Source organism: Cnephaeus nilssonii (assembly GCF_951640355.1).
Source record: "Cnephaeus nilssonii genome assembly, chromosome: 15".
Lineage (NCBI taxonomy): Eukaryota > Metazoa > Chordata > Mammalia > Chiroptera > Vespertilionidae > Cnephaeus > Cnephaeus nilssonii.
This window is the reverse complement of record NC_137086.1, coordinates 42,578,119-42,814,986: the sequence shown is the minus strand read 5'-3', so window position 1 is coordinate 42,814,986 and position 236,868 is coordinate 42,578,119. Positions and strand designations below refer to the sequence as shown.

The following is a 236,868-nucleotide window of genomic DNA, read 5'->3' as shown; positions in this document are numbered from 1 at the left end:
GTCTCTGAGTTTGCAAGGGCTCCCGTGCTGGCCTCCCCTGAGCTCGTCGGGTTTCGTCTGCGGACCTCTTTGGTCCACAGGCCTCACAAAGCTGTTGTGAGCAGGAAACGGATGTATGCGTGCACGGAGGGGACAAGGTGTCAGGTGGGAGATTATCATCAGGTAGCCAACCCTCAAGGGCCTGGGAGGCCAGGGGAGGGCAGCGGTGAGGAAGGCTTCCTTCCCAGAAGGGAGTTTTGCTCTGGGGAGAGTGTGTCCCTGAGACCAGAGCCTTCCCTGTAACCAGTCACCAACCTGGCCCTGGCAGGGAGAAGGAGGCCCCGCAGGCCTGAATGCCGCAGGGAGGCCAAATTTGGACACGGGCTAAGAGGTTGGCCAGTGCAGGAGGTGGAATGTGGCCAGGGCTGTGGGAGGGAGGGACTGCATTCCCGGTGACTGCCTGACAGTGACTGTGATGACTTCGTGTGGGGGTTCCAGCCAGCCCCCTCCACAGGCTGAGGGCACTCACAGTCAGCACAGAGAACGTTCTTCCTCCCCAGGGAAGGGGGAGCCCACGTCCAGGAGCCAAGCAGCAAAAAGCAGGCAGGATCACAGACCGACATCAGGCAGATGGGGGGAGGGGCTCAGTCAGAGACAAGGATGTGGATGGAGGATGGGAAAGACTTCCATAGACAGCCCTTGAGGCTGAAATAATGACAAGAGAGGAACCGCACCAGCAATACTTCCTGTGGACGAAGTACTTCTGGGTTAGAAAGTGCTTCCCCATTCATTATTCATTCGTTCCTTTCTCCAGCACGGGTTCTGAGCTGCCTGGGTAGGGGGACCCGGGGGATCATCAAGTGTGAGGCAGTGTGTGTGTAGGGGGGATATTGGAAGGTGGGGGTGTGATCAGGGAAGGTGGAGGGAAATCTGGACCCCAGAGGAGACAAGACCCCTCAGAACAGAGGCAGGGGTTCAAGGTGGGCCCTCTCGGGGTTCATCTGTGCACCGGACCGACCGCTCCAGAGTGCTGTCCACAAAGCCTGCTCAGCCCTTGGGTGAGAGATGGTGATGGGGGAGAAGTGCTGGAGGGAGAGGCGGCTGCTTCATGCACAGGGCGCCTGTCCCCGCTCCACAGCCTGAGAATACCCTCCCTCCCCTCAGCCACGGGATATTTTCAGTATAAATAGTGTTTCCTGGGGTTGTACAGCATGGAGCCCAGGGCCCTCAGCCCAGGCTGCTAGCTTGGGCCGTGCAGGTGAGGAAACAGAGGAAGTGTGGGGGCCCCCGTTCGTGCCCTTGCCCTCCCCCTGGAAACACCTCGCTAAAGCTCGTTTCCAGAGGCAACTGTGGGAAACTGGTGAGCAGGTCAGAGTGGCACGTTAGGAAAAACACGCAGCTGAGTGTCACCTCCAACACAGCTGGAGAGTCGCCTCTAATTCCCCCTCTGTCCCGCCCCCGGGTCTAGGCTGCTTTCCTGCCGCAGGCCCCGGCGTGTGTGTGTGTGTGTGTGTGTGTGTGTGTGTGTGTGTGTGTGTGTGCGCGCGCGCGCGCGCGAGCCACAGCACCTCTGTGTGTGCTGTTGTGAACGCATGCCTGTGTCCTCTTAGTGTCTCTGCTCCTTGGAACACGGCAGGTGTCACATGCACTCGCAGATGTGCAGGTGTGCGGGAGCATGTGTGCACACGGGCATCTGGGAGCAGATGAAACGGAAAGGGGAGTTCCGCTGGATGACCAGGGACCACGACACTCTGGGTTCCAGGTGCCTGGGATGTAGCCACTTCTCTAGGGAGAAGGGGATGGCTGTCATGGAGGCTGAGAGGGTGCACAGGGTGGGTGGAGAGGTAGCTCTCACACTCCTGCCCTGGTCCTTCTCCCACAGCATGGTTCCAAACCCAAAGACCCGGCTGTGTAGCCCAGCTCTGGCTTGGCCCTGAGAGGGTGGAGGGGAAGCTAACCGGGCCCAGCCTTCACCTCCTGAGGGAAAGTCCTCAGACCCATCCTGTGGGAGATCCCCATCCGACAGGGGAGCAGGCTCCCAGCTCCACAAGCCCCCATCTGCTGATGGAGATACCACCCCCAGGTGTCACCCCACGTGCTCCAGTCTTGGGGTAGGGGAAGGAAGTCCCTAGAGGTTGGTGCTGGTGACAGTCGTTCCTGCTGCTCAATTTTCCCCATCCAGTGCCCAAAGCCAAGGTAGTGAGTGACCCCTGGACTGGTGGGCGGTGCCTCTGCCCCTAGTGGCTGCCGGCCTGCCCGCCTAGCCTGTGACTGAGATCAAAGGCCTAGGCCTGGGCCCGCGGGGAGAGCTGGGTTATAAATAAGCCTGGGACCCAGCCTTCCGGGGAGAGTTGGGGAGCCCACAGCACAGTGCTTCGCTGAAAGACCTGTGCGAAGAGATGCCGCCTGTGGAGAGAGATACTGACCCCCACTTCCAGGCCCACCTTAGCCCCAAGCTGGGCTCAGCTGCCCGGCCCGGCCCGAGAAGCGCAGCTCGGCCACCTCAGCCACCTCCCCCTCCCTGCCTGGTTTTCTTGGAGTCCCCAAGGACACGTTTCTTCGCAGCCCTCACAGTCAGCCTGGCCGGGGCGGTGAGTCTTGTCCGCAATGGAGGGCCGCGGCGTCCCCTTCCCGACCCCCCACCTCCAGGCCGGCCGGCCGGGATCGCAGACCCCTCCTACCTGCAAACACCGCGGAGCAGTAGGCATCGCTGATGTCGGTGTCCGGGGTTTGCACATTCTCGGCGTAGAGGATAAAGACCCGCAGCATGGCTGGCACGCGTGAGGGCCCTGCCCCCCAGGGCGCGGAGAGGGCTGGGGAAGGGCGCGGGGAGCCGCGGTGCAGCTCAGGGTCCCGCCCTGGAGAGCGCGGCTCAGAGCGCCGGGTCCCTTCGCAGACCTGCCCTCACCGAGGAGCGGGCCGGCCGGCGGCTCCCAGGGCGGCCTTCCGTCTGCGCTCCCGCTGCGCTCACCCCGCCGCTCAGCGCGCCCTCGGGGGAGCCCGGGGGCTTCTGCTCTTCCTCCGCCGTCGCCGTCCCGCCGGGCTCGGCGGGGCTGTACGTCAATGCTCCGGCCGCAGACTCTCCCAATGACACGGCATTTTGCACCTGGCCGTGCACAAGCGGGCTGGGCGGCGGCCGCGGTGGCCGGGCTGGACCAGCGCTCCCGGCGGGCGCTCCGAGCAGCCCAGATCCCTCTCCGGGACGGGCGTGCGGCTCGGCCCCGCCCCTGACCTTCCACCTCCGCCGTGCGCGGAGCGGAGCGCGTCGCCCCCTCCGGGCCCAGGGATTCCAGCACTCCCCCACCGAGCCGCCGGGACCCGGACCGGGACCGCCCCGGGTGGCAGCGGGATCCCGGGGCCAGGCTGGGGGGCAGGCGCTGGGCAGGCGCTTTCCCCAGGGAGGCGCCGGCTGAGGAATTTCATTGACAAGAAGCGTCGGCTGCCTTTAAAACTTTGCTCCCTCTTTTCTGGTTGTAAAAGCAACACATGCTATTTTTCACACACACACACACACACACACACACACACACACACACACGCAAGAAATCTCCGAGTCTAGAAAAAAAAATAGCATTAACATTTGGATATTTACCAATCAAGGTTTTTTTTCCTGTGAATGTATGTATATATGCGTGGAAGTTACATTATTTATTATATATCTGAGATCTTGTCCTGCTATTTCATGCAACATTTTCTTACACCATTAAAAATCCTTCATTAACAAGTTTCTGAAGAGCTACATGATTTTCTATCTTAAGAATGTACTAGATTTGGCCCTGGCTGGTTTTGCTCAGTGGATAGAGTGTCAGCCTGCAGACTGAAAGGTCCCAGGTTCGATTCCAGACAGGGGCACATGCCCAGGTTGCGGGCTCGATCCCCAGTGGTGGGCGTGCAGGAGGCAGCCAATCAATGATTCTCTCATCATTGATGTTTCTATCTCTCTCTCTCCCTCTCCTTTCCTCTCTGAAATCAATAAAAATATATTTAAAAAAAAAAAAAGAATGTACTAGAGTCGCAAAGCTTTCTCCTGTTGTTACACATTTAGGCTCTTCCCAGTTTTCACTAAGTAATTTTTATACGACGGATAAAAAAACTTTATATTACTTGGATTAAAAAAACAAACAAAAAACGATCTCAGTCCCCCTCTGCTAGTTCCTCAGATTGGATTCCCAGCCCTGGAAAAGGACAGGCCTTTTTTTAGGTCCCGGTACCTATTGCTCCACTGCCTTCCCGGAGCTGTGCAGATCGGCAGGCCCAGCAGTTGGGTGACTCACCTTCTAAAGAGAGCTACATGGATGCTTGCGCAGCTGTCAGCAACACTTCGCCATCCGCCCCCACACAGGCACCCAGGGCGGGAGGGGTCAGCGGCTGGCAGGGCTGGTTTGGCTCCGTAAGGAGGCACTATGAGGGGGAAACATTTTCCCAAGGGCTGTAATTTTTTTTTTAATCATCACCCGAGGATTTCTGTTGCTTTTTAGAGAATGGGAGAGGGAGATACAGAGAGAAACATCGATGTGAGAGAGACACACTGGTTGCCTCCCTCGCATGCCCAGAGCAGGGCCAGGATCAAGCCTGCAACCAAGGTAGGAGGTACGTGCCCTTGAGCAGAATCAAACCTGGGACCCTTCAGTCCATGAGCCCACGCTCTATCCACTGAGCCAAGCCAGCTAGGGTGGGTCTGTAATTTTAAGATCAGGATAGCAAACATTTCTTGTGGTCACTTATGCTTTTGCTGCAATCTGTGCCTCCTCTTTTGTCTCTAGCACTATATGTGATGGGGGAGAGAAAAAGGGAGGGGAGTGAATGTAATCATTCATTTCACATGTGTGTATCAAGTCCTACAACATGCCAACCACCATTCTAGGGGATGGAGACTCAATGGTGAGGGCAAGTAACATGGTCACTGTTATGGGCTGAATTGTGTCCCCCTAAAATCCAGATGTTGAAGCCCTTAACCCCAGTTAGGAATGTGATTATATTTGAAGACACGGCCTTTAAATGGTGATTACGTCGTTAACACAAGGCTGTTCGAGTGGGTTCTAATTCAATCTGGTGGGTGTTCTTATAAGAAGAGGAAATTTGGACACACAAAGAGACACCAGGCATGTGCTCAGACAGAGGAAAGACCATGTGGACACAGGAAAGCTGTTACAGAGAACCGGAATGATCAAACAATGCTGGAGAGTTTGGAATTACACTTTATTCACTGCGGTGGGCTTAGAGAAAATGAATTCAAATTCTAAGCAAGGCTACAAGCAGAACTTCCCTTTTTATTAAAGAGCCAGCCCTATGTGCGCTTAGTGGTTATCTCGCTGGTGGCCTTGAAAACAACACAGTTCCATCCAATTAAAAAATGCACCTGGCATGGCATTGAGAGTATGGGCGTATCTAATCTCTGGCCTACAAGGTCAGACAGCTAAGTTTATCTTCCTCATTATTCAAGCAGGCTAAAGCAGGCTGGAAAGCAAAGTTATTTTTTAGAATAAGAGTCCGTCTAAAAAAACAGCAGAGAATTCCAAAGAGTAGTTTTACAAAATAGGGGTTAGCCTTCTCAAAGCCATGGAGAGAAACCTCAGAAGAAACCGAACCCACCAACCAACAACTTGATCTTGAATTTCTAGCCTCCAGGCAGTGAGACAATACATTTCGATTGCTAAAGTCACCCAGTGTGTGAGCTTTTGTTATGGCAGCTTGAGAAAACTAATATAGCCCCTGACTTCAAGAAGTTTCCACTTCAGTAGAGGAAACTGATATTTAGGAAATAACCAAGACAATCACAGACCATTACAAACCTGTATGTGTAATAAAGGACAGAAAATGGGTGGGTGTGAGAGCAGCTAGCAGGGACCTGGGGACAGTGACAGCTTTTTGAGATGAGCTCAGAAGGCCAATTTGGAGTTCATTGGACAAGACTGAGGTTGGATCAGAGAGGACAAGTGTGTTCTAAAGAGAAGGAAGGGAGTGCTCTGGGTCAAGGCCCTGGGAAGAGTGAGGAAAGAACATCGTGACTCCGGTGCAGATTGGGAGGGTGGAGGGGTGGAGGAGGTGAGGCTGTAGAGCAGCGATTTTCAACCCTTTTCATCTCATGGCACACATAAACTAATCACTAAAATTCTGTGGCACAACAAAAAATATATTTTTGGCCGATCTGACAAAAAATAGGTACAATTTTGATTCATTCACACCAGACAGCTATTGTTATGTTGGCTGTCTTTTTTTTTTTTTTTTTTTTACAATCTAAGGGAAAAGAGGTCAGTGTCCCTAACTAAATAGTCAGGGATTGTGTGTTTTAAAAATTCTTGTGACACCCTGATTGAAAATCGCTGCTGTAGAGAACCAGCAGGGCCGATGGGAAGCTGCCCAAGGCCTGCTAAGTCCATAGGAATAATAAGAACCAACTTACTTTTCAAAAGCTCCCTCTGGCTGCTTTTTTGGAGAATGAAGTGCAAGAGGCCAGAGTAGAGGGTCAAGGCGAGATGTAATGATGACTTGACCTGCGATGGGCAAAGTGGGGATGGAGCTAATAGAGCTGGAGGGAGTAAGAGGGGCATTCTGCGACCAGGTGGAGTAAATCAAATATCTTGCTGCCTCACTTGGCCATTACTAGTATGTGTTGCTGGATAAAGTGATTGACTAATTGATTCATTCACTCATTCATTTAACCAAAATTTATAGGGTGCTTTGTATGTGGCAGGAGTTTGTCAGATTCAAGTTTTAGAGAAGGTACCAAGTAGGGAGTCAAATTTAATTTCATTGGGAAGAAGGGTAAGATCCTGTTGATCTAGGGAAAGCCCAAATTATGGTCTATTTAAAAAAATACATTTTTATTGATTTCAGAGAGGAAAGAAGAGGGAGAGATAGAAACAGCATTGATAAGCAAGAATCATTGATCGCTGCCTCCTGCACGCCTCCTTCTGGGGATTGAGCCCCAACTTGGGTATGTGCCCTGACCTGGAATCTAACAGTGACCTCTTGGTTCATAAGTCAATGCTCAACCACTGAGCCACACCATTCGGGCTGGTCTATTTTTTTTTTTTTTAAAGAGTTTTTAAAATATATTTTTATTGATTTCAGAGAGGAAGGGAGAGGGAGAGAGAGAGAAACATCAATGATGAGAATAATTGATCAGCTGTCTCCTGCATGCCCCCTACTGGGAATCAAGCCCCAACCCAGGAATGTGCACTTGACTGGAATTGAACCCGGGACCCTTCAGTCTGCAGCTTTATCCACTGAGCCAAACCAGCTAGGGCTCTCCTTTGATTTTTAAAAACATGTACTTGTCTGCTCGTTCCAACATTTGGATCATCTGTTGTTCCAGCTCTGTTCGTTTGTTTCTCTTTGTTTTTTTTTTGTTTTTTTTTTTTTTTTTAATTTCTTTATTGATTAAGGTGTCACATATTTGTCCTCATCCCCCCATTCCCATCCCACACCCCTCCCCTTGGATGCCCCAACCCTCTGTTGAACTTAAGCATTGGTTAGGCTCATATGCATGCACACAAGACCTTTGGTTGATCTCTCCCCCCTCCCCCCACCCTCCCCTATCCTCCCTCTGAGGCCCGATAGTCCAATCGATGCCTCCTTGTTTCTGGTTCTGTTCTTGTTCATCAGTCTATGTTGTTCATCATTTCCCCTAGATGAGCGAAATCATGTGTCACTAGAGATATACTTATAAGAATTGAATGTGCGACGAGCAATAATAGTTATGCTGACAGGCAAATGAATCAGTCTGTAGTGAGTTTCTTTCTGGACCAACAGTTCTTTTGAGACCCAATATCAATGTCCACCAGTTCCCTATGAGTACATGTCGGCACTGACCCCTCAGCTCTGGATGGTGGACAAATGGTGGTAATGCAGGTCCGACTCCCTCTGGTTTGGTCTCGGCCGGACCCAGGGGCACTGATTCACCCGGATCCAGGGGCCCACGGCCTCACCCGGACCCGGGACCAGGCTCACCCGGATCCAGGGGCCCACGGCCTCACCCGGACACGGGGCCAGGCCCACCCGGATCCAGGGACCCGCGGCCTCACCCGGACCCGGGGCCAGGCCCACCCGGATCCAGGGGCCCGCGGCCCCACCCGGACCCGGGGCCAGGCCCACCCGGATCCAGGGGCCCGCGGCCCCACCCGGACCCGGGGCCAGGCCCACCCGGATCCAGGGGCCCGCGGCCCCCCCCGGACCCGGGGCCAGGCCCACCCGGATCCAGGGGCCCGCGGCCCCACCCGGACCCGGGGCCAGGCCCACCCGGATCCAGGGGCCCGCGGCCCCCCCCGGACCCGGGGCCAGGCCCACCCGGATCCAGGGGCCCGCGGCCTCACCCGGACCCGGGGCCAGGCCCACCCGGATCCAGGGGCCCGCGGCCTCACCCGGACCCGGGGCCAGGCCCACCCGGATCCAGGGGCCCGCGGCCCCACCCGGACCCGGGACCCAGGCCCACCCGGATCCAGGGGCCCGCGGCCTCACCCGGACCCGGGACCCAGGCCCACCCGGATCCAGGGGCCCACGGCCTCACCCGGACCCGGGGCCAGGCTCACCCGGATCCAGGGGCCCACGGCCTCACCCGGACCCGGGGCCAGGCTCACCCGGATCCAGGGGCCCACGGCCTCACCCGGACCCGGGGCCAGGCTCACCCGGACCCGGGACCCAAGCTCACCCGGACCCAGGGGCCCGCGGCCTCACCCGGACCCGGGGCCCAGGCTCACCCGGACCCAGGGGCCCGCGGCCTCACCCGGACCCGGGGCCCAGGCTCACCCGGACCCAGGGGCCCGCGGCCTCACCCGGACCCGGGGCCCAGGCTCACCCGGACCCAGGGGCCCGCGGCCTCACCCGGACCCGGGGCCCGCGGCCTCACCCGGACCCAGGGGCCCGCGGCCTCACCCGGACCCGGGGCCCAGGCTCACCCGGACCCAGGGGCCCGCGGCCTCACCCGGACCCGGGGCCCAGGCTCACCCGGACCCAGGGGCCCGCGGCCTCACCCGGATCATAAGTCAACGCTCAACCACTGAGCCACACCATTCGGGCTGGTCTATTTTTAAAGTACAGTTTGACTCTATTCAGATGCATAAAGTAATATGAACCTGCTTTAAGGCAGAGCTAAAATTGGATCTAAGAAGCACCTAGCTCCTTGCAAATATGGTATGACTAAAGTGGTTTGAAAAGAACCAGTCTTTTTTATAAGTGAACCATCCCCCTCACAACTTCTCTGCATCATTTATTCACACGGTAGGTTCTCTTCAAATTCTTCATGCACAGAGCCCCATCTGTTCAGAAATGAGCCCCGGTGAGAAGGCACCTGACTTCATTCCTCTATAAGTAGGACGTGTTTGGGGTGTCTTCTCTACTTAAAAGAACCACGTTCTCTGAGACCACCCCCTGGCAACAGGAAACGACATCTGATTCAAGCTGAACCAATCTGACGATCTCTCCCAGGAATCTGGAATGGAGATTGTGAGCTGCTAGCCTATGTTTGGCTGGAGCTGGGATGAATAAAACTGGGGGCTCAGAGGAGCCACATGCATGAAATGGAGAACGTTCTGCAGTCAGAGAAAAAGAGATCATAAGCAGGAGATGGGGTGGAAGGAACAGAGAAAGGTTGTTCCTGGATCGCATTCCTCATGAGTCTGTCTATGAATTCTGAGGTGGTGGTCATTTGGGCTCTCAGCTTTCTACTTCTCCTTCACAAAACACCTTCTCCCCACTCCTCGTGAGCAGTTTTTGGGAGCAGAGGTGCCTGCTTCTCTCTATGGAAGTTTCAGAGAGCCAGGGCCCTCTCCCCACCACTGTGCAGCATGGCCCAGACTTAGCCAGTTGACTGCTCTCCCGGATTTGAAGTAAGTCTTTAAGGAGCTTCAGGAAGTCGGATGTGGCAGCTGCAGTGACTGCCAGTGACCAGCCTTTTCCTGCTGCCCTGAGTCCTGTCCATCTCCTACCTGAGGCTGCCATTCTGTGAGCCCCCCAAGCTCTCCTGTAATCCTCTTTTGCCTCAGATATCAAGGCTAGCAGCCAAGAATCCAATGGACTACAGTCTTTCTAGTGCAGTGGTCGGCAAACTGCAGCTCGCGAGCCACCTGTGAGCCGCGGTTTGCAGCTCTGTTGACTAATGAGTTTGCCGACCACTATTCTAGTGGATCCCTTCATAGTTTGCTTTGGGTAACTTGAAGCATAGTCTGTTTCTTGCTGTAAAAGAACCTCATTATGATATTCAAGATGCATTAAGCACCACTATCATCTTATATTTCTCCTTGGGGTTATGGTCGGGATCAGTTCATGAAGGAAGAGAGGAAGTGAAGAGTATAAGGAGTTAGAGCTCTGATGTAACCCAGAAAACTCCTCAAGAGGATGAGGTGAGGGGTTTGGGTGTGTGTGTGTTTTATTGTCAGGGCAATTTTTATGTGCTGAGGTCCATCTTTTACTTGGGGCATCATGAGAGAATAATCAGGGCTGCTACGTGTGTATGCCGCGCAGGTAGTATACTGAACAATGAATGAGACGTGGTGACCCACCTAGACTATGGCAGCGCCAAAATCAGGATCTCTAGCCGGAGGAACTAAACAGGCAGGCAGTCAGCTTCATCTCAGGAAGGCCCTAGAAATGAACTCTACTCTGTAGATAGCCTGGCCAACATGCAGAAGATATGTATCTTCATGTAGTTAAATGTATTAGTCCTTTCCTTATAGCTTCTACCTTTGTTGGCTTGATAACTGTTCCCTGCCTAATCCCAAGGTTATAAAAGGACTTACATAAATTTATCTAGATTTGCTTAGATTTTACCTATATTTACCAGTTGAGTTTATTCAATTCTTAAAACTCTCTAGAGTTACAGTTTTGTTTCTCTTCTGGTGCCAGGAACCAATTCCAGCATGTAATAATTACAAGAGTTTCACCAAAAGGTTGGTGAAGCTTGGGGGGCTCAACAAGGGTAAGCCACATATGTAGTTTACCTGTTGGAACGGCTAAACGGCACCTCCCCCAAACCTGAATAGGATTGTCTGCTGGCAGACAGCTCAGGGCATTTTATTGCCTCCTGTTGGCCAAACACCTGAACAGCTGTAGGCTATTCCCCAAACTGACAATGCTTCTGTAAACCCTTTTAAACCTTATCCTTTGAAGTATATATCTCCACCTTGCCTTAGGACAAATTGTGTTAAATAAATAGCACAGGGTCCTTAGACAAGTTAGTCTTCAGCTCCTTTAGCTGAAGATCCTCTGACCCCCAATGCCTTTCAAAATTATCTTTCATCTTTGGACTCCTTCTTAAATCTATGCATCAGCCCCTTTCTCCAGAATGCTGAACCCTTTGTAACTCTGGGAAAAGAACCCTGGCATTTTGGGCACGAAAAGAAATAAGTAGAGCACTTTCCAACGTTGGCAATTTACAGAAATATTACTTAAATCAAGGTTAATACATTTTTATTAAATGTGAGCTCAGGTCTTCTGGGACCACATGCCTTGTGTTCTGGGCAGAGGAATCTGGTGGGTCAGGATGTACTGGGGGCAGGAAGTGGGGGTGGTAACAGTGTTAGATCCCAGTTACCATATGACCATTGACAGATTTAACATCTCTGAGCTGTGGTTTCCTCATCTGAAAGGTGAATATAATCAGTGTGTGGTGAGGATAAAATGAAAGTAAAATGTATGCCAAGCACTATTTCAGGGTCTTCCAGAATCAGGGATGCCTCTCTTCTCTGGCCTAGATAAGATTTTTATTTTATTTTTTATCATAGCTGGTAAGAAATTACAGCACACCAAGATATAGAAGCTGATCAAAGCATTTTATTTATTCTTTATTTCCTATGAAATTCCAAAATGTCCACTCCTTTTCTGCCCTCTGCTTAAAGTGAGGTTCTTTAATTCTCTGTATGGTCCAGGGCTATGGGGTGGGCTTGTCTTGCCTGATCTTTGGGGGCTGACATCACAGGGTACCTACTTCCCACAGCCAAGTGTAGAAGGCAGAAAAATGCCTCCACAAAGATATGTTCACTTCCTAAGCCCCAGAACCTGTGAATATTACTTCATATGGCAAAACATGTGATGAAGTTAAGGATCTAGAGAGGAGGCATTTATTCTGGATTATTGCACTGGGCCCTAAATGCAATCACTTGTATCCTGGTCAGAGAGGCAGAGGGAAATTAGGCAAACAGAGAAGGCGATGTGAAGATGGAGGCAGAGACTGAAGTGATGGGGCCACCGGTCAAGGAATGCTAGGCAGCCAACAGAAACTAAGAGGCAAGGACTGGATTCTCCCCCAAAAGCCTTTGGTGGGAGTGTGGTGCTGCTGACACCTTGATCTTGGACTTTTGGTTTCCAGAACTGCAAAAGAATCAAGTTGTTTTATTCGCCACATTTGTGACAATTGGTTGGAGCAGCCATAAGAAACGAATACACCAAGCCTCTGATAGCATAACCAGATCCTATTGAAGAGGGTCAGCTCTCCAACCTCACTGAGAAATCAAGGGACACGTTTTGATACTGATTTCCAATAGAAAATAGCAGCAACAGTTTTTTGTTTGTTTGTTTGTTTTTTACCATGAGATCATCTGGTAAAAAAAAAAACACCCGACATGATTTTTTGGTGAAGCTTGCTAAGAACCACAGACCCTGGTCATACTCTGGTCATCTCATCTGCTTCCCCTGAGAAGAAAAACTCATGGTAGTGTCAGAGTGTCAGTTTCTTATGGAAGGGGACTTCCTGAGAATCTACCATAATAAACATTCAGTAAATACTCAATAAATAGAAAAGTGTTTCTTTTTGTCTGTTCAGGCCTGGCTGCTGATACAGCAGAAAGGAGGGTGCTCAGAAAGGAGGGTTGGGGTTCCTCTGGTCTGAAATTCCCCCCTGACTGAGCAGGGAGTGGAGAGTGGCCTGTCTACTGAACTGCAGGGTGAGTGCTTTGGGACTAATGCAGGACAGTCCATCTGCTGCACAGTCTTCATTTTGAATTAATTCTAGAGGATGAGGAGTCTCTAGACAGGGTGATGAAAAGTGTGTGCGCATGTACACAGGCTGGGAAAGACAGAAGGAAAAGCAAGCTCATGCTTCTGAGGAAGCAGGAAGATTCAAACGAAGGTGATGGAGTGAAGGGCAGAACAGAAATTACACTTTTTCTACAGTGAGATGATCTCATCTCCTGGAAGAAGTCACAACATCCCAGGATGCACCAATCTTAGCAAATGTGAGGAAATTTGTTCCGGGCCCCAGCAGGGGGAAGAGTCAGGCCCTGGTGATGGATGGGTCTCTGCTAAGGTGCAGGATGAGGGCACAGGCAGGGCTGATGCAGATGAAGGGGAGCAGGTCTGAGTGGTCCCTGCTGTGCGTCAGGGCGGAGATGAGCCAGAGAGCTTCCTGAGGCTCACATACCAAAGGACTCCCGTCAATTCAGGAGGAGATGACACCAGAAAACGCCTAGAGAATATTCCCAGGAGTTAAGAGGACAACAAGTGGTGGCATTTACAGTGTTTCTTCTTTGGCACTTTGAAAATGAAACCAGAAGTGAATATTTGACTTATCAAGTTTCTTAGTGTGGCCAATCTGAAGGTCTCCTGATCAGAATCTTCCTGTAAAAAATAGAGACACCGGGGCCCCTTCACTCCTAGACCTACTGAATCAAAATCTCTGCAAATGGCCCAGGACTCTGGCTTTTAAAAGCTTCCCAGTTATTATGCAGAGCAAAGACCATGAACATTGACATAGGTATTGTCAAAGAACAGGCTTCGGCTCTCTGGATCAGAATCTAAAACGCCAGATGAATGTACTTGTGAATCCAGATGGAATACATTCCAACAAGGACTGAGAAGACTGTTTGTCTGGAAATTGGCATTAAGTGGAAAACATAGCATTGGGAGGAGTGGGGAGAAGGTGAGGGGTATAATATTCAGCTAAAAATTGTAAAACCAGCAGGACTAGAAAAGAACAATGGCAGCAGTGTAAAAGGATGACTCTGGAGTTGGACCACCTCGATTCAATCCTTAGTTCTCTTTACTAGCTATATGGTCTTGGGCAAGTTACTTTATCTTCCTGAGTCTCCGTTTTCTTATCTGTAAAGTGGGGACTATAAATATATCTGCCTCATAGGTATTAGTAGGTAGGGCCTTTGATAGGTGCTTTGGTTAACTCTATGTCAACTTGACTGATCTAAGGGATGCCCAGATAGCTGGTAAAATATTACTTCTGCATGTGTCTGTGAGGGTGTTTCTGAATGACATTACCATTTGAATCAGGTTGAATGAAAATCACCCTCACAATGCAGGTGGGCATCATCCAGTCTTTTGAGGGCCTGAACAGACTGAGTCAACACAGCAGAGGAAGGATGAACTTGCTCTCTTCTTGAGCTGGGACATCCATCTTCTCCTGCCCTCAGACACTCCTGGTGCTCCTGGTTCTTTGGCCTTCAAACTCGGACCAGGACTACACCATCAGCAACCTACTCTCCCACTCCATCCATCCCACCCTAGTTCTCAGGCCTTTGGGTTGGAACTGGAACTACACCGCCAGCTTTCTGGGCCTCCAACTTGCAGAAGGCAGATCATGGGATTTCTCAGCCTCCATAATCCAAGAGCAATCCCTCATAATAAACCTCTGCATTTATATATATCCTACTGGTTCTGTTTCTGAGGAAATTTCACAAATAGTGCTTGACAACACATGATAAGTGCCTGGTGCATAGTGAACATTCAATAAATATTAGGTATTATTATTAGTATTGTTATTACTGGAATGTGTAACTAGTATTTCATAGAATTAAAACTTTAGAAATGAAGCCACAGATATTTATGGTCTCTGACATCTGTAAAAATGTTAAGCTTAGAACATTCAGGCTGCTGTAACAAAATAACCTAGACTGTGTGGTTTATAAACAACGGACATTTATTTTTCACAGTTCTGGAGACTGGAAGTCTGAGATCAGGATGTCAGCATGGTTGAATGAGGTCTCTCTTCCAGGTTGCAGACCTCTCACTGCATCCTCATGCAGTGGGAAGGGGCTAGGAATCTCTCTGGAGCCTCTTTCATAAGGCACTCATCCCATTCATGAGGCTTTCACCCTCATGACTTAAGCACCTATCAAAGGCCCTACCTACTAATACCCGGTACTATCACCTTTAGGAGTTAGGATTTCAACATATGAATTTGAGGAGCCACAAACATTCAGAATATAATAAAAGCATTTGAGGTTTTAACAGACGGGGTATTTATAAAAATCCAACAAAGTGATGAAAGATAATCCTTGTTCAAGGAAGCATAACAACCAGAAAGCAGGAGAGAGACTGCAGATTAATATGCATTTGCATGGAAATCCTCATCAAGACTCGTGCAAGAAAGGCTCTATGTGCGTATTATAGGGGAAGGAAAAATGAGAATGATGATTCTAGTGCAAGGGCTAGCTGAGGTTGTGAGGACAGACTTGCACTCTCTGGACATTAAGTTATGAGACTAGCTCAAAGACAAGCATCTGGGAATGTCTTGACTTATCTAAGGAACAATCCCATCTCTCAGAAGTTGAACTCAGAAAGAAATCTGCCCTAACTGGTTTGGCTCAGTGGATAGAGCGTTGACCTGCGGACTGAAGGGTCCCAGGTTCGATTGCGGTCAAGGGCATGTACCTTGGTTGCGGGCACATCCGCAGTAGGGGATGTGCAGGAGGCAGCTGATAGATGTTTCTCTCTCATCAATGTTTCTAACTCTCTATACCTCTCCCCCTTCCTCTCTGTAAAGAGGGAGGGAGGGAGGAAGGGAAATCTGCTACATGAAACCTAATCCTGACAAAGAAAGAACTGGTTGGAAAGGCAAGGGCAGACGGGAAACCTGGAAGAATCTTCAGGTTGTATGTTGGCCAGGGTGATGACCAGTTTTCAAGACCCAAATGCTGTGATTTCCACAACATGCTGTATTAACCAGGCTCCCACGAGCCTAGGAAACCTATTTAATTCCCTGACCCTGGCAAATACTCACCCCTTCCAAAAGCTTTCTTTCTAGAGTCAGCTGAGGACAACCTCTTGAGAAAACCAGGACTGAACCAAGGGCCTTGCTGCGACAACAGGACAAAGCATGCTGCAGTGTTTCCTACCCAGAGTCACAGTACTTCACAACTGCTCTTCTCTTGGCCAGTCATTGCCCGATGTCTGACACAGTAATCAGGTCCTACCGATAGCAACATTTGAGAACTCTTTCCCCTCCAAGGTGATCCCCTTCAAACCTAGGCCCTGAGGTCAATCTTTATTCATATTCAAGTCTTAGTCATTTTAGAATTGGGTACTTGTCAGAGCATCCTGTTTGTTACACCCAGCATAAAACATAAAGGGAGGGTTAAAAAAAATCATACCAGCCCTAACCGGTTTGGCTCAGTGAATAGAGCATTGGTCTGCGGACTGAAGGGTCCGCAAATATGTTCTCCCATACAGTGGATTACCTTTTCATTTTGTTCGTTTCTTGCTATATGGAAGCTTTTTAGTTTGATGTAGCCCCATTTATTTTCTTTGTTACTATTGCCCGAGATGTGTCAACGAAAACACTAAGTGAAATGTCTGGGATTTTACTGCCTGTGTTTCCTTCTAGAATTTTTATGGTTTTGTGACTTACATTTAAGTCTTTTATCTATTTTGAGTTTATTCTTGTATATGGTGTAAATTAGTAGTCTAGTTTCATTTTTTTGCATGTACTTGTCCAAATTTTTAGTTTGGTTTCTACTTGCTTGTTGTCAGTATATAGAAAATACAATTGACTTTTCTGTTAATCTTGTATCTTACTGAAGTCATTAGTTCTTAGGAGTTTTCTATGTAGACAGTCATGTTACCTGCAAATAGACAGTTTTATTTCTTCTTTCTGATATGTGTCTTTTCTTCCTTTTTTCTAGCAATGGTTAGAACTTGTAGTACTATGTTGAATAGCAATGGTAGAAGTGGACACGCTTTCATTGTTCCTGATCTCCGAGGAAAAGCATTGTCTTTCAAAATTATGATGCTGGCTGTAGATTTTTATTTTTTTCTAGATCCTCTTTATGAGACTGAGGACTCTATTTTTAGTGTATTGAAGTTTGTTGTTCTTTTTTTATCACAAATGGGTGTTGAATTTTGTCAAATGCCCCCTTTTCCTGAGTTTTGATATCATATGGTGGATTATATTGACTGAGTCTCCAATATTGAACCAACCTTGCAGATCTGGAGTCAATCCCTCATAAAATGAGTTGAGAAGTAATCTCTCTTCAATTTTCTGGGAGAGACTGTATAAATTAATTCTCTGCTTTGTAAATTCTCTGGTTAAATAGTATGGGCTTGGAGGTATCTTTTTTTGAAATTACTTTAATTATAAATTCAACTTGCAATTATTCAGGTTTATTCAGATTCTCTACTTCATCTTGGCTTAGTTTTTGTGGTTTGTAATTTGTCCATTTCTTCTAAATTGTTGATTTTGAGCAGAGTTTTAAATATTTCTTTATTCTTTTAATCCTGCAGAATTTGTTGTAATATTCCATTTTATTCTGGATATTAGCAATTTGTGTCTTTTTGTTAACCGTGCTAGACAGAGGTTTATCTATTTTATTGATTTAAGGGACTAGTTTTATATTTCATTAATTTTTTTCCATCTCATTTTCCCCTTTTCAATTTCAATGATTCCTGCTTTTATCATTTTCTTCCTTTTGGTTGCTTTGGGTTTGTTTTGCTATTCTTTTTCCAGTTTCTTTGAATTGATTTGAGCTCTTATCTTTTATAATGTAAGCAACTTCACTCCACTCTTGCAGACTGTGAGGCAACTCTTGTGCTGTGATGAGAAAGAAACCTAGAAATGTAGTATCTGTTCCCTTCACTCACCCTCTATTATTGGTGCACTCTAATCTTGGAGGAGCCAAAATATCAGGTACTAAAATAATTCAAGACCACGCCATCTTGAGAAACAGAGCTGCCTGAGACTCAGATCCTGGCTTCTGACACAAACCAGGACCCTGCAGCCACCGGGGACAGAGAACTGCTATCACAGCTTCAGACAAACAAACAACAAGAATCCAGACTTCCCGGCAGATTTCCGTGAGTCAAAGAGCCTATCCCCCTCCTCGCAGGCGCTGATAGCGCCATAGTAACTGATAGACCTGCCCCTCCCCCAAGCTGCTGAGCGCCCACAGCGCGCGGAAAGCGCCATAGTAACTGATAGACGCGCCCTTCGCCCTAGCTGCTCACAGGAGCGCGCACAGCGCGCACAGACAGCGCCATAGTAACTGATAGACCCGCCCCTGGCCCAAGCTGCCGAGCTTTGCGCAGGGACGTGCTCCCTCTTAGGGAATTTGGCGCGCGCTCGCTCACAGGACAGAAGCAGCTCCCCGTCGGGGAAATCTGTCAGTGCGCACAGAGGGCTCCCCTTCGGGGAATTTGGGGGAATTTGGCTCGCGGGTCACAGCTCCCCCTTCGGAGATTCTTAAGAGCCTGCACAGAGGGGCTTCCCTTTGGGGAATTTGGCGCGCAGGACGGACTCCGCCCCCCTTCTGGGACTTTGGGAGAGTGCACTGAGCCGGCTCACCTTCAGGTTTTTAAGAAAGTGCGCTCTAGCCGGTTTGGCTCAGCAGAGAGAGCACACACAGGACGCAGCTCCACTTCAGGGAATTTGGCACGCCGGACACAGCTGCCTGGGATCCCTGACTCACAGCGCATTCACACTAAGAGCCAGCGACCCCAATTGTTGGTGCGTGCACACACAGGGACCCTGATTCTCAACGAGAAACCGCACAAGGCAACAGAGACTTTGACACTCGAGTCTTGGTGCAGACACAGGGAAACTCTGACTCCTGGCACATGCTAAGGATCTCATTCTCGGCACATACCAACAGTGTGGTGCAGACAGGGCCCCTGATTCTAAATGTGCACACGAGACCACACAGAACACTGGGGACACTGATCCTGGGCAAGTCTGGTTCCCACCAACCAAAGACAGCCACACGTCCTAGTGTCAGAGCACTTCAGTGAAACTAGGGTGGAGCGAAGTCCCCACAGCACACGGCCCAGGTCCACGCAAACAGAAGCTTAAGCTTTCTGGTAATAGCCAGAATGGGGAAACGAAATAACTCACAGAGGAAAGAAAATGTGGAGTCGCCAAGAAAGGAAATTAGTGAAAATGAAGCTTGCAACATGACCGAAAAGGAATTCAGAGTAATGGTCATGGAATTTATACATCGGATGGATGAGAAAATCAACAACTTATGCAAGAATCAGGAAGAAATGAAAAGTGATATAGCTACAATCAAAAACACCATGGAAAGTTTCAACAGTAGACTACAAGAAGCAGAGGACCGAATTAGTGAGTTAGAAGATCAGGTACAGAAACAAGCTCAAGCTGAACAGCAATTGGAGAAAAAAATTAAAAAGCAGGAGGAAAGCCTAAGGGAACTTCGGGACAACATGAAACGAAGTAACATGCGTATAATAGGGCTGCCAGAAGGACAAGAAGAGCAGCAGGGATTAGAAAATCTATTTGAAGAAATAATGACAGAAAACTTCCCGGATATGGGAAAGATAAAAGTTACGCAAGTAAAGAGAGTCCCAAGCAGGATCAACCCCAAAAGACCCACGCCAAGACATGTCATAATTTCAATGGCAAATATAAATGATAAAGAGAGAATCCTAAAGGCGGCAAGAGAGAGACAGAGAGTTACCTACAAAGGAACACCCATCAGATTGTCAAATGATTACTCATCAGAAACACAACAAGCTAGAAGTGAATGGAAGGAGGTATACAAAGTGTTGCAAAGCAAAGGACTGAATCCAAGAATACTATATCCAGCAAGACTATCAATCAAAATTGAAGGGGAAATCAGGAGCTTTGCAGACAAAAAAAGCCTCAGGGAGTTTATCACCACCAAACCAGCAATGCAAGAATTGCTAAAGGGAATACTGTAAAAAGAAGAAATAAACAGGTAAGAAGGAATACAGACACAAAAATAGATATGACTGCAAACAAATACCTTTCAGTAATAACTTTAAATGTAAACGGTCTAAATGCTCCAATCAAAAGACATCGAGTAGCTGAATGGATAAAAAAACACGACCCATATATATGCTGTCTACAAGAGACCCACCTCAGAACAAGAGACTCACACAGATTGAAAGTGAAGGGATGGAAAAATATCTTTCAGGCAAATGGAAATGAAAAAAAAGCTGGGGTAGCAATACTTATATCTGACAAAATAGACCTCAAAGTAAATGCCATAACAAGAGATAAGGAAGGCCACTTCATAATACTAAAGGGAGAAATCCAACAAGAAGAAATAATTCTGGTAAACATATACGCTCCCAATATAGGAGCACCCAAATACATAAAAAAACTCCTGGAGGATATCAAGGGAGAGATTAATAGCAACACAATCATAGTAGGAGACTTTAATACCCCACTATCACCACTGGACAAATCCTCTAAACAAAAAATCAGCAAAGAAACAGCAATCCTAAATGACTCACTAGACCAGATGGAATTAATTGACATCTTCAGAACATTTCACCCCAAAGCCACAGAATATACATTCTTCTCAAGTGCACATGGGTCATTTTCAAAGATAGACCATATGCTGGGTCACAGGCAAAGTCTCTTCAAATTCAAGAAGATAGAAATTATATCAAGCATCTTCTCAGATCACAGTGGCATAAAACTGGAAATCAACTACAATAAATACAATCCAAAGAAATCAAACACATGGAGACTAAACAGCATGCTATTAAACAAGGACTGGGTCACCAGAGAGATCAAGGAAGAAATAAAAAACATCATGGCAACAAATGACAATGAAAACACAACAATCCAAAATCTATGGGACACAGCGAAAGCAGTCTTGAGAGGGAAGTTCATAGCTCTACAGGCCTATTGCAAAAAACAAGAAACAATGGTAATAAATTACTTAACCCTACAACTCAAAGAGCTAGAAAAAGAGCAGCAAGAAAAGCCCAGTGTAACCAGAAGGAAGGAAATAACAAAGATCAGAGCGGAGATAAATGACATAGAGACCAAAGAAACAATACATAAGATCAACAAAACCAAGAGCTGGTTCTTTGAAAGGATAAACAAGATTGATGGACCTCTAGCCAGGCTCACCAAGAAGCAAAGAGAGAGGACCCAAATAAACAAAATCAGAAATGAAAGAGGTGAAATAACAACAGACCCCGCTGAGATACAAAGGATTGTTACAAAATACTACGAACAACTCTATTCCAACAAACTGGACAACCTGGAGGAAATGGACATATTCCTAGAAAAATATAACCTTCCAAAAATCAATCAAGAAGAATCTAAACAGCTCAATAGGCCAATAACTATGGACGAAATTGAAGCAGTCATCAAAAAGCTTCCGACAAACAAAAGCCCGGGGCCTGATGGCTTCACAGGAGAGTTTTACCAAACATTCAAGGAAGAACTAAAACCTATCCTCCTCAGACTATTCCAAAAAATTCAAGTGGAAGGAACACTTCCAAGCTCCTTCTATGAAGCCAGCATCACCCTAATACCAAAACCAGATAAAGACAACACAATGAAAGAGAATTACAGACCAATATCCCTCATGAACATAGATGCCAAAATCCTCAACAAAATTCTAGCAAATCGGCTCCAGCAGTACATCAGAAAGATCATACACCATGACCAAGTAGGATTTATCCCAGGAATGCAAGGATGGTACAATATCCGCAAATCAATAAACGTGATACATCACATAAACAAATTGAAAGATAAAAATCACATAGTCATATCAATTGATGCAGAAAAAGCATTTGACAAAATCCAACACCCTTTCTTGATAAAAACTCTCAACAAGGTGGGAATAGATGGCTCATACCTCAACATAATAAAAGCTATATATGATAAACCCACAGCAAACATCATACTCAATGGACAAAAACTAAAAACATTTCCCCTAAGAACAGGAACAAGACAGGGATGCCCACTCTCACCACTCCTGTTTGACATAGTACTGGAAGTATTAGCCATTGCAATTAGACAAGAAGAAGAAATAAAAGGCATCCAAATTGGAAAAGAACAAGTAAAGCTGTCTTTATTTGCAGACGACATGATATTGTACATAAAAAATCCGAAAGACTCCGTCAAAAAACTAATAGACTTAATAAATGAATTCGGCAATGTAGCAGGATACAAAATTAACGCCAAGAAATCTATGGCCTTTCTATACACCAATAGTGAACTTACAGACAGAGAGACTAAAAAGGCAATCCCATTTACCATCGCACCAAAAAAATTAAGATACCTAGGAATAAACTTAACTAAGGAGGTAAAAGACCTATACACGGAAAACTACAGGACACTGAAAAAAGAGATAGAGGAAGACGTAAACAGATGGAAGAACATACCATGTTCATGGATTGGTAGAATCAACATCATTAAAATGTCCATACTACCCAAAGCAATCTATAGATTCAATGCACTCCCCATTAAAATACCAACGGCATATTTCACAGACCTTGAAAGAACTCTCCAAAAATTCATCTGGAATAAAAAAAGACCCCGAATAGCCACAGCAATCCTGAGAAAGAAGAATAAAGTAGGAGGGATCTCAATACCAGATTTCAAGCTGTATTACAAAGCCACTGTTCTCAAAACAGCCTGGTACTGGCACAAGAACAGACATATAGATCAATGGAACAGAATAGAGAATCCAGATATTGACCCAAACCACTATGCTCAATTAATATTTGACAAAGGAGGCATGAACATACAATGGAATAAAGACAGTCTCTTCAATAAATGGTGTTGGGAAAATTGGACAGATACATGCAAAAAAATGAAGCTTGATCACCAACTTACGCCATACACAAAAATAAACTCAAAATGGATACAGGACTTAAACATAAGACGGGAAACCATAAAAATACTAGAGCAATCCACAGGCAGCAAAATGTCAGACATATGCCAAAAGAAATTCTTCACTGACACTGCCCCTAGGGCAATGGAAGCTAAAGAGAAAATTAACAAATGGGACTACATCAAAATAAAAAGCTTTTTCACAGCAAAAGAAACCATCAACAAAACAACAAGAAGGCCCACTGCATGGGAGAACATATTTGCAAATGGCATCACTGATAAAGGTTTAATCTCCAACATCTACAGGCAGCTTATACAACTTAATAAAAGGAAGATAAATGATCCAATAAAAAAATGGGCAACAGACCTAAATAGAATCTTTTCAAAAGAAGACAGAAGGAAGGCCAAGAGACACATGAAAACATGCTCAACGTCACTAATTATCCGAGAGATGCAAATCAAAACAACAATGCGGTACCATCTCACACCTGTCAGAATGGCTATCATCAACAAATCAACAAACGACAAGTGTTGGCGAGGATGCGGAGAAAAAGGAACCCTCGTGCACTGCTGGTGGGATTGCAGACTGGTGCAGCCACTGTGGAGAACAGTATGGAGTTTCCTCAAAAAACTGAAAATGGAACTCCCATTTGACCCAGTAATCCCACTCCTGGGAATATATCCGAAGAAACTAGAAACACCAATTAGAAAGGATATATGCACCCCTATGTTCATAGCAGCACAATTCACCATAGCTAAGATTTGGAAACAGCCTAGGTGCCCGTCAGCAGATGACTGGATCAGAAAACTGTGGTACATCTACACAATGGAATACTATGCTGCCATAAAAAAGAAGGAATTCTCATCATTTGCAGCAACCTGGGAGGAATTGGAGAACATTATGTTAAGTGAAATAAGTCAGTCAATGAAAGAAAAATACCACATGATCTCACTCATTTATGGATAATAAAGAACATTATAATCTTGAACAAAAAGATAGATACAGAGACAGTAAAGCATCAAACAGACTGTCAAATTACAAGGGGAAGGTTAGGGAGAGGTGGGGGAGATAAGAGATCAATCAAAGGACTTGTATGCATGCATATAAGCATAACCAATGGATGCAAAACTCTGGGGGGTGGGGGCATATATGGGAGGGGGGTGTGGGGAGGGCAATGGTAAGATATGTACACATATAATACCTTAATAAAAAAATTGAAAAAAAAAAATAATTCAATGTCAGCAGGCTTATTTTTAAGCATGGCCTATTCTAAAATTTATAGTACTGGGCTGTATCCAGCATTTAACAACCCACTGTATTATTATTTTTTATACCCTTATAATTTCTTACAAACCTATTCAGTAATAATTCAAGTGTTTAAAAAGTGATCCTCGAGGTGCATAGAAGTAAAGGCTGCTTTGTCTTTGTGGATTCAGGCTAATATTAAATTACTTGCAAGGAGCTACCTTAAAGTGGGTGTGAAAGAAATAGTAGATATATCCAGAAACAGAAAAAATATCTTCCCAACACATTAAAAAAATCAAGTAGAATTTTACTCAAATCTACCTGGGCCAAACGTGCTGCAAACTAATTTTAGCCAGCAAAATTGGGAGTTTTAAGAAATCTTTGACCTGTACATAGATAGCTGGAGAAAGGTTTTAACACATGAAGAATTCCCAAACATCCCAAGCCATAATGGTCACAGAGAAGAAGCCTATCTGCAATCAGATGTAAGCAAGTCTTCAATAAATCAGACACAAACACAAGATGGTATTTTAAATATACAGTAGGAACATTTATTTTAACACTTCTAAAAGATATTTCTCCATGCCTGATGATTTGATATAAAAATCAAACACATCATACTTTCCCCATCAGTCTCTCTACATCAAGGGCAATCAGAAATTTGTACAACATGAATTATTTGCTTCTGAAACAAAAATTACAAATTAATGATAACAAAAATACACAAATCAACTGGACCCTAAACAAATTTCTAACAAATTTTTCTCCAATCACCTAGAGCTTGAGCTTCTTTCTTCAACCTCATTCTGCTCCTTTTCCTTTCTTTGCTTGGCCATGAACTTCTGTTAAAATCAATTTGTAATATACAATATTTATTACATGTTGTTTTGCTGTGCATACAAACAAATCTAATCTATTTCACTGTATTTACAATTTAAAAGAGCCTGATCCTATAAAATAAAGATTTGAAACACAGTGCCTTTCATTAACATTCCTTCCTTCCATTCATCAGTCATCTGATATTAATGATTACCAGGCATCATGCTTTGTGTTTAGGGACTCAGTGGTCAAAAAATAGGTAAGGCCTATCTCACAAATCTTACATTCTAGTGGAGGAAGAGAAACAATAAAAAATAATAATAATTTTGGATGGTGGTAAGCCCTATAAAGGAAAAATTAATAAGGTAATTATTTAAGGTTGACGCTTTTGTGGAGGTGAGAACATTCTACTTTAGCTCGTTCTTTCTTGGGCAAAAGCTTTTCTGGAAGCTGATATTTAAGTAGAAGCCTAAAAGACGAGGAACAACCAGCAATACAAGTGGGACTGGGAGAGGGCAAAGGAACAGCAATGTAAAGGTGCAAAGGCAGCAACAGGCCTTTTGTGTATGAAAAATAAACAAAGAGATAAAAAAAAACCTAGAACATAGCAATTCAGGGTATAAGTCTAGAGTAAAACAAAGCTTAGTTCAAATCATAGGTCTGCCATTAACTAGCTATATGACCTTGGGGTTAGATACTCGTGTTTAGGTACTCTTTGAGACTGTTTCCTCATCTTTAAAATTGAATGATAGCACCAACCTCATAAAGTTGATCACAGGGGATTAAATAAGTTCCCAGCAAGTAAGAACTTAATAAATGTTAGGTGAGTGTCTGTGCCACAAATACAATATGGAAAATGTATAAAAACAGGAGAAACTAGAGCTATATGGCTGATGATAATTCTCTATAGCACTCCCTGAAGATGTGTATAACTTGGGAAAAAGGGAGGGGCTATGATTAAATCAGGTTAGAAAATGGGCTAATAATTAAGCAGTTCTTTCTAACTAGACAATTTGGAAACTTTAATATGCTGTGTGTCAATGACTCTGCAATAGTGCATCAGAATACAACTTCCTACACTTAATGAATGAAGTGTCACATGGGACTAGTGATCTGCAAAATCCACTCAGGCAAATGCTGCCAGAGGAAAGAAAGACTAGAAGTTATTGGCAAGGAACAATGAAGGAGAAGGAATAGGATTCCAAACTTAAGAGAAATCAACTAGCGCACACCTTCAGTTCTCCTAAAGGGAAAGAATGTACATTTTGTGTGGACACTTAAGTAGTTTGACTATAATACCATCACCTGAAAATTTTATGGGGAGTTAGAAATTTACCTCTGTATTTTGCTTATGACGTGTACTCTTGCAGTGATTTATCATTGCTCTTTCACCTGAGTAGAAGAGGGAACAAATTGGACAGAAGAATCCAGGCTTCGGTACAAGAAAGTCTAAATCTAGAGGACAAAAAGAGAGTTGGAAAGAGAAAGGAAGAAAATTTATGATACGTCATAGCTATGTTAATCAATTTATCTAAACACAACAAAAAAACCAAGCACAGTATATACTTATATACAAACATAACATACACCTAGGATTGCTATATATCTAGGGATCAAGAGCAATTAAGCTTTTAATTTAAAAAATGATGTTATTTCTTTAACAAATTCTATAACATTCCAGAGCCTCCAGGAATGCCAGGGAAATCCTTCAGAACAGCAATTCATGGAAAAAGAATCTCATAGAGATTCTTTGAAATAAACCTCTTTGGAATCCCCTATTAAAATAAAACAGGAAAGAGGCAAATGATGGGCAACTGTCTGCTTGACAAATAAGAAGCCCCTTCAGATCATCTTAGCTAGCCATGAACAAAGTTGGTTAGCTAAGCTTTTCAGTATATTCTACTTAAATGAAATTTCTGCCTGGGCAAGTATTAATTCAATTCTTGCCAGAGCAGTAAACAAAGTGCCAGAAATAAAAAGAGACATATCCTAGACTTCAAGAGTGCAATCAATAAAATTCCTTCCTAAGTGAAAACAGTGTAATAAACTTTACAGAAATGTCAATGTGCAAAACTTGCTAATTTCCACTTTAAAATAACCATCTATTGAATGAGTTATTGTTACTCATCTAACCAACAAAACCTTCATTATGGCACTAAATTTTATTTCTCATGGGTTAGGAAAAAAGTGTCATTGTTACTTTACCTTCAGAGACATCAGCTGCCACTGGTGTCCCTAAAGAACAGTCCTCAATCTTCTGGCGTTTTCGTTCTGGTTCTGATTCTTCATCAACTAAAGTCATTAAAATTTTTAAAGAAAAAAAGGTTATTTAAAATAAATTTACAGACTTTGTAAAGCTTACATTAGATAATCCCTTCCTTCAAAGATTAATTTATGGCTCACCTTGTTTAATCCTACCTGACCACTCTTCTAAGCTTCTTTGATGTAAGGACTAAATAGGTAAATCTGTTTAATCTTATTAAATGAACTAGCCAGGCCAGTGGGGCACATCGGTTGAGCATTGACCCATGAACCAAGAAGTCACCGGAACATGCCGAGATCATGAGCTTGATTAACAGAAGGGGGTGTGCAGGAGGTAGTGATGGATATTTGTCTCTCTCTATCCTTCTCCCTTCCTCTCTCTCTAACAATCAATAAGAACATATTATATAAAAAAAAAGAAAAGAAAAAAAAGCTAACAGCTCATTTTTTAAATAAATTGTTCCAGAAATAATTTAAAGGGTAATGAAAGAAGTTCAATCAAGTGTCAAGAGTTACCATGTTTATGAAAAGTGTTGGATTGGGGGAAAGAGTGTGGATTAAGGGGAAAAGGACACGAGCAGAGAATAATTCTGATGCTCTGTACTGAGGCCCTGTGACCATCAAACAAACAAACAAACAAACAAAGAACAGAAAAACAAAAATAACCCAACTGAGCCAAAACTGACAGACTAAGACCCTTGTTAGACAGAATCACAAGTGAAAATACAAATGTTAAAGCCCAGCAGAATAAATAATATGTAAGAAGCACTTCATGTCAGCAGACACTGCATAATATGGTCTTGGGGGAAGACAAAGACAGAACTGGTTCCAAGCAATCTTATTTACTACCCTCAGTGGCTGAAATACTTTACACTGTTGCATAGCACTGGACAAATCCCTTTCACATACACATCATTCATTTAGCATTTATCTCATGTGTAGAGAGGCAAGTCAAATCATTATTATCCCTATTTCTTCATAGATGGAGAAAGCAAAACCAAGAGAGGAAGAAACTGACATGCCCAAGGTTGCATGGATAGTTAAGTGATAGAGACTAGAGCCAAGACTTGTGACTTCAAGTTCAGTGCTCTCTCCAGGAAACTGGGCTACTTTTACTAAATCTGAGGAGACTGCTAGGAATTATGATAGCATTTTTTATTTTTCTCTTATTTCTTGCAGTTTACTGGTTACCAAATCCTAAAGAATCAATAAAAGAAAGACTGTATCCCATTTCTTGACTTGAGAGTTAAAATAGCCTCCAGTATCTTCCTACAAAAGTTTATTCCCTTATCAAAGGAATAAACTTTTTCAAACACATTTGCTCCTGAAGCTCCAAAGACATTTATCTCATAATCCTATCTAATAAAAGAGTAATATGCAAATCATCACTCCACTACACTCACAAGCCACGCCCACCAGCCACGCCCACCAGCCAATCAGAAGCGGATATGCAAATACACCCAACCAAGATGGCTGCAGCCTCGGAGAGCGGCCATGGTCGGAACTGTGCAATTGGAGCCCAAGATCAGAGAAGAAGAGAGGAGCCAGCTGGGGTCCCCCGCAGGCGATCAGAGCCAGCTCGGGGTCCCTGCCCAGGGCCCGAGCCTCAAACAGAGGCTTGCAGCATTGGCTGGGGGTGGAGCCTGGCAATCAAGCCAGCTGGGGTCCCCTGCCAAGGGCTGGAGGCTTTAGGCCTTGGCAGGGGTGGAGCCGGAGATCTGAGGAGATAGGTGTGAACTACAGAGGAAACACCTTTTCTGACCGCTCATTGGTTAAGCTCCCTGTATGCCACTGGTAATATTCTTAGTAACTTGGGTATAAGAATCCAAAAAGGTGATCTAGGGCTTTTCCACCACACTCCTGGGAAAAAAAAACGAAGGTCCACTGCTGGAGGGCTAAAAAATGTCATAACCTGCCCTACACGGTTTGGCTCAGTGGATAATGCCTAGGTTTGCCAACTGCAGAGTCCAGGTTAGATTCTGATCAAGGGCATGTACCTAAGTTGCAGGCTCCTCCCTGGCTGGGGCCCAGGTCAGGGCTCATGCAGGAGGCAACCAATCAAAGTATTCCTCTCATTTTGATGTTTCTCTCTGTCTTTCCCTTTCTCTTCCACATTCTCTAAAAGTCAATGGAAACATATACTGAGGTGAGGATAAAAAAAAAAAAAAGAAAGAAAGAAAGAAATGTCATATCTTATGAAAAACACATCTTGAAAATGCCTAAAGAAAGTTGTCATTTTTTCTTGGTGAAGGGACTGGAGTCCGTGTTGATAAAAACACGTTGGTGGCTGCGGTGACTGGCAGTGGCTCCAGCAGCAGGGTGATGGGGCTGGTGCCTTTCCCTGATCAGCCCAGTTGTCTCTCACAAAGGGAGGCCAGACTGCGGCTTAGGCCATTCCCTGAGGGTTCCCAGTATGTGAGAGGGGGCAGGCTGGGCTGAGGAGACCTCCCCCCAAGTGCATGAATTTCGTGCACCAGGCCCCTAGTAATAAATAAGTATATAATAATTTAAATAAATTAAAACAAATATTTTAAGTTTTAAAAATGAAGTCTTAAGCTAGAAAACATATTGCCAAACATATTGTCTCTGCATTAATGGAAATAAGTTGTTACAGAAGCAGTAAATAAATCATCCTTTCTCTATTCTTCATTCTTCAACTAAGCCACTAACTACGGCTTGGTATCAAGGAGAGGTTACACAGAAGAGACAGACAGAGAAGTAACAGTTTGGGAGAAAACTTCAAGAAAGAGGGCATGATCAGTAGTAACAAATGATGCAGAGAAGTAAAATAAAACTAAATTTAGAAGGAAAAAAACAACCAAGTTTCACAACAACCCAATGGAGGTTCTCAATACCAATTCAGGAAGGTGGTTACAAAAGAAGCCAAAATATATCCAGTTCGATAGGAAATGAAGAATAGTGGATGTTCTTTCTAAATGCTTTGCTGTAAAAGAAAGGAGATAAGATGGCAGCTAGGATTCCAAAGTTAAGGGCATGGTTTTTTAAAGGGGAAAGTCTTGGGCATATTTTAAGTGTGAGGAGCCAATATAGGTAAAATACAAGCTGGCAGAAAGGGGAGATCGTATATTTGCTCTGGTAAATAGAAATGAAAGCAAGGTTATACAGTGAGAAATGGACTAGGCGATGCAGAGGGGAGAAAAAGGTTTACATTACAACTGGTTAGGAAAAATGGGAAAGGAAGGAGGCCTATAGATTATGGAGCAACACTGAAGGGCCAACTAAGATCAGATCCAATGAACTTGGACTGATCACAGTTAGTTTTTCCTTAGGAAAGCAAGATGGCAAGAAGGGTGCTGTAAAGAGGATGGTGCAAGGGCTGTTTAAGTCACTGGGTAGTTGATGTTTTGCTTGAGATCTGGAATAGTATGCTTTTTTTTTCCTACCCTTTTTAGCATTTTGCTATGAACATAATGGACACAATGACAAATACTTGTTTCATGCTTAGAGAACTCTCTTACACTTAGACAATGTTCCCTATTTGTTCAAGATAGTTTTATTAATGTTAAGACATCTGAATTCACTGGCTGGTTGCTTGGCAGGATCCACGAAGCAACAAATCTGGTCTACAAGTAAGAGCTAGTTAATAAATGATTTCCACTTGATACTGCAACATGGTCAGAATAACCCCTTTCAGGGATCACTTCTATAAATTTGTCACATCCTATCTAATAAAAGAGTAATATGCAAATTAACCATCACCCTGCTACACCCACAAGCTACGCCCACCAGCCAATCAGGAGTGAGTATGCAAATTAACCCAACCAAGCTGGCTGGAGCCACGGAGAAAGCAGGAGGGAAGCTTGGGTTTCTCCGGCAATGGAGGAAGCCAAGCTTTCTACACACCCTGGCCGGCCCAGGCCTCCGCTTAACAATACAAAGTTTCAATTATAGAAGATAAATAAACCTCAACAGAAATGGTGGCAGCCATGGAGCGAGCAGAAGGCTTGGCTCCACTCGAGGCTCAAAGTTTCAATTGTAGAAGATAAATAAATCCCAGATACCAGGGCCTCCGCTTGGGTCGCCGGGGGTCGTGGGCAGCCTGCAAACCACCACAGGCCCCTCACCCAGGCCGCCCCACACCCCAAGGGAACCCCCACCCTGATCTGGGACACCCTTCAGGGCAAACCAGCTGGCCCCACCCATGCACCAGGCCTCTATCCTATCTAATGAAAGAGTAATATGCAAACTGACCATCACTCCAACACACAAGGTGGCTGCCCACATGTGGTCAAAGATCATGCCCCCATGTGGATACAAGATGGCCATCGCAAGATAGCCAGCAGGGGAGGTCAATTGGGAGGGACCAGGCCTGCAAGGGAGGGCAGTTGGGGACGATCAAGCCTGCAGGGGAAGGCAGTTAGTGGTGACCAGGCTGGCAGAGGAGGGAAGTTGGGGGCAAACAGGCTGGCAGGGGAGCAGTTAGACATCAATCAGGCTGGCAGGGGAGTGGTTAGGGGTGATCAGGCTGGCAGGCAGAAGCGGTTAGGGGCAATCAGGAAGGTAGGCAGGCGAGCAGTTGGGAGCCAGCAGTCCTGGATTGTGAGAGGGATGTCTGACCGACTCTGGTGGGATCGGATCTAAACGGGCAGTCAGACACCCCTGGAGGGGTCTCAGATTGGAGAGGGTGCAGGCTGGGCTGAGGGCACCCTACCCCCCCACCGGGCATGAATTTTGTGCACCGGGCCTCTAGTTCTATTATAATGGGATTACCTACTATTCTATTATCCCATCCTACCTAATAATGGACAAATATGCAAATTGACCATACCTCTGACACACCCACAAGCCACACCCACCATCCAATCAGAGCAAGTATGCAAATTAACCCAACCAAGATGGCTACAGCCACAGAGAGCAAGGTTTCCTAGGTAACAGAGGAAGCCAAGCTTTCCGCCTGCCCTTGCCAGGCCTAAGCCTCCACTCAAGCTACAAAGTTTCAATTATAGAAGGTAAACAAATTGAAACAAATGGCGGCAGAATGGAGCTTGAGAGAGCAGGCCAGGGTTGCCGGCGGCAACAGGGGAAGCAAAGCTTTCCACACACCTTGGCTGGGCCCACCTGCTTAAGCTACAAAGTTTCAATTATAACCCCAACAGAAATGGCTGCGGCCTCGGAGGGAGCCCCAGGGTTGGCTCCGCTCCAGGCTACAAAGTTTCAATTGTAGAAGGAAAATAAATTCCAGATACCAGGGGGCGTGGCCAGCCTGCAAACCACCACAGGCCCCTCGCTCAGGCCGCCCCACGCCCCAAGGGAACCCCACCCTGATCAGGGACACCCTTCAGGGCAAACCAGCTGGTCCCCACCCCTGTACCAGGCCTCTATCCTATCTAATAAAAGAGTAATATGCAGATTGATCATCACTGCAACACACAATATAGCTGCCCCCATGTGGTCAAAGATCCTGCCCCCATGTGGACACAAGATGGCCACCACAAGATGGCCAGCAGGAGAGGGCAGTTGGGAGGCACCCGGCCTGCAAGGGAGGGCAGTTGAGAAGGACCAGGCCTGCAAAGGAGGGCAGTTGAGAGGGACCAGGCCTGCAAGGGAGAGCAGTTGGAGGTGATCAACCCTGCAGGAGAGGGCAGTTAGGGGTGACCAGGCTGGCAGAGGAGGGAAGTTGGGGGCAAACAGGCTGGCAGGGGAGTGGTTAGGGGGTGATCGGGGTGGTAGGCAGAAGCGGTTAGGGGCAATCAGGAAGGCAGGCAGGCAAGCAGTTGGGAGCCAGCAGTCCTGGATTGTGAGAGGGCAGTCGGACATCCCTCGAGGGGTCCCAGATTGGAGAGGGTACAGGCTGGGCTGAGGGACAACCCCCTCCGTGCAAGAATTTCGTGCACCGGGCCTCTAGTTTCATTATATTCCACTATCTCTCTAAATTACAAAAGTAAAAAAATCTTTATTCAGATTTAATCATTATAAGGTTATGCCCCTCCTCCCCGCAACAAGCTATTTCACTGTTTTTCTACTTTTCTTCTTCAGTGGTAGATCTAAGACCCCGTGCTGTGTTACTCTCTCGTCCCCCTTCCATCAATCCTGCTTTACCTTCACTAATTTGGTAGGCCTCTTCTTCATCTTGCTCTGGTTCTGTCTCAACTGTGTTTTCCAATGGTGGAGTTGTCCCAATTCTAACTCTCTTGGTTGGCATTTTAGCTTAAAAAAAAAAAAAGTCTAATTATTATTTACAATAACAATATTTAAATTGCTTTTAATTCTAAGTAACAATTTTAAACCTTTTTTGCAAACAAGATAATACTCAAATTTGGGAAGGAAGCTCATTTCTAATATAAGAACATTTTATTTAAAAACACTCAGCATTAGTCTAAACATTCTTATTTTATTTTCTGATTTATCTTGTTCCAAACTATATCTTCCTACCTGTGTTCTCTAAGAAGGCTATACATATTTTTCTATTTTGTTCCACAAACCTGTGGGACCTTCCTAGTATTTTTTTTCTTAGCATGGATAACTCTTTCAAGATTTCCTTATTGGATATTATTTTGATCTCCCTCAAGTCCTGAAGGTGAGCTGACCTATTATCCTATACCCTCAAAATATTACTTAACAGTGAAATGGTACCTTCCTGAATTCTTCTAAATCCAAAAGTAGAAGGGTCTAGTATAAACAACCTTCTACTTACCAAAGCTGGTTTTCCCCAAAATGCAAATATACCATTTAATTCCAATTTTAATATTGGTACTCTAGTTTGCTTTTTGGTTTTGGTATCTTTTCTTGAGGTATAATAACTTGGGGCGAGGGCTACTCTGTAAGAGAAATCTGTGAAAGCTGTATACATTTCCTTGGCTATAACTATTTGTTGGCTTCTTTTATCAATACAGAGTAAAAGTATTAGAAATGCTGCAACATATTTAAAAAATTTTTTTAAATGTAATACCCTCATAAAAGAGAAAAACAACCGCTTCTAAGTATCTACCTGCTAAGTGCCTTTCAATCATGGTGTTCAGATCTTCTTCCATAACATTCACACTTATTGGACCCACTTGGGACAAGGCTTCAAGTTTTGTCTTCCTTGTGTCCACAGCTCTCTTTTTCCTATCCCCTCTTTTATCTGTGGGATGGTCATTTTTGCTTTGTGCTAATACAATTTTTAAATCATCTCCATCTTCCTCTTCTCCAACTTCATCAACAGTAACAAAATTAAGCTCTTCTTTAAGGTTATTAAAATCTGCCACAGAGTCTTCATCCTCTTCATTTACTTCATCCAAAGTCACTAAGTGCAGATCACTACTGTCATCCTGTATTTCATCTACAGTAACCAAAGTAGAAGGGTCTTCAGGCATCTGGGAAGAAATGAAGCCAATGGAATCACTTCCAGTATTTCCCTCATTTCCTTTAGTATTTAAAGTGGCAAAATTTAAGTCTGCTGATTCATTTAAAGGTAGCTCCTCTACTTCTCCAATTTCATCCACAGTTACCAAGCGTTCCTGTTTGAGAAGATCTTGTTCTTCAGCCACCGACAATACTGTAACATCTTTAGGTTCACTGTGGGATATGCAATCATCTTGATCAATTAACTCATCTAATGTAAGAAGTGAATTTGAATTTTTTACCATTTCTTCCATATTTATTTCTTCTTCATCAATAACTTCATCTACAGTGACTAGAGCTTGTGCTAGGTGTGCAGCTCCGTCTTCCTCTTCCCCAATCTCATCTAATGTTACAAAAGATAATTCTCCCTCGACAACATGAGGGGCAGAAGTTTTCCCTTTCTTCTTCTTTACATTAAGTTCAGAGAAAGGGATATTTTTGAGAGCTTCTTTCCTTTTTCCCTTTAGTGGATTCTGTTTGGCTTGCGAAGGATTCACTTCTTCTATAACCTCATCCACAGTAACAAATTCATCCAAATTAAATGGAAATAATGGTTCCTGTTGGAAAGGTTAAAAAATAAATAAATCAAAGAATTGTGAATAACTACTAATAAACTGACTACATTTCAAATAGTCCCAGTAAATGAAGTATCATTTGTGAGAATTTCAGTGCAGAGAAGTTCCCTAAAGGTTGAAATTAGTTATTTTTAAAAGTCTGACAATGAATTAGCTGTGATTCACAAGGTAAACAATGCCAAGGGTAAAACCCTTGTAATAATCTAATTCCACCTTCACTTAATTTCAATAACACTACAATTAATTCCTAAATAATGTACAAGTTTTAAAACAATGCACAAAAATACTACAAAGCATTTATCAAACAATATAATATAAAGAATTCACTGTTTCATATGTTAAATATCACAATGAAGCTAGAAAGTAAATAGCTACCAAGATAGTTCCATTGACCAGTTTATATGTAATATATATTTTAAGATATGCAACACTGAAATATAAAGTTTACATATTGATAAAGTTATATGGAAAATTACTAAGACCTAGTGGCAAGAATTACTGCACTTAAATAATGCAATAGTAAAGAAAATAAATTCCCAGCAGGCTTTTCCTGTAACAGTGGTTGGCAAACCGCGGCTCGCGAGCCACATGCGGCTCTTTGGCCCCTTGACTGTTCTAACGCCACTTCTTCAAAATAGACTCGCCCAGGCCAAAAACCGACTTCTGCGCATGGGCCACGAAGTTTTAATTGCACTGTACATGCGCGCCTGCACGTGGTATTTTGTGGAAGAGCCACACTCCAGGGGCCAAAGAGCCACATGTGGCTCTCGAGCGCGGTTTGCTGACCACTGTCCTATAATATTTAGTATGTTATCAATGATAAATTATTAGTACATATAATAATGACATTTGAATATATACCCGGTAATTTGGGGAGGAAGGAATCTGTAAGCAGTTGTATTATCAACTTATTAAGCCAATGGAATAACCATATCCTTACTTCTGTTTCTTAAACTAACATATTCCCTTGCCCCAATAAAATAGACTCAAATTCTTCCCCTACCAGAGGAAGTAAATAAAATGATTAGGAAAAAAATTTTATGAATGGTGGAATCCTAAAATAGCAAACAAACATAAAATGTAGCTGTATGTTTGGCAGTGCAACTGAGTACCAGAAAAATAAATCATAGAGCCCATGCATTTATCAAAATGACCACCTTTTTGGAAATGTCGCAAAATGAGGGGAAAGCTCCAGTCAAGTGCCAGTCTCCTTTTCACATATCATTTTATTCTGTGTTTATAACCTATTCTTGTCAATACGAGATTAAAGGCATTTTCTTACTCTAATTCTCTTTCTGTCCCTGGGTTAACTTTTTGCCTTACATCAAGAACACAAACTAAGGACTTGTATGCATGCATATAAATAAGGATAACCAATGGACACAGACACCACTGGGGTGGGGTGGGTGTGGGAGCGGGGAGGGCATGTGCCAGGAGGTAGGGGAGGCTGGGGGGAGGTCAATGGGGGAAAAAGGATACATATGTACTACTATTTGTAATACTTTAAACAAGCAAACAAACAAACCAAAAAAACAACCACAAACTAGCCTAGTTCAAAGTAAAAAACAAATTGGTAATAGGGTCCAAAGAATATAAAACATTTTATTCCTGTCCTTTGGATGGATAGAACAGAAGGGTTTGTTTTAATAAACTATTTCTCACCTCTTTAGATTTGGAACTTCTACCAGTGGTGCTTTTAGGATTCTTAGTGTTTTGCCCAACCAAAGTCTGAAATATTAAGTAAAAAATATAGGGGGGAAAAAAAAGAATTTACAACTAGGTTATTAGTGTTCTTTAGAAAGAGAAAGAGAATTCAAACAACAAACATTATCCAAACACATTCATTTATGCCAATATTTACCAGGTATTCCAAACTAAGTCACCAGTTAATAACAGTATAGACGTAATCTATAAGTTGTAGTTAAATTCAGTTTTACTGACCTTTTCCAACAATGTCTAAGTTGGGCAATCAGTAAGCTGATAAATAAAGCTTCAATTTAAAAAAGAAAAGTTTCCCATTCAGAAGCAGAGTAGTAAGTCACTTCAGGAGACTCACTGCAGACTTTATTTTTAAACCACAAAGTTAAGTTTCTGACCACATTTTATCCAAATAATGCTTTCCAAACCTATTAATAATTATGAACTTGAGCTTATTATTCTAAATGTCTATCAGCTTAGATCAATGGAACCAGAAAGGGAAATGGAAGCTTGCGAGCAAAGTGAGATGAAAGTATAAAACAAGATTACATCTCCTACTCCAAAGCTACAACAGGAGAGCTAATCACTTCAAAAACACACTGAGCCATTCTTCCTACCCTCCTCACCTTATTGTTGCTGTCATCCCGTTTCATGATGGAAGGTCTAGCCTCTGTTTCCTGAGACTGTTTTGTAATATCCCTGTAATCCAATTTAGAATCCTTGTCTTGCAGGGCTGAGATCCTTCCACTGCCTCCTCTGGTAATACCGCTCTGAGTGGATTTGATTTTACTGCTGCTTTCAGCCAACCTGGCACTTGCAGGTTTAAGACCCAATTCCTTGGCTGAAAGTTTCTTTTCAGCATTTATTTGATCTCTGAGTACAGATTTTAGAAAACTTTTCTGGTTTTCAGATTTGGAAGCTGTAGGTTTTGCCTTTGGAGAAGAGACCATACCAGCCTTGATGCTTGGTTTACTGCTAGGTGCATTTGATGTAGCCAGCATACTAGTTTTACTAGTTTCATCAGGCTTACTGGCCTGGCACACTCCTTTATTTGGGTATGCCTTGATCCCAGTGTTTTCTGCAGGCTTTTCTTTCATTGGTACCACAATCTTTTCCACCTTCTCTGCAACCATCCTAGTATCATTCTTTTCAGCCTTCTCTGTTCCTATTTGCAGATCCATTTTGGTTTCCTCATTGTCCTCCTGTTCATCCATGTTACTTTTTTCAGAAATTCCCTTTTTGCTCATTGTCTTCTCATCCCCAGTGGAAATTCCTGGTACCAGGGTCTCAACACAAGTAGATGGTACTATTTCTGAAACAGTTTCATGTTTGTCCACTTCAGCTATAGCTTCTATCATAGCCTGTGTAATCCCAGAAAAGAAGTCTTCTGCTTCAGATGGAGATTCTTCTAGAATTCCTTGGATGTTCCTTTCTTCTATAAATGCACTGTCAGATGTTGCTAATTCTGTTTCAGAATTAATTTCTGCCTCTTCCTTCCCAAAGTCACTGGTATACACCTGCTGATTTAAAACGGACTCCTCTACATTTTCGGTGAATAATTCAATACTGGTTGGAATGGATTCTACAAGAGGAATTTCCACTTTGTCCTCCTCTCCTTGAGTTTCAATTTCCAAGGTTTCAATAGCAAAGTCAGAGTCACATAGTATTTTGTCAGGTTCTTCCTCACAAAACTCTTCCTGCTGTACAGAAGTTTCTGTTTGAATGCTGGGAATAGTTTCTTCTTCAACCTCACTAGGTTTAACAGAGGGACTATCAGCTGCTGTTTGCACCTCACTTTCATCAACTGGATTGTTTTTCAAGTCAGGGCTAAAAGTATTTAAAAACAAACAAAAAAGAACACAAACAAAAACACAAACAAAAATCAAACTATGATGAGAATTCAACCATCATAAATAATCCTGTTGATGCCAATTGTTAAGACTTCCTGATGCATTAATAATAAGCATAGGGAAATCCAGCCAATCGGCATTAAAATGGTTAAGATGTTTTGATGTAAATATGTAAACAATATAAAAATTTTAAAGAGATCCTTCAGTGCATTGAAGATTTCTTTTTAGTTCAAAGGAAATGGCAAATTATAACCATTGATCGGATCCTTGTACTCATTTAAGTTATAATAATTTTTTTCCTTCTGTGTTAAATTTGCATCTTATTATTAGGTCCCATCTTTCTAACAGTGGTAAATGAAATAATATATGTATAGCTCTACAATAAAACTAATAATCTACGCATTGAAATCTGAAACCTTACCTAAAAGGAACAACATAAACAGAAACTGATGGTAAGTCACCTCTTTCTTTTTTGGGGGAATGACACAGATTTGTTTTTAATTTCCCAAGAACTGTATTTATTACTAATACTTAAAACATTCCTTGGAAGTTTTAATACTATGTTGGATATTTAAAGTTAGAGATGAAACTGCTAGTAGTATCACCCTAACATAAATATGAAGTTTTATTATAAAATATGTACCTTTGGCTATATTATGAGAAGAAATATGTTAAGAGAAATATTTCCAGTTATAGAGAATAATATACAATTCCAATACATAACTTAAAAATGTAAGTAAAATTATTCAGAATAAATGGAGGAAATATATGTAGTTGATCTTAGTTCATCGTGGTCTTTCCAAATGAAAAGTAATCAAAAGTGTGATTCTATAATTAAACTACTTTCATCGAGACAGAGACAGAATAAACTATATTAATGCTCCAAAGATCAGACGTAATCTTGAAGGGTAACAAGGAAAATCCAAGCTTCTGAAGACAGTGTCCAGCATGTTATCAACACAAATTGAAGTACAACAAATACATTCACTTAATTACATCAGAAGCAGCAGGTTGGAGGAAGACGACAGAAAGTGATCATGCCACATCAATACCTCATAGTAAAGATTATTTGCATTTTCCCCTACTTTAAAAAATAGGAGGTGATGAGACACCCCCTATGATATGCCTCGTAAGAGGTGGCCATATATCCTTTATTGAGCACAAGATAATGTGTATCTGTGTCCTGACACGTTAATAATACTTTAGAAGTTTGGAAAAAGTAAGTGCTATCACATAAGGTTCTAATAATTGGAGCCAATCAACTAGTCCTCTCCCTAAAGTTGGTAAGTTTAAACTTCCAAAGGAGAAAACCTTTTTTTAAGAGATCAGAAAAATACATCTTGATAAAAAGTGTAAAGGCAAAGAGGCTGAGGAATTTAAGTTAAAGAGCCAGTAACCATAGACCGTAATCAATACATATCTTATTCATTTATATAAGCTATAAGCTACCCTTCGCATTCTCAAAGAGTTTAAATGTTATTTTAAATAATTCACATCCCTTATATTAAAAAACACCAATGGCTGATTTTAAGTGTACCAAATTCTTAGGACTAGTCAAAATAAAACTTGTGGTCAAGCACAAATATGACAAAGACAAGCAAAAGTTGTGACATTCAGTTATAGCAGTTACATAAATATGATTTCTCAAAATATAAACTTTGTTTTTAAATCACAAGACTCATTTCCAATGATAAGGATTAAATTCAAATTCCTGTCTCATTACAGAACTGTGTATTAACTCTAAAGCCTTTACAAATTAAGGCTATTACAAATACACCAATCTACTGGTCTAGAAGACTAGCAATGGAGATTTTGATTCCTGGCTCTAGAATACAGCAAGTCCTTCCCCTTTGCCATATTTAAAGTTTGTCAATTTTTTAAAAAAGCTATTATCTTTTCTATAAAATGAATCACTATGCAGCAGTTCCATATTTCAAACAAAGAGCACAGACCTATTTGGAAAATGGCTCAATTCCATATTTGTTCTTGTGCATGTTTTTTGTTGTTTTTTTTTTTAAATTACGGTGCTCTCTTCAAAGAATTCATTTACCAATATCTAGTTTTCTGGCTAATATGGGTAAAAACCTCAATATTCATCCAGTTAGCTTAGAAAGTCATTTTGAAACGTCAAATAAATGTAATTATTAACATTAGAAGTCAAACAACCAGTCTTTCAGAAGAACAAAGGAAAACAATCATATTCTGGGAAATGGCACACAAAATTGATCCCAGGAAGGCATTCAGGATAGATTAATTTCCCACCCTCTGTCCCACCCCCCACCCCCCATAACACCAGAGTGTCAAATCTCCAGAAAAGGCATACAATAAAAGCTGGGCATGAGAACAAATGGTAACATGATACCATACAATTTACAAGAAACTTTATACTGAGACTTAACAATACTGAAGATTAGTATTTATTTCAGAGGGCCACCGGATACTTCCCAACATTATAAATGAATTGGTGAAAATCTTATCTTGTATCCTTATTTTGAGCCTTAATCACATGATAAATGATGTTACATGGGGGAAGACGAGAACAGGCAAAATGTAGACTTATTATTAAATTATTAATATATCCATGTGAGATTTCCTTTTAGTAGAAAACATATTTAAATATTTCAACTATAAAAAACAGGCAAAAAAGCACCCATGCTTTCTCAGAATCGGTTTACTCCAATAAATAAATGTGAAGTATTTGGGCTAAAATCCACATCTTTTTCTCTAATGTAACATAAGTCAGAAAAAAAAATGAGTGCAAAATGGGAATTAAAAAGTTATTAGTGCTAGAATTTTTTAAATTGATTTTTAAGATTAGATAATTATCTCTAAATTCATTAAGAAATATATTTGATTTTTAAAGTCAAAACAAGAGAGAGGGAAAAAAAATGACCAAAACACAGATGAAACCTATTTCTGCAGACCTGAAAGAAATTTTGTCAGATAAAATATATAAAACAGAATTTTCAAAGAACCGACTTTACTTACCAGCCAGAGTTACTGTGGCCAAACTGTAGGTCTATCTTTACTACTACATGTGGCATTCTTACTTTATTAAGCCATTCATGGGCTTTTATATTAAACATTGCTTTTGGTATTACTTCTCAGGCATATGAATATAATTGGTATGATGTACAACTGAAAGTCTGTGCTGACACATACATCAAATTTATTGCTTGAAGTCACCAACATATTTTAATGTATTCAAAATAATCTTTATCATTTAAAAGTCTCATTTTATAAATATTAATTACTGAGAAGAAAAATCGGTAAAACTTCCTATTTTTCTGTTCTTCAGGCATCTTAAAATTAGTTCATCAAATAAAATAACCTCTCCACATTTTAAACACTTTCAAAATGCTCTTTAATACTTAAAAGCTCTTACTACATTAATTCCAACAAATAAGGGTAAATTACTTTAACTGCATAAGGGAAGAAAAAAGAGTTTAAATCAGTAAATCCCAATGAAAAGTAGTAATAGGGAGGTTATTCATTAGTGGGGCAAAGGTGGTGATATGAGTGGATTCATCAGGATGAGAGAGTGACTAAAAAGACAATGTGGTCAAAACAAAGTCACTACTTAGTGTAGATTCTGAAGAACAAACTTTCATCCTCTGAAAATATAAAGCAGCATACATATTACTGTTTTACAAATATCCTTTTCCCCAACCCAGTTGTTTTTAAAAAGTATCAAAATACACACTGAACATTACCTTTTTGGTTTTAAGTCTAAAATTTTAAAAAATTATGCAAAAAGAATAAAGTTTTACCATTGTAACTATGTTGGAAAAGAAAATCTAACATGAAGCATATAAAACTGATCACAGAGTCGAGTTGTTTAAGAGTCTTAGCAAAACATTTAATTAACAAGTCATATTTATGTATTTAACTCAAACTGTGTTTATACAGTTTTTCTCAACAGAAATCTGTAAATACCGAGACAAAAAATAAAAACAAAAATCACCCCATTGGTCAACAAAGCCAAAAGAGAAAACCACAAATACAAAATATACAAAATGAACATGTAAAATAAGAATTTTTTGGTACAGGTGAATAATTACTACAAAATACAGAAATGAAATGTAGTAATTAACTAAATACTAGATGAAAATGTTAGTAAACTTAAAGCCACATACCTTTCTTTTCCTAGTTCTTGGTCTTTCTCAGCTTGAGCCTGTAACATAATTCCACATTTTAGTAGAGCCTATTCTACTGAACTTTAAATATTTAACCCATCAATGCAATGGTTTCAATTCTTAAAATCTAAGCAAAAAAACAAAAACAAAACAAAAACAAACTACACTTAAAATATATTAAAATAAATGTTAATTTTCAGTGTCCACATAACTATCAGGTTCTAGAACCTACTTCTATTAAGGTTAGGTTATAGAGAAAACTAACACATAGCAACTAATGAGAAAAATAAGTTTCCTTAGTGGTGACATAAATAGGAAATAAATTTTTAACTTTAAAAGCCTGGAAATACCACCTTTAGCTAAGAATAAAAACAATCAATCTGAAATATCAACATCTTCATTATGCAATTATTACTGAAAAAAACTTCTATTCATAAGGGAAACTAGTTGACTTGAAAAAGTCTCCTACTCGAAACACCTAAAAAGTTGGACAAAATTTAACAATACTAGTAATCTTTTAAACACATGTCCGAACCACCAAGAAAGCAATGTTTGGGGCCCAAAACGGAAGCAGGAATTAAAATTCAGTGTCTATGTACCAATCACTGGGCTAGGCACTTAGGACACACCACACTGAGTAAACAAAACAAGCAAAAATATATGCCCTTTATTTTATTTCCTTTTAGTTAATTGAATTTATTGGGGTGACACTTGTCAACAATAATATACAGGTTTCAAGTGCACAATTCTACAACATATCATCTGTACACTGTACTGTGTTCACCACCCCAAGTCATGTCTCCATCCATCACCATTTATCTCTCCTATACCCTCCTCCATCTCCACCCTACAATCACCACACTGTTATCCGTGTCCATGAGTTCTCTCTCTTTTATTTTTCTCAATCTATCCACCCCCAGCAACCTCCCACACAGATGTCAGCCTGCTCTCTATAAAAATATGTGCCCCTTAGTTTAGATCTTACACATGCTAGCTGGAGGCTTTTTCTGCGGGAATTGTGTTCTCTGAGTTGAGAATTATCTTTCTCCAGATTTTGTCAAATTAAAAACTGAGACTTTTACTTAAAAAAAAAAAAAAAAAATGAGTAATGTGCCCAGAGAATTCCTGGTGTGGGTGTTGGAGTCCCAGAGAAAAGGCTTTCTTTACTGGAGTATCTGGTGGGGTATCCAGACTATATCATAATGATTTATGACTGAAATTAAAAATGGCAGTTAATAAGCTCAATCCAGTGTTTCCATAGTTTATATGACAGTAGAGGAAATCTATACCAGATACCTCTAGAAGCTAATTTGCTTCTTTATTCATCTACGCTAATAAACGAGAATTATGCAAATTGACCGTACATCCACGACACCCACCAGCCAATCGGGAGTATGCAAATTAACCCAACAAAGATGACAGGGTAATTTGCATATGCAGGCGTAGAGCAGCCAGGCGGGACGGGACGCCTGCTATGAGAGGGAGGGCAGGGGGCAGAGGGAGCTACAGGAGCAGCGCTCTGGCCAAAGTGGATAAGACTGAAGGCTCCGGCCAGAGCAAAGACTGAAGGCGGCGGCCAGAGCAAAGGCCTGGGTCCTGGAGGAAAACCGGTGCCAGCAGCCAGGGGAAGAAAGGCCTATTGCACGAATCTTCTGCAATGGGCCTCTAGTAAATAGATAAAAGAAAAAACATACAAATGCACACAAGTGTAGGGGGTGGCTATAGGGCACATGTGGCGCCCAACGTGGGGCCTGAGTTTGGGGGAACTACAATTGTCAGGTGAAAGGATGCTTCCAGTGAAGCACGTGCAGAATGCAAAAAGAAGGCAAGGAGCGGAATTTAGTAATAACTAGGTGTAAAACATGGGAAATTCAGGATCGCAGGGAAAGAATTTATACGTATCCATGCTTAAGGCTATGCTCCAAACACGGGGCTGTTGTGTGAGGAATCAACAGTTTCTCGATTTATTGGATTTTGTAAGTAAAACCTGCCCATGGTTTCCTGAGGAAGGAAAGGTACTCACTGGTCAGCAGAAAAGGCAAGGGGGCTGCTTTAACTGTGATAAACTAGGGCATTTTGCTAAAGACTGCAATACTAGAAATGAAAGTCAAAGGCCTACAGGGAGTGGAAACAAGCAGCCTGGACTATGTTCAGGATGCAGGAGAGGAAAGCATTGGGCAAATGAATGCCGCTCCAAGACTGATGTTGATGATAATCTAATGCCCCCTAGGCAGGGAAACTTCAAGCGGGGCCAGCCCCGGTCATACCAGACAGTAGGGTCCTTATCCTTGACCCCACTGCAGCCTTTCCAGCCAGCTCAGTAAACCTTTATCATGCCACCCCGGGAAGCACAGGATTGGCAAGCTCTCCCTGGGGTGATAGATCAGGACTCAGGCAATAGCAGAAAGAGCCAATTCTACTTTTAAAAAGCAACTATAAAAACAAAAAAAAGGGGGAGAAGAATGTTATGTGTTACATTTTTTGAATGACAATGCAGAGAGTTGTACAGCGGCCGAAAGGCATCGGGCCTCCTGTACAATAGCCTCTGCGGGATTAGCCTGGTGGATGGATGCACAAACTGGACAATGGTCTGGACCAGATCCAATAATGATGTGGGGAAGAGGTTGTGTTTGTATCTTTCCAGAAGGAGCAGCGCAGCCAATTTGGGTGCCAGAGCGTTATGTGCTTCACCACAATGGAACCAGAGAAGCTCTTTGTCCCATCATTCAAAAGACTGAGAGTTGCCCTGATGGCAGCAAAGCCGAAAAGGAAGATGACAAAGGGACTGAGGTGCCAACATGGGGTCAGCTGAAAAAGTTAACAACTGAGGCCCAGCAGATGGTAGAAAAGCAGGAAGTGGAAGCTACTCCCTCAATCATGTTTCTGGCCATGCTAGCATTGGTTAGCTGCCAGTCTTCTGCAAACTCTTTCACAGCCAAGTCTGAGGACTCTGAGTAAATCAGCAAAAGAAACTTTAATTTAGTAGAAAAATGTTACTGTAGTTTGATTTCTCTCTTATTTCTTTGTTGCACTGGGATTCTTTTGTTAATAGCCAGAGTTTTGTTCTTGATATTTAAGTTTTAAAATGTTAACATGTCTGTAGTTTGGGGTTTACATTGACATTGTTTTGTTATTGTTTTAATAGCCAAAGTTTTGTTCTTTTATATATGTGTGTGTGTGTGTGTGTGTGTGTGTGTGTATATAAAATATTGATTTTTTACAGAGAGGGAGAGGGATAGACAGTTAGAAACATCAATGAGAGAGAAACATCGATCAGCTGCCTCTTGCACACGTGCTACTGGGGATGTACCTGCAACCAAGGTACATGCTCTTGCCTGGAACTGAACCTAAGACCCTTCAGTCCGCAGGTCGACACTCTATCCACTGAGCCAAACCGGTTAGGGCAGAGAGTTTTGTTCTTGATGTTTAAGTTTTACTTCCATTATAGTGGCTTAAAAATAAAAAAAGGGTGAGATGTAGGAAGTGGCTACAGGGTTAAGCCTGACCTGTTGGCAAAGCCACAAACAAGTCCCAGCTTAGAGGGCACAGCCCTCTTAGAATAATTAAGCTTGATCTTATGATGCCCCTTAGATCTTATCTGGGTAGCTAATGGGCTGTGGGAGATGCAGCAAGTGCTGCCAAAACAAGTGAAACTCACAAGAACATTGTAACTACAGTGACCACTACCTTGTTTACCTCTGGCTATAAAATAAAGGCTCAGCTTGCTGTCTGGATCTTTTTCTGTGGCCTTAGCCAGGCACAGGAGATGCACCTAGACCCAGCTTATTCTCTTTGTCTGTCTGTTCTTCAATCCTTCACCGCCCTCCCACAGGCTCGCCGAACCCTTGGCTGTGCTGGCATGGCTCACAAAAGTGAACAAGTATATAAAAATGGCTGAATGTATTACAGACAACTGAAGAGCTTTAAAAAACACCTCTAAAGAATATCCTCTCTAAAGAATTTTTCTAAGAAAAATTCAACAGGATATATAGCATCTGCAAAATTGGTATAGGTGTTATTTCCAGAAAGACAGAACATTAAAACTGAAGACAAGAAAAAAAAAATCAAAGAAATAATAAGAGGAAAACATTCCTCAGATCCAGGAAGACAGTAATCTTTAGACTTTCACAAATTCTTTCAGTCCTGTAAGCAGGACCTAGAAAATAAGTCCCAAACCAAGATAAAACCTTGCTCACTGCACTAGCCCTATGATTGCCCCTGAAGACTTGACTCACCAATGTCCTTAACACCTTTGCTTTTCTAAAAACCTCTTGATTTATTCATGGCAATTACTTCCTTCAGATCTCTCACCTAACTCTACCTCAGAAGGTCTATTCCTGACCACTCTAAAATACACATATTCCCATCCATCACTCTCTATCCTTTTATCTTGATTTGTCTCCATAGCACTTCATTGTACTTTTTACCACTTGACATTATGTATAGTTCTTATCTGTTTATAGTCCATCTCCTCCACTAAATAAGTTCCTTGAAGATTGGGACATTGATTCCTCTGTCATCAATGTATAAAGTATGCTGGCACAGAAAAGGAATTAGACAAATATTTGCTTAATGAATAAATGCTAAAAGCTTTCAAAGAGAAAAATAGAATATATAAAGGTATGGTTACACTCAGCCTTCTCAGCAATACTGGTTAGGAAATAATGAAAGAAAAATACAATCTGAGCATAGGATTCTCCACTTAGGCAAACTATCAATGAAATATGTAAAGGCAAAATAAAATCAGCTTTAAATATGCAGGGATTCATATTTAAAAGTTTACTGCCCACACATATTTTCTGCAGAAAATCATTTGACAATGCACTCTAGCAAACAGTCAAGTAATCCAAGAAAATGGGAGATACAGAATCCAAGAAATAACAAAAATAACTCAGAAGAGCAACAACAACAAAAAAAATCAAAGATGTACCATTGCATTAGCTTCCTCACTCCCAAGCTGCAAGGGCCGTTCCTTTACCTTTATAACTTTTTCCCTAGGTCCATTCCTTCTACAAATCACTTTTTCTACCTCCATGATTTTATAACTAAATGTTTTTTTTTGTGTGTGTATATATATATATGTGTGTGTGTGTGTGTGTGTATATATATATATATATATATATATATATATATATATATATATGGTTGGTTTACAAAGAAAATGGCAATAAATTTAGAAAAGGGTTCAGAAGAATAGCTTCTATTTAAGTTATATGACCTGAATGACAAAAAAGACCATCTTCTTTCAACAAAAAAACAATTCCTAAACTATACAGGAAAGCCATCCTATCTAATAAAAGAGTAACATGCAAATTAACCATCACTCCGCTACACCCACAAGCCACGCCCACCGGTCAATCAGGAGCGAGTATGCAAATTAACCCAACCAAGATGGCTGTGGCCACGGAGCAAGCAGGAGGCTTGCATTTCCCCGGCAATGGAGGAAGCCAAGCTTTCCGCCCACCCTGGCGGGCCCAGGCCTCCACTGAAGGCTACAAAGTTTCAACTATAGAAGATAAATAAATCCCAACAAAAATGGCTGCAGCCATGGAGCTAGAGAGAGCAGGAGGCTTGAGTTCCTCCCAGCGATGGCGGAAGCCAATCTCCCACAGCCCTGGCCTCCACTACAAAGTTTCAATTATAGAAGATAAATAAATCCCAACAAAAATGGCTGCGGCCACGGAGCAAGCAGGAGGTTTGGTTCTGCTCAAGGCTAAAAGTTTCAATTATAGAAGATAAATAAATCCCAGATACCAGGGCCTCTGCTTGGGTCACCAGGGGGCGTGGCCGGCCTGCAAACCACCACAGCCCCCTCACCCAGGCCGCCCCACGCCCCAAGGGAACCCCCACCCTGATCCGGGACACCCTTCAGGGCAAACCAGCTGGCCTCCACCCCCACCCGTGCACCAGGCCTCTATCCTATCTAATAAAAGAGTAATATGCAAATTGACCATCACTCCAACACACAAGATGGCTGCCCCATATGGTCAAAGATAGCTGCCTCCATGTGGACACAAGATGGCCAGCAGGGGAGGGCAGTTGGGAGGGACCAGGCCTGCAAGGGAGGGCAGTTGTGGGCAATCAGGCCAGCAGGGGAGGGCAGCTGGGAGGGACCAGGGCTGCAAGGGAGGGCAGTTAGTGGCAAACAGGGATCGGGCCTAACCGGGCAGTCAGGCATCTCTCGAGGGGTAAGCTGGGCTGAGGGACACCCTCCCCCCCGCTCCCCGTGCAGATTGGAGAGGGTGCAGGCTGGGCTGAGGGACACGCCCCCCCCCACCGTGCACGAATTTTGTGCACTGGGCCTCTAGTATTCTATATAATGAAGAAAATGAAAACATAATGTCATTTTGGGAAATGATTTGGAATGTAAGTCACCTCTGAGCATACAAGTTATAGACATGTATTTCCTTCTTTATAGATCCCCTCTTGTCACTATGAATTCTGAAGTAAATCTATATATATATATATATATATATATATATATATATATATCCCTAAGCAATCGTTTGACCGGTCACTCTGATGCATACTGACCACCAGGAGGCACACGCTCAATGCAGGAACTGCCCCCTGGTGGTCAGTGTGTTCCCACAGCAGGAGTGCCACTCAGCTGACCAATGGGTGCCAGACACTGGGCTCACAGCTGGTAAGCACAGCTGGGGTGGCATGAGCCTCTCCCGCCTCCGGGGCAGCGCTACCACGACAGGTACAGCAGGGCCGGGATGAGCGGGAGCGGCGCCCAGACTGGTCGCGGGCTCCTCCCCGGCTGCCTGCCGCTTCGTGCACTACTACATCCCCCGAGGGGTACCAGATTGCAAGAGGGCGCGGGCCATGCTGAGGGACCCCACCGGTGCACAAATCTGTGCACCAGGCCTCTAGTATCTTCATAATGAAGATGTCAAAAAAATGTAGACATTGGTTTTCAGTACTCAGAATTAAGCTTTCATGCTTCATATATTGTAAACTATAATTACAGAACTAAAGACTGAAATGTACTACATATAGAAGTAACTTACAGATAACAGAAATGGGGAGGACCATTTGAAGACAGGGTAATATAAGAATGTTATAATTCATTATAAACATGATAAATTAAAAACTATTATTTAAAAACTCTGGGTGCAGGAATCATTTTAATTTCATAGTCTAATCCCTAGCTTAGGGCTTTCATTATTATACTAGAGGCCCAATGCATGAAATTTGTGCAAGGGGCTTGGTCCCCACCACCGCAGCCCATGCTGCCATGGCTTCGTCCAGAAGGACGTTTGGTCTAATTAGCATATTACGCTTTTATTATTATAGACCATTACAATACCTTGAAGTCTACCTGCCTCTACTATCCAATATGTCTTTTATTGGATAGATAAAATAGACACTATTGTGACATGCTCAAGATCAAAAGGCTAACTTATTAGTGATGTATCTAAGACTTTTACAATAAGCCAAATGGGATCTTCAATCTACTAAGATGTAAGAATAAGATTATGAATAAGGGTTCAGAAAGTAAAGTAGCAATGTAGGCAGAGGTTTTATGTAATTACTGAACTTAGTTGAACAAAGCAATAACTTTAAAATGCATAAAAATAATTTTAAAAACACAATGTTCTGTTGAGAAACAAGGACTAAAAATTTCCAAATTTTTACCTGAAATAATCAGGTTAACCCTGCACTCGCTTGCTTTTTTCTCGATTCCTTTATTCTAATGCTAACCGTGTCGAGTCACACTCGACATCCGAGTGCAAAAGGTTAAACAACTCCTTCAATTTGTGCTTGGTCAGTACCTATCATGATGCATTTACTTATAGGTGCTCTATTTAATTTGGTTTTAATGTGAATTTTCATTTTCTTGAGCTACACAAGATTTTTGGCATATTAACAAACAAAAAACATTTAGTCACCAAATATAAGCCCTATTGTTTACCCACTGCTACTGATACACATACTATGAAACTGATAAAAAACATGAATTTGAATTTCAAAGGTGGACTATTTGTAGTGTTCATACATGTATTATTACTGCATAAGCCAAGAACCTGTAAAATCTTATTTCTTATACAAGAGGAAAGTTTATAGTAAATACAATTTAAATAAATAAAAGAATGAAAAAAGTTCTTTATACCGGCAAAGCCAAAATGAACTCAAAGTAGTCTCTGCATTCTGGAGATAACAATATTACACAAATGGAATCACTCTACACATATGTCCAAAATAAGTTTTATGCTAACTTTCCAAAATTACCTCAATTTATTCTCAAATTTATACTGCTCCATAACATAAAAATTGGCAGTGATTGCAAAACAAATTTTTAAATGAAAGAATCTAAATGCAAACCAGTTTGATTACTGTCCAAGAATATCATTTTTGAAATTACCTTCAGTGTATATCACCTAGCTTTGGGAGAATGACCTTTATGCTTTATTTTCTAAAAGCACAAAAGTTGATACAAAAAAAAAAAATCTTACCTCTAATGAATCCACCTTTGGAGATAATGTACAGGTCAATACATGGTCACCTATGTTCTGTGGATTTTGTTTCAGAAAGCTGTACATTGACTGAGCAGATTCAGGACTATCTAACTGAAGAATTGCCTTTGGAGAAGATAAAGAAAGGTAAGAATAGTTCCTAAAAACATTAAAAAAAGAATTACCGTATCACCCAGCAATTCCACTATTTGGTATATACCCAAAAGGATTGAAAGCAGGGACTTGAACAAATATTTGTATATTGATGTTCGTTATTCAGAACTAGAGGCCCGGTGCACAAAATTCGTGCATGGGTAGGGTCCCTAGGCCTTGGCGGGCGATCAGGGCTTTCCTTCCCTGACTTCCCTGGCTGCTGGCCGGGGCCTTCCTTTGTTCCACACCGCCCCCTGGTGGTCAGCACATGTCACAGCGAGCAATCGAACTCTCAGTCTCCTGGTTGAACTTCCGAGGGGACACTTTGCATGCATATATATATATATATATATATATATATATATATATATATATACACACACATATACATATACACATACACACACACACACACACACACACACACACACACACACGTACATACATACATACATACTAGAGGCCCGGTGCACAAAAGGTGACAGCAACCCAAGTGTTCATCCACAGTGTGGTATATACAAACAATGGAATATTATTCAGCCTTAAAAAGAAAATTCTGATATATGCTTTAACACACGTTGGGAGACATTATGCTAAGTGAAATAAGTCAGTTACAAAAGGACAAATAATGTATGATTCCACTTATATGAGGTACCTAGTCAAATTCATAGAGACAGAAAGCAGAATGGTAGAATGGTGGCTGCCAGGGGATAGGAAGAGTGAGAATGTAGAGTTACTATTTAATGGAAAGATGGATAGTGGTGATGACTGCACAATGTGAATATGCTTAATGCCTCCGAACTAACATTTAAATATAGTTAGGTAGTAAATTTTATGTGATTTTACAATAAAATATTTTTTAATTTTTTAAAAGTATGAATATTTATTTTTCCAGATTTCAAACATGTGATTTAAAAGATAAGGTTAATCCTTATTTCAAAGTAAACAAGAGAAAACAATCCTTAAAATGTTGCAAAGTCAAGGCAAAATGAAAAGGAGCGTGGCTCAGTTGGTTGGAGCATTGTCCCGACACCTATTGGTTCAATTCTGGGTAAGATCCCTGATCGGGGTGTGTACAGGAGGCTAATAAGAGAATTCAAATTATAAAACAAAAAGTTAACTAAGCAAAGTAGGGGATGAGGAAGAACCGAGAATTAAAAATGTCTAATGTAATTATTTAGAATTCCTATGCCATCTGTCATCTTCCTTCCATCCTATATCACTATTTCTAAAGTACCAAACATGTTTTATGTATCCGTTAGAAGCAGGTCAGAGAAATTAATAAGTAGTTGTTGGTCAATTAGCTACTTTTTATAAAGCAAATATTTCCAACTTTCATATGAAACCGTAATTTTCTAGGTAATATAAGGTTGATCAAAATCTACTTTTAATGGACATGTATCTGAATTAAACATTAAAAACAGAGGGCATAACAAATGTAAAGAAGTTAATGTCTTTTAAGGGAAGAAGCCAAAGCATAGAAGTAAAGAATGATCATTTTATACTTCTTTCCATATAACTAAACAGAGAGACCCAACTCTTTAGGTGTTTTATGGCTGGAAGGGACTTTAGAAAATACCTGGCAACACCCTTTCATTTTACAAATAAAATATGTAAACCAACTTAGCCAAGGTATAAAGGTGGTTAAAGCTAGATGAACTCAAGTCTAATACTTCCCCATAAGTTAATGCTCTTTGCACTATTATCTTCCATTTGTTGTGCAAGTTTTATTTCCCCTTAAAACTAGGTTCTAAGAGGGAGAAAGATCCTCTTCCTTCTTGTCACAGCCCAAAGAAAATACACTGTTCTACCATAATTCTGCTATGAGGCTGAGCAATGCTTACAGGTGCTTCAGTTCAGAAGCTGAATTAAAAGTTGCAGACCATAATAATAGAGGATTTAGTTTTATATTCTTTATAGAACATACAAATAAAAATAGAAGGGACTTTGTTACCTTGTTTTTATTACTCAAGAATACATGGTGATCCACTTTTCCAAACTGAAGTCCAACACAAAGTACACACTGAAGTCCATCTTCTGGCAAGTTATTAAGATGTATAAATCGATTGTATATTTTTTCTATGTTTGCCTGTAATATTTTTTGAGAGAGAGCATAGAAAAAGAAAAACACAGCTGAAGTATCAAATGTATAATGTAAGTATCAAATGTATAACATAGATTAACAGCATTTAATTTTAAAATTAGTGCTAAGGTTTCCTTTCATTTCTAGCAGGTGAACACATAAACAACAAAGGCTTCTATCAATTAAACAAGTCTAGGAAAGCACTTAATGCAAAACTCACCTCTGGATTATTTTCTTTAATCAAGGCTGTAAATATAGCTTCCTAGGAAAGCAAAATGGAACAAGGTTGAAGGTGTACATCATTCCTCATTCATATTTTTAATTAGTCAAGATTTATAATAAAATAGCATTTATGAATAATCATTAAGCACTGTTTCATAAAATGAATTCAGCAAAAGTTCTGTTACTTCCACATCTTCCCTTCTTCTTAAACAAGTTATGCAAGTCACAACCTACCCATAAATCTAATTTATCCTATTCCCCTAAGTAGTAGAATAAAGATTAATAAGGTTGTACCATTTAGGGGAGGACATTCAAATTCACAGACAAGGAATAAGATATTTAATTTAGCAGATAGTAAGAGATTCAAATTATAAAACAAAAAGTTAACTAAGCAAAGTAGGGGATGAGGAAGAACAAAGACGTAGGCTAGTAAAAAACCAACAAACAAACAAAAAAAAACCAACAAAACACAGAATAGTAAGTGTATAGCAATTTGGTGCTAATTATAAAGAAGCCAAGAATGGCGTGCATGAGACAAGAGGGTCAAGCTAATCGAAGGCTTACATGTACAAGAAGGGAACTTTATCTTATGAGACTATGGTTTTTAATACTACTAACATGTATAAAACAATCCCAGTAATTGCACCACATGAAGTGATTCTCAATAGAAGGCTTTTTCAAAATTAGATGCATTTCTACCTTTCTCTAGAGATTCTAACATTTCTGCCTCATGCCTCTTAGCAGTTGATAATAGGCCACACAGAAACAACGAAGAGTTTCTAAATCAGTTAAATTTGAACAGATTCGAATTTTATGTCAGTCTCGGGACTTTGTGGAGAAAGATTTTCAGGGAAACAAAAACGGAGGTAGAGCTAAGTCCTGTGCACCACAGGGTTGTGGTTCCATCACCAGCCAGGCACATGCAAGAGGAAACCAACCCATCAGTGTTTTTCTCTGACATCAATATTTCTCTCTCTCCCCCCATCTCCCTTTCTAGAATCAATGAAAAACATATTTTTGGGAGAGGATTAAAAAAAAAAGGGGGCCTAACAGGTTTGGCTCATTGGATAGAGTATCAGTCTACTGACTGAGAGGTCCTGGGTTGCAGGTTCGATTCCCAGCCCAGGTTGTGTGCGGGAGGCAACCAGTCAATGTGTCCCTCTCACAATGATGTTTCTGTCTCTCCCCTTACCTTCCACTTTCTAAAAATCAATGGAAAAATATCCTCCAGTGAGGATTAACAACAACAACAAATGAAGGTAAAGGATACAAAGAACTACTTTACTAGGAGGTTTTAAGAAGTGAAGCAATGGTGAAATGGTGAATGGAACAAACAGGGAACAAACTCCAGAAATATTTAGAATTTAAGAGACAAGATTTAGTGACAAATGGTTTATAATAAATGAGAGAAAAAAACTGAAGATAACTCTGGGTATGACAGACAATGGCAGAGATAAAGATCCAAACAGTGGTACAGACAATACTCTACAAACAATAGTTCACCTTCCCCCCAATCGAACATACAAGAGGAATAGGAGTCCCTCAAAATGGAAGTAACTCTAAAATAGTGAGATGGCAGGCACTGGAGGGACAGAAAGATTCTTTCTCAGTGTCTGGGAGAAAATGTGAACCAAAGAAAAAAACTAAAAAATATAATAGGCTACAATAAATTTAATAAAAATGTAATTTAAATGATAGTATTATTTACCTCATCTTTTACACTCATGTTTTCAGGAGCCATACTTATTGAGAGTTGATTTCCATCCACTGATATTGGGAAGCAGGTATAAAATTTTATCATAGAATCTGCAGATTTTCTATTTATTTCTATAATTGCCTTTTAAAACAAATTACAAGAATGGAAAAAAGTCTTACTTAAGTTACTTAGTCACTTTTTCTTGAAAATATTTAATACTTAAGGAATCAAATAAATTGAAAAACTTAGTAAATATTTTGAAGATAAAAAAATGCATTCCTCAGAAACATGAGGCCAATAAATTCAGTATACTACAACCATAAGCAAGAAATAATGAATAACTGAACTCATAATGCAACACTAAAGAAAAAAACAGATAACATTCTAGTAAATGACATTAAGAAAAACCTTATTTATCACTTATTTAAAAATTCCTTACCTTAAAACAACTTAATTATTTTGAGGTACTACTTTTAAACCTTTTCTTTGTGAACTTAATGTTTTTCAAAATGTGCTTGAAGAGAAGAACAGGTATCTGTTATCAACACTTACCTTTTTATGAGTTGATAAAATCAAAATATCCTTTGTATCACCAAACGGTTTTACTAGGTTGTAAACTTCTTCTATAGAATATTCTTTATTTGGCAAATTAGAAATAAGTACCACACACATTTCCTCTGTTTCCTTCAAAATAAATTTAAGAACTGACATTAAAAATTTTTTAGCTGCTTTTATATTTACCTAAGCTTACATTGCAGATAATGTTATGTTAGTATTTAAGTTGCATTTAATATTAAAATTGACCAATTCTGAAAGTTGGTCTGAACTTCAAATTAAAATCAAATTTCCTATCTTCAAGTACATAGAATAATTTCAGCCATACCACCTGTCAGCTAATCAAGATCTTTAATTCTTTTTCTCAATAATGGTTTAAAAACACTAGTTTGTCTCTAACTACAATTTCTTCCTTTTAGCTACATATCCTTTTATCTTACTGAATAAAACACCTGGTCTTTTAGCATCCTTACCCCATAACCCAATCTCCACTACAAAGTAAATACTTTCTTTTCTGCATTCTCTTCTATCAGATCTATTTTATTCTTCAAGATGACTCATCAATGCCAATATTTCCTTTAGTAAATGTTGGGGAAATCCCCAAAGATTTACAATAGTAAATTTGCCAACTTTTGACTTTTCTTTTGAAAAAAAGGTGGGAAGTTATAATTTTCATAAATGAGTTGAGAATGATTTTAACTAGTACGTCAACTGTGTTCATAAATGGTTCCTTCTAAAGTGCTTTAAGTAAGTTTAAAATACTCTATTAGTGCTTTAAAATATTCTTCCTAAAACAAAATAGGAAGACATACTACTTCCTACTTGGAAAATGAATCTATCAGTCAAAAGTAAACTTATGCTTAGCACCTGAATGATCGCAAAATTTTAACCAATAAAATCTAAATTAATGATATTTTAATATATTCATAATACCAGATGTAACTACAGAAAAACAATTAATGACGACTTTATGCACTTCAAATAAAACTGCAAACCCCACTTGCTCCTCTAAAAACACAACGAACTAGTATCCTATCTAAGAGTAATATGCAAATTGACCATCACTCCAACACACAAGATGGCTGCCCCCATGTAGTCAAAGATGGCTGCCCCCATGTGGACACAAGATGGCCGCCACAAGATGGCCAGCAGGGGAGGGCAGTTGGGAGGAACCAGGCCTGCAAGGGAGGGCAGTTGGGGGTGACCAGGCCGGCAGAGGAGAGAAGTTGGGGGCGACCGGGCCTGCAGGGAAAGGCAGTTGGGGGGGGGGGGGGGACCCAGGCCTGCAGGGGAGAGCAGTTGGGGGGGGACCAGGCCTGCAGGGGAGGGCAGTTAGGGGTGACCAGGCCTGCAGGGGAGGACAGTTAAGGGCAATTGGGCTGGCAGGGTAGCAGTTAGGTGTTGATCAGGCTGGCAGGGGAGTGGTTAGGGGGTGATCAGGCTGGCAGGCAAAAGCAGTTAAGGGCAATCAGGCAGGCAGGCGAGCGGTTGGGAGCCAGCAGTCCTGGATTGTGAGAGGGATGTCCGACTGCCAGATTAGACCTGATCCCACAGAGATCAGGCCTAATCGGGCAGTCAGACATCCCTCGAGGGGTCCCAGATTGGAGAGGGTGCAGGCTGGGCTGAGGAACCCCCACCCCCGTGCACAAATTTCATGCACCGGGCCTCTAGTTCTAAATATTAACACATCACCCTGGCTGGTATTCTCAGTGGTTAGAGCATCAGCCTGAGCATTGAAGGGTCTCAGGTTCCATTCCTGGTCAAGGGCAGTAACTGGATTTGCAGGTTCGTCTTGGCCCAGTCCACCCAATCAGGGCTAATGTGGGAGGCACCCATTCGCTTGTATAGATGTCTCTCTCTCTCCCCCATCTCCCATCCCCTTCTGTTCTCTCTAAAAAGCAATGGAAAAATATCCTTGGTTGAGGATTAACAAAAAATAATAAAAACTTGTATACTTATTGATATTCTGTTCCTAAATTTTTAGGACTTAATCTGCAGCTCAAGCTTTTGAACTCAATCCATATTTTAAAAGTTTTTCTTTTTCTTTTTATAAAGTGGGTTTTTTTTCACCATGCCAAATCATGCACATTTTTGTTGTTGTTAATCGTCACCCTAGGATATTTTTCCATTGATTTTTAGAGAGTGGAAAGGAGAGGGAGACACAGAGACAAAGAAACATCGATGAGAGAAAGAGACATCGATTGGTTGTCTCCCACACGCACCCCGACCAGGGCAGGGATTGAACCTGCAACCGAAGTATGTGCCCTTGACTGGAATTGAACCCCTAACCTTTTAGTCCAAGGGCCAGCATTCTATCCACTGAGCCAAACTGGCTGGGACTCTTGTACATTTTTATGTGGATTTATAGTAAAAGAAAATATACTGCGTCAAAATTTCCTAAACTTTTAAAAAGGTGAAAGATAAAAAAGTGAAACATAAAAACTGACCTTGTTATTAACTGTTTCATTTTCTGTGACCACCAAAGCAGCTTCTTAAAATACAAAATAAAATAAGAATTCATGTAGCTGTATTTCATTTATCAAGATCCTAAAATGAACTACATAGTAACTACATGAAAATGTATAAAACTGACAAAAGAGTAAAGAATTTAAGTAGGAAGTAGCTACAGCAGTAACAATGGGTTTTAAATAATACATTTAGTTTTATCCCAAGAACAAAATTTCAGAATAATCAAGAGACAGGGTGCAGAACTGAATCCTAATAGTATTAATTTCACTTAGGTTATGACCGTGGTATTTAAAAGTATACATACATACATACATACATCACATGAAATTAAACACTTTATTTTCTTAAAATTTAAATTTTCTATCTTTAACGTAAGAGAACAAAATAAAATTTCTATTGGCCTACCTGAAGTAGTTTCTTTAGCACTATTTTCAGTGGCTTTGACTTCCATACCGGTCTTTATTTCAGAGTTTTCTGCATGAAACAGTCTGCTTTAATAGTCTAGAAAAACACACTAATATAATTAAACTAATGAATCTAAAAAGAAACTTAAGCTATTTTTATTTTGTCACTTCAACTCTCTTTAGGATGACCTGGTTTAAGTCAAAGCTAACACAAGTTTCTGTTTGAAAACAAAACAATCCCTTTCAAGATTTTTAAGCAATAATTTCAAAATATACCTTGAATGTACACCAAGAGGATCTAAAGAAAACATGAAATGACAGCATTTTAAAGTTACCTTGTACAGTCAGAGGTTTATTGGCATCTTTGTTTTTGACAATGCCAGCCTTTTTGACTTCCAGAGACTTCTTTCCACTGGACTTTGCTGTCAAAACCAAAATTGAACCATTATTCTAAGGGTCTGTTGGTTATTTAGTATGTTTCACACTAATATATTAGTAAGCAAGTAGTGCACCTTAATTATAAAAGCAGTTATTTTCTACATATTTACTTCCATTTATTTATTTTTTATTGTTTAAAGTTTTACATATGTCTCTTTTCCATTTATTTTCAATACCTGTTTACCAATAAGATTTAAAGCAAATGTAAACTGAGATACAATTTTTGTTGATGGCCATTAATGAGCCACAAATTTAACCCTCAGATGACAGAGGCACATTATAATCACACTCACACAAATCATATTTTATAACTTCTACAAAGGTTCTTTACATTAGTCTATTTGGAAAAATAGTAATACTAAACAGAGCATGTTAAACATTACGTTTATTTAAAACTAGAGGCCCAGTGCACGAAATATGTGCACTTGAGGGGAGGGTGTTCCTTATCCCGGCCTGGCACCCTCTCGCAGTCGGACATCCTTAGCAATACTGCAGAGGCGGGAGAGGCTCCTGCCACCTCTGCTGCGCTCGCCAGCCGTGAGCCCGGCTTCTGATGCACTGACCACCAGGAGGCAGCTCCTGCACTGAACATCTTCCCCCTGGTGGTCAATGCACATCATAGCAACCGGTTGTTCCTCCGTTTGGTCAATTTGCATATTAGCCTTTTATTACATTATTATATAGGATAGTGTTCCATTTCTTTATAAAGGAAATACATTCTTGTAACATGGAAAGAAAAAAAAATCTTCACAGTAATAAACATCAGAACTGTACAAGCTAGGGAAGGTAATATGAAGTGATAGCTCTAAAAAAATAAGGAAAACAAAGATTGAACAATTTGTAGGAGGGAAGTGGCAGAGCAGCCTGTAATTATAAGGCAAAATAGGCTTATAGTTGTCCATATGGAAAAATAATACAATACTTAATAATATAAACATGACACATGAAATTTTTGAACCTGTATAGCTGTCAAAAATGTTTCAATACAAAATATGTCAATGGTAGAAAATGTCAAAGACCAAAGTACCAAAAATTTAAAGTCCTGTATGTTTTAGGTTTTAAATACTAAACTTTTCAAGATGTTATTAGGTACTAAAAGCTATATAAATTTAAAACTTGTGTATTTAATTTTATTGTTGACAGTATTACAGATGTCCTCCCATAACTGCCCCCCTCCCAGGCCTTCACCACACTACTGTCTGTGTCCTTTGATATCATTGTAATATATATATATATTTAATATATTTTTATTGATTTCAGAGAGGAAGGGAGAGGGACAGAGAGATAGAAACATCAATGATGAGAATCATTGATTGGTTGCCTCCCACTGGGGATCAAACCCGTAATCCGGACATGCCCTTGACCAGAATCGAACCTGGGACCCTTCAGTCCGCAGGCCAATGCTCCATCCAATGAGCCAAGCCAGCCAGGGCATTGTATTATGTTCTTTAAGACAGTTTAAGAATATACTTAAAATGGAGCCAGAAAGAGACTTTGCTTGGGGCAATGGGTGCACCAAGCAACTATTATATGAACATTCTCGCTCTGCCACTAACAATGATATTTGCCAGTTCAACACTGCTTCCTTTCCTTTCTACCATTATAGGGAAGATGCAGTGTACCGATGATGTTTTATTGAGTTGTACGCTTGAAACACAGCCAATGTCACCCCAATAAATTCAATAAAATGAATAAATAAAATATAGTTTGAAGTAGGGAATATAGTCAATAATATTTTAATTACTATGTATGGTTTCAGGTGGGTACTAGACTTACTGGGGGGAATCACTTTGTAAGTTATATAAATGTCTAATGACTATGCTGTAAACTTGAAACTAATACAACATTGAATGTCAACTGCAAAAACAAACATACTTAATAACACCTCTCCCTCCCAACAGTCTTACCTGTTTTGATTGAAGCTTTATTAGCTTTAGCAGCTACAGTTACCACAGATTTTACAGAACCCGCTGATTTCCCTAAATCAGAAAAAGCTGTGGTCAAAACTGGTTAATTTTTAACCAATAGCAACAGTCCCCCAAAAAACTCACAAAGAACGAATATAAGAGCAACAGGCTATGTTTTATCCAAAACATAAAATGCTATCACCTATTGGCACACGGCCTTATTTATTTATTTAGTCTCACCTGAAAATAAGTTGTTTTTTATTTATTTTTTAGAGAGGGAGAGGGAGGAAAGGGCGGGCAGAGTGATGGGGAGAGGGAGAAACAGTGATGTGAAAAACATCAATCAGCTGCCTCCCTCAGGTAGGCCCCCACCATGGATTGAACCTGCAATCTAGGTATGTGCCCTGACCAGGAATGGAACCAGCACCTTTTGGAGTACAATGCTCCAAACAACTGAGCCATCAGGCCAGGGCAACACAGGCCATTTTAAAAAATATAGCAATGACCTAAAAAAAAATAATAATAATAATAATAATAATTATATATATATATCTATCTATATATATATATAGATATATATATATGTATGGCAATGATAACAATGTCTTCAAGAAGAAAAGCATCACTGAAGCAAAAATTCAGGAACAAAAAAATGGCATTCAGGCAAGTTAAATAAATCTCTGAATGTGTGGATCAACTTGAAGCAAAATTACTAACTGCAAGGATATAAAAATAGCCCCATGTTGTATGTATGTATGTATGTATTTATTTATTTATTTGTCTGTCTGTCTGTCTATTGTTAATCCTGTTGCTCTTATATTCGTTGAGGATATTTTTCAGTTGATTTTTTTTGGTACTTAACATTGCTCTGACCTTTCTTTTTACATTTCCATCTATCACTGCTGCTTATTTTCCAAGATGATGTTTATAAAGACTATGATTATCAAAGTGTCACTAAAAAGATCACCACAAAACGCTTTCCATTCAGAAAACAACAGGAAATTTAGCTCTGAAAATTAGGATTCATAACAACTAGCAAGGTAGTATGAGGGAAAAGCCTAGATCAGAAGCCGGTAGCTCCAAGTTGAATTCCAAGTTAAGTTGTGAAGACTTGGGGGCATTAATCGGTTTCTGTGCATGTTTTCCCATTTATAAATAAGGATGGTAACTGCCATAATTATCTAACAGAGCCGTGTGAGAATATGAACACGCTCAGAAAAGTTATATGAAGGAAAAGTATTGACATCCACAACAACCAACTGAAAATAGTTTATAAATTTACCCGTATATCCAAAGACAGACCTAATCTTTGCTCAAAAAGAACAATACTAATCCTTATGAATTGTCACTTGTCATTAAAAATATTGTCACACTGCAGTAACCTGAGTACTAATGAGCCCTTAAATTATTTTTCACCTATCTCTATGTTATTACCACAAGTCAATTCACTTTACTACTTCCAAAGGGGACCAGAATATAAGAAAAATATCTAAAATTAATTTCCAATAGTTGAAAGGGGCTTTAGCATCCACTCGCCTAAATACCCACCAGTGACTCACATATACTTACTATCAAAGCAATATCAAGCTGTTTGCTAAATAAATGCATCTTCAAAACAAGTTTTCTAGCATCCCTGGCATCCTCAGGTTAATGCTTCTAAGCAACTATTATATGAACATTCTGGCTCTGCCACTAACAATGATATTTGCCAATTCAACACTGCTTCCATTCCTTTCTACCATTATAGGGAAGAATTTAATACACTGACCTCTATCCACTTAATTAACTGGCATTTAGCAGAAATGGGATGGAAAATAATGCAAGGGAAAAGAAAAAAACTACTTTATAACCCATGATAGCCCATAATAACTGCAAAGAGAACATAATTTGCAGTAAATTCATCTGGATTATTTTTTATAAAATAAACAGAAGGAAGACTTAAATAAAAGAGAAAGAGGAAACTATCTCTGATAACCATTATGAGAAATAGTTTCCCAAATGATCTTATTTTTATAATTACCGGAAGGGAAGAACATTATCTACTAAATCTCATTCCTAAAAATTTCTAGATGACTATAAATTTCAAAGATTAGTATACATTCAGCACATACCATTTCACATGAAATCCAACACTACTGCTACATACTTCTTAAATGACTTAAAGTTTACTAATATGTCTAGAATTCTAATAAAAAAACATACCTGAAGATTTATTCCCTTTGCCTACAGATGTCTTAGCTTGTCCAGTTTTGGCTAAAATAACAACAAAAAATATATCAATAACACATTACAAATAATATCATTTAGATTTAGGAGAAACATAACCTGGCAATGATTTTGAAAAAACACTGCAAGAAATATCCTTATACTCATCTTTTTATACACATGGAACAGTAACTACAGGTAAATTCTTGGACATAGACTTGCTGATACAAAGGCATAGATTTAAATTTCAACAATATTAAATTGTCCTCCAGAAAGGTTGTACCAATTAATATCCCTATTAATAGAACATAAGAGTGGGGCTTCCCCATTACCACACAAACAAAGTATGTAAAAAAAAGTTATTGCTCCAATCTGGGATAGACACTGGTATAATTTTTGTTGTCTTAATTATGAGTAAAGTGTCAATTTTCATATGTGTAATTCATCTCTATGATTTGCCTACATTTGTCAATTTATTTTGGGGACTTGTTGAGGTTTTTCTTATTATTTACTAGAGCTTTTTATATTAGTTTATATCACAGAGATAACAGAATACTTCTTCTGTACTACTGACCTTCTATTTATTTATCCAACTATATGAAAACTAGAGGCCCAGTGCATGATTGAATCATGCACGTGTAGGGTCCCCTACACGCTTTCGCTTTCGATCGCAGGGGAGCTGGGTGCCTGTCCGCTGGTGCACCAGGCCTTTCAGAAGCCTCTGGCTTGGCGGAGGCTTCCGAAAGGCCTAGTGCCGGAGCAGACAGGCACCCAGCTCCCCCACTTTTGATGGTCTGCGGCGGGACGTGAGCTCGCTGCCCCAGAGGCCCCTTCTGTGCCGCAGCACAGCCATGGCGCAGACGCTGAGCTTGCGCCGCCACTGGCGACACGAGCTCAGCCTCCCGCTGGCCCAATCGGCTACCCCGGCCACCCCGAGTCCTGCCCCCTGTGCCTCCCACTGGCCCAATCGTGGGCGTAGCGGAGTGATGGTAATTTACATATTACTATTTTATTAGGTAGGATATTTTGAATCTTTAACTGTATAATCCTATATAATAAAGAGGTAATATGCAAACTGACCATCACTCCAACACACAAGATGGCCGCCCCATGGTGGTCAAAGATGGCTGGCCCCATGTGGACACAAGATGGCCGGCAGGGGAGGGCAGTTGGGGGCAACCAGACTGGCAAGGGAGGGCAGTTAGGGTGACCGGGCCAGCAGGGGAGGGCACTTAGGGGTAACCAGGCCGGCAGGGGAGGACAGTTAAGGGCAATTGGGCCAGCAGGGGAGCAGTTAGGTGTCGATCAGGCTGGCAGGGGAGTGGTTAGGGGGTGATCAGAATGGCAGACAAAAGCGGTTAGGGACAATCAGGCAGGCGAGCGATTGGGAGCCAGCAGTCCTGGATTGTGAGAGGGATGTCTGACTGCCCGTTTAGGCCTGATCCCACAGGTGGGATCAGGCCTAAACGGGCATTTGGACATCCCTCGAGGGGTCCCAGATTGGAGAGGGTGTAGGCTGGGCTAAGGGACACACACATCTTCCCTTCCCCACCCCCCGTGCATGAATTTCGTGCACTGGGCTTCTAGTATATTATAACATCTGTTAGTGCTAGTCCATCCTACTCTTCCTTTGCAGAACTTTCCTGACTATTCTAATGTTTTATGTATAAAAAATACCAACTTATAATAAGCTTACATGTTTTTTTAAAAAAATCTTATTGGTATTTTACTAGGTTCATAATATTTATGTTTCAATACATGAAAAAAAGGGAAGATTCTAACGTTGAGGCTTTCTATCCAAAAATGAGGCATTTTTCTCATTTAATTTCTCATTTTATTTTATGCCTCTTAGTAGTATTTTAAAGCTTTCTTTTCATAGCTTTTACCTTTTATTATTGTAAATGGAATATTTTATTAAATTACATGTAAATTGTTATTCTTATATAATAAATCAATGAAAGCCTTTATTAATTTAGAGAATTAAGATGGCTAATTATATTAATAGCATTTCAATATTCTCTTGGATTTTCCATATAAACTTGAGTTTTCCACCACCCTTCCTATATAATAAAAGCCTAATATGCAAATTGTCCCCTCAAACCAGGAGTTCGGCCATGGGGTGGGGCCAGCCGGCCAACCTCCTGTGTCCCCTCCCCCTGGCCGCCCCCGCCCTTAATTGGTGCCCCCACCCCGATTGAGGGCGGGGCTGGCCGGCCAACCTCCTGCATCCCCTTTCCTTGGCTGGCCCAATTGGCTCCAATTGGGGCGGGCCGGCTGGACCCCACCTGTGCATGAATTCATGCACTGGGCCTCTAGTACATACACATTTGCAAATAATACTGTATCCTATGTTCCAATTTTTATGCCTCTTAACTTACAATGCACTGGTTGGTGGCTATTATATTTTAGAATAATATTTATGTAATTCATAGAAATGAGTATTCCTTGTTTCGTTGCCAATTTTAATGGAAACACTCTATTGTTTCATTACTAAGCATATGCTGGCTTCTGACTTGATATGTGTGTATATGTTTCTATGTATATGAATAAAAGTATGAATACACACATACACTATCATATTAAGAAGGTAGTTATCTACTTTAAGAACTTTTTTCAATGCTAGGAATGAATGAATGTTAAACTTTACTAAATATTTTTTTGCAGCATTTATCTTTCTCTAATATGGTAAAATGAATTAACAGATTGCCTAATTTTGAATCATCTTTATATTTCTGATATGAGCCCCTCTTGGACACAATATAGTATTTCTTTAATGTGCTCCCAGACACTATGTGCTAATATTTTACTTAAAAGTGTTATCAATATATTCATAAGTTAAGTTATTCTACATTGAATTTCAAGAGATCCCATATGACCTTCACCCAGTTTCACCTAATGGTAATATTTTGTATAACTATAGTATAATATCACAAACAAGAAACTGATATCGATACAATCTACCATTATTCAAATTTCCCCAGTTTTACATGCACTAATTAATGTGTATTTAGTTTTATGAAATTTTATCATAGTGTGTAGATACAGAACAGTTTCATCACAAGGATCTTTTCTACTACTCATTTTAGCAACAGCCACCTCCTTTCCTCCCCTCAAACCTTTGACAACCACTCATCTGTTGTTCTCTATCTCTATTAACTTTATCATTTCAAGAATGTTATAGAAATGGAAGATTATAATATTAATGGATCAAATTTAAAAACTTCCAACATGTATCTTCAAGGTATTCTATAAAGTGATTCCTCAATTCTGTTACCTTTGTTATGTCATCTCCCTAACTGAAGTATCTTCTGCCTCTGTATGTTATCGGTTTTCACATTCACATTTAAAACTTTAGTCAAAATTTACTGCCCTCCAGAAGCCATCCAGAGTCACCTTCACTAACTTCCAATTACTTCAGTATATTATCCAACTAAACATGATGGACAAATGAGATATTCTATAAAACCCAATTTTCTAGTCACCTGAATATCAGTTTTCAGAAAACTAATTAATCTATTCTGAATAGAAATCCAGAACACTCTATACACCTGCCTTTTCAAAAGAGAGCAATTTAATATTCTGAATATATTTTATGTCTACTTCATTTTAGCTTTTGTGTCTTATCCTTCACTACCAAGGTGTTTATTCTCCCTAGACTCGAGTATATATTTTAGCAATAACTTCTTTGTCTCCACCTTTTCAATCCTAAATGGAATAAGAAAAAAATGTAATCTAGTTTATTAAAATTGTATGAACAATTTATTTAGCTAGATTCATAAAAAAGGCCTGAAGTGCTCTCCTATGTGTAAAGAAACAACTTTTACCATGTGAATACAATATTTATTTCCATTTTGTCTCTTTTGTTTTACTTTCAAAAACAAAGTGGAACAGACAAGAAATCTTAACATACTTTGTTTTGTCTTGTGGGTTTATTGGGAGGGGATAAAGAGAGGCATTGCAAAACTAATGTAAACAACTATTCACTACAGAACTGTGATAGGTACTTCAGAAGAGGTCCCTTAACTACATAGTAAATAGCCTAATATAGGAGCCAATTTGGGTCCCTACTACTAAAGCACAATAAATAATGTTTTCCTATCATCATCTTGCAAGAAGTTTCTAGTAAAATGACAAAATACACATATTTGGAGAAGGAGTATTAAAAATAACAACTTACTAGCAGAAGCTGATGTCACAATTTCAGCAGCTTTGGAAGCATCTGTATCTTTTCTATTTAAAAAAAGAAAAATTTAGCAAATTCTAAGTTCTAAAACTTCTAAAGATGTAATTTAAATCTAAAGAAGTTTAAAATAATTCAATTTGAACACTGTCCCATTTAAACTAGAGCCAAAGTAGTAAAACATTAAAAATGCAGTTGTAAAATTGAAAATTTTCAATTCATATGCACATTCATTCTCACATGAAATTACAGAAATCACTTACTTTAAAGCAGATGTTTTCTTTGAATCTATCTTTTTCTTCACCTCTTTGTTCTATGAAGGAAAAATATTTTGAAGAAAAATTTAAGTTTTCTCAGTTCTAAAAAGCTTTAGACAATACAGAAAGCGTAAAAAAATTTAAAAAAACATTTAAAAAATCTTCCTACCCTAAAGTGTAAATGCATATTACCTTTCTCTAATTAGAATAAAAATATTCTCTTCAACCTGTGATCACATATGACATAATTTTACATCCTACTTTTTACCATCTACATCTTCTTATCACTATCCTTTAAAACATTTCAAATAGCACTATGACATTTCAGATGTCTAACTATCATGCTGATCCAATCTACCACCATCTTTTGCTTTGACTACAATAACCTTATAACAGTCTCTCTGCTTCTGTCCTTGCCTTTTTACCCACCCCCAAATCTATTCTCAGTATACAGCTTGCCATTCCTAGACTCAAGCCCTTTCATCACACTCAGAAGAAAAGCCAATACTTACAACGGCCTGTAAGTTTACTCCACATGTTCCACACACCCCCAAGCCCCAAATCACCACATACCTCTTCATATACTTCTCTACTTCCAACCCCAAGCATCCTTTATCCTCCTCAAGCAAGCCGCATATGTGCGGATCTCAAAAGCCATTTGAAGTTGCTGTTCTTTCTATCTGGAATGCTCTCAACCCAGAGACTGGCTTGCTCCCTCACCTCCTTCAGATGTTTGCTCTTCATAACTGCCTTATTGAAAGTTGCACAGTGCCTCATTCCCCAACAAGAACACTTCTATTCTCCTTTTGTTTTCTCCACAGCGTTTGTTGCTAACAGACAGAATATGTATACATTCTTAGTTTCCTTGTAGTCTTTCTCTCCCTACCCCTTGAAGTTAATCGGTGACAACAGATTCTTATATTAATTACTCTCCCCAATGCCTAAAATCGTGCTTGGCAATTAGTGAACATGCAGTATATATATGTTAAATGGATCTGAACTTCATTTCTTTTGCACTATATGGGATTTTATGTCAATCACCTCCCTCAACCCAATGAGTTAGATGATATTCATCCTCCAATTTTTAAATTCTACTAGTGGTTATTTTCCATTTTTAAAGACATCTGAAACTATAGACTTCTTCTGTATAAATTTAAAATTTCAGTCCCTACCCTTTAGCTACATACCAATTTTTGATAATATTTTTTCTGTAATTTTAAGTAACATTTTTGCAATTGTTATTTTATAAATACATGCTAACTTAGATTTTGTTTAAATGGTTTCAATGCTCATTACCAATCATTTTATATCATAGTTTCTCTATTTCTTAATGTTCTGCATTTTTATAACATTATTTTAGGAAAGATGTAAAGATGAAATACTTTATGAGCCCATGCAATACTTTATGAGTCTGAAAATACTGTCCTAGCTCACAACTTAGTATTTGACTTGATATAGATGTATTGAACTACAATGAATCAACTTCTTCCAATTCAACCTTGAACATGTGGTGCTCTGCTACCTAAGGCTAGACTCTTCCTTTTTATAGTTATACCATTTCTGGCTGAACCAATATAGGATACCTTCCGTAAGTATGAAATTTAAAATCTTCATCAGTATTTAAGTGGTGTCCCCTTTCCATAATTCCAGTTAAATGCAGTTTGGATCTCCTATTCACCATGTCTTTCCTCTTCATCATGTTAGGAGTTTTAACCTTCTAAATAGACTAACCTCCAAGAAGGTTGAAGCACATCTGTTTCATTCACCACTGCAGCATCTACAGATACCACAATGTCTGACACTTAACAGATGTTTAAAAATAGTTTTTGATTCAAATGAAATTGAACGCTCATCTGAATTGATTGTATCTTTTTGGTTTTATGTCCTGTTACTCACTAGATTTCCCATAATGTTCCCCAGCATTGTTTTTCATTTCCATGAAATCTTGAACCTTAGTTAACTGTTCTAGGTTTTGCATGTAATGTTCCCATGAATGTTGCTAAAAACATTAAATTAAAATTTTAAGTCTTGAATTTAGTTGTTTGTTTTTGCAGAGGGTTGAACTGCAGCACTATTTGACAGCTGCGAAGGTTTGTTGTTTGTGGGGAAATCTGATCATACATTTTTCTAGATCAAGGGTTCTTGCTTCTTTAAGGAAAATTTTGTAAGTATGGCCATGTGTCCATTTCTCTGGGAAAAATAGAATGCTTGCTTTCATCATATTATTGATAGTGGTACTGGAGAGAGTAACTAAAAAAAAAAAAAAAAGGATAAGAATCACTGTAAAAGATTGATGTTTAGGCTGGCTTGTAATTAAAGAACAAGGTAACTCAGTTTCTGTCAGACTGTGTAGACCCATACTTTAATCCTTAGGGGTAAATACAGGGATGTAGGCCCTAGTCGGTTTGGCTTAGTGGACAGAGCATTGGCCTGGGGACTGAAGGGTCCTGGGTTCTATTCCGGTCAAGGGGACATGCCCAGGTTGCAGGCTCGATCCCCAGTAAGCAGCCGACCAATGATTCTTTCTCCTCATTGATGTTTCTATCTCTCGCTCCCTCTCTGAAATCAATAAAAATACATTTTGAAAAAATAAAAATACAGGGATGTAGGAAATTTTTTACCTTTTCTGTAACATTTCTTTATTGATTCCAAGAAGCAACAAAATGGAGAGCATGTTTTGTGAATCACTGCTAGAGTCAAAGGCAGTCCCAACAAGAAACATCAAATGCAGGCAGAAAAGTTTTTCTTGGTTTTGACTATTCATATCAAAATTATGATCTGACCAAGAAAGCTATAGCAATACTCTTCTTTTTCCTAGTTTGAAATTCCAGCTTCTTCTGGACTTGCTCTGGCAGGAAAACTTGATGTTGTCTCCTATGGTTTAACAGGCTAAAAAGATTGTCCCCATATACTTCCAACCTGAAGAAGCCATAACCAGAGTACTGTTGCCGGTCTCCCTCCAGTCAATCCCTAAGTCATCTGATGCTCTATCACAGCAAGGAATCTTGAGTTAGCCTTCTAAGGCTCCTTTAACTGAACACCATCACAAATCATATTTTGCTGAAGAACATCAAAGTTTCTGAAACGTAGATGGCATGTTTTCTAGTTTCCAAAGCTTATACTTTCCACTATGCATTTTTATGAAAACCAGAATAGTACTAGTAAATAAGGTTGGGGTCTTGGACTTATATTGCTTCCTTACCAATCTCATCAAAAAATCGTACAAGAGAATATTTTACTCTATTTGAAATACTCTAAGACCTTAAATGTAGCCGTACTCATCTATTTTCCCAGATTGAACTTTTCAGAATTAAAAAAAAAATTGACCTTTCTTCCCAGTTCTCCAGATTTAATGATCAGCTAGGTCTTGCTCATGAACCACTGGTATAATCTGTTTCTCCTTCATATTCTCAAGGTCTACCTAAAACTGTTCTATTATCACAATAGATTGATGACTACATGAGTTGTCTGGACTTGGGTGATCTTTTCTCTTCTCCCCTTCAATCAATTTGCTAAGCTTTCTTTGCATTGAGAGTTAATTGCCCCAACTAATTCATTCTTCCAGATGAATCTTTCTAATCCATTTCATTATACCTCTACTCAAATAATGTTTGTCTACAGGATAAAGTTTAAGGTCTTAAATTATGCATTTAATTCTTGCTTCCCCTTAACCTCCTCTGTAACCAGAGGTGACTATGTGTCACAGTAAATCAAATGTGCGTAAAAGTCGCTCATCGTTCCCAGAAGAAAAATAAAATAAAATCAAAACCCATTTGCTCTTGATTTTTATTCCTTTCTTCTGCTTAGAAGATAGAAATTATGCTAGAAGGTACAACCATCTTACAACTGAAAAAAAGTACATGCTAAAGATGGTGGAGCAGATAAAAAAAAAAAGGCTGGGTTCCTAAAGATAGGGAGCTCCTATACTGGACAGGGACCACCTACCTACAGATTTCCTGCTATGGGTAAAAAACCTCTTATTTAATAAACCTGGTCGAAAATAAAAGAAAATTTAAATGACAAAGTTGGTAATGACTAGGATTACCATATAATTGATTATTCAAATCAGGACAATGGGAATAAATGGATGGCATGTAGCAGGTATAAACTAGGATGAGGGCTACTCTGATAGAAAATGAGAAATGAAAATCCTTTCTCTAACCCAGCTGGTGTGGCTCAGCAGTTGAGCACTAACCCAGGAACCAAGGGATTGCTATTCAATTCCCAGTCAGGGCACATGTTTCTATCATCCCTCTCCATTCCTCTCTCTAAAAAAAAAAATCAATAAAAAATAATATTAAAAAAGTTAAATTGAAGTTCCTTTTAAAAAAATCCTTTTTCTAATGGCAATTTAAATACTCATAATAAATACAAGTAAATATAAGAAATAAATTTAACATCCCCTCCAAAAAGTACAAGAATGTTATGGGGAAAAAACAGAAAACTTTCAGAAGAGATAAGCCATATTTTTTTTTAACAGAAATCAGTATTATAAAAACATCAATACAATTTCAGTAAGTATTGACTAACCTCCCAATAAAATTTTTCAGAGAACTTACACTGATTCTAAAACTAATATACAGGAGTGAATGTTCAGAATTAAGCAAAATAAATTTAAATAAAGAACAAAGAAAAAGGATTCTACTAGAAAAATAGGCAAATATTATAAATTTTATAGTTATAACAAGTGAAATCACACAGCACTGGCACAAAAATAGACTGATGTGACAACAGTCTGAAACATATCTATGTATACAAGGTAATTTACAGACATAAAGTTAGCTTTTCAAATAAACAGGGAAAAACAAATTAGGTACGTGTTAAAAGTGTGGCAGAAAGTCATGCGACAGACAACCAAATCAACTACTCATAGGCTAATCATTCGCCAAAAACTGTTTATGAGTGGCGACTCTTGGATTAAAATATGTAGACTATAGTTGTAGATATGTAGTATTTATTTATGTCAGGGAAACTACTACAGTGTTTTTTCCAACATGTGGCCTTTTCGATAAAATTTGTTAAAAATAACAGTGAAATAACAACAAAAAATAACCTGTTAATTTAACTCAACTATGGTAGAAATAAAGTTAGGGGCTACTTATGGGCAGAAAGAAGGGTTGTAAGGATTTGCAAGAAGTATGCAAGGGGCTTCCAAATGTTTTCAATATTATGGTTTGTGACCAAGGCAGAGGTTTCACAAATATTTCCTAATTTTGTTAAGTATTTTCTCCTAGTCTATTGTTCACCATTTAATACTGTGTATGAGCTATACAGTCATGCACCACATAACAACCAATAACAAACCACATATATGATGATGGTCCCATAAGAAGAACCCCCAAGAAAATTCACAGTGAATGGATTAGCAAAAGCTTTTGCAGATTTCAACAAGCTCCTTAAAAAGTTTGAAAACGTGGACCCTACACTGAAAGTTTTCATGGTACATTATCTGATTACAAGCAAATCTATGATGAAAAAAAGAAAGCAAGCAAACCATCATAGACATATTCCTGAAAAAAGAGACACCTCCTCAAGAGGAGCCTCAGGCAGGTCCTTCCGGAGGTATTCTAAAGAAGCTAAGTGTTATTACAAGAGTCAAAAAGTTTAAAATTTTAAAGGTTGTAAAAATGTTACAGTAAGGTTAATTTATTATTGAAGAAAAATATTTTATAGTGTAGCCTGTGTGTACAGTATTTATAAAGTCTACAGTAATGTACAGTAATGTCCTAAGCCTTCACATTCACTCACCACTCAGATTTATCCTGAGCAACTTCCAGTTCTGTAAGTTCCATTTAAGTAAGTGCCTTAAGCAGATGAACCATTTTTTATCTCTTATACTGAAATTTACTGTACCTTTTTAATATACAGATATGTTTAGACACACAAATATTTACCATTGTGTTATAATTGCCTGCAGTATTCAGTACAGTAACATGCTGTACAGGTTTGTAGCGCAGGAGCAATAGGCTATCCCATATAGTCTAGATCAGGGGTCCTCAAACTTTTTAAACAGGGGGCCAGTTCACTGTCCCTCAGACCGTTGGAGGGCCAGACTATAGTTTAAAAAAAAACTAAGAACAAATTCCTATGCACACTGCACATATCTTATTTTGAAGTAAAAAAACAAAATGGCAAAAACACCTGCATGTGGCCCTCAGGCCGTAGTTTGAGGACGCCTGGTCTAGATGTGTACTAGTAAGTGCATTGTGATGTTACAACGATGAAATGACCTAGTGACATATTTCTCATAACATACACCACTCTTTCAGCAAAGCATAATTATATATGCACATATTAAAGTTATTGATTTCAGTGTATTTGAATCTATATGTGTACAATGTTATGTAAACATCTGCTTTATGCATTTTTCTGTATGTGTCAAACTTAAGCAAAAACAAAAAACCTTAAAACTAATACAATAATGAAACTTAAACAATAATGAAACGGGACTAAATCCATGTTACCTGTGCTTTTTTCCTTCCTGGAACAGATACTTTCACATTTTTCCCTTTTACCAAAAGAGGTGTTGTTTCAATATACTTCATGACTGCAGTGACTGCCTCCTTAAATTCCATTTTCAAGTAAGCCTAAAAGAAAATATATCATTAGTAAAAAGAATCTAACTTAAAATTCTCTGCATGACTTAATACTATTTTGTGTAACATAAAACTATGAAATTACCTCAAGTCTTGATTTTACCTCTTTTTTTTTCCTCTCAAGTGTAGATTGATCTAATTTAGGATGTTTTCACACATGAAATGGACTTTTAACCTTAGACCATTACAAATGGACCTTTAACCTTATACCATTACAAAAACAATTAAAGGGAAACAGCCTTCCATTTTAGGCTCATAGAACAATGAGAAATGGGAAGACAGGGATCAATTAAAAATCAATCATGAGGCAGGATCTGCTCTAGCTGCTTTAAGTCTGACTTTTTAAAAATCCTCACCTGAGGGTATGTTTAGAGAAAGAAAAGGGAGAGAGAAACATGGATTGATTGCTCTCCACACAAGCGCCAACCAGGCATCAAACACACAATCTAGGTATGTTCCCTGATGGGGAATTGAACCCACCACCTTTTGGTATATGGGACAATGCTTGAATCAACTGAGCCACCTAGCTAGTTTGATGAACTTTATTATGTGAGTTACAGGAATACAACCCACATATAAAAATATATTTACTGTACAAACGAAGTCATTTGTTTTAGTATAAGCTTACTGGTATGCTAAAGCAATGGTTGGCAAACCAAGGCCTGCCAACTATTTTTTGTTTTGTTTTTAAATCCTCACCCAAGGATATGTTTATTGATTTGAGAAAGAGAGAAGGAGGGAGAAACAGAGACAAAGAGAAAAACTGATATGAGAGAAACATCGATTGGTTGCCTCCCATTTGTGCCCCAACTGGGGATCAAACCTACAACTTAGGTATGTGCCTTGACTGGAAACTGAACCCACAACCTTATTTTTTGATGTAGGGGGCAATGCTCCAACTAACTGAGCTACCTGGCCTGGGCGTGCCACCTGTTTTTTAATTTTTTTTTAATACAGCCATGCTCATTCATTTATATATTACCTATGACTGTTTCTGTACTACAATGGCAGAGCTGAGTAGTTGTAATCCTATGGTATGCAAATTTAAAATTTTAATGTCTAGCCCTTTATAGATCGTGTGTGCCAACCTGTCCTAAAGAATATTAAACAGTGTTCTGGGACCTTAATTTGAAGACAGATATTTACATAACTTTCAATTAACAATTTATGTATGTTACTAGAGGCCCAGTGCACGAAATTCGTGCACGGGGGGGGGGGGGGGTAAGGTGTGGGTGTGTTTGTCCCTCAGCCCAGCCTGCACCCTCTCCAATATGGGACCCCTCAAGGGATGTCCGACTGCCCGTTTAGACCCGATCCCGGTAGGATAGGGTCTAAACGGGCAGTCGGCCATCCCTCTCACAATCCAGGATTGCTGACTCCCAACTGCTTGCCTGCCTGCCTTCCTCATTGCCCCTAACCACTTCTGCCTGCAAGCCTGATCACCCCCTAACCACTCCCCTGACAGCCTGATTGATGCCTAACTGCTCCCCTGGCAGCCTGATTGCCCCTAACTGCCCTCCCCTGCAGGCCTGGTCACCTCCAACTGCCCTCCCCTGCAGGCCTGGTCCCCCCCAACTGCCCTCCCCTACAGGCCTGATCCCCCTCCCCCCCAACTGCTCTTCCCTGCAAGCCTGGGTCCCCACCAACTGCCCTTCCCTGCAGGCCCGGTTGCCCCCAACTTCCCTCCTCTGCCAGCCTGGTCACCCCAACTGCCCTCCCCTGCAGGATTGATTGCCCCCAACTGCCCTCCCCTGCTGGCCATCCTGTGGTGGCCATCTTGTGTCCACATGGGGCAGGATCTTTGACCACAGAGGGGCAGCCATCTTGTGTGTTGGAGTGATGGTCAATTTGCATATTACTCTTTTATTAGATAGGATAGAGGCCTGGTGCACGGGTGGGGGCCAGCTTGTTTGCCCTGAAGGGTGTCCCAGATCAGGGTGGTGGTTCCCTTGGGGTGTGGGGTGGCCTGGGCGAGGGGCCTGTGGTGGTTTACAGGCCGGCCACGCCCCCCGGCGATCCAAGTGGAGGGATCTGGGATCTGGGATTTATTTATTTTCTGTAATTGAAACTTTGTAGCCTTGAGCGGAGCCAAGCCTCCTGCCTGCTCCGTGGCCGCAACCATTTTTGTTGCGATTTATTTATCTTCTATAATTGAAACTTGTAGCCTTGAGTGGAGGCCTGGGCCCGCCAGGGTGTGTGGAAAGCTTGGCTTCCTCCATTGCCGGGGAAACCCAAGTCTACTCGCTCTGTGGCCGCAGCCATCTTGGTTGGGTTAATTTGCATACTCACTCCTGATTGGCTGGTGGGCGTGGCTTGTGGGTGTAGCAGAGTGATGGTTAATTTACATATTACACTTTTATTAGATAGAATGTTATAGTAAAAGTAGCTAAAAGATCAAACAATGATTTTTTTAAAGCAATAACTTTTTATGCATTTTCAGAACAGACTGAATGGCTCACCTCTTTTCTATATGGAACAATCAGGACATCATTAACTTTTCCAAATGGTTCAAATAGTTTTTTAATGTCTTCTTCAGTATAGCCATCCTCTGGTAATTCAGATATAAGAAGAACTGAACCGTAATACAAAGGTTGGTCTTTCCGAGGCTATTTTGGGAATGAAAGAAAATTAAAATTAAGCCAAGTTATGCACAAAGTACAGTAATAATAGTTCCCAATATAAATTCTTCTACTATTAACCTTACTTCTTTAAAGTCTTTTCTAAATATTTTAGCACAAGTAAAAATAATTTTTAATGCTAAAAAAAGGTAGTATTTCCACTCAAACCCAACAGTGATGATGAGTTTATAGGTAACCAATCACAGATGCTCTTTTCTGTTTAGAAGCATTTTATAACAAGCAAGATCAATGAAATGGTCCAAAACTATTAAAATTTTTCTATATGAATCTGCATGGTCCATCACTAATGAAGTGAAATTACAGCTTTGTTCACTGTGTTCTAATAATTGACAATATCTTAATATTGTCTTAATATCTTTTTTAAAAATTTATCTTTATTGTTGAAAGTATTACAAATGTCTCCACTCCCCTCCCCCGGCCTTACTCTCTCAACCTCACTCCGGCAACCCTCCCCAGACCTTCACCACACTATTGTTTGTGTCCATGGGTTATGCATACATGCATATATGTTCTTTGGTTAATATCTTAACATCTTAATAGAGCCCGACTTCAAACCAGGTATGTGCATGGCCAGGAATTGAACCCTCCACCTTTTGGTGTACGGGACAATGCTCCAACCAACCAAGCCATGCTGGCCAGGGGAGACTCACTCTATAGCTTACTAACAAAGATAACAAAAATATTAATCCTGCTGCTGATTACATTCACTTTCCTAATAAGAGAGCAAAATTCATCATGGTCTACTTATGTGGCTAGCCTAAAACACCAAACCACCAGAATGTTCTCCTTTAGTAGATCAAATGCCAAGCCTCTAGGATTTGTAAACTGTAAAATTTTGAATTATTGGACTTTTATTATATTCACTAGAGGCCCGGTACACAAAATTCGTGCACGGGGGTGGGGGAGGTGTCCCTCAGCCCAGCCTGCACCCTCTCCAATCTGGGACCCCTCACAATCCAGGACTGCTGGCTCCCAACTGCTCGCCTGCCTGCCTTCCTGACTGCCCCTAACCGCTTCTGCCTGCCAGCCTGATCACCCCCTAACCACTCCCATGCCAGCCTGACTGATGTCTAACTGCTCCCCTGCCAGCCTGTTTGCCCCCAACTTCCCTCCTCTGCCGGCCTGGTCACCGCTAACTGCCCTCCCCTGCAGGGTTGATCGCCTCCAACTGCCCTCCCTTGCAGGCCTGGTCCCTCTCAACTACCCTCCCTTGCAGGCCTGGTGCCTCCCAACTGCCCTCCCCTGCTGGCCATCTTGTGAGTTGGAGCGATGGTCAATTTGTTTATTACTCTTTTATTAGATAGGATAGGGTCCTGGTGCACGGGTGGGGGCCGGCTGGTTTGCCCTGAAGGGTGTCCCGGAACAGGGTGGGGGTTCCCTTGAGGTGTGGGGGGGCCTGAGGGGCCTGTGGTGGTTTGCAGGCCAGCCACGCCCCCTGGCTACCCAAGCGGAGGCCCTGGTATCTGGAATTTATTTACCTTCTATAATTGAAACTTTGTAGCCTGGAGTGGAGCCAAGCCTCCTGCTCGCTCCATGGCCGGCAGCCATTTCTGTTTAGGGTTTGTTTACCTTCTATAATTGAAACTTTGTAGTTGAGTGGAGGCTTAGGCCGGCCAGGGAAGGCAGAAAGCTTGGCTTCTTCTATCACCTTGGAAACCCAAGCCTCCCTCCTGCTCTCTGTGGCTGTAGCCATCTTGGTTGGGTTTATTTGCATACTTGCTCTGATTGGCTTGTGGGCGTGGTTTGTGGGTGTAGCAGAGTTAGGGTCAATTTGCATATTACTCTTTTATTAGGTAGGATAAGAAAAACCAATAAAATAATCCATACCAATAGATTTTAACAAGTCATTGATTTCAAACTTTTTGAAAATTAGAATAAAAAAATTCAGACAACTCTGTTTTCTCTGTCATAATAGTAAATGTATGCACACACTTGCACTAACAAATTAAAGAACTACTGACCTTACGCTGGCCAGAAACAGCTTTATCAGACATCTGTTTACATTCTGATAAGGTGGCATCTTCAAGATTCTTTGATTTGTAACGAGTAGAATTTGAATCATTCTTTGTAGAGCTTACAGATTTAGCTGATGGCTTTGATCCACTTCCAGTTTTAGCCTTTTGTGCTGGTAACTGGCCTTTATCAACTGCTTCAAAATGCTTCTCTTTATTGGATTCTGGCACATGCCCTGATCGTTGTGCAACATCTTCTAATGCTCTTTTTCTATCTAGTGAAAAGGATATAAATACTACTTTAATTAAAAAGAACTTAAGGTAGAACCATTTCATCACATTATTAAAAAAAAAAAAAAAGATTAATCTCTCAACTGCCCAAATATTTATCACATAGAGCCACTGTCAGGCCAAACAGGGTGCATATATACACAAAAAATTCTTAGTCTTTAATCCTTCACTCAAAAGGCTTTTACATGAACTTTCTTTATTCAGTGAGCTTCTACTACACCAGCTGTCCTCAAACTTTTGTTTTCTGTATCCCTCTACACTCTAAAACATAAGGACTACAAAAAGTTTTTGTGTTAAGTTTATCAATATTTACCATAAAAGAAATTAAAATATTTTAAAAACATATTCATTTAATAATAAACTCCTGTGTTAACATAAATAAATTTTTATGAAAAACTAGAACTGCCAAAACAAAAATTACTTGAGTAGCACTGTTGTACATTTTCCCAAACACTTTAATGTTGGGCTTAAGAGAAAACACCTAAATTCTCATATCTGCTTTTGCATGCATTATGCTGGTTACATTCTGGTTGAAATATATAAAGAAACTACATGTCACACAGACATGTAATTAGTTGAGAAAGGGAATACTTTGCAGATCTCTGAAAAGACCTTCAGGAATATATATATATATATATATTATATACGAACTATTTCTGTAAAGATCACTAAACCAATAATTATTAACACAAGTTAAAACATGAATAATTTCAAAAAGCTTTTAAGTCATTCGTCTCCTGACCTCATGTGCAATGGAAAATAAATCTCATGTGCTTGTCATGGACAGGTTCTACAACTCTGTAACCCTTGCTAAATATGCACTGTCAGAATTACACACAGGAATTGTGGGAACCCTGCAGCAAAACAGGAAGCAGTTTCCTAAGTCGCTGAAAAGTGTAAAAAAAACTTGCTAGGGGTGACAGTCGCTATCAATGTCAAGAAAGTGTAACATGTTTAGTTTGGCAGGATAGAAAGCCCATCACGTTTATTTCGAACTACCACGATCCAGCTCAAAATGTAGTAATAAACAGAAGAAATAAAGATGGCAGTGTGCAAGAAATACAGATGCCACAGCTGGTGAAGGACTGTAATAAATATATGGGTGGCTGTGACAAAAATGACCAGATGACTCGCCTTCACCGATCTCGTCATTACCGCTGGCCCCGGCGGCTTTTCATAAAATTTTTTGTGTGTGCCAGTTATAATTCTTATATCTTGTATGCTTCAAAGCAGCAAGCTGCTTCAAAAAAGCCATTTTATTTCACCAGATAATATTCAGAAACTGTGCCTGCAACTTATTGGTGGATACAGGACATCAGCCCACCGCCACCCACAAAAGGAACCCTGCCCTCAACGGATGACCCCAGGCAATCATTTTCCAGAGATTCCCTCTGGGACATCGTCTAATCATATCTGTGTTGTGTGCATGGAAAAGCACTCCAGCTACAACAAGCAAAATCCTGGAGTGTCTTACAAAGACAATCCATGCAAGAAGGTGAAGAGCAACATCTGGTGCTCACTTTGCAAGAAGTACCTCTGTGTGAAACAAGGCTCATCCTGCTGGGTAGATTGGCACACAAAGGTGGAATATTGGCGCTAGATGAAAGGCAGACCTATTTTCTACAATGTCTCCAAGTTCCATCTTATTCTAACCACTGTTTGCATGTAACTAACATTTTTCTATATCATGTTGTTTTTTTCTCTTTAATGCTCAGGAGCCCAGGTATAGGGGACAGTTAGGTTCAGGGCCTCAGGACTGGTAGGGTTAAATCTTAACAGTACATAAATCACCATTTCAAACTTATTAAAGATATACAAATATAAAAATTCAAACAAATAAAAAACCTAAAAAAAATAATCAAAATAAGTAGACTTATTCATGATCATAAGTGTACCTGATGATCTCACTGATCTCCTTGATATCCTTTCAGGGCTAACTGATCGATAGCTTTTTGGACTACCTCTAAATGGATTTCTCATTCGATATGGTGAACGGGACCTGGATCTATATCTGGAAATGAAACGATGGCAAATTCTTGGACTTCGACTTCTTGGTCTATATATATAACGTGTTGGGCTTCGAGATCGATGGAATCTGTGACTTGAGCTTGATCTCCTAGAATGTCTAGGACTGAGGGAATGAGAACGTCTTCTTGGAGTTTCATTTTCTTTTCTGTTGCCTTCATTTCTACAAATGCGAAAAGAGACACACAAATTCAGCAATTTAATGTAAATTTAAGCTATTTAAATGACAGAAGTATATTCTTACAATCAGACTACTAATAATACCAAATTCTGATACTATGTCTTTATTAAAAACAAAAACTTGTTTGTTATGATCTGATTTAGCCTTGAGACAAATAAGAAATAATCAGAACAGATGCCCAGCCCTCTAATTGCTTGGATCCCTCTGTTTTGCTAATTTACAGAATATTATCATCATCAATTTCTTGGGCTTTTCCTGTATCACTACTATATACAAACTAGTGGCCTGGTGCACAAAATTTGTGCACGGGGTGGGAGTGGGGGTGACCCTCAGCCCGTCCTGCACCCTCTCCAATTGCACCCTCTCCAATCTGGGACCCCTTGGGGGATGTCCAGCAGTCGGACATTCCTTCTCGCAATCTGGGACCGCTGGCTCCTAACTGCTCGCTCACCTGCCTGATCACCCCTAACCACTCTGCCTGCTGGCCTGCTCGCCCCCAACTGCCTCCTCCTGCTCCCGCCAGCCTGCTCTCCCCCAACTGCCCCCCCTGCCGACCTGATCGCCCTCAACTGCCCCCCCACCCTGCTGGCCTGATCGCCCCCAATTGCCCTCCCCTCTGGCCTGATTGCCCCTAATCGCCTCTGCCTCAGCCCCGCCACCATGGTTTTGTCCGTAAGGACGTCTGGAAGGTCTCCCAGTCTAATTAGCATATTACCCTTTTATTAGTATAGATATGTTTTAAAAGTATTAAGTTATATAAAAAATTTAGGACAAAAAATTTTAGGAAATGATTTATATCAAGAAATGCTTTTCAACTTTTTTCCCTAAAAGATTATGCCATTTACAAATACTTCTTTGACTGCTGTATTTGTATATATGCACAACGAATAAGGACCCCTCCCCCCCAAGGGAATACAAAGCTTAATAAAACCATTCCCATCCTTCAAGGCAATTTATAATCTAAGATTCCACAAGTATAAAGTAATAATAAAAGCATGAAGTATTGTTTAAAAAGACTAAAAAGTAGAAGAGGAGAACTATAACATTTAAGCTGGGGTAATTAAAACTGGACTTAGTTCAAAATACCTTTTAAAAAAAGTACTTGCTTACTTCTAAAAAGAAAATTGTTTCAATAATATAATTGCTAAAAACATAATTACCTTCCATGGTGATTGTGGGGGTGGGGATGTGGGAGAAGGGTGGAGATGTAAGAGGCCATAGAGGGGATAAACGGCGGTGGAAAATAATAAAATAAATTTTAAAATAAGAATTACCTTCTTGATGGGAGGATCTCAGGATTCCAATCAGGATACCTATTTTGAGAATAAACAATATTAATTAACAATCAAAATAAGACTGTAAGGCTCCACTGATCTTTCTCTGCAATTTATTTGTTCAAAACCTATGTTTACATAGTAATTTACTAGTATATTAAAGCACAAAAATTTTCTTGGGAAGAAAATATTTTGAGTGTGTAATTCAGCAATTTTCAACCAGTGTGATGTAAGAATTTTAAAACATGCAATACCTGACTATTTACTCAGGAGCACTGATCCCTTAGATTGTCAAATTTTTAAAAATGACAACAGCAATGCAATAATAGTTGGCTTGTATGAATGAATAAAAATTACATCTATTTTTTTTGTCATACTGGCCAAAAATGATATATTTTTCGGTGTGCTACAGAATTTTATTAATTACTTTATGTGTGCCATGAGATGAAAAAGGTTGAAAACTGCTGGTCTAATCCAATCAAGTATTATGCTAGTAGACAATTTAGAGAAAATAAACAGAAACGCCATACTTTATAAAGACTTCAAAATTTTTAAAAGTTGAATAAGGAGTACACATAAAAGAGGTACAGAAGAGGTCAAAATACAAGCTCATGTAGAGGTTAAAAGAGGGAAGACACTTCACATACTTTGCAGAATTCCAGGGGACACTATTCTACATTGCACCAAGTGGTCCTCAGAGAGATAAACTAATCTGGCTGAAGCATGGAAATGACGAAAAAGTATTATGAAAGGCAAAAACCTGGAAAGGTATCTCAGAGACCAACTGTGAAGGTCCTTGAAATCAGGTAAAGAGGGTGCATATAAATAAATACATTTCTAAAGTGAAGAGAATATAGGAATGTTTTCAGAATAATCAGAAACAAATATCTGGAATGTGGGGGGGGGGCGCGGGGATGAGGGTTGAGATACTTAGAAATCAGGCATGTAGAAGCTATGTTATAGTACTAAGAGTGAGAAACTAACAAAGAATGGGAGTAATCTGTAGGAAAAAAGAGGGCTGAGAACTTAAGAGATTAAGGGGTATTCGCAGAAAGGAAAAGTAGAACAGTAACATCGTAGAAGCTTAAGAAAAAGACATTTTTCTTCCTTAACTTTTCTAGAGAATGTAGACTCTAAAGGTTCATTGGAAATGGTGATTAAAATAAAACATCAGAAACCACCAGTATTCAAGAATATAATTTCAGTAATCAAAAAAAAAAAAGAGCCAGGTAAGGAAATGGAAGCAGCAGACTCAGCAGTCACCTGGCAGGAAAATGAAGTTAGGTCAAAACCTTACTAAATGTAAAGCAGGTGTTGTTGTTGCCATTGTTTTTAATATGTATTTTTATTAATTTTAGAGAAAGAGAAAAGGAGAGGGGGAAGAGAGAGAACATCGATTGGCTGTCTCCTGCATGCCCCCTACCGGGGATCAAGCCCACCACACTGGCCAGGGCTAAAGTAGTTTTTATTTATTGTTAGCAGGTTAACTTGACAGCTATTCTCAACTCCTTTTTACCTTGCCTGCCTCTACTACAAAGGCTAACAAAGCTAAATATTTGTTTTCCCAGCTTCCTTAGACGATAGCCAGTGGTAGATTCTAACCAATGAGACATAGGTACAAAGGAGACTTCTGAGAAAGCTTTTGCTCCCTTCTTCTTGCTTTAAAGTACAAATTATGAAGACAAAAAAAAGTTAACTTTAAATTCAATTTTTCATCACCTAGCATCAACACCTGTCAAAATATGGATACTTCTGTTTCCTCTACTCCTACACTTTTTAAAACTTTCGTTACTCTGTACCACCTAAAAAGATCCATTTCTAATTTTGTGGTATTGTGTTTTAATGTAACATCTTTGGAATCAAACAAAGTTGGATCTAAGTGTAGGTGCTGCTATTTAATGGCTGTGTATCTGAAAGCTAGTTACTTAATATGTTTAAGCTTTAGCTATCTTGTATGTACAATGCTGGAAATTACAGCTGGTTGTCAACACATGCAAGTTACTGGATTTCTAGAGCTTTCCAGTTTATGTTTTCACAGAGCTTGAAGCCTATTATTCAAGAGTTGGTAAATAATGTTTAGTTCTTCACTAGGCTGACTGCTAGAATGCATGTTCTTGTCTCTGCTGCCTAGAGCAGAAAGATAAAGCATATAAACTATTCTGCAAGTAGAGTTTGGACTGTCTATGTATTACCTAGCTAGTTTAAAATGTGTTTCAGAGGCATAATACTCTTTACCTATGCTGTATAATATAATGGCTAAGAACATGAACCTAAGTAACTAACATTATCTGGGTCAATGTGATGATATAATAAGCATACACATGAAAGTTGTGAGTAAAATGTTCAATCTGAATTTAACAATGAGGAAACAAACAGAAGAAAGTACAGAATGTAGTAAATGCTACAAGACAATTTTCTTGGATGTTTCAAAAGAAGTCAACATCATGAAAATATCGCCAAAAATAAAGACCACAGGGTGGACTGTTCTAGACTAAGAGACTGAAATGCACAAATCTTAATTTGAATACTGAATTGACAGTGTGGATGGGGGGAGGAGGAGAGAGGCAGGAATAGTTATAAAAGGCATTTGAGAAACAGCTAGAAGACAGATGCTGAATTGATCAGTGTTGTCAAATAGTTCAAAAAATATATATAATGATATAAATTAGATATGGCAAAGTTTAATAATTGGTGAATAAAGATAAAGAATATATGTTTATTGACTTCAGTTTTTTGCAGCTTAGAAATTTTTCAGAATAAATTGTTTCGGGGGGCAGGGAGGAGCAAAGATCCATGAACTAAACAGACTAGTTGTGTCAATTATTTGTTGTGTGAGTATGAAATTTACCTCCCTATGCCTCAATTTCCTCACTGGTAAAATGACAAATAATCATTATACATCTATCTCACAGGGTTGCCTTGAAGTGTAAATAAATTATGTAAAGCATTCAGAATAATGCCCAGAAAATAATAAGCAAAGAGCTATTATTATTTATTTTTAATATTAAAACTATGGTGCACTGTATCTTTTCTCAAGGTAACAGTGTAAATATTGTGTCCAGAAAGACCCAATAAAGACACAGTGAATAAGAAAAGAGTAAGAACCTAAATATACATTAGATGAGGAATGACTAAATAGATGAAAGTATATAAACACAATGAAGCTTAAAAAAACACACACACAAAGAATAGAGTACCATATACTATTTGGACATGGAAGGATCCCAAATGCATAATCAAATTTAATTTATCTGTTAATATTTTGCAGTGGGGAGAAAGCCATGAAGGAATTATTCATGAACATGTAACTTGAAAAAAGGTAAAAATGTAGGATAGAGTATTAAAGTGGCAGGCATAGAAAGCACATGTTTTAATAATATATGTGCACGGCCCTGGCTGGTTTGGCTCAGTGGTAGAGCGTCGGCCCACGGACCAAAGGGTCTGGGGTTCGATTCCCGGTCAAGGGCACGTACCTCAGTTGCGAGTTCCATCCCCGGCTGAGGTCGGGGCACATGCACGAGGCCAATAGATGTGTCTCTTTCTCGTCGATGTTTCTTTCTCTCTCTCTCTCCCCCCCTCCTCCCTCCCTTCCACTCTGTCTGAAAAATCAATGAAAAAAATATCCTCGGGTGAGGATTATAAACAAATAAACAAACAAACAAATAAAATATGTGCACTGAAAAATAGGCATATCTGCAGAAAAGGCTTTAAAAATCCATGCCATTTGTTCTGGTAAATTACTGACAGCACATGTAACTAGAATCCTGTTACTGCCATTAATGCCTATCTACAGCAAGTAACCCATTCCTACCTAAATAACTCATTCCCACCTGATTCTCTCACCTTCATAAAAATTAGACACCCCATTGGGTATCTGTGGGAAAATTTGTGGCTTAAGAGATTTTCCATTTACAGTGGCAAAGAAGCCTATCAGGTAACAATTATATCTATACTAGAGGCCCGGTGCACGAAATTCGTGCACGGAGGGGGGGTTGTCCTTCAGCCCAGCCTGTACCCTCTCCAATATCGGACATCCTTCTCACAATCCAGGACTGCTGGCTCCCAACTGCTTGCCTGCCTAGCTGCCTTCCTGATTGCCCCTAACCACTTCTGCCTGCCAGCCTGATCACACCCTAACCATTCTGCTGCCAGCCTGTTTGCCCCCAACTTCCCTCCTCTGCCGGCCTGGTCACCCCTAACTGCCCTCTCCTGCAGGGTTGATCACCTCCAACTGCCCTCCCTTGCAGGCCTGGTCCTTCTCAACTGCCCTCCCTTGCAGGCCGGGTGCCTCCCAACTGCCCTCTCCTGCTGGCCATCTTGTGTCCACATGGGGGCAGGATCTTTGACCACATGGGGGCAGCTATATTGTGTGTTGCAGTGATGATCAATCTGCATATTACTCTTTTATTAGATAGGATAGAGGCCTGGTGCATGGGTGGGGGCCAGCTGGTTTGCCCTGAAGGGTGTCCCGGATCAGGTGGGAGTTCCCTTGGGGCATGGGGCGGCCTGAGCAAGGGGCCTGTGGTGGTTTGCAGGCCGGCCACGCCCCCTGGCGACCCAAGCGGAGGCCCTGGTATCTGGAATTTATTTTCCTTCTACAATTGAAACTTTGTAGCCTGGAGCGGAGCCAACCCTGGGGCTCCCTCCGAGGCCGCAGCCATTTGTGTTGGGGGTATAATTGAAACTTTGTTGCCTTAAGCGGGTGGGCCCGGCCAGGGTGTGCGGAAAGCTTTGCTTTCGCTGTTGCCGGCGGCAACTCTGGCCTGCTCTCTCAAGCTCCATTCTGCCGCCATTTGTTTGAATTTGTTTACCTTCTATAATTGAAACTTTGTAGCTTGAGTGGAGGCTTAGGCCTGGCAAGGGCAGGCAGAAAGCTTGGCTTCCTCTGTTACCTAGGAAACCTTGCTCTCTGTGGCTGTAGCCATCTTGATTTGGGTTAATTTGCATACTCGCTCTGATTGGATGGTGGGCGTGGCTTGTGGTGTGTTGGAGGTATGGTCAATTTGCATATTTGTCTATTATTAGGTAGGATGATAACCTATGTCTTTCTACACAGCATCTATATTAGGAAGCAACTCCAATCTCCATTCTTATTCTTTATGATTCAAGTAGGGCTTGTATCATATATAACACCAGGAGTAGGTATGACAATAACTGAGTTAGAATACTCTGTTCCCACAATCATTATAATTGGTTCAGAGATGGACAACTAACCCAGAGTAGACCAAAGGAATAAAACCAAAGACTTTTGCAGCAGTTATGAGGAAAGAGGTGTTTATTTTTTTTTAAACTCCTGGAATTTGTTCGCTATACAGATCACTTAAGTCCAGAACCTGGGGGTCACTTTGCTCTGTGAAGAAAAGAGTGCCTGAGATCTCATAAGGCCAAAGCAAAAGAGAACTGCCAAGAAACCAAAATATTTCTCACACTTTGATTTTTGTTAAGCATCCAATTCAGCTGCTTTGAAACCAGAACCACTCTTTAAGCTTCCCAGTTAAATGAGATATTAAATTATCATACTTTATTAGTAAAAACTACTTTGAGTTAGATTCATCACTTACAAATAGAGTTCTAAATAACCTCAAAAAAAAAATTGGTGATGTTTTCATAAAGAACAACAACAAAACCCACAAAAAACAGCTGCCACATATCTATTTGACCAAGAACATGTTACTGCAAGTCTAGTGATAAGGAACTTGACATCCAACTGTATCAGTATGTTTAATGATGTTAGGGGAAACATTTAATTTTATGTTACTCCCAGGGACATAAGAGAATACTATTAAAATCACACTTTTCACCTGCACAGGTACTCTGTCTTAAAGAAGGAAAAGGTGGAAGAATTAAAGAATCAATTTGAGCCCAGCTGGTATGGCTCAGCGGTTGAGTATCGACCTATGATCCAGGAGGTCATGGTTCAATTTCCGGTCAAGATACATGCCCCCCCCCCCCTCCACCAAAAGATACATGCCCCCAGTTGGGTGCATGCAGGAGGAAGTAAATCAATGATTCTCTTTCATCACTGATGTTTCTATCTCTACCTCTCCCTTCCTCTCTGAAATAATAATAATAATAATAAAGAGCTATTTTAAAGAATAAATTTGAGGAACCAACACATCTAGCTTATTCATCTCCTACTTAAGGTTTATTCTGAAAACAGGTTCTAAGCCAGAGGAAAGCTTTAGGCCTGAAATTAAATACTGGTATTTGGGATGGGTAGTTTTTAGTTATTCATTGTGGTTTATATTTGGAGCAGGGAGGTGGGTAGATAGGAGAATGGATGACTATCTACTCAAAAATAGATAAACCTTTACAAGAACACAAGCCAGCAAGGAATGAACCAATGATATTAAAATATATACCTGAGATTAAATTAGGAAGAAGTCAGAAGAATGATCATACTGAATTCCTTTTGGGGAAAAAATTAAATACACTTCTATAAAATGAACATTTCAAATAGGCAATAGCTTTCTAAAAATATTTTTCTCCAAAGTACCACACGAAAGGTATTAAAAGTTATATCTGAGCATTAACTACTTTTATAAATTTGCTACCTCTAAAAAAGAAAAAACTGTTCTTACTGTTGACGTAACTGTCGACAGCTCTCAATATGAGTAGATGTATTTTGATGCTGAATCCAATCCTATTGTAAAAGAAGAAAAGTGCTGAAATTAGAATATTTCTCATGTTGAATTATGAATTAGGCTTTCTGGGTTGATACAGCATACTCTCCCCCCCCCACAACCCCCCTCAATTAAACAAATTTAATTACAGATAGCATTTGGCTATTCAATAAAATCTTTTACAACCAAAAATAAAGGCTTCCAAACAAAGGCAATTAATACCATATCTCATTTATGCCATTTTAAACATTTAAGTATTTTTTAAAAGATCATACCCACGGATACTCATTTTGAAATAAAATATATAAACTTGGAGAAAATAAATGCATGGATCAGAAATAATTCATCTCAGATACAAAAACAACACACCAGAGAACACCAAAAACCCTATAAATAAAATGGTATCTGAAATGGCATCTTCAAAACATAGACTTTTACCTCTAAAATTCAAGCTAATAATATTAACAATAAAAAGTCATACCTCATAGGCCAGTACCATTCCAGACTATATTGGCAAAGAATAAGATTAGTAAAAATATGAAGAGATGATGATCAAATCTAATTTATTTTTAAGATTTAAGGGAAAGTAACACCAATTCCATGACACAGTATCTCTTACACATAGAGCTTTACAATAAACAAAATGCTTTCTTATACATTACTTCCTTTACAAATCTGCCCTAAAATTACATTCTGTACCCATAAATAGCTCCTGGAAGATACATCTGATTAAAAAAAAAAAAAAAGCAATACAGTTTTCAAAGATACAGTCCTCCAAGTGACAGTTAAAGATAACATGTATATTATTTAGTGTTTTATTGTTTTTCCAGCATTTGGATAGGCAGAAAACTTACTAAACAGTTCTGTATTTGAAAACTTTCCTTGAGAAAAATGTTACTCATTTCCATTTCAAAAACACTTTATTCTGTTATTGCTAAAGATGAACTAGAAATTTCCAGTTAAAACCACAATTGACACTATTTATAAAATCTGCCTTGTCAAGAACTATCTGAAAATAAGTGAATGCTATTTACAATACTCAACAACAGGTTATGACAAACCCTAAACTATTTCATTAAGCCATGGAACCAATTGTGCATTGCAAAAAAGAAATGTTTGCACATCTTGCTCAGTGATACAAGGAGAAAGCTCGTAGAGATTGGCAATTATCGAGTCTCTAAAACTGCTAAACCCATGTCTTTGACAGTAACTGGACACTGTTTACATCAAAGAGACACACTGGCAGTAGTGGATTGGGCATGATTTATTTGGACTATCAAGTGTTTTATATGAATAAGTTGCCAACATTTAAAAACCCAGAGGTTTTACCCCCAAATCTAGATTCCCAGCTTTTCTTAAATAAATAAATAAGTAAATAAATAAGGACATAATATTGGACATGTATTCTATATAGCAATTATCAGCTGATGTTGATAGCGGCCCTATTTAAAGCATATTCTCTCCAGTTCTACACACACATATACATATGCCCCACTCTCTTTTTATTTTTTAATAGATCCACTCACTTGCTGACATTACTTGCTTAAAGCTCAGTAAATATATCTATGCCACCCATTTTGAGACTTCTAGTAACAGTATGAAGATTAAAAGACAGTCCCAAAGCAGTACTGCCTCTCCAAAGAGTGATAATTATCTAACGAAGCAGGACATGCTACAAGGACTATAGAGTTGAGAGGGCCCAGAATAAAACTGAAAATATCTACCGGTTCAGAGCTCACTCACTATCCTCCAGCTACCTCAAAAATCTTTTGTCAGTAAGTCCTTTCTCAACTGAATTATTTCAGTCAAAAAGACAGCTTTTAAACCAAACACAGCCTTCGGAACCATGGATAGTAAAACAAACAAACAAACATACCTTCTAAACAAACAAACATATCTTCTAAACCCAGGACAGCTCCTCCTCCAACATCTAAATCCCAATTTAGAAATAGAAATACATTTCATGTTATATAGTTGCCTTTTTCAGGCTACATTTTTAAAGACTCCAGAGGTGGGGAGCATCTTGCCAGATGTTACTTAGCAAGAAAATATTTGCTATTGGTAATTAATATTTATTTGCCACATATTCGTAATGTCATATATATGCACTCATACAAGGCAATAAAATATATCACAGAAACAAGAGAAGTAGTTTGTATAAGTCCATGTTTGTTCACAAATTCCTATCACTTAGTCATCTAGTAGTGAAACATTCATTGATTAGATCTATTATGCTGTTTTGACTGTTAAAAGGTGTTTTGTCTTAAATGGCAATCAATCTCAGTGAACTCCAGTGATCACCAAATGATTTCTTTTCCACTCTAATTTTTATTTTTATTATATTAACCCAGTCTTTCACTAGGGAAGCCTCAAATTAGTGCCCTGCTCTATCTATTCTCATTCCCATTCACACTGCACATGTCAAACAGATTTATCTCCCTAAAATATACTTTTTACATATCAAGAACCTTAATTAGCTTCCTAATGCCTCTCACCTTAAGTCTAAACTTCTTAGGCTAGCTTTTCAAGTCCCTTTGTACTTTTATTTGTTGCTCTCATTTGAAATGTAATAATGTAATTCCTCCTCCCCCAGGTACACTGAAGCCTATTCATCATTCAGGACCCATCTTCAACCTATTCCACGAAGTCCTCCCTCCCAGATCATTAAAGTGCGGAAAGATTTAGTGCAGCTAGTCACCATCACTCAATTAGTCTTATTTAACTAAACTATACAAGTTTCTTGATGTTAAAGAATACTTCTTTTTAGTTACAGTGCTAAATACATAATAGGAAATTAGATAATGCTGGCCTGAATTGATATAAGCCTGAAATCAAGATAAAAATATAAAGTACCTCTCCCTTAAGCAAATCCAAACAAGATAAAAACAATCACCAAATCATTTGTTGTCCTGTATTATTTTTTAATTCCTGAGGTAAGTAATTAGGAGGCAGTGAGATTCTATAAACTGTACCTTTTCTAGTCTACAGAATAAAAATGAAAACTTTTAAGTTCTTTAAGGTATTTTCATTGGATTCATCATGACTAACTGAAAGTTCAAAATAAATGGAATACAGAAAGCCTAACACTCAATTCAGTACTTAGGCCAGGAGTACTTACAGATTATAACTAAGTGTTATAAATTATTCTGAGATTTTTCAAGACTTTGCTATCCTCTTTGGCAGGATCAGGCAACTATTATCTTATTAGAACTCAGCAAATCTGGCTAAAATGAGGTAGAATGCTGCTTTCCTTTGTTGGAGTTAACCTTATGACAAAAGCATCAGCTCTAGGTATCAGATTCTTGTTGGCTGAAACCTGATGAGTGGATAATAGACAATAAAAGGGCAGCATTGGAAGGAGAAAAAACAACAAGAGAATTAATACCTATAGATTTTTAAGCCTATTCAAAGTATACAATGCTATGGCCTTGAATCAAGGCTTATTACCATGAGAAGTACATTTCTTCTTGGCCATTTATGATATAAATTTACAAATCACATCAGTAAATGGAAGAAACAGTGGTTTCCAAATATATGTAAGTAAATAAAACATACTTGGAAATTCCTACTCAAATCTACCAATGATTTCTAACAGTATATTCTACATTACTCCTCAGCACCTCTATAAAACGCTTCCTTCTAACTGTACTAACCATGAAGATAACTAAGGCTTCTTTATTTTAAAAATATTTTTCTCTAAATTTTTATCATTTTACACTCTATTTGTTGAACCCACAATTGGTCTCCAAATAACTCGTTGACTCAGTTTTTGCTATGATTAAGTTATTTTAGGAAGCTCCTTCTCATGAAAACACTAAAAATCCTAGTCCAGATAGAGTCAGAAAATGATTAAATTGACATTAACTGTCTTTAGCCCAAGACACGTAAATACATGCAAGGCTACAACATACTGTCTCTTCAAAGTGTATAGTACAAATGTTTTATTCCAACTTTTTATTTTTATACTAACAGATTCTCTATTTAAAGTGACTCATGTGACATTGTCTTATAAGAATACAGTTTATGTTATATAAATTTTATGCTGCATAATTTCTGGGATAACTAATCAGAAGTTCGAAATAAATGGACGAACCATGTGGTGTGCCCAGTCACAGGAATACAGAAAGCCTAACACTCAACTCAGTACTTAGGCCAGGATTATTTAGATTACAACTAAGTGTTGATATTGCAATCAAAATTAACTTCTGCCATTTCCTAATGCCTAGTTAACACCAACGTACTTGAGAATAGCGGAAACTTGGGCGCTGTGTATCATTATACAGTGATGTTTAAAAACACTCACCTTCAAATGACTACATTCTACGTTACAGAGAGAACAGAAATGTGGAAATATTCTTGGAGATGCTGCATAATAGTCATTCATCATAGAAGGAGTTGGGAGTCTCTTCATCTTTTGGACATCAGCATGGGAAAACTTGGGGAGCCAGGACGCTTTCACAATCCCAAAGGGAGACCGAATGGGGATGTCAGCCTCCGGCTGATAATTCTTTTTATTTCCTCCAGGTCTGTGGACATTAGATGAATTAATCACAGGCTCACGTGGGATCCGCTCTTGCTGGTTTACAGCTGAAATTAATTCCGATGAAAAAGGTTGCTGGTTCATAGATGGAGGAATCAGAGACCGACTCATGGCCTGGTTAACTGTTTGGCTAATGGACTGGCTGACACATTTTACAGGTTCAAGGACTGGCTGTCTTCCTGAAATGTGTAAGCCTGGCATCTTAGTTCCACTCTCAACTGGGAAAAAGGACTGATTACTGGAGGACTCACTGGGGAAGTCCATCTGTCGAAACACATCTTCAACAGGAAACATAGAATTACAAATCACATTTGGTGCAGGAACAGATGCAGAAATGCTCTGCTGTGACCGAAAATCATTCTTGACCTCATCAGTTGGAATTTCAGGATCATAAATACGTACTTCAAGTGGATCTTCTGTATAGCCATATTTGCTTGCATGGCCATAATCAATCACATTACTTGAAACTGCCTCACTACCAAGTGTTTCTTTATTTCTGCTCTGAGAAGGTAAGTTAGGTAATCGGCGCCCCATTTTTCGCATTCTTATATCCCTCAGAATTAATGGCATATTTTCAGGAGTTAGCTGTTCATCAGGATAGCGACTGAGTTCTTCTAAATCTTCATTAGATAATCCAAAACTTGCTAAGATACTTGAGGCACTCTCTTTTGTATAACGGCTCTGCACTTTAGGACTCTGCTCTGTAACCTGTGTTATAGGACTCTGTTTCACTCCCACTGATGCAGGTATCTGAGACTCATCATCCCACCGGCTACCATGAGGTTTCTCTTTCTTTTGTTGTGCTTCATGAAAATCCAATTTTTCTTTGGTCAATCTTGGATCAGTTCGGTGCTGAGTTACCTGAACATTCATTCTCTGTGGTCCCATGTTCTGATAAGATTCATGGCCAGCAAATCTGGGTGGAATTCCACGGGCTCTCCCTGCTGGGTAAAATCTTGGAAGACCCATAGCTCCAGGCCTCATAAATGGTCCTGGAGGCCTCATCCCAGGAGGGTTAGGTGCTCGTGGCCTCGGAAGCGGAAAGTTTCCTCGAGGATTAAACCTGGGTCTCGACATGGCTATTTTCGAGAAAGCCTGATTTAATAAAGTATAAGGTGGTGTTGAACTATGTGAGGCAACGGCATTCAGCTGCTGAAGCGCCAATTGAGTCTTAATCTGAGCAAAGTGCAAAGGAGATGGGCCCAACAGAAGTGGGTTTGCAATGCCCAGGTTCAAGGAATTCACAAGTGGTGCGAAATTTTCCAAGAATAACACAAAGCTGAAAGTTAAAACACAAATATTAGATCATTTTAACTCAAACTACTTCATGAAGTGGGTCTACAGCCAGTGTAAAACATTTTGAAACAAAGCCATGAAAGGATTCTGCATTACATACACGTTGAGATTAAGTGCTTACGAGGATTTTAAACTTTCCCAAAAACTTTCTCTTCTTTTCTTCCCGAATGTAGAACACAAACCCAAACAAACCTCAAGCCAGAGGTTCATGCATACTGTTACAATGGGTGCTGTCCTAGGTGCTGAGATAATTACAACTCCTAATTAATCTTGAAAAATAGGATTATTTCATGCTTTAATACGAGGGAAAAAAGATGAAAGCATTAAAATACTTAGAAATGCACACACACTTAATATTTATGTTATCAGATGTACAAACAATGAAAACAGGAACTGTAAACCTAAAATTTTACAAGACCCATTTCTCTAAGACACAGCTTCCTTGGAACCACATCTAATTAAATTCCATATAGCCATTAGACTATGCTTAAGGTTCTGCTGTTAAACAATTGTTTCTTTTAAGATACAAACTTGTCACCAATAAATTGACTACAGAGTCTGACAAAATAGTGTGCAATAAAATGTATTTGATTATAACATACAGACAAATATGCAAACCAATCATCTTTCTCTTGGATTCCCTCCAGGATGAGTGTTAAAGACAAATATAGGGTGGGCAAGGTTTGAATACATGAAACAGTTTATTCTTGTATTATTATTAGTATTATTACATTATTTATGTGTATTACATCTATAAGCCTACTTTTGCCTACTCCTGTATATGTGGACAATGATTAACTATAATGTTATAGAGTAATGTACATGTACTTTACACAGACTGATTCATTTCTCACAACAACCCCCTGAGATATGCACACTTTTATGAGGAGGATACTAAGGCACAGAGAAGTTAACACATTGTGGACCAGTAGTTTCATTGCTAGCTTTACCCAGTGGCCAGATAAGTTTCTATTGAACAAGTACAAAAAACATTTTACATAAATGTTAAAGGAACGCTTTAAAATTAAATACCCATTGCATTTTGAAGTAATTTATTACATGTTCTTACAAGCTAATATCTTTTTAAAGTATACTTTGTAAAACACCATGTAATATGAAGCAAGAATTCTCGTGATCTGTCTGCAATGTGTTAAGTAACATACATAGATAAGTGGCCAGGCCAAGATTTGCATTCCAAGTATTTTGGCCCCATAATCCATGCTCTTAACTACGAATAGATGTGAGCAAGAATATCTTGCAGTTCCCAGGCATTGTATTAGTTAAAACTGGTTGCTGCCCAATCCTTCGGATGCAGCATGAGGCACTCCAACCCACTTCTCAGAGAAATCGCACTTTAGCTATCATTCAGGACCAAGGTCAGTAGTCAAAGGACTTGCTGGCTCTTTTAGTTAAAAAAACAAAAACAAAAACACAGACCATGCCTATTTCTATCAAGTCCCCCTACTTTGATACCCAATAGAAATGCAAGGTGGGAAACATACATAATGTTAATGAAATGGAGATAATAAAATAGATTTTATCTGATAACACTCTTCCTTCCAACCATCTCGCAGGCTGTCACTACATTTAATTTTTATAAAAGGACATTCTTGCCACATCACCCTCTATTAAAAAATCCAAGAGAATCTCATTCCCTTTATGTCTTAGTTTTATGTGGAAAGTATAATCAACCTAGTCAATTTCTACCCTCCTAATTTTACAAACACTTATTCCAACTAGGCCATTGCTTCTATTTCTGTCTTCTTACCTCCATCTCTTCCAATCAAAACACATGAAGGAAACAACTTTACCTTGACCTGATTTATTTGATTTTACTCATTCTTCAAGGTCAGTCTCCATTAAACCATCCTTGACCACCAAGGCTCAGAGTGAGTCTTCCAACAAACTTTATTGCTTATACCATGTTGGGACTCGTATCTTTTACTATCGTTTTTGTGTTCATATCAATGCAGTCTTTTTCAACAACCTAGTCTCAATTGAAGGCATGGTCATTGTTGTCTTATCTCCCAAGGATGTAACTCTATTCCTACTTTAAATACCCTTAAATATTTGTTAAGCTATTTGAATTATCATATCCAAAGTCCTCATACTTGACACAGACTATTTTCAAAGTATAATAAACACAAAAATACAATAAGTATTATGCAGGCTTCTAATGGTGCAAGCAGCAGACACTAGTTACTAAACAATGATATCCAAATTTTCTGTAAATAATGTTCATTTATCACAAATTCCAGGTCTTTTTAAATAACCATAAATCATATGAAACTGTACCTACCTTCTACAAAATAAAAATACTTCCAAGAACAATTCTGTATTGACCTAGTCCTTAAAAATAATCACTTATGCAAGCAGTTTGTCATTTACTCTTTCTGCACTATTTTCCTGAATTGGTGAAGATTCCTTTCACGAATGCAGAAGCACAAACTTTTCCAAATACCGTTTCTCCCCATAATAAACCAAAAAGGAACAGATATCAATCAGTCATCTAATTACCACATAGAATTATGAACATGTATCATTAGAAACACCCACATTTTAAGTTCCTTAACAATAAAAAACCTATCCATGCACGTTAATATTCCCAGCACCGTCTTAACACTGATGTAAATATACATTAATAGACTGCAAGAGAGCAGCCCTTCATATGGTGTATTCTGCAGAAACCAGTGTCCTGTAAAATTGTAGGTCTTCTACAAAGGAGTTTCCTGGTCAAGAGAGTGTCAAATGCATTCATGTGCAGCCCTTCTCAGAGGGGCACAATAACTATTGCATATTAAAGGCTCTGAGGTGCTCTGTTGTTTACCAAAACCTTTTTTTTTTTTCATTTTGCACTTCTCAATCTTGAGTTTTCCTACATGCATATACCCAGGAGTGATATTTGGAATATTTAGTAATTAGTAAAGCACAAGCAATGAATAATCAACAGCAATTTGAGCCCCTCCTTCATCCACTGCCCTTCAGTTTTTAGTTGCTGTGCATAAGATGATGGTAGGGCGGTCCTCAGGAAGGAAGTACTAAAGTGGGGAAAGTAGAAGTCCACCTTTGGGATAATAGCTAATTACAAATCATGGCAAAATTATTTCAATATTTTAACAACTGGCATATCTGTACCAGTGTGTAGTCTCTGAAATCAGTCCTGAAAAGACACGTCTTTCACACAACAGTCTAAAATATATACAAGTGAAGAATTAAAAGGCCTTTTCCTAACTAAAGAATTTCAACTATCAATAAGCAGAGGTTTGGCTTGTTTGCTTTTAGGAGCCTTAAAAAGATCACACCGGACTCCCCATATTGTTAGTCCATTGTGAAATCTAACATAATGAGGACAAAATTAACAGTCCTAGCTCCCCAAAGAGACCTCTTCCATCTCTCGGTAAGACAAATTAGAGGCCTGGTCAGCCATAGCTATTTCTTAAGCATTCTGATACCAGGACCTGCTAGCTAAAGATATGAAAATTTCTCTCTTGGCATGAATATTGTGGAAAATCCATCATTATACCGCAAATGTCACATTCAACAGGTATCCTCCACCAACCTCCTCTCTGGAATAAGTTTCTTTAATCCTCCTGTACTTTAAGCCAACACTTCTCCTAATCTTTATCCCAAGACTCCTTCCAAATTTCAGACTTTTTTTATTTCCTTTAAGTTTGTATTTAGTAACATTTTCAGACAGTAATCCACTAATACAGAATCATCAAACACCTTCTTACGCTACACCAGTGGTCGGCAAACTCATTAGTCAACAGAGCCAAATATCAACAGTACAACGACTGAAATTTCTTTTGAGAGCCAAAAACCGACTTCTGCGCATGAGCCGCGAAGCATCAATCGCACTGTACGTGCGCGCCCGCACGTGGTATTTTTGTGGAAGAGCCACACTCAAGGGGCCAAAGAGCCGCGTGTGGCTCACAAGTCGCGGTTTGCCGACCACTGCGCTACACCATATAATTTCTAATCCTGGCAGAAGAGTTTTCAACAATGTTGTTCATCAAAACATTACTAATGAGAAATTATATAGCTATCTGCATTTCTATTCTCACTACAATGATTTAAATTTTAAATCAAAGCATGAAACACAATGTTGGGCAATAGCAAGAACTGACAAATACTTTTTGAAACTCTAATAAAAAGTCAGCCTACAATCTATATTTCAAATAACACTATCTTCAATGGGTTAAAAAAAACAAAAAACCTAAGTAATCTTCTAATTTCTTTGTGAACAGAATTTAAGTATATTCATATTTCACTTGCATTACTCTTTAAAGTGTAAAGCACATTTTTAATCATTTAGGTAAGTTACCGTTTAACCTTCTTACAGCTATCATTCACATTCACTCCAAATGCTTAAACTAAAAAGATGTTTATATTTATATTTCAACCTTTCTATTTATAAGGCATTATAAACTTCATTTTGCAATTATATAATTCTGAAGCCTTATTTCTTCAAATCGAATTTAAGGCAAGCCCCACACTATCAGCTTCCTTTTGTCACATCTTTTCTCCCCTTTCTCATGTTTAACCTTTAGACCTATCAATGATGCCCCAGCATAAAACTACTTAATGCAAATACTAACACCTGATAGAAACAGAGGAATTTATGACATTCTCAATTGATCCATGGGAATAAAATTCCAAAAATCAAGTATCAGATCATTAAGGATATCTTTTAAAAATACTAAAAAACTTAAGAGGAAACTATTCTCTTAAGAATAAATATATCAGAGTCATTTCAAATCCAACTGTTACTCATACAATTTGAAAAATTGTTTTAGGTGAGGAAGTAGGTTAGTAAACCAGAACAGATCTCTTCCTTCATAGAACTAACACTTAAGTTTTAAAGATGGAGCTAATATCTCATAAGAGTTAAAGAAACCAAAATGATAAAATATAGTTAGAAATCTCCTAGAATTTTCCCTTTTCACACTTTTGTAATTAAGAGGGTTAGCAGAAACTGGAAGTTGGATGAATAAACTAAAGTTTATCCAATATTATGCATGTGTAAAAAAAAAAAGAATGCTACTATTCATTCCTGTTAAGATAGACCTTAAAGATAAGAACTAGTGGATGAAAAAACTCGTTATTTATATTAGCATATGAACAAGAAATAAAATAAAATGCTGTTTAAAGATGAAATGCCCATACAATGGTAGTATATATGTAAATATGTAAACAGTATTAGTTCACATCACCTATGTCTAAAGTCAAGTTGGTGTGAGTAATGTAATAGAGTTCTAGGTATTCCAAACCTGCTATTAGAAGTAAAGAAACCAAAGGCATTTTTGCCAACAATGGCATTTACTAATTTGATAGTAAGTTTAAACATTGTTAATATCACAGAATTTATACAAACAAGGTAACAAATGATAGTTATATACTCAGAACACATGCTTGATACAGTAAATATCATTTTCATTATCCAGAACTATTAAAGAATATGCCATTTTCTGGATAACTAATAGCTAAAAAAATTAATCCTTTACATTTCAATTTAAATTTTTAAAACAAATACTTCCTAACCATGTGCTACAATAAGGAATTTTGAATTTTTCTTATTCTTCCAGCCATGCAATATACAGAAATACTGCCTTAGGGAGAAATACTGCTTAATTTTATTTTTTTTTAATTAACTGAGGCTCTAAATGAAAAATATTTTTAAGACACAGAGCACAGGCCACAATATTGAAAGGTTTTTAAAGCTAGGCTTGGGAAGCACACGGAAAAAAGGATGTGTCTGAGTAGGGAATAGGAGTAGGTGGTGGGTAAGGAAGTTTGATGAAGCAGTACTAGCAAACATATTTGCTGTGCAAGCTGAATGAGTTTCATAAGGATTTATTACCTTTCCTCTCTACGTTTTAACATATTTGAATATTTGCAAAATAAAAAGTTGAAGTGCTAAATATTAAGTATTACATTAAGAGAAAACAAAACAGGAGTATAAAACCAACACAACTTCATACTTCTCAATCTAACATTATCACACCAGTCTAACAAAAGCCAAAATTAGTCATAACTTGTTATGACTAATGTATAAATAACAAATGCAGACTTCAGTAAAAAAATCTCATTTTAGTTAATAATTCCCTACACCAGTCCTTCCCACCTAACTTACTGACTTACCCATTACTAAACAGTTTCATATGCTACTCTTTTTGTTTCATTATACCTTTTTGGTGAACAAAACTAATTTGTGAAACAAAGAAAGTAAAATTAAGCAAAACAAGCAAATGGTTCTTCATAAGAAATCTCTGATTAAAAATTAGGTTATGCCAGACCCAAGAAAATAAACCCTCTCTGTCTTTTGAGAATATTGATGTAACTTAAAAAAAATGTGAGGCAACAGTAAGACAAAAAGTAAATTTGGCATTAACACCTGGAAAACAACTGAAATAAACACAACCATTCATTATTAAGCCTTTTTCATTTAACTCCAAAAGCTCTGGCCATAAAGAGGTTTATTTATCTAGGAACCAACTTATGAACTTGGAAAAATCTGGGTTGAGATCTGAGTTCTTCATTAACTCCTTTGAAAACAATTGCAGTTAAGTAGTATTAACCCTTTAAAATAAATTGTATTCCTGATGACATAAGAAACGTAAGCTTGTTACAGAAAACAATAAAAAGTAGTAAGAAATCCTTACCAATAAAACCATCACCTAGAGTGAACAAATATTTTGACATGTCTTCTAGTTCTGTGTACATGCATGGATGGTAAGGGAAGGAGGGCACACCAAACTTTATTGTATGAAATTAGAACTATACTATTTACCATTTTCTTTCTTTTTTTTTTTAAATATATTTTATTGATTTTTTACAGAGAGGAAGAGAGAGGGATAGAGAGTTAGAAACATCGATGAAGGAGAAACATCGATCAGCTGCCTCTTGCACACCCCCCACTGGGGATGTGCCCTCAACCAAGGTACATGCCCTTGACCGGAATCGAACCCAGGACCCTTGAGTCCGCAGGCCGACGCTCCATCCACTGAGCCAAACCGGTTTCAGCTATTTACCATTTTCAATCAACATTTTGTTTTCCTGTATTTAATATTTTTCAGGCCCTAGCCAGGTAGCTCAGTTGGTTAGAGCATCATCCCGATTCACCAAGGTTGAGGGTTTGATCTCCAGTCAGGGCACATACAAGAAGCAACCAATGAATGCATAAATAAGTGGAACAACAAATTGATGTTTTTCTTTCCTCCCTCCCACTTCTGCTCTTTCTCTAAAATGAAATAAAAATTAATAAAAAATTTCAAAAACAGGACATTTAATAGCCACAACACATTGTGAACTCCTGAAATTTGTTTTATTATTTGACAAGTTAAAAATTCTTTTTTATGTTCTTTTAGGACCTAAAACATATCACACTAAAACAAGAAATATTCAGTAAAATGCCAATCATAAAAATTCTTTCAGAAATACCTAGTAGAAACCGAGTTCTTGAGACAGACATGAAAAAATAGTTTGATGGACTAAAAAGATATCACCATTAGGTCCCATGAGGTATTTCTGAGTTATACAATCAAGAACCGCCTGTTATTTTGATGCACTATTTCTATTTCAGAAGAAAAAGAATCCTTAATTTTCTTTAGATATTGGTAAAAAAAAATCTAAAATCTATAAATCCAAGTGTCGTCAAAAATTAATCAGCTAGATCATAATGGCTCCATTGAAATAAAGAGATTTATAGCAAATCCCACACTTGAACTTTATAGCATGTCATGGTTTAAAAAGCACTTTAATATTCATTATCTCATTTGAGCCTCACAACAACCCTGTAAGCAAGGGCATCCCAGTTTACAAATTAAGTAAGGCTTTGGAACCAAGTGGTAAGATTATAACTAGAACCTTACTCTCAGTGTTCTTTCCATGCTGTGTTCTAGCTATTTTAAATTTAAATTTATAGCTTTGTTTTTCTAATTATAAAAAACATATGTTCATGACCACCATCCCCCAAAAGAAAAATAATCCTCATGACATACAGAAAAAGGACAAAAAGATTTGTATAATCTTACCACAAACGGAAAACTATCATTAACATCACTTTTCTAGGTATATACCCACATACCTCAATCAGTACTGCTTTGTTAGAGCAACTGTTTACCTCAGAATAGATAAACCCATGTTTGTACCTAAGAATGCAGGTATTACACTAGTTAATAATACAAGAGTAGATATCTTCTATGCTTTCCTCAGTTTAACTGGCACTCAATCTGCTAATTTCTTCTAGTATATGGATAGATCCACTTAGCTAACTCTTTTCTACCATGTTTTGTAACGTGATCTCAGTTTTGGGGTAGCTAGGAGAAAGGGGAGAACTACAAAGTGTACATCAATCACAAAGGGTATGCAAATTATAATTCTGAAGGTGCCATTAAGTGTGGATAGAGTATCATGCTGTATATTAAAATGCCAAAAGTGTGGTGCCTCAAGGAAATTGTCTAAGATACAATAAGCAGACAATTAGAAACATTTGGTAACATGAAGAGCATTACAAACTTCACTACCTGGAAAGATTGATAAATACGATTTCAGATTAGAAAGGAAATGGAATATTGCTAACGACAGGAACAAATTACCACGAGAACTATGCATTAACAACCCCATAGCAATGATTTAATAGTTAATTAACATTTCCAGGAAGACAACTTTTTGATAAACAAGTACAATCAGATATATACATTTTTTTAGGATCATCTTAACTGCATACATAATTGTATTCATAGTAAATAATGCCCAGAGATGTGCACTGGTCCTGCTAACCTCAACAAATATAATACACTAGAGGCTCGGTGCATGAAATTCATGCATAGATAGGGTCCCTAGGCCTGGCCAGCAATCAGGGCCAGTCGGGGCCTTCCTTCATTTTGTGCCATTCCGTGGTGGTCAGCGCACATCATAGTGAGCGGCTGAACTCCTGGTTGGCTGAACTCCTGAGAGGACAATTTGCATATTAGCCTTTTATTATATAGGATAAGTCCAAGAGAAACCACTTGATCCGATTTTGAATAAAGAAATCTTTCACCTTAGCCAGTTTGGCTCAGTGGATAAAGCATCAGCCTGTGGACCAAAGATCCTGGGTTCGATTCCCGTCAAGGGCATGTACCTCAGCTGCAGGCTTCTCCCTGGCCCAGGCCCTGGTCAGGGCTTGTAAGAAGGCAACCAATTGATGTTGTTTCTCTCTCATCGATATTTCTGTTTTTCCCTCTCTCTTCCACTCTCTCTAAAAATCAGTAGAAAAATATCCTGGGGTGAAGATTAAAAAAAAAAAGAAAAAGAAATCTTTCCTGGGATTTTTTTTAAAAATCAGGAATGGGAAAAATGATGGATGCTGATAAAACTCAAATGTTGTTGACAGCATATTTACTATTTTAGTGAGAAAGCACAAAAGTGAAACAAAATGTAGTCAATACAACAGAGGTAAGCAGGACCAAGAGATAAATACAGTACTGAAGACATCCAACTACCCAGTTCCAACGGTTCCTGAAGCCTAACTGCATGCTTGCCGTGCCTGCCATTTGGTTATTCACCTCTTTCATGAAATGCACAATCCAAAAAATGTTCCAATTTGCCTAAAGTAAGTTTCTAAAATCTTTAATTATGGATAAACTGCCAAATGTCTTAAACTCTTTACAAAGTACAAAAGAGCATATTTAGTATGTTATTTTTTGTATAAGAAATATTTGTTTATGGTTAAAAAAACACACACACGCATAGGTAGGATAACAGAAACAATAAAGCTGGTTACCTGTAGAAGTAACTGAAAGGCTTTTTAAAAAGGGGGATATTTCATGGAGTACATCTTATTTCATAGTTTTGACTTTTAAAGTATGTTAACAATCTACATTTTTAAAAAATTAAAACAAGAATGGGAAAGAGGGAAAATCTAAAATTAAAAGCATACTAATTCAATCATTTAACCCACTGAAGGGGAAAAAGAAAACTAATGTGCCTGGGCAGTGTGGCTCAGTTGTGGCTTCAGCATCATCCCATGCACCAAGAGGTAACCTGTTTGATTCCAGGTCATGGCACATGCCTAGGTTTGGGACTTGATCCCCAGTAAGGGGTGTGAAGGAGCCAACTGATATTTCTATCTCTTCCTCTCTAAAATCAATAAAAACATTTTTAAAAGACCTAATGCAAGTGTTATAAAACCTATATTTGATTTATATACCCTCAATTTAGGGGTAGCTAGGAGAAAGGGGAGAGCTACAAATTCTTACCTTTTTTAGTTTTTTGGGTGGGATTTGGATTTGTTTTGTTTTGTAGTGGTATAGGTAAAATAATTCTGAAATTACTTTAGATATAAGACTGAGTAAGTAAATGTGTTTGTTTTTTTAATTTATTTTATTGATATTTTACAGAGAGGAAGGGAGGATAGTTAGAAACATTGATGAGAGAGAAACATCGACCAGCTGCCTCCTGTACACCTCCCACTGGGGATGTGCCCGCAACCAAGGTACATGCCCTCGACCGGAATCGAACCTGGGACCTTTCAGTCCGCAAGCCAACACTCTATCCACTGAGCCAAACCGGTTAGGGTGGTAAATAAATGTTTTGATAGTGGTGAGAGCCATGGTTCTCACTGTGGAAAACAAAATATATAGATATAAAATAGGAGCAAGTAAGAAAGAACTGGATAGCAATAAATTATAAACCTTATAAACCACTGAGAAAACCAGGGGTTCTTAACTCCATACCAATAGAGCAATGTATTTGTAGAGAGACTACTTAGTTGGAGAATCATCACTTTTGTAACCATCATAATAAAGATTGGTTTAGGTAAGAATCATCTGTGCATGTTAAATCCACAGTGAAATTTTGATGAAGAGTAGAACATTTGCATAACCCTAAAATGGCTTTCCACAGGTCAGTTAATTCAAGAAGGCGGGGGTGGTGGGAGAAATCAAACACTTTGACCAAAATGAGAAATGTTCTATTAAAAAAAAAAGGTAGACTGTATTCTTCAAAAATGTCAATTTCACAGATAATGAAAGGTTATAAAAATGTTCCAAAGTAAAGAAGACTAAAGAGACAGGACAACTAAAGGCAATTATTTAATCTTAGACTGATCCTGTACTGGGGGTAGGGGATGGGAGGGGGGGGAGAACAAAAACAGAAACTGATATAAAGGACATTATTGGATCAATTAACAAAATCAGAATATGGTAAATTAAAGAGTTTTATTAATGTTAAATTTACGGAGATAGTAACTATACTAAGAAAATATTCTTAGAAAATAAACTAGAGTAGAGGAGCACAATGTAGGCTTCTCTCAAATAGTTTGGGGTGTGTGTGTGTGTGTGTGTGTAGGACGATAGAGGGAAGAAAAAGAGCGAAAAGCGACAGGAAATTCCTGTCAGCCAGGGCTTTACTTCATTCAAAAATAGTTCCAAAGTTTTAAATCCAACACTGACTATCTAACTTCTTAGTTACTGTACTTTCCGGCGTATAAGACGACTGGGCGTATTAAGATTTTCCTGGGTTAAAAAGTCGTTTTATACGCTGGAAAATACGGTATATTGGACTATATTGATGGGATTAGATATAATGGATTAGATATATTGGACTACTGTATTTTCCAGCGTATAAAACACTTTTTAAAAAATATATATATATTTTATTGATTTTCTACAGAGAGGAAGAGAGAGGGATAGAGAGCTAGAAACATCAATGAGAGAAACATCCATCAGCTGCCTCCTGCACACCCCGCACTGGGGCTGTGCCCACAACCAACGTACATGCCCTTGACCGGAATCGAACCTGGGACCCTTCAGTCTGCAGGCCGACACTCTATCCACTGAGCCAAACCGGTTTCGGCTTAAACGACTTTTTACCCCAGGAAAATCTTATACGCCCAATCGTCTTATACGCCGGAAAATACGTATATATGATATACTAGGTCAAAAAAAAGGGACTGGACTATAAGCAAATATGGCAGTAGGAAGAAAACCTCCAATATGGTAAAGAACATAAGCCTTAAGCAAATGTCTGGATTTGGCCCTTTTTTCCCTCCTGCATCATGCTCACTCCCTAACTATTGACTGTTAGTCAGCCCATTATGCAATACATAATAATCTGATCTTTGGGGAAATTTCCAATGATCTGAAGACACCCGCCCTGTAGGAGGGTGCCATTGAATGACTTCATGCAAAAGTGGTTAACTCCCATAAATAAAATTTAACACTAATGTAGCACAGTATTTTTAAAGAACATAGACCCTAGATTCAGTGTTTTAATTCTGTTGCTTGCTAAAAATGTCACCCCAAGCAAATTAGTTAACCCAAGCCTCAGTTTGATCGTGTGAAAAATGGGAATAAAAACAATACCCACTTAAGAATGTTAATGTAAAGAATAATTAAAACTATACCTCCTGATACCATAGGTGCTCAAAACATGTTAGACAATAAACAAAATGCTTTAGCAGGTAGGAATCTGTTCCTTTTATTAAGACTCAGATAATTTTTGAAATTTCCAATATGGTAGTAAAAACAAATACATTTATACACACACGTGTGTGGTATATGAGACACACTGGGAAATCTCAGTACTGATTGATTACCTAACATTAAGGAATTATTTTAGGTGTGTTAAGCATTTTTTTCTCTAAATATTTAGAAAAAACTTCTGAACTACAAATTTATGAATATGGGATCTGCTTTTAAAAAATAAGGTGGAGAGTAGAGACAAGATTGACCATTATTAGCTTGTAATTTTTAATGCTGGATGGTAGGTATACGGGTAGAGAATCATTGTATTATGCTTTAGTGTATATTTAGAATTTCCATAATAAAATGTTTTTTTAAAGTAAAAAAATTCAAAACAAAAGGAAGTTGGAAATATTTGCTCATTAGCAGGGAAATAGGGCAATTAAAGTTTAAGAAAATGAAGACTGCAGAAATGAGGCAGAAAAAAATATAAAAGCTTTAGCAACACTGGAACAATATACATATTTTGGTATTTAAGGGGTTCAAGATTTAAAAAATAACCCAAAATGTAGGTACCCCAAGGTCACCACTAAGAAAATATCAAAATATATGTACCTTAAAACTTTCTATGTTTCCCAAGTCTTTTCTTTCAAAACAAAACCTTAGAGATCAGTGAGGGAGTAACCCTAAAATGTCTTTCCACAGGTCAGTTAATTCAAGAAGGCGGGGGTGGGGGGAGAAATCAAACCTTCACTGATCTCTATAGCTGTGCTTTATTTCTAAAACCTCACCTTTTCCTTACTGTCTTCCTTTTCATTAATCTTTTTATCTTCCATGTATCTATTAACCTCCCATTTTAATTTTCAACCACAAATTCAGATCCCAGTAAATAAAACTGAAACAATGAGAGAGTCAGTCAAGCTGGATACAAAGAGGTGCTTTACCAGCATTCCACAAATATAACTACTTTCTGTTTTTGGAGGACCTCTAAACTACATTTCAACACTCAATAGCTCATTTTTACACAAAACAGCCCAAATTATGTTACCAGGCACCCATACTGGAAGCACTGTGTCTTAGTATGTACAGCATTTTATTAAGAATTTGGAAAGATTTATCTAAACCTTCAACAATATGCATTTAGTTATAGAAGGAGTAGAATTTGGACTCCAATAGTCTATCCTGTGTTCTTATCCTGCCTCTACAACTACCAGCTGAGTTCATTCACTCTAACTGTGAGCATCTAATACATACCGGACACTGGGACAGATACAAATGTGAACATAACAATCACATAAATAAATGGTTACAATGTTTTGATAAGTGCTCCAAAATTTTATCAATTTAACCTAAATTCCTTAAGCCCCTTCTTTTTAATTAAAAGTGAGTACCCACAGGTTGCAATTTTGTATCAAAAGACCCTAAAAATCTGTAATAAAAGTAACAGCTGACATTTATTCAACAGCTCCTATATGCCAGGAATAGGAGCTTTCCATACACTGTCTCAATCCTCACAACAATCCCAAGTAGGTAGTATTAATCACCATTTTACAGATAAGGAAACAGAAATTCAGAAAGACTAAAATAACTTACCCACAATCTCACACATATATTAAGAGGAAAAACAGGGATTCGAATCCAGATCTTCTGATTCCAAAGCCTATTATCTCTCCACTAAACTATTTCTCTCATTTTCTTTCACTACAGGAAAACAAAATTTCCAGAGATCACCTTCTTAAGAGCACAGAAGAGAAAAATCTTTAAGACAGCCATGAAATACAAAGTAATCACCCACCATAAGAAGTGTTTTTTTAAACCAAATTATGCAACATATACAGTCTCCATAATGAAAGATGACATGCAAGAGATTGAAAAACTATTAATAACCAATATTCAAAGTAATAGACATGTGACATAAATAACTAGTTAATACAAATGAGCATGAAATTTTGTGATTTCTTCCAACTGTTCTATCTTTACCCTTACGTGCTTGAACACAAACAACCAAGGAGGAAATGGCCCAGCTTACAGTACCATGTTGAGCCCATATAAGAATTTACAAGGGCATATTACAGGGTATGAATATACAAAATAAAGTGTAATGAAATGCGGTCCAATATTTTTAAATGCAACATAAGCTCACTAAGTGTCGAATAACTAAACATCAACAAAATTTAAAGCTATGTTGAAATAATGTAAATTATGCGTTTTTTTCTGTATAAACCTCATTAATCCTTTTTAAAAATCTTCCTCCAGTTTATCCATTTGAATGGCAAATTTGAACCAGTGTTAAAATAAATTAATACTTTACATCAAATAAAGAAAAAAACAACATTTTTTTTTTGTGTGTGTGCACAATTCCAAAGCCCGTTAGCAAAAGAATTTGAACCAATATAAATCGCCGGATCCTGGTAACACATTTTTCTTCACAACTCCTTCAGACTAAAACAGCATTTCCCCGAGAATTCTGCCCAACAGAACAGTAAAATTGAAGCTTAACAAAAATTAGCTATTGATGCCGCCTTCACTGTCTAATCCCGACTCAAGATTTTGTAGGGACATGTCTCCGTCGTTCGCATTTACCTCCCACAACAAAAGGTAAGTTTCAAACGTCCTCCAAGATCCATGCCTGTGGTTTACATCTGCCCCCCACCTTTAACAGAAGGGGGCCCACGGTAGGAGTCACGCACAAATACAACACGAAGGAGCCGTATTCGAGACTCCCCTGAGAGATGTGGGAATAAACACCGAAGCCATTGACGCGCCCTCCGGGTCCCGCACCGAGGTGACAATTTATTTGCTTTCAAACCCGCACCAGGCAGGCGTAAGAAACACCGACGGCCAAAGCCGCTGGATCCTCCCATTTCCCTTCCGCCCCGACTCCCGACTCCCGCAGCCCCAGCCCCAGCCCCGGCCCCGACCATGCTCTCCTCTCGCCGCGCTTCTTGCACAAGGTCGCGAGCCCAAAGGCTCGGCTCAAGCTCCACCGCCTCTCTGCAGGCCCCGGGGGAAGATCACTCCCTCCTCCGCGGGGCTCCGCACCGCTCGCTGCGGCTGTCAGGCCTGGCGCGCTCCCGGCAGGCCCGGCGCCGATGGGGAAGGGGCCGCCACGGCCTTGCCCAAGGGTTGCTTCTCGTTCCTCCGCCCAGTGCAACGGCGTCAGGCGGCTCTTCCCGAAGCGCGGTCCTAGCACGGGTGTCCGACCCGGCCCTCCGGGGCCGTGAGGTGAGCCGACGGGGTAGTAGGGCTGCCAAGCTTCCCTCCCCATCCCGGGGGTACCCCCCAGCCTCCTCCCGCCCCCGCCGTCTGCTCGCCGCCATTTTGTGCGCAGCCGCTGCGACACATACAATAGTCGGCCAGGATCTCCCAGGAAAGGCTCAGGGACCCCCACGCCAGGGGCTCCCGCCTTCCAACCCCCTAGTCCCCACAAGGCAGCGGTCCTACCTATGCCTACCCGACTAACAGCCGGATCCCATTTGCGCCCCACACAGTGTAGCTCTCAGCCTCCAGTCCCGACGCCGACGAAGCCGCCGCCTCCACAGCACTGCACGCATGCGCGCCTAAAGGGCCTCGGCGCTCCCTTCCCAGCTCCCGGCGCCTGCGTACAGCCCGCACCACGCTCGCCCCGAGGCACGAAAAAGGAGCTCGGTTCCAGAAGGGGTCGCTCTTGCATCTGCTCAGGCATCCTGCACTAGGAAAACTAAAGCACCAGTCAGTATCAATACCTAGGCCTGTTCTGTGGTACCCAAATCACGGGCATCTCTAACCTGTATTGTCTCACCTCTCCCATGGTCTTCCTGGATTATTGTTGCCTTCAACTACATTAAATTAGATTAATATTCACCTGGCACTTGATGTCATGCTTTACATGGTTAAGATTTTACCGGCCTTTATCCTTTCCCCTTGTACTTTGCTTTTGTTTGTTTGTTTGTTTGTTTTTGCATCCCTATAGCACATATCAGAGCCACTCAAAATGTCAGGAAATTAGAATTCAATTAAAACTTATTCAGTTAAGAGCTTAACACTCTCAAAGTCCTTTCATGTGTCATTTCACAATAAAAAATATGAGTGGTAGATATTTTCAACCTTTATTTTACTGACGGAAAACCTTGGGTTGAGAGAATTTGAGTAATTTCTCGAGCTCACTCTACTTACCACTTCAACATAAATTCAATCATCGGGGAAAATCTGGGGAAACTCACAAGCCCTGCCTTATGAATAGCAAACAAAATACCACCTACCCTGAGTCTCATGCCATCAGTTTTACCTAGCACCAAGCTGATGTATTTCTTTTATTCACATTAGAAAAGGCTGAAAGAAAAGTCTTTTATAAAATGTATTTTATCAGATTTTCCTTTCAAACTACAAATCCTGCCTAAGGTAACAGGCCAAAAACAACAAAGAAAAAACCAGCAAGCTCTCCCAAAACTCCAAATAACCAATGTTAAAATTTGTAAAAACTCAGTGGGTGTTTCCATCCATACATGTCTTCCTATTCATACAAATATACACAAACAGGCTATCTATAAATATTGGAAAATATTCTTCATTCTTTTTTCCAAAAATTTACATGCTAGGCTGTATTTGCTTTTCTGATCACTGGTGTTTCTCCACAACAACTATACATCCTCTCTTTTTAAAATTGTGGCAGTGCTCGCTTCGGCAGCACATATACTAAAAATTGGAACGATACAGAGAAGATTAGCATGGCCCCTGCGCAAGGATGACACGCAAATTCGTGAAGCATTCCAATTTCTTATTTAAAAAAAAAGAAAGAAGAAAGAAAAAAACAAAAACAAAAAATAAATAAATAAAATAAAATTGTGGCATAAGCCCGGCTGGCGCTGCTCAGTGGTTAAGTGTTGAGCAACCTATCAACCAAGAGGTCACAATTCGATTCCCAGTTAGGGTGTGTGCAGGACACAGCCAATCAATGATTCTCTCTCATCATTGATGTTTCTATCTCTCTCTCCCTCTCCCTTCCTCTCTGAAATCAATAAAAATATATTTTAAAAAATAAAACATAAAATAAATAAAAATTGTGGCATAATATGCATAGTATGGCTCCATCATCAATTATTCAACCTGTTATTGAACACTGAAGTTTTGAGTAGTTTTTATACTACAAACATTGCTATATACAAACAGCCTTGTGAATTGATATTTTTATTTCTAAAGTCTAGAATCCTAATAGTGAAACTGTTTGATTAAAAGACATATAATGTAGCTCTAGCCAGTTTGGCTCAGAAGATAGAGGGTCGGCCTGCAGACTGAAGGGTCCCAGGTTCAATTCTGGTCAAGGGCACATGTCTGGGTTGCAGGCCCGATCCCCAGTAAGGGGCATGCAGGAGGAAGCCAATCAATGATTCACATTATTGATGTTGCTATCTCTCTCCCTTCCTCTCTGAAATCAATAAAAATATATTTAACTAGAGGCCTGATAGTTTCCAAAGAGTTTATACTGTACAAATTCCACTAAACATATAGAAGAATGACCATTTTTCCACAACATCTCTTCTTTCTCTGAAATAAATATCATTGGAACTTGACTAGTTCTTTTTTTTCTTTTGGCCGGTTCTTTAAAGGTTTGGTAGAATTCAGCTCTGAAATATTTCCTCTGGTGCTTTTTCTAGGGCTGCTCTTGAACAACTTTCTCTAGATATTTTATGATATGTAATTTGATTAGAATTTCTCTTTGTCCTCCACAATCATTTTTGTAATATATATTCTCCTAAAAAAAGCATCCATGTCATCTAGATTTCCATTTCTCTAGAGTTGGGCAAAATAACCTCTTAAATTCCTTTCATTTCCTTTATGTTGCCCCCTAACAAGGATTTGTTTATTTCTATGGCATTTACCACCTTCTAACATGTCATATAATTTATTTCTTATGGTTTCTTATCTATTTCTCTCCAATAGAACATGCGCTCTCTGATGTCAGGGTATTTCTCTGTTTTCTTCACTGCTTTGTCTCCAATACCTAGAATGATACTTGGCACACAGTAAAAACTCAGTGTGTGTGTGTTTTTAAAAAAATATACATATATATATATATATAATCGATTTAAAGAGGAAGAGAGAGGGAGAGAATGATAAAAACATCAATGATGAGACAGAATTATTGATTAGCTTCCTCCTGTATGCCGTCCCCCACCCCCACTAGAGATTGAGCCTGCAATCTGGGCATATGCCCTAATCAGGAATCAAACCATGACCTCCCAGTTCATAGGCCGACACTCACCACTGAGACACACCAGCTGGGCAAAACTTAAGTGTGTGTTTGACGAATGAATGAATGACCCTGATGAGTATAAAATTGTGTGTGTGTGTGTGTGAATGAAACTGTTGAGCATCCTTTCAGATCTACTAACCATGTGCATTTCCTCCTTTATTTTTTAAATATGTTTTTATTGATTTCAGAGAGGAAGAGAGAGGGAGAGGAAGACAGAAAAATCAATGATGAGAGAAAATCATGGATTGGCTACCTCCTGCACGGCTACCCCCTACACTGGGGATTAAGCCCGCAACCCGGGCAAGTGCGCTGACCGGGAATCGAACTGTGACCTCCTGGTTCATAGGTCAATGCTCCGGGCCATTTCCTCCTTTAAAAAAACTTTTTATTTTATTTTATATATTTTATTGATTTTTTACAGAGAGGAAGGGAGAAGAATAGAGAGTTAGAAACATCAATGAGAGAGAAACATCGGTCAGCTGCCTCCTGCACACCCCGCACTGGGGATGTGCCCGCAACCAAGGTACATGCCCTTGACCGGAATCGAACCTGGGACCTTTCAGTCCACAGGCCGATGCTCTATCCACTGAGCCAAACCGGTTTCAGCTAAAAAAAACTTTTTAATATTCAATATTTTGTCTAAGTGTCTTCTGCTACTATAAAATTTAAAAGTAATCAATCTTTTTCTTTCTGACTTCTTAGTGTTCTTTTTACCTAAGAAGTCATACCCAGAAGCATATACACCAAGAAATTATACAAAAATTATCCTAAGCTTTTTAAATTTTTGTTTGCAACTTCACAATTTTCTTTTAATACTTAGATGTTTAATTAATCTAAAATTTATCATTTTTGTGATATGAAGTAGGGACCTAACTTTGTTTTCTTCCAAATGTATTAAATTAATCATTAATTTTCAGATACTAAGTAAACCACTCTTCTCTCCACTTTCATTGAAGTGTCTCTTCCCTTTAAAAAACAAGCAATAGCAACAATAACAAATTATTAAATCCCACATGGGAAATGAATTTATAGTCATTCTAGCCTGTCTTGCTAATCTATTTCTCCACCCATGGGTCATTTCCATTTGTTTATTCATTAACTGATCCAATAAATATTACTCAGGGCCTACTCTGTGCCAAGAACTCTTCTGGGCACCAAAACAATTAGTGGCAAACCAGATGACAACACTAACTCCTGCCCTTATGGCGTGTACAGCCTCGATGGAAAGACAGCTCCGAGGTGAAAGCCAGTTTGGCATACTTAGGAACAGCAAGAAGGCCAGAGGCTACAACAGCATGAGTAAGAGGGAACATAGAGAATGAAGTGATAGCAACCAGGAATGCTTACAGGCTGTATTAGTCCGCTCAGGCTGCCACAACAGAAGCTGGGTGCCTTAAACAACAGGAATGTATTCTCTCACAGCTCTGAGGACTGGAAGTCCAAGATCAAGGTGTGGACAGGTTTGGTTTCTCCTGAAGTCCTCTCCTTTGCTTGCATTTGGCTACCTTCTTAATGTGTCCTCACGTGGCTTTTCTTTCTTTCTTTCTTTCTTTCTTTCTTTCTTTCTTTCTTTCTTTCTTTCTTTCTTTCTTTCTTTTTAAATTGATTTCAGAGAGGAAGGGAGAGGGAGAGAGAGGTAGAAACATCAATGATGAGAGAGAATCATTGATCGGTTGCCTCCTGCATGCCCCACACTGGGGATCGAGCCCGCAACTCAGGCATGTGCCCTTTGAACAGAATCAAACCTGGGACCCTTCAGTCTGCAGGCCGATGCTCTATCTACTGAGCCAAACCGGCTAGGGCCTCACGTGGCTTTTCTATGTGCATATGTATCTCTGGTGTCGCTCCCTCTTCTTATAAGGACTCTGGTCACATTGGATTAGGTCCCAACCACATGGCCTCATTTAACTGGAAATACCAAATATATTCTAAGCTGTGCTGGGGGTTAAAACTTTATGAATTTGGAGGGGGGGGGGCACAATTCAGTCCATAACATAGGCAATTTTAAGAGCTTTGGTTTTGAGATGGGAAAGGTTTTGAGCAAGGAAGTGACATAATTTGACTTACATTACATTGAATACATATTCTGTGTATTTTAAGCACTAGAAGATATGGCAGTCAACAAAAATCAAGTGACTGCTTTCATACAATTTACATTTTAGTAGAAAGAAACAATAAACAAGTAAATATATAATGTGGTAACAAAATAAAGAAAATAAGGGTAAAGATGAATCAGCAGCTGGGTAATGCTATAACCAGGAAGTCATCTCTGCTGAGGTGACATCTGAGCAAAGATAAAAAGGAAGAAGGGGAAAGCCATACAGATATCTAAAAGAAGAGCTTTCCAACAGAGGACACATCAAATGCAAAGGCCCTGGAACAGGAGCATGTTGGGTGTGTTTGGGGAATAACAAGGCCAGCTCAGCTGAAGTGGAATGATGTGAAAGAAGGACAAGATGGCATGGCCAGAGTTAAGGTTGTTCCATATGTCCAAAATTTCTTTGATACATTTCACTTCAAGAGGTCAGTGGTGAGCGAGGATCTATGAACGAGGAGGTCATGGATCAATTCCCAGTCAGGGCACATGCCCGAATTGCAAGCTCGATTCCCAGTAGGAGGCATGCAGGAGGCAGCCAATTGATGATTCTCTCATCATTGATGTTTCTATCCCCCCCCCCCTCCCTTCCTCTCTGAAATAAAATAATAATAATAATAATAATAATAATAATTTTTTTAAAAATAGAAAGGACAAGATGAAGGATGGAGAAGTATCAAGGAACCAGATCATGCAAAGCTTTATAAACCACTCAAGGCAATATAGAACATTGCATAAAACATTGGATTTAGGAATCATAAGTGTTACTTTTTAGCCCCTGTGATACTAACCTCACTGGACTTCAGCTTCTAACAAGTGAAAAGTGGGGAAGGAAGGGGATGAGATTAATTAGCTTGCCCATAAGATGTGAGTCTGGAAACCTCCTGTAAACTGACAGATGCTCATAAATATGTATAGCATCCTAAGAAAAAAAGTTTTTTAACTAAGAGTCTATTATTCCATGTTACTCCAAACTTTTATGTTTTCTACTCTCCGTGGACCACTTATAGAAATTCTCATTCCCATCTAAAAATGTCAATATTCTTCAGAGAGAAAAAAGCTATCTTATTCCACATCCTCTGCTTACCATCACTCTATTCCACAATTCCCCACCCTTTTCTTTTACCCACTCTATTTTCTGACCAGCCAGACAAGTACTGAGCAGCTCAATCCAGAGCTCAGTTTCTGCCCGCCTCGCACAGTTACTGATCAACGCCTCAAAGTATTAGAGAAAGAACAGTCATCACAATCTGTTTCTGTGATCTGTTAACATAATGGGGCTTTTTGTCTCAATGACATCAAGAATCTCATCACCATTTCATCTCAAATGCAAATGTCCTAATAAATAGGATTTGGGGCAACCATTGCTCTCCTTCTGTCTTAAGAATCCAAATCTAACTTTTGAGATAGACACAGGGCTGAGATCAAAGTTTGAGAAGTAGCATAGCCACTTGATGTCCTGCATCAGAACATAAACATGAAGAAAACTTAGTTCTTACTGATAACTGCATTTTGCAGTATTTGTGTCAGACTGTAAGGTGAAGACCCAGGTATAGTATACAGAGAAGTTTAGAATCTAATTCAAGAAAACAAGCAGTTATTTGTCTGAGTGTTTATCAAAGCTAGTACAGTGATGACCAGAAATCAGTTAAGGTTGTTCCTGAATATGTCCAAAATTTCTTTGATACATTTCACTTCAAGAGGTGGAGCCAAAATCCACTCTTCTTGAATGTAGGTCAGACTTAGCAAACTGTTCCTAATGAACAGATTGCGGTGAAGTGATGCTATGTGACTTCCAAGGCTAGGCCATAAAAAAGGATACCTTCTCTGCTTGACTCGCCCTTCTTTCTCTTGGATTACTCACACAATAGAAAAAGCCAGCCGCACTGTGATGAGGACATTCATACAGCCTTTGAGAAGCCTAAGGAGATGAATTAAAGCCTGCCAACAACTACCACCAAATCCACAGCCATCTCAGTGAGCCACTTTGCAGGCGGAACATCTAGCCTCAGTTACGCCCTTCAGAGGACTGCAGCTTAAGTCGACATCCTAAAAGCAATCTCATGAGGGATTCTAGCAAGGACCGCCTAAATCAGTGCTGAATTCCGGACCCATACAAATGATAAAAAGCCCTGGCTCAGTTGATTGGGTGTCATTCCGAGCACTGAAAGGTTGCTTGCTAGTTTGATTCCCAGTCAGGACACATGCCCAGGCTGCCACCTTGATCCCCAGTACAGGGCTTGCTGGAGGCCACCAATCCACGTTTTGCTCTCACATTGTTGTTGTTTTCTCTCTCTTTCCCTCTCCCTTCGTCTCTCTTTCTCTCTAAAAATCAATAAAAAATATTTATAGAAAAGGAAGTTTTAAAAAATGTAATGTACAATATTCATTTGAGCCATTAAGTTTTGGTGTAAATTTTTTAAGCACCAGTACAAAACTAATGCACTTGCTATCTGAAGATTAGGGTCTCAATTCATTAAAAATACACATAAAAACATGATACATCAATCAGTGAACAATGATCTGGGATTTAGAAACAATAGAATTTTGACTAGAACTCTAACTTAAGTAATATTAATAGTTTGCTCAAGCATAAAATAAGAATAATCTTTACTTTCAGGACTTTCATCTTATAAATGCCTTACCCCTCTAGCACTGTGTGCAGAGTTTACACACTAACTACAAAAACAATTCACAAAAAAGCTCCACTTCAAGAATGGAAGCATGAAGAGTTCTCCCCAGTGAACCAACCATACCAGTGAAAATTATTTTTAAAAAAGAACTACTTAAAGTCTCTGTATATTGTCCAAAGGGCATACAGCAAGTTAAAAAAAAAAAATGTATCCAAGAAAATCTACTAAATCTCAGTAGAGAGTCTGTAGCACTTAACCTGTGACCTATTATCTCTGTGTGATGGAAGTTCTATTCCAGTTAGTATCAATAAAAAGATGAGGTTCCTTCTTCCCCTCACTCTTTTTTATTTTATTAATTTTTTACAGAGAGAAAGGGAGAGGGATAGAAAGTAAGAAACATTGATGAGAGAGAAACATCGATCAGCTGCCTCCTGCGCACTCCCTACTGGGGAAGTGCCCGCAACCAAGGTACATGCCCTTGACCTGAATCGAACCTGGGACCCTTGAGTCCGCAGGCCGACACTCTATCCACTGAGCCAAACCGGTTAGGGCCTTCCCCTCACTCTTAAGAAATATGGTATCCCTCCAGAAGGTCAGGCCAACAACTTTTCTTTTCCCTCCCAACTCCGTGTTACAGAAAATAAATTTCCAGCAAGTGCAGAGAGAAGTTCAGGGATCCCTTCTTAAACCAGCCCACAATCAAAAGTTGAAAGCTTGATCGCAGCTGAAGCAGGTCAAAAATACTGTGGCTTTGAGTGGCCTGCCCCAGCACATTGGTAGGGCAGAGGTTCCACTCCAGGAGAAGCAAGTCAAGAAGACCAGAGGCTACTGTCCCCCCCAGAGTCCTGCTCATAAGCCAGTGTTGTCGTCCCAAAAGAAGTGGGCCACTGTCCTGAAAATCGACTCTAAAGCAGTGGCTCAGAGATCCTGGCCAGGGGGAACGGCGAGCCATAACAACAGAGAGCTCTTAAGCTCTCCTCAGAAGTAATAACTTTATTTGAAACAGAGTGTAGGAAAGTTGCAAGCCCAAAAGCAATCTCAGATATAATGGAGAAATTGGGTAAGAAATTAAGAGAAAACTGGTAGCTTCATGATAACAAGCTAAACTAGTCCAGCAGGTTTAAGGGAGAGAACTGGAAAAGAAAAAGCTAGAAGAGCCTCCTGGGGACATAAAAAAGGGTCAAAAAGTAGCCCAGCAAAGGAACCCAAAATGAATCAGATCAAACTGTGGAGAAATTTATGTCTTAGGGCCTGATCAGAAACAACAGAGCAATCAGCCTAAATACAAGTGTGATACCAATAGAGGCACACAGCTTAACAGAGATTAGAGAAAAAGAGACAGTCAAAGAGAGCTCTGCTAAAACACTGTCATCCCACAGTGCCTTATGCACAACCAAGACTGCCACCCATGAGGAGCAAAAATATAGGTTGCTCATTGCAAGGGCAATGGTCTTCACTAAAATAGTTCAGGTAAGTCACTAAAAAAATAAACCAGCAGCTCTAACTGGTTTGGCTCAGTGGATAGAGTGTTGGCCTGCAGACTCAAGGGTCCCAGGTTCGATTCCGGTCAAGGGCATGTACCTTGGTTGCGTGCACATCCCCAGTAGGGGGTGTGCAGGAGGCAGCTGATTGATGTTTCTCTCTCATCAATGTTTCTAACTCTCTATCTCTCTCCCTTCCTCTCTGTAAAAAAAAAATCAATAAAATATTAAAAATAATAATAAAAATAAACCAGCAAACAACAACAAAAACAAGTCCTAGGTGGGACAGATAATCAATATCCAGGTTTGTTACAATATACTGCCTAAATGCTCAATTTTCAACAAAGAAAATTACAAGATATACAAAGAAATAAGAATGTATGACTCATACACAGGAAAAAATATAGGCAACTGAAACTGCCTTTTAAATGATTGGATTTAATAAAGATTTCATAATTATCATTATAAATATACTGAAAGAACTAAAGGAAACCATGCTAAAAGAAATAAATGAAGGTATGACAATGTTGCAATAAATAGAGAATGTCAATAAAGAGAAAGAAATAATTATTTACAATAACCACATGGACATTGTGGAGGTGAAAAGTACAATAACTGAAATAATTTTACTAGAGAGGTTCAATACTAGATTTCAACTGGCAGAAGAAAAAGATCAACTATCTTGAAGATAGACTAATGGAGATTATGTAACCAGAAGAACAGAGATAAAAAGGAATGGAGAAAAGTTAACCATTAAGTGCACCAACTTATGCATAATGAGAGTACCAGAAGAAGAGGAGAAAGGAGACAGAGAAAGGAGCAGAAACAAATTTTCAAGAAATAATGACCAAATAATTCTTGAATTTGATGAAAAACATTAATCTATACAGCCAAGAAGTTCCACCAAGTAGTATAAAACAAAAAGATCCACACACAAAAATATCACAGTAAAAATGCTGAAAGACAAAGAGAATTTTGAAAGCAGCAAGACAAAAGTGACTCATAAAATGATTTCTCATCAAAAGCAGTGGAATGACATATTCAAAGTAGTGAAAGAAAAAACTGTGAACCAAGAATATTTTTCCTTTCAAAAATAAAAGTGTAATACAGTCATGTGTTGCATAACGGCAGGGATTTGTTCTCAGAAATGTGTCATTAGGCAATTTCATCATTGTGGGAACATTATAGAGTGCACTTAAACAAAACTATATGGCATAGCCTATTATACACGTAAACTACAAACCTGTACAGCATGTTACTGTACTGAATACTGTAGACAACTGTAACACAATGGTAAGTATTTGCATAACTCAACATGCCTAAACATAGAAAAAGGTACAGTAGATATACTGTATAGTATGCCCTGGCCAGTACTATATGGCTCACTTGGTTGAGTGTCATCCCATGCACTAAGACAGTGGTTGGCAAATCACGGCTTGTGAGCCGCATGTGGCTCGCCGCGGTTTGCCGCTCTGTAGACTAATGAGTTTGCCGACCACTGCACTAAGAGATCACTGGTATGATTCCTGGTCAGGGCATATGCCCTCTGGTGCAGACTCGATCACCAGTAGGGGGCATGCAGGAGGCAGCCAATCAATGTTTCTCTCTCCATCTCCCTCTGTCTCTCAAATCAATAAAAACGTGTTTTTTAAAAAAAATACTGTATAATAGATTTTAAAAAGTGTTATGTGTTTGTGCACAGGCACATTGGGGAAGCAGGGGGAGGGCTGTGGAGGAAGTTACCCTCTCCCCTAGCTCCTCACCAACTCCAGCCACAGCTGTGGGCAGGGTCAAGGCAGCTGGAAAACAGAGCCTTCTCCTCTATTTAAACCACCCAGGACAAGCAGTCAAGTCAACATTAGTAGGGTAAAGCCTTCTCTTTCAACATTGCAAGCAAACTTCTTGCTTATAATCCATTATATTCTTATGAAACCACCATCATATATGTGGGTCCATCATTATATAGCACATGACTGTAAAGATATTCCAATAAACAAAAACTGAGAGAATTTGTTACAAGAACACCTATATTACCAGAAATGCTGAAGGAAGTTCTTGAGGTGAAAAACAAGAGATCCCAGACAGTAATTCCAATCCTAATGAAAGAAGAGACACCTGTAAAGGTAATTATACAAGAAGATAGAGACAAGTTAGGTGGAAGCTACACTCACCTCCTCCCAGGACCAAACTGGAATTACATGTATGTTGTGGAGCAATCATCCTGAATAACCAACTGAAGACTAGCTGAAGAGAAGACTTACAACCAAAAACCAAAAATGTACAGAAGCCACACTGAGTCTGGTAAAAAGGGTGGAGCTTTGAAAGGGGCTGGCCCGGCTTCCACAGGCTGCAGCTGAGAATGCAGAGGGCTATCTCAGCTGTGGGGGGTGCACCCTGAGAAATGCGGGGTCTAAACTCCAGGACAGGCTCCCCAGCCCAGAGTGCCAGAGCCGGGGAAAAGGTGTCCACATAGCATCTGACTGTCAGCCAGGGAGAAACTGGAGTCTACTGGAGACACAGGCACCCTCTTACAGGGCCAACACACAAAATTTCATCTGCAGCCACACACTGGAGCTCTGGCAGAGGGAGGGTGAAGCAGACTAGAGCCATGTGAGAACAGTCTGGGATTTGTGACTCTGGGAAGAAACTCTCCTGCACCACAGACACCACCTTTCTTTGGGTGTGGCACTCCATTCCAAAAAAACATCAGCCTGGGGAAAAGCAATAGCCCCATCTTCTGGACTCCCTGTTACCCCACCCTGTGGAGCTTACGCCCTGCTGAGGATTCAACTGCCTTGGCCAGGATGTAGAGGACTGGGCAGAATCAGGGGGTGTCAGTGACTGAGTTGTGTGGCTTTGGGGAGGAGGCCATTCCCCCCACTTTCCCTATAAACCTGACTAATGCTTTCGCCTCACAGAGATCTGCTAAAACCACCCGCTGGGCTTCCAGCAGACACACCCTCTGTGCTCTAGCTCCAGAGGTTCCACCCGCTTGAATCCTAGTGGCTCTGCCCTACCAAGGTAGGGACAAAATCTGAGACATACTCAGTGGTGTGGCTCTGGGCAGGGGCCACAATCCCCAGCTTCGTTGAAGCCTGACCACCCTGCTGAACTCCTCCGCAGGGAAGAATCTGGGACAGCCTGTGTGGTGTGAGTCCGAAACCGGTACCATTTTTTTTCCCTCTCGAATGCCTGACCAGAGCAGAGCTCTCCCTTCATAGGGCCAAATCTTAGTCTGTTTGGGACTGATAAACTGCTCACCTCACCCTGATGACTCCCTGAAACCCTGCCCCACCACAAAGGTGTGCAAGCACCCAGCGGGTGGCAGCTAGACATGGTATACACCCTGGGACATTTGCTAAGTGGCCTCAGACCCAACACTGGCACGGAGTTTGATCCTGTATCAGACTGGTGAATACCACTTGCCTTTACTTGGTGACTCACTGAGAACCTATCTAATGCAAGTCAAGTACAGCCAGAGGCACTTTCAGTGACTAAGTCTAACAGGCAGCCAGCAGGCAGAGGCAGAAAGAGGCGGATCGCAGGGTGCCTTGGGAGTTTTGCTGATCTGCTCCCAGGCTCAGGGCTGGTTAAAGCTGGCCGTGGTGTGCAGCTTGGTTTCTCCCAAATTCACCAGGCCCAGAAGAGGCAGCCACAAACTGTGGATCAGTTTTTAGCTCCAAACAGGCTGCCCAGGGCCAGTCACAGTTGGCATCTGACACTGGACTTCACCAGAGTCCTCCCAGGAGGCCCCAGCACAAATACACCCAGTGGCCAGCTTCAGACAACATCAGATCCAATTAGCTTCACAAGTGGCATCTCCAAAGGAAAATATCAGCAGGAACCAGACCCTGCTGAGACAAATTCCATTCCATGTGTTCAGCACCTCCACAGCAGCTTGTACCCTGTGGTCAGGGTTAATCCTCACAGTAAACTACCCCGAAGGTCGAACCCAAGCCCCCGAAGGTCAAACCCAAGCATGAAGGGGGCAATAGCAATAAAGGCTTAATTACAACAGAAGTGCTAACGTAACACATAAAAGAGACATTCCTGGAACACCCAGCTGAGATAAACAAGGAGACTACACCACTGAGTCCCACAGGTCACCCACTACATAAGGCTACCCCACCAAAACTGGGAGTCATAGTAGATCTACCTCATACATAGAAACAAACACAAAGAGAAAACCAAAATGGGGAGACAAAGAAATATTCCCCAAATGAAAGAACAGAAGAAATCTCCAGAAAAAGAGCTGAATGAAAGGGAGACAAGCAATTGATCAGATATAAAGTTAAAAAAAAATGGTTATAAGAATGCTCAAAGAACTTAGTGAGAACTACATCAGCATAAAAAGGAACATAGAAAACCATAATAAAGAACCAGTCATAAATTCATAATACAGTATCTGAAATGAAGAACACACTGAAAGGAATAAATAGTAGGTTGAATGAAGCAGAAGACTGATTTAGCAATTTGGAAGACAAGGTATGAAAACATAACTACAGATATGTTCACGTGATATTTAAGTGGCCAATCACTGGAATAACTTGAATATCCCCAAATTACCAAAGTTATGTCTTTCATTTCACAAATATTTATTCTGTATCTTTTATATGCCAGGCACTGTGTCTTCTATATGCTAAGCACTGGAAATACTACAGTACACATCAAGTCAAGTACAAAAATTGAGTGTTCAGAAACTTTCATACATTTGACAGCAGTTGCAAGTTGTTAAATCTAATAAGACTGCAACACTTGTATTTTGCATATCTTTGTTTTTAATTTCATTTTTTCCAGTAATTTATTTTTATTGTATTTTACAAAGATATTGGTCTGTGACCAATTGGAAATTTTTTAAGAACTGGTCCTTCACCACAGATACTTTGAGAAGCACTGGTATAGAGAATTTATAAGATGAGGTTCTGTTGGGTGCAGGAAACCAGATGATCTGGCCAAAGATCATAGCATAGACTAATATTGGTAGTGAAGACACTAAGAAATTGAAAGACTTGAGATATTTAGGAGAGAAAAATTGGTAATGCAATAGATATGGGAGAGGTGAAGGATGTATCAGCGGTAATTCCTGATTTTATGGCTTTGTCAGTGCAGCAGATGATCTTGTCATTCACTTAGATAAGGAACACAGGAAGACTGCCAGGTTTGGGGGAAGGGGATTCATTAGTTCTGTCTAGGATGGATATGTAGAGTTTGAGGTGTCTTTGACACAAGAAGAAATGCTAAATAGGCAGTTAGATGCCTAGGCTGGGATTCAAAAGAGGCTTATAAGTTATAAATTTGGAAGTCACTGACTGGCTTGTATCTAATAATTGATGCTGTGAGCCATCAAAGAGATTACATGGGGAGATAATACTTAAAGTGAGAAGAAAAATGGTCAAGGCTAAGTGTTGAAAATAGGTAATATTTAATGACTATAATAATAGAATGAGCTCACAGAAATAACTGAGAACACACAATTGTTCCTTACATCCATATAATAGAATATTATTCAACAAATAAATTTTTTAAATTTGCAAGATTAACTGAAAAAGTTTTAAGTATCCATTAACACACTCACACACACACACACACACACACACACACACACATATATATATACACACATATATATATGTATATGTAATCATATATCCAAAAGCATATGTTATAAAAAGCCTAATGTTGACAGTGAGGGAGTTTGAGGGTTTTTCTTCCTGCATTTTTATATTTATTTCTACTTTCTTATTTTTTTTACTAGAGGCTCGGTGCACGAAATTCATTACAGTCTGGGAGCCCTCGGGAGATGTCTGACTGATAGCTTAGCAGTCGGACATCCTTAGTGCTGCTGCAGAGGCAGGAGTAGCATGAACCTGGCTTCTGGCTGAGCAGTGCTCCCCCTGTAGGAGTGCACTGACCACCAGGAGGCAGCTCCTGCATTGAGTGTCTGCCCCCTAGTGGTCAGTGAGCATCATAGCAACTGGTCGTTCCACCATTCGGTTGATTTGCATACTAGCCTTATATTATATAGGATAATGACCACAGTTTTTCCCTTGTGCCCAAACAAACTTATAAAAACTTATGTGTATGTCAAGATACACTTCCCAGATTTAAATTTCTACCTGCCTCACAGAGCATATATCAAAAAGAGTCCCCAAGTTTTCACTAAAGATCACCAAAGTCACATAAGGATTCTTTGAAAATACAAACTCTCAGGCATGCTAAATTTGCATTTTTTTTCTGGTCAGGCACCTATCACAATTACATACTAGCACCATGGAAAGAAATAACTTACCAAAAATGTTCACAAAATCAGAAAGTATGAAGACATTATTAAAGAGGAAATGTACCTAGGAAAATATTTGTAACTCCTATTACAAAGAACTAGTTCAGCCCGGCCAGCATGGCTCAGTGGTTGAGCATAGGTAGGTCATGGTTCAATTCCTGGTTGGAGCTAAAGTACACCCTTTGTTAAAGAGAGAACTACAGGACCAAAATGGCGTCACTTGGGCTAAATCCCATGATATCAAACCTAGACTTAATATCTCACTTAATTGCAGTTTAGATTTTCACTGGAAGCGTAATGTTAATCAGCCCATCTGGAATATTCTGGTCAAGCACCAGTAAGGTAATCTACCATGTGAGCCCTTACCTCACCCACACACACACCCAAAGAAGATGCAATCTACAAAATAAAACCCTTGCCATTTGCTGTCCCCCAAAACATGTCCTGGCCTAAAAATAATTCTTTCTTTTCTTTTGCTAATAGCTCCCCCGCCCCAGCCTTCTTCCTATAACAAGCCTTCCATTTTGTACAACCCCTCTGAGAGGTCTTCTGGTTTCTAGATGGGTTGCTGCCCAATTCATGAATAGCTTAAGAAAGCCAATTGGATCTTCACATGTAGTCAGTTTGAAATATAGACTTGCTTAAACTTTATTTTCCTTGCTTCATCAGGAAACATCTGATCTCTCTCAAATCTAGATTTACAAAAGAAAAAAAAAAAAGGTATTTTAGAGTTCTTTTGCCATCTTGTGGTCTTTTATAGTATTGCTACTGAAAACTTGAAATGCCTCTGGCCTAAGCTCCAGAAAAAAAAATTCAATGCCAATCTTAGGGCTGTGAGCCATCAAAAAGATTGCCTACTTTTAGTTTTAATCACTTTCAAATTTATCTACATAGTTTCTTTAAAACGTGGTGACCAAAATGGGACACAATCCATTCAATTCCTGAAGTAACTAGACCAAGGCTGGTCACACCTTTCTGAGGCAAGCTGTTCCATCAAGCCCCTGCTCAGGGGAGGTCTGTGTGCCTTTTCACAGGTGGAACACTCTCAAGACAGTTCTTTATGCTGAATTCATTCTGAATTTCCTTAGTCTAATCCAGTAACACAGCAGATCTATGATTTGTAAATATTTCCCCCCCCCCCCATTCTACAGGTTGCCCTTTCACTCTGTTACTAATGTCTTTTGATGCACAAACATTTTTAATCTTCATTAAGTCTAATTTGTCTTATTTTTTTCTTTTTTTTACCTCTGCTTTTGGTGTCATATCAAATAAATCACTGCTAAACCCAATGTCGTGAAGCTTTTGCTGTATGTTTTCTTCTAAAAGTATTATTGTTTTAGGTCTTTCAGTTAGGTCCTTGATACATTATGAGTTAAATGTTCTATATGTTGTGTATACACAGTTGGAGGTAGAGGTCCAACTTCATTCTTTTGCATTGTAAATATCCAGTTTCCCCAGCACCATTTGTTGAAAAGACTGTCCTTCCCCCATTGAGTAATCTTGGCATTCTTGTATAAAATCATTTGACCATCAATGCAAGTGTTTATTTCTGGGTTCTCTATTCTATTCCATGGGTTTACAGAATGTTTGTCTTTATGACAACACCATACTGTGTTGTTTTTTTTATCACTGTAGCTTTGCAGTAAATTTTAAAATCAGGAAGTATGAATCCTCAAGTTTTGTTCTTTATTTTCAAGATTATTTAGGCTATTAAGGATCTCTTGAGATTTCATATGCGTTTTAGGATGGGTTTTTCTATTTCTGCAAAAAAAAAAAATCATTGGCATTTTGAGACAGAGTGCGTTGAATGTGTAGATCATTTGGGGCAGTATTGACATTTTAACAACAATAAGTCTTGCAATCCATGAACATGGAATATGTATTCATTTATTTGTCTTCTTTAATTCCTTTCAATGATGTTTTATAGTTTTCATTGTACAGTCTTTCACCCAATTCCTAAGTACTTTATTCTTTTGGATGTTACTGTAAATGGAATTGCTTTTATAATTTCCTTTCAGATGTTCACTGTGTATAGAAATGCAACTGATTTTTGTGTGTTGATTTTGTATCCTGCTACTTTGCTAAATTCATTTACAGAAAATTTTTAAATTAAACTTTTCAAATTAAACTTAGATTGTAGACTCATACGTAGCTATCTATATATATATAAAAGCCTAAGAGACCATCACAACCGAACGAATGACCAAACAGGCTGCATGGGGCGACTAGGCTGGCAGGGGAGTTAGTGAGGGGCGACCAAACAACTGAGCAGCAGGCTGCGTGGGGCAACCAGGCCAGCAAGGGGGCAGTCGGGGGCGACCAGGCTGGCAGGGGTGGGCAGTGAGGGGTGACCAGACCGGCAGAGGGGGGCATGTGACCAGGCTGGTGGGCAGGGCAGTTGGGGATGACCAGGCTGGCATGGGGGGCAGTAAGGGGCGACCAGACTGGCGGGGAGGCAGTTAGGGGTGACCAGGCTGGTGGGGGGGGCAGTTGGGGGTGACGAGGCAGTAAGGGGCAACCAGGCTGGTGGGGGAGCAGTTAGGGGAGACCAGGCCAGCAGGGGGGGGCAGTAAGGGATGACCAGGCCGGCAGGAGAGGGGCAGTTGGGGGCAACTAGGCCAGCAGGGGGGGCAGTTGGGGGTGACCAGGCCAGCAGAAGGGGCAGTTGGGGGTGACCAGGCCAGCAGAGAGGGCAGTTAGGGGCGATCAGGCAGGCAGGCAGGCAGGTGAGCAGTTAAGAGCCAGTGGTCCTGTATCGTGAGAAGGATGTCTGACTGCCGGACAGTCGGACATCCCCCAAGGGGTCCTGGATTGGAGAGGGTACAGGCTGGGCTGAGGGGACACCCCCTCCCCGTGCACGAATTTCATGCACTGGGCCTCTAGTAAGAAAGAATACTGAGCCCTAGCCAGTTTGGCTCAGTGCATAGAGTGCCAGCCTGTGGACCGAAGGGTCCCGGGTTTGATTCTGGTCAAGGGCACATACCTCGGTTGCAGGCTCCTTCCAGCCAGGGCCCTGGTTGGGCTCGTGCAGGAGGCAACCAATCGATGCGAGTCACATCGGTATTTCTCTCTGTCTTTCCCTCTCTCATCCACTCGCTCTAAAAAAAAAAAAAAAAATTAATGGAAAAATATCCTTGGATGAGGATTAAAAAAAAATAAAAAGAAATAAGACTGAGAGACCCCTTGTATCCTTCATCTACTTTTCCCTAATGGTAACATCTTGCAGAACTATAGTAAAATATCACAACCAGGATACTGACATTAATACAGTCTATATAGAGAGCATGTCCATCGCCACAGGGATCCCTTGTATTGCCCTTTTATATCCAAACCTACTTCCCTCTTGTACTTATCTCTCTCATGAGGGATATCTTATCTTTTTTGTTCTTTGTCTAGTTTTGGTATCAGGGTAATACTGCTTCATAAAATGAATTGGAGGGGAAAAAACAAATGATCACCTTAATCGATACAGAATGTACTTGACAATATTAAACATCTTTTCATAATAAAAAGACTCAACCACTAACGATTGGAAAACAATTAAAACTGTTAAAATGTTAAAAATTCCCAAATGATCTACATATGCAATACATAGGCAACAAAAGAAAAAAACATATAAATTGGACTTCATCAAAATTAAAAACTTTTGTGGCCCTGGCCAAGTGGCTCAGTTGTTTAGAGCATTGTCCTGATATGCCAAGGTTTCAGGTTCTATCCCCGATCAAGGCACATACAAGAGGCAACCAATGAGTACATAAATAAGTGGAACAACAAATCAATGATATATTCTCTCTCTCTCTCTTTTTCTCTCTCTCTCTCTGTAAAAATCAATAAATAAAATTAAAAACTTTTGTACATCAAAGAATAGTATCAACAAAGTAAAAAGGTAACTCACAGAATGGAAGAAAATATTTTCAAATTGTATTACTGATAAAGTATTAATACCCAGAATATATAAAGAACTACTACACACAAAAACAAAAATATACTGTAAGCAATCCAATAAAAATAATGGGCAAAGGACTTGAATAGATACTAGTATTTCTCCAAAGATGATACACAGATAACCAATCATGAATAGATGCTCAACATCACTAATCATTGGGGAAATAAAACCAAAATCACAATAAGATGCCACTTTACATGCATTAGGATGGCCATTATAAAAGAAAAAAATAGATAATAACAAGGGTTGGTGAGGATGAGGAAAAATTGTAATCTTTGTGCATTTCATTGCTGGTAGGAATGTAAAATGGAACAATCACTGTAGAAAACAATATGGCTGTTTCTCAAAAAGAAAAAAACACACAAAATCATTACATGATCTAGCAATTCTACTTCTAGATTTATACTCAAAAGAATTGAAAGCAGGTACTTGAACAGATATTTGTATACCAATGTTTATAGTAACACTAGTGGCCCAGTGCACGAATTCGTGCACATTGAAAGGAAATTAATTAGAAGAAATATTTTAATATCGCTATTCACCCTTTCTCTATAATAGAAGTGTCAACCAAATTCACAATCAACAATGACAGATCGAAACACACGCATGCGATGGCACCAGTGAGAGCTTTTATATGTATCACGCATGCATGAGTGAACTTAGTCTTTTATAGATATAGAACAAAATTGCTTAATTAGACCTGCTTTCTGATTTAGCTAAACTTTTTCCAGCCCAGTGAAGTACCCCAACTTCTTTTTCAGGTAATTGTCAGCAACACAACAGTAAATATAAACATGAAGCAGATTATTATTGTAGATCATGCAGGGAGAACAAAGGGTAAAATATTTAACTGCAGCAGTGTTTGACTATATTCTGCGCAGTGCGAAAACCTGAAGTCATTTTCAAGGTCCACCATTTCTTACTTCTTTTCAGTCGGGTCAAGTTTCTAAACTTTCTAAATCTCTGTTTTCTGGCTAATGAAAAGAAAATAGGATTCCACCGAGTCTCCTATCTACCTACTCCAGGACTTCTGTGAGGATCAAATGAGATGAGGCACGGAAAAATGCTTCACAGACATTTGGTTAAAGTGTAAAATGTTTCCACCTGGCTATAATATAAAACAAGTCATGTTCCTGGACTGAAGAAACTGCAAGGAGGCTAGTCGCTAGGGAGAAGAAGCCGGGCATTGCTACGTGACACCATTACCTGGCATCCACAGCCACTGTTTCCGGGCTGGGCTGTGGGCCGCATTTTGCACCATGGAGTCTTGACGACATCGGCTGCGATTTGGTGGGGTGTTGCTCCAGGGTGGTGGTGGGGCCTGTGTCCCACTTGTGGGAAGCCGAGTGTTGCTTTGTGGGCGCCAAGCCTGCGGTGCCGTTTCTCTGTAAATGGCCAGTGTGCATCACTGTAGCTCCTGTGTTGAGCGTCTGCCCTCTGGTGGTCAGTGCGCATCATAGTGACTGGTTGGACGGTTGGACACTTAGCATATGAGCCTTTTATATATATAGATCCTTCACAGAAGTCAAAAGGTGGCAACAATCTAAATGTTTACCCCCAAGTCAATGGATAAACAAAATGTGATATATGCACACAACTGAATTTTATTTAGTCTTTAAAAAGTATGAAATTCTGATATATGCTACAACATGTATGAATCCTGAAGATATTATGCAAAATGAAAACCCATACACAAAATGACAAGAATTATATTATTCTACTTTTATGAGGAATCTAGAATAGTCAAATATATAGGGAAATAAAGTCAAAGAGTGGTCATCTGGGAGGATAGGGAGAGAAGAACGGGTAGTTATTGCTTAACAGGTACTGAATTTCAGTTTGGGATAATGGAAAAGTTCTGGAAATGATAGTGGTGGTGGTTGCTCAACGTGAATGTACTTAATGTCACTACACACTTAAAGATGGTTAAAATGGTACATTTCATGTTATGTACATTTTACCACAATAAAAGAAAATGAGCCCTAGCAGGTTTGGCTCAGTGGAGAGAGCATTGGCCTGCGAACTGAGAGGTCCCAGGTTCGATTCCAGTCAAGGGCACATGCCTAGGTTGTGGGCTCGATCTCCAGTGGGGGACTTGCATTAAGCAGCCAATCCGTGATTCTCTCTCATCATGGATGTTTCTATCTCTCTCTCCCTCTTCCTTCCTTTCTGAAATCAATAAAAAATATATATATTTTTAAAAAGATGAACATACAATTTCACATACAAAGTCATATACTCAGACTTTTTTTTTTCTCCAGTAGATACTTACATTAAGTAACCAAGATGAGAATAACTGCTCTTGGCCAAGTCTCAAAACCAGGTTTCCTTGTGATCAATTGTTCCTGGGATGCCAGATCTAACTGACTTCTCCAGGAAGTGTCCAAAGCATCCCTATCTCACCCGTTACCTCAACAATCAGTAGTTGTCGCTCAAGGCATTAACTGACTGTAGCTACTACAAAGTCCCAACCAGCTGGGATAAAGGTCCCCAGTTCACCACAATATATATTCTAGCCCAGACTCCCAAAGTAATGAAAGGCAAGCAGGATGCGCTAAAGGAGTTTGGAAACTTTTATGGGTTTCCATGTACAAATCTAACATAGGTACAACTCAAGTTATATAAAGCACACTTTACATACACATCAGAATCACCTGAAGGTTTGTTAACACACAGGTTGTTGCCCAATCTTACTTCCCAAGAGTTTCTCATTCTGTAGGTCTGGGATGGGGTCCCAGATTCTGCATTTTCAACAAGTCCCCAGGCGAAGCTGAGGACTGTTGGCACAGGGACCATATTTGAGAACCACTGAAAAGCGTATTAGAAATATAACTCCCCAAAGAAGGATCAAAAGGGAGCAAGGGAAAGTGGAGAGCTGCCATTTTACCCCTTGATATCATAATTGCTTTAAATAAATATATTTTTCTAAGCATTCACCATATTACAATTTAAACACCCATATAGACACTGAACTTTAGAGAGGAAAAAGGGCTGTATTAACAGTGACAATTCAGTACCTACGAATTATTTAAGATTTACGAAAGCATTCTTTCAGAAAAATGTGTTTCACTGTCCTCTTTTTCTCTATTTTCCTTGGGCTAATTTGGGAACTTTAAAAATAATTTTTTTCTGTCATCTAAAAAGCTTTACTAGAGAGTCTTTACGGCCTATAATTCTATGAAAATACAACACACAGCAAGCGATTGAGAAGGCAGAGCCATAGCTGCATCCGAGCCAGGGTGAGGATAGCACCGCCAGGGAGAGGGGAGCACCAGGCAGCTTCTCACAGCCGGCACACAGCTTTGCCAAATCAAAGAATTTCAATGAGGCCACAACAGAAACGCAGGAGTTACTGCAAACACAGCATAGCCTCTGATTCCCCATCCGAACAGAATTACGTATCTAAATAATCTGAGTGAACCCGCTGATGCTATCAGATCTAATAGCTATGATTTTTTAATGGTTTGCCCTGAAGCTTTCACGGGGAATTCTCATTGAAGATTCTACAGAAGGTGAGAGAAGGATCAAGGGGAAAATCTCGTTTCATGACATGGGACTGTCTAACATGTACTTACAATGTTGAAGTAAATAAGCAGGAATTTTCGATTTTCATTTCCTAAAACTGCCACCATGAAACAAGCCAACATGGAAATATGTTTACTGCCTAAGTTAATGAAAAGTGGTAACAGCATAAAATTAATTAGGAAGTTGTGACCACTGTATTTTCATAGGCACGTTCCCTAAGGATATAGCTAAGACAAGAGCCACAAACCCAAATACCTAGAGGGGCAAGCTGGTAACATAAACAATTGAAGTGATCCAGATAAAAGAAAGTTTAAAAGCGAGAAATAAAATGTAACATAATATAAGCACTTATGATATTAGAGATTATAAAATTGAAAATGGAAAAAAACAAATTAAAATATAGGAATACTTAATTATTAAATATTTCTTGTAGCTCATAACACCTTTGATCTAAAGCAAAAACTTGACATTTTGCCAGTAGCAAGATGTCAATATAGTTCCATGAAATGTGTAATATAGAATTCAGACCTGAATCCTTGAACTAAGAGCAGTAATTTTTAAAACTGAGTTTCAAAAGCAAAAACAGCTCCTCTTAAACACAGCCACTTTCAAATCAAGATAAAATTTTTGCATAGTGAGTTTAAAGTTAGGGTAATTTGAAGGTATTTGCAAAATTCTAGTGTTCCAATGTTATATTTAGTTTTTAATACCTTCACTTGTAGCTATTCATTTCACATTATTGCTATTAATGGAGAAATGTTAGTTCATTTTCATAAGGAATAAGATCAAAGAGCCTGCCTTGGAATTCAGTCATACATTCTATAATTTAGGGAATGAAGTTAAGGTCATAATTTTCATTTCTAGAAACCAACTTTAGCCGAAACCGGTTTGGCTCAGTGGATAGAGCGTCGGTCTGCGGACTGAAAGGTCCCAGGTTCGATTCCGGTCAAGGGCATGTACATTGGTTGCGGGCACATCCCCAGTAGGGGGTGTGCAGGAGGCAGCTGGTCGATGTTTCTCTCTCATCGATGTTTCTAGCTCTCTGTCCCTCTCCCTTCCTCTCTGTAAAAAATCAATAAAATATATTTTAAAAAAAAAGAAATCTAGAAACCAACTTTAGCATATGAAAGCAATCCAGATTATTCCATATGAAAGCAATCCAGATTATTCCTTACCCCAAAAAAATGTTTATAAAAAGAACATATATTTACTACAAATGAGAGAACTGAATCATACATGTGACACTTCTTGTGAATGTCTCTGTGAAGCAGAGGTGGACCTGTGGGTCGTATAAAGTCCTCGAAATCATTTGTTCTAGCCCTGCCAAGGCATTAAGGGTGAGTTAATTAAATGTTTGACCAAATATAGCAGGCTAATTTGTTTTGTTTTGTTTTTTGTGAGTTTTTTTTTCCCAAGCTAATTTTTAAGTTGATAATTTTGTATGGCCCTCGAATGATGTTATAAATATCCAGATAGCCCTTGGCAGAAAAAAAAGTTCCCTACCCCTGCTGTAAAGAAATATTTGCAGTATTTAGATGAGTTGTAATGTCAACCAAAAGAGCTAAGTCTGTGACATTCTTCATTGGTAAACTGAGACAAAGATTTTCCCTTGAATGCTAAGAACAGATTGATTTCTTTTAACAGTTAAAAAAGCATTACAGCCTCAACTACATGTAGAAGAGTAGAGTTGTGTATACCATGAATCCTGCAAAACCTGGAAACATCTGAAGTTCAAGAATCAGCATCCAGTTTATGGTGATAATTACGTTATTGATTGCATTTTTTTAAGCTTTCAGCCTAAAATTATTTCTAGTAAAATCTACAATAAACAAATTATTAAATCCACGTCTTATCCTTACAACATGTCATCAAAATCCAATGCTAGCCTCAACTTTTCATTATTTCAGGAGCACTATCTACTAGTATAATCAAGCTCATAGATTTTTACCCTTTTCATTAAGTTTTGACAGACTTTTCTAACACACATAAATCAGTCATTTGATACTGGCCCTTTCATAGGCAATAAATCCAAAAGTTTTTCAACTCATTACAATTTTTGGATAGCACAAATATTGCTGACTGATTGATATTCTATATATGTGTTTTCATGAGCTAAAGTTTAAAATGCCATAAATAGTTCAAGTTTGTAATGTAACCTGCCTTTTAAGTTCTCGGTCATATCTTCAACATGCTAGTGATGTCCAATTAAATGTACATTCATTTACATTTTTTTATGTTTGAGGTACATAATTTCTGCTCTATCCAAAAGGAATTGCTTAGTAACTTACCCTACCATCTATAAAAGATATTGATCCCCAGAATTTTTTTTTTTACCAAATAAATAACTACATACCATAGAGGCAGCTCTTATTTACCAGTAATTCCCATTCCAAAACAAACCTTATCATATCTTTTCTGTAAACTAGTATGGTGCTTACTATGTATGGGTTGGTTTTAAGATGGCATCTTAATTTGGGTTCTTTCAACACAGATATACTTTGTTTGCATATTAAATCATAAGAATATTTCTTTACTTCCACACATACACAAAATATTTCTATACACAATATCTCTTTTCGCCCTGGCTGGTGTGGGTTCGTGGACAGAGCATTGGCCCATGCACCAAAGGGTGGTGGATTCAATACCTGGGTTGCAGGTTCAATCCCTGACCAGGTCAGGGCACGTGCAGGAGGAAACCAATTGTCTCTCTCACATCGATGTTTCGATGTTTCTCTCTCCCCCTCCCTTCCTCCCTCCCTCCCTTCCACTCTCTCTAAAAGTCAATGAAAAAAAAAAAAATCCTTGGGTGAGGATAACAAAAAATTTTCTTTTCTTTAAAAAAAAGAAAAGAAAAAGCCTTTTTCTTTCCCCACTTTTAAAGAAAAGTGGACCCAGAATATACTGCCCTTCTTTCTTGAAAACTACAGTGGAAAAACAGCAGCACAAGTGCAAAGTATAAATGACTACTGACACTTAGCTTAGATATTGGGGGTAAGAGGGAATGGTGGGGAACATAGAAATAAGAGTACCTACTTCTCTAAAAGAGGCAGGCGATCCCAGCCTATTACAGCCATGTGCTAATGTAATCTCAGAGCTTCCACATCTTTAAACCCTGGAAATGTAGGTGTGTGTGTGTGTGTGTGTGTGTGTGTGTGTGTGTGTGTGTGTGTGTGTAAATGAATGGCTGCTTTATTTTAAAGTGTTGCCAACTAATTAAGAAAACATGTAAAACACTATGAGGACCCAATGAGAGTGGTCCACAGCCCATCAATTTGGCATACCTTCCCCTCCATCCTCTCCACCATGCCACCATGAGATTACGTCCTACAAATATCAATCCATATTCTTAGTAAATAAAACTAGCAAAGCAAACAGTATTTCATACAAAAAGGCTACTGCTCTTTAGCGGAGCTTAACAATCTTCTACTAAACCTTGGTTAACTGCCCAGAATGCCCAGAGCATCTAAAAAGCCTGTTTTTTTGTTTTTACTTTTTTAATGGCCTCACCTCCAACATTTTGTCACCCTAACTGCCTGTGTTTTAAGAAAACAGCTCAAAATGGAGCTGTTTAGCTCTTCTTCTAAACTAAGCCTTGTAGAGAAAAGCAAACAAGAAAACTCCTGGGATGAGGAATAGAAATTGTTCTATTTCTGAAGCTAGATTGTGTCAAAACTCTTAAATACATAGTACACATTCTGTCTGAGAAGCAATTCATAATTCCAATCTTCTCTATGGAAAGTGAAAAAAGCCTACAGAAAAAATGCTCAACTATGTCATTTAAAGTAAACAATGGATGAAAAAAAATTTAAAGTAGAGCTTTTACATGTCATGTTCTCTAATCATTCAATAAAATTCCAAATAATAAAAAGATTTTTTTAAAAATCACAAATAATTTGAAATTAACAAACATCCAACTAGATCATCTTTGGATCAAAGAATCAGAACTGAAATTACAAACCAATTGAAGGTGATAAAAAGGAGAAAAATTTAGACCAGTGAGATACCACCCTAGTAGCTAAAACAGTCCTCAAAGGAAATTTTAGAGCTTTAAATGCCTTCAGCATTAAGCAGGGGTTTTAACAATTACTATTCAAAGTAAGAAGAAAGGATAAAAAGCAATAGACAATAGGAAGCAGGAATGAATAAGAGTACATTTTTGAAATAACAGCAAAGATATATAAATCCAAAAACTTGTACTTTGAAAGAACAACAAAACCAAACCTTGATTTTGGCAGAGTTGAGATGGAGAGAGAGGGTTGAACAAAAATGAATAGGATCAGAAGTAAGAAGACATCAAAAAGCTTAAATAAAGTACAAGAACATATCACATGTATCTCCACAGCAAAAAATTAAAAAACCAAAAGAAAATGAATGACTTTTTAGTAAAATAGAAATTATGAAAGTTGACTCAAGAAGTAATAAAAAATTTTGTTAGATGAATTACTATAAAAGGAAAAAAAACCTCATGTGTGTTGTATCTATAAGCAATACATATATATGACTATGAAGAAAACACACACACACACATATATATCCACATTGCTAAGCTGTATATATTACACTGTTAAATAAGGTTACATTGTTTAGATATGGAACATAAGGGAAAGATTAACCAAAAAGTGACTATCTAAAAGTGCCATTATGATCTCATTTATGTAAAATTAAACATATGCATATATAGACACATAAAGATATGCATAAAAGAATAATTAGCAGAATATTACCCCAAGATGAAGGGCTACTCCTGCTTTCAGACTCATTTCTCATTCCTACCTTCCTTATCACGTGGTGTCAGCAAATACTGAGCATGGAGGGTGATGGGAGGACAGTAATGGTGAACTGGCTTACTTTTCAAGGGAATCTCCATTCTTTTGAGGAAGTGTTGCCCAAACTTGAACACACATCAGAATCACCTGGAGGGTTTACTAAAACAGATTACAGGCCCCTCCATTAGGATTTCTGAGTTAGTGGGTCTGAGGTGAGGCCCAAGAATTTGCATTTCCAACTAAGTTCCCAGATGCTGTTGCTCTAGGGACCATACTTTGGGAATCAATGTCCTAAGAAAACTTGCAATATTCTAGAAGTTAGTTGAAACCACTGTAGTTTCCAATTCCATTCTTTTTTACCTTTTGTATTTCTTTACATTATAATTTTATTGAAGTTTTGAACTAAATTCTTAAATGTTATATTTTCAAGTTTCTGAAACGTACCTTAAATTGTTCACTGTAATAACAGTAATTTCCATTTATTGACACTTAGTACGTAATATTCTCAATAATTTACCGGCATCTCATTTAACCCTCATAAAACCCTGGGAGGTCGGTACTATTATTAGACCAATTTTACAGATGAGGGTAACTAATTTAAAGAAGATCCTGCCTATTCTCATAGTACACTTTATTGCTTCAAGTCTAATAGTTAAAAATAAAACTATAGCAAACTACCAATATATGCAGTGAGATAAAGCCTGGTAGCACCTTGGTTCAATGATTATGAGATATTAATTAGAAGTGACCATGCCCTAACGGTCGGCAAACTGAGGCTCACGAGCCACATGCGGCTCTTTGGCCCCTTGAGTGTGGCTCTTCCACAAAATACCACGGCCTGGGCGAGTCTATTTTGAAGAAGTGGCATTAGAAGAAGTTTACGTTTAAAAAAATTGGCTCTCAAAAGAAATTTCAATCATTGTACTGTTGATACTTGGCTCTGTTGACTAATGAGTTTACCGACCACTGCCCTAACCGGTTTGGCTCAGTGGATAGAGCGTCAGCCTTCAGACTCAAGGGTCCCAGGTTTGATTCTGGTCAAGGGCATGTACCTTGGTTTCAGGCACATCCCCAGTAGGGGGTGTGCAGGAGGCAGCTGATTGATGTTTCTCTCTCATCGATGTTTCTAACTCTCTCCCTCTCCCTTCCTCTCTGTAAAAAATCAATAAAATATATTTTTTTAAAAAGAAGTGACCAAATTTTGAATCAAATGTTAATATTTATGCAATTCACAGTACTGGTAATCACAATGTATTTGAAGAAGGCAGAGGGTAAAAACCCATTTTTATACTCATGGGTTAACAGACCAAGGTGATGTGGAACTAACAGAACAGAAACAATTTTAAATTTCTAAGCATTTTTGAAGAAATGGTATGCATTTTTGTTAAATACAAGCTAAGCTTCTGCAACGAAGGCCCCAAAATAAGATGGCTTAAATAAGATCAAAGTATGTTCCTTTCTCAATCAACTGTCTAAGCATAGGCTTTGTTCAGTGGTGCTATCTAAGCCGCCAGCTTCCTTCTATCTTGTTGCTTGCATTCTTTTTTAGTTTGCCTAGTTGAAATTAGCTCCCCACACAATTCTCCCTTCCAGCCCACATGAAGGAAGAAAGAGTAGGAGGAGAGAGCAAACCCAGTCCCTTTTTAAAAGCATGCATTCTCTCGTCTGGCTGACTTGGCTCAGTGGTTGAGAGTTGACCTATGAACTATCAGATCACGGTTGATTCCCAGTTAAGGCACATGCTGGGGCTCGATCCCCAGTGTGGGACGTGTAGCAGGCAGCCGATCAATGATCCTCTCTCATCATTGATGTTTCTATCTCTCTTCCTCTCTAAAATCAATAAAAATATGTTTAAAAACCATAGTACTTAATATTAGCAGTTATAATAGTCAAAATTATTAAAGTGTTGTATCATCACTTCCCTTTCTTGGAGGAGAAAATGCCATAATAGTCTCTGCTGGTGCTGACATTTCAATAAAGGAAACTAAAAATTTTAATACAACTTATAAGCCCCCACTCCCAGAAATTGTACATTCAACAATATTAATGTCATTCCAAATTTGTAACCTGGGTATGTAGTTGTGGGTGAAAACAGGCCTAAGTATATTGAAAAAACAAACAAACAATCTTTCAAATAATATACTTTTTTCTCCTGCATTTTTCAAATTTTCTTTAATGAAAGAAAGTTATTACCACAAAATAAGAAAGCTCAAAACTTATTATTTAAGAAATATAAAGTGTCGTTATTGCATTCAAATGATTACCCTTGTGGACGAAAGGGGCCACGTGCTGACCTGACAAGCTCAGGGGAGGCCTGCATGGCAGTCTTGCAAACTCAGAGACCTAAAGTAACCACAAAGGATCGTCTAAAATTAAACTTTAACTAAAAGCAGTTATGGTGGGTAGTTACATCCTAGGCCGGTATCTTCACTGACAAGGTCAACCTTTACCTTAACTGAGTCTATCTGTCTTTTTGCATCTATAATAACATACCCTTGAAATGTCTAGGTAACGTGTAGCTTCCGTTTTCTGGACCTCTGGGGGCACAACCTAATGTGCTGGGCTCCAGGACAGACACCACAAATTCCTTCATTATCCTGTTAATTGTTCCTGCACCCCCCTAAGTATGTGTCTATCATTTTACTTTTTATCCAATCCCAGAGGTTTCCCTGCTTTGCTTTCGCTGGCCTCTCTAGTCTGTCACCAATGGATTTCATGTAACCCCTTTCCTTTGATTGCAATGTGTAAATACAGATGTAACCCAACAATCTCCAGAGCATTACCTCAATTCGTTGAGGTTCTGCTTCCTGGCATATGTTGACAGTTTGGCTCAAATAAACTCACAAAAATTCTTTACAGGTTTCAATGGTTTGTTTACGTTAACACCCTAACACAAAAACTACCTTTGGCCCTGACAAGTGTGGCTCAGTTGGTTGGAGCTTCAGCCGGTGCACAGAAGGGTCTAGGGCTTGATTCCTAATCAGGGCACAAATCCAGGTTTCTGGTTGGTTCCCCAGTTGTGGGGGCCAGAACGGGAGGCAATCGATTGATGTTTCTCTCTCTCTCTCTCTCTCTCTCTCTCTCTCTCTCTCTCTCTCTCTCTTTCTGTCTCTCTCTGTCTAAAAATCAACAAACATAGCCTCTGGCGAGGATCTTTTTAAAAAGAAAAACTATTTTTAGAACAGATACAGCATACTACACAATTCTAGAAATCATAATGAATACAACGTAACTAAAAAAAAAAGCGCAATCCCCAATAAATTCTTTAAGCTATCCTATTTTCATAGATCAGTACTAAATAAGTTTTCTTGGCCACCACAAAACATCCCAGAGACAAAAGGAGAATTACTACATTTTATAGCTTCTTCTCCACTCCCCTCCCTAAAATACACTTTAAGTTCAAATAAGAAGTCACTAAGAATCCTGACAACTAGGGACAGCAACACACTACCCAAGTCCTGTAAATATATGCAAAAAAATATAGTTATAGAAGAGATAAATTAAAGGTGCTTTTGACTGTACAAGAGAATTCATAGTAGCATTGGGAATTTTAAAGGATGCATTTCCTAATTACTGAATTGAAGAGTGGCATTTCTATTTTCCAATCCCCTAATAAGACTAATAAATTACAATAGTCTAGTCTCCAATATGCCCTCATTCTTTTAAAAAATCCATAATCTTCTGATCCTCGGAAGGCGACACACTAAATTCCCTACACCCTTTTCTGAAGACAGCAATCGCTTTTCCTAATCCTTAGGGGATAAGAAATAGGCACTCCTTTTTGACGCAAACTAACCCACGGAGACTTGGAAAAGGGCAAAGCTGGCTGAATCAATATCCCCAGAACTTAGACTTAGAAACCAGCGCCAAGAAACATGGCATAACTTAAGAGAGTTCCGTTCTGCAAAACGTCTACCATTCTCTCCATTCCCGGCTCCCATCAACTCGCATAAAAGGCCACACAAACTGGGAGAGGGCAGTACCGTACTGGCCTTGGGTTGTCAGAGCAATCTGTTCAGCCCGCTCCAGGCTGAAAGGACTCAGGCCACAAGGATGAAAAGAAAGAGCTTCTGCTGCTACAAGGGCCCCCCAGGCTGAAACGTGAGTAGAGTCTTAACAAGTACGCAGCTAGGCTTCCTGGGGCTCTTGTGACACGCAAATCACAGCAATGAACTCCAGACAGTCCCGAGTCTACAGGCCTAGCGAGGGTCCGGGGCGTGGCCGACTGTCCCTGGGCAGTCCGGCCGCAGGGGGGTGGAGGCCCACGCGCTATTTACACCATTCCAAAACCTGGAACCTGGGTGTGCAGTTGTGAAAGCAAGCCTAAGCACACGGGGGCGGGAATCCCTCGAAACTGATGACTCAAGACACTATGCATGGCTTCTTTCCTTTATTTTTCTGTACTTTGAGAAATTCCTTTAATGAAAAATCTTAAAATAAGACAGCTCAAAACTTGTTTAGGAAACAAAAATGTCAACGTTGCATGTAAAGGACTACTCAGCCACCAAAAAACTATTTCTGGATGACATACAGAATATTATGCAATTGTACAATGTCTTTTTTTTTTTAAAGAGCAATCTTTTAAAAGAGATCCTGTTGGTCGGAGCTCTTGTCCCTGAGTTAGAAGCGAACATGAGACCATGTGACGTAGCCTCATCACCCCCCGCCACGCCCCAATACCCCTGCAGAATAAATGATCGTTTCCTTAATCTTGGGCTCCCAAGACCCAGCCGCACGGCGCCGCGGCCACCGAGCCTGTCCCGACCCGGAGAAGAGTTGCTAGCACGGCGAAGCCCAGCAACAAGTGCCCGGAGGCGTTCCCCGGCTGCGCTGGCCCGCTAGCGCCTCCGCGCACACAATCTGTTTAGCGCTGAAGACTGGGGAGTGACAACCACCCGAGGGGGGGGGGGGGGGGGCGGGGGGGCGGGGCGGAGTGATCTGGACCTGAACCCCGATACGCGAGGATGTCCGGGCGCAGACCCGGCCGCCCGCCACGCCTGCAGACCCAGGGCCAATGGCCCCTGGACACCGGCGAGGGCGTAAGCCCGGGGAAGCCCTCACCTTTTCAGCGGGTCCGGAGCCTGCGCCACCGCCGCCGTCCCGGAGACGGAGCTCGGCGCCGCGGCCCCGGCGGCCGCCCGGGTGGTAGCCCCGGCAGGAGCGCGGTCCCCGGGCATCGCCGGCGGCGCGCACACAGCACCCGCGCACCGCGCGCGCCGCCCCTGGGCCCCAGGGCGCAAGGCTCCGCCCGTCGGGCCCGGCCCACTCCCGAGGGCGGTCAATGGGCGCGGAGCGCGGGAAGCCGGAGGCGGGGCGGGAGCGGGCCAGGCGGCCGAGCGATGACCCTGGCTCGGCGGTCCTCGAGCCAGGCGAGAGGGCTGTCACCCGGCTTGGAAACGTGTTTCAGGTGGGTGAGGAGGGAACGGGAAAAGATAATTTTGCAAACAAAAGGTGTGGTAGTGTCTAAGACGTTTGGGACACTTCTGATTTTTCAGGACCTCTCTCCTTTTTCTTTTTCAGACAAATATTTCTCCGTAGTGTATAGACCACCTACTGAGGGCCAGCCACAGTGCTGGGGACACGCGGGAGTGAGAAACATCCCCTACTTCTGAGGATTTCCCGGTCAGTCGGGAGAAGGAGCAGATAAGAAAACAGGTGAGTAGAGGAGCCTGCAATAAGGCACATTCCGATATCAAAAGCCCTATATTTTGCAACGCGGGGAGGGGGCGGGTATTTCAGCCAGAGGAGAACTAAAAGGCTTGTTACCCTGACATTCTGGTGGCCATGATTCACACAGTACAGAGCAGTACACACATCTCTCTCTTTTTTTGCTTAAAGACTAAATAATATGTATGACAGTTAAAATTGTCAGTAGCGTCAAAAATACATGCTATGCAATGAAAATAAAGTCTCTTATCCTCTGCTCTCAGTTTTTTTTTTTAGGCTACTACTGTTAACTAATTTCTTGCATATCCTTTCAGAGTATATATATATATATATATATATATATATATATATATATATATTCCATTGTAAATAAGTTAGTTATCTTTTACCCACACTGTCTTTTGGCTTTGTTTATTGTATTTTTACAATGAATTATGTTTTATTTTCATATATTCGCATTAATTGCTTTTTATTTGTTTCTAGATTTCTTTTTTTATCTTAGAAAAGTTGTCACTATCCCCAACTTTCTCCCATGTTTGCTGCTAGTATGTTTGATATCTATCTACATGATTAATCCATATTCAGATAATCTACAATAAAAGTAATATATCGGGGGGGGATGGGAGTAGGCTGGAAGAGGTTAATGGGGGGAAAAGGAGGACCTCTGTAATACTTTCAACAATAAAGATTAAAGGAAAAAAGAAAAAAAGTAATATCTCTCTATATAAAAGCCTAAGCGACCATTATGACCAGATGACCGGCCAGTAGCTATGACACACACTGACCACCAGGGGGAAGATGCTCAATACAGGAGCTGCCCCCTGGTGGTCAGTGCTCCCACAGCCAACCTCCCTTGGTTCCTCCCCCCGGCCGGTGGGCCCCGATTGGGACTAGGCAAAACGGCCCCAAATGGCCCCGATTGCCGGCCAGGCTGAGGCACCCCACCTGTGCCTGAATTTGTGCACCGGGCCTCTAGTGTTATAATAAAGAAATAAATTAAGGCAAAGGATATGCATAGACAGGTCTCCAAAGAAGATGTGCAAATGACCAATAAGCATGATCTAAAATGACCGATGAAAAGATGTTCAATGTCAGTAGCTATCAAAAAAATGAAAATCAAGACCGTAACTAGATACTGTGTTATACCCACTAGAATGGCTATAATCAAAATTGACAGATAATGACAAGCATTGGAGTCTTAATCCCTTCAAGTTGCTATAAAAAAAAAAAATACCATTGTCTGGGTGGCTTAAACAATAAACATTTATTTCTCACAGTTCTGGAGGCTGGGAAGTCCAAGATCAAGGCAGAGCAGATTCAGTGCCTGAGGACTTTCTTCCTGGTTCACAAATAGCTGTCTTCTCCCCACATGGCAGAAGGGGTTAGGGAGTTCTCTGGGGTCTCTTTGATTGTTTTGTGTTTGTTGTTGTTGTTAATCCTCACCTGAGGATATTTTTTCATTGATTTTTAGGGAGAGTGGAAGAGAGAGGGAAAGACAGAGAGAGAAACATCAATGTGAGAGAAAGACATCGATTGGTTGCCTCCCGCATGAGGTTGCCTCCCAGGGCCAAGGCTGGGGAAGGAGCATGCAACCAAGGTACTTGCCCTTGACTGGAATTGAACCCATAACCCTTTGGTCCCCAGGCCTATGCTCTATCCACTGAGCCAAACCGGCTAGGGCTGGGACCTCTTTTAAAGGGCATCAATTCCATCCACAAGGTCTCTGCCTTTATGACCTAACCACATGCAAATATTATCACATTGTGGGTTACGTTTCAGCGTATGAATTTTAATCTGTAGCAGTTGGCAAGTGTTATGAACTGAATTGTGTTTCCTCGAATTTATGTATTGAGACCCTATCCCCAGTGTGACTGTATTTGGAGATAGGGCCGTTAGAGAGGTAATGAAAGAAATGAGGTCATAAGGGTGACACCCTAATCTAATATGACGGATGTCCTTGTAAAAAGAGAAAGAGACGCCAGGGATAGGCGCACACATAGAAAAGGCTGTGTGAGGACACAGCGAGGATGTGATCATCTGAAAGCCAGGGAGAGAAACCTCAGGAGAAACCAAGCCTGCTGACATCTTGAGCTGGGACTTCCCCCTTCAGAACGGTGAGAAAATAAGTTTCTGTTGCTTAAACCACTCAGTCTGTTTGGGCAGTCCTAGCAAACCGATGCAGCAAGAATGCGGAGACAATGGAACCCTCAGACGTGGCTGGTGGGAATGCAAAATGGTGCAGCCACATTGGGAAACAGTCTGGTAGCTCTTTAGACAGGGAAACATGGAGTTATCCTATGACCCCAGCAATATACCCCAAAGCACATGTCCACATAAAACTTGTACATGCATGTTTATAGTAACATTATTAATGGTAGACAAGAAGTGGAAACAACCCTTGCCATCAACCAATGAGTGGATAATGAAATGTGATATAGCCATATAATGGAATAGTATTCAGCAATAAAAAGGAATGAAGGACTGACACATGCTATAACAAAAGAAACATTGAGAACATTATGCTAAGAGAAAAAAGCCAGTCACTAAGGACCACATTGTATTGTTCTATTTATATGAAATGTCCAAAATAGGCAAATGTATAGAAACCATAAAAGATTAGTGGTTGCCTAGGGGTGGGAATAGGATGGAAGGATTGGGGGGTAAAGGCTAAGGGTACAGGACTTCTTTTTGGGGTAATGAAATGTTCTTAAATGTATTGTGATGGTTGCACAGTTCTGTGAATTTACTAAAATGTATTGAATTGTACACTTTCAATGGATGAATCGTATGGTATATGAATTATATCTCAGTAAAGGTGTCAAAAATATTAGTACCCTGCTCGAGTTGTGGGCTCAATCCCCAATGGGGGCTGTGAAGGAGACAGTCAATGAATGATGTTTCTCTCTCATCGATGTTTCTATCTCTCTATCCCTCTCCCTTCCTCTCTCTCTAAAAATCAACAAAAACATATTAAGAAAAAAAGAAAAGTTTATACCTATTCTCTCTTAGCAGTAGGGCTGGAAGGAATGTAGTTAGGCTGTCCAAACAGAAAACTTGTCCTATGGCTCCATCCCTGTTGTGGGGTGTGTAGGAGGCATCCAATCAATGATTCTCTCTTCCTTCCTTCCTTCCTTCCTCCCTTCCTTCCTTCCTTCCTTCCTTCCTTCCTTCCTTCCTTCCTTCCTTCCTTCCTTCCTTCCTTCCTTGTTAATCCTCACCCAAGGATATTTTCCTATTGATAATTTTAGGGAGAGTAGAAGAGAGAAGGAAAGACAGAGAAAAACATCGATGTGAGAGAAACACATCGATTGGTTGCCTCCTGCAAGGCCCCGGCCAGGGTCCGGGCTGGGGAGGAGCCTGCAACCAAGGTACATGCCCTTGACCGGAATAGAACCCGGGACCCTTTGGTCCGCAGGCTGACGCCCTATCCACTGAGCAAAACCGGCTAGAGCTCATCAATGATATTTCTATCTCTCTCCCTCTCCCTTCCTGTCTGAAATAAATAAATAAAAATTTTTTAAAAAAGAATAAGTGTGTAAATGACTCTCAGTGACCATGTTGAAGTTCTTAATTCCCCAGCTCCAGAATTCATGACTTAGAGGAGGGTTGCTAACCAGCTTTCATTTACAGGTGGCAGGTCTATGGCACAAGGCCTAGAAGTGATTTTCCCAAGGTTATGGAGCAAGCCAGAGGGTGAACTGAAAATAGAACTGTACCTCACATTCCCATGCAGGCCATATGATAACTTGTGTACTGTCAGCAAAGAGTTGAGGAATGAATGTCCTGGAGAGGTTAGCATAGTTTTATGGCTAACGGAGTCTTGCTCACCCATTGCCAATGCTACTTGAAAACAACAAATGACCTACCTAATCCTATAAATAGTAATATCCTGGACACTTAATGCAAAAGTTTCAGAAAAAAAAAATTCCTCTTTGACAGTTGCAATTGTTTTTAAATGCATAGCTTCACTGTCATGAAATCGCCATTTCTGTAATGCTTAAATCACAGAGATTGTCAGCTTTGACCCTCCCTTCTAAAAACTAAACTTCCAGCAAGCTTACAGGATCTTGCAGAAGTAGCTAAACATTTTCAAAAGTGTAGGATTTTCTGGAGTCTTGGGCCTTGAGTGTTAACTCTCTGTAAGTTTTCTTACTGAAGTAAAGAACTAGAAAATAGAATGGGATAGGCAGATAGGTAGAGCCCTAGGTCTTAGCTACTAAGTACCCAGACGATGAAGGGATTGCTCAGCTAGCTGCTATGTTACATCTGAGCTACTATGCTCTTAATTTTAGGAAAACAACAAAAGCTAATACCACTGATCTAGTACCTTGAACTTACCTAGTCAACAGAAAACTCTAAAAATTTTATGTTTTCAGGAGTGTTGCTAATCTCATTTCAATTTTCAAGAAAGCATTCTTTGTGCCCTGGCCAAGTGGCTTGGCTGGTTGGAGCATCGTACACAGAAAGGTTTGATTTTCAGTCAGGGCGCATACCTAGGTTTCAGATTCAGTCCCCGGTCAGGTGCTTACAGGAGACAACTGATCGATGTTTCTCTCTCTTGCTCTCTCCCCCCACCCCTTCCTCTCTCTAAAAAAAAAAAATAAAATAAAAAAATCATTTTTTTTAAAAAAGGGTTCATTGTGATGATTGCTGTGTGGAGTGGGTTAATACTTTCCTCCAGCGCTGAGCGGGAAGACCACAAAAAAACCACAGACTGGACTTCCTGGCTGCTGCTTTCCTCCCCTTCGTATAAGAGGCTGCACAACTACTGCTTCTGCTCAGTTCTTCAGTTGTGCCTTGAGTTGTATGACTCTGACCAGAAACATACAATCTATATGTACAGTAGAAGAAAGGAAGTGATAGGTTCAGGAACCATTTCCCAGCAAGCTCTCACCTAACTGGTAAGAGTGGTGGTAAGCAAGCCAGTCCCCTTTCCATAACATAACATCATATCTGAAAGCATCTTACAGAGGCCACATAAAAAGCAGGAACAATAGAATTACCTGGACAAAATGTAAATCAAACATCATGGTTATTAGAAATGTTACCTTTTACAGGAAATAGTTTATTAACATATTCATAATCCTTATTGTGAGGTGAAGGGATAACCCAAACATCCAAATTTGCATGACATTTTTTGCTCCTTCGGTCTTTTTTAGCACATATATTTTGGCTACAGCCATTTTCCCCCCTTTAACAAGGCAGCACAGTGACATAGATTAGGACTTTCTGGGTTAAATACACATAAATACACAGGCTAAATAAAGCGGGGATGGGAAGTGGATCTAGCTTTATTCAGAATGCCTTTTGAGTATTCTTGGCCATTGTATGGTCTAAATTCTGACAATTCACAGGATTTGTCTCTGCTTACCAAAACACACAGGCTATGTTTCACACAGAGAGGAAAAAGAAATTTGAAGAATTCCATAGGGTCAACAGTGTATCTGGGATACCCCTTGGCTCACTTCTACCCTCCCTTCTCAGTTTGATCCATGCTCTGTTTTGCATTTATTTTTTTTATTTTGAACCTTGGCTTAGCAATTTCTGTGTGCACGGTTCCACCATATGGTTCCAACTGTTTTAATTGATTCATGTATCCATCCATCCATCTATTTGCCAACACTTTTGTCACTATAAGGGACATAAGTATCCCCTGTCCTTAATAAGGCTGCAGTAGAATGAAGGAGATAATCACAGTGACAAACACAATGTGAGAATATATGAAATAAGTGCTTCAGGTAAGCTTTGGGGTCTGAAAGACCTGAGTTCAAATCCAGCTCTGCCATTTACTGAGTGACCTTGGTCTAATTATCGAACCTCATTGAGTTTCAGTTTCACCATCTAGGAAAATGAGTGTGGCAGTTATCTTTCAAGATGGCCAGGGGTGATCCTGTGTCCGGGCCCTTGTATAATCCTCTGGCCTTAAATATGGGCTGGACCTAGTGACTTGCTTCTAACCAACAGAATATGTGAAAGTAATGGGATGTCACTTTCCTGATTAGGATTCAAAAGACTGACTTGCTGGATTTTCTCTATTGCCTTCTTAGCTTACATCCTATAATGAAGCCAGCTGCCCCATGTGGCAAAGACTGAAGGAGGCCTCCAGCCAACAGCCCAGAGAGGAACCAAATCCTGCCAACACCATGTGAGTCAGCCTGGAAGGAGATCCCTTCCCAGTTGAGGTTCACAATGACGATAGCTTCATCTGATATCTTGATTGCAGCCTGTGAAGCAGGGAACCCAGCTAAGCCAGCCCAGACTCCTGACCCACAGAAACGATGACGTGATAAATGTTGTTTAAAGTTTTCAGGAGAATTTATTACATAGCAATCTATCCTATATAATAAAAGGCTAATATGCAAATCAACTGAACGGCAGAACGACCGGTTGCTGTAAGGCACACTAACCACCAGGGGGAAGACACTCAATGCAGGAGCTGGCGCCTGGTGGTCAGTGCGCTCCCACAGGGGGAGCGCCACTCAAGCAGAAGCCGGGTTCACAGCTGGTGAGCACAGCGGCGGTGGCAAGAGCCTCTCCTGCTTCCACGGCAGTCGGACATCCCCTGAGGGCCCTGGGACTGCGAGAGGGTGCAAGCTGGGCTGAGGGGCCCCCCTGAGTGCGCGAATTTCATGCACCAGGGCTCTAGTGTATATATATATGTGTATATATATATATATATATATATATATATATATGTGTATATATATATATATATATATATATATATATATATATCTCCTACCTAATAATAGACAAATATGCAAATTGATCGTACCTTCGCTATGCCCACGATTGACCAGGAGGCGCTGGGGGGTGGGACTCGGGGTGGCCGGGGTGGCTGATTGGGCCGGCGGGATGCTGAGCTGCGTCGCCAGCGGTGGTGCGAGCTCAGCGTCTGCACCATGGCTGTGCTGCGGCACAGAAGGGGCCTCTGGGGCAGCGAGCTCACGTCCCGCCGCGCGGACCATCAAAAGCGGGGGAGCTGGGTGCCTGTCCTCTCAGGCAGCAGGCCTTTCAGAAGCCTCCGGCGCGGCGGAGGCTTCTGAAAGGCCTGGTGCACCAGCGGACAGGCACCCAGCTCTCCCGCAATCGAAAGTAAAAGTGTGGGAGCTGGGTGTCTGTCCGCTGGTGCACCAGGCCTTTCAGAAGCCTCCGCCACGCCGGAGGCTTCTGAAAGGCCTGGTGCACCAGCGATCGAAAGCGAAAGTGTGGGGGCTGGGTGCCTGTCCACTCAGGCACCAGGCCTTTCAGAAGCCTCCGCCATGCCGGAGGCTTCTGAAAGGCCTGGTGCACCAGCGGACAGGCACCCAGCTCCCCCGTGATAGAAAGTGAAAGCGTGTAGGGGACCCTACACGTGCATGATTCAATCATGCACTGGGCCTCTAGTATATATAATGTGTGTGTGCCTAAGCGACTGAACGATCGAACAACTGGTCGGCCAGTTGCTATGACATGCACTGACCCCTGGGGGCAGACGCTCAATGCAGGAGCTGCCCCCCTGGTGGTCAGTGCATTCCCACAGCAGGAGCGCCGCTCAGCTGACCAACGGGCGCCAGACGCAGGGCTCATGGCTGGCCGATGCAGCCCGGAGACTGCAGTGGAGTGGCAGTGAGCCTACCGAGTGGCAGCAGCAGGCTCAGTGGGCCAGGATGAGCAGGAACATCAGGCAGGAGCGGCAGACGGTGTTGAGCTGCCAATTTCAGCCCAATCCCCCCAGGCTACACTGAGGGACCCCACTGGTGCACAAATCCGTGCACCGGGCCTCTAGTAGATAAATAATACAAGAGGATAACATCTTCCTTGCAGAACTATTGTGAAGATGAGAACAGATATGAGGATTAGAATGAGGAGGAGAAGGGGGAGGAGGAGAATGACCACCACAGGGGATCCCAGCTAATCTTAAATTAAGATTCGGAACCTGACATAAATGCTACTGTTGTGAAGAAAATTTTAGTGCTTGAGCCCCTGAGGAATACAAGAGGGTTGAAGGTATGGGGAGCAGGGTATCGTGTTTCTCATTCAGGCCCAGACTCTGTCGGTCTCTGATAGAAAGGGATTTATGAACAAAACTAAAGTAACAGGTTTGTGAGAGTCAGCGAACAACAAATGGTGCTTGGGGACCTGGGTGATAAAGTTTAGCAAAGAATTGGTCATTCTCCCACTTCGGCTCAAATTGGAGCAAGGCAACAGCTATGAAATGAGAACTGAAGGGATAGTACAGCTGAAGGGTTTCCTGCCTTGTGAACACGGAGAGCAGCATCCTTAGCAGGAAGGAAGGGTTCTCACGGAGGACACTGGCCGCAATGTAGGTGACCAGGCCCTCCCGATTCTGCTGAGATTGGCGCATAACTATTTCCATGCTTGTGGTTGATGAATAATAAGAAAAGATTACGGGGAGGGAGCATAAGCACACTGGGTTCTAGGCAGCTTCTGAGAAGGAAGCTGAGGACCTACCTCACCATAAGCCAGTGGCATTTTGGTTATAGGTATCCTAAGGGATGTGCAGAGTTCTCACAGGCAAAGAAGGGCAAATAGGCATTCTAATCTGAGGGAACCAGCACCAGCAAAGATTCAAACTATGAATGTAGAAAGGAAACTTTTAGGGAAAAGCAAGTAGTCTTGTGTGACTAGAGAAAGGAGCACAAACTAGTCACTGTTTTTCTATTCTGATTCTGATTTAGTCCCCAGAGCAATGATTCTCAGACTTTTTGCTGTCAGTGTCTCTTTACACTCTTCAAATTTTGGTGACTTCAAAGAGATTTTATGGATAATATTTTTTGAGTATTTATACTATTGGAAATTAAAACAGATAAATTTTAAAAATAATTAGTCTGAAATCATACAAAATAATAAACTTGTTAACATAAATAGCATAATTTTATGAAAATTCATTATATTTTCCAAAACAACAAAAATAAGTGAAAAGAGTAGCATTCTCTTACATTTTTAAAAATCGTGGTTTTTTTTTAATGTTTGGCTTAATAGAAGACAGCTGGATTTTCATATGTGTTTCTGCATCCATCTGTTGCTCTATCACACATCACATTGCCTCTTAAAAACTGCACTACACCTTTGTGAGAGAATGAGAGTGAAAAAGGCAAATCACGTTTTCATATTATGAAAATAGTTTTGATCTGCTGGATCCCCTGAAAGAGTTTCATGGACCCACAGAGTTCCCTGGATCATACTTTGAGAATCACTGCCCTAGAACAAGAGTAGTAGATATCACTAAGAGAAAAAGCCTGAATATATAAATGTAGTAATGATGATGATAATAGTAATAACAGTATTGATAACTGACCTTTATTGGGTGCTTTCTAAGTGCTATTCTAAGCGCTCACAAAAACCTAAGAAGTAGTTGCAATTATATGTTCCAGATGAGGACACTAAGGACGAAGAAGTTAAGTAATTTGCCCAAGTTTACATAGCTAGTAAGTGGTGGTGACACTGGGCTACACAGGCAGGCAGCCTGTCTCCTAAGCCTGTTCTAACCACTGTCCATCCTGCCTCTCTCAGGGACAAAGGCCTGCAGTATAGATGACAAAGGGATGAGTCATCCCACTCTCCCACCCCGTCTCTCTCCTCTCCCTGCCATTGTAGATGTCAATGCTCTTTTCTCTTTCCCTGCCTATTTAGCGAACTCATGTTTCTTTTTTACTCTGCAGCAAGTCCTTGTCCATTACCCGCTGTTCATTATTCCCACCACTCCACAGAAACTCCTCTCTCCAAAGGCACCAATGGCCTTATAATTTTCAGATGTAGTGGCCACTTTTCAGTACTCATCCTCCTTGCTCTTTGAGATTTGGCATATAATTGAACTTTTTGAAAAATTAAGATTCCCCCCTCTATTGGTTATTCTGACAACAGACCCTTCTATTTCTTTTACCACTTATTCAATAATGTCTTTTCAGAAGATCCTTTATGAGGTCCTCTTCCTCGGCCTGTCCCTTAAACATCTTCATTCCTCAGTGTTCAGTCCTATTCCCTTCTTTCTTTTCATTCGATAACTTCTCTGACTGCCACATCATTCACCTTCATAGCTTTATTATTATTACTAGAGGCCCGATGCATGAAATTCATGCAAGGGCATCGGCCCTTGCAGCCACAGCTTCATTTGGAAGGTCGTCCAGAAGGATGTCCGGAAGGTCCTTCGGGTGTCCAGTCTAATTAGCATATTATGCTTTTATTATTATTATAGGTTATTTTGGTTAATCCTCATCCAAGGATATTTTTCCATTGATTTTTACAAAGAGTGAAAGGGCAGAGGAGAGACAGAGAGAGAGAAACACCAATGTAAGAGTGACACACCAACTGGGACTGGGGATCGAGCCTACAACCCATGTATTTGCCCTTGACCGGAATCAAACCTGAGACCCTTCAGTCCGCAGGCCGACACTCTATGCCAGTGATGGCGAACCTATGACACGCGTGTCAGCACTGACACGCGTAGCCATTTCTGATGACACGCGGCCGCATGCCGAGGATGAAACATTTGCTGCTCCTGAGGATGAAACATTTGCGACTAGAGTCTTGGAGTTAGTTTCTTCCTCAAAGTGACACACTACCCGAGTTATGCTCAGTTTTTTGGCGAAGTTTGACACACCAAGCTCAAAAGGTTGCCCATCACTGCTCTATGCACTGAGCCAAACCGGCTAGGGCCACCTTCATGGCTTTAATTGCTAACTATACACTCTTGACTCCAAAGACATTATTTACAGCCCAGCCCCTGTCATACCACCATCCTCCATGAGCCAGTCGCTTGGAAGTCATCCCAGACTTCTACCTCACTTGGGATCAACCTCATGGTTCTGCTGGATCTACCTCTGAAACATTTCTAAAATGTTCTGATCTAGCTCAGACCCTCCTCTTCTCCCACCTGGATTATTACTCTAGCCTCATTAGTAGTTCACTTTCTTTTAGTTCTTACTGCTGAGAGTTCATCCACAGCAGCTGGGGTTTCTACTCTGCATGACTCTAGGTGCCATCATTACACTGTATCCTATACAAGGTGGGGCAAAAGTAGGTTTACAGTTGTGAATCCATGAAACACGAAGTTTATTCTTTTTTTGTTTGTTTGTTAATCCCCACCCAATGATATTTTTCCATTGATTTTTTTTTTTTTTTAGAGAGAGTGGAAGGGAGGAAGAGAGATACTAGCATATAGAGAGAAACATCAATGTGAGACAGACACATCAATTGGTTGCCTCCCACATGTGCCCTGACAAAGGCCAGGGATCAAGCCTGCAACTGAGGCACATGTCCTTGACTGCAATCAAAACTGGGACCCTTCAGTCTGTGGGCCAATGCTCTCTTCACTGAGCCAAACTGGTTAGGGCCTACCCTATATTATTGGTGCTCCCTGGAGTTGTGCAACACTGAGGCTTTGTATTATATACATTACTGTTGGAATATGCCTTCTAAATCTCATGTGGGACGAAGTTACTCCACAGATGAAACCACTTCATGATTCCCTATTGCCTTTAGGATAAAGCCCAAACCCAGACAGTGTTCCAGTTATTATGGCTGTGTCACAAACTACTCTAAACTTAGCAGTGTAAAATAATAACCATTTCATTAGACTTGTGGATTCTGTGGGTCAAAGATTTGGAAAGGGCATAGGGGGAACAGATTGTCTTTGCTACTTGAAGTCCAGGGCTTTACGTGGGGTTGTCTTCATGGATGGTGACTGGGGTCATCTAAGGCTCATTTACTCACATGTCTGGTACCTGGGCTGGGTGGAGAAGATTAGGACTGCTGAATAGGACACCTATGTTGTATCCTCTCCTGTGGCTTGGTTTCCCCATAGCTTGGTGGCCTCCGGCTAGAAAGATGTTTTTTTAATTCTTTTATTTTTAAAATATTTTAAATTTTATTTTATTGTTTAAAGTATTACAAATAGTAGTACATATGTCTCCTTTTTTCCCCATTGACCTCCCCCCGGCCAGTCTCCCCTACCACCCAGCACATGCCCTCACACCCCGCCCCCCACAGTGTCTTGTGTCCATTGGTTATGCTTATATGCATGCATACAAGTCCTTTGGTTGATTTATTACCCGCCCCCAACCCTCCCCTGCCTTCCCGCTGTAGTTTGACAGTCTGTTCAATGCTTCTTTGCCTCTGTATCTATTTTTGTTCATCAGTTTATAATGTTCTTCATATTCCACAAATGAGTGAGATCATGTGGTTTTATCTTTCACTGACTGGCTTATTTTGCTTAGCATAATGCTCTCCAGTTCCATCCATGCTGTTGCAAATGGTAAGAATTCCTTCTTATTTACAGCAGCATAGTATTCCATTGTATAGATGTACCACAGTTTTCTAATCCACTCATCTGCTGATGGGCATTTAGGCTGTTTCCAAATCTTAGCTATTGTAAATTGTGCTGCTGCTATGAGCATAGGGGTGCATATATCCTTTCTGATTCATGTTTCTGTTTTCTTGGAATATATTCCTAGAAGTGGGATTACTGGGTCAAATGGGAGTTCCATTTTTAATTTTTTTAGGAAACGCCATACCGTTTTCAACAGTGGCTGCACCAGTCTGCATTCCCACCAGCAGTGAAGGAGGGTTCCTTTTTCTCCGCATCCTCTTCAGCACTTGTCGTTTGTTGATTTGTTGATGATAGCCATTCTGACAGGTGTGAGGTGGTACCTCATTGCTGTTTTGATTTGCATCTTTCGGATGATTGGTGACTTGGAGCATGTTTTCATATGTCTCTTGGCCTTTCAGAGTTCCAAGTGCAGGTACTCCAGGTGGAAACTACATATCCATTTGTGACAGCCTTTGAATTTATAGTGTCACTTCTACCACAGTCTGTTGGTTATAAGAAAATTTGTCCAGACTCAAGGAGTGGGAGGGAGACATAGACTTCACCTCTTAATTGAAAGAATATCAAGCCACATTATAAATAAGCAAGTGGGATGGGAGATACTGTGGCCATCTGTGGAAAATACAATCTGCCACACAAACTATAGCAAACCCTTCCTACAGGCCCAGCCTCCCCGCCTGCCATCTCTCCTTGACCTCTGTGCTCCAGTCACACAAATGTCTGACGGCTCCCTTCTGTGCTTATCACTTTCTCTACCTGCACACTCCTACACCTCCTTTAACAGTAAGATTTCAAATGGGGGAGTGGGGTGGGGAGGAAAGTGGCTTTAAAGAGTTAAACCACATTTCAAAAATGGCTAAAGAACAGAGAGAAGGAGCGCTTAAACAGAATAGAATACAGAAATATACACAAGAATATACTAGAAGTTAATATTTGACATATGCATGGCTTTCCAAATAAAGAGGGAAAGCTATATGCCCAAACACCCATCTAAGAATCAGCTTCATCTGGTAGATATTGGAAAAGTGGAAGTTTTCTCAAACATACCTTTTATTCCCCCTCCCCCCCCCAAGTTATCTGCTCTGCATGTACTCCTCCCTGCTCCACCCTCACCTGCTCCCTTCTTCTCTGCGTGGGGCTCCTGGACATATCCCTCCCATAGATTCTGCTCCTTCAGAGTCCACACCATCACCATACAAGGCTGCCCAAGTGCATGCCACTCTACTGACGGTTGGAACATGAAAGTACAATGTAAGAAAGGAGAACTTAAGAGCTGAGCGCAAAAATAGGATTCCCCCCACCCACCCCACCCCAAACATCTATGATGTTTGCTTAACATGTGAACCAAAAGTTAACATGTGAACCAAAAGTTAACATGTGTTCACTTAGCATGTACTTATTGAATGTCCACTATGTATCAGGCACAGTTCTAGGTGCTGAGGATAGAATGATGTAGCAGATGCTGTTGGGGCCCCACCATTATACCCTTGGGCCGTATAGCACACACCATCCCATTTCTAGTTATCAGGATCTGCATCTCTTTGCCTGTCAACTTTCTTCAGCAGCCAGAACATGGTATGGGCATGGGCCAGCGCGCCCATCAGGCCAGAAGTACATAAGAAATAACACAACCTAGAAACAGCCCTTATTTGGTGGCTATTGAAACAGGAGTTGGTGTATTAATATCTCAGCAACCACACCACTCAGGGTATATTCTTTGAGGCCCAGAGTTCCCCTGCACAATTAAATTCCCATTACCCACAGTGGTCATTTGCTTCATAATGCATCCTTTATTGACTGCCTTCTCACTTCTCCACACTCCTACTGGTATTTCTGGAGATCACATCTCATATAAACAATTGTACTCAAATTCTTGTCTCAGGTCTGCTTATGGGGAAACCCAAACTAAGATAAATGGTTTAAAAAATACATTTAAAAAGGCAATGTCCTGACCTCACAGAGAAGATAAACAGTAAATAAGTAAACAAATAAATATATGATTTTAGGAAATGAAAAATGCTATGGAGAAAAACAAAGCAGCCAGGCTGGCATGGCTCAGTGTTTGAGCATAGATCTATAATCCAGGAGGTCACAGTTCGATTCCCAGTCAGGACACATGTCACGGTTGCAGGCTCGATCCCCAGTTGGGGCATGCAGGAGGCAGCCAATCAAATGATTCTCTCTCATCACTGATGTTTCTATCTCTCTCTTCCTCTCTGAAAATCAATAAAAATATTAAAAAAAAAAAGAGCCGAGACCGGTTTGGCTCAGTGGATAGAGCATCGGCCTGCGGACTGAAAGGTCCCAGGTTCGATTCCGGTCAAGGGCATGTACCTTGGTTGCGGGCACATCCCCAGTGGGGAGTGTGCAGGAGGCAGCTGATCGGTGTTTCTCTCTCATTGATGTTTCTAACTCTCTATCCTTCTCCCTTCCTCTCTGTAAAAAATCAATAAAATATATTAAAAAAAAACAAGAAAGAAAGAAAAAAAACAAAGCAGATAAAGGATAGGTAGAGTGACTGGTGGGCATACGGGAAAGGGATACGATTTAGATAGAGTGATCAAGGAAAGTGCCTCTAAGAAGGTGATATTTGAGAGGCTTAAATGAAGTGAGGGAGGGAGCCTTGCAAATGTCTAGTAAGCAGGGGTGGGGAGCCTTTTTCTGCGAAGGGCCATTTGGATATTGATAACATCATTCGCGGGCCACACAGAATTATCAACTTAAAAATTACTCTGCTATATTTGGTCAAACATTTAATTAACTCACTCCTAATGCCTTGACAAAACCAGACCAAATGATTTTGTGGGCCTTATGCCCCAGGCCGATGTTCCCACCCTATTCTAGAGAAAGAATATTCTTGGCAAAGGACCTGAAGCAAGAATGAGCTCCACATGTCTAAAGTACAGCAAGAAGGCCAATGGGGAGCCCTTTCCTCCTCTTCATCCACGCTCACTCCCCTGGGGGTGTCATCCAGTCCCCTGGGTTTAATTACCATCCGTATACTTTCACCTCACCAGCTGGACCTCTTTCCTGGAATCCAGACTCATAAATCTACCTACCTATCTCCATCTGAATTTTTAACATATCTCAAACTTGGTCCAAAACCAAAATCCTGATCGTCTCGCCAAATTTCCACCTTCCACTGAAATGTCTTCCCCGCATCGCAGTAAGTGGGCAAGTTCATCATTCCAGTCTCCAAGGTCAAAATTATTGGAGTCATCTTTACCTTCTCTCATTTACATCTCACATCCAATCCAGCAGCAAATCCCGTCCGTGTGCCGTAAATATATCTAGAATCCAGTTACTTTTCGCCACCTTCACTCTGCCACCTTGGTCACCGCCTCCCTTGCCTCTTGTAAGCCTCTTGCTCCTCCTACGATTTATAGTCCTGCCCAGTAACTGAGGAAATATTTTTGAAATGAAGTCAAATAATCTCAGTTCTTACAATGGCCTACAAGATTCTACACTGTCTACATTCCCACTTACTTTTCTTCCCTCATTGCTTACCACGCTCCCTCTTGCTTAATTACTTCCTGTCGGTCTTATGGGCCTTTTAGCTTTTACTCAACTATGCATGGCATATTCCCCTCTCAGGACCTTTACACTTGCTGGTTTCTCTACTTGGAATGCTTTTCCTTCGGTTATTCTTCACCTCCTTCAGATATTTGGTTAAGTGTCACCTTCAAAGTGATATCCTCCCTATCCAGGGTCACTGCATATCCTGGCCAAAGGGACAAATGGTGCCTGAAATCCAGCCTTAATGCAGAGCACACAGTAAACACTCAATAAGTATTTATTGCATAAATGTGTAAAAGAATGTATTAAAATCAGACACATGTGACTCCTAATTCAATATAAATCTTTAAAGAGGAAAGAGCATTTCTTTTTTCTTTATTTTCTTTATGTTTTTGGTTAATTCTCACCCGAGGATATTTTTCCATTGATTTTTTTATTTTTTTTATTTCTTTATTGATTAAGGTATTACATATGTGTCCTTATTCCCCATTACTCCCCCCCACCCCCCCGCAATGCATGCCCTTACCTCCCTGTTGTCTGTGTCCATTGATTAGGCTTATATGCATGCATACAAGTCCTTTGGTTGATCTCTCCCTCTTACTCCCACCGTCACCTACCTTCCCTGAGGTTTGACGTTCTGATCGATGTTTCTCTGTCTCTGGATCTGTTTTTGTTCATCAGTTTATGTTGTTCATTATATTCCATAAATGAGTGAGATCATGTGATATTTATCTTTCTCTGCCTGGCTTATTTCACTTAGCATAATGCTCTCTAGCTCCATCCATGTTGTTGCAAATGGTAAGAACTCCTTTTTTACCGAAGCATAGTATTCCATTGTGTAGATGTACCACAGTTTTTAAACCAGTCATCTGCTGATGGGCATTTAGGCTATTTCCAAATCTTAGCTATGGTGAATTGTGCTGCTATGAACATAGGGGTGCATATATCCTTTCTGATTGGTGTTTCTGTTTTCTTGGGATATATTCCTAGAAGTAGGATTACTGGGTCAAATGGGAGTTCCATTTTTAGTTTTTTGAAGCAACTCCATACTGTTCTCCACAGTGGCTGCACCAGTCTGCATTCCCACTAGCAGTGCACAAGGGTTCCTTTTTCTCCGCATCCTCGCCAGGGGATGTTATTTCTGTTGTTATTTCTCCTCTTTGCTGATGATAGCCATTCTGACAGGTGTGATATGGTACCTCATTGTTGTTTTGATTTGCATCTCTCGGATGATTAGTGACTTTGAGCATGTTTTCATATGTCTCTTGGCCTTCTGTATTTCCTCTTTTGAAAAGTGTCTATTTAAGTCCTTTGTCTCTTGGCTTTCCTTCTGTCTTCTTTTGAAAAGTATCTATTTAGGTCAGTTGCCCATTTTTTTAATTGGGTTGTTTACCTTCCTTTTGTTAAGTTGTATGAGTTCCCTGTAAATGTTGGAGATTAAACCTTATTGGTGATATCATTGGCAAATATGTTCTCCCAGGCAGTGGGCTTTCTTGTTGTTTTGTTGATGGTTTCCTTCGCTGTGCAAAAGCTTTTTATTTTGATGTAGTCCCATTTGTTTATTTTCTCTTTAGTTTCCATTGCCCTAGGGCGGATCAGTGAAGAAATTGCTTCGGCATATGTCTGAGATTTCGCTGCCTGTGGATTCCTCTAGTATTTTTATGGTTTCCCATCCTATGTTTAAGTCCTTGATCCATTTTGAGTTTATTTTTGTGTATGGTGTAAGTTGGTGGTCTAGTTTCATTTTTTTTGCATGTATCTATCCAATTTTCCCAACACCATTTACTGGAGAGACTGTCTTGACTCCATTGTATGATCATGCTGCCTTTGTCAAATATTAATTGAGCATAGTGGTTTGGGTCGATTTCTGGGTTCACTGTTCTATTCCATTGATCTATATGTTTGATCTTGTGCTACTACCAGGCAGTTTTGAGAACAGTGGCTTTGTAATACAGCTTGATATCTGGTATTGAGATCCCACCTACTTTGTTCTTCTTCCTCAGGATTGCTGCAGCTATTTGGGTTTTTTTATTTTATTTTATTCCAGATGAATTTTTGGAAAGTTTGTTCTAGGTCTGTGAAATATGCCGTTAGTATTTTAATGGGAAGTGCATTGAATTTATAGATTGCTTTGGGTAGTATGAATATTTTGATGATGTTGATTCTACCAATCCATGAACACGGTATGTTCTTCCATCTGTTTATGTCTTCCTCTATCTCTTTTTTCAGTGTCCTATAGTTTTCCGCATATAGGTCTTTTACCTCCTTAGTTAAGTTTATTCCTAGGTATCTTAATTTTTTTGGTGTGATGGTAAATGGGATTGCTTTTTTAGTATCTCTTTCTGTAAGTTCATTATTGGTGTATAGAAATGCCATAGACTTCTTGGCATTAATTTTGTATCCTGCTACATTGCTAAATTCATTTATTAAGTCTAATAATTTTTTCATGGAGTCTTTAGGGTTTTCTATGTACAGTATCATGCCATCTGCAAATAAGGACAGTTTTACTTCTTCTTTTCCAATTTGGATGCCTTTTATTTCTTCTTCTTGTCTAATTGCAATGGCTAGTACTTCCAGCACTATGTCGAACAGGAGTGGTGAGAGTGGGCATCCCTGTCTTGTTCCTGTTCTTAGGGGAAATGGTTTTAGTTTTTGCCCATTGAGTATGATGTTGGCTGTGGGTTTGTCATATATGGCTTTTATTATGTTGAGGTATGATCCTTCTATTCCCACCTTGCTGAGAGTTTTTATCAAGAAAGGGTGTTGGATTTTGTCAAATGCTTTTTCTGCATCAATTGATATGACTATGTGATTTTTATCTCTTATTTTGTTTATGTGATGTATCACATTTATTGATTTGCAAATATTGTACCATCCTTGCATCCCCAGGATAAATCCTACTTGGTCATAGTGTCTGATCTTTCTGATGTTCTGCTGGATCCGATTTGCTAGAGTTTTGTTGAGGATTTTGGCATCTATGTTCATGAGGGATATTGGCCTGTAATTCTCTTTCATTGTGTTATCTTTATCTGGTTTTGGTATTAGGGTGATGCTGGCTTCATAGAAGGACCTTGGAAGTGTTCCTTCCTCTTGACTTTTCTGGAATAGTCTGAGGAGGATAGGTTTTAGTTCTTCCTTGAATGTTTGGTAAAACTCCCCTGTGAAGCCATCTGGCCCTGGGCTTTTGTTTGCTGGAAACTTTTTAATGACTGCTTTAATTTCTTCCATAGTTATTGGCCTATTGAGGTTTTTAGATTCTTCCTAATTGAGTTTTGGAAGGTTGTATTTTTCTAGGAATATGTCCATTTCCTCCAGGTTGTCCAGTTTGTTGGAATAGAGTTGTTCATAATATTTTTAAACAATCCTTTGTATTTCTGTGGGGTCTGTTGTTATTTCTCCTCTTTCATTTCTGATTTTGTTTATTTGGGTCCTCTCTCTTTGCTTCTTGGTGAGCCTGGCGAGAGGTTCATCAATCTTGTTTATCCTTTCAAAGAACCAACTCTTGGTTTTGTTGATCTTTTGTATTGTGTTTTTGTGTTGTTTTTTTTTTGTCTCTATGTCATTTATCTCCGCTCTGATCTTTATTATTTCCTTCCTTCTTCTTACACTGAGCTTTTCTTGTTGCTCTCTTTCTAATGCTTTGAGTTGTAGGGTTAGGTAATTTATTACCATTGTTTCTTGTTTTTTGCAACAGGCTTGGAGAGCTATGAACTTCCCTCTCAAGACTGCTTTTGCTGTGTCCCATAGATTTTGGATTGTTGTGTTTTCATTGTCGTTTGTTGCCATTATGTTTTTTATTTCTTATTTGATCTCTCTGGTAACCTAGTCATTGTTTAATAGCATGCTATTTAGTCTCCAGGTGTTTGATTTTTTTTGGATTGTTTTTATTGTAGTTGATTTCCAGTTTTATGCTATTGTGATCTGAGAAGATGCTTGATATGATTTCTATCTTCTTGAATTTGAAGAGACTTTGCCTGTGTCCTCATATGTGGTCTATCCTTGAAAATATTCCGTGTGCACTGGAGAAGAATGTATATTCCGTATCTTTGGGGTGGAATGTTCTAAAGATGTCAATTAAGTCCATCTGATCTAGTGTGTCATTTAGGATTGCTGTTTCTTTGCTGATTTTTTGTTTAGTTGATTTATCCAGTGGTGTCAGTGGGGTATTAAAGTCCCCTACTATGACTGTATTGCTATCAATCTTTCCCTTGATATCTTCCAGAAGTTGTTTTATGTATTTGGGTGCTCCTGTATTGGGTGCATATATGTTTACCATATATCTTCTTGTTGAATTGCTCCCTTTAGTATTATGTAGTGGCCTTCCTTATCTCTAATATGGCCTTTACTTTGAGGTCTATTTTATCAGATATAAGTATTGCAACCCCAGCTTTTTTCTCATTTCCATTTGCCTGAAAAATGTTTTTCCATCCCTTCACTCTCAGTCTGTGTGAATCCTTTGTTCTGAGGTGGGTCTCTTACAGACAGCAAATATATGGGTCATGTTTTCTTATCCATTCAGCTACCCTATGTCTTTTGATTGGTGCATTTAATCCATTTACATTTAATGTTATTATTGACTAGAGGCCCAGTGCATGATTGAATCATGTACGTGTAGGGTCCCCTACACGCTTTCGCTTTTCACGGTGGAGCTGGGTGCCTGTACCCAGTTCCCCCGCTTTTGATGGTCCGCGGCCGCTGAGGGGGGCTACCCTGCTGTTGAGAGGCGCAGGGGGAGGGACTCTGAGAGGTGCAGGGGGCGGGTGTCCCGCCCCCTGCGCCTCTCAACGGCCGCTGAGGGGGGCTGCTGCGGACACCTGGCTACCCTGCCGTTGAGAGGTGCAGCTGGGTGTCCGTGGCAGGCCCCCTCAGCGGCCGCGGATCTGGCCATTGAGAGGCACAGGGGGCCGGAGTCCCACCCCCTGCGCCTCTCAACAGCAGGGTAGCCCCCCTCAGTGGCAGCAGATCCGTGCCTCTCAATGGCTGGATAGGCCACCCCGAGTCCCGCCCCCCCAGCCTCCCGCTGCCCAATCGTGGGCGTAGCAGAGTGATGATAATTTACATGTTACTCTATTATTAGATAGGATAAGTACATGTTTGTTGTCATATTTTTCCTTAATGTTTGTGTTTCTCCTTGCCTTTCTCTTTCTTTCTTTTTACAGCAGTCCCTTTAGCATTTCTTGCATTGCTGGCTTGGTAGTAATAAACTCTCTTAGCCCTTTTTTGTCTGTGAAGCTCCTGATTCCACCTTCAATTTTGAATGATAGCCTTGCTGGATATAGTATTCTTGGGTTCAGTCCCTTGCTTTGCATCACTTTGTAAATTCCATTCCATTCCCTTCTGGCCTGGAGTGTTTCTGTTGAGAAATCCATTGATATTCTAATAGGAGAACCCTTGTAGGTAACTTTCTATCTCTCTCCGGCAGCCTTTAAGATTCTTACTTTGTCGTTGGTGTTTGCCAATTTAATTATGATGTATCTTGGTGTCAGTCTTTTAGGGTTCATCTTGTTTCGGACTCTATGTGCTTCTTGGACTTGCATGGTTTTTTTCTTGCCAATATCAGGGAAGTTTTCTGTTATTATTTCTTCAAACAGGTTTTCTATTCCTTGCTTATTTTCCTCTCCTTCTGGTACCCCTATTATGCAAATATTGTTTTGTTTTGTGTTGTCCCAAAGCTCCCTTAGGCTCTCCTCTTGCTTTTTAAGTCTTCTTTCCAGTTGCTGCTGTGTTTGTGTGTTTTTTCCTACCTTGTCTCCTAATTCACTGATGCGTTCCTCAGCCTCTTCTAGTCTACTGTTTAAGCCTTCCATTGTGTTCTTTATTGCAGCTATGTCGTTCTTTATCTCCTCTTGGTTCCTTTTTATGTTGGTGACATTCTCATTCAGCTCCTTATAATTCTCATTGAGTTGTGTGTATTTGTCATCCAGCCGTTTGAGCATCCTTAGAACCATTACTCTGAATTCTTTCTCTGGTATGTTGCTAGCCTCAATTTCATTTAACTCCCTTTCTGGTGATTCCTCTTTTTCTTTCCTTTGGGGATTGCTTTTTTGTCTTCCCATGTTTCCCTGTAATGTTTTAATTGTAGATCCAATTGCTTTGCTATCCGGGTTCTTTTGGGGATGGTGCTACTGGTGTAATCTCTCAGGTCTCCTGGGCTTGGTAATCTAGTGTAGCTCCCTACTTGAGCTATTTGGGTTCTCTTGCTGTAGGCCTGCGAGCTGGAGAGGCACAACTGCAGTGTCTAGCAGTCAGTAGCCGTGGAGGGGGGTGTGCCAATTTTTGCTGTCATGCACCCTTGATTGAAATCACGCGTTCCCAGCAGGGACTCACAGTGGCACCCAGGAACCGTCTGTTGGGGTGATGGGGGTCAGGAGGCCTGCGCTCTGGAAAGGCGTGACTGTGGTGTCCAGAGTTCTGTAGTTGTGGGGTGGGCAGACTCAGCTTTTGCTGCTGCACCTGTGGTGGCTAGGTGCTCGCTCCCAGTGGTGGCTCACAGTGGCACCCACGGTATGTTTGCCAGTGAGGCACACTGAAGCACTATGAAGGTCCCTGGCATTGAAGCTGCGTAATTGAGGTGTCTGGGCAGGTATCCAGGATGAGTGAATTCAGAATTTCTACTGCAGGGCCGCGCGCCCTTGTCTGTACAAAATTACACCCACGGGGGCTCCCAGTGGCTCCCAGGCACTGCCTATGGAGTGGTGTGCCCTGGATGCCTGTGCACTGGAAACCTGAGAATGTGGAGTCTGGAGTTCTGCTGCTGGGGAGCGGGAGTCGCACTTACTGCTGTGGGAGCAGTGCACCTTTGGAGGTGGAGGTCCCAGGGTCCTCGGGTCTTCGGGTGGGGCAGCAGGATTTTGGCTGGGGTGGCTGCTGGGTCGTGGGGCAGTTCCAGGGCCTGTGTGGTTGGTGGTGTTGATGAATTCCTAAAAAAGGCCGTTCTCCCCTTCAAGATGGCATGGGCTCCATGCTGAAGTCCTACAGTCTGGGGAGTGCCTGCAGTGGTGGTAGTCTCTCCCTGTCCAAGAGAGCCTGGTCTGCCAGCCCCTCTGCTCCTATGGGGATTTAACTGTCCCTTACTCACTCACACACTCACCACACACATCCACACACTCTCCTTTCATCCCCTCACTCACTCACTTCCTCTCCCTCACCTCTGTCCTGCCAGCCGCCATCTTCTCAATCTCTTCTCCATTGATTTTTAGAGGATGGAGGGGCATGTGCCCGACTGGGAATTGAACCATGACCTCCTGGTTCATAGGTTGACACTCAACCACTGAACCACACTGGCCGGGTTATAGGATGTTTAGTAATATAACGTATAATTTTGCCAATAAAATTGTTTTTAAAATGTTAAAATAAACATTTTCATTAACTTTACAGAGTAAATATAAGATTAGAGCTGGTTTATAAAATAGTTTCTGAATTTCTCCAAGTTTCTTAGGTCTCTTTTGATTTCAATAATCTAAATATTCATTTCCATATTAATCTATTTTAAGAGCATTGGGAGTAATTTTTTTCCTTTTTTTCTGAGTGCTTGCGTCTGTTATATGATCCTTATCATATTTCTTATCTAGCTTTTTAAATTATGTCATCATGACTACCTGATTTATTCCTCAGGAAAATTGCCACCTCTTAAAGGGTCATGTTTTAGAATTCTTGATTTCTCTACCCCGCATGCACATACCCAACCAATATTTATTTATGGATGAACTTCAAAGATTCATGCTGTGAATACATTTGCAGAGCTCACAAATTCCGCCACCACTACCCAATTTATCTTTTACAAACCATTTTTATTATAGTAGCTTGCATCCTGCAAGCAAAGTTCCTCCACATTCTCAATGATCAGAAGAATCCCACTATAGTCTGGGAACCAAAATTCCAAGGATGCCTCCAGGTTCCAAATTTACTCCTCCTGTAATGGAAAATCCAGCACTGACCTCTCCTGTGAGGCGGTAGTTTCTGATTACACAATATTGTGGTCCCATCCCAGGGTTGCAGGAGCCCAAATACTCCTTGAGAATCTCTCTCCTCACTAGAAACAGACTGACTGTTCATTTAGCAATTAGAGATGTCAGCACAGCAAGCTATCAAGAGAGACAGCAGCTGCTGTTCCCAGGGCAGAGACAGGACTTCAGGACCTAGGGAAATAGGTGGGACAGTGACTCTTAATTTGTTACTTCCCCAGCACTTACATATTTGCATCTTGTATCCTGGCAAGTGGCATGGTAGAGAGGATAGTTAGCCTGGCAGTGTAGGAAGAAAGGAAGAACAGGAATGGTCTCCAAGGGCTCAGAACTAGGTGATGCTGCTGCATCCACTCATCCCTCCATTCAACACCCACCTACTGTTGACATCCAGTATACACTTACGTTTTCCCAACTATTCCCTAATGCTAACATCCAGTACACATTTTTGTTTTTCCAACTATTCCAAATGTATTTTACAACTGTTTTAGCGTGTTATTTAAATGGTCATTGAAATCACTCTTACCATTAAAAACTTATGTTATATTCTTAATTGCATAATGTCCCCTCCTATTCTGTGCTAGGATGATACCTAACACAAAGGAACTTTGGGTATTTCAGCCCTCTTTACAAGTCCTAACTAGAGCCTCTCGAGTTTTTTGCCTTTGTTCCTCATCTTCCTTTCATCTGGTTCCCAGCTTTCTAGCTTTATCTGCGTTTTGTCATCATTCAGGCCTGGCACCATTGCTCTCTCTGGTCTTGGCTTTGGCTCTTTCCTAATCAGTCTCTGTTCTCTTCTTCTGGATCTCTTTTCCTCAGCTGTTCTACTCTGCCTGACCAAACCGGTGCCAACATCAGCCAAACTATGCCTTTGACTTCTACTAGCATCCCCATCTAAGGGGGATAGAACATTTTTGCATTTAGCCCATGGTGGGTGGGGTGGATTTCAAGCATCACAGAGGACCTGACTATCATAGTTAAGCCATGCCAGTGTTGCCCTGTCTTTGCTGTACTGACCACACTTCCATGCCTTCATTCCTGCTCCCATTTTTTCATCTGGCATCTTCAGATTGATGCTTCATTGAACTCTACATATGTTTGGTGCTGTGCTTGAGTCCTCAACTACAACAAGGATTTTCCTACATTCCACTTGTGCTTGGGCAATGTCTTCCTCCTTGGGGTAGGTAGAGACTGGCCAGATCAGAGCACTGATTGTGGGGAAGCTAGGGATTTAATGCTCTATTAAATCATTGCTTAAAGAATGTTTGTTCAATGTTTCTTTAGAGGGAGAGTTATGCACTATGTGGACAGATGTGGAGAAAGACTATAGGTGGCCATATATCACTTGAATACTTGAATCAGGAAAGCAAAGGTTTGCAAATAACTGGACTCAGCCTTCTTAAAAAATAGTTAGGGAGCCAGGCCGGTGTGGCTCAGTAGTTGAGCATCCGCCTATGAACCAGAGGGTCATGGTTTGATTCCTAGTCAGGGCATATGCTGGATTGCGGGCTCAACCCTCAGTAGGAGGCAGGCAGGAGTCAGCCAATCAATGATTCTCTCTCATCAGTGACGTTTCTATCTCTCTTCCTTCCTATCTGAAATCAGTTATATATATATATATATATATATATATATATATATATATATATATACATATATATATGTATATATAACTGATTTATATATATATTATATATAATAAAAATATATATTTTTTATTATATATATATATACATATATATAATAAAATTAATACACTAATCATATTGGAATAGAGTCCAATCTAATGACCTCATTTAAAAAAATAGTTGGGAAGAAGAGAGAAAGCAATATTGCTGAGGTTGAAATGGAGGGAGTGGCAGGGAGAGAGGCCAGTGACCCAGAAGACCACTTTATTCCAGCTGTCCTTGGGGACAATGTGTCCAAAGCCAGCTGCTATTAGTCCCATGCTGCCAATACTGTCTGAGCTCCTTGGACTCTCCAGACTGAAGGTCAACAACCAGAACATCTCCTGAAGGACTCATACTTGCCACCCATCAGCATTGTTTGGGCCCCTAGACCCTCAGCTCCCCTGCCACCTCAATGTCAGAGATTTCAGATGTATACCACCTACAGTGTGGTTTAAGAGTACCCTGTTTTCACCCTCCTCCCTTATCTCCCCACCCCAAGTACGAGTGTCCTGTTGAACATGTGCCCAGCCTGACATCTTACCATGAAGCTGCATTCCCTCTTCGAGCCTGAAGTTCCCAGCACGACCCCAGGAACCTTTGTAAAGAACTCCTACTAGGACTACCAAGGCCTCAACATAGCTCATCACCATATCTGGTGGCATGGGATATTACTAATGCTCATTCACCCCTTCTCTACTCTGAAAGCACCATAATAGAACAACCTGGTAGTTGCTCTATAATCCGGAGGCTTCAGGTGTTGTACCTCTCTGCCCGGGCCTTATCTGAGCTTGTCCGGCATTTTATAGTCTTCTAGACTTTTAGCTTATAATGAAGTTATGGGGGTAACTGTATCTCAGAGGGACTTCAAGTCTAGAAATCTTAAACCTTGTGCCCATTTCTCATGAAAGATGACCCCAGGTCAAATATGATCCCAGGAAATTGGAATTCCAGCCTAAAATCAGCTTTTAGTCATTGTTTCCTAAGGGCTCTGCATCTGTGGCTAGGGCACACATCCCATCACAGCCTGTAGCAGGGAAGTTCTGTTCACATCAAGCAGTTATGTCTTTCTAATGCTCTGGGTTTTCAATCTCATACATTCTAAACAGCCAAAACTGCCGGGCGGACACTTTCTCTAAGGCTCAGGGAGCATGTGCTCAGGTCGATGCCCTGTCATATGCTTCTTGACTAGTGTTAACAAGGCCTAAATATGTTATATAAAGTATAGAATCAAACACAACATCCTTCACATTACTGCTATGTGAAACTTGCACCCTGAAGTCAAGGAATACCTGGGAAGCCTGTATCCTCTCCAACTCTCAGTGCTTCCTTGCATGTTTCTGAGCCAACCTCCTATCCTGGACGTTTTGCCTATTATGCCCTATCTGCACCTCCATAGCCAATCTGTTCATCAGTGAGATTGTCTTCTTCCACAGTCATGTCATTTCTGACCTAGCGTCTAGTGTGCCTTCCAGTTTAGAAGGGCACATCCTTGAACACTACACAAGAGAGTAATGACCAAACAGCACACCACATCTGAAGACTCAAAGGGAACCTATCATCAACATTGCTTGGCAGAGTACCTCGTCAATGCAGGGTTTGCGTTTAACCATTTTATCCCTCTCTAATCAGAGCACCCCCACCATGTCCCCACATCTCCCTGCACTACCAACCTGAAGCTCCACAAGCTTCATAGCAATGATGCTTCAACCATTCTCATATCCACTTGACCTTGAGTCCTCAAACCCACCAGACCAGCCTGTGGATCAGTACTGACCGAATAATAAAGATAAGTATTGCTCACTTTAATTCAGTGTCTTCCCTAGAAATTAACAAGCATCCTCTGAGTTTTACTTCCAATCTGGTCTTTTTTTAAAATATATTTTTATTGATTTCAGAGAGGAAGGGAGATGGAGAGAGAGGTAGAAACATCAATGATGAGAGAGAATCATCGATCAGCTGTCTCCTGCATGCCCCACACCGGGGATCCAACCCTGACCTCATGATTCATAGGTCAACACTCAACCACTGAGCCACACTGGCTCCAATCTGTTCTTACTCCAGTACAGCTCTCCTCAGCTCTTGATTCTTGACTTTGCCATCCTTTGAGGCTTTGTTCTTGCCCGTTGGATTCACTGAATGAACCTGGTTTTCTGGGATTGACCCATCGAGTGCCTTGTATTCACTGCTCTGGTCCATCAGTCATGATGGGGTAAGTCAGGCTGTGGTCACAAACAATCTCCCAAATTTGTTACTCATTCTGTATGTCAAATGTGAGTCAGCAGGGGGCTCTGCTCATTGTAGTTACCAAGAAACCTAAGCTGATGGAGGCTCCATCTAAACACCCGCTACATCATCACTGTGGTAAGAAGAAGAAGTGGCATATAATGTCTGGATCTTAAGATACTTGTCTGGAAATAACACACATTGCTTCTATTCACATTCCGTTGGCCAAAGCTAATTACATAGAGTGCAATCTACCATGAGTCTAGAAAAAATACTGGGGTATTTGGTACTGATGAACAGATTCAAATGACAGGCACAAGATCCACTTGTTATGGCTCATTTGCTTGCCACCCCCAGTGTCCAGTCCCTTCTGTCACTCCTTGTTCTTGGAAGAAACTTCCATTCCTTCACCCATATTCACTCGTCCCACCTTGGCTTACAACCTGGCTCCTGCTCTCTACATTGCCCCTAAAATTAACTTCCTGGCATATAATCTCTATTTTTGCCTCTGATTCTGGTCTCTGCCTTCTGGCCTCAGGCCCCATTAACATGGGAAGGAGGTGCCCTGCCCACATACTATGCCTGGAACCCACCAAAACTAGATTAGTCCTTGTCTATCCCCTTTCTGGCAGCGGTGGTTTAGACACCCAGAGTCCCAGACTTGCAACTAGAGGACAAATACCAAAGCTGTGTCCAAGGAATAGTGCCAAGGCTAAGGAACTCAGCCAAATCTAGTCATCATGCAAGGAGCCAGAGGCAAGTAACAAGATCCTGAGACAAGGTCAGGTAGCTGGGAGACATGAGAGTAAAGACCAGCAGGGAAGATGCTGCAAATAGAAATGCCATAAACATGGTCCCCTATTCACACCTTAGGGTTTTCTAATTAAACGTCCTTAATCAAAGTAATGCTACATATGTTTTACAAAATCAATTGGTTTTGCCAGGCTTTTTTTTTTTTTAACCAGCCTTTTAACAAAAATCACCTGTTCCTCTGCTCTGCCTTTGAAGCAAAATTTTTCAACTTCTTTTAAAACCTATACATGTATTTATTTACCTATTTTTCATATACATGTATTTATTTACCTATTTCATATACACTGAGTGGCCAGATTATTATGATCTTTGAACGCATAATAATCTGGCCACTCTGTGTGTGTGTGTGTGTGTGTGTGTGTGTGTGTGTATACATATTAGAGGCCCGGTGCATGAATTCGTGAATGGGTGGGGTCCAGCTAGCCTGGCCGGGGGGATGGGGGGGTACATGGGCGGTTGGCCAGCCTGCCTTGTGGTCAAACTCCTGGTCAAGGGGACAATTTGCATATTAGCCTTTTATTATATAGGACTAGCAGCCCGTTTGCACGAAGATTCATGCAATAGACCTTCATTCACCTGGCTGCCTGCACCAGTTTTCTGCCGGCACCGGGGACCCAGGCCTTGGCTGTGGCCACTGCCTTCTGCCTTCTTTCAGGGTCGGGGCCTGGCCCCAGGCGGCAGCCTTGGGCTCGGCTGCACCCCAGCCTCCCTGCTACGGATCGCAGGAGCTGACCCCCAGTGGTTGCCTGCAATCCGTGCAGGCTCCCTGCTGGTGCCCAAGGCCGGGAAAGCCTCCTGCGACAGTTTCCTGGTGGGCGTGGCTGGTGGGTGTAGCGAAGGTACAGTCAACTTGCATATTACTCTATTATTAGGTAGGATTATTATATAGGATATACACGGAGTGGCCAGATTATTATGCGTTCAGAGATCATAATAATCTGGCCACTCAGTGTATATATTTATTTACATAATTCATATATATTGAAAGCTTGGTTATATATTTACTCACTAGAGGCCCAGTGCATGATTTAATCATGCACCTGGTGCACCAGCGGGCTGGCTGTCCACCGGTGCACCAGGCCTTCCGAAAGCCTCTGGCGCGGCGGAGGCTTTCGAAAGGCCTTGTGCCGGAGCAGACGGCCGGCCAGCTCCCCCGCTTTGGCTTTTGATCGCGGGGGAGCTGGCCGGCTGTCCGCCGGTGCACCAGGCCTTCCGAAAGCCTCCGGCTCAGCGTCCTGCTGGCCCAATCAGCTACCCCGGCCACCCTGAGTCCCGCCCCCTGCGCCTCCTGCTGGCCCAATCGTGGGCGTAGCGGAGTGATGGTAATTTACATATTACCATTTTATTATGTAGGATTTTAATTTTATTTTTAATTTTAGACTGTTTAGTATATCACCTTTCTTTTGTGCAATATGGGGATTTAACTTTCTTATGTTACTACATACTTTCTTACTCCCTATCCTCCCAATGTGGTTATATCTCAAATTTTGTTAAATCCATAGTGAGTGTTAAAATGATTTTTTACTCTAAATATTTTCATAGAAGCAACAGAATATAATGAGTATCACTAAGAACTCTGGAGATAGATTGTAATTCTGCCTCCACCCCCAGCTCTGTGCGATAAGCTAAATAATGTCTCCTCAAAGATGCTCACATCCTAATCCCCAGATCCTGTGGATATGTTACTTGGTAAAAAGGGACTTTGCAGATGTGATTAAGGTAAGGATTTTGAGATGGAGAGATTATCCTGGATTACCAGATGGACCCAATGTAATCACCAGGGTCCTATTAAGAGAAAGGCAGAAGAATCAGAATTAGAGAGAGAAGATGTAAGGTTGGAAGCAGAAACTGGAGGGAGAGAAGATGCTATGCTGCTGACTTTGAAGATGTAGGAAGTGGCCAGGAGCCAAGGAATATAGGTGGCCTCTAGAAGATGGAAAAGGCAAGGCAATGGATTCTGTCCCAAAGCCTCCAGTTACAATGCAGGACTGCAGACACCTTGACTTTAGCTTATTGAAACTTATCTTGGACTGCTGCCCTCCAGAAATATCTATATATTAAAAAAGCCTAAGCGACCGTTACAACGAAATGACTGGTCGCTGATGTGCACTGACCACCAGGGGGCAGACGCTCAATACAGGAGCTGCACCCAGCCCGCAGGTCCTGATCACTGATGGGGCCTGCCAGCCAACCTCCTGGTCCCTCCCCTGGCCGGCAGGCCTGGATCACCGGATCGGGCCTGGGCCCCCAGGCTGGGACAGGGAACCAGGGGTGGGTGGTGGCGGACATGGCACCTTTCCCAGGGGGGCCAAGAGCCGGCTCCCTCCTCAGGCTGGTGGCCAACCTCCCGGGTCCCTCCCCTGGTTCCCCCTCCCCCCAACACCAGCAGGCTCCGATAGGCCTGCCGCCCGCCCACCGCAGTGGCGATTGGCCCCTCCCCCTGGCTGGCAGGCCACAGCTGGGATGGGGAACTGGAGGTTGGTGGTGGCAGATGTGGGTGGCGAGGGAAAGAGGAGGCGGGGAGGCAGGGAGGCGGGGCACCTGATGGCCCTGATAGCCAGCCAGGCCTAGGGACCCCACTGTGCACGAATTTCATGCAACGGGCCTCTAGTAAGATAATAAATTTGTGTTGTTTCAAGGAATTAAGTTTGTGGTCATTTGTTTACAGAAGCAGGAGCAAACTAATAAACTGTGTCACCTTCAACAAGGTACTTAAATTCTTTGCCAAAGATTTTTTACCTACAGAATGAGTTGTGGTAAGGATTAAATGAGTTAATAAATGTAAAACATTTAGGACAGTGCCTAGCATATAGTAAGTGCCATATATATATACTAGAGGCCTGGTGCACAAAAATCATGCAAGAGTAGGCCTTCCTTCCCCTGGCTGCTGCCACTGGCTTCCCTCTGGCACCTGGGACCTGGGTTTCCCTAGCAGCCCAGGCTTTGTCCAGGAAGGTAGTCCAGTCTAATTAGCATATTATGCTTTTATTGTTATAGATTTGCTATTATTGCTTGCAGCTAAACCACCAAGAGAAGTATGGTTTTGTGTCTTTTCTTTTGTCTTTTCCTAGAGCTTGTAATTCCCTCTTAGTCTTCTATGCATTTGTGGCTAACTCATCCACAGCTAATAAAATTGCCTGTCAATATGACCATACGTATCGGTAACCTATCCATTCCATTTTTTTAGGCGGAGACATCACTCCTAGAGTCCCATGTTCTCTTCTCCCTGTAAGCAGGTTGCCTGCTGCACAGCTGTTGGCCCTTCTTTGTTATTCTGGGGATTTACTTCATTCTTCTCTTCTGTTAGATCTGTTTTCCTTGATTCAGTCTTTCTCTCTCTTGTTTTCCCCTCTCCAGCTTTATTAAGGCATAATTGTGTCTTCCTCTTTCTTGATTTACTTTCTAATTTTGGTAGTGCACATCCTCCAATAGCTTTGATGAAGGGTACCTGAGAGGTAAATTTGTTGAGAACTTGATTGTCTAAAAATGTTTTTATTCTACCCTCACACTTAATTGATAGTATGGCTGGGTATAGTTTCTAGTGCCATAGACTGAATGTTGGTATCCTCTCAAAATTCATATGTTGAAACTTAATCCACAGTGTGATGGTATTTGGAGGTGGACATTTCCTGCCCTGCTTGGGAGCCAGAGGTATGGAAGACCTCCTGTTGTGCACAATAAATCTCTTCATGTCTTCTTGGCATGTGTATGGTGTCATCATTATTGACATTTGAATCCATTCCTCATCTGCAGAGTGACCACAGCACAACTCCACCACTTACTAGCTGAATGTTCTTGGGTAAATTATATAATCTTTTTTCCACCTGTTTTCTGTTTGTAAAATGGGGATAATAACAGCAATTATGCTGTTGTATTAAAGATTAAATAGGTTAATACACATTAAGTGCTTAAAGCAGTACCTGACACATAGCAAAAATTCAACAAGTGTTATTACTGGTGAGAACTTTTTTTATTCAAAGTTTTAGGCACTTGAGTTCTTCCAATTAGACTCAGGTTAATTCATTTATGAGACATATTTTTGGTATTTAATGAATATCCTTCCCTCTGTGCTCTACTTCTAGAACATTTCTCACACATTGTCTCCTATTTTCCATCAAATTTCCTTTTTATTTTGCATTATGGGACATTTCTTCAACTTTATCTTTCAGCTCTTTTGTGGCCTTTATATCTATTCTCTTTTTAATAGTAGAATCCCTATTTGTGTGTGTGTGTGTGTGTGTGTGTGTGTGTTTTTTAAAGAATTTTTAAATATATATTTTATTGATTTTTTACAGAGAGGAAGGGAGAAGGATAGAGAGCTAGAAACATCGATGAGAGAGAAACATCGACCAGCTGCCTCCTGCACACCCCCTACCTGGGATGTGCCCGCAACCAAGGTACATGCCCTTGACCGGAATCGAACCTGGGACCCTTCAGTCCACAGACTGATGCTCTATCCACTGAGCCAAACTGGTTTCGGCGAATCCCTGTTTTTTAGCTAGACATTTCTCTGAAGAAGATATACAAATTTCCAATAAGCCCATGAAAAGATGCTCAATATCACTAATAATTAAGACAGTGCAAACCTAAACCACAATGAGATACTATTTTACATTCATTAGAATAGCTGTTGTTTAAAAAAACCAAACAAACAGAAAATAAGTGTTTGTGAGGATATGGTAAAATTGGAACACTGGTACACTATTGGTGGGAATATAAAATATGCAGCTGCTGTGGAAGACTGGCTGATCCTCCAAAAGTTAAACATGAAATTACCATATGATACAGCAATTCTGCTTCTGGATATATACCCAAAAGAATTAAAAGCAAGTATTTGAACAGATCATTTGTACACCAGTGTTCATAGCAGCATTAATCACAATAGTTAAATTCCATTAATGGATGAATGGTTAAACAAAAGGCGGTATTTACATATGCATATACTCTTCAGTATATATAAATAGTATGGAAAATTATTCAATTTTAAAAGAAAATGAAATTATGATACATGCTGCAACATGGATGAACCATAAGACCTAGTAAAAGAAACCAAAATGGACAAATATTGTATAATTCTGCTATGAGTAGTCAAATTAATAGAGACAGAAAGTAGAATGGTGACTTCTAGATAATGGGGGAAAGGGGACATGGCGAGTTATTGTTTAATGAGTACAGAATTTCAGTTTGGGATGATGAAAATGTTCTGGAGATGGAAGTGGTGATGGTTGCACAACAATGTGAATGTTCTTGTGAACTCTGATGAACTGCATACTTGAAAAATGATAAAAATAATAAAATACATGTTATGTGTATTTTACCACAATAAAAATTAAAAGAGATACTCTTCAAGGATGGAAATTTATCATTATAACATCAATAGGATGTGGGGAAGGGTTGATAGACTCCTCTTGTCTCCCTCTCTCCAACTGACACCATCCCCTACAACTTCATAACTGATTATTGTCTTCATAACTGATTATTGGGCCTTTGGACTCCTATTTATTCTGAATATTACTACCAAATCTCCACCTGGCTATTTCCCTCCTGTCTTTTTTGGCTTCCATAGTTTCTGGTAAGAAGTCTGCTCTGTTTCCTATCTTTTTACCCCATATATGTAATGTACCTTTTTTCTCTGTCGGTTTTTAAGATTTTCTCTTTATCATTGGTGATATCCAGTAATGAATTTATAAGAGACAGTATTAGTGATAGGGAGGGAAATGACAGGTGCCCACCAACTACATCTCATTGCTATTCTGTAATAAATCTTAATCATTGAAGAGTATTTCTGGTTGTGAAAGGATACCATATGGACCTGAAGACCCTGTTTTTCAAAGCTATGAGATAATGTAAACTCCTATCGCACCATACACCTAAAGGCCACTTTAGGAAAAGAAGTAGTGTAGGGTATGGGGAAGTTATCTTGAAGACAGTTTGTTGTTTTTTTCTAAAAGAGATGTGTTTCACCTGGCTGGTGTTGCTCAGTGGTTGAGCATCAACCCATGAATCAGGAAGTCAGGGTTTGATTCCTGGTCAGGGCACATGCCTGGGTTGTGAGGTGTGAAGTAGGGGTTGTGCAGGAGGCAGCCAATCAATGATTCTCTCTCATTATTGATGTTCCTCTCTCGCCCTTTCCTTTCCTCTCTCTGAAATCAATCTATACTAATAAAAGGGTAATATGCTAATTAGACCATGTAGAACTTCTGGACAAAGCCACGGTGGGGGGTGGGGGGCAAGTCAGAGGTGGTTAGTGGCAATCTGGCTGGCAGGAGAGCAAGCAGTTAGGGGTGAGATTAGACCGGCATGGGGGAGCAAGCAGTTAGGGATGAGATCAGGCCAGCGCAGAGGAGCAAGCAGTTAGGGGGCGATCAGGCCAGCAGGGGAGGGCAGTTGGGGGCGATCAAGCCAGGAGGGGAGCAGTTAGGGGATGATCAGGCTGGCAGGCGGAGGCAGTTAGGGGCGATCAGGAAGGCAGGCAGGCAGGTGAGCGGTTAGGAGCCAGTGGTCCCAGATTGTGAGAGGGATGTCTGACTGCCGGTTTAGGCCCAATAGGGATCAGGCCTAAACAGGCAGTCAGACATCCCCCGAGGGGTCCCAGATTGGAGAGGTTGTAGGCCAGGCTGAGAGACACCCCTCCCCCACTGCACAAATTTCGTGCACCAGGCCTCTAGTAAAAATATAAAAAAATAAGAGATGTGTTTCTTGTAGGACCCATTTAAATTATTTAATCAGATAAAGCTTAAAACAAGAGCAGGCAATCCTGAAAGGATCTATACTTAATAACACACATTGGAAATATATGAAGCAATGTGACTAGTGCAATGTCCGGGCCCTGGTTATCAATCACCTTCCCACTCTTCACATTATTCACATCTCTGTTCAATGCTGCTTCCTCAAACAGCTCTTAAACTAATCATTCTACCCAAAATAGCCCATTTCCTCAAACATTCTTTACCTTGCTTTATTTTTCTTTGTAATACTTAATCACAAGATGACATTTTATCACTTATTGGTTACCAGTTTATCATCAGTTTCCTCCACTGGAGAATAAGTACCATCTTCATTGTTTTAGTCATATCAACTGCTCAGAGCACAGATCAGAGCATATGCTCAATAGTACTTGTTGACTGAATGAATTTAATTATGCATATATTTATATTATTTATATGAAGTACATATTTAACATTTGTTGCACTATTATGTTATTTAATCTGGCATTAACTGTCGTTTTCATTTTTATCAATTATCCACTCATTGTGCAATCACTTACCAAACCTCTACTTGGAGTTATGTATATAGTTAGCATGCGAGGTGGGGAGAGACCAAAAATGTATAAAGTAAGATGTCCATGAAGAAGTCCCCACTTCCTGATCAATAAATTAGAAGTCCTTAGCAAGCAAAGATTGGACACCCTAAATCCAAGGGGGAAATAAGATTGTATGTTTTCAAAAACACTCCAGTAGTTAGGTTTGTTTCTATAAATGCTTCCTTCCACTCCCTCAAACAGCCCAACTCCCCAATTTTCCGCCAGAGCCATCTCCAATCCAACCTTACTGAAAGCTCCTTCCCTGGAAATTGACAGCTGGGGAAATCCCACTAAGGCCCGCCCCTCCTGTTATACTGAGTGGCACAACCTGTGGGAGGACTTGCTGGATCAACCAATGGAATAAAGCGGGAGCAGGAGCCTGGGTAAACAAACGCAGAGGTGCTGCTCCTTGGGCTCCTCCCAGGCGGACACCCAATGCTTTGGCCCAATGCCTATCCAGGACTAGCAAAGCGTGCTTTCAGCCAATCAGAGCCGGTGTCTCCCGCAGGGAGGAGCTCCACCTGGAGGGAAAGAACGAAGGGAGCAAAGAGACAGATGTTAGTACCAATCAGAAGCTGGTACTTCTGAGGGAGTGGGCGGGAACTACTTCACACTTAAGCCAATAAGCACCACACGTGCCCTGTTAGGTGACTGAGCGGCATCCTCTGCGGCCCAATAGACGAATAGGGCGGTGCCCAGCAACCAATAGCTTGGGTTCGGGGGCGGGGCGAGGAGTCCGTGCGCTTTAAGAGGCAACCTGGCGAGTGGTAGGGCGCTTCTTCGTGCTGTGGCTCACGCTCGGATAGGGGAGGCCGGGACTGTTCTGGCTGCGACGATCTCTGCGGCGGCGACGGCTGAGGCTATCGGAAGAGCGACCGAGTAGGGTCTGAAGGAGGGGCTTCTGGTCAGCTCAGGTGGGCTCGGGCGCCCGGGCTGCTGGGGAGGGGACCCGCGGGAAGCGTCGCTCTCCAGGTTTGGGGGGCGCCCTGCGCCTCCCTTTCCGCCGCCCTCGGGCTGTGAGGGGCGGCGCGCGCCTGCCCGAGCTCCATTGGGGAGGGTCAACCGGCAGGTCCCACGTCGCGTCAACTGCGGTGCCCCTTAGCCCCTGGGGGGCGCGGGGGTTCTTAAGTCGTTTTTTTTTCTTCCTGCAAAGGCGCGCTGTTCATCTTCCACCCCCAACTTCCCTGAGCCCCCTCAGCCCCCTTCTAACACTCGGGCTGAAGTCTCTGGCTTGCGAGTCCCTTTACTACGAGGCCAATGAAGCAATGCTGCATCCCTTGTCCCCCTTCCCCGGGTGGGAAGTGGGGGAGATGCGCACTTGGCCCCTCCCCCATTCGCAGGCCCCCGTGCGTGTTTTGCGTTTCTTCTGCTCCCACCTCCCCTTTGACTCCAGCCCTCGATCTGGATACCTCATTTGCGTCGGGGACCTTGGCCACTTCTCTGCTGCCTTCCCTTCCGCGAGTGAGTCCTTTAACCCTCCTCCCACCCCCTGCCTTTCATCCTCATCTCTCACGGAAACTAACATTTTCCACTTGTCCCTTCCAGGCAGCTGGAAGGTGAGCACCAGAGAAGCAGAATACACTGTACCAGGGAAACTTTACAGTGGGAGCTTTAATCGGTTTTGTTAAAGGTAAACCATTCTTGTCTTACTTAAAAAACAGCATTGGGTCGTTACGTCCTCTCTAGAATCCTCGTCCCAATACAGTTGTTTTGGTGACAATTTCTGAAAATGCAGGGGAGAAGGATTTACCGACAGCAGGAAATTTAAAATGTATTCTTATTTTTTAAGTAGACAGACTTGGATTACATTTTCAACAGCTTAATTGGAGGTGGCAGAGAGTTTTGCAGTGGGAGGGCCTGACCACTCTAGTTGATCGTAAATGATAGAACATACGTTAGCACAATGTGATTTGATCACACTCAGCCTGTGGATGATAATAGCATTGAAACTGTTTAAAAATAACATTCTCTATTCCACTTTCCCCGAGAATTTGTATTCACCTTCATGGTGTATTATGTTGGGTTTCAGTCGTGTTGATTGCAGCCATATGTTCTAGATGACAGTACAAACTATGTTGTGCCTAAATGAAATTATGCCAAGACTTTTATGGGGGGGGGGGAGGGGAAGTAACTCACCACACTCAGATTTGATTGAGACTTTAGAGTTTTAAAAATGCTAACCTAGGTATTGCAAGGTTTTGTAAATGAGGGTTTTGTTTGGGGGGATGGGGGAAATTGAAGTATTGGGATAAGTCTGATGGCTCCTTAGGCTGTGCATGTATGAGAGAGAGTGCATGTGGAAAAGAGAAAATACACGTGTACAAAACCTTGTAGATTCTAACAGTGCTTAGTTTCATGGCTTTACATAAATTGGAATTGTTTTTCCTAGTTCTCAGTGGTGAATTGTAAGCAGTGAATTTAATCATGGCCACACTGTTTTGGTCAGAATTTTGCAAGTTTTTGTGAAAAATTCTTACTGTTTTTCTCATTCTATTTGTAACATATATATCAGTGTGCTTCCTTGTATTTTGCTAGGGTAAGACTATATGTTGTATATAGAGAAGTAAGTCTAGTAGAGTGAGTTAAAAGGAATCTTTACTATGAAGAGGCATCATTGTTTGATGGACCATATGTTTGAACCCTGTTAATAAATCACACTAAAAAGAGGAGGATCTTAAAGCTATTTCAACAAATCCCCAGGTGTTTAGAACCATAAAAAGAATTTCTCACAGAATTACTAGCAGTCAAAAAAGAAAAGTCCTGGACAAATAACAAATTTATGGGTGGGTCGCTATTGTGAGTGAGTTGGTATAAGGCTGCAGTTGAAAACCAGAGTTACTTTTGTACTTTCTTTTCCTGTGGATTTGTACTTATAAATTACGTGTTTGCAAGCTTAAAGGACTATAGTTATGATTTCTTCATAGAGATCTTGCCTTTAAGGAGTTCACAGTGTAATGGAAGACCTGTAACTAAGAATGAAAGGGAGAAGCTCTGCAGTACAGGATGTGAACTGTGGCCCCGGCCACATCTACTGCCCTGGACTTTCTGGCGTGCCATTTTCCTGAACCTACTTGTTTATGCCACACACCTTGGCTTCTCTCTGTGGGTGCTGTTCTCTCCTCTTGAAGGCCTTTTCCACCGTATATGTGCCTGATGAGGTTCTGTTTTAAAATCTTCTTGAAGTTTGCCCCTGACCTCTACTCCATCCAAATAATTGTTTTTTTATATCTTTCTGTTATTTTTTAAAAATAAATAATGACAGTGGATTCACATTATTCACAGTAATTATGGCCTATAAAGTCACCTAGATCACTAAATTAGCAAATAATGAACCATTGCTCTCAGGGGAAATAATCTTAAATACTAAATACAGTTCATCCTGGTAGAGTCTGTTTTCTTATTTTTAAAAAGTGAAAATGAGGCTCAGAAGTGTTAAGTGACTTCCCTGAGGCCACCCCCCAACAGGTGCTGGAGTTAGGATTCAAACCCTTTCCTCCTGGCTCCAGTGGCAAAGCTCCTTGCACTGCACTGCACTGCCCCCTACCGTTTGGTCCTTTAGTCATCTCAATATGAGAGCTGAAAGAAGGCAGAGAGCCCTGCCTTGTTCTGCGTAGCTGGAAATTTTTGCCATTCTGTGCATGTCTGTAAATAACCGTGAAAGTGCCATTGAGTATTGATTTTAGGATTACAAATAAATTTTAGCAAGTAGGTGAATTCTTAAATACAGGATCCACAAATAATGAGGATCAACTGTACTTGTAAATGATCCCTGGAGTCTATTTCCTGTTAGCCTTCCTCCCTCAGCTCCCCCTCCCCCCTGTCCACTGTAGATTCCTTAGCTTCTTTGAGAGTTCATTCACTTATTCTTTTATTCAACAATTTTTTATTAAGCATTTACTATAAGTCAGGGTCTGGTCTAGACTGTGGTGAACAAACTAGAGATTAAGCTCCTGCCCTTATAGGTGTGTTAAGTAAGAGGGACAGATAGCTAGCAGTCTAGAGCTCAGGGGAGAGGTCCAGGTTGGAATTATAGATGAACTTGACCACAGTGAAACCTATTGTGCCCCCTCCCACTTCACATCCCTTAGAATACTGACTTCCAGGACATTTCTGTTCTACTCTGTGCATAACACTTCCTTTTGAGCCAAGCCATGTCCTAGATTATTTCCTTAAAATTCAATCTGTCCTTAGTTAGGACTCTGAGTCTTGGTCCAGTCTTTTATTGTCAAAGAAGTAGGATTGGCCCAGTCAGTGTGGCTCAGTCGTTGAGCATCAACCTGTGAACCAGTTAGGTCACATGCCCAGGTTTCAGGCTGGAACCCCCAGGGTGGGGAGTGCAGGAGGCAGCTGATTGATGATTCTCTCTCATCATTGATGTTTCTATCTATCTCCCCTTCTCCCTTCCTTTCTGAAATCAATAAAAATATAAATTAAAAAATAAAAAGAAGTAGGATTGGTTTCATGCATTATCTGTCCCACAGACTATAGTATATACAAAAGAACCCCTTGGGGACAGTTTCTTCAGAAGACAGTTAAGACTATGGGAGTCCTTAGAGTTTCTTGAATGTCTGTGCAATTCAAATACCTATCACGTGATCATAGATAATGTTCAGTAAAGCACTTAACAAAGTAATTGACACATGTCACAGTATTCCATAAATCTTCCTTTTGGTGTTGCATGTAATATAGTGCACTTATTTGTTCATATGGCTCTCTTCCTTCCTAGACTATGAGCTCCATGAGGAAGGATTCACATCTTCATTCTTCTATCCTTGGCACTTAGTTCAGTGCCTGTTATATAGTAACTAGTGGCCCGGTGCACGAAATTTGTGCATGGGGGGGTCCCTCAGCCTGGCCTGCACCCTCTCCAATCTGGGACCCCTCAGGGATAGGGCCTAAACCGGCAGTCGGACATCCCACAGGGATCAGGCCTAAACCGGCAGTCAGACGTCCCTCTCGCAATCCAGGACCACTGGTTCCTAACTGCTCACCTGCCTGCCTGCCTGATCACCCCTAACCACTCTGCCTGCCGGCCTGCTCGCCCCTAACTGCCCCCGCCCCCTGCCAGCCTGCTCGCCCCCAACTGCCCCCCCCCCCGCCGGCCTGATTGCTCCCAACTGCTCCCCCTGCTGGCCTGCTCGCCCCCAACTGCCCTCCCCTCCTGGCCTGATCGCCCCTAACTGCCTCTGCCTCGGCCCGGCCACCATGGCTTTGTCCAGAAGGATGTCCGGAAGGTCTCCCAGTCTAATTAGCATATTACCCTTTTATTAGTATAGATGCACAAGTGTATGACTTGAGGAATTTCTAACTGTTTCTGAAAGGATGGGAATATATGAAGGTTTCCTAGAGAAGGTATTTCTTAAGCTCATTCTTAAAGGATAAGTAGGAATGTCTTACAAGTGAATAAAACTTGAGACAGCATGCTAAGCAGGGACCAGCAGGTGCAAAGGCACAGAGATATGAAAAGATAATGAAGGTTACTGAACATTCCTAGTTGATTAAAAAAAAAACCACACACAAAAAGCAAGCAAACGGAAATCACTTGAGGAAATAACTATGAATGGGCTTAGCTAGAGGGCATGTCACAACTGAATTAACCATGACCACAGCTGCTCAGCTATGAATGCAAGTTTTAGGGGAGAAACTTTCTCAAGTAGTTGGCAGGATATCAGTAACAGTTTAGAAATACAAGTATTGAATTCTGGGAACTATTACACTACAGTGAAATTATTTACTTCATCATGAAACTTACATGTGTTCCACACTTTTCAAGGTTCTCAAAATATAATCAAACTTTATTCTGAAAGAGCTCACAAGCTAACAAGAAGAAAGGTGGATGAACTGATTTATCATATGATAAGTGAGGTAATCTATATATATATATAAAAGACTAATATGCAAAGTATCCCCTCAGGAGTTCAACCAGGAGACTGGGAGTTCGATCGCTTGCTATGATGTGCACTGACCACCAGGGGGCGGAGTGGAATGTGGCAAACCACCAGTGGCAGTGGGGGAGTGCTGAGGGAGCAAGGGAAGGAGGAGGCAGGGAGGCAGGGAGGTGGGCAGGGCAAGGGAAGGAGGAGGCGGAGAACAGGGAACCTGATTGGCCCTGATCACAGGCCAGGCCTAGGGATCCTACCCGTGCATGAATTTCATGCACCGGGCTTCTAGTATATGAATAAAATGCTGTCTAAGGAGAAAGGAATAGTTAGTAATATAACTATAGTTAGTGCTGGGAGAAAATTTCTCAAATGAGGTGATAATTGAGCTAGGCATTGGTAGGTGAAGAGAAAGGAGTTCACTAAACTGAAATTAGGGATTCTTTAAAGAATTAATATTTTGTGGAAGGAGAGCTTTAAGAATTACCCATTTTGGTATCTGTTGTGGGTTTTAATTAAGTTACACTTACTCAAACAGTTTTTCTAAACACAAAATGTGAATAGTTATAATAGAAGAATTTTGTGTCAAAATAAACTTGTTTAACCAAAGGTTTCTGTAATGCTGGACTTCTCTAGAGCCTTTATTGTATTGTCCATTGTGAATTGTGGATCTGCAAAAAGGTACATTACATTTACCCATGGCTTCTCCTTCCCTCTCCCCCCTCCCCCACCCCTGCAGCATACCTAAACATCTTTTGGAACAGTATTATATGAGACACTAGAGGCCCGGTGCACAAATTCATGCACCAGTGGGGTCCCTTGGCCTGGCCTGCGGGGTCGGGCCAAAACCAGCTCTCCGACGGCCAAAACCAGCTCTCCGACATCCCCTGAGAGGTCCTGGATTGTGAGAGGGCACAGGCCAGGCTGGGAGACCCCACGAGTGCACAATTGGGGCCAGGGAGGGATGCGGGAGGGGCGTGTCCAGCCCATCTCGCTCAGTCCCGATGGGCTGGACCCCAGCAGCAAGCTCACCTACCAGTTGGAGCATCTTCCCCCTGGTGGTCAGTGCACATCATAGCGACTGGTCGACCGGTCAATTGCCCCCTGGTGGTCAGTGTACGTCATAGCGAGCGGTTGAGGAGCCTTAGCATATCATTAGCATATTACACTTTGGTTGAACAGACAACCGGACACTTAGCATATTAGGCTTTTATTATATAGGATAGTTTGAGGAATGGTGCATTAAAATATATTTTTACCAAACCATGATTTATTAGTGCTCTCCACGTGCATTACAAAATAATCTGTAGAATCTTATAGGAAAGAAGGAGAGACATTTGGAGAGAAAGAATGTATTCTAACCAAGTTATCATCTTGGTCAATAAGTTCCAAGTTTTTAAAAAGTTATATAATCACATACACCCTCATTGAAATGTATGGCTTATTCATATTTTGAAATTCCATTGGTGACACCCTGGGGTGTTGCAAAACCAGAATAGAAGTCAATGCTGGGGCAAAGGCAAAGATCTTGAAAGTGAGAATCTTCCAACTTGAGAGGATGCTGCTTTTTTTTATGCATTCATACTGGGTCATATTAGACATACATTTTGCCAATTAGGTATTTTATTTAGGTGCATACTGAAAATCCACACCCTCTTCTGACTCTGGATTTTTGGGTATTGTATGCCAATGTTCTCCTTTCAGTAAATTTGATTATATGAGTATTAGGAACTGAGTCCTTATAACTATGTAATTTTAACTCGTGTCAATTTTGTGATTAACTCCCGAGAAATTGTTAAAATTAAGGAAGCAGCCCTAGCCAGTTTGGCTCAGTGGATAGAGCATCAGCTTGCTGACCAATGGGTCCTGGGTTCGATTCAAGCCAAGGGCACGTACCTTGGTTGCAGGCTCCTCCCCGGCCCTGGACAGGGCTCGTGCAAGAGGCAACCAATCGATGTGTTTCTCTCAAATCGATGCTTCTCTCTGTCTTTCCCTCTCTCCTCCACTGTCCCTAAAAATCAATGGAAAAATATCCTCTTGGGTGAGGATTAACAAAATTAAGGAAGCAATGATCATGTTTTTGATAACTCACTGAATTTGAAATGAGAAGATCTGGATTTGAAATTTGTCTTTGCCAGCTTTCTATTTGAATGACCTTGGGCACATCTACCTAACCATCAATTGCCTCCATTTCCCTTTTGGTTTTTTGTTTGTTTAATATATTTTTATTGATTTCAGAGAGGAACGAAGAGGGAGAGAGAGAGAGAAACATCAATGATGAGAGAGGAGCATTGATCAGCTGCCTCTTGCATGCTCTCCACTGGAGATCAAGCCCACAACCTAGGCATGTGCCCTGACTCGGAATTGAACCGCAACCTCCTGGTTCATAGGTCAACACACAACCACTGAGCCATGCCGGCTGGGCTTTAATTTCTCAAATTTTAGACCATTTTGCATTTCTGGACTGAGCCTATTTAAACAAAGTGGTTTTATTTTTAAATAAATTGCTTGATTTTATTTGCTCATGATTTATTTGAACGTATATGTTTGTAGCATAAAGATAGGTCTAGTTTTCTTTTGTGGTATTTTTGTTATTTTTAATGTGTTGAGTTACCTGTATACTAACCATTAGAAAACTCTTTTCATGTCTTTGTGCTCTGAACAGTTGCATGGGAATAGCCTGCCTTTTTAAAAAAATATATTTTATTGATTTTTTTTACAGAGAGGAAGGGAGAAGGATAGTCAGAAACATCGATGAGAGAGAAATATCCATCAGCTGCCTCCTGCACACCTCCCACTGGGGATGTGCCCTCAACCAAGGTACATGCTCTTGACCGGAATTGAACCTGCGACCTTTCAGTCCGCAGGCCGACGCTCTATCCACTGAGCCAAACCGGTTAGGGCTAGCCTGCTTTTTGAAAGTAGGTGTTGTGTGGACTACAGACTGGTCTTGCCTAACATTTAAAATGCCATTATTTCAGGGATAATGAGTTTTAACATAGAGATTTTAGTGTAAATAGGAGCAGAACAGAATGTAATTATCCAGTGAGAGCTGACTTGAGTTTGATAGTGGTGTTCTTGGTATCTTTTTATTACAGAGGCTAGTACTGTGGCAGTATACTCACTATTTGAGAGTTTATAGGACCTTTGTTTTAATATTGAACAGATATAACTGTTTAATTCTGCAGTCTTGAAGATATGCTTTATTTTCACTGAACGCAAGTTATGCAGTAAAACTTTGCCATGCTAGAAACTTATGAAGAATGGGATCTTTTGATTTAATTTTATTAACTTAGAAGTATAAAGATGAACAATATCCTAAACTTTAGCTCCCTGTCGAATGTAGTTCTAAGGTAGAGCAAATAATTCCACTTTACTTCTCTAATAAGTTTGATATATTAAGACCTAGTTGATTAGAAATTATAGAATCTCTAAAGTGTCTGAGGCTCACTTTATAAAGATCCCTTTTTAGGACTTTAGATGTGTGAAAATGTATTGTATATAATCAGGCTGGATGGGAACTGATACCTAAGTATACATGTCAGATGAAATCTCTCATTGCAGCTTGTTTTCTTATTTAACTCATAAAAATAAAACACATTGGCTTGAGGGTGGGAGTTGTGAGGAGATTGTTTTTTAATTGGATGTCTTCATTTCATATTAAGATGGAATATACAATATCCCTGGCTTTGGACCTACAGAAGGAAACATATTTTTCTACTTGCTGTATACCAGTGATTCTCAAACTTGAGTTTGTTTCAGAATCACCTGGAGGGCTTATTGCAACACAGATTTCTAGGTTCAAACGCAGAATTTCTGATTCAACAGGTATAGGTTTGGGCCTGGGAGTCTGCATTTCTAACAAGTTCCCATCTAAGGTGATACTGATGCTGTTGAGAACCACTGTTGTATACTAACTGTAAATACTAGAAATCTGATTCTAGATGAAAGCTGAATTTGGTGTGGGAGTATGCAGAGGTGATGGAGCAAATCATGAAAGATCAACTTTCTGCTCCCAGCATAGTGTTGCATTCAGTTAATTAGTAATATACAGTGACACAACACAATTCTCTTTTCATGATTGTCTTAGTCAAATGTCAAGTGAGAGAATGTTTCATTTACAAGGCTTAGAGACCAGAGGACACTGGTCAGATAGAATTTTGTGATTAATCCCATGAAAATAGGAGTTATTTATATGTCCCTTTTATCACTCCATCACTTACTATTTAGCCTTGCTTTTAGAAGGGTCCAGTAATTTTTTTAATGTTAAAGAACTTTGACATTTACTAAATTGAAAGTTTTGTGTGCATTTTAAAGATATTTTTGAGATTTTTTAAACAATAACTTAAGAGAATAAGAGAAACTTTAAAAGAAAGAAATCACTGGAATTATCTTATTGGAATGTTGGAGAATAGAATCTGCTGCATAAAACATCAGAAGTGGATTTTTGTCTTAATGATTTGTCATTGCATTGTTTGAGGTAATACTAGTAATTCTTGTAATCCCCTCTGCAGATGAAAAATGAAGGCCAAAATCATAGACCTGGCATAAAGCTGGACACAGGAGACAGTTATGAAGGAATAGATAGATATACACACATATGTACATATTTAACACACATACATACACACATATATTTTTAATTGTTTTATTTTTATTTTTAAATAAAGACAAGATACCTGTGCTGAACTTAGGCATCATGTAGAAGCTTCAAGTTGAAGAGAAAGCAAACTCTGGAAGCCACACCTGTTCATAGAGGAGATTAGCTTCAACAAGTTTTTCTCGCTTGTCTGCTACCTAATTTCTGTTGTTCTCCTAGCAGCCTCACTTTTCAAGTTGATCAGCTGGTCCACACTGACTATTGAAGACAGTGGGTTGGGCAGACTCCCTACTTGGAAACATTCCTGTTTTGTTCCCCTTTTCCCTCAGACAAGTCTTTGACCGAGGAAAAGAAGCGTAGAACTAGACCCTACAGACTAGACCAGTGCTTCTGAAGCTTGGCTGCATATCGCAAATAATTTCTAAGAGTGATTAGATCAGAGATACTCAATCTTTAGGATTTCACAGGCCAGTAAATTTTCAAAAATATTTTGAGGACAACTAGGATTACAACTTTTAAAGTAAGGATTGTAAAAACATTCTAATTAATATCATTTTATATAAGGATATTTTAACACCAAAAAACATAGGGAAGCCTTAATTCAATACAAAATAAATTTAACTTTATGAAGAACACTATGTAGTCCTAATTTTTCTTTTTTCTTTTTTTTTTAATCCTCACCTGATGATATGTTCATTGATTTTTAGAGAGAGAGGAAGGGAGAGAGAAACAGTGATGTGAGAGAGAAATGCCGAGCAGGTGCTTCCTATGCACACCTCTACCCAGGATTGAACCCACAACCTTTTGGTTTATGGGATGACGCTCCAACCAGCTGAGCCACCTGGCCAGGGCAGCATTTTTCTTTAGCCTTGTTCCTCTATGCCCATTAGCAATATTTAAGAAAAATCAAGAGTTTTATAGCATAACCATTCTGGAACTAAAGTGGGGGAAGTATGAGAGAGTAGGGCAGTGGCTAAGAGCATGGACTTTGGGGACAGAAGAAAACTGCTCCTGTTAAACTCATCAGAGACCTCTAAGGTCCTAAATTCTATGGACATTCCTCGGCCTTCCTCTTGACCTTTCAACAGCCTTCAACACACCCCTGTACTGGGTATATTAGTTTCTTGTGGCTGCTATAACAAATTACCACAAACTGGTGGCTTAAAACAACATAAACGTATTATCTGCCAGTTTTGGAGGCCAGAAGTCAAAACTCAAGGTGTGTCCAGGCTGCACACCCTCTAGAGGCTGTGGGAGAAGGAAAATCTGTTCTTTGCCCCTTTAACTGTTGTGGCCGTAGGCATTCCTTGACTTGTGGTCATTTTACTCCAGTCTCTGCCTCTATGATCACATTTCCTCCTCTCTGTCTCAAATCTCCCTCTGCTTTTCTCTTACAAGGACACTTATTGGACTTAGGGCCTACTGGGATAATCCAAGATGATCTACTTATCTCAAGATCTTTAATTTAGTTCCATCTGCAAAGACCCCTATTCTAAATAAGGTAGCCTTCACAGGTTCTAGGGATTAGGGTGTGGGCTAACCTTTTGGGAAGGCTACCATTCAACTCACCATCCTGGGATTCTTTCCTCCCTTGATTTCTGTGATGACACACTCTTCTGGTTTTCTTCTCAGTTCTCTGACTTCTTCTCAGTCTCCTTTTCTAAGTCATTCTCCTCCTCTACCTGACTTTAAAATGTGCATACACATCAGGTCTGGGTCTTGGACTCTCTTCTCACCTCATTTTGCCCTTTGTCCTTAGGCAATATCTTCTAGTCCAGTGGTTCTCAACCTTTCTAATACCCAGACCCTTTAATACAGTTCCTCATGTGGTGGTGACCCCCAACCATAAAATTACTTTCGTTGCTACTTCGTCACTGTAATTTTGCTACTGTTAATGAATCGTAATGTAAATATCTGTGTTTTCCGATGGTCTTAGGCTCTACAGCAGCGGTTCTCAACCTGTGGGTCACAAAAAAACAAATATTTACATTACGATTCATTAACAGTAGCAAAATTACAGTGATGAAGTAGCAACGAAAATAATTTTATGGTTGGGGGTCACCACAACATGAGGAACTGTATTAAAGGGTCGCGGCATTAGAAAGGTTGAGAACCACTGTCCCGTGGCTTCTGTTACCATTTATATAAAGAACTGCTCCAAATTTTTATATTAAGCCAGACCTCTCCAGTTCTTGATGCATGTAGACAACCTACTTAACATCACCATTTGAATGTGACAGAGGCATTAAAAATTTAACATGTCCAAAATTGAACACATCACCCCTTTTACCCCCACTTCCTGTTACCACCCAGGGAAAGTGTGCCCTTCTCTCAGAGTTTCTTAGCTCAGTGAATGACATTACCATGCCAAAGTTATCCGTGATATTTTCTCATCCTGTCTCCCCACATCAGTTCATCACCACAAACAACCAAAAATAGTTTTGGAATCTTCCCACTCTCTTCTTACTGCCATTATCTTAGTCTAAGCAGCCATTATTATTGTTTTCATCTGAATTAGCACATTACCTGCTTTACGGGTCTCCCATTATTCACTCTCTGTCCAGTCCATTTTCCATATGGCAGCCTGAATTATGTCCAGATATAAATGGAATCTCTGTTGCTATCCTGTCCTGAACCTTTTTTAATGGCTTTCATTGCTTTTAGGATGAAATCCAAAATCCTTCATGTAGCCTCTAATTTCCTGCATGAACTGGCCTTGTCCGCCTATGCATCTTCATCGCTCTTCCTTGCCCTTCTCCCACGGGTTCTCCTTTGATGCTCCAACTATATGCATACCTATCTCCTTTTAGTTCCTCCTTTAGTTCTTTCCTGCCTCTGAGACTTCGCACATACTTTTTCCTCTTCTCCCCATTACTGGCTAATTTATGTTCTTTAGGTATCCATGTGTTGCTTACTCTGGGAAACCTTTTCTAACCATCCCCCACTCCTGGGCTTAGTTGGATCCCTCTGTTGTTAGTTTTCTAATAGTCCCTCTTTTCCTTTCATAACAGGGATCATAATTATTCTTAATTATTTGCTTGTCTCCTGGGAGAATGTAAATACTACCAGGGCAAGGACTGTACAGCCTGTCAAAGCACTACGGCATAGTTGGCTGGGGTACACAGGCACTCAGACATTAATGAGTGAGTGCATCTAATCTAATAATAGACAAATATGCAAATTGACCACACCTTCGCTACGCCCAAGCCACGCCCACCAGCCAAGCCAGGCCCACCAACCAATCAGGACAAATATGCAAATTATCCCAACAAAGATGGTGGCTAATTTGCATATCGTGACAGTGTAGAAAAAAGCCAAGAGCTGCAGAAGGGAGCAAAGCTGCAGAGAAGCAAGCAAGCCGGGGGGGGGGGGGAGGAGAAGGGAGGAGCGGAGGCGGGGCCAGGGGAGAAGGGAGGAGTGGAGGCGGGGCCGGGGGAGAAGGGAGGAGCGGAGGCGGGGCCAGGGGAGAAGGGAGGAGCGGAGGCGGGGCCAGGGGAGAAGGAAGGAGCGGAGGCGGGGCCAGGGGAGAAGGAAGGAGAGCGGGCTGGCGGAGAAGTTAGAAAAGCAGGGGGGCTGGCAGAGAACGCGGGGCGGGGGACAAGGGAGGAGAGCAGGCAGGGTGGGGTAGAGTGCAGCAGGAAACCCTATTGCAGGATTTTTCCTGCAACGGGAACGCTAGTCTAGATATAACTAAGAATGGACAAAACCTGCATCTAGTAGCAGTGTATTTGAAGTAAAATAAAATTTAAAACTGTTATCCACAATATTTAACTTTTAAAAAATGGTATTGACCAGATTGAATGAAGTTAACAAAACTGCAGGAAACAGAATAGTAGAGACTAGTTTTTATATCCATTGCTCAGTAGACTTTTTTTTCCAGGTGATTCAGTTGAAAGTCCCAAATCTTATTTAGGTTCAAAGAACAGCTAGTTTTTGCTGTGAACATGTTGGATCTGAAAGTTTGTGGGTGTTTAAAGTGTTGCACTGATGAAACAGGTATTCTAGAAATATCCTAGATACATTAAAAGCCCTAAAGTTTCTTATGGCTGAGAACCAAAGCCCTTTTTTCAAGCCTTTTTAGGCATGAATCCTTGACCATAGTATAATTCTAAGTCAAATGCTTGGCAGGCCTTTGCACCTCTATTTTGACTAGGAACAGGGTTACGTGTTTTCCCATCTTCAGCCAAAATGACAAATGTTATGTTCCATTTTCGGCCTGTTTGCAGTGTATATAAGAGGGAAAGTTAGGTGGAGAGGGAATAAGTTTCAAGTAGTTCTTAGATTTTATACTGTAATAGAGACACAGACTAGACGTAAACTCCTTTCTCTTCTGTTGGTCTAATTCTAAAGAACTTCTCAAGCAATGACCCACTTAAAATTGCACATTTGCCCTCTCAGTAGATACGAGAAAAGATGTGGCAACTGGTAGTTTGTGTGGCAGAGCTAGTTGTCATTGTTTATTGATTACCTGTATTACTTATTTGTTACTTTGTAATGACTTACCCCAAAGTTTAGCAGGTTAAAACAACAGGGTCAGGAATCTGAGAGCAGCTTAGCTGGGTGCCCCTACCTCTGAGTCTCCCATGAAGTTACAGTCAGGCTGTCAACTGAGGCAGCTGTCTCATCTGAAGGCTTGACTGGGGGAAGATGACCTTCTAACTCACTCACATGATGTTAACAGGATTCAGTTCCTGGCCACATGGGCCTCTCCATAGCGTAGCTGACAACATGGAGCCATTTTGATCTGTAATCCTTGTATAATCAAGCATTTCCCCCATCTTTGGGAGCACTGGAGTCATTCTCTTTGTCCCCGCTACACTGTAGTATCATAATGATGTACGTTGTATGGGTGAGGATTGAGTGAATGTGAAAGGTCAGGGTAGGATGGTTAGAGACACACTGCTCTTAGAGGGTGTGCATGAAGGATAGTGAGCTGGAGAGGAGCTGGGAATAGAGGAGAACGCTACATTAAACTCTGGAAGCCAGAAAGTCAGGGACATTACGGGCAGCAATCCTATATTACTCAGTGTCTTCCCCAAGTTGGAAGGCATTCCTCAAATGCCTTACCTAGGAATCTCTAGTCTCAAGCAAAGTCTCCCCATTCCCACCTCCTGCTAAAGTCCAGGGACACATTAAGCACTGTCACCCAGTAAACCCATAATCCAGTGTTCTTGAACTAACCCAGCAATTTAGGTTGCTTAACCCCTGAATCTGGTACCTTCTTTGTTCCTCCTATAGCAATGTCTGGATGGGTTTTTAAAGTGAGGCAGGACAATCCTAGCCAGTTTTGCTCAGTGGTTAGAGTGTCGGCCTGCAGACTGAAGAGTCCCAGGTTGGATTCCAGTCAAGGGCACATGCTCGGGTTGTGGGCTCGATCCACAGTGGGGGGCATGCAGGAGGCGGCCAATCGATGATTCTCTCTCCCTCTCCCTCCCTCTCTGAAATCAATAAAAATGTATTTTAAAAAAATGAAGTGAGGCAGGACAGATTCCAAGGCAGTCAGATGATAGATGTGAAAGTACTTGATAAATTGGTAAACACTATACAAATTGAATTATTGGGTTGCTGCTATTTAAGAGAAACCAAACTTTCCAATTGTGTGGAAACACAAGTAGAATGGTATAAAGTACAAATCGACACTGTGTAGCCAATTGTAAGAAAACCACTTTTCGCCCTGACCGGTTTGGCTCAGTGGATAGGGCGTCGGCCTGCCCACTCAAGGGTCCCAGGTTTGATTCCAGTCAAGGGCATGTACCTTGGTTTCGGGCACATCCCCGGTGGGGGATGTGCGGGAGGCAGCTGATTGATGTTTCTCTCTCATCAGTGTTTCTGGCTCTCTCTACCTCTCCCTTCCTCTCTGTAAAAAAACAATAAAAAATATATTAAAAAAAATAAAAAAGAAAAGAAAACCACTTTTCTAGTATCAACTTTGCTAAAGTGTGTTAATTTGGGGAACGTCTCCATGTGAGACTATGGTAATTTTCCTTTCCATTTCTCATGAACAAGTGCATCCTGCAATTTGCTCTCTGTAGTCCTCCTTGTTCTTGAATTAGAAGGGTTATTCTTTCTTTCTTCCTCTGCTTTCCCTTTTTCCCTATGGTTGTGTGTACTCAGAATTTGTTTTTTGGGCAAAGGCAGATGTTTTAGAAAACGAAACTCTGAGCTTCTATGAATGACTTCCATATTGATAAGGATAAATCATTGTGCTGGCTGTAAACAACTGCCAGTGAATCTTTGGAATGATGATACTGTGCAACCTGCTACCCAGTAAGGATCGGGACCTTTAAGAGTCGCTGTTGAGGAATAACCCACTGATACAGAGCAGACTTGCTTCTATCATTGTTATGCTGCAAGTGGAAGTGGTAAAAATAAGGAACTGGTTTTCTCTCCTCTATAGCCTTAGGGAGGGAATTATTATGGAGCTGGATTTGGAATATAAAAGCAGCCTATGTAATGTAGAAACATTGGAAACACTCCAAAAGACAGTAGGGCATTATTAACATAGAAATGAGAAAAAGCAAATAAGGGTGCACCATACTGTTATTTTCTTTTGTCTCTATGTAAAATATGTAAAACTGATAATTTCTTACTAGGTGCCTGTTTATACCAACAGTGAATTAAATGGGGTCTGTCTTAAATTGAATACTTTTAAAAAAATTTTTTTTTAATTGAATTCAGAGTGGAAGGGAGAGGGAGAGAAAGAAACATCAGTGATGAGAGAGAATCATTGATCTGTTGCCTCCTGCACGCCTCTTACTGGGGATACTGGGGATCGATCCTGCAACCCCAGCATGTGCCCTGACCGGGACTCCAACTGTGACCTTGTGGTTCATAGGTCAATGCTAAACCTCTGAGCCATGCCGCTGGGCATAAATGAAATACTTTTTAAACTATCAATAGTTGTTTTACTGGTTATTCTTTATTCTTCACAGTTCTACCTAATGTCTATAACAGGTTAGAAAATTGCCAATATTTTGAAGGGGAGTAAGCAATAATTTTTTAGTGTACTCAGAAGAAGCAAAGAAGAACTTTTTCATGAATGTTGCCAAGATGGAAATGAATTAGGAAATAATTTATTAAAGAAAACGTAAATATGCCCCAAGGGGGATAGGTGTGGATGGTATTTAAATAGAAAGGGAAAGTTGCCTGAGTAATGATTCACCAGTATTTATGGAGTTCTTAATATTCAGGTGAGTTACAAAACATATAAACCTCCATCAAGCTATAGACAAATATTAAGGCCAGCACAACTGCCACCAAAAAATTAAGCAAATCAAATATTTTTATTTATAAATTATTTTATGAAAAATTAAAATAATATAAAAATAATAAAAATTCTTCAAAAGATAAGGAAAAGACATATACCTTGATAGAAAAATGGGCAAAGTTCTTAAGCAGAAAGATTATAAAACAAGAAATATGAAGGGCCAGTAAGTATATCTCAAAATATTCAGCCTTTCATTAAAAATAAATGTAAATGTAAGTAATAAATTGAGATTGGTGGTGGCTTAAAAAAATAATACTCCTGAATGCAGAGGTATAGGCACTTATATACTACTCATGGGAATTTAAATTCTTATGACCAGGTGGCAATAAATCAAGAGCCTTAAGAAAAATGTAATTTCTAATATAGCACTTCTATTCCTAGGAGTTATCCTAAGGAAATCATTTTTTTTTAAATGAACACAAGAAGTTCATTGAACTTTTATAATACAGAAACATTAAAACACCCAAAAGACAATATGGCTGTGTTATTATAGGAATGAGAAAAAGCAAATGATGGTGCATCATGCTGTTACCATAAGGATGGATACTTGTGTGTGTGTCTGTGTATCTGAATACACTCAGGGGAAGTCAGGAAGGTTATATGCACCACACTGTTAATCATTCTTTATTCTGGTTGGTTGAACAACTGGTGACCTTAATTTTCTTTTTTTTTGCTTATCAATACAGTAAACATGTATTGTTTTTTTTAATATATTCTAAATAAAACCAATCTTGAGAATCAGAATAAGATACAGTTGCTTACCATGTTCATTTAAGAACACATTTTCTTTACTTATTTAAACTTTAAGGAAGCCATGTGATTGTGATTAGGTTCTAGAACCTACAGAATTTGCCTTGAAAAGATTCATCCTCCCTCTCACTCGCTAGAAAGGCTAACTAAATATAGACATGGTTTCCTCCCCCCTTCTTTATTATTATTTTTTTTTTACAAGAGAACAAAACGATTTCATTTATTTTTCAATAAGTTTAAATCCTTGAGGGATACAGCATTACACAGACTCTATGTCCAGTGGCCTTAGCAGGAAGGTTGCTTTGGAATTTAGCATGACCCATGCCACTGTTTCCATGAGCACGAGTTACCTTTCCCCAGATTACTCTGGTTTTACTCCATTTGCTACCAGGAGTCACTGTGGTGATCTTGCTTTTGTACACATAAGCACATCTTTTGCCTAGATAGAATTCAGTTTCATCTCAAGTATAAACACCTTCAATTTTTTTTTAAAAAATTAGTTTTTATTATTGGTTTCAGAGAGAGAAAAGGAAAGGGAGAGGGAGATAGAAACATCAATGATGAGAGAGAATGATGCCTCCTGCATGCCCCCCACTAAGGACCAAGCCTGCAACTCGGGCATGTACCCTGACTGGGAATCAAACTATGATCTCCTAGTTCATAGATTGATACTCAACCATTGAGCCATGCAGGCTCGGACTAAACACCTTCAGTTTTAAGAAGAGCTGTGTGCTCCCTCTGGTTCTGGAGACCCCACTTATAGTCAGCAAAAATGGCCTTCTAGAGATATTTATTGTTATAGAAGTCCTGATCTCAGCAGCCTCCGCAGGCTCCAAGATGGCAGAAAGAAGGCATATTTTTCTTTTAACTCTTAAAGAACTGTACATCTGTATAGTTGATAATTATAGGATATTGTTAGTTTTGTAACAGACACAGATTAGCAGTTTGTGTTCCTCTATAGTTAATAACTTGGACTTAGAACTTTAGAAGCTTCTGGGAGAATCTGGAAATTATAGGTTTTAAACATTTTACCTTTTCTTTTGTTTCTGTTAAGCTTCTATCATAATGAATGGATCCAGTGTGGCAAATACATCCCCCAATGTAAAATCCAAAGAGGACCAGGGGTTAAATGGGCACGATGAGAAAGAAAACCCATTTGCAGAGTACATGTGGATGGAGAATGAAGAGGATTTTAACAGACAGGTAAAGAAAGAAGAGGGAGGACAATGATGTGTGTGGCTCAGCAGCTATAATACTTTATTGTCAGTCTGTTACAAAAGAAACGGGTTCCTCAGCTTTAGAATAACTTAAAAATACGTGGAAGCCTGGTCTGAGCTGACCGGGAAACACCTTCAACTGGTAAGAGACCAGGTAGTACTTTGGAGGAAGAGCATGATATTTTTCTGCCACATTAATTAAAAGAGGATCTAGTGCCATGGTGATCTGGTATAGACTTCTGAGAAACAGCAGATTTGTGCAGACAGGCCAGCCTGGCATGCCCCAACCAAGAACCCAGGGACCGGCAGAATGTGAGCCCGAGATAGATATGTGTGTAGTAGGGTGGGGGAAGGCTAGACCGCTTCAACAAAGATTCAGCAGTGATTCATTGTCTTCTATCTCTGTAACGTTACTAGCCCAAGGTGAGCCATTCCAGGTAGGCAGGTGGGACCACACAGTTCCTTCCATGGTGTTGCTTTGCCACCTCCAGGGCACTTATCAGCTAAGTAACTGAAGGAAAACCGGAAGTCTAGCCACTGGGAAAGGAAGAGAGTCAAAGGCCAAAGCAAGGGATCTCCTTTTAACCAAGTGATGCAGAGTGCTCCCATCCCTTCTGGGGACATTCCTTGATAGTTACATGGCCATATCTAGCATGGGAGATGGGAAATACGGTATTAACTGATTAGCCTGTTGCCGAGGGAAGAAGAAAACGAGCTTTGGGGGTGCTGTCAGCAGTTTCCACTCCAAGTGGCTCACTGTGTCATGATTTGTGTGAATAGCACAGGTACCATGCTTCACTCACACCCCTGTGCCCAGGTAACCATTTTTGGGGGTTGTGCCTGTGAATAAGGATAAATTTAATAAGGGGAACACTTTTGGGGAGAGTCAGGGCAGATCTTGAGCAATTAGGCTAAATCTTGTGGCTTAGAAATATTTTGTAGTTACTGTTAAGTACTTCATAACGTTCTAATTTACTTGAAATGTTTTTAAATGTTGCTAACTATAATGTTGAAATACTATTTTTGAGTCTTGCTATCAGTGACTTTTCCTTGGAATTCATGAGGTGTTAACTGTATTGGCTAGTTTGGGTGATTATTTTTGTTTGACTCCCCCCTGGCAGTGGCATGAGTGAGCTGTGAATCTGTCACCAGGCCAGCTGCAGGAGAAGAGGTGGCCAAATGTGAGGCAGGAGGCCTGTTAAATCACACAGTGTGCAGAATGAACTCTTTCATGAGAGTTAATAGTCAATGACTGTAAACAGGTATAAAATATCTTAGATACATGTTGCTTTCGTTTAGGGCAATCTTTAAGAAATATGGGCTTGTTTCAATATTCATAGAATTTTTTTTTTTTTAATCTTCATCTGAGGACATGCTTTCATTGATTTTGAGAGAGAGAGGAAGGGAGAGAGAGAGAGAGAAACATCGATCAGCTGCCTCCTGCACGTTCCCTGACCGGGGATCAAACCCACAACCTGGATATGTGCTTGGACCAGGAATCGAACCTGCAGCCTTTTGGTATATGGAAAGATACTCCAACCCATTGAGCCACACCAGCCAGGGCTCATATTGTTTCTTGTTTTGAAAGAATACTACATTGACGAAATCATTTTCTATTGGTATGTCAAAAAGTGTTCTTTATATTTTTCTAAGGTTCTGAAAGTATTTTTCACCCTTAGGGGCCTCATTACCAGAAAAGTGGGCCAGAAGCTGAGAGTTGGTTTTGATTTAATGTCCACTGTCCAGGTAGTGGTCTAGTTACATAGTTCCTATACCTTTTTCATAGTTGTCAAATGGGAAATTTAGGAAAAGTTGCTTCTTAACAAGATTGAGAAAAGAATTTTAAGCTTTAAAAATGATTTTCGGGCCTTAGCTAGTTTGCTCAGTGGATAGAGCGTCAGCCTGCGGACTGAAGGGTCCTGGGTTTGATTCTGGTCAAGTGCACATACCCGGGTTGCAGGCTCGATCCCCAGTATGGGGCATGCAGGAGGCAGCCGATCAATGATTCTCTCTCATCATTCTTGTTTTTATCTCTCCCTCCCTCTCCCTTCCTCTCTGAAATCAATAAAAAAAATTTTTACAAAAAAATAGATTTTTGGTAAGTGCCATGTGAATGGAAAATACCTGTTTCACATATTAGGAGTCTTAGACGATCTGTGAAGAACTTCCGCTATTTTGAATAACTATTTCCTTAGTCTTATTGTTAATGGAACTTAACTATTGAAAAAAGTATATTCTGTCCAGCCAGTCATTAGAAGCATCTTAATTCTTAGTAGGTCTCATGCAAGATCATTCTTAATCTTGGAGTAAAAACCTCAACACAAAGAGGTGGATTAAACCTGGGAGGGACGAGTGCCTCTGGGAGGGTGGGTCTGAGCTTGCACCTTTGCCTGTTAGGTGGAGGAGGAGCTGCTGGAGCAGGAGTTCTTGGACCGGTGCTTCCAGGAGATGCTGGACGAGGAAGACCAAGACTGGTTTATCCCATCGCGAGACCTGCCTCAGGCCATGGGACAGTTGCAACAACAGTTAAATGGACTATCTGTCAGCAATGGTCATGATTCTGAAGATATTTTGGTAAGAGCCATAAGTAGTTCTACATGTGACCTAGTGAGAATATGGAATTTGTAGTCACAGTCTTACTTTCTGGCACTACTACCTTGGGCAAATCCCTGGAGCCCTCTAAGCTGCTATTCTTCACTTACCATGTGGGCATTAATAATCGGGTACATTGAAGATGCATTCACCTAATAAAGCATTGTGAAAACATCAATGTTACAGCATCACCAACTTTCATTTTTCCCAATGGGCTTTTTAAAATAGAATTGGGATTAAGGATAAAAATTTGAACATAGAAAAGGTTTGGTGTTTTTGTTTTTTTTAAAAATATATCTTTATTGATTTCAGAGGGGAAGGGAGAGGGAGAGAGAGAGAAAAACATCAATGATGAGCGAGAATCATTGATCGGCTGCCTCCTGCACATCCCCTACTGGGGATTGAACCCACAACCCAGGCATGCACCCTTGACTGGAATCGAACCTGGGACTCTTCAGTCCACAGGCCGACGCTATATCCACTGAGCCAAACCAGCTAGGGCAAGATTTGGTTTTAAATTATCATTTGCTGCTGTTCCTTTTACTATCCCTCAAATCTGCATTTGTAATTTTGAATGATGCTGTTATAAAAACTGTTCATTTTGGAAGGAATGTATTCATTAGAGGCCATTTTCCACTTAAAATGAGAAGACTGGATAAGTGAATTCCCTGCCTTCCATGTTTACCTATGGAATTCTGAATGATTTAGTTCTCACACAACTCATGGTCTGAATGATTGTGCCCCATAGTTTGCTAAGGTTGTGATATTCACAAGAGAGCAGAGAACCAAAGAGAGTACAGCAAGATGAAGAATGATATACGTACATAGGGATTGTGGTAATCAAACTGGTTTGATGGAGTTCTCTGATGTTCATCAGATTAGGGTGCTCAATAAATTGAATTATTTTTGGAGTCAAACTTATAAGCCCCTAATGCAGTGATGGTGAACCTATGACACGCGTGTCAGCACTGACACGCGTAGCCATTTCTGATGACACACGGCCGCTGAGGCGGCCGCATGCCGAGGATGAAACATTTGCTGCTCCTGAGGATGAAACATTTGCGAAATAATGTTTTTTCCTCAAAGTGACACACTACCCGAGTTACGCTCAGTTTTTTTTTTTTAAATATATTTTATTGATTTTTCACAGAGAGGAAGGGAAAGGGATAGAGAGCTAGAAACATCGATGAGAGAGAAACATCGATCAGCTGCCTCCTGCACACCCCCCACTGGGGATGTGCCCGCAACCAAGGTACATGCCCTTGACCGGAATCGAACCCAGGACCCTTGAGTCCGCAGGCCGACGCTCTATCCACTGAGCCAAACCGGTTTCGGCAACGCTCAGTTTTTTGGTGAAGTTTAACACACCAAGCTCAGAAGGTTGCCCATCACTGGTCTAATGAAAGCATCATAAAGGGAGCGGAAATCTGAAGCAGGAAGGAGACAGTGAGGTTAGTCAGGGCTTAGTATGTCAGGGGCCATTGAGACCAGCCCAGCAGTAATGGGCTGAGTTGCAGGAATTCTGTTTGTTTGTTTTTCTCTCTTGAGGCTGAGGGGAAGGTACTGGTAATAATGGAAGCAGGGAGAAAATAAGTTTTAAAGTACAGTTTGCCGTGGGATTTATTAACTCTTGGTTCTTATTTCAGAGCAAAAGTAACCTGAACCCGGATGCCAAGGAATTTATTCCAGGAGTGAAGTACTGAGCTGACAGAGAAACTTTGAGGAGGACTTGTATGTCCCCACATATGGGGACAGTGCTGCACAAAAAGGCAGAGCTGAAGGGGGTGGGTGGGCTAGGGGTGCACAGTGGGGGAGGGGAATAGTAGTTTAACTTAACACTGTGACTGGAGTATCTAAACGTGCTCAGTCTTACTCTACAAGCCTCTGAGTATTTCTCTTTTGTTCTACTGACTTACATTTTGAGCAGTTTATTATTATTATTATTATCATTATTAGGTTTTGCCTTTTTGAGTTAAGGAAATTATTGCAATTTCCCCCCCTTCATCAGGAATGTACTGCTATGTGTGTTTAAACAGAATAAGCTGACCAAGAAAATCTGGGTGTTTACGAATGCCCTCTCACCCTGCTGTATGCTTGCAAGGGCAGTGAGCACCTAGAAAACTACTGAGTCTGTTAAGCTGGATGGGAAGAGGGATGAGTGGAAGAAGCAGGTGTTTTAAACCAGACCATGCAACTATGCGACCCATGAGGGCTTTCTGCAATGAACTGGGATTACCAATTGTCTGCTGAGCCCATGTCTTCCTGCTTTGAACCTCCATTCAAGAAAACACGGACTTGAAGTATTGGTTTACAGTAACTCTTTTGATGGTTGATGAAAGTTGTAAATTCAAGGGGAAAACTGTGATGGTTATTGCCACTTGAGTCATACAGTTATGGTTGGCCTACTGTTAAGCCTCTGTTTACAGCTACCATCAAACTCATCATTTACAAGGTACAGGAGCACTTGGGTAGATTTGCCTCTTTGTCTTTCATGGTATCTAGTCCCATATTCCTTTTCACCCCCACCCTATTCTGATTTTAAGAAAAGATATTGTTACCAAAGGTATGTGAAAGGCATGCTATGCTGGCCATCAGCTTCAGCCTGGAGAAGCCATCCTTGAATCCTGTTAGTGTGTCTTAAGTTTATTTTGACAGTTGTTTTCCCAGCTCATGAAGACTGGGTCCTTTTGGTATATTACTTTCCTTGGAAAGGTTTATGCACTTTTATAAGTAAATGTATTTTTTAGGACACTAGTAAGGAGCTCAGTTCACAATTTTGATGCTTCTCCCACTTTACAGAATTATGCAAAAGAACTAAAAAAAAAAAAAAAAAGCCTAGTAGAGTGAGTCCTACTTGACCCAGGTGACTGTGTGACCCACTGGGATAGTTTCAGCAGTTATAAAATTTTGCTGTTCCTACATGCCCAGCTTTGTGAGTTTTGTAGGTTGGGCCTCTGGGTACATTCCTTTTGTCGTTCCTGCCTGTAAGTCACAGGGGTTTTTTTGCTGATACTGATAGGGAACTAAACTGGATACCAGGTGCTGCCTTCGTGTGTCAGAGATGTAGGTGGCAGTCAGTTCTGAAAGCGAGTGCGTCAATTCCTGGCCATTCTCCCGGGATGAGGACTTCCAGGGCCTGGAGGACAGTGGCTTCTGTGTGACTGCTCCTGTGTTGTGTGATAGACATATCAGGAAAAGATCCTGCAACTTGAAATAAAGTCTGTGCAAAATCAGTATGTGGATGTGGGAGAGAGGTTGGAAGGAAAGGACTAGGACCTGGAAAGCTTAAGAATTTCTCCTTTTTCTTATGACTTCCTTGTTGATGTTATGAACAGCCACAGTCTAAGGTCAGATTTAAAAAGCAAACCCACAGCTTTTTCTTGTATGAGTCTATTGGACGGCATTATTTGAACTGGCCTTCCTTGTTAGTTCACATGTCATAGGGAGCTTGTATTGCCAGACATGCACATTCATTCCCAAAGCCTTTACCTCAAAAGAATGGAACTCTCACTTGTTTTCAGACAGATGTGTGGACAAAGAAATTTCTTTATTCCAGCTTCAGCTTCCAACTGGGGTTGTTGCCTATAACAAGGAGAGGGCCGTGGAAGTGCAGAATTAGAAGTCTTTCTCTTTTCCTGGGGCCGCTTTTCTTTCGTCTCCAGTAGCTTGTCCAAGCTCAGAATTATAAAGGCTGTTGGAAATGTTGTGTGATAGACATGTCAGGAAACAATCTTGTAACTTGAAATAAAGTCTGTGCAAATTAAGTATGTGGATGTGGGAGAGAGGTTGGTAGGAAAGGTTATGATTGCAGAAAGAGACATTTTCTAGATCTGGGTATTGCTGTCACAAAGAGTACAATGGATTCTTGTGTGCTCCCGTCTGGAAAGTGCTCCTGGGATCCAGATCTAGCCATTTCCTCATCCTGAAGGCTTGGTCTTCTGACACCAGGACAGGCTATAATGCTAGGTGCAGTCCAAAGGGCTTGTCTTTCCGTCTGGGGCTCCACTTTGGATGTCAGTCTTCAGTGTAGTGTCACCAGGCATATTTAGACAGGACTACGAGATGTTCCTGCCAAGTGAGCAGTGAACCTGAGGGCTGGATTTTCCAGAGCGTGCTGACTCCAGGATCAGAAAGCAGCTCGCAATATGACCCCTTTTCAAATGTTTAGGCTGATGCTTCCAACGGCTCCTCTTATAGCTCAACTCTTTTTTTTTTTTTTTTTAAATATATTTTTATTGATTTTTTACAGAGAGGAAGGGAGAGGGAGAGAGAGTTAGAAACATTGATGAGAGAGAAACATCCATCAGCTGCCTCCTGCACACCTCCTACTGGGGATGTGCCTGCAACCAAGGTACATGCCCTTGACCGGAATCGAACCTGGGACCCTTCAGTCCGCAGGCTGATGCTCTATCCACTGAGCCACACCGGTCAGGGCTATAGCTCAACTCTTCATCTGTTTTGTTGTGAGGTGGGAGCACAGCTGTTACCCAGATCACAGGCTCAGCTATACACTGAGTGGCCAGATTATTATGATCTCTGAATGCATAATAATCTGGCCACTCAGTGTATATCCTATATAATAAAAGGCTAATATGCAAATTGTCCCCTCGACCAGGAGTTCGACCAACAGGCAGGCCGGCCAACCGCCCATGTCACCTCCCCCTGGACAGGCTGGACAGACCCCACCCATGCACGAATTCATGCACCGGGCCTCTAATCCTATATAATAAAAGCCGAATATGTTAAGTGTCAGGTTGACTATTCAACCAATCAAAGCGTAATATGCTAATGATATGCTAAGGCCGCTCAACCGCTCACTATAATGTGCACTGACCACCAGGGGGCAGACGCTCTGACTGGTAGGTTAGCTTGCTGCTGGTGTCTGGCTGATCAGGACTGAGCGAGATGGGCCGGACATGCCCTAGAGCCCTCCCACAATCCCTCTCCGGCTGGCTAACCTCCCGAATCCCTCCTCAGCCCCGATCGTGCACTGGTGGGGTCCCTCAGCCTGGCCTACACCCTCTTGCGCAATTCGGGACTGACCCCTCGGGGGATGTCAGAGAGCTGGTTTCAGCCCGATCCTGCAGGCCAGGCCAAGGGACCCCACTAGTGCACAAATTCGTGCACTGGGTCTCTAGTATGTGTGTGTGTGTGTGTGTACACACACACACACACACACACGCACGCACACACAGTGAGTGGCCAGATTATTACGTGTTCAGAGATCATCATAATCTGGCCACTCAGTATAGTTAGTGTTTGCCAATTTCTTAGCAGAAAAGGCATTTGGGTCTCGTTGGACCTTGACTGGGAAAGGCTGGGAGCCTCTGTTTATCTCATAGGAGAGGGTCTGGGTGCCAGTCAGGCTGGACTCCGTTATCCTTTAATGGTGAGGCTGTTATTTATAAGTGATCACTTTGATGTTGAATTTCAGTCATTATTCTGTTAAAACTTTTTTAATTGGCAACTGGAAGTTTGAGAATTTTTATAGAAACAGAACATACATTTTTAATAGTTGCCAATTCTGGTTGGTCTCAGTGTTAGTTTATTAGTGATTACTTTCTGATTTTTGTGGTTATTGAACTCTAAAACTCCAAAATGAAAATTATTTTATTTCTTGCTCTTCAAGGAGAAAAACATGAAAATAAAGGAAATGCCTGTTCAGTTTCTCCGGCCATAGAGCTATAGCAGAAAACTTGATGGGCAGAGCCTAGGCCTAAGCACCTGCAACTTTGGGTCTTTGGGCCAGTTTCTGGTGGCAGCAGATGGTTTTCGGGGTTATGTTAGGTCAAATAAAAAAAAAAAAAGATCATAAAAGGCTGAACTTTTGTAGCACCTTGGTTTCCAAAGTTAAAACAGCTGGGATCTTTTAAATTCAGGTTCTAATGCTAACTCTATGGCTTAAAAGTGTTTTTAGTGAAATATTAAGCATTTTTCAGATTGCGTATTGTTACAATGTCAAAGAATTGTATTGATTTTGGAGAGGCTTGGAAGTAAGGAGGTCAGTTGGATACTCTGGTAATGATATGTCAGAGAGGAAAGTCATTTGAAGTAGCCAAAGGAAATAGCTTGACTGAATCTTCTTATTAGGAGATTTATTAGGAGCCCAGGAATCTGCCTGCTATGATTGGAAGGGGCAAGTGGTCTTCGATAAGGGTGCCAGCAAATTGATGTTTCTTGGTTCAGGTGATGCTGAGATACGGAACAGGCAGAAGAGACCATTTAACTAAGATTGGAGACATCCACCTGTTGGGAAAGGCTGTATATCCCCCAGCGCTCTCCTGGGGGATAATGCAAACCTCATTTGTTTAGGGCATTGATGGCGAACCTGTGACACGCATGTCAGCACTGACACGCGTAGCCATTTCTGATGACACGCGGCCGCATGCCGAGGATGAAACATTTGCGAAATAATGTTTTTTCCCCTCAAAGTGACACACTACCCGAGTTATGCTCAGTTTTTTGGCGAAGTTTGACACACCAAGCTCAAAAGGTTGCCCATCACTGGTTTAGGAGGTGGGTGGGAAGAACAGGAGAGTTGACCCAGGTCTGGTGTACATTTGGAACCTTCATTTCCTCCTACCTCTGCTTGCGGTTCCCAAGTGAATCATTGCCCCCTTATTGCCCATGGGGATCCTTCGTTCTTCTGGTCCCTCTGCCTCTGTAGTTCACAGAGCACTTTCTTCAGCCACTGCTCTGCTGTCGTGTGAATTTCATTCAGACTTGGTTAGTCACAATTTGAAAGTCCTTTGCTTAATCTTAATCCTCCTTTGCTTTTAATCTTCTGTCTTTATTTCTCCCATCTTGCAGCTATAATTGGTGACAGGAACAGGGCAGTAGGAGGCTGACTGAAAGCAACACTCAGGTTTTTTACTTGCTACTTGACCTTCTGCCTACCCCCCCCCTACTGCTGTCCCCAGTCAGTCTAGTTTTATGGGAGTCCTAGGAATAGGACAGCCAAGTACACTGAATTCCACAAGATGTCAGCCAAGAGTCACCACCCCACCCCAGGGGATAAAAAAGAAATCTGCAAAGGGACAGAGGCACCATCTTTATTCCAAAAGAAAAAGCCCCTTTAGATTTTGTTATTACTAGGAGGCTCATTTTTTGGGACTACTTCTTATAGATGACCTTTTATTTTATAATAATGAAGAAACATCCTAGGCAATTTACCATAAAATGGACAGTGTTTTCACTCTGAACTCAACACTAAGTGATAATCCTGCCCTGTTGATTGTGAACCTCAGGAATGTTTAGTGCTTGATGGGTGGTTCGGGAGGCAGGGTAGTTAAAAAAAAAAAAAAATTATTAAGGCATATTTTACATATAATAAATTCACCCATTTCAAGTGTTAAATTCAGTGATTTTAGTAACTTTCCTGAGTGGCACAGTCATAACCGTAACTGTTTTAGAACATTTTCATCCACCCCAGTAAGATCCTTTATTTATCGCGCAGTAATCCCTGTTCCCAGCTCTCCATCTCTATAAACTTGCCTTTTCTGGACATCGTATCAGTGGAATCATACAAAACCTGTCCTCTTGCTTCTGGCTTTTTTCACTTAGCATATTTTGTGGTTTGTCCACGATGTTTAACTTGTGTTGATAGTTTGTCCCTTTTTATTGCTATAGCATTCCATTGATAGCTATACCGCATTTTGTCAGCAAGGAGTCCTTGAAACTTGGATTTCAACCTCCCGTGGTCTAAAGGAGCCCTTAGAACATAGGACTCCAGGGGAAGGTGCTCTTCATGTCAAAGGAACTGCTTATCAGAACCAGCTTTGTTATCAGAAGCTCCGAGACATCGAGAGCCTGAACTGCTGCGGAAATTTTTATAGTTTTGCAACTTTTTTATAAGGAACTCTTTTGCAATCTACATGTCAGTACTTTTGAAGCATCTGGTAATTAATTTATTCTAAAGTATGAGTATGTGTTGGAGTGGACAAGAAAGTGAACCAGCAATAATACTGTGTTGGAGATTTTTTTCCTCCCCAACTGGATGGGGGAGTCTCTGAAATTTCTAAATACAGTGGTATCATCTCCATGACAAGGTGGAACCTTTATTAAAGATCATGCTGCCTTTGTTGGACGGATTTTGGGGAGAGGAGGACCACGTGCAGAGGAGAAAGAAAGTGCAGCTTGTGGAACAAGAAGCCCAGAGATGGGTGCACGCCCGCCTTCGGTGTGGGTGGTGAAGCGCTGATGGTGCCCACAGGCAGCTTAGCACCCCCAGCAGGCCCGGGTCTTGACTTTGGACCTTTATCCCCGTTTCACAGTGTTTAAAAGCTAAGCTGTTTTTGTCCCCACCCCCACCCCCACCCCCAATAAACATTACATGGTAGTTATTAATACTTCTTTGGGGGAGGAGTAGGGCTTTAAAATTAAAATAATTTTCATAAAAATACAAAAAAATAGAAAAAAAGTTACTTTAAAAGTTTTGCTATACAAACCAAATGGCAGCTGTTGAAAATATTAATAAAATGAGAATAAAATGCATTTGCTGGCAATGGAACTCTTTTTCCTAAAGTTGGGTCATTATATATATCGCACTATACAGGTGGTGGTATACATGTGTGTGTGTTTGCAAGAGATTTTTTTTGTCTCATGATTGATCATAGTTTTAGTTGTGTAAGTTTCCATTCCACATAGTGTTACAAGATAATGTTAAGCATTGCCCTGTGTAAATTCCACCTTCTCCACTTTCTTTGTGCTTTCGGTCTGACCTTGTTTATTAATAAAGCTGACACACCTCCTTCCTAGGGCCGATGTGACAATTAGACTAAATTTCAAAATCCTTAATATATGGTAGCAATAGTGGTAATATGTACAGCTTTGAACAAAAATGGTAACAGGAAAACCTCGGGCTTGAAGGGAAACTGGATAACTATTATTGTTCCTGTTTCGGGCAAAACTGACTCTTATCTAGAAAATAAGGATTCTGTATCTGCCTTTCAATTATTGAACAAGTTTGAGAGCCTGCTAGGTCCCAAGCACTGTCCTAGGTACCGGTGCTACTGTGGTAACAACCTATGTGCTGGCACTAAAAAAAAAAATAAAAAAATCAGTCATGATGTGCTCCTTGCTCTGCTCTAAATCCTCCACTGTCCCGTTAGCATGGCAGAGCCTAGACAGTGGTAAGAAAGACGAGGCTTCTATTTTAAACTCTTCACCAATAAAGTTTTAGATTCTAAATCAAAAATACTGCTTGATCTTGACATGTAAAAATCTTCTCCAATGCTCAGTGCTCATTAACAGTGTTATTAGGACAAAGAAATATAGCAAAGGCATCTCCAGTGTGTCCCTATTCTCTTTGCCAGCTCTTTACCAGATGATGTATTAGACTTGCTGAGAGCTGGACGCCAGTGGGTTGAACCACAGCTAGATGCAAAGATGTCTGGCTGTCCCTTCAGAAGGGACTTGGCTTGAGTTCTCATTGCTCAAAGCTCCACCTTACTATGTTGGGCGAGAGCTGCTGCCATTCTCTTATACACTACGAAATAAGTGTCATCCGGCTTGGGAAACAAGTATCAAGTCCCCTTCAAGGACCTAATCAGAATTCAAAAGCTGTAGGGCAGAGCTCACGCAAATGCAGATCCTGGACCTCTGCAGCAGAAATGACAAAAGGTGTTTAGAATAAATGAAAATTCACTATCTCACCCTGGCTGGTTTGAGCGTCGGCCTGCAGACTAAAGGGTCCCGGGTTTAATTCCAGTCAAGGGCACGTACCTTGGTTGCAGGCTCCTCCCTGGCCCAGGCCCTGGTCGGGGGGCGTGCAGGAGGCAACCAATTGATGTGTTTCTTTCACATTGATGTTTCTGTCTTTCCCTCTCTCTTCTACTCTTCCTAAATAAAAATCAATGGAAAAATACCTTGGATGAGGATTAACAAAAAATGTTTTAAAAATAGAAAATTCCCTATCTCATCTTTGACCTATTGAATCAGATACCTTATAGAGGGGGAAGAAAACAGAAATCTGGGTTTAAAACAAGTTCTAGAATAACTGATACATTAAGTTTGAGAAATGATGTCCAGACATAATCCATGCCTTCTAACAGCTTACACTCTAAAATACCTAGAGAGGCAGCCACTATTAAGGACTTCAGCCTTCACTAAGCAGTATAGTCGGCAGAACAGGACACTTTGGCCTTGTCAAACTACATTATCTCAAGGACAGGAATCATGTCTGCTCTTCACTGATGTTCACCTTTCCGGTGCTACACAACAGATGCAAAGTGTCGTGCTGTAACCAGAGCCAGGCTAGTCCCAGAATAGGTAGGCACCTGGTTAAACTGTATCTAGTTGGCCTTGGATCTCAGCCATCCTCATAACCTCTCAAAGGACTCCATTTACACAGAAAACTGCAAAATGCGCTGCTCACCCCTAAGTACCAATTCTCCCAGAGGAGATTTGCACCCTGTCCCCTAAATTCTATGTGGTACTCTCAGGAGAGGGTGTGGTATGTCTAAGGTTATTCCCGGTAATGTTTTGCCTGGAGAACATTTAGTTCCACTGAAATGCTCTGGCAGAGATCATTACCCACTTTGACAGAAAATTGAGGACACAGGTTAACTGGCAGCAGCAGCAGGAGTATGCTAACACGGGGGGAGGGGTGGCACACAGATAAATTATAAGGCCAACCGCAGGGCAAGCACTGTAATCCACAGGCCAAGCCCCTGGGGGTGGGGCTAAACCCATTCCCGAGCCCTCTGGGCCACCTGCAGGCAGGTGCACTGAATGTCCATAGCAAGTGTGCTTCACAACACAATCCAACTGGGGAGTGGGTAAAGTGCATTTATTTTCTATGTTTTTCCTTTAAAAAAGAAAAAGGGAAAAATAGCCCCATTCCCTCCCAGCACCCATTGTCCACTGGCCAGGGCCAGCCCTCTAGGAGAAGGTGTAAGAGTAGAAGGCAGCGGCATTGACGCTGTAGTCCATGGGGAGGAGGTGCCCGACGTGCCTGGCCCCGAGGCTGGCCCCGCCCAGGGCGGAGGAGTGATTGAGCTTCATCAGGGTGAAGCTGGAGAAGGAGTTCTGAGCCTGGATCTCTCTGCCCTGGGTCAGCGCCAAAAGGAAACCTGGAGGAAAAGAGTGCAGAGGACAGATGAAAGGAGACCAGGGTGGGGACAAGGAGCGAGGAAAGAGGCCCACGCCCTGAGGTATTCCTGTACAGGTCCTAGGGGACCCACAAGCCACATCCCCAACAGGTGGTACACCAGTGTGTGAGCCCAGTGAGGACTGTGGGGTACTGGAGCCAGCTGTCCCCAGGGCCTGATGCCGGAACTCCAAGGTAGCAAGGGTCCTTCAGCTACTTCAGGACGCCTATTGCAACCAGAGCTGCCCAAGGCAAGGCGGCAAGGGCACTGTTGAGACTAGGGACCTCACCACATGCTGGTCTGAAGCTCTGACTTTAAGTTAGATTTGTCTTTAATTTTTAAAAAATGGAGTTATTTAATAAATCCTTTGGAAAAGAACATCTTTTTAAGAATTCACAGAAGCTGGATGGGACCTTGTAAGAGGGCTCCCTGGCAGACTGAAGGCTGAGGGCCTGGAGCTGAGGCATCAGTGGCCGGAGGTCCCAAGTCCTCCCTGGAGCAGAGAGCTTTCCTGAGCCACCCCTTCCCGCATCATCCCTCGCCCTCCTCCTCCCCCCCGCTCTCACACGCACACTCACCTTCCTTCAGCAGCTCCCAGCTCTTCCACACAGAGCCCACACACAGGATGGGGAGGCCAATCTCCCCTTTGAACAAGACCTGGCCAGAGTGCAGAAATGGACAGTGGGGTGACCAAGTCTCCGATGCTGAAGGGGACAATCTTAAAACGAGGGCTCCCTATCCCACTTACACGCCACTAGTCAAGAACCAGAGGTGAACTCAAGGGGGCGGGGGGAGGAAGGAAAATAGGGAGATGCACAAAGGCAAGGGAGAGAGGGGAACGGAAAAAGCATTGAGCAGCAATAGAGGAAGGAGCAAGGAGAGAGGGAAATGGGCAGAAACATGACTGAAAGCGGGGAGCACATTACCGCCTTGAACCAATGCACTACATATAAAGGAAGATTCCGGACCAGCCACAGACAGGAGGTACTGGACCAAAGAACTTCCTTGTGTTATAGACATTCTACAGAATTTTTCTCAAACCCAAGTTTCCATTTAAAATCATATCCAATTTACAGAGTTTGATGGGACTGGCTCACCCCTTGTGGGAAAGGGCCACACCTGGCCGAGCAGCTCCCACCTCAACTCACCGGGTCAATCTCAGGCAACACTGCCACCACGTGCCTGCCCAGCATCTCCCCAGCCTTCCTGAAGATGTACCGGGAGAGGGGGTCTCCCTGCTGAGCACCTGGGGGAGGGAAGGAGGAGGGGCGCAGTGAGTACCCAAGGAGCTGCCAGTGCTCAGTTCTCACTCTCTGGTGCAGGGCACCAACAGCTAGGTCTAAGTCAGGAATGATGCCCACCTCAGGGCATGCAGGCAAGTAAGCCTCCAAACCTGCCACTCCACCCTTACTTCCCCCACCCCTACCAGGCGCTTCTCCCCAGGTGGGGTGTCCTGGATGGAGGTGGCTCGTTCTAGGCACTTGAGAAGGGATGCCCCCCACTAGAGAAGCACACTGGCACCCGGCTCACACTCCGCTTACACGGAGTTATTGAGTCTGTCCCAGAAGGTCTCAGCTCTGGGGACCCAGGACTCTACTTGAGCAGCTGGCTGGTGCTCCTATCAGGTCCCCCCATCCTCCTTCAACTGCCTGCTATTGGTCAGTCCCTTCCCAGCTCTGCTCTGCAGGGGCCTCAGGCCAGCAGGATCCGCCAATGCCCTGAGGCTGCAGGAATCCAAGTGAAGGAAGTGTGGACCATACAGTGGAGAAAGAGTAACGTGCAGACAAGTAAGCCCTATGGCTCGGCTACTCCTGACACCCAACCAAACATGCCTAACCGCTCCAGGGTCCTCTAGTTCTTCGGGTATCATTGGTTTAAAAAAAAAAAAAGTTATAGATTTGCTCAAAGGACAACTGCTTCATAAATTTCTCAGAAACGGACATACAGCCTGCACAAGCCATAATAGCTGTCCAGAGAAACAGGTCGTATAAAACAACTGTCAGTACAACTGTGTGTCCTTCTGCCTCACCCCAACGCCCATGGTGGCAGAGAACTGAGGTCACTCGGTCCAAGGGAGATCAAACTGGCTTCCAGCCCCCATCTGAGCCTTACTCCACTACGGCCCCCTTCCCACCTGGGAAGTCTTATGGGAAAACAAAGCCAGATAAAACCCTGTCCCACCACCAGTACCTTCTGCAACTTTCTGGCAAAACCCAGCAAACCTGGATTTATCAAAGTCCCTATACAGGTGTACGAGGATTCCTAGCCGATCTGGCACCTGAGAGGCAGAGAAAAGGTACAAGATAGTCATCAGAAGCAAAGGAAATTCTCAGTCTGCCCATCCAAGTTGACCTGCCTCATGTCTCTACTGTTGGAAAAAGTGGAACGTTTGTTCTTTTAAGCTCTAGAGAATGCAAGGATTTGAGATTTCTCATTTAAGAAAAGTTCTTTGCTCTCCCAACACACGCTCCATTGCTCCTTACAGATTAGTTTGGACAGAGCACAGATCTCTGCTCACCAAAGTGTGTTCTGTAGGTCCCCGAGGTGCTCGTGAACAGATTCATTTGATCAAAGGAATCTAAAGACTGCACACTGTAACTCTCCCTCAGAGATTCACAGTGCACACTAGCAAGTTAAAGGCTCTGAGAAGTCCTGAACCAAGAAATCTGTTTGTTTTCCCCAAATGCATTTGGCCACAGAAGGTCCTTCTTCTATCCCGACAAACTTAACACACCAGTAACACCTCTGAAGGTCCTGAGGAACCAGGGATTGCCCAGATACATCACTAAGATGGAAGAAGAGGGGCTAAAATTTGGGCTCCTACAGCAATGTATTACTCATGTTATAAAGACTACTTATTTACTCTTTATAATGACCTTATAAAAATGATTCAGCAATTGATTCTAAATCACTGGGATTTAGAATCAATTGCTGAGTCAGCATACCTTACCTCCACTTCCTATAGCAGTTGCTATTCCTATTCCTCAGCTTGGCCTAGGCCAGTTTCTCTATAATCATCAACCTATGAGCCTTGAAAATACAGGTCCTACCTCCTATATTTCTAATCTCTTTCCCTGACCCCATCCCCAGCTCACCTAAGTGGCCCTCACTCAGAGAGATGTCTATTACATCAACATTCTCTTCCTTCTCCTCTTGCCACCTTTTACCTCTGGCTCAGATAAATTCAGCTGTTTCCAAACCCACTACAAATAAGCACAGCTGAGACAAGAAGGAAACGCAATCCCTGATAGCCTGGGGAGGAGGCCACACCTCCCTAAGAACTCTCCCAGTCCACCTCCTAAAGCCTCTTCTCCCTGACCCACACGGGCCGAAACAGCCCAGTCTCACATCTCTGTTCAGACTTTACCCGGTCTCTGTCTGTGGGCACTGTTTCCTGATCTCACTCTGCACTTCTCATTCCAGCTTAGAATGTCATCTGCCTTCACCTCCCAGCAGGGTCTAGCTGCCCAAGAATGCAGTGTGGCTAACCGCCTATCCCTAACCTACTCCTCCCTCATGCCTGATACCCTCCTGGAATGTACCGCCATATCTATCCAAATCCTGTCCTCACCTATGCCTTCTCTATCCTCTAGCTCTGACCCACGACTCACCCTACTTCCCTTTTGCTCACCCAGTCCCTCTCTTGCATCACTCCTGCTCAGTCGCCCACTGCCCTACCCAGGTGTGCATGTTTACCAGGGGCAGGGGGAGTACCTGGAAATAGTTGAACATGGCCTGTTTGACGTAGCCAATGTCATGAGGAGCTGCCTCTAGGTTGTCGATGGAGTCGAACACTATTTTCACTGCTTGGTGTGCGATCCAGTAGGCTGTGGAGAGCAGAGGGGGCTAGAAGATGGGGCAATCTCCCCTAGCTCACAGGGAAGGAACCTGACCTACACAGGGTTAGCAGTCAGCATGTATACGATAGCAAGTTAGGTGCCCCGATTCCCAGACAGGGGGCCTCTAATTAAACTGTATCTGACGGATCACATAAGGGAAAGCTGGAAGGGGAAGACAGAACAGGTGACGCTGTGTCACACCAGCTGCTAGGAACTGGACCCCAAGGGCCCCTATGAAAACGTACACCTGCTGCCTATAAAGATGTGATAGCGGGAGAAGCATCTATACCCCTTTCCCATTAGCAGACTAGTAGAGCATCTGCTGGCCTCTATGGCCTTAACCTTCAGAGTGTCAATGCCTCCCCAGGGCTCCAAAGCCAACACACGTCGTCAACAGCTATTATGCTGAGGCATGAACCTGAATCCTGGGTGCAAATCACTGCTGAAGAGCAAGGCAGCCACTTGTCCAGCATGTGCATCTCTATGCTCTGTCACCGTTTTGTACTCAGGACCATCCGATTCAGGAGCTGTCCCCAGAAAGCCCCAAGGGGTCAGCAGGTTGAGGGCAAGAGAGAAGATTGGAGAGCTGCAGGGAGGGAAGGGTCCAGGACCCTGAGCCAGGCCCAGTCGGTGTGAGCTCACCTGAGCCCTCGTCCCCCATCATGTGGCCCCAGCCGCCGCAGCCACTCTCAGAGCCATCTGGGTTGATGAGCCTGCAGTTGGAGCCTGTCCCAGAGATGAGCACGATCCCACCTGGGGAAAGGGCACAGGGGGCTCAGTGTGGCCGACGCACTGCACACAGCTTCCAACCAAATAAAGGACAAAAGCCAGCCCCGGGCCAGGGATCGCCACCCAGCCTTGCAGAGAAAACTGAGCTAGTTTCCTGCTGAAGGTGAGGGGACCGGCTCTCAGAGAAACTCCAATCGCATAGAGCCCTTCTCTGGGGACAGAGAGAATATGAGCCTGTGTCCCCTTGCCCAGCCAGCCTTCAAGTGACTACCTGCTTTACTGAGTACCTACTATATGCCAGGGATGGTGCTAAATCCTATTCACAGTAATACTCAATAGCCTAAACCACCTTATCAATATGCCAATCTTGTGGTACCAATGCTTTTTACACTCCTATCAGCTCCTCTTCCTTTTTTTGTTTGTTTTTTTTTGTTTGTTTGTTTGTTTCTCAGCATTTACTGCTTTCCTCAGCCAGCCTCAGGACCTGCTTCCTTTGGGATGGAGTCTTATGTTTTGCTTCTCATCAAATACCCTCTTGCCCTCCCTCCTGTCCAGTCTTTGCACTGGCAGGGACTTAAGCTAATTAAAGGGGGGTGGGATATGATGGAGGTTGCCTTCCAGATATTTGCAAGACAGATTCTCCCAGCTACATCTAAGAAGCTTTCCCAAGAAAAACAGTTCTCAACCTCACCCCTCCCTCCACCTCCTCACCATCCGGCGTAGCTGTGGCGATGGAGCCAGCGGCATCGGTGGTGATTACGTAGCTTTCGCTCAGGTAGGGAAATCGTTCCCTCAGCTCCTCCATCAGGATCCTCACCGCGTCTTCCTGCTCCCCACCGCTCAGGGACAGGCCCTAGGCCACGGGGGAGGTGAGCAAGTGAGCAAGGTGTAGACCCAGCTCCTTTCTCAACCCCCACCCCTCCTGCTACCTGCCCCCTGCCCTACATCTGGGCCCTGCTTATCCAGCCCCAGTCTTCCTTCCACCCCACATGCTAACCCCTTGGAAGGTTGTGGCTGTAGGAAGAATCTGGACTGGGAATGGACAGAGAGGGGATTCAACGATGCCAAGTTTGGCGCTTAGGATGACAGCAGTGCCCTTAACAGAGAAATCAGGCAGAGGAGCAAGCTGAGGAGAGACGAGCTTGGTGGGGAACACACGGGGTTTGGCTGTGCCTGCCGAACATCTCACTGAGGACATGTCCAGGGAGAAGCCGGGGCTTCAGCAACTTGGGAGAGAGGCCTGCGCTGGGAAGAAGAGCTCACTTAGTGAGTGCTTATGGGCCAGGGTCTCCGCTAACCACTTCAGAGTGTGTCATGTCATTTTCCTTTCCCAGCAACTCTGAGGCAGCTACTGTTATCTGCACTTTCCAGATGAGGAAAATGAGGGTCACAGAGATGTTGAGTGACAAACCAAGGTCGCAGTGGCTCTCCGGAGCCCGGTGCTCTTCCAATTGTTATGGCTTGTAGATGACAACTGAAGCCACAAGAATAGATGAGAGCATGCGAGTTTCTAGACCAGAGAATAGCCCTCCAAGGTCTTGACCTCTGCAGTCCAGGTCATCAGACTCATCTAGTTCAAACCCGCTTTCCCAGGGTTGCGGTGACTTACTGTAGCTCCCAGGCTCTACCCCAGACTCACCAAGCTTCGTAGAGGCACCAGAGGATCCACTCCTGCTTTCCGCTTGGCCCTGCTCACCATCTCGTTGATCCTCTCCACACACTTGTCTGTCCCGATCAGCTAGCCCCAGTCAAGGGAGGGAGGAGTTACAAAGGCCTGCACACCTGTGCTGCCCCTACAGGCTGCTACACCTGACCAGGAATTACAGAGAATAAAACCACAGCCAAGCCCCTCAGTGTGGCCTTTACCCAGTGGTTTGTGCTGAGTCCATCCGCTTCTGCCAGGATCTGCCCATCCTCCGAGAGTAAAAGGACCTTGGACCGTGTTCCTCCCCTACAGAACACAAGTCTTCTCAGAAAAAGGTACAGGTAAGCTTGTGCAGTCCCTGTCACAGAGCCCGTGTGACAGAGACGGCTTCAGTAAACCCAGTCACCATCCCCACGCCCACCTCTGTGGTTTGGTGGCTGTTTGTGCTCCTGGACTGTAAGGGAGTCCTGCTCAGCTTCCGTTGGGGATATCCTACTCGTCCTGCAAGGCCCTACTTATACATCAGCTAGTCCTTGAAACCTCTGCTGTGTGGGCCACTCACATAGCTCCATTAGCTAAGCCAAGTCAGTGCCCCCATAACTTTTAAGGATTCCTCTGTATTGAGTGTATTCCGTGTTCTTCTGTCTGCCTCTCACTAGACTACAAGTTCCAGATCACTTATCCTCATCCCTAGCACAGGCAACACTCGCTAAAGGGAATGGCATATCTCTCTGCTTCTCACAAAAGCTAAAGGCTGCCTTTCAAGATCCAGCCCCAGCTGCCAAGGTCTTTAAGACACCCTGGTGAGGAACACTGACCGGGTGGCAGGGAGTTTATACCCACTTGAGCAACTCAACGGCCAAATGCTTACTACTGGGGGAAATGGGAGTTTGGAGGGAGGTCTGTGGTGGTGTGCTGTATATTTCTATACCGACCAGTACTTTTGAGACTGAAGACCTGCTGACAAAACTTAAAAAAATGACAAGACGTTTCAAGGGGAAGTTAATGCATGAGATTCAAAATGGGAAAGGATCTCTTGACAAACTGGGGAGGGAGGGGGAAGGGTCATATCTTATACATATAACAGGGATGAATCCAAACTCTTGTACTTAGTTTTTTGGGGGTTATTTTGTTGTTGTTTGTTTGTTTGTTTTAAAAAAGGGCAATAGTTACAGGATGGGGAAGATCAACTTTAACAATGCATGTGAAAAAAACATATTGGGGTCCATGAGTCAGCAGAGATGTGGCTGCCATGTAAGCAATCCAATTCAGATTCAAAACTGAGACAACAGCCATCTCTATTATGCTCTGATTTGATGCACCCAGATTCAGAGAATGTTGTCACTGGCAGGAGACTTGGCGATCATCTCCTTCATCTCTCTTCTCACTTTATACACCAGTGGTAACTGATGCCTATATTGGGTAAAAGTCTTGCCTATATTAATACCGAGGAGAAGAGCTATTACAAAAAGTCCAGGAGACAATCTTCTGAGCAGGAAAAATGCAAGAAAAACAGGGCTCTTTCCAGGGTCAGGAGCCTGGAGTGCTGACAAGAAAAAGGAGTTTCAGGGATCAGGCCGGGCTAGCACTCCGGTTCCAGCGGCCCCAGCTCCCAGATACACCCTCTGGCAAAGATCTCTGTCCCGGTTTCCACCACACTCTCCCTCCCCATCCCCCAGGCCAGCAACTTCACACCTGACACCTGTTCTGCAAAACTCTCCATGGGGTCGGGAGTGGGGAAAGGGGGCATCTCCAGCAGGGAACAGAGGAGTGGGTCGTTCTTGGGAGAAAGGGGCGTGGTCCCGCCGTGAAACACAAAGGAGGACCCCCCCCCCGGGTGGGGCCGTGGCACAAGCAGAGCCCCTGCAAGACACGCACCCGCGCGAGCAAAGGCACCGCCGCGCGTGCAAGGCCCCGCAGCCCAAAAGCCCAAAGTGGCCGGTCTCGGGGGCGGGAGGCCACCAGCCGGTCCACGGCCTTCCTTCCGCCCCGCCCTCGGGCAGGGGCAGGTCCAAGCCGCTCTCAGGACGCCCCTCCCGGGCTCCCTCCACGCGGCCGCACTCACCCCTCTACACCCCCGTAGAGCGCGGCCATGCTGAGGTTACCGCCGCCGCAGGTCGCGCCGTCTGCTACCCTCCCGCCCGCCCGCCCACTCGGCACCGCCCCGCGTCACGTGAACGCCCGCGCGGGCCAGTTGACACCAGGGCGCGCGGGGGGCGTGGCGCCCGCTGCCGGAGCCGCAGGACGGCCCTGCCCCGGCGGGACTCCCGGGGTGGACGAGGGCGCTCCTCTGCGGCTCCGGGCCCCGCAGGCCCCGCCCCAACGCCTGGCCCCTGCTTCCGGAGATGGGCACCGGCTCCCCAGCGGAGGAGCCAGAGAGGGGTGTCCCGGGCGGACCCGCCGGACGCGTCATCGTGCTGCCCGCCCCTCAGGCCCCGGAAGGTGCTGGCGGCCCCGCCTCGCGCGTGCGCACTGCCCGTGAGCCACGTAGACTGTTGCCCCGCTGTGTTGCTGCACGTGCGTGAATGTGCATCACCTGGAGCATCCAGAAGCGGCTGGGGAAGGAGGGACGCCTGGAGACTGGCCTTGGCCTTGGCCTTGGCCTTGACCTTGACCCAGAGAAGGGGCGTTTAGCTTTTACTGCCCATCCAGTTTGGTTCTTGGAAGGTAGGGCAGGGGGGAGGGGGAGATGTGAGGAAAAGAGTGAAGATAGGGAATATATAAAATAGATACATTTGAACCAAGCTGCTCAAATAAATTATTAACATTATGAAGGTTGAGGCAAGAGTTCACTCTTAATTCTAACTACCCTGGGAACTTAAACTTCTTTGAGTTTTCCAATCCCGCATCAATGCCTGGATATACATCTGGACTTGGGGTAATCCTCTCCCCCTGAAGGACTCCCATACATAGCCACATGACATCCATTATCCAGACCGCTGGACCACCTGGCATCCATCCTCCTGACGCCTGACATCTGTTTGATAACCATGTGGACCAGACCTAGGGTTCAGAATGCAGGACTGATAATTCTCAAGAATATATATATTTTTTACTATAAGAACGTTTAACTTTTCTCCTTTGGAATACTTCTGGGTTTTTGCCTAGCTGTGTTCCTAGCTGCAAACTCCAAGATCTTTGAATAAATATAATTTACTAGCAAAGACTCCAGGCTCTTTTTGAGTTCATTTGACAGGGGTATTTGTGGGGAGGTAGACTTCCAGACAAAGTAGCAGGTACAGCTTTACAAGCCTTTTGTTGCCCTCCAGCCACCACCCTTCAAAGGGGAAAAAACTAGCCAGGTCAAGCTGGGGCTCCTGCTTCTGAGCACATGACGGGCGGCTCCGCTGGGTGGTCAGCGGCCTTTGGCATCTCTTTGGGAACATCAGTCTCGGGGCTGGTCCTTCGCAGGGCAGTTCTCAAGCTAGCCTCTCCCCAAACCCCAATGTGTCTGTCATCTTACAGAGAAACCCTGCCCAAGGAGCCTCTTTCCCTGATTGCCTTCTGGGTCTGCTTATGCTTTGGTGTAAACATTTGACATGTATGTGAGTTTCAAATGGGAAGAGAGGGGTCTTTACCTCATTTCTTACTTATTTGGGATGCTGAAACACTACAGTGTAACCCCCAGGAGTCATTAAAAACTAAGTCCCTATGTCATAGAGACTACCAGAAAGACGGGTAGGGTTGTTTTATGCCCATTTATATTCTTGACACCCATAGCACATCAGAGCTGGAAGGTGCTTGATCCAGCACACACGCATTTTTAGAATAATGGCACTAACAGATTCTGGTGGGATTGAACTGGGAGTGATTTTTGAAGAGAGGAGATTGTAGGTGAGTTTTGAAAGAACTGTGCCTTTTCATGCACTAGAGCAATGAGTCTTGAGACTTGTAGGTCTGACAATATTCCACTTTGCCTTTGTATTGCTTGTTAGGAAAGGAAGCCAAAGAGAAAGTGTCAAGTTTGAAGACCAGGATTGAGTTCACCATTTACCAGCTGGTGACCTTGGGTGAATCACACATAATTGCTGCTGCTTCTGCTCATCTACAAAATGGAGAGGATAAGCATCGGCCTAGTCCAATGGTCGGCAAACTGCGGCTCTCGAGCCACATGTGGCTTTTTGGCCCCTTGAGTGTGGCTCTTCCACAAAATACCACGGCCTGGGCGAGTCTATTTTGAAGAAGTGGCATTAGAAGAAGTTTAAGTTTAAAAAACTTGGCTCTCAAAAGAAATTTCAATCGTTGTACTGTTGATATTTGGCTCTGTTGACTAATGAGTTTGCCGACCACTGGCCTAGTCAGGCTAACACGGGTTTTAAATACCAAGAGTTTGGGAAACTGTTAAGCACTATGGAGATCTTTAATTTTTAGATGTGTTATTGATCAGTGTGTGCTGTCCAACACAGCAGCCACATGTGACTATCAAGCCCTTGAAGTGTGGCTAGTCCAAAATGAGATGTGCTATATGTGCAAAATACACACAGGACTTCAAAGATGTAGCATCAAAACAGAATGTAAAAACAGCTCCAATGATTTTTTATGTGAATTACATACTGAAATGATAATATTTTGGAGATAGTGGGTTAAAATGATGTATTATCTTTACCTTTTATAAACATAGCTACTAGAAAATTTTAGATGACACATGTGACACGTATTTGTGGCTCACCGATTTCTGTTTTACAGTGGAGGTCTATGTCTTGTCTCCTATCCATCCAGACCAGAATATTTCAGTCCCTGAACAAAAGTATATAAGAGAGCTCTCTAGAACTAAGATATATAACATAGTATTATTATTAATAGTGTTATTATTAATCTTTTATTCAATGCCATTTCTTCTTTAAATCAGTCCTATGCCATTATTTAGTTCATAAACAGGCACTCAGTTGACCCCTCCTAACAACACAGTGAGAAAGATTTCTAACCACATATTACAAGTGGGGAAACTAAGGCTCCAAAATCAAAGTAACTAGCCGAGGCTCACACAAATAATAGTTGTTGCTTATTATGGGTATGGTAGTTACTGTAATGGGAAGGAAATAAAGATGTTGCAATGCAGACAAGTGTTAGCCTCCCGATAGCTTTGTAAGCGTGTAATGCCCTCTCTGCAGTGAGCTTGTGACACCCCAGCAGCTGCTCCTGTGATGCTCACGAGGTTAGTAAAGTCCTCTAAGCATCTGGAAGTCCCCTAAGAATCTGGCATGTCCCCCTGCCTCCAGGGAGGCCATATTTCCATGGGGGTGGGGGAGCAGGTAGGAGAGACTGGGAAAAAACTTCTCTTCCAAATCCACTCATGATTTGGGGGCAGAGGACTTCAACGGGTTATGCTGACTTGGTTCATGAAAGCACTTTTTACTCAGCACTGTATTTCTAGTGCAGGATAGGAGATCCACAAGTAGTTTTGCGAGTGTTTGCAAACTATAAAGTGCTGTACCACAACCGTAAGAGTGGTAAATGCCCCGCTGTGAACAAAGAGGACAGCTAGCAAATTCTATGGCAGAGACGAGTTGCCGACGTTGGACTTTTGAAGAAAATGGAAGTGAAAATTAAACTGGGCAAGCAGGAGTTGCACAAGAAGTTAGGGGACCTCAAAGGGACCCAGCCCTAATCTGTCCCGCATGGGGAAGTTGCCAGTGCCTGAATGGCCTTACTGCTGTGCTTTAGGATATTTACCAGGCAGGCTTGTTACAGCAAGATGAAAGGGAGGGAAGAACCTGGCACAGGAAGACATTAGAAGGCTGGGGCAATGGTCCAGGCAAGAAATAAACAAGGAAGTGATAAGGGACAGGGAAGAGCAGAAGTCACGGGGATGGAGCCAAGTGGGATCATGTTGACCTCTCACTCTGTTGATCTGGGGTCAGAGCAGGGACAGGGGCTGGAGTTGGCTTTCGCACAGTGACAGAGAGGCGTGAGGGGCTGCCTCACTGAGGTGGAGTGGGATTCTGGGGCTGCTAACGGTAAGGCAAGGGAAGGGTTCTCCCACACCTGCAGGACTGCCAGGAGTAACCCAGAAAGGGCAGGGGATACATGGGGGCCCCAGAGTCTACAAGCAGGTGCAGATCACTGACTATAAACAGTGTGCCCTTCAAGTCTCCTCTGCCTTGAGCTGAAGTGGTTCTGAAAGGTGTGTGGCCTCCCTTTATGCTCAGACCTCTGGTGGGGAGACACCCAAGCAGATGGCTGCCAGTAGGGGATGGGCAGGGACCCCTCTCAGAGCAAGTCCCCACCTGTTCCGGCAAAGCCACTACCCAAGGAAGGGACCAGTGCAAGGGCAGTTCCAGAATCAGAGAGGCCTTAGCCAGGAGGGCTCCCTGAAGGAGGGGGTATTCAGGACAGACACCTCTGGGGCTTTGCCCCCTGGAGCTGAGCCTGGCTAGGGCCCCCTTAGCAAGCACTAGGTGTCTGCCTTTAGGCATATGGTAAGCAGCCAAGCCTTGGACCAGGTCAGGGCCTCTGGGGGAGGCCATGCTGAGAGAAGAGACAGTCCCTGGAGCCTGGGGAGGGAGGGGAGTAAGGAAAGCAGAGGCTAGGAACTTACTCCAGGGCAGGCAGCTGTCCTGACTGGCTCTGCCACGCTCTACCAAGTATCCAAAAAGACTCCCCTACCTCCTGCGCTCCCTCCTCCCAGAATCCTCAGGGTTTGTAGCCCCATCCCCAACTTACCCATCCCAGCGGCCACAGCTGCATCTTTGTGTGAGAGAGGGCACCTGCTCCCACTGAGCCTCACTCTCTCAGGACCCTCCTGAGGATGGGCCCCTCTCTGAAACCCAGCAGTGGGGAGGTGACTGGGAGGGCCTGGGAGCAGCACCCAGTGCACCAGCTCTGAGCATCCCCACATGCCTAGCCCGGGGTTTGGCCAGCCCGGGGGTGGGCACACATGGGTCTCACAGATGGGCTGGGAGGTAAGGTGTTAATCCTGGAGAGCTCACTAAGAAGCCCAGAAGTCACGAGGGGGCAGTAAATGCGTACAATGAGGACTGTGGACTCTGGGAGCAAACAGGAAACCAGGGAAGACAGGGGCTGGCATGGGCTGGAGCACTCGGGCAGCTTCTGGGAGGAGGGATGTAAAGTGGGTCCTGAAAGACTGGCAGGGACTGGATCGGCAGAGAGAAGGGGCAGGGAGAGCTCTGTGAGTGAAGCAAGGGCTGGGGAGGAGGCCAGGGGGAGCGGGGCTCTTTAGGGTTCCAGAGCCATGACTCAGAGTGTCTTGCGTGGGGGGTTAGGGTAGGGCCAGGCAGCTTCCCTTCCCTTCTCACCTGCTCAGGAGACCTGGCCAGTGTGGCCTGAAGAGCAGGAGATGAGGCGGAACGGAGAGGAAGGGCTGGCCAGGAGCTTCAGGAGTTACAGCGGTCCCCCTGAAGGGTGCCCCGTGGGTCTCAGGGCTCCTAGGCTCCTTGGAGCCCATCCCTGCTGTTTCCTTCCCTGCCAGGAAATAGCAAGACCAGTGGTTTGGTTCACTCAGCACTGAGGACGTTCCTGGGATGTAGGACTTCCAGCTGTGAAAATGGGAGGAAGTGTCACCCTATGAAAAACTCACTTCTGGACAAGGATCCTGGAGCACGTCCGAGGGAGTCACCCAAACGATCCATGATGGCTCACAGGACGTGTGTTTTTAGGAGAAGGGTTTCGTTTTCTGTGCTATGAGATGGTCTTCCAGGAATTCAGGAGAGCAGGATTGACATGTGACGGCGGACGACAGAACAGAGCATCACTCCACAGGCCAACCAGCCGTGTTTCCCACCCTGTTCCCGCAGGAGATGTTAATGGGCACTTCCAGAACAGAGGGTCCTTGGGAACACTGCGTCCTGTCCAGTCCACCTGGGCCTGCCCTAATCTGGAAAGTCCTGCTACTCCAAAGGAGAGAAACCTGTTTCAGCCTGCTGACGGGCACAATAAACACGCTTATTTGCACAGAGGGAGTCTCTTTCTCAAGAGGTATTAAGTAAGTTCCCAATAGATCTCCCCACCAACATGCTCCCCCCACCCGCAACCCCCACCCACCCACACACAAACCCCAAATTTTCTCTTAATTCCAGTTTGGAGGACTCTGGAAGAGAATATAGATCTACAGGACACCCACTTTTTTGTCCTAGAAGCCCTATACCCATGGTCGGCAAACTGCGGCTCGCGAGCCACATGCGGCTCTTTGTCCCCTTGTGTGTGGCTCTTCCACAAAATACCACGGCCTGGGCGAGTCTATTTTGAAGAAGTGGCATTAGAAGAAGTTTAAGTTTAAAAAATTTGGCTCTCAAAAGAAATTTCAATTGTTGTACTGTTGATATTTGGCTCTGTTGACTAATGAATTTGCCGACCACTGCCCTATACCAACTCAATAATCCCACAGGCAGACTTTAAGGATAACCAGTTGGAAGTGTAATTTCTATTCTTGTTCAATTTCTCTCTCTCTCTCTCTCTCTCTCTTTTTAAACAGTCCACTGGCTTTTTTGTTTGTTTGTTTGTTTGTGTGGTTTTTTGTTTTTTTATTGTTGGTGTTGTTAACCTTCATCTGAGGATATTTTCCTTAGATTTTTTTTAAAGAGAAAGTGAAAGGGAAGGGGAGAAATGGAGAGAGAGAAACATCAATGTAAGAGAGACACATCAATTAGTTGCCTCCCTCATGTGCCCCGACAGGGGCCAGGGATTGAGGTTCTATCTACTGAGCCAAATCAGCCAGGGCTCCACTGGCTTTTAAATGCTGGGCTCTCCAACTTTCCAAGATACCTCATCTGAAGGCCGAAGGCCTGGGTTCTGTTTCCCTCAGGGATGGAACCACCAGTAGCCTGGGATCATGCTGTGGACGGACCCAGACCATGTCTGCTGGAGGCCCAAGCCTGGGGAAGATTGACAGAGCAGTGCCCTCATGGGGGGAGAAGAGGGGCTGGCATCTTCCACTCCACCTCCCTCTTACCTCCCTTCCTGTAGCAGCCAGAGTCCTCCCCCAGATTCTGGGTCATTAAGCGCTTGGCCTGCCCAGCCTTTCCTGGCTCTAAGGAGGAAGGGCAGGTGGTTTTCAGTTCTCCACACCCAGAGCAGGTGCAGACCCACCAGGGGGTGTTGGCCAGAGCCTCTCGGGGCCTTCCCCAGCATCCTGCCTCTCTCTGAGGCCACCGGCGTTGAGCAGATGGATGTTTTGCAGGCATGAACCAACCCCCTAACTGGGCCACTGCGGGAGGAAAGGCAGGAGAGGCATGCCTAAATCATGCCAAAATCTGCCCTGACCTCTGTCCCCTGCACGGGGCAGCTGAGACAAGAATGTGGCCACAGGTTGCAAGACCAGGCCAGAGCAACAGCAGCAGGGGAGCCCTCCTGGAGGAGGCAGGCTTTGAGGTTGGCTTGGAGAGCGAGCAATACTCTATAGCACCAAACTGGGAAGAAGCTTGAGCCCTGGTAACACTGCAGGGGCACACGTTAGGCACTGGAGGCATGAAAAGTGAGAACAAGGTCAGCTACCCCCCTGTAGGAAGCCAGGTCTTGAGCTTTCTTGTGGCTCAGGCACTGCCCCACTCTCCATCCTCCAGCCTCACTGGAAAGGAAGTCAGGTAAACCAGCACCCACTGAGGATCTCACTTGGCTGGGGACAGCCACTTATCCTTCCCCAGAACCCTAATATCTCAGATATGGGTGTGTGATGGCAGTAAGCCGGGGCAGCTGCCTCTATTCTGAAAGCAATCCACTGAAAATGCCTGGAAATGGGCATAACAACATCAAGCTTAAAACCCTGGCAGATAGTATAAGCACGGATCCATTGTCATATTCCAGTCCGTGGTATTTCTCTTTCCCGCTCTGAGACACCCCCAAACTAGGAGATGTGCACTTTAAGAGGGACAGCAAGGGTTGACCTAGAGGTTGTCCTCACGGTGGCCTCAGGCACTGTAGCAGGTTATATGCATAGGTAGATATTGGGCTAGCGGCCTTCTTCATACCCTTGTATCACACCACACCTCGTGGGCAAAGGCCCACCCCAAGGCCAGTCCTGTTTGCTGAGCTATCTCTGCTCTTTCAGAGAGTGAGTGGGGTGGGGACCACCATCAGAGGGGCTCGCTGGCAGGGTCAGTCCCACGTGGCCAGGCATGTGCGGTTCAGTGGCCAGCTGAGGCCTAAGCAGAGGGGACAGCAGCGCCTTTCCTGAGACAAGTGGGAAGAAGGTATCAGCCATGGCTGACCGAGCGGTGACCCAAGGCCCAACACAGAGCCAATTAGCAACCGCCACAATGGTGGTGGGCTCGCTGCAGCTTCCACAGGAAGCCCCACGTGCAACCGGCGTGTCAGGACAATTTAGCACCAGGAGGGCTGAGTGGAGTCCAGCTGGAGGCTGCCTGGGTGGGGGAACATGGGTGATAATGCTCCCCCCTGGGCTCTGGGGAGCCGGGCCCAGTGAGCCACGTGAGCATGAACGCCTCTGCCTGCAAGCTGTGTGCCTGTGTATGTGTGTATGTGGTGCATGTGTTCATGCACACGTTCATCATTTAGGGCTCACGTGCCATAGACATGTGCATGCCTGTTCATGTTCATTTAGCATGTTTTGTGCATACTTTGCATCTACTTCGTGTGTGCTAGGAATTCTGGGACCAAACAGGCCAACATCCCTGTCCTCATGGAGCTTATATTCTAGTGGGAGAGACAGAGAAGAGACAAATCTATTGTATTGGCCCATAGCGGAAAGTGCTATAAGGAAAGATAAAACAGGACATGGGGTGCGGTTGCTATTTTAATTTATTTTAAAAAAAATATATGTTATTGATTTTTTACAGAGAGGAAGGGAGAGGGATAGAGAATTAGAAACATCCATCAGCTGCCTCCTGCACCCCCCCCACTGGGGATGTGCCCGCAACCAAGGTACATGTCGTTGACTGGAATCAAACCTGGGACCCTTGAGTCCGCAGGCCGACGCTCTACCCACTGAGCCAAACCAGTCAGGGCTTCTATTTTAGAATATGATCAGGGCGGGCCCCTCTGAGGAGGTGACTTTGACCTAAACAATGGGCACACAGCCTGTTGAAAACCGGAGGAAGAGGGTTGTAGACTGAGGGCGAGGAGTGGGCAGAGTGAGAGGAGCTGGAATCCCTCTGTGCTGCTGGTGCATGTGGTGTGGGTAGGAGGACAGGGAGATGCCACCGCTGCAGTGACATCTGATGGACCAGACAGCAGGACAGCCCTCAGCAAGAACCTACATGCCCAGTTCAGCCCCGAGGGGCAGTTCTGACCCCTCCCCAAACCCAGTCCCACAGTCCAGCACACAGAGGCCTTCCCTGCGAGTGCGGGGCCTGGGACCTCCCCCGGGAGGGCACCCTCAGCTCTGCTGATCCAACTGTGTCCACCTAGCAGCCAGCAACAGGAGAGGCCACCGGGAGAGAGGACAGAGCTCTGGCGGCCAGGCCTGACCATGAAACTGGCGCCCGCCCGAGAGTGGCCTTGCCGCTGCGCCGTAGAGGCCAGGGGCAAGGCTGCCTGTGGATGCCCTGACGTGTGCGCCCTGCGGGCAGATGGTGTGATGGGACCGCTGAGAGGCCAGAGGGGGACACGGGAGACCCGGGACTAGGCTCCCTCTGGGCTTTCTTTTGGGAGGCCTGGCATAGCGCAGCAAGCAGGCAGGGCCTGGGGACAGCTGGAGACCTTGACTGCCCTCACTGCCCTGCCCACAGCCTCTCCATCGAAGGGGCAGGTTGCAGCCCCAGCGAAAGTGCTGAAAGCTGGCTTCAGACTTTGCCTTCCATTTCCCCAACCCCACGGCCGGACTGAGCCTCGGAGGCTTAGGAGAAGCTGAGCAGGCGACCTCAGGAGGCCTCCAGGAGAAACTGGGCGGATAAAAGGAAAGGGAACCCTAGCCGGTTTGGCTCAGTGGGTAGAGCGTCAGCCTGCGGACCAAAGGGTTCTGGGTTTGATTCTAGTCAAGGGCACGTACCTTGGTTGCAGGCTCCTCCCCAGCCTGGGCTCTGGTCAGGGCTCGTGCAGGAGGCAACCAGTCGATGTGTTTCTCTCACATGGATGTTTCTCTCTGTCTTTCCCTCTCTCTTCCACTCTCCCTAAAAATCAATGGGAAAATATCCTCAAATGAGAATTAACCAAAAATAAAAAAAGGGAAGGGACACGGATGGGTGAAAAAAACGATGTCGCCATGCCCAACCACCCAAAGATGTCCTTCAACCGGGGAAGATTGATTTGGGTGTCTCCGGATGACGTCATGGGTGACGCCTGTGTCTGTGGGCCTCCGTGGGAACCTGCGTCTGTGGGTCTGCCTGTGCACGAGTGTATTTGGTGTCTCGGTCAGTCCGGCAGCTTCCCGGTCGTTTACGTGTCTGTGAGTAAGTCCCATGTGTCTCTGTGCCTGTGTCTGCCCGTGGGCCGCCCTGTAGCCCCGCACAGGCGGGCTGTGTGGGGACTGTACTACGTGCCTCTCTCGGTGTGAGTGGTCACCTGTCAGCCTCTGAGGTCTGTGACACCCCGTTCCCCAGCCTGACCCGGAGGCTCTCGGGGGAGCAGCTGCCTGTTCCACTCTCATCACGGCTGCCGATGGAACTGGCGAGGAGCCGGAGCTGCTCTCAGATGTGATTCTGCTGCTGTTGGTCGGCAGAGGTTTGCACTTAGCCTTGTCTTCCCTGTGGCTATCCACCCCCAGGCTCACCCCCACTGTGTGCAGCTGGCCAGACTGGCCCCGCAACCAGCACATGCTGCCTCTGGCCTCTCACTGACCTCTGGCTGTGGTTTCAGACCCTCGTCACTGCCGCTGCCCATCCCTAAGGGGCATGAAAGGTGGCGGTGAGGGGACGCACGCAGGTTGGCTGGGACAGGCACTGTGACTGGGGAAGGCAGCTCACCTGGTGTGTTGGGCTCAGAGATATCAGCTTTGGGAGGAAACGAAGAAATAATCTAGTTTCCTTCCCCAACTTACCCATCCCAGCGGCCACAGCTGCATCTTTGTGTGAGAGAGGGCACCTGCTCCCACTGAGCCTCACTCTCTCAGGACCCTCCTGAGGATGGGCCCCTCTCTGAAACCCAGGAGTGGGGGGGGTGACAGGGAGGGTCTGGGAGTAGCACCCAGTGAACCAGCTTCTGAGCACCCCCACACGCCTAGCCCAGGGGTTGGCCAGCCTGGGGGTGGGCACACATGGGCCTCAGTCTGGCTGGGAGGCAAAGTGTTAATCCTGGAGAGCTCACTAAGAAGCCCAGAAGTCACGAGGAGGCAGTAAATGCGTACAATGAGGACTGTGGACTCTGGGAGCAAACAGGAAACCAGGGAAGACAGGGGCTGGCATGGGCTGGAGCACTCGGGCAGCTTCCGGGAGGAGGGATGCTAAGTGGGTCCTTCACAGGAACTGGCTCGGCAGAGAGAAGGGGCAGGGGAGCTCTGTGTGTGAAGTAAAGGTTCAGGGAGGAGGGTCTGTGCAGGTCAGGGGCCCAGGATGAGAGGGTTCCTAGGGTTCCAGAGCCGTGACTCAGTGTCTCACCTGCGGGTAGAGCCAGGAAAGCTGCAGGGAGTTGCCCGGGGCTGGATAGGGGCTGGAAGGGAGGGGAGAAGGAAGGGCAGGCTGGGCAGGCTGACCACGCTACTGCCAACCTCTCTGCAGCCCTGCCTGACGGGAGAAGTGGGTGTGGGGACTCGGACTCCAGTGGCGCCATGCTCTCGTGTGCTCCTCTTTCTCGCAGGGCAGTGGCTCCCCTCCTGCTGTCCTGTGCAAACCCCGTGCAAATAGGGGGCTGCCCTCTGCAAACCCTGAGCAAATAGGGGGCAGTCCTGTGCAAACCCTGTGCAAATAGGGGGCTGCCCTGTGCAAACCCTGAGCAAATAGGGGGCTGCCCTGTGCAAACCCTGAGCAAATAGGGGGCTGCCCTGTGCAAACCCTGAGCAAATAGGGGGCTGCCCTGTACAAACCCTGTGCAAATAGGGGGCTGCCCTGTGCAAACCCTGTGCAAATAGGGGGCTGCCCTGTGCAAACCCTGTGCAAATAGGGGGCTGCCCTGTGCAAACCCTGAGCAAATAGGGGGCTGTCCTGTGCTAACACTCAGCAAATAGGGGGCTGCCCTGTGCAAACAAGGCACTTGAAAACTGCTGCTGCCTGGGTGCCAACCCAGACCATCTGACCCATTAGTCTGAGGCCTTAACGTGGCGCAGCCAAGACCCAGAACCACTCATGTCAGGGTTGGACGAGGAGGGAGTCAGTGCTGCCGGCAGTGGGACAGGTGGGGCTCAACCTTCAGGTCAGCATCGGTTGAGCCCTGGATCCTCCTCCCCAGGGGCAGTGAGGACACAGAAACTCGGTGGCGCTATGTGGAGAGGAAGCTGGGATAGGAAGGGCCTGAACTGGGATCTGCAAGGCCTAGGCCACACCCCACTGACTGTACCCTACTCACACCTCAGCCCCTGGCCTCCGCTGTCATCCACATATTGGGCTCACGCTTTTTTATTGTTGTTAATCCTCACCCCAGGATATATTTTCCATTGAGAGAGTGGAAGGGAGGGTGGGGGGAGAGAGAAACATCGACGTGAGAGAGACACATCAATTGGTTGCCTCCTGCATGCACCCCGACCTGGGCCAGGGAGTGAACCCCCAATGCAGGTACATGCCCTTGGCTAGAAATTGAACCTGAGACCCTTCGGTTCGCAGGCTGATGCTCTAACCACTGAGCAACACCCGCGAGGGCACCAAGTTGACATCTTAATGGCTAAGTACCACATACTGCATACAAGCTTATCCAGCTCTCTCTCTCTGGCTCTGCTTCCAGTTCTAGGAAAGAGAATCTGTTTGACCAATTGGGGTCAGGGATCGACCCCTTCAAGGGGTGATCCAGCAGAAGTATAGCTGCGGAGGTCACCCCTGTAGACGGATGGTTCTTGTGTGCCAGGCCCTGTGCCGGGCACTGGTGACACGGAAATGAGCAGACTCCCATGGCCTTCTCTGATAACATTTGAGCTGGGTCTTGAAGAATGAGTAGGAATTTTCCCGGTGAAAAGGTGGGGCAGGGTGCCATCAGTGAGGCAGCGGAGTCTGACTCTCAGGCAAGAACGCCACAGAAAGAGAAGGAACTGGCCAACTCTGTCTCTGTGCAGACAGAGAGCGAGAATGCCGAGGCACGAGGGGTCCCAACGGGGCACAGTGCTAACGTGGTTTGTTTGCATTTGATATGCATCATACCTCCTCCTCTTACTGCCACCGCCCACCCTCCAATGACCAGACTGAGGCTGGTGACAGAGAGTTTTGTTTTGTTTGCAAAGTAGGGCCCTGTGCTGCTCCAGACAAAGTAGCTAGGAAGGGAAAAAGAGGAGATTCGGCGGCAGCCCCTCAGCCTCCATGTGTTCATCCCCCTTTACTGGAGCTCAGGGAGGAGTGATGGATATGCTGCCCCCGAAGTTTGCAAACGTGAAGGAGGCAGGCAATGGGATGTGACAGAGTTCCATATGAGGAATGGCTACAGGAGAGGATGTGGGGGGGGGGGGGGAGAGAGAGAGAGAGAGAGAGAGAGAGAGAGAGAGAGAGAGAGAGAGCTCTGCAAGGGTTTTATGTGATGTGTGCAAAGTCCCAGACTGCTTCCCTTCCCCACCTCATTCTTTGCTGCCATTCCCCAGCCTCACACCCTCTCCTCACCCCTGCCCCCTTCACAGTCCTCTCAGGCCTAGCAGCTTAGCTGGAGACAATGCTGAGGCAATTAATAGAGCCCTTTGAGGACTTGTCACTAGAAAGCTCTTTAACTCAGCCACCTGAGTTGGGGCCCCAGGCATGTGACAGGGGTGGGGGAGGGCAGCTGCGTGGGTGGGGAGCAGAGGCATAGCAGAGAAACAGGGTCGGGAGGCCTAAATTGCAGGGACAAATAGATGATTATGGGCACAGCAGTGGTCATTGTTTTCATTGTTTGTGGGTTGTCTCTTGCTAGAATTTGGCTGTGCGAATTTGCTGCAGAGCCGAGAGCCGAGAGGTAAGATGTTAAATAACCTGCTGACTACATGGACGGTCACAGGAAAAATGCCTCTTTAGGATGTAGGCCCCTTAGAGAGGGGACACTGTGTGTGTTAAGGGTGGAGTGGAGTGGGAGGTAACATGTGCTTAAATCTTCCTACCCCCACACTGTGCTTCTTTTGGGGCTGGGGAGCTGGCAGGGAAGGAGCTACACAGGGACGGAGAGGATAAGGAGAGAAGAGGAACCTGGGTCTCCAGGCCTGTCTCTGCCTTCATGGTGTCTCACACAACAACCATTGTCTGTAGCCAGGCCAGCAGAGGCCCAGATGCTGATGTGGATCCTGGCGCCAACTGTGTATCATGTGTTTTTGTGCGCTCCTGGGGCTTGCCCTCCTGGCCCTGGAGGGCCCTTACTCCAAGACGGGCAGTTGTCTCTCAAAATTCCTGTAGGTTTTGAACGGGCCCAGGCTTCCGTCCTTCCAGTTCGTCTGACCACCACTAGAGGGCAGCAGCCGACACAGCCAGGCCCAGAGAATGTCAGCTGTCCACACACGCACCCTCCAGCCTTTTAAAAAAAATATATATATATATTTTATTGATTTTTTACAGAGAGGAAGAGAGAGTTAGAAACATCGGTGAGAGAGAAACATCAATCAGCTGCCTCCTGCACGCCCCCTACTGGGGATGTGCCCTTGACCACAATTGAACTTGGGACCCTTGAGTCTGCAGGCCGATGCTTTATCCACTGAGCCAAACCGGTTAGGGCCTCTCCAGCCTTTTCATCCGCATGTCTCTGACCTTCCCAGCCGCTGGGGATGCACTGGCCCCAGCCACAAAGGCCACTGGACCACAGAACCAAGTAACTGTCTGTCCCTGGCCTTGGGCTCAATGAAGGTGTAAGTCTGTGAGAGTGCGAGAAGGTGAGTTAGTGAAGATGCTGGAGGGGACCAAAGGTGATGGGAGGTGGCCAAAGACAGAACACTGAGGCATGCTCATTAGCTCTTATAAGTATAAAGGTAGAGGGAGAAGAGGGAGAGCCAGGAACCGAGCAGTCTGTAGGGAGACAAAGCAGGACCCAGCCCGCTGGTCAAATGGCACGTGATGACCAGGAGGCAGAATTACCCAGACAGCACAGGCAGGTGGCTTTAAGAGATCCAAGGAAACCACGTGGCTCATCGATTAGGGGTTTATATGGAAGCTACATCACGTAGGCATGATTGATTATTAACTCAATCTCCAGCCCCTTGTCCCTCCCTGGAGGGTGGGGGTTGGGGTTGAAAGTTCCAAGCTTCCAGTCGGCTTGGTCTTTCCCGAGACCAGATCCCATCCTGAAGCTATCCAGGAGCCCACT

At 42.0% G+C, this 236,868-nt stretch overlaps 4 protein-coding genes and 1 pseudogene across 17 annotated transcripts in view; 1 reads left to right on the top strand and 4 right to left on the bottom strand.

Moving 5' to 3' along the window:
- Positions 1-3,289, bottom strand: part of DYSF (dysferlin) — a 196,133-nt gene extending 192,844 nt beyond the window's left edge. For 4 of the 12 annotated variants that reach the window (XM_079792340.1, XM_079792327.1, XM_079792342.1 and 1 more), the window contains exon 1: positions 2,661-3,288. In XM_079792340.1, coding sequence (XP_079648466.1) covers positions 2,661-2,748 — 88 coding nt within the window. In that variant the 5' untranslated portion in view covers positions 2,749-3,288. Of the gene's footprint in view, positions 1-2,660 lie in introns of all 12 variants that reach the window. The other 8 variants (XM_079792344.1, XM_079792331.1, XM_079792329.1 and 5 more) reach the window with 3 other exon arrangements.
- A 21,234-nt stretch (positions 3,290-24,523) lies between these two features.
- On the bottom strand, positions 24,524-143,715 carry ZNF638 (zinc finger protein 638). Its single transcript, XM_079792783.1, has 28 exons — positions 143,597-143,715; positions 93,599-95,114; positions 89,254-89,315; positions 82,673-82,711; positions 81,088-81,380; positions 78,911-79,176; positions 76,770-76,916; positions 74,179-74,301; positions 67,721-67,770; positions 67,455-67,507; positions 63,275-63,325; positions 61,073-61,144; positions 59,063-59,149; positions 58,729-58,797; positions 58,302-58,345; positions 55,852-55,983; positions 55,312-55,440; positions 53,602-53,643; positions 53,253-53,387; positions 51,146-51,271; positions 42,684-42,721; positions 37,324-38,524; positions 36,662-36,727; positions 34,030-34,981; positions 33,141-33,248; positions 27,024-27,110; positions 26,155-26,273; positions 24,524-24,841 (listed from the first exon to the last, which is right to left on the bottom strand). The coding sequence occupies exons 1-28, from the start codon at positions 143,710-143,712 to the stop codon at positions 24,770-24,772; spliced, it is 6,195 nt and encodes a 2,064-aa protein (XP_079648909.1). The 5' UTR covers positions 143,713-143,715; the 3' UTR covers positions 24,524-24,769.
- Positions 143,716-143,823: 108 nt separating this feature from the next.
- Positions 143,824-204,102, top strand: PAIP2B (poly(A) binding protein interacting protein 2B). 2 transcript variants are annotated; one of them, XM_079792450.1, is made up of 6 exons: positions 143,824-143,942; positions 144,056-144,190; positions 150,250-150,347; positions 199,570-199,718; positions 202,130-202,306; positions 203,971-204,102. In XM_079792450.1, exons 4-6 carry the CDS (start codon positions 199,581-199,583, stop codon positions 204,025-204,027), a joined length of 372 nt encoding a protein of 123 aa, XP_079648576.1. In that variant the 5' UTR covers positions 143,824-143,942; positions 144,056-144,190; positions 150,250-150,347; positions 199,570-199,580; the 3' UTR covers positions 204,028-204,102. The 2 variants fall into 2 exon arrangements, with proteins under 2 accessions (XP_079648576.1, XP_079648577.1); XM_079792451.1 differs by lacking the exons at positions 143,824-143,942; positions 144,056-144,190; positions 150,250-150,347 and adding exons at positions 180,817-180,933; positions 181,565-181,649.
- Positions 198,752-199,402, bottom strand: LOC307111649 (large ribosomal subunit protein eL33-like; annotated as a pseudogene). The gene is made up of 3 exons: positions 199,385-199,402; positions 199,223-199,295; positions 198,752-198,990 (listed from the first exon to the last, which is right to left on the bottom strand). The product of its transcript is annotated as a large ribosomal subunit protein eL33-like (transcript).
- Positions 204,103-213,092: 8,990 nt separating the features above from the next.
- On the bottom strand, positions 213,093-221,750 carry NAGK (N-acetylglucosamine kinase). The gene is made up of 10 exons (XM_079792828.1): positions 221,693-221,750; positions 219,849-219,933; positions 219,622-219,720; positions 218,694-218,835; positions 217,896-218,006; positions 217,129-217,241; positions 215,605-215,692; positions 214,563-214,660; positions 213,993-214,071; positions 213,093-213,396 (listed from the first exon to the last, which is right to left on the bottom strand). The coding sequence occupies exons 1-10, from the start codon at positions 221,719-221,721 to the stop codon at positions 213,206-213,208; spliced, it is 1,035 nt and encodes a 344-aa protein (XP_079648954.1). The 5' UTR covers positions 221,722-221,750; the 3' UTR covers positions 213,093-213,205.
- Between the last annotated feature and the right edge of the window lie 15,118 nt (positions 221,751-236,868).

What these genes read in the sequence shown, in the direction of transcription:
- ZNF638 (XM_079792783.1), bottom strand. Translation starts at nt 143,712, where the DNA reads ATGCCCGGGGACCGCGCTCCTGCCGGGGCTACCACCCGGGCGGCCGCC. An exon ending in TGTGACATCAGCTTCTGCTA is followed by an intron (nt 63,326 to 67,454) that starts GTAAGTTGTTAT and finishes TTGTTATTTTAG; the next exon opens with CCAAAACTGGACAAGCTAAG. An exon ending in GGCAGCTGATGTCTCTGAAG is followed by an intron (nt 26,274 to 27,023) that starts GTAAAGTAACAA and finishes TTTGTCCTCTAG; the next exon opens with ATTTAGACTTTCTTGTACCG.
- PAIP2B (XM_079792450.1), top strand. Translation starts at nt 199,581, where the DNA reads ATGAATGGATCCAGTGTGGCAAATACATCCCCCAATGTAAAATCCAAA. An exon ending in AAGAGGATTTTAACAGACAG is followed by an intron (nt 199,719 to 202,129) that starts GTAAAGAAAGAA and finishes TTTGCCTGTTAG; the next exon opens with GTGGAGGAGGAGCTGCTGGA. An exon ending in ATGATTCTGAAGATATTTTG is followed by an intron (nt 202,307 to 203,970) that starts GTAAGAGCCATA and finishes TTCTTATTTCAG; the next exon opens with AGCAAAAGTAACCTGAACCC.
- NAGK (XM_079792828.1), bottom strand. Translation starts at nt 221,721, where the DNA reads ATGGCCGCGCTCTACGGGGGTGTAGAGGG. An exon ending in TTGCCAGAAAGTTGCAGAAG is followed by an intron (nt 214,661 to 215,604) that starts GTACTGGTGGTG and finishes TCCCTCCCCCAG; the next exon opens with GTGCTCAGCAGGGAGACCCC. An exon ending in CTGGGAGCTGCTGAAGGAAG is followed by an intron (nt 213,397 to 213,992) that starts GTGAGTGTGCGT and finishes CTTTTCCTCCAG; the next exon opens with GTTTCCTTTTGGCGCTGACC.